We start from the raw sequence: 288358 nt of genomic DNA, 5'->3' as shown, positions 1-288358 counted from the left end.
ATGTAAATTCATCTTGCAGAGGAAAATTGCTAATGTAGTCACTTCCTGGAAGGCTACAGAAAGCAAACTGAAACTCACGTATAGGTAATATTCCTTTAGTGTTGCTATAATAAGCATCGACTCAGGAACATGAGAAGAATGTAAGTTCCTGGGGCTGTGTAAACGTGAGGATTCCAGCTCAGATCCCCAGAACCCACTCAAATGCTGGGTAGGCATGGTCCCCCTCCTGCAATCCCAGCCTCTCACGGCGGAGGCAGGGGATCTAAGGGCCCTTGGCTAGAGCAGTTTTCACCTTTCCGATGCTGCAGCAACCCTTTAACACAGGTCCTCCTGTTTGACCCTGACCATAAGGATTATCTCGTTGCTACTCCATAACTGTAATTTTGCTACTGTCATTAATCATATTGTCAATATCTGGTATGCAGGATATTTGATCTGTGGTCCCCAAAGGGGTCTTGACCCACAGGTTGAGAATTGCTGGACTAGTGAGAGTAAACATATCAATGGGCTTCGGTTTTGATCAAGAGACCCTGTCTCCACTCTCTATCTTCCCCCTTTAACCCTCTAGCCTGTCACCCACTGGCTCTAACAGCCCCGCTTTCCCGAGCAGGCCAACTGAGCGAGACTCGCAGCCACAGCTGGTCCACGTGGCTCAGGGCAAACTTGGCGTCTGAAGCAAGTTGCTTACTTTCTGGTCCCCACAAGGAATGGAGGCAAGCTCGTGGTCTTTGCCTGCCAGGTTCTTTTCTTTCAGGCTGGCTTCCTGCTGTTTTGTCCCTACTCTCTCTGGTTCCTCTGTGACTTTTCCTGGCACGTGTGGATGGGTCTGTGTGGGTGTTCGGAACTCATTACCTCTGGGCTGGATCCCTGGGCAAATGGCATCCTTCCTGAGCAAGGATGACTCTAATTTGAGGGGTGATTACAACAGAAAGCTGGACCCCCGCCCCCACGGCCACACAGACACAGAGCAGGTGTGTCTGGTCAGTGTCCAGATAACACAGTCCAACCTTTTTCTCTCCTGGCCCTTGCCACCCTGCATCTCACCTGCAGCCTCCTTGCCATTCTGATGCTACTCTGGCCCTTGTCTCAGGAAAGGAACTTTCATCCTCACTGGGCAGCCTTTCAGTGGCAGCGTCATCTCTCTTTCCCACTTTCAGTGCATATGTGAGACATACATAGAATAAGACATGTACAGGGGCTGGAGAGATGGATCAGAGGTTAAGAGCACCGGCTGTTCTTCTAGGGGTACTGGGTCCAATTCCCAGCACTTCCATGTGTGTGTGGGGGGGGAGCACAGGAGGGACATTCAGGCAGAAGGAAAGAGCTTAGAGGACAGAAATGTAAGATCCGAATAATCAAACCATATAAATGTGTGCACAATATAGATGCATGTGTGTATGCATGCATATGTATGTATGTATATGTATGTATATACGGAGCGTGAAACAGGCTACGGGAAGTCAAAGTCAATGGTGGAGAAAACAACCTATTAGCAGCAGAGACAACCAAGAAAGGTCAAGAAGCTCAACGGAGCAGCCAGGCCTGATGGAGTCCCTCCCCTGAAAGGGCTTTGTCAAGAAATCAAACCAAAAACAAAGCTGTTCAAACTCAAACCGTGGCAGCGACCCAAGCAATCCCGCTTCTGCTCCCATTGAAATTCAAGGAGGACCCCGAAAGAGTGCTCATGGGGCCCCACCCGCCCCCGTGACAGTGTAGACAAACCTCGCCATTAAACACTACAAACACACCAACTGCGGTGTTGGAGAGGCTCACTTGCTATAGATTATTCTGTGGGTCCATTCTCATGATCTGGAGTTAATGTAGTATGTAAACCAAAAGTTGAGCAATATTTATTCAGGTGTCCCTCCCCCCACATAGGCTGGGATGTTTAAAATGTGTGTTCTGTGAGTATATGAGTATACTGCTGGCCCCCTAATCAGCGAGAGTCGTAACTGGAATGTTTTTACCTTCCAGTATTAAATGTTTGTTTAACCTAAATTGCACATAGGTCAAGCGGGTACTTATCATATACATTCTCACCAAAGTAAAGTCAGTGGCACCACACAGTGCCAGAACTGAAGGGTGCCCTTATGGGCCCTGTGAGGTTTCACAGTCAGCATTTCCTTCCACTGTAAATATAAATATATATATACGTCTTTGTTATTCAGCTGTAGCGACGAATGAAGCTCCATGGGTGGAGTTAGAAACACTGTTCTACCGACCACAGTGCGCACGCCCGCACCCCAAACCGACGACTCTCTGGCCCCAAAGGTCCATGTTGCCGACCGAGGGTGAGAAGTCCTTCTGCAGTCCCCACCCCAGGCTGAAAACCAAGGAACCATATGAACAGCAGGCTACACGGGCCGCTGGTTCTACCCCGAAAATCAAAATCAGCAAGCAATTGTGTTTATTCCTTCTCCTTTGTGGCCATCTAAATAACTTGACTGCATGACAAGCTAAATTGGTTGTTTCTATTCTCAAGATTAAAAAGCGAAAGGGCATACAGCTCAGCAGTAGGGTGCTTGCCTAGCACAAGCAAGGTACTAGGTTCAAGCCCCAGCACCAACAACAGCAGCAAAAGCGATTTTTCCCATCAAGTAACCTGAAGGAAGTTCTCAGTAAGATTTCAATCCAGAGGAAAACAACTACTGCCCTCTGCTGGACAATCTTATAAATGCTACATTAAATGTGGAGAAGCCAAATTCACAAGGCTGGCCACTTGGCTCTTACTTTCACCTTTGAACATGTAGTTGCCTCCAAGGGTGGGGAGTGTATTGGTTTATACAACCAATTAATATTTTAAATAATAACTTTATTCTTTGATAATTCAACACATTTATGCAGTGTATAAATGCACCCTCTCCTCTTGCCTTCATGTCCTCTTCGGTTTGTTACTAATTCCCTGAGTCCAGTTAGTGCTGTCTGTGTGCATACGGGTTGGGGCCATCCCCTGAGGACATCAGCAATCTGCCAGTGAGAACAGCTCCAAAGGACATTGGCCTTCTCTCATCAGCCATCAACTGACAAGAGAGATCTCTTCTGTGTAGGTACCCACAGCTGCTGTGAGCCGATGGAAGCCCAGGCGTGTTCTATCCAGAAGTCACGTTCATAGCTCTCCTCTTCAGCCACTGGCTCTTACATACTTCCCTCCATTCTTTCTAGGAAGTTCCCTGTGCTTTGGATAGTGGAGGTTGATATTAATAACCTATCCAAGGCCAGACACTTCAAGGTATCTCGACTTGGCTTTTGGACCAATTGGAGGTCTCTGCAAGTACCTGCTACGAAAGGAAGCCTCTCTTTAAACCACAGTGGGGAGCAGCATGTATCTCTTGGTATAAACATGGGGATTTAGAAGGCAGTTTGAGAACATGACTGCTCAGCGAACCACAGAGTAGGTGCCCCTTAGGGCCCATGATCCCCTCAACCTTGAGCATTTGGCCTGGTTTACAGGAAAGTCCTCCAGTTGAGCAAGTTTCAGATCGAATCAGAAAGCAGTTTTATACCCTTATAACTGCCATGCCACAACTATACCAACCACAGCTACACCAATGGGCATATGTTGCCAGTCTCTCGGTATCATAGCCTATATAGTCCAATGCTGAGTAAGACGTTGATGAAAAAAAGAAAGAAAAACATTAAAAAGTCAGGTGGTAGTGGTACAATGCCTTTAATCCCAGAACTCAGGAGGCAGAGGCAGGCGGATCTCTGTGAGCTCGAGGCCAACCTGGTCTACAAGAGCTAGTTCCAGGACAGCTAGGGCTGTTAAACAGAGCAACCCTTTTGTCTTGAAAAACAAAACAAGCCAACCAACCAAACAACAACAACAACAACAACAACAACAACAACAACAAAAAAGACATTGATGCCCCTCCCCCCAAGAAGCCTGTAAGCATTTATGACACTATGTAAGCTAGTTAGCAGGCTCGGGGGTTCCTGGTCAGTTTGAGATTGATTTCTTTATGCCTGCGTCCAAGGTGAGAGGTATCTTTAGCAAGAGTCTTACTATCTAGCTATAATGGGCAACCAGGAGTAATGCTATTGATGCGGGATTCCCCTCTGTGTGCTATGAATGTGTCTTATTACCATTGGTTATTAAAGAAGCTGTTTCGGCCAATGGTTTAGTAGAGTAAAGCCCAGTGAGAAATCCAAACAGAGATATAGAAAGAAAGTAGGCATAGTCAGGGAGAAGCCATGTAGCTGCTGAAGGAGAAAGATGCCAGCCACGAGCCAGAGTCTTACTGGTAGGCCACAGTCTTGTGGTGATTTTCAGATTAATAGAAATGGGTTCATTTAAGATGTAAGAGTTAGCTAGAAATATGAAGCTATTGGCCAAACAGTGTTGTAATTACTATAGTTTCTGTGTGAGTCTTCAGATCCAGGGTGGCTGGAAAGATATGAGCAGTCTCCACTGACAGACAACAGCTTGTGTAACTTAGGGAGCCTCTCAGGCCTTCATCACCAGTACTCATAGGGAGATAACATGTGATTGGCATGGAGATTTTCATTAACGGCTCAGGTCTTCTGGGAACAGCAGTGTCCTCCCATAAAGTGAACTTCTGTTCCAAGTCTTTTTTAAAAAAATATTTTTAATTTGCTTACAAACTAGTCAATTTCCATAGACATTCTTCGTGTATCCTTCGTTTGGTCTAACCACTACCCTCTTCCCGCCTCAGGCCACCTATAGCCACATAAACCTTTGACCTTGAATATGTTCCCATCTCCTTTCAGGTCACTTGTGTTGTCTGTCCCTCTAATTGAGTTTGTCTCGGCTTAGAAAATCGCAGGTTTCCGTATAGCTCATTCAGGCACCCTTCATTTTGGTTAAACCTTCCACTAACATCTCATTTCCCATTCTCCACCCCGACCGTGCTTTGACAATCCGTTTCTTTTTTATGTAATACCCAGAAGGTTTACCTGTTATGTGATGATAATGAAACATCCCGTTCCTCGCTAGCAGGATGGCATTAATTAACAAAACAGTGCCAAAGGTTAATGAGAGGACGCAGAAGTAGATCCTGGGATGGGCTGGGGAGATGGCTTGGTGGATGAAGTGCTTGTCAGGTGAGCGTGCTCTATTTCCAGAACCCCCCATTTAAAAAAAAAATCCAGGCTTGCTGGTGCATGCTGGTTCATCCTAGCACTGGGGAGGTGAAGACAAACAAATCCTTTGGGCTCGCTGGCCAGCCGGCTTAGTCTACCTGAACAGTCACAAAACGTGACAGACAGCACCTGAGGCCTAGCCTACCTGAACAGTCACAAAACGTGACAGACAGCCCCTGAGAGAAGACCCCTGAGGTTGCCCTTTGGCTTGCACATACATGCACATACACATGCATACATACTAGCACACACGCTAAGATGCACACACATGACTATGAGCACATATATACATATCTTTTTGCTATCTCATGGTAAAATTTATTTACTGATTTCATTTATTTTTGAAATTGTGTTCTATCTACCTATTTATTTATTTTCGTTTTTCAAGACGGGGTTTCTTTGCATAGTACTGATTGTCCTGGGACTCTCTCAGTAGATCAGGCTGACCTTGAACTCACAGAGATCTGCCTGCCTCTGCCTCCCAACTCCTAGATTAAAGACACCACCTTTAATCTCCACACAACCAAAATTGTACTTTAATTAGAGAACTTTCCTCTTCCCTTTCCTCCCTCCAACCCCTCTCATATACCCTTTCCTGTTCTTCAAATCATGGCCTCTTTTTCCATCAGTTGTTACTGCATGCGTATGTGTATTTGTAGATATGTATTTATTGCCAAATACAGCCTGTCACACATGTTTTTTGATAATCTAAATATGATAGGGGATGGACTGGAAAGCTTATCCAAGGGTATCAGGTTCCCTGGAGCTGGAGTTACAAGTGGTTGTGAGCTCCCTGATGTGGGTCCGTCCCCAAGAGCGGAAAACACTCCTAACCTCCGAGCCATCTTTCCACCCCCAGTACTATGAGTTTTAAACCTTTGAGCAGTCTGGAAGGGCAACCAGTGAAGAGCTAGTATTCCTCTCTCCTTGATCCAGAGGTGTATCGTTATCCACTCTGTGTCTCTTTCCACGGATAGGCAGTGCACAGACACACAAAAGTACCGTAATAGCTAATTTTATGATGCCCAGATGGCTGGTTACACATCATCTGTGGGTGCACACCTGTGTTACCTACTTCTCTTGTCACTGTAACCAAATACCTGGCTAGAAACTTCTTGAAAGTGGAAATACCTATTTTGGCTCCTGGTTTGAGGAGATACAGCCCACCACAGCAGGGAAGGCGCGGAGGCAGGGGCATGCAGCGGATTCTTTATATGGGTAGATAGGGAAGAACAGTGGTAAGTCAGATATCCAACTCACTTTCTCTGTTTCCTTTTTGGTCTTATCTAAACCCCAGCCCATAAGATGCTGTCACCCACATTCAGGAGGGTCTTCCCCCTCTGAAGTCTCTGAAATGTCCTCCCAGACACACCAGACCTAGGTGATTATAAATCTAGTCGAGTTGACATGATGAACTACTCCAAGTTTTCCTTTGTCAACCTGACATTCAAATGCACCACTTTAATCCACATTATTTCATACTTGGCTCCCATTGGCTCCTGGCCATCTGACAATGCAAAATGCATTTAGCTCAATTTCAAATGTCCCCATAGTCTTTACAGTACCAATACTGCTTAGAAGAAGACTTTGGTCTTCTACACAGTGAACTTCTAAACTCAGGAAATTTCTTCATTTTCTAAACTTTCTAAACTCAAGGAAATCACTTAACTTTCCTCTAAAAATTAAAAAATAACATGTTACATCTTTCTAACATACAAAGGAAGAGAGGAGAATAAGGACATCAACACCCGTGGCCGTGCGTCCAACATCAGGGGCTAACACGGTCCCAGTGTGGAAACCATGGAGGCAGCCTTATGACAGCAGGGCCATGGTGGCCAGGAGCATGTGGCCCCTCACATCTCGGCAGACCACAAATGCGGGACTCAGCTCACTTTCTCCTTTCGCCTCTTCTCTTCCACCAAGGCTGCAACCCACAGACTGGGCCTTTTCTTAAATTTTATTTATTTATGTATTTATTTATTTGTGTTCTTATTTTCTTGACATGATGGTCTCTAGCTCCATGGATACGGTATTTTTGGGAGTGCTGATTTGAACCTCTGGTCTCTTTTCTGCAGAGCGGTGCTGTTTGCTTCCACCTATGAAGGGATGTGCTCTTCCAATTCCCTACTTCCAGTCGCCCAGAAAATTCTCTACAAGGTCAGTGGAGATGGCTGGGAGTTTCAGTCGGCTCCTGGGAGACATGTCTTCCTGCTTCTGGGGCTGAACACACTCCAGGATCCTGCACTAATCGCCACCCTGCACTTCCCTTTGGTATCATTTTTCAGAGTTCCCATGACCTCTCCTTCTGTTGGTGTCTTAGCCTGTGTTTGCCCTGAAGTCAGAACTTTAGATACAGGCTTGCACCTCAGTGGTTTTATTCGGCAAGGTGATCCCGTCAGGCAGGAGTAGAAGGCCACACAGGAGGAGGAAAGATAGACACCAAGGGTGAGCTGGTGAGTTGGTCACTGGAGAAGGCAGGTGGGGCTCCATCCTGATGGGGCTATCCAAGGAGCCTCCTCCCATTGCCTGGAGGTGCCAGCCTCTTGTGCTTCTGGGGTGAGTGTGTGATGTGGAGACTCCTGAGTTGACGTCTATGCAAATGAGTCCAAGGTGGCCTGGGAACAGAGGGGCTTGACAGAGAGAAGCTGTGATGTTATTTGATTTCTGGTTTCTGCATCTTCTTTCTTGGCTTATGCATTTGTTTTGATGTTAAAAGGGACATAATGGCAACAGTCTTTTGAGCTACCTGACCGCTAGCGGACTGGCTGGATGCCTGTGACAGTTACCTTCCTTCTTCATCTCCCGCACCTGGATTCCCTTTTCCTCCGCAGGGGGTTGAAGTCCTGGTTCCTATACCCCTACTTCTTCTTTTGCTTTTGCTCTGTTGGGATGGACATTTCCCTCATCCTTTCTGAAAAAGGCCGATGGAGGAGGTCACTGTCCAGAAAAATCCTTATTTTAATGCCACATTTTAGGAAAAGATTGGAAATCATGTTTCTAATTTTGGAGGAATCTACTCTATTGTTTTCTTAATTCTAGTATTGTTGTGAAGTCCAAAACCAAAGCCTTTGTTCTTAAACTTTTGAAAGCTGGGCGGTGATGGTGCACACCTTTCATCCCAGCTCTCAGAAGGCAGAGGCAGGCAGATCTCTGTGAGTTTGAGGCCAGTCTGGTTTACAGAGGGAGTTCCAGGACATCCAGGTCTGTCACACAGAGAAACCTTGTCTCAAAAAACCAAAACCAAAACAACAACAGCAAAAGCAAAGCAACGCAAAACAAAACAACAAAAAACCCTTTGAAGGGTTTTTCATTCCCACTCCATATAATCTGAAGGGTGATGTGTGACAGCCACAAGTCCAGCCTTCAGTGACCGGCTGTGCTAAATATGCAGCAAGCCAAAGTAAGAGAGTAAATAGCAAATGAGAGATACATAATAGATAGATATATAGATGTATGATAGATATGGATAATAGATATGGGTAGATGATAGATAATATAGATGATAGATAAATGGATAGATGGATAGATAGATAGATAGATAGATAGATGGATGGATAGATAGATAGATAGATAGATAGATAGATGGATGGATAGATAGCAAAATATCATCACATCTGGTCTTCAAAACATCCAGTAGAAACTGCCTGGGAAACCCTGTTGGGCAGTCAGCTGGTGTCCCTGGTAGCAGAGTCGAGCCCTTGGGTGAGGATTCCAGGTAAAAGAGCACCAGCAGAAAGGTGACGCCATTAAATTGGGGGCATACAAACACCCAGTAGAAACCCACTGGGGAAGCTGAGGCAGTCAACTGGAGCTCCCAGTTGAATTTTATCTCTACGGAGGAACTTCCCATGACTGAACTTCCCACGGCCAGACTTCAGGCTTCTGGTTCCCACGGCAGGCACTTTTATATCATGGATTAAAAACAATAGGAACCTCTGTTGGAAATAGCTCCCAGCCTTTCTCAAGGACACAGTCTTATTACTTGGGCTGTGTTTGTTCTTCCCTTCCCTCCAAATCACAGAGCTGGGCGTGGAGAACTCATCCCAAGACAAGGGCCCTTGGAGGATACAAGACAAACAATTTGAGTCTGAAATTGGCTGGGGGTGAGGGACAACCCCACTTCCAGAGCCAGCATCTCAGTGAGCTCAAACAGTTGCTGACTTACCTGTACAACGTACATTACAATCCATACACTTCCCACCAGCTTCGTGCATCTTCTCTCTGTTCATGAGATTTATTAGGATGGTTTACAGGCTGTGGTCCAGTTTGTCCAACAGTGGCTGACTACCAACAGAAGGTCCAAGAACTCCGTAGTAGTTGTTCAGTTCATGAGACTGGATGTCTCAGCTGGTCTTCCGTCTGCACCAGAATCCTGAAGAAGTAGGCTCTAATGCCAGTGAAGGAATGGACTTGCTAGTGAGAGCAAGGACAAGCAGGCAAAGAGATCAAGCTTCCTGCTTCCACATCCTTTAGATAGGCTGCCAGTAGAAGGTGTGGCCCAGATTAAAAGTGACTCTTCCCACTTCTGGATTAGAAGTGGCTCTTCCCACCTCAGAATATCTGAATTAAAAGTGTGTCTTCTCACCCAAAATGATCTGGATTAAAAGTGTGTCTTCCCACTTCAAATGATATAATTAAGAAAAAAATTCCAGGGGCTGGAGAAATGGCTCAGTTGAGAGTACCGGCTGCCCTTCCAGAGGACCTATGTTCAAGTCCTAACATGGCTGCTCACAACTGCCTGAAACTCCGTTCCAGGGGATCTGGCAACCTCACACGTACATACAGGCAGGCAAAACACCAATGCACATAAAAATAAATAGTTTTAAAAATCCTTAAAAATAAATCAATTAATTTTAAAAATCCCTCACAGGTGTGTTCAGCTGCTAGGGTTTTTGTTACTTCCAGGTGTAGTCGAGTTCACAGCAATGAAGGCCCTCACGGGTGTGGTAGCTGTAACCCCAGCGAAGATCCTTAGGCGCTCTCTGTAACCAGCCACCATAGCGCATGTGGCAGTGAGCTCCAGACCAGTGAGAGACTATGTCTCACAATAACCTGGACGATGTTCCTGAATGACCCTTGAGAGTGTCTTCAGGTGTCTGCACATGTGCACACACATACGCGTACATATATTCCCGCACACAAGGGAACACATGTTCCTTAGTGTGTAATGGGGTTATATATGAATGAACCCACAGTAAGCTGAAAATATCATAGGTCAAAAATATATCTAACCTACCTTGCTTACCCGACATTGTAACCCCACCCGTGTATTGTTGTCAGGTGACTGCTTCCTTGCAATCATAAGGCCACCTGAGAACTGTGGCTTGATGCTGCCACCCAGCACCCCAAGGCAGAATCTTATTGTATACCACTAATCCTGGGAGAAGGTTAAAACATTTCTGCTGAATGCTTATTGGCGTCACACCATTATAAAGTCCAAAAAATGTTAAGTCAAGCAATCACATGTTGGAGATCATCTACATGTATGTTTATTCATTACATGTATGTGCACACATATATGTATAACAACTTGTTCTTGTTCCATGAACACAGTTTTTCCCCTCAGGATATCACAAGGATTTTTTTTTTTTAAGATTTATTTATTTATTAAGTATACAGTGGTTTGCCTGCCTGTGGGCCAGAAGAGGGCACCAGATCTCACTAAAGATGGTTGTGAGCCACCATGTGGTTGCTGGTAATTGAACTCAGGACCTTTGGAAAAGCAAACAGTGCTCTTAACCTCTGAGCCATCTCTCCAGCCCAAGGATTTTTTTTCTTTCTTTCTTTCTTTCTTTTTCTTTTTTTTTTCTTTCTTTTTTTTTTTTTTTTTTTTTTTTGGTTTTTCGAGACAGGGTTTCTCTGTAGCTTTGGAGCCTGTCCTGGAACTCCCTTTGTAGACCTGGCTGGCCTTGAACTCACAGAGATCCGCCTGCCTCTGCCTCCCGAGTGCTGGAATTACAGGCCTGCGCTACCACCGCCCGGTTCCAAGGATTTTTTTTTTTAAAGACTTTATTTTATATGTATGAGTGTTTCGCCTGCAAATATGTCTGTGCACCATGTGCATGCAATACTCATGGAGGCCAGAAGGTGGCACCAGATATCCAGAAACTGGTTGTGAACTGCCTTGTGGGTGCTGGAAACTGAATCTGTGCAGAGGACACAGGTTCAGTTTCCAGAGTGCTTTTAGCTGCTGAGTCGTTTCTCCAGTCCTTGTTACTGTTTTTACAACAATTATTATTTATTACTATTGTGTATAATGTGTATATGTGAGTGAGGGCAGGTGTGCCCCACAGCGCATGTGGAGGTCAAAGGACAGCTTTTAGGAGTCCTCCTCTTCTGCCTTGCTGAGTCAGGTTTCCTCTTGTTTCTGCTGTGCTGGTCCTCCAGGTTATCTGGCCTGCGAGCATTTGGATAAAACTCTCCTCTCTTCTCACTGAATATGTCCCCCTCTTCCAGTGCCTGCATGGGTGCCTGGATCACAGATGCAGGACACGACATCTGGCTTTTTCCATCGGTTCCGGGGCCTGAGCTCAGGTCACATCTACACGGCAGGCAGCAGGCACTTTTACTGACTGAGTGACCTTTTGGGCTCTCTTACATTTTTTCTCTTTTGTATACTTTGTTCCTTCCAAGTCACTTTCTTTTAACACGGTCTTCCACACTCGACTATCCGCAAATGTGGGGACTTCAGCGGTTGACTGCTTGTGGCTCTGACTTTGCTTGTCACCATGGAGGGATCAGGCTGGGCCACGTGTAGGGAGTTCAGAAGAGAGCATCATCTGCGCATCTTTCCCCAAATGCTACTTAGAGTCCCTGGAGTGTGCTCTCTCAAATCGCTCACCATAAAATGTTAGTGTGCTTTTACGAGGGCCTGGGGAGGACACGGTATTAGATGCCTGTTTCCCATCTGCTGCCTGGCTTAAGGAAAACTGAAAAGAACTTCCGGGCTCTTCACATGCACCTCCTGCGACTTCTCTCTTTCCCAGCGTTTCGTCTCCCGATTCCCACATTTCTGTGTCTCTGAGGTTTGGAAAAGTCGTTCTGGTTAAAACGGTAAAGGAACGTGAAACAGCAACTCGATAACCGAGCTGAACAACACTGGGTGTTTGTGAAATAATTTATACCCGAGAGCCTGGAACTCCGCAGCAGGCAGTGTTATTCAATGCATGAGATGTAGGATAAGGCAACGCGCTTGGATGTGGGGGTGGCGCTACAGCTACAGTGAGGGCAAATGGAGTTCTCGGGCGCTCTCAGCTCCCTGTGAACTGGAGACAATGGATCTGCTCAGATGAGGCGGGACCGGAATCCTGTAAGAAGCCCCTCAAGTGGGAGGCGATTTTCTAGATGGGGAATGACTCTTAGTAAAGCTCAAAACAATAACAGCCATAAAATGAGTGACGTTTCAGCTCACATAGCTAAACTTCTGCTCATTCTGCATACCGTAAAGCCATGCAAACATGTTATAAATTATCCCGCTAAATGGGGTTGCTTTTGAATATATACCATTGCACCTGTCTGAACGAGTCCGTGGGGTGTAGACCCCTTTGGGCTGGGGAGCTAACTGCCTCATGCTTTATGAGAAATCTCGTAGTCCTGGTCTTTGGTTGCTGAATGCTTGTACCTCCTAGTCTTTGAGGCCCAGAGAAATGACCCATGGAAATTGCAGTTGCCCCTGACCACTGGAAGTTCCTCCAGGAAGACTTGCTGTCACCCTAGCAAGTATTCTTTCGCATCTCTTGGCTGGTTCCCCTTGGAGGGCCAATCCCAAGATCCTTGGCGAAAATTGCTACTTTGGGGGACCATGTTCTCAGAGAGGTACTTACTGTTTAAGCTGTGCTTAAGGAGTGGTCAGATATTAGTATCCTCTTATAAAAATTAAAATTGGTCAGGGCCGGCTTTACAAAAGTCTTGTGTATTGGAGGGATGACTGGAGGGAAGAGTGGGTGTCTATGAATTAATCATTGTTAAAATGTGGTAATGAATTCATGGTAGTGGGTTTTTTAAAAAATATAATTTCTCTCAATTTTTCCATGTGTTCACAAAGCGTTTTTGAGATGTCCCGTTCCAGGTTAGGTTCCTGTGCCTGCTGGTAGGGGTGATGGAGGAGGCATGTTAAAGTAGATATTGATGCTTAAGAACGGCAGGAATGCCAGCGAGGCCTCCAAAACGCTGTTCTATGCCACAGTTATTTCCAGACAGTGCATTTGGGGGCTTTGATAAACAGCCTGTTAGGGACACTGGGCGCTCTCTCCCAAAATCTGCTAGCTCTCCAGACTCCTCATCTTCTATAAGATTGTGTCATCCCTCACAAGGAAGTCCTGGTGATTATCTCAACACCAAGTTCCTCATAATTTATTTTTAAAAGAAACAGAATCAGAGCTGAAATCAGTCTATAAAGGAGAAGAGGGAAAGTGCCCGAGGACGTGCGATTCATGGCAGCTTGGCTGTTTGTCTCAATTCCCGGTGCATGCCCCAGGGCAGCTGTCACCGCGGCGGGGGTGGGAAGTGGATTATTGGAGTTTTGCTGCTACAAAGATGGACGGCTTGTAAGCGGGACCTCTTCTCCTCGCAGTGACCAGGCGCGATATTGAGCAAAATAATGGTCAGAACGAACATCGCCAGGCCCCTAATGAGAAGCTGTTGACAGAAAAATTGCTCTAACATTCATCAAAAAGCCAATAAATGCCAAGGAAGGGAGCGGAAATGCAGTAGCTTATAAATTCCTTCTCGAGGGGACTCTGGAGGAGACCTGGGGGCCAGCGGACCGCACTGCCTTCACCGCGCCGCTGAAGAGGCCTCCTGAAAGTCCGGAACATCGACGGGTGGCTTACCTGGGCAGTTTTCACTTATTTATTTCTGAGGGGAGAGTATCAACCAGGAGGCCACTCCAGTCTTCGATCAGAGCATTCTGTGTTGGATACCAACAGTGGCTGAATCGCTAGCTCAGTCACGTGGCAGTCTGTGCGCCACGCCCCCGTTTGAAAGCGTTACAGGAATGAAGTACTTTGCTCACTAACAAGCCGAATGGATTCTTCTGGGTTCCTGTCATTCCCATGGCCCACACTCCTCACGTTACAGCTGTTGCTCCGTGACAGTGTGCCTTCTTTGGTGGTGGTGGTGGGGACGGGGTGGGTATTTACTGACAGCCAAGCAAGACTTAGCTTCTTGACTTATACTGGTTCCTGATGGTCGTACTGAAGGAGGGACTTCGGTGGGTGAAGATCTCTTTGGAAAGGGGTATTGCAGACAACAAGTAGAAGAACTGGGCTGGGGCCAAGAAGGCCGGCAGGGATGGGCCAGTCAGCGATAGGCTGGGGACAGAAGGCTTGGAGGGGGTTGGGATAGTGCCGCTGGTAGAGATTTCTTATGGGGGTGTCTGGTTTCGTTGGGATATGGTCTCATATGTGTCTGAACACTTGGTTCCCAGCTGGTGGCTCTGTCTGGGAAGGTTGTGGAATCTTTAGGAGACAGAGCTCACTGGAGGAAGAGGGTCACTCGGGGTAAGCCTTGAGTTTTTCTAGCTGGTCCCACTCCCTGGACTGACTGACTACCTCAGGGTCCTGCCATAGTGCCTTCCCCGCTATGGTGGAATGTGTTCCCTCTAACTATAAGACAAAATGAGCCCTTCCTTCCTTAAGTTTCTTTTCGAGTGTCTTGTCACAGCAACAAGAAAAGTGACCACGACAGGGGCTGATGAAAACGCCTCAAAGTTGAGTGTGTTACACCAAAGAGCGACAAATAGGAACTATTGAATTGTATGTCTTAAGTGGGATCATTTCATGGCATGAGAATCTTCTCTTTCTTTTTTCTTTTTTTTCTTTTTGGGTTTTAGAGACAGGGTTTCTCTATGTAGCTCTGGTACCTGTTGTGGAACTAGCTCTGTAGACCAGGCTGGCCTTGAACTCACAGACATCTGCTTGCCTCTGCCTCCCGAGTGCAGGGATTAAAGGTGTGCACCACCACCATCTGGCCATATCTTTTTTAAATTTGATTTTATTTTATGTGCATTGGTGTGAGGGTTTTCTGGAACTGGAGTTACAGACAGGTGTGAGCTGCCATGTGGGTGCTGGGACTTGAACCTGTGTCGTCTGGAAGAGCAGTAAGTGATCTTAGCTGCTGCATCATCTCTCTAGCCCTGAAAATCATACCTTTCTAATGCTATCTGTGTGTGTGTGTTATGTACATGTAAGCATATGTACTTGTGAATGCATGTGCACATGTGTATATGTATGCTAGAGGTTGACATTGGGTGTCTTTCTTAATAATGTCTACCTTATTTTTTTCTGAGACTTCATCTTTATGGAACTAGGAATCTGCTTGTACCTATGCTATCCACCCCCAATATCCCTAAGTGTGCTGGAGTTCAGATGCCCAATTTACATGGGTGCTGGGGATACAGTCTCAGGTTCTCGTGTTTATGAATCAGGTACTTTACTGACTAAGCCTCTCCCCAGCTCCCTAATGTAATAAATATTATTTTAAAAGCACCAGTAATTCTATCACCCCGAGGCAACCCATTAACCTAAAATGTATATAATAAAAATGAATCCTCTTCCCCTAGACACCCCCTACTCTCTTCTAGAAAAACAAATGCTGGCAGAATACAGTGAGCTATGTGTAATACTGTATTTTATAAATGCATGTAATTTTTTTCATTCATAACACAAAGCTCACCTCTGTCTTCACAAGGGATTCTAGCTGATCATTGATGTTGTAGATGTCACCTTTAGATGAAGCAGGGGCAGGTGTCCTCTGTCACGTTGACACATTGTTACACTGTTCTGTGTCCAGCACTGGTCTGTTTGTGGACTTTTTTTGGGTTTTGTTTTGTTTTGGTTTCTTGAGACAGGGTTTCTCTGTGTCTTTGGAATTGTCCTAAAATTCACTCTGTAGATCAGGTTGGCCTCAAACTCACAGAGATCCACCTGCCTCTGCCTCCTGAGTGCTGGGATTAAAGGCGTGCACTACCATCACCTGGAGTGGTTTTTGTTTTTTTTTTTAAATTTTTGTTTCAACTAAATTTAGAAATTATTTCCCCAGATAAGCAACTATGTTATTTAAGTTGTCAAATAAATAACTTTATACTTGTCTCCCTGGGTTTTGAGGTAATGGGGATTGAGGCCACGGTCTTGTGCATCCTAGGCCCTAATACTGAGCTATAGTGTCAGCCCTTGGGTTTGCTTTTTTCTTTTCTTTTTGATACTATAATAAAATTACATCATTTCTCTTTTCCCTTCCCACCTTCCAAACCCTTCCATATATGCCTCATTTTGTTCTTTCAAATCCATGACCTCTTTTTCATTGATTGTTATTGCACGCATGTGTGTATATGTATATACAGATTTATTTCTAAATATAACCTGCTCAGTCTGTATAGTGTTTCTTGTGTTTTTGTTTCCAGGGCTGATCATTTTGCATTGTATAGCACAAATAATAAAAACCTAAAGAAAGTTATTGGGGTTCAACACAAGTATCAGAAAAGCAAAGCAGCCAACCACTATGAGAAACCTTTTACCTCTACCAAATCTTCAGACCTAAGGGGCAAGATACTGACTCCATGAATCCTCAGACTCCACACTCCACTGAGTTCCTGTCTCTTCTACTTTGTATTCCTCTCTCCACCCAGCCATTTCACTCCTGTCTCCACCTCTCTAGTGCTGGGATTAAAGGCATGGGATCCCAAGTGTTGGGATCACCTTTGTGTGAGCTCTGTTTCTCTTTTAGACAGATTCAATCTGTGTAGCCCAGGGTGGCCTTGAACTCACAGAGATCTGTCTGCCTCTGTCTCCCAATCCTTGGATTAAAGGTGTATATTACCACTGCCTGGCCTGTATGGCTGACTGGTGTGGTTGTCTTGCCTTCTGATCTTGAGGCAAGCTTTATTTATTAACACACAAATAATATACCACTATAGTATTGGATAGCCAATTTGTGCTCTTCCCTAGGGTAGACTATCTCACTCTGCCTGTAGTTCTTTGTGTAGGGTTGAACCCTCGTGGTTCTGTTTTCACTCCATCCATTTTCAACCCTTGTTTTCTTTTTTTTTTTGTTTGAAACTTTATTATTTTAATCTTAGAAGAAAGAAAAGGAGAAAGAGAAAGAAGGAACACGATGTGTATCTCTTAGCTCGCAAGCGAGTAGATACAGAAGGAGCAGCAGACACACCAGGCAGCTCCATTCCTGAGTGTGTGCTCCTTGTCCTTACAGTCTCTTGTGCTAAAGCATGGCAAACAATCAGATAATTGTCCTTCCTCCTGTCTATAGGTCACTAACTTCAGATAGTTTCAGTGCAACTGGCTATCAGGTGGGGCCTGGGTGTTCGGGGGGGGGGGAGGGGCGCCTGTCCTGCCAGCACGACCTTCTCATTTATTTATTTATTTATTTATTTATTTATTTATTTATTTAAGATTTCTGCCTCCTCCCCGCCACCGCCTCCCATTTCCCCCCTCCCCCATCAACCCTTTCTTTCTTTCTTTCTTTCTTTCTTTCTTTCTTTTTTCATTTTTGTGTAGCCCAGGCTGGTTTGAGCCCGTTATTTTGCCCAAACTGGCTTTAAATTTATAACCCTCATGCCTCTGCTTCCCAGGCGCCAGGGTTCCAGATGTGTGGTACTACATCTGGACTATATGTCCTTTTCATTTGTAAATTATGAACCTACAACCTTTGCTGTGTTGAGAAAAAGCAACCCTCTTCTCAAAACCCAGAATTCCTTGTGTGATGTTGATCAAATGTCTGACCGGGAAAACCATATGGACAAAATTAACACTGGAAGACCCGGTGACGAACAACTCTGGGGATAGCTGGAAGATACTTAATGTATTAATATGAGGATCATGTTGAAAATTCTAGCTAGCGGCTGTCTGTTTTGTTTAAATGGCTTGCAGGTATGCAGATGGTGACGCTCTCATAGATGGTGCTGAGCCAGCAGGATAGAACACACCGGGTCAGTTTCACACCAGAGTAGATCCCTTCTCCTAAAAGCTCAAGGGCTCCTATGGAGCAGTGCGTATGTGACTTGTTGGTTAGAGGCCAGTTGGATGGAAATTTGGAGAAAGAAGATCACACAAAAAATTGATATTTCACCAAATCATAAATTTAAAATAAACTTCTACAACCACCAAAAACAAAGTTGGAATTTCCCTATTTTGGTTCTACTTCTCAGTCGGAACCCACACATGGCTCCACACTGCTTCGAAGGAATAGTTTAAACTCTGTGGTTTTTACTCAGGAACTCTGACCCTGACCTAATCCTCATGCCCCCATGGTCTCCTTTAGCACATGTCACACACCTAACCCTCCAGGGACCTTTCGTGCCTTCTGTGGCTTCTTCCTTGGTCCACATTTCCCAGGTCCACAATTACTCACCCAGACCGCTTCCTGAAGCTTCTGGTTCTCTAGCTGGGAGGAAACGCTTCCTCCTCTGGATTCAGGACTCGGGCACCTCTGTATCTGAGGGCGTCTATGTTGGGTTCCTTAGTTATTTAGGACTTTGTCGTCTCCTCCGGAAGCATATAATGGAGAATGCTTTAGGGTGTACAGAAGACTTGATCCATATGACTTTATCAAGGATGTACACCTCACATAAGAAGACACTGAGAGGGTAGCAGGCTCACACCCAGGCTCTCGGCCCACTCTGCTACCTTTACTGGGGAAGCTTTTACCTCCCAGCTGTCCTCCATGCAAGATGTCCCATGCAAGTTCACAGCCCAAACTTGAGAGAAAGCACACTACTTCTACGGAGGACAGACCCACAATCCCGAACTCCTGCAGTCATCCCTTGTGCGATGTCTTCCCCCTGACCTGCTAACTGATAGACTATGGCAAGGTTGATGGGATAGACATGATTTCATGTGTGTGCTCATGTTGCACAAAACTGTAGCATCCATCTTGCTAGGAAACTGTCTTTTGTTACCTTCGATGAAGCAAACTTCCCTGCTACAGAATGTTATCTGTAGAGCGCCACACATGGGCAACAGCCAACAAGAAACAGGCCCTCAGTTTGGTAGTCTTTACGGAACTAAATGCCACCCATGATCACAGGAGATTGGAAGTGACACCTTCCCTTGACAAGCCTCAAATGAGACTATAGCCCTGGCTGATCCGTCTCTCTTTTCTCTGCGTGTGCGTACATGCATGTGTGTGTGTGTGTATGTGCATGTGTGTGTGTGTGCAGTATGGATGCAATGCATGATCTGTATATGGAGGTCAGAGAACAACTTCAGAGTTGGTCTGAGGCACCTTCCATCTTTTTGTTTCAGATTGAATCTCTCGCTGGCCTGTACCTTTGTTAGCTGGCGCCCAAGCTTCCAGGATCCCTCCTGTGTCCCCCTGTCATCTAGTTAATTCTGGGACTGCAGGTGTGTAACATTGAGACCTAGATTTACTTTTCTTATGTAGGTTTGGGGGATATGAACTCAGGTCCCCACACTTCTTTCTTTGTTTTGGTTTCTTTTCTTTTTCTTTTTTCTTTGAGACAGAGTGTCTCATGTCTTCCTGGCAGTCCTGGAACTCACTATGTAGAACAGGCTGGCCTTGAACTCACAGAGATTCTCCTGCCTCTGCCTCCTAAAAGTGCTAGGATTTAAGTTGCGCACCACCACGCATGATGCTCCTTACACTTACATAGCTTGTGCTTTGCCGAATGAGTTGTCTCCCTCTCTTCTGGCTAAACACAAATCTTCATGAAACAATGAAGCAGAGAAGGACTCTGAAGTCATTTGGGTTCAAGGTTTGCATAAACATAAGGAGAAATCTTCGCTATCTTGACGGTTTCAACCCCTTTCCCACCAACCACCCATTATACAGATATTTGGTCTTTCAAGACAGAATTTCTCTGTGTAACAACTCTAGATATCCTGGAACTTGATCTGTAGACCAGGCTGGCCTCAAACTCACAGAGATCAGCCTGTCTCTGCCATCCAAGTGCTGGGATTACAGGTGTGCGCCATCACCACCCCGCTGCCACCCATTTTCTTAAATCTCTCTGAAGACTGTTCTATCGCTGGAAGTCGAGTGTTTGGAGACTAAAATGCACATTAGTCCTGCTTTACCAAAACAAGCCCAAACTCCTGCAGTCTGATTTTATCCAAGTGGAGGGGTACCGCTCTCACACGCCAACTTCAGTTTGAAGAGAACTACCACCCGACCTCCCTGACTTGAAAAAAAAACCCAGCAATTTAATTCATACTTCACTCTCTAACTGATTCAGAACTGGGGAACTGAACACGGCAGGACATGAAAGGAAACTGCATTGGCAGCATCTTACATCGAGCAAGTGACTCTGCAGGTCTGTTCTGCGCCAGGCATTGTCACCAATAGCAAGCACTTCCCTGTGCAGCCAGAACGGGCTGACATTCCATCCAAGAGACACAGTACACAGAGCCCAGATGGTATGTCATCTTTTCATGAGCCATCATCTGGGACACGACAAAATAAGCTTTGAGGGCTGAGGAGGTGGCTGGGTTGGCCAAGTTCTTGCTGTGTAAGAATAATGACTTGTGTTTGATCCTCTGAACCCAGGTAAAAAGTCAGGCATGGTGGAACACGTTTGTAATCCTAGTGTTTAGGCTGGGAAGGCTGAGGCAAATGGATCCCTAGAGACTGCTGGCTGGCCACTCTCACCAGCTGGCAAGCTCCAGGTCCTAGGGAGAGACTCTGCCTCAAACACAAGGTGGACAAGGCCTAAAGGACACCCCCTGAGACTGACCTCTGTTTCCATGCATATGTGCACACACACACACATACACACCACACACATGCACACATGACAAAGGGAAACTAAACTTTATGCCTTAAATGATGAAAGAAAAATCTTTGCAAGATGAAAACTTGACGTTTTCTTAAATGTTGACAAAATGAAAGTCAACTTCAATAATCAAGTTCAACATGTCAAGGCATCATAACCTTGAATTAAGACACATTTGAATATCAAATTGCCCAATGCTTTCTCCTAAATATAAGAATGAAGTATGGCAGTGAGTATATTAATGGACTGGGCCTCTAAAGGCAGCAACACCAGGGCCTTTGTGAGGATTTCCAGAGAGCCTGGGCTGCCTTAGGTCTCTCCTCATCCCTTCCAGACCAGCTGCAACTGCCCATGATTCCATCATGCGTACAACATTGCTTCAACTTTATATTTAGTTGTTTATTTGCTTACTTGTGTTTTTGTGTGCTTGAACACAAGCACACACTTGCACACACACACACACACACACACACACACACCATGGAGTGAGTGTGTACAGAAGTCAGAGAATAGCTTCTGGGAGTCGGTTCTCTCTTTCTACCATGTGTGTCTTGGGGCTCAAACTCAGGTTTCCAGGTTAGGGGGTGTCTTAGTTAGGTAGTTTATATGGCTGTGAAGAGACCCCATGACCACAGCAACTCTTATAAAGGCAAACATAATTAAGGGTGACTTCCATTTCAGAGGTTTAGTCCATTATTGTCATGGTAGCAAACAAGGCAGCATACGGTTGGAATGGTAACTGAGATTCCTACATCTGGATCCACAGGCAGCAGGAAGTGACTGTGACCCACTGGCCAGGCCTGAGCTTCTCAGACCTCACAACCCACCCCATAGTGACACACCTCCTCCAACAAAGCCACACCTACTCCAAGGCCACACCTCCTCCAACAAAGCCACACCTCCTCCAACAAAGCCACACCTCCAACAAGGCCACAACTCTAACAAAGCCACAACTCCTCCAGCAAGGCCACACCTACTCCAACAGAGCCACTTCTACTCCAACAAGGCCACACCTACTAGTGTCACTTCCTATGGTCCTATGACGACCATTTTTATTCAAACTATCATGGGTGAAGCTTCAGATGTTGGTGACCCATGGGTCACACCGACAATACCGTTCTTAGTGAAATGGGTTTCAGAAGAATGAGAGAGAAGGAAGAAAGCTGAATACCAGAAAGGTTCCTGGGAGCATAAAGACAGAATTAAGAGGAATGATCAAGTCCAATGTGTTTTGGCTTTATGTGGGGTCCACTTTACCCTTGACAACTTCAAAGATTGTGGTTTGACATAAACTCTCACGTTTGTGAATGGATGTCTGACTCTCGAGTTTCCATTTTCATGTGTTTCTAGTGACTGTCACTGCTCAGAGTCAAGTTATTCTGCAATGGCAGAGAAGTTCATTGGTATCATAGAATCCAGGATGTAGGACTAGAAGGACAAGTGGGGGAGTTTATTGGTGGAGCAGCCATGACTTCTTCCTTCTCCTTCCAGCTCTCCCTCCTCAGCAGGGCCTTGCCGTGGAACCCAACCTGCTTTGGAATCCTCAATCCTCTTGTCTCAGTCTCCTGCATGCAGGATTTACACGCGTGTGCCAGCATGTCCAGCTGTGGCGGCACCTTTGTAGGAAGGGAAACAGTGTTGATGGAGGCTGCCTCCCATAACATACCTACACAACTGGTGTTGGGAGCAGTGAGATCCCAGATCCTAAATTTCTTGTAATCCCCTGATCTGAGTGCCTACAGCTGCTCTGAGCACGAGACCTTCAGGAGTTCCTGATGGCAGGAGAGTGGTTTCTGGTGGGTTTGGCTGGGCCGTGGCTATCTCTATATAATCTGCCCCTGAACACAATAAAGGGGGCGTTCTTGGGGAATTCAAGGATGACCCGTGTCGCTGTCTCTCTGTCTGTGTGTGTCTGTGTATTTTAACCTCCAGCTCCCTTGCCCAAAGCTCGTGAACTGGGTGCCAGCGCACAGAGCACAGACACGGGGGTGCGGTGCGCGGCAACTGGGACCAGCATTCGATCAGAGTTCCTGGCTGCCAGATGGATACTTCCCCCAGATGTCCTTTGGAAAGCAGTGTTCCCTCTGTTCTGCCACTTATGGTCTCCTACGAGCACAGATCTAGTTCTCGGCTGAGTAGCAGGATTTGCATGTGTCGGGAGGTATAAACTCTAGCAGTTGGGAGCATAACCCTCGTAGTCATGCAGATTCAAAACCACGTGCCGCGAGCAAGGAACTCAGGACTGCGAGGGGTGCACCCACACACTGAGACAATGGGGATGTTCTATCGGGAACTCACCAAGGCCAGCTGGCCTGAGTTTGAAAAAGCCTGGGATAAAACCGGACTCGCTGAACATAGTGGACAATGAGGACTACTGAGAACTCAAGAACAATGGCAATGGGTTTTTGATCCTACCGCACGTACCGGCTTTGTGGGAGCCTAGGCAGTTTGGATGCTCACCTTACTAGACCTGGATGGAGGTGGGTGGTCCTTGGACTTCCCACAGGGCAGGGAACCCTGATTGCTCTTTGGGCTGACGAGGGAGGGGGACTTGATCGGGGGAGGGGGAGGGAAATGGGAGGCGGTGGCGGGGAAAAGGCAGAAATCCTAAATAAATAAATAAATGAATGAATGAATGAATAAATAAATACACATGAGCATGGGTTCAGAAGAAAAAAAACAAAACCAAACCACATGCTTGCTCTTCTCATTTCAATACTTTGACTTCTCTGGCCTCATACATAGCATGAGTGAGAAGAATGAAGTTGAGGGCCGTCTGGGATGGCTTTGGGCTCTCCTGAAGTCTCTGACATTCTGTCATTTGCCTGTTTCTATTTTCCAGGGGCCAACTCAGCCTTTGAACAATGCCTTACTTGGGGCTAGTAGAAGTGAATGCCCATTCTACTGACTGCTAGGGTGTGGCCTGCTGGACTGAGCTCAGCTCAGCTCCCCAGAGGTAAATGGTGCCAAGGCTTTTCAAAAGCGGTCACCATGTGTAGTTATCGGCAAGTTTCCACTCAACATCCTGGTAAAGCGGAACAGATACAAATAAACCGAGAATGATGCTAGCCTTGGGATGGCCTATCCGGCGCCACGGGTGTGTGGCTCATTTCTTGTTGGATTATTTTCTGCCCCAGCGACTGCTGATATTTATAGCTGGTCGTCAATAGCACATCAGCTCGCAGGCTGGGGAGCCAGCCGAGAGGCCTGAGGAGTTCACGATTTGACGGACCAGTGTTTGCTCATATGGAAACCGGCATTTTGTTTTCATTTGTCAAATGTGTAGGAAGGAAGGGTTTGCTTGCCTCACCAAGGCCTGGGTAATGTCTGCCACCCTCTCTTTCTCGTCAGCGCGATCCAGCACCCACCAGGCAGCAATCTTCTCAGTGGGGGCACCAAAGAGGAACAGACAGTGGCTGGCTAATCCATTTCTTTTGGACTAACTGCCATAGTTAGTCCCTAGATTAAATAGGAATGTCAGCCTGCTGTCCATTGCCTGGTAGTAAAACCCCGACCCGTGCCCCGCGGGCTAACAGATCCAGGGTCTCTTGTGAGCTGGGAGAGTCCCTAAGGTAGGAGTATGTCTTCCACTCTCTCGCATGGAGACTGTGTTGCAGAGCAGGATCAGCTCAGATCATCCCTGGGGACGGTGAGAGAGGAGCACAGAGTGTATCCCACCAAGCAGGGTAATTTCCTGCAGAAGCAGTTCCAAACTGTGCTCAGCCTCTGGTAACAAAGTCAGGTTAGCATCAGGCAGCTGAGCTCCCCAAGAGAGCAAATGTGTGAACTGAGAACCAAACATTTTCCTTTCTGGATTTTGGTCTAATGATCTGGAACATTTCCCATGAGGCAGTGCAGCAGGGGGGCTGAAAGCGATGGTATTAGCAGGCAGACATGTTGGAATCCTCGAACTCCAGTTCCTGACCTCAAAGATCCTCGTGAGATGGGGTCACTGTGGTACCTACTCCCGGGGCCCTACAGAGGGCCACGTGAGATCAGTCAGAGATACTTAGCACTTTCCGGGTCTGCAGGAGATGGCAGCTCAGATTGTTTTCTGTTCACAGGGCACTCTTAGAACACACTCTCTTCTGCCATCTAAACCCTGGAGAAAGAAATAACCGTGAATCCCAAGAGAAGCCTGTAGCAATGATATCTGGGGACGTCCATACCACAAACACTTTTACCCCAGCAACTAGAGTAGAAACCACAGGTTAGAACCACACAAATCAATCTCTGTGCCTGTCTCTCTGTGTCTTCCTCCTTCCCTCTCTCTTTTCCTTTCTCTCCCCCTCTCTCTGGTGCTGGGGATAAAACCCCAGATCTAATGCATTCTAGACTAGTGTTTACCACCAAGCTACTTCTTTACCTTTTAAGTGTTTGAGTCGGTGTCTTGCTAAGTTACACAGCCTGGCCTTGAACGTGTGATCCTCCTGCCTCACATTACTGAGCAGGTGTGATTACAGGAATGTGCCATTGTGCTTTGTTCTTTTCTACTCTTTGGGACAAAAACTGAGGGTGTAGCTCAGTGGCAGAGCACTTGCCTGGTGCACACAAGGCTCTGAGTTCAATCCCTAACACTGGTAAGAAGGAAGGCGGGCAGGGGAGGACAGACAGACAGAAAGACAGACACTGATTTATGATCAAGTTTACAGATAAAGAAATTTTGAACACTTCTTAGGCTGCATTAGATCAGAAGCCAAAAAATACGACTAGGTCAAAACATTAGTTCAACCAGAGAACTAAGTGACAGGCGTCAGTCTGGGGTTTTTACCAGAAACTGAGCATCACTCAGAACTGGGGATGCAGCGACTCACTGGGTAGGAGCTGCTCTGTGTCCTCTCTGGATTAGCAGTTACCGGAGGGCAAGGATGTTCTCAAGAAGACATGTGACTCTTGCTACATGCCCATCAGAGTGGACAGAGAGAATGTTCACTTTTCTCTTTTCTTAGCTTGGAGTAGGTTAGAAATGAATGACCCAGCTCTATAAATACTTAATTTATTCAGATCACATATGATTATTCCAAAGCCACAGGCATGATTATTTCCTGATAGAATCAAGAATATTTTCATTGTGGAGATGATCTCATGGAGATTTGAAATGCTCAGCTTGTCATGAAGAGACCAGAATGAACTCTGCCTTAAGGGAGCTACAGAAGAGTGGGGTGGCAGGCCACTCTGGACGGTCACCTGTGTGCAGGTAGCACGCCACTCCGGGAGCTGCAGGCTTCCTGTCACAGCCAGCACTCCCAGCTCACTAACCTGGCCCACTGACCTAGAACTCCATTTACTCCCCTGTATCCACATCCCACGGAATCGTGAATTTTAATATAGACCACGCACTGGGAAACCAATATCAGAGTGAGAAAGGTTGGCTGTCCTCTCTTACAGCCAAGAGTGTGATTGGGTTGAGAAGTCGAGGGCTGGGCAACTTCCTAGCACTGGCTGTTGGCCCAGCCTTGCTCATGCTGACTCAGTGTGACCAGATGGGCTTTCTCTTCTGGATGAAGGCCTCAATTCCCTCCTGCCCATCCTGCAGGGCCAGGTTGTCCACCATGGCCTGGGAGGTGAGGTAGTACGCTGTTCTAAGGTCTTGGGACAGCTGTTTGTAAAAGGTGGCCTTGCCCAGCGCCACCACGGAGCGACTCAAAGAGGCGATCTTCTTCGCTATTCTCATGGTCTCTTCCTCCAGCTGCCCCTCGGGCACCACTTTGCTGATGAGGCCATGGCGTACCGCCTCCTGAGCAGAAATGGGCTCCCCAGTGAAGAGCATCTCCAGGGCCACCTGTGAGAAAGGCAAGAGAGGTCAATAAAGCACTGTTCCTATCCCGTGGCTTCCTCAGCCCCCAGCCCTGTTTCCCTGTACTGAGACAGTCATTCTCTGGATTTACCTACACGCCTCAGGCCAGATATCCGCCTCCCCAAATGACATGTCATCTATCACCCCTTGATGTTGTCAACACCCCTAACTCCCCGCCAGGGAGAAGATCAGATTGATCCAAGAGCCAGGAAAATAAAAGTAGCCTGGAATGGGTGGAGTCTCCCTCTGTGTCCTCTTGTCGCTCCACAGATTTGATCGGGAGGCCCTGGCAACCCAGGAGATCCCTTCCATCCACCCCTTTAAAGGCCCCGTGAAGAAAGACAGCCTATCTGTTGAGCCTCACTGTGAATGGAACAAGCCCAGAACCTCCTGCAAACCAGTACAGAGGCCACTTCCCACAAGGACACATGCCCATGGGTCCCTTTTCCTCATCAGGACCCCAGAGACACGAAGGGACTTAAATACCCTCAAGGACCAGATAGAGTCTAGCATGAGTAGCTTCCAAGTGTCCCTGCACCTGTATAGATCAGAATGGTCATATGCATGAGAAGACCATGTGCTGTGGCATTCTGGGGTTCCCTGCTTATCTTTTGGGTGGGCCCCATGTCTGTCCAGACTGACTGCTAGAACAAAGTGCCATAAACCATGTAGCTTAGAAGGAACAGAAATGCCTCACACTCTGAGGTTGGAAAGCCCAAGTTTAGGGCATCAGCAGAATTAGTGTCCAGAGAGAACCCGCTTTCAGGTTCAGAGACGGAAATGTCACTGGTCCTTACACGGGAAGGAAACGGGTGAGCCGGCAACCCGCACTCCTTTTCTATGGCACCAATCCCAATGTGAGAGCCCGACCCTTGACCTAATGTCACTTCCCCAGGACTCACTCGGCGACTGTCACATTGGTGATATCTGAACTTGGGGGACACCACATTCCGGCTATAACAATGGTATCTGTCTCCCAGAGACTATGGATGGCAGGCGGAGGAGCTGCTGTGAGGAAGAGAAAGTGAGCTGGGGACGGTGTGCACAGGTGAGACATTGGATTACTGGCCTCATCTCACTGGGAACCTGAGAAAAGTCACTAAGGTTCGTAGGTGCTTCTAATTGCGTTTCTTAAATTATGTTGGGCATATGTGTCACTGTAAACAGTGTGTCAGGAGTCTCTGGGGCTCTGGTCTGAGTGAGGATCTAACTCTTTCCAGCGTCTAAATCCCACCCTGAGTTAGACTGGCGGAAAGCCAGGGTGTGCAAGCACACCGTCAGGTGGGTAGCTGCGCGGCAGCAGGGGTTTCTACTGTGGTGAAGGGACTGGTGCTGGGCAAAGGACTCATATTTTCTCCACCTCTCCTGGGATACCCACCGCCTGAGGCACTGGCTCTGAGTGTGTGACCAGCTCTGGCTGGGGAAGGGAGCAGCTGGAACCGGCAGGGCATTTATATGGCACAATGAACATGCATTATTTAATTCAGGCAAAAAGAGAAAGACTTTAAAAATAAGGTGAATAATTCATGTCCTGGCACAGTAGGCTCGACTCTATGACTTTTTTGCCCAGCAGACAGACTTCACTTTCCAACACAGTGGAGCAGTTTCCTAAAGTGTCCAGCAGAGGGAACTAGAGTCCAACACATGCTGTCCTAACCTCTGTGGACAGGGCAGAGACTTTCTATACAGGGCAGTTTGCAAAAGCTTTGCCAGTTTCTGTGTGGATAAACACAGGGACAGTCACCCACCTACTACCAGGACATGCATGGGCATAAGATTAGTGTGTTGTTCAGTCTTCTTCTGGGGTCCGAACATGAAGAGAGACCAGAGATCTGAGTAGGGCATGACTCTGCATGCACATTTGTGTGCGTGTGTGTGTGTTCATTTGAGTGGATGCATGTGTGCATGTGGCTTCAGAGGTCAGAAGTCAACCTTGGATGTTGTTTTTCGGGAGTTGCTCTTGTTTTTTGAGACAGAGCCCTCAGTGGAGAGAAGTTGCTGGTTGCTTCCACTGGCCGGCCGGTGAGTCCCAGGGCTCCTCCTATGTCTGCCTCCCCAGCTCTGGGGTTCCAAGTGCAAACCACCAGGCCTGGCTTTGATCCGTGGGTTCTGGGATCTAACTCAGGTCCTCGCTCTTGAACAGCGGGCACTTTGTTGACTGTGCCTTCTCCCCAGCCCCAGGCCAGATTATCCTGACAAAAATATCTTTGGGATGGAAAAAGCAATCCTGGTTCTCACAACGTCCCTGCCCCCTCGTCCGTCACTCTGGTTATTGTGCAATGCTGTTCCGAGAATTAGGCTTCCAGGGAACTTAAGGGATATTTTGGCTGCATTTTTCCTGTTTTAAAAATCAAATGTAAAGTTTGATAAGCATGATACAGTGTGAAGTTTCTAGGAATTTTGATAAGCCCTGATTTAGAAGGCTTTCCTGATAATATGATTTAAAGGCTTTAAAGACCTCGACCATGGAACCTTCCGGGAAGTCACATGTTGGAAGAGAATAAACCAACATAGCAACTTCTTGCTATGAAAGGCTTCCTGGTTTTTCCTGTAGTTACAAGACAGTCTGTGAGTCTGACAAGAGATTTGTAAAATATTTTGATTAAATGGCTAGGAACAAAGCAATGACCTAAAAAATATTCACTAAATAAACATGGATACACTTAAGGCAAATCTATCTAGAATAATAAAAACATCCCCCTTTCGGACGACACTCGAGCCAGCCATTGCCTCTTGCAGCATGCAGGGGCTGTTGGTAACCACAGAATCTCCCTACAGGCACACGTTTCTGTAAAGTAACCAGAAGAGATGTGGAGGACGCAACCCTCCCTGGGATGTCTTAGCTCGACTGCTGGTCTCATTTCTTTTGTGCCTCAGGCGGCTGAGCCACTGTTAATTTTCGTTGCTGTTTCCGAAACAGATAACCCGTTTTAGGGAGCAGCTCGCTTCCTCACTCACTGCAGACATGATTCTGCCCCTCCTTCTCCAGGTTCCCTACTGAGGAGAGGATGCCTTTTTCCTAGAATAGACGCCTTGTTCTCCTCTTTGGGGATGCTCGCTAAATGCTATTCTGTGAGGCTGGAAGAAAGCTTCACAGGGGAACGGACTTGACTGTCATTTGTAGGGACAAGACAGCTCTGACACACACTCCCCTGGGCAGAGTCACAGAGTGTGAACAGGACAGTCCTCGTCTAACCACTGTAAACCAGCAACTTTACATCCTTCCTGGACTGAAAAAGGTTGTCAAGAGAGTCAGCCTCGGCCCCTGGACACTGGTGCTGGGTCAGCACGCTGTTTGCTGTGACTCCCGGGTAGCCACTTAGGGTAACAAAACTGCTTCAGCTGCATTTCAATACGATGTCACAAAGGCTGTGCTTTCCTGAAGATGAAAAACCTAACAGTCATACTGAGGGGCTTGTAAGATTGAAATGTGGCAAATTCACAGGTTGATACCTGGTGTTTGATGCTACAGAGGAGCAGGCAGCGAGCTCTTCTCTCCGTGGCTCAGAAGGAACACTAGAGACCTTCGGGCAGAGTGTCCGATATAGAACATAGAAAACACAGTGTGTGTGTGTGTGTGTGTGTGTGTGTGTGTGTGTATGTATGTGTAAAAGCCAAGAAGGCTAACTTCTGGTGGTGTTTCTCAAGTACAATGTATCTGTTTGTTTGTGTAGGGGGACAAGGTCTCCCTGGCCTGGAGCTCACCCAGTAGCCTAGGCTGGCTAGCCAGCGAGCTCCAGGGATCTGCCTGTGTCTGTCTTCCCAGCACCAGGATTACAACTGAACACTACTACACCTGGCTTTTTTACGTGGAATCTGGGGATTGAATTTAGGTCTTCACGCTTGTGTGGCAAGCATCTCCCCAACCCCTCAGGGGTACTTTTCCTAAGCTAACTCTGCAAACTGTGAGTACAGAGAGGCAGTTCAGTTACCTTTCTGGGCACAGCTCTCCCCAGGGCAACTGCGGGGGTGGAGCAGAAAAGTCCGACATTCACCCCAGGAGTGGCAAAAGAGGACTTGTCACTTGCCACAGCAATGTCACAGCTGGCAACAAGCTGACAGCCGGCGGCTGTGGCCAAGCCATTGACCATGGCAATGATGGGGACCGGGTGATTCCGAATCAGCATCATAACCTGTAGGACAAACACACCCATTTCATTTCCATGAAGAGCTGTGTTCCTGCCGCGTTACATGACTGACTCCACGGAGCGTGTTTCTCGTGCACTAGTTCACGGGAGTCTCCGGAAAAGCACGAACCCTCAGCTTGCACTGTATCTCCATAATGAAATAGACTTGGAGAGTTTTTTTTTTTTTTTTTTTTTTGAGAAAAAGTAACAAGGATATGAAGCTGAATGGGTAAGGGGTCATTGACCTAAGGCGCGGTGGCCCACCATCTCCTTGTGCCTCCTGCCTCCCCAGCACCCCGACAGAGAACCGTGGGGTTTTGTTTCTAGGGAGCAAGCAAACCCCTCCACCAACTGTCAGCTCTCTGCACCTCTGGGCAGCCCTGGTGTTAAAAGTCTGAAATTGGCATTTGGTGTCTGCTTGGAGAATTAAGGGGGAAGGGGACTTGAAGGCAATTTCCTTAGTAATTACTTCTCAAATTACCCTGCTGCACAGCGTCCTCTCTCAATGCCATCAAAGTGGGGGAGGGGGCACCCTACTGTCATAAAAATAAGCAAAATTCCTGAGACAGAGTCCTTGGCTCAGAGAGGAGAGACAAAGTCATGTTCGTGTGACCCCCACCACATGAATGGTCAGAGCTCTAACATATTTGAAGCTTATTTTTTCATGACACTCTAAACAGATTGTGTTGTCATGGCAACTTCGATTTCTAAATTATTGCTCTTTGAACCTTGGCAAGTTGGGAGGGGAAGATAGGAACGACATCTGGGCTTTTCCCCAAGACAGTAGCTGAAAGAAAAACGACCTTCACAGATTTGAAGAGTTTTGCCTGCGAAACTTGTCTTTTATATTCATAAGCATTTGGTGTTTGTCATCTTCCCCACCCTAAATAACCAGCTATATAGTCAGGCACGACACAACGATGTTTCTGGTCAAGTTCAAACTGTATATGAGGGTGGTCCGAGAAGGTTGTGATGGCAGAGTAAGTGCTTGCCTCACAAGAGTAAGGTCCTGGTTCAATCCCCTGTAACACACACACACACACACACACACACACACACACACACACACACACAGAGCCTGGCATGAGAGCCCATCTGTATAACCCCAGCACCAGGAAGGCAGAGACAGGAGGATCCCTGGCCATCACTGACCAGATGGTCTACCCGAATGGGGAGCTCCAGGCCCAGGAGAGATGCTGTCTCAAAATGGGGGCTAGAGTTCCTGAGGATGGCATCGAGATTATGACAGGACTGATAATTCTCACCATCTAAGTGACCACCCAGCCTAACATTACAGGACAGCGCTGAGCGTGAGGAGGCGTGGCTCCAAGGGGTGCGAAGGTGCAGCGGATGCTGAAGTGTAATGCATCACTCAGTGACGTGAACACTGTGCTGCAGGGGTTTCTCTGTGTGGTCTTGGCTGTTCTGGAACTCACTATGTAGACCAGGCTGGCCTCAAATTCACAGAGCTCCACCTGTCTCTGCCTCCTGAGTGCTGGGAATAAAAGCATGCACCACCATGCCCTGCCCCAAGCTGCCAAATCTTAAATTTGAATCTCAGAACTCAATTTTAAAGATATAAATTCTTTGCCTCAGTTACTTCTTTACGATGATGCGAAGCTGTCGCGTACAGTGGCTGTGTACACTGAGCCAGTTTGGAAACTCAGCAGTTTCTTTCTAAGGAGGAAAACAGCACATCTGTGTGGTTTAGGGCTTGCGTAGTGATACGGAGCAAGCCCGCTAGGATGCAGTCTGTCCTCCACTACCTGAGAGCTCTGAACAGACCACATGACCCTTCAGTTTTCACAGAACTAACTGTGGTGTAATATCAGCTCTAACCTAAAACAACACGACGGTTACATACATTAGCAAACCTGGAGTGTATCATAAAACACTACCTGGCTTACTAACCATCCAGTTATAATCATGTAACATACACAACTATATACTATAATCATATCTATTTAAGAGCATTCAAACAATTATGTACTTAGGAAAAAAATCACTAAAAGTGAATATGGCAAAAGACAACACTCTTCTCTGGGTTGGTGGTTATAATATGGTAAGAGTATCTTTTGTTTTTTAAATTTAAAAAATCTTCTATAATACATACTTATTTTCATCAATCAAAATATTTTAAATCAAATCAGAGGGCAGTTCATAAAAGACAAAGGGAACTTAGATTAAAAAAAAAAGTCAGGATAATCAAACCCATGGGAGTCAAGAACTGACACCATCTTTCCAATCTTCCTGAGCTAAGTACGGTTTTGAGTTCCACCTACTCCAGAAGGGGCGTCCACTGCACTCTGCCCTAGCCTCAAGGGAAGCATAACTGAGGGACCAAATGGTTTGCTTTTTTTTCTCCCCACATTATTCTGTAAAACAATCCACTCCCGTTTTATTGGTGCGGAGTTGGGAGAAAGGAAGACTCTTCAGTTGTCGAAGTGTTGGAAGAAGAAAGACAAGAAAGGATCCTCCAGGCCACCACGTCAGTGCCCAGGAAGTCACTGAGGCTCGTCCACAACTAATTCTTCACATTCTTGTTGGTTGTCCTCCTCCCCGTTGGTAAACACTGGCTGTCAGCAGAACTTGTGGTGTAACAAATGCACTCCAGCTTGGAGAGGCTAAGCGGAGGCAGATCTCTCTCTGCCTCTTAGAATCCACCTACCTGTGCACGGACCTTTGCTCGTTCTGCTCTAGTCTGCTCTGTCACACTAGGAAGCGACGGTCTGAGTTTCACAGAATTGGTGCCAAGGGAGAGCGCTCAGGGCAAGAGCGCTGGCACAGCCTCTAAAGGCTTGAGCTGTTCTTCCCGCGTTCGGTTCCCAGCAATAATACTGGTTCACACTACCCATAACTCCACTTCCAGGGGATCCAAAGCCTCTCGTTTCTGTGGGCACATGCCCCCTCCACACACATATACATATTAAAAATAATAAAGAGAAATATTCAAAGGAACCAGTATCCTTGCATTCTTGTTTGATGTTTAGGACTAAGTCCTATTTATTCACTGAATCTTTTCTGATGAGCTGGAGGCATGAACGGGTTAGAAGCTTCCAAGAAACCAGGCCTTTACCTCCTGAAGAACCCCAGAGTGCCACACAGCCCTCTGCTAACCTGTTCAGGTCTCTGTCCATCCAGATACTGCAGCAGACTAATAAAAAGCAGGTGCTCTCGGGAAGTTAAAAGGGAGATACTAGTTTCTTTAGATGTTTTTCTATTTTAGCCAAATATACTGGGAATTGGTAGAAAATGATTTTTTTTTCAGTGTGGTAGATTGAACTCAGGGTCTTCTACATGCTAGGTAGATGCTCTACTACTGAATTCCATCCCTAGTGGAAAACGATTTTGAAAGCATCAAACACTGGCAAACCTAATAGCATACTGTGCAAACATTGCTAATGTAGGAAACAAAAGATGCAAATCTTTTTGTTCTGTCAGGTAAGTGATGCACACTTATAATCCCAGTGCCTGGGTGGTACAGGCAGGAAGATCAGGAGGTCACACTAGACTTGGCAGTACAGCAACTTCAAGGCCAGCTTGAGCTACTTGAGGCCCTGTTTCTAAAACAATCAGCACCCTGCGTCCAAGCTCAACTTTGTCTCTGCTCCTCCATACAACTGAAAAAGAATTCCTTTTCCTTTCGTCTTCCCATGAAATGAGAAAATGATGATCTGATCTGCTTACGGGCTTTTTGAATGGCAAAGGAAACAACCTGTGCTCAAGAATGTACCTGAGAGGCAGGGGAGATGGGTCAGCCAGGACTAAGTCCTGCGCAATGCATCCAAATGCCCTGCAATCCCAGCGCTGGGGAGGTGGAGACCGGAGGATGCCGGATGCTCACTGCCCAGCCAGACTAGCCTAACCCTTGAGCTTTAGCTTCATTGAGAGACCAATCTTAAAACACAAGCAATTCAGGAAGGTGTGCGTGCACACACACACACACACACACACACACACGCACACACACACCCTTGCACACACATGCAGGGGCTGGAGGAGGCTGGCGTCCTGCTCTATCGGTCTATCCACTCCCTCAAGACAGAGCCTCTCACTGAACCCCCAGCTCTTTGGCTACTCTGGCAGCAGCAAACCCTGAGGAGTCTCCTCTGTTGGCAGATGTGTGCGGCCACGACCAGTTTTTCACATGGATGCTGGGAATCCAAATGCAGGCTCTCATGATCGCACAGCAAATGCTCTCACCGCTGAGCCATCTCTGGCCCCTACGGTCACTTCTTAAAAGTCTAAACCAGTGGCTCTCAACCTTCCTCGTGCTGTGAACTCTTCAATACAGTTCCTCATGTTGTGGTGACACCAATCAAAAAATAATTTTTGTTTCTACTTCATAATTGTATTTTTGCAAGTTATGAATCGTAATGTAAATGCTTGATATGCAGGATATCTGTGAAAGAATCACTTGACTCTCAAAGGGTTCACGACCCACGGTCGGTAACTGCTGGTAGAAACCAAACAATTGCTTGGATGAAGAACTCACCAATAACTACAGAGCTTTTGATGGCCATTCCCTAGAGCAGCCCCATCTGAAAATAGAAGACTGCTTCAGTGTTTAACACAACGGTGGTTCCCGTGCTTGCGATGCCGGCTGGCTCTTTGCTTACCTCAGAACAGGTCTGAAACACTTCAGTGTGGTAATCACGGCCTCGCGCACCTGTCAGCTCCTTCAAATCATGCCCAGAGGAAAACACGGGGCCCTCAGCTGTGAGCGTTTCCAATTGAGAAAAGAAAAAAAAGTCAACAATCAGAGGTGGCAAAATGGCAAACACAACGGCACGAGGAGACTCCGGGATCAGCGATTTTTATGAAGCTCTGTCTGGTCTGATGACTTTATTTTTGCGCTCAGTCTGCCTAAGTGTATCGACTTGTGCGGGTCCTTTGGACTCTGTCACGCTTTCAGCAATGCCCCCATCATCCAGGTAGGTCAGAGTGTGAAGAGAAACATGGGAGCCACCTGGCTCTAGCTCTTGATTTTACAGAAAGGAGCTGAGGCTGTGGCTCCCGTCATTATCCCTAACAACAAAATGTCGCTCCGCTGATAAGCTGAGAACATTTCCTCCCATTTCCCGTGTGACAGGCAATGTTATCCTGTTTTCACAAGCGAGAAAGTGGTGTTCCTCAGACGTGAGCAGCCTTTTTGCTGTGTCCAGCTTACGCCGCATGTGCCTGCTGCAAGTGAATAATTCCAACTTCTTTTCCCTTCATCGTATGAAACAACTGAAAATTCCTATTTGGTCATTGCTAAGAAGGTCGCTCGGAGTATCTCAGGATACAGGGATGCTGAAACAAACAAAGCTTCAGCAAACAGGATGTGTTGTATTTTTCTGGGGGTGCGTAAAGGCGCCGGTGTGATTTTTATCATGCCGTTGCAGTATGTACGAAGTGGTGATTTTATTCACTTTTAATTATGTGTTTGTGTCTGTGTGGGTATGTGCATGTGAACACAGGTGCCTTTGGAGTCAGAGGTATTGGATCTCCAGGACTTGGTGCTATGGGGTGGTTGTGAGCCACCCAACATGAGTGCTGGGAACCAAACTCAGGCCTTCTGCCGGAGCAGTAATTGCTTTAACGTGGTTGGCCACCCCTCCGAATTTCTAGTAGAGAGAGGGGCTAGGGAAATGGCTCAGCAATAGAGATCTCTGTCTCCTCTTCCACAGGACCTGGGTTTGAATCTCAGCACCCACATGGCGGCTCACAACCATTTGTCAGGCCTGTTCTGGGGACTCTGACGCCCTCTTCTGGCCTCTTCAGGCCCCAGGCATGCAAGAGGTGCACGGACACACACACAGGCAAAGCAACCACGCATGTTAAAAAATAAATCCTACTGGCAAAAGGAATGGAAGAAATGGACAAAACATGGTGTACTTTCTGGCACCATTAAAGACCACACTACAGATATAGGCATGAGCAAGATTCAGCAAACAGAAGAGAAAAACCAACTGGCTGTCCCGACAGCCCACCTGCTAGCTGCCATGATTTATGGAAGGGATTAGCGATTAAAGCCATCTTATAAGGTCCATAAACAAACTGAGCTTTTTAATTTAAAAATTATGTTTAATATGTGTGGTTCTGAGGATTGCGCATGCTAGCAAGTGCTCTATCACTGACTGAGCTGCGTTCCGACCCTGATTCTTTGATCTTGTGTGCATATGTGTTCATGTGTGGAGGGGCACATATGTGCATATTCATGTGGAGTCAGAGCACAGCCTCAGGTGCCATTGCTCAGGTACCTCCCATTTTCCCTTTGGGATAGGTTCTCTCATTGGCCTGGACCTTCTTCACTAAGTAGGCTAGACTATGGTTAGCGAGCTCTAGGGTGTCACCTGCCTTTGTCTTGCACTGCCCCCCTCCCCCCGCCCCATGTCTGGGATTATAGGCTTGCAATACCAAACTCAGCTTTTTATGTGGGCATGACGCTTGTGAGGCTAAGGGCTTACCAGCTGAGCCATCTCCTCAGCCGCCAGACTGTCTGATTTTGACAAGGAGAAGTCGTGATTTCACTGAGCAAAAAGGCCTTTGCTACAGTCCCCACAGCTAACGAGGACCAAGCCCAGAGTATCACAGAAGTTTTCACTTCTTCAAAGGGGGTCAGAGCCATTCTCCAGTGAGGCGAGGAGAGGGAGTCCCAGCTCACCAGCACGTTTTGAGAAACCTCACGCGGGCACTGCGGTCCACTGACGACAGGCGTCAGAGAAATACCTGCAATTATAATGACTTTCAGGTCTTTGCTCTCGGCTTCGTGAAGAATGTCACTTCGGAGAGATTTCAGCATTGCCAGCGACAGCGCATTCCTCTTCTTGGGATTGCTTAAGACAATGTTCCTGTGAAAAGCATGTGATATTCCCGGGGTCATGAACCAGTCAAAACAAGCGAGGACCCCTGCAATTCCTTTCTAATTTAGGAGCAATTTTTAAACCCAAGAATAGAGAACCGCCAGGGCTTAGTGCCAATTTAGAGGGCCTGTCAGCCCTCTGGAGTGACAGCTGAGTCAAAACAAGGGAAAAAGATGACCCGGAAGGTAGGCTACCCTTTTCTCTCCGCTCCCTTGAGTTGTTTTTGCTCTCTCTTTTTTCCCTCTCCCCACATGGACCTCCAGAAACATGACTGCCACCTCCACAGCAAGGGTGAGTCACAACAGTCCCCAAATCATCTCTGCCCACAGAGGATGTGAGATTCAGGTGACAGTGGCGGGGCTAGGCGAATCCAACAAACAGGCTCCACCTGCAACTTGCTTCCTCTTTAGCAGGAGGTTAGGAAAGGAGCCAAGGACGAAAGTCCCCCCTCCCGTTTCCTCCCACCCATCCCCGAGATAAGGCAGGGGAGCCTGGCTGCCAGTGTGCATGTACCGCGGCATTTGTAAGGGTTTCCAGTGGGGTAAGTCTGCAGGACAACTCGTGCAGTCTGAGAACAGATGCTACAGAGAGCAGACGGACAGACCCATACAACAGACAAAGCATCTTGCGAAGAGCCAGCACCCAGAGGGCCTTTTTGCTATTTTAAACTCACCCACATTCAGAATGAAACAACCTGTATTGTCATCTCCCTGCCTTACGTAGAAATGTCTTGTATTTGCTGTCCTAAGAAACGGGCAGTGAACCAAACCAGATTCTCATTACAAGCGTTTTATTTCCCATCAGCCTCCGCCCACACATGCTCTAAGCCTTCTTCATTCTTTTCTGAATATGGTGTTTTATTGGTACACGGTCAATCGGATGCTCCAGAAATAACATGTAAGGAGAACTTTTTTTTTTAAAAAAAAAACAACTTTGGCAACTGAATTGATCTCAGCACATTAAGAATAATCATTCCTGCTCTTTCTTTTCAACGCGGCGACCGAGCGGGTTGACACCAATATGCAGATCTTTGTGAAGACCCTGACGGGCAAGACCATCACTCTTGAGGTCGAGCCCAGTGACACCATCGAGAATGTCAAGGCCAAGGTCCAAGACAAGGAAGGCATCCCACCTGACCAGCAGAGGCTGATATTTGCCGCAAGCAGCTGGAGGATGGCCAGACCCTGTCGGATTACAACATCCAGAAAGAGTCCACTTTGCACCTGGTGCTTCGTCTGCGTGGTGGCATCATCGAGCCGGCCCTTCGTCAGCTTGCCCAGAAGTACAACTGTGACAATATGATCTGCCACAAGTGCTATGCACGCCTGCACCCCCGTTCAGTCAACTGCCGCAAGAAGAAGTGTGGCCACACCAACAACCTGCGCCCCAAGAAGAAGGTCAAATAAAGCTGGGGCATTAACTGGCCCATGACCCTGGGACCAAAAAAAAAAAAAAAAAGAATAATCATTCCTTTTGGGATATCACTTCAATTTTGCTGCAGCTCCCAGGTAGCTGTGGGACTGTTGTTTTGTTTCTCATAAACATCCTCTCTCCTAAGTATAGGAATGACATGCAGCTGATCGGCTGCTACAATAGACACCTTTCTCTGTGCAAGCCGTAGAAACAGCTTGTAACCTTTCGGTAGACTTGTGACTGTGCTCATGGTGGCAAACATAAAAACGCTGTCAAGGCTGGGAGATGGCTCAGTTCTTGCTTTGCAAGCGTGAGAACCCGAGTTCCATTTCTAGAGCTATCTTTTTTTTATGAATAATAAAAGAGTTATTTATTTAAGGAAAAACTTACAGATCACTGTCCTAGATAACAGTCACTTTTTTTCTTTCTTTCTGATGATGGGGCATTGTGACCTGTACTTTGCATCCTAATGTTGGGGAGGTGGAGACAGACTTTGGAAACCCATCCTAAAAGAAAAGGTGGGCAGTGTGGGAGGCAGCATGAAGCTCAAGTTGGTCTTCTGGCTTCTCCGTACACATGCAACTGCACACACATGGACACGAGAGTACACGCACATACACAAAAGCTGCTACCCTGGCATTTACATCAGCTGAAAGTAAATTCTAAGGCCTTGGGCAAAACTGCGCAAAAAGATTCCAGCCCAGATGGAACCTTGCTGCTTGGTGGTATGTTTCATGTGCATCCCCTTCATCCTTCCAGACACACTGTCAGACAGTTCTCATGTTAAGCCACGCCAGACGTCTTTTCCCACCAGCCCATTGACACCCTTCTCAGCGGTCATCTCCTGACTGTCAGGACCAGATGCGCAGGCCACCCACACCACTGCCCCCCCACCCCTTTGGAAACATCTTCTCTGGGGAGCAATTCTTTCTTCTCTAGTCCTTCTTGCCTTCTTTTACGGGGGCTCCTGGACTCTGGCAAGAGACACTCCGTTCCATCCTATGTCCTCTCTTTGTTCCGAGCACGCTGCCCAGGCGACTTCGCTGGTGGCCATGACATCGGCTGCCCCCTCTATGCTGACATTGGCCCTGGTTCCAGCCTCTCTCCAAAGCCCCGTATCTGTATGTTTGCTGTGATGCTCACTGGACTGCTCCGCCGAGATGCACACTGGGCCTTTTCCTCTCCCAACTCAGGCCTCTCTGAGCTACTGCTCAGTCTCCCAAGCTAGAGCCTGAAGGTCATTTTACATTGCTATGCTGCGCTCCCTTATTTCACAGGGCACGAAACCTCCTCAACCCCTCATTAGTTTCAGCTCTCCCAGTGGCTATTTCAGTTCCAAGTGTGGAATGCCTTAAGCCGAGAGCTTCAGCAACACCCCTCCTCCGCCGCTGCAGCCGACAAGGAGAAATGTCTTTCTGATGAGGTTTCTCGCAAGGTGACATGTGTGCAGGTAAGATCTGGTCCCTTTAAATGCTCCAATGAGCTATCTAATATCATCAAGGTAAAATACCAGTTAGTTTTTCATGGCTAACTCTACCGAACGTAGCGGACTGGAGTGGTCCCACAGGCCCACTCTACCATGGTGGCGTATGAGTGGCAACAACTCAGGAGGCGGAGGGGATCTCTTCCAGGCGCCTGGCTCCTCTGCCTCCTGACAGCCATCTCAGCACTTGACTCCTGTCTGTCATGCGGGGTGTCACTGTGTGATTAGAAACGGCGCAGAGAGTCTGACACAACACTCATTTCGTAGCTGGCCCTCATGGTACAGCAGCCTTATTGCTCTGAGGCACAGCTTTGAAAGGGGACCCTTGAGGTGACTGAGTTGCACAAACTTAGTGCTTGGCATCATGCTGTGGGAGCACATTCTGCTCCTTCAGCCATAGCCTTACAAGACACCAGCCCACTTGGGCGCATTCTCTGATACTATAAAAGCAGCTGTGAAGCGTGCATCTCTCTCTCCACCTTCCTTCTCCCAGCATTCAGTCCAGTTTCCCCTGCCTACCTCAGTTCTGCCCTATCAACAGGACAAGGCAGTTTCTTTATTCATTAACCAACACATAGACAGAAGGACCTCCCATACCAGCTTAGTACTGCTCTAACACTTGACTGGGGGCTCTTAACACATGATTCCTTTGATTTACGGCCAGTTGGTCTCATCTCCCCCTTCCAATTCTCGATTCATGTTTAATTTTGAATGACTCAGTCTCCTATCTTTTGCCAGAATTTTTTTTTTATCAGATTTGACCAGACTTCGTTTTTGGGGGGGTTAGGGGGCGGCGATTGGTCTTCCTATATAGTCCAGGCTGGCCTTGAACTTGCTGTGCAGTCCTGGTGGGCTTTGAATTCAGGATCATCCTGCTTCAGCTTTCACAATGGTGGGATGACAAGCCTATGATACCACACCCAGATTATATATTTTCAATAGCACAGCTATTCCTTAAAATTGGAAAGAAAGGCCCCTATGTGGGGCCTGCAGTTCAGGGCCGTCCCCTGGCTTTCTCTGGGAGTGTCCCTATCTCTGTTGATGAGCAAGGAGTTCACAGGGAATAGAATTACCCTTTTTAAAATACACGTTAGTTAACTGAGCACCCAAAATGCCTCCCTGTGGTGGCCACCCACAATTGTCTGTAGGGAGTTAGGGGACAGACAGATATGGGCACTTCATGCCAGCATCTACAGACCTGTGTGCTAAGCCCTTTAAGGCAGGAGGGATAGAGAGTTATAGACGAAGGGATGATGTGGAAAAAGTTGAAGGCCAGAGACTGGCTCTCCATCCTTTTGGGGGAGCACCTAAGGGTTTGGGTGAGGATTAAAAAGTTAGGCATGGTCTTCTAGGATTGAGAAGGGCTGTTTACTGGAGTTGGAGAAGATAACAAACAGCTCCATCTAGAACTCTTGAGCATGGACACCCATTTCCTTTCCTAACCTTATCATGGCCAGGCAAATGGTCAGGCCTGAAAGGGTCCTTGTTACTCTATGGTCCAGGTTGGACACTGATTTATTTCTAAGGTTTTTAGGCTCATTGCACAAAAGGGCAGAGAGTAGGGTGCTGTGCCCTTTATCCTACTTAATGACCTGCCCCCACCCCGCACTTCAGCCTGCGTTAACCCTGGAACCTGCCGAAGTCTGTAAGGACCATGGATCTCTTTTGTGATGGGTTTTCTTGGAGGCCATGGAAACAGTGGGTAGGGTGCTTGTGCTGCCCACACCAGCAGAAATGCTCAGAAGTGACTGGGCGACTGTGCCCGGTAGGCCTGAGGGTTCAGGGGGCCACCAGGCAGTCTCACTTACAACCCTCACATGTACATCGTACTAGCGTGCTCAGGGCAGGGACACCTGTAATTGCGGTATGCAAGGATTCCTCCACCAAACATTTCGTCTTTCCGAGATGAAATCTGAAAGAGAAGCAGTGGCTGCTAACTCAGGGTTAGTGGCGGCGAGGCCTGTTTATCCCGAGTCCTGGTGCCCAGCTCCAGGGAGAGAGCCCTGGCAGGGTCCTCAGGCTGACCTGATTCCGTCCTGCTGTCGCATGCTAGTGGGCCGTGGCTCCGACTCAGGCCGCGCTGTTACTGCTGACGCCGGGCTGCAGAAGCCGGCGGAGAGAGGGGCCCACCGATTGCGCCAGAGCCAGCTGGTCCCCTTCACCCCAAAGGCCCGTCGGCCGGCGACCAGGGCCATTGCAGCGAAGAAGCAGCGAGGTCGACAGTGCAGGCGGCCTAGGCCTCTGGTTTTCCCAGTTTGGATCCGACAGCTCAGAGCCTCGTCCCAGGCCCCGCCCACAAAGTCCTGCTCTGTGTCCCTCTCCTGAAGCCCGCCCCCTGGGGCCCCGCCCCGCCCCTGGGGCCCCGCCCCCAACCAGGGGGGTGGGGGTGGGGCACGGGTCCTGCCTACCTGAATAGGTCACGGTCTGAAATCAGGCCAGTTCCAGCGGTTTGTTTGGTTTAGTCGGGCTGTGAAAGAGTTTAAGGGAGGGGAGAACTGGGTTGGCTCGTTCCTTTCCGTACTGACACCAGGAATGTGCCGGATGTTGTGAAATGAGTGTCAGCAGGTGCTGAGTGGTAGGAGCTGTGGTACACGTGGCTACGCTCACGCCTCCCACAGGAAACACTCTCAGTTCCTTGTGGGTGAGCCTGGATCACAAAGACTATTTAGCCCACTAGAATTTTGAATGTTTTGCATTTTCTTCCCGTGCAGATGCTGGAGACCCATATTTATGACTTGGGCTTTCCACATTTATCCAGGGAAAGCCGGGACTCCTTTTCAGGATCCCAGTGGTGAGAAGAGAGACACATCCAGCCGTGGAAGGCTTTAAGCAGAGGGAGACTACTCTTCTTGCATGCTAGTAGTTCTTGCAAATGTGGGTGTTTGTGGGAGACACAGAAGAAATAACCTCAGCTCTTGGGATTGTGGTGTTTCTAGGGGGAGGTCTATTTGTGAGCGTCTACACCCTTTCCACGGGTTCTGCAAGGATAACAGTATACAAAATGCATCTATTAAGTCTCAGAAAGTAAACGAAATTTACAAGTGTCAGGAAATTCCTGATACTTATAAGATCCACAAGGCCCCCCTCCACGTTTTTTTATACGTAGTAACAGCTGTTGGACGGAATAGGCTGTTCTATAAGCCTATCTACCTGCAAGACATTCAAGGAGCCCCAGAGATGCAGCCTTTCTGTGAGCCTGTGCTGGTGAGGGATTTTAATCGATGCAGCTGCCTTTGAGTTATCTGTGCTCTTGCAAGTAGTCCCTCACCCCTACTTCTGTAGGGAACCCCAGTAGACTTACTGGTTCCCTAAGCTAGCCCAGGTTAGAATTGTTTCTTTGGTCTGTGGATGTCTTGTTTGTGTCTCCCTAGGAAAAGACACACGGGGGGCTATTAGTGAAACACAATAGCTTAACTTGAGTGAAGCCCTTACTCTTAGCTTCATTACTGGACAAAACACTTAATGTATTAGACAATGTTTTGAAATATCATTTAAGATTCCTCTACCACTATTTCTCTCTCTCTCTCTCTCTCTCTCTCTCTCTCTCTCTCTCTCTCACACACACACACACACACACACACACACATTTGCTGTATTCCGAAAGCTGGATTATTCTTTGTTTCCTTGAAGAAACCCAAGATTCAGCAGAATCCAGAAATTTAGAGGGTTACAATTTTTGGCTTCTGGGTTTTTAAAGCTTGGCTCTTAGGGATAGAGGGATACAAAGCAAACATAATAGGTTAGCCTTACCTCGTTGGACCAGACGAACAGTATGAGTTTTGAAATGATCTCCCCCCTTACCTTAGGGGTGTGGAGTGAGCAATCCATCAGTAGGTAGCCACAGGAACCGTCCGCTAGGATGTGTGCCCCTAGAGTGCCAGGCAGAGTGCCAAGGTTTAGGTACCGGGGGGATTGTCTGTGGTAGGGACTGGGTGATTCAGAACAAAGCTTCCAGTCTGAAGCCAAATTGAGATTTGGGGCAGGGGAATAGGGCAAGCAGACCCTATAGGAAAAGGAAGAAGAGGGTGTCTGTTATGGGAAGTTGGGAAAGAGAGCCAGTCGAGGCCCCCTGGAAAAGGATGGAGATAGTGAGATACCTCAGCTAGGGCAGGGGCAGCCTGGCTCCTTTTCTTTGGAATCTCAGAGAAGTCACAAGTGTACCCAGTGGTACAGAATATCTGGGCAGAGAGCCCTCAATACCTCGTAAAGTTGCTTTGTGGCCTGGTATGCTGCTATGACTATCTTCTGAGAAGGACTTAGAAATCGTATGTAGAATGACGGACATCTTGGCAGCTTCATCAATGATATCATCTATGCTAAAGTTTGATTAGAAATGTCTCCCTTCCCCAGACCTACGTTTCAAAGGCTCCGTCACCAACCCCTGGATCTACTGGGAGCTGGTAGAACCTTTAAGAGATGGGGCCTAGGTAGAGAAAGTTAAGTTGTTGGCAATGTGCTTTTGAAAGGGATCCTGCTGTCACTAGGTCATCAATCTATCTCCCTTTGCTGTTCCCTCTGTGATGCTAAAAGACCTAAAGCAACAAGACCAAACTCTCCTGAACAATCAGCAGTAGGACCCTTTTGTCATGTTGAGGTGGTTATCTGAGTTTTTGTTATAGCCATGCGGAGTTAGCAACCCATATCCTTCAGCCAAGCCAAATTAGGCTGAGGTAATAAAAGCGCTAACAAGGAGGGTCACAAGTTCAAGGCCAACCTGGGCTGTGTAGTGAGACCCTGCCTCAAACAAAACAAAAACAACAAAAACACACTCAGTGGTTCCAGACAACAGACTCATTTCCCACAAGTCAGTGTTTGCTGCAGATCCGCTGAAGCCCTTGGGTCACATCAGCATTGCCCCCGTGGCCGAGGGAGAGCAGAGAGCGTGAACTTTTAATGCATGGGAAAATTGTGAACAGGCATTTATAATGTCCTTTCAGACATGCCACTTGCTCTCATGTTTTGTTTCTGAAGCAAGCCATGCGGCTACACTGAACTGCAGGTGTATGGGAGAATTTGGAAGAAGGACCAGGATCCTTGCACACAATCCGAGTGGCTTACAGGACCATCTCAGTATAGGGCCTTGCTGTGATAACCTAATTTATGCTTGCTATTTGGGGTTTGGTAATACAAGTGGAAATATGCTTAGGTTAAGTTTTTGCCACTAAGCCAAATGGGGTTTTGAAGTAACATTAATCTCAAAGAGCTGGTGGAATGGCTCAGCAGGTAAAGTTGCTTGCCGGCAAGTCTGATGACCTGTGTTTAATCTCAGGGTTCATATGGCAGAAGGACAGTACTGACACCTGAAAGCTCCTCCCTGACTCCGCAAGTGTGCCCTGGTGTGCACGTCTGCACAGATGCACACACGAATGTAGTAATTTTCAAAAATCAAGCTCAAACAGTTATAGATTTATATAGTGATAGATCCAGCTTTGTGTTCTCTCTCTCTCTCTCTCTCTCTCTCTCTCTCTCTCTCTCTGCAATCAAGTTGTAGATCTTAACAACCCAGAGGAGGAGAACAGAGAAAAGAAAAAGAAAGCTAAGCTGTTTGAGTAAAGTTGGCATGGAGGTCAGCCATGGTCACAGGCAGTCACACGGCAGTGATGGGGCTTTAGAAAAAGTGCAGGGGAGTGCAAAGTATCAGGAAAATCATACTTACAACTGGCCAAAACCCAAAAGAGACAGAAAAAGTAAAACTTGCAGCTTTTTGACTCATGAAGGTGCGGCACACAGAACCTCAGGTTGGCTTTTCGGCACAGCCATGCCTGTGCAGACTGCCACCCCAAGAGATGCAGAACACACGGCTAATCGCGCCATAGGCCATGGTCAGCTGAAAGATGTCTCTCACCTTACACAAGGCAGTTTCCCTGAGAGAACTGGAGAGCTGGTTTGAGGACAATATAAAGAGACTTCACCTCAACCGAGTTGGAGAAAAGGAACCAATATGCAAAGGTCCCTTGAAGTCTGCGCAGCTTGCTTCTAAGACTTCTGATAGACACCCAAATCCACGAATATCATTTTCTCTTGAATGAATTGGCGAGATAATCACTTGGAGCCTCTTAAATACATTAAATAATCTCTGGAGTTCTTATAACTATACTATATACCACTTCATTCTAGGTACTCACCATGAGCACTGTGTAGCAAATTCTTTTGTGAAAACTTTTTTTAATTTATTATTTTTATTTTTTAAGATAGGGTATCACCGCATAGCTCTCATTGGCCTGGAACTCACCTGACCAGGCTGGTGTCAAACTCAGAGATCTACCTGCCTCTCCTCCCCAGGTGTGCCACCACACCCAATACATCTTACATTTTTCCAATTTTGAGTCTGTAGTGAAGAACCTGTGGATGTCAGCAGGGGCTGGGGGAGGGATGGGTGGCTCACACCTATGATGCCAGCCCTTGGGAGGTAAGAGGCAGGAGTACCAGAAGCTCAGAGAGTCCTCTGCCACACAATGGGTTCAAGGCCAGCCTGGGCCCAGATTCTTGAGTTACCGTTTGCTTAGACAGGAAAAACTCAGCAGCTTCAGGAGAGGGATGAAACATAGTGATATAAATATGACAAGGGGCTTGTCTCAAAAGCCACACAGCAAAAGCACAGGCATGGAGGGAGGGATGTATAGGCTTTGAGAAGAGGAATAAATTGGAGCTCTCTGAATGTGGGCATCATGGATGGAATGGAAAATTTCAGCAATAACTTTCACACCAAGAGAGATGTGGAGAAGGACAGCCATCGCAGCATCTGGTCAGGAACTGACATAACTGGGTGACCATTGCATTATCCAGGCGGGAATTGGCATAAGTGGCTGAAACACTGGTCTGTCCCGAGGCAGTGCAAGGCTCTTTGTGAATTCAGGCTGCTCCTCTGGGCCCTGTCTTCCTCCCATTAATTTTTTTTCAGGGCTGTCTGTCTTTATCCTCTCTTGTTCAGTGCCCTTCTAATCTATTTTCTACCCTGTCCTTCTCACAGACACAATTTGATTTCCGGGTGGCTGGCAGGCTTCTCTGGCTTTGATTTATGCACCGTTTCCTGAGCCCCACATCTTTCCTTCCTTTAGCGTTCCCTTTAAAGACTCACAGGTGCTTGGAGACCGCCGCAGAGGCTGTGCTGAATAAAAAGAGGATTCTAGGGAGCCCGGTGTCTCGGGTTTGATGTGGGCATGAAGGAAGATGTAGGCCTCTTCAGGGTACAGAAAAAGGAAAGTGAAGGACAGGTTTTTTGTTTCTTTGGGAGTAATTTTTGAACTTCCTAAAAATTGTCTCAGTTCTCTTAGGAAGAAATGGGGTGACGTGGTCAGAGGTACAAGGTACAAGATGTCGATAGGAACTTAGTTCCTGTGGGGATCCTCTGGCAGCTGACGGCCTCTGTCTTTCTGACTCCATCTTCTTCCCTGTGTCTGTCTCCCCCACCTCCAAGGCCAGTAGGAAGGTCAAACACTTTTCAACCAGAAAGGCTTCTGATGTTCATGATTCTCTAGTCAAGTGTGCTTTCAATACCCCAACACTATTATTTTATAATTTATTTGTAATCCAGCGACCACCACCCAGATGCCTTTTGCAAGTTTCAATTTCTTTATAAGGCTCCAAGCCTCACGTTGAGTGAAAGGTAACACAGAAACTAGGTGAGGGGAAGTGTGCATGGTATGGGTGAAATTAGCTCTTTTCTCTCCACTTAGTACAGATGATTTTTGTTTGTTTGTTTTTTTAAAAGACTTATTTGTTATATATACAGTGTTCTGCCAGCATCTGCCTGCAGGCCAGAAGAGGGCACCAGTTCTTATTACAGATGGTTGTGAGCTACCATGTAGCTGCTGAGAACTGAACTTAGGACGTCTGGAAGAGCAGCCAGTGCTCTTAAGCTCTGAGCCATCTCTCCAGCCCGCTTGTTTGGTTTTTTTGAGTCAGGGTCTCTACCTAGCCTTGGCTGGCCTGGATCCAGCTCGCTATTGGACCAGACAGGCTTTAAACTCCCAGAGACCCACTTGTCCCTGCTTCCCGAGTGCTGAGATTAAAGGTGTACACCCCACACCCAGCCTATAGCACAAATTCATTCGCGTTAGATATAACACACTCAGCACCTTCAGGTGAGGCCGTGGGAATGTGTTACAAATATGACAAATGTGTGTTCACAGCATCGTGATGACAGATCTGGGGAGCCAGGCCCTTTCTCATGCATTGTGTATTGCATAGTACAGCTGTTCCGAGATGCTGTTTCTAACTTGTAGGGAGAGCAAGCTGTTAGCCCCTCCCTGTAGTGCTAAAACCCATGATCATTGCTGCGGCTTATAAAGACAGTGGGGACTAGAAACAGCTTCCCTCCACAGCACCCTGCCGTCCTCATCCTCTGTTCCTACTCCGCACTCACACAGCCCTCTTCTCCCTTCCTTCTCCCCAGTTTTATTAGCATAATTGACAAGTAAAAATTGTATATTTTTAATAGTCTAGGGTATATGGGGTGATCTGTGTGGGTTGTCTTATTTATTTATTATTTATTTATTTAACAGGGTTTCATCTAGCCTAGGGTTAGTCTTTAATTTGCAACATAGGTGAATCTGGTCTTAAACTCCTGAACCTCTCAGTCTTTCCTCCCAAGTACTGGAAAGTATATTTTTCATTTTTTCCCAGGTTTTTTGAGACAAGGTCTCACTATAAAACACTAGTTGGACTGAAGCCTGCTATAGAGACTAAGCTTGAACTTGCATTGATTCTCCTGCCTCTGTCTCTTGAGGGCGAGAGTTTGTAATTGGACTTTTCTGTTCTGCCTACCAGCTCCCAAATAATCACACAGAGACTTTTCGATAATTATGAAAGCTTGGCCAATAGCTTAGGCTTGTTAGTAACCAGCTCTTACAATTAAATTAAGCCATTTTTATCTATCCATTTTTTGTCTTGTGGCTTTATTACCTTTGCTCTGTACTGCCCATGCTGCTTCTTCTCCATCTGGCTGGCGACTCCACTCTTCTTCTTCCCAGTGTTCTCTCTGCCCCCCAAATCCTGCCCCAAATAGCCTTTTAGCATTTTATTAAACCAATCTGAATGACATTTTCTTACAGTATACAAAAAGATTATTCCACAACAAAGATTATGGGTCTGCCCTACCACCCTAGGATTGTTTTTGTCTTGAGAGTTGGGGTCTAGTTTTTGTAGCTCAGGATGCCCCCATTCTTTCAATTCCTCTGCCGCCTCAGTACTGAGATTATAGATATGAACTGCCATACACAGCCAGATATGTTTTTACAGTTACATATTTATTTGTGTATATCTGCTGTGTGGTACTCTTCCTGGGGAGAGATGAACAAATATCTATTCACCCCAGAAAGGGAACCAGTGACAGACCAAAGTAATGATGCCACCAAAGTCCATCTTAGTAAGGCAATGTGTTTATTGGGGTTGCTTACAGGAGAATGCACCCAAAGCCTGTCCCAGATCCCAACATGAGTGGTGGCTATGAAAACTAGATCACTGGAGCTCACTGCATGTTAGGGGCACCTTACAGGTTAGGAAATCTCTAATCCCATGCAGCTGAACTGGTTTGAGTCTCCTCAGCATCCCCTACTGATTATATAGTCTTTAAGTGTGTGTGGGGGATCTTGTACTTCTGGTTTTAGGGACTTCCTGAGACTTGTGAATTATTTATTTCCTGTATTTTAGCAACCTCCCTTTAACACTTCCTGAATCTTGCTTCTTTGTTTCTTTTTCAAGACAAGCTTTCTCTGCATAACCCTGGCTGTCTTGGAACTCATTCTAAAGATCAGGCAGGCCTTGAACTCAGAGATCTGCCTCTGCCTCCTGAGTGCTGAGACTAAAGGCATGCACCACCATGGTCCAGCTTCACTTCCAAAGTCTTAATGGACTTTCCTCCTGGATGGGATGTTTCAATTGGAAGGAAATTGCTGTACAACTCAGTTTGGCTATGCACAGGTCCATGGGGGCGTATGTGCAGGCATTTGTGCGGGTGTGCATGTGTGTGTGTGTATGTGTGTGCATTTGTGTGTGTGGGGGCAGAGGACTACTTGTGAAAATCCATTCTTTTTATCTAGCATGGGGTCTCAGGGCTAAAATCCAGGTCACTGGACTTGGTGCCAAGCCCTGCTACTTACCAAACCATCTCACTGGCCCCCAGCCTGGTATGTCTGATACTGGATACATTATGAAATGATCACGATAACAAAGCTCATTAGCATATCCATCACCTCACATAATTGCGATTTTCTGTATGTTTTCAGGACACTCAGGATCTGCTCCCCCAGCAAATTTTAAGTGTACAATCCAGTGTTACTTAATGCAGTCATCTTGCTTTCCATTAGGTCTCCCGAACCTATTCTTCCTGCAAAGGTGGAATTTTGTGCCCTATGACCAGCATTTCCGCAATTCCCCACCCCAGCCCCTAGGAACAACCCTTCCACTCTCTGCTTATAAGAGTTTGATTTCCATTTATCAGAGCTCCCCAAACACTTTTCTACCTTGAGGTCATCACAAGGGCATGGAAGGGTCGTCTGCAAAGGCCTCACTTGGGCATCTGATGGACCCTTCAGGCTCCAGTTCCAGACCTGTAGACATGTTTTTCTATCATCTCTCTCTTAAGTCTTCGGTAAGTATGAGAACAGAGGCAACGTATGTTTTGCTTACTGCTGTGTACTGGACACCCTGTCCCTCACACTGATAGGCATACTATTTGCTTAGTAAACAAACATTGCTTCTCTGGCTCCCATTATGCCACTTAGACAAATGTAAGTTCTTTAATTTAATAAGCCAACCTTAATTACTTTTCCAATTTTTTGTTTTATTTTGTTTTGGGTACTGGGCATGGGATCCAGGATATTGTACATCCGAGGCAAGCATCCTGCCGCTGAGCTAAGTCCCAGCTTTGGATGTTTTGAGAAAGGTTCTTGCTCTGTAGCTGAGTCTGGCCTTGAACTCTGTATTCTTCTATTGCTTCTGCCTCTCAAGTGCTGGGATCATGAGTGTATACTGCCACACACATGCTCCTGTGCATGCACGCGTGTGTGCGCATACGTACACATACACATACATACACTCACACCCTACCCTTACCTCTCTAGTCTTTGCTATCACACATAGATGTGGGTTTTCAGCAACACAAAGCTAGCTATTCTCTCTCTGGCCCTGTGTTTTTCTTCCTTAATGCCATTGTCTATTGCTTAAAATATCTCCTGGGTGAGGGAATGAATTGACCCTGTGCTACCTCCCCTCCTTAAAACAGGTATTGAGCACCACGTCCTGAAGCTGTTCAGATGTCCTCAGCTAACCTCAGCATTTTTATTTATAGAAATTAAAAACATCTCGCCACCTTTCTCTTCTAACCCCGGCTGACCTTGAACTCACAATGTAGCCAAAGATGACGCTGAGCTGGGCTCCTCCCTCCCTCCCTCACCTCATAAATACTGGCGTTACAGATGTGGCCCCCACAGCTGGCTGTATCAGGTTTTCCAGTTTTCTTTTTTCTTTCCATGTCTGCCCTTCCCTGCAGCACCAAGGATTTCTTGAGGGCAAGCTCCAGACCCCAATGGCTTCTGTATCAGCTACTCACATCAGGTGTGTGGACAGAGAAGGAGCATGAATGACGCAAAGTGGGTCAGGGTTTCCCACTTAAATGACAGTTCCCTCCAGAGACACATGGTGGCGGCCTAACCAAGCAGAGTGACACAAAGTCTACCAGCCACATTCAAGTTTCTCAGCAGTTTTAAAGATAATGGCGACTCTTTTGAATGCTGTCTCGCTAGTTGTATCGAGCAGCTATGGATGATGGGAAAAGAAATATAAAAGACAACCTAATGAGCAAAACAAGACAGGAAAATCAAACGCTAAGACACTGTCTGCAGAGAGACAAACACGTGCTTTCTGAACAAGGGGCCCTGCCACCCCAGCTAAGGGCAGGGCAGAGATCGTGGGCCTCCAATGAAGAAAGGCTGTGACCTGTCTGCTGGCGGAGAAGCTGTCTTTCAGTTTTTCCCTCTTCCACTGGGAAATTTGTTTATGTGACAGGGTGCTGGAGAGCACCCAGGCTGGCCCAGGCCTCCCCTGTGTAGCTGAGGATAGCCTTGACCAGCTCAGGGTCTCTAGCGGGAAGTGCCCTGTATTATTTGGTGTTGGGAAACAAAGCCAGAGCTGCTGAGTGCTAGGAAAATGCTCTGCCTTGGAGCTCCGCCCTAACAGAGAGTTCCTGCCTTTGTTAATGGAGGGACATTGTGCAGAGAATGAATTGTGGCAGCTCTGTTGCCTAGGCTAAGTGGATACTCTTCTGTAGCACAAATTCTAATTGGGCTTAATAAATATAACCCGGAGTCAGATATAAGGGGGTGAAAGCTGAAGGAACAGAGAAGCAGAGCAGCCAGCACTAGAGAGACCTTTACCTCTACCAATACTCAGAATGAAAGGGCGATCCTGTCGTCAGACTGTCACCTCAGACAGCATCCTCAGGCTGCATCTGAGCTCCTGTCTCTTCCCACCTTATATTCGTCTCTCCGCCCAGTCATATCGCTCCTGTCCCCACCTCCCTAGTGCTGGGATTAAAGGTGTGGGATTACAAGTGCAGGGATCACCATTGTGTGAGCTCTGTTTCTCTTTTAGACAGATTCAACCTCCTGTAGCCCAGGGTGGCCCTGAACTAAGAGAGATGCCCCTGTCTCTGTCTCCCAGGTCCTGGGATTAAAGGTGTGAGCCACCGCTTAGCTCTGCACTCTGATCTTCAGGCAAGTTTTATTTGTTAAAACACAAGCAAAATATCACTACATTCTTTCTTACTATTTTCCTAAGTGTACGAAGCATGACGTATAAACACACACAAGTGTGTGTGTCCTGGAGTAACCACCTGCATCCTGTATATGTCCCACCCTCGCTCCCTGGCTTTGCCTTTCTTCCTCGTGAAGCTACTGTAACATTGCTTTGTTGTTGTTGTTGTTAAATTTTAAAAGGGGCCTCATGTATCTCAGACTTGCTTTGAACTTGAGGTGTAGCAGAGATGACCTTGAACTTCTCATCCTTCTGCTTCTCATACCTCCCAAATGCTGGACTCCAGCCCTGTAGCACCACTCCTGGTTTATAGTGTTGGGAGTATTGGAAGCCAGGGCCTCATGAATGCTAAGTAAGTACTCTCCCAACTGATCCACATCCCTGGCCCCACTATAAGACTCTTATAGTTTACCTTTTTATTAGAATAAACTAGATGTCTTATTGAATAAACTGAAGAGTAAGGAGCTGAAGAAACCAGCAGAATTCAAAGCTGTGTCAGGAAATGAAAGTTAAGTGTGGTTAAAAGCGGCTTCAAATTCAAGCCATCCTTGGCACCGTGGTGGGACACTGTCTCAAGATAACTGAATGAATAAAGCTTTGAAAGCTAACATATAAGCTCCTGCCTGCCTTACCCTACCCCTCCACCACCCAAATACTTTGTTCTGGTGTATATGTCTTGTAGATTCCCTCCCCAACCCTCTCTTTCTCTGTGCCAAATTATATAGTTGTATAAATTTCGAGCGCTGGGCTCTTAGGGACTGACAACCTTGGTGTGGACCGTTATCTCAGTGACTGTGGTTTTCAGGGTCAGCCATGGAGTAGGAGAAGAGGCTGGAGGGTCAGACACAGGTTGCAGAAAACCCTCACTCTGAGGAGAGCCTCACAGACAATGTAGAGAAGTTAGCCAACATTGGATCAATGCAGAAAAGTCATCAAAACAGGTCTTTGTCCACTCATGCCTACCTGGACCAGACAGCTGTGCCTATGGGGATTATCTGCTGTGCCGGCAAAGGGAAGAATCACCAATTCCCACTGGGTTTCTGGCATCTTCTCTTTTAAAAGATAAGGCACAGTTTGGCGATCAGAACTGATTTCCTGGGAAGAAAAGAAACTTTTGGTTGCTACTGTAGATTTACATGATTATGGGACAGCTTTATTTGCCACGATTCTCCTCCCCATCTGGAAGACTACCAGCCCTCAGGAACACAGAACTTACTTCTGGGGTAGCAGAAGAGAACACATCCCCTCAGTCTGATATCACCCTCATTTATTTAGTGACTATCATCTATGTAATTTTTTTTCTCAGATTGTCTTTTACTTTGTTTTTACAAATGACCTTCACAATAAACTGTTAAAACACCAATAAATATAAATAAACTATAAACGAGGTCCTCATGAGATGCCTCAGCAGGCAATGGGGCACCTAAAGCCTGAGCACCAGACTTCAATTTTTAGGACCTATATGTTAGATGAAGATAATCGATCTTTGAATGTTACACACACACTAACTAGACAGACAGACAGACAGATAAATGTAACTAAAAAGAAAAAAGAAAAACAATGCTGAATTTCACATTGAGAGAAACCTGGTAATTCCCCCATCCCTATCCCTGAAAGTCAGAAGCATCCTGGAAAAGCCTATAAGCTTTCATAATTCATAGAATTAGAAACCAAATAAAAATAATGTTCAAATTAATTATAACTCAATTTTGAGACATAGAAAGATCTACTTTACATTCAAGTTACCTATGTTTCCTAAAAATCTACTTTTTAGATGATGAGATGATTCACAAGGTAAGAGTTTCTGTTGCCAACCCTGGTAACCCGAGTTTGATCCCTAGGGTTCGCTAGGTAGAAAGGGAAAAGTCCTCCAACCTCTATAAACATGCCACAGCACAAGTATCCCCCAAAACAAATAAATAGATGTCACAAGAATATATTCTATACCATGTAGCATAAACTTAGAATAACATAGCATGGTGTTTTATAGTCTCCTTTCCCCTAATAAATCATAAATACTTTCATGGTGCAAGACTTACAAATGGACTTTGTATTTAATAAATGAACAATGCTATTTTATCATATAGCTTTACCAAAATTTGTTTGACCAGTCTCTCTTGTCAGAAACAATTATACATAAATAATAACACATCAAACAACCTTCTGCATGAATCTCTTTGCACATCTCTGACAATCCTCTGAGGCTGAACTCCTGGGTCCAAGGCTTCTGGTAACTGTTGCCCAGTTGGTTCCAGAAACATTGCATCTCCAGCACTTAAGGAATTTTAGGGGCATAACTCATGACCTTGAACTGGGCTTAGAAATGACCTCTTGGTAGAGCTGATATTGCTCTACAAGTACTAAAGTACTTACTGGATATATTACCTTGTACGTGAGCACTCAGCCTTGTAGAGTAAACAGTTTGTCAGATATTTTGAAGACTTCCTCTATATTCAGTAGTGGAGGAAATGAGCATTAATCAGAGTTCTTTAGAGGAACAGACTAATAGGAGGTGCATGCATTACAATGTATTAAAATAGACAAGGAGATTTATTATGAGCCTTGGCTCATGTGATTAGCAGGCTGAGAAGTCCCACAGTCTACAAGCTGGGAACCTAGGATGATGTAATTTGGCCCCAGTCTATACAAAACGCATGGAGCCAGAATCTAAGGGCAGGAGAAGATGAACTGAGATGTTCCAGCTCAAGCAATGAGACAGGAAGAAGAAAGAACAAAGACCTCTTTTATTCTAATCAGGCGACAGTGGGTTGGATAATGTTTGCCCATCTTGAGAAGGGAAATCTTTACTGAGATCACACATTCAAAAGCTAATACCTTCCAGAAACACGCTCATAGGCACACTCAGATATGGTATTTAATCTGAACACTGGTGTGGGACAATGGTCTGTATTCTGTCAATTATATTTTAAATAAACACTGATTGGCCAGTAGCCAGGTAGGAAGTATAGGTGGGACAACCAGATAGGAAGTAGAGCCAGGTCAATGAGAACAGGAGAATTCTGGGAAGAGGACGCAGTCCTGACCCAGCCACAGAGCAAGCAAGATGTGACTGCCTCACTGAATAAGGTACTGAGCCATGTGGCTGACATAGACAAGAATAATGGGCTAATATAAGTTATAAGAGTTAATAAGAAGCCTGAGCTAATGGGCCAATCAGTTTATAACTAATGTAGACCTCTGTGTGATTTCTTTGGGACTTAACGATTGAGGGAACCGGGTAGGACAGAAAACCTCAGACAACAGAACACCCCCTTATCTAGTCAAATAGACATGCACTAACGATCACAGTGGCAGAGATGGGGATGGATGGGTGAAAGCTCTGAGCCCCACAACTTTACTATATCGATTATCCATTCCAGAAATCACAAAGAATGATCAGCACAAACTCTAAAGGTAGATGCCAACATTGGAATGTTGCGTTAGAGAGCCAGCAATTGAGGAAATGGCATTTTACAGAATGCCCGTGTTGGTGTTAGGCCACTCAGTGACTCATTTGTGAAATAGGAGATGTGGTCTTCTTGTCCAAAGGATGCATATGAAACAGGTCTTCCTCCTCCTTCCTCACTGATGGAGCAGTTCTCTGTCCTTTTGCTTTTGGTGTTGGTTGTATTTTATTATATATTATTTCATGTATATGGATATTTTGCCAGCACCTCTGTCTGTGTACCATGTGTATGACTAGTGCCTAAAGAGGCTAGAAGACAGCATTGGATCCCTGAAACTAGGGTTTCAGATGGTTGTGAGCCACCATGTGGTTGCTGGGAATTGAACCTGGGTCCTCTGAAGAGCAGTCAGTGCTGTTAACCACTGAGCCATCTCCTCAGCCCCAGCTTGCATTTTCTTTTACACATGAAGAAGTAAATTTAACTACCTCCTGTTAGAAATGCTTTGCTATAGTTTGGACCTGCGCTATCCCCCGCAAGCTTGTTTTGAAAGCTGGTTCCTCAGCTGTGCCAATAGTTAGCGGACTAAACTTTTATAATGTTGGGGCTTAGCTAGCAGAAGTTCTGTGATCGTGCAGGCTGCGACTTCAACCATTTACTGCTTCCCTGTCTTCCGTGATGCAAGGAGCCTCCACCATCTGGTCCCACTGCCGTGACCTCCACCATACTGTGATGGACAGAAGCCCTCTGAAACCACAAGGCAAGAGAAAGCTTTCTTCGCTAACATTTTTTTCTGTCAGTACTTTGTCAAAAGCAATTCTAAAAGTAACCAATAACTGCTTCATTCTTTTCTTCCGGAATCACGTTGCTTTTACCCATCTTTTATATCTGCTTGCGCCCTGCCTACTGCCTTGACTCTTTGCATCCCTATGCTATTTTGGTTAGTGTTCTATTGCTGAGAGGAAACATCGTGACCAAGGAAACTGGTAAAATAAGGCATTTAAGTGGGGCTTGAGTACAGTTTCAGAGGTGACCATTATGGTGGAGAGCATGGCAGAAGACAGGCAGGCGTGGTACTGGAGAAGGAGCTGAGAACTCACATCTGATCTGCAAGTTTCAGGGACAGAGATAGAAGGAGACCAAGCCTGGTGTAGGCTTTTGAAACCTCAAAGCTCACCCCCAGTGACACACCTCCTTCAATAAAGCCACATCTCCTAATCCTTCCCAGACAGTTTCACCACTGGGGGACCAAGCATAGGGACTGGTGAGCCTATGAGGGTCGTTCTCATCCAAACCACTACAATTACTGTCAACCGCTCCGACCGTTCCCAGTGTGGTTAAAAAGAAGAAGGAACCAAGCCTGGAATCAAGATTTCTGGGCTGGTTATCTAGCCTCTCTAAATGTGAGAGTCAAGCAAAAACCTGTCACCTGGAAGTCCTGGACTTCTGAGTCAAAGGTTTGGGCCTGTGTTTTGGGCCCAGGTAGCCCAGTGTCAAACATACCTTACTCTGGACAACTCTACTCCTGTCTGTCTTACAAACTGGGTCCTTTTTTTTTTTTAAACATCATTTTAGGTGATTTTTACTTTTTATCTTTTTTTTTAAATTGATTTTTATTGAGTTCTACATTTTTCTCTGCTCCCCTCCCTGCCTCTCCCATGGCCCCCATGCTCCCAATTTACTCAAGAGATCTTGTCTTTTTCTACTTCCCATGTATGTCTCTCTTAGGGTCCTCATTGTTGTCTAGGTTCTCTGGGATTGTGATTCATAGGCTGGCTTTCTTTGCTTTATTTTTAAAAAGCACTTATGAGTGAGTACATATGATCACTGTCTTTCTGGGTCTGGGTTACCTCACTCAATATGATGCTTTCTAGCTCCATCCATTTGATTAAAAATTTCAAGATGTCGTTATTTTTTTCTGTTGTGTAATACTCCATTGTGTAAATGTACCGCATTTTCTTTATCCATTCTTCAGTCCAGGGACATTTAGGTTGTTTCCAGGTTCTGGCTATGACAAACAATGCTGCTATGAACATAGCTGAGCACATGACCTTGTGGTACGATTGAGCATCCTTTGGATATATACCCAAAAGTGGTATTACTGGGTTTTGAGGAAGGTTGTTTCCTAATTTTCTGAGAAATCGCCATACTGACATCCAAAGGGGCTGTACCAGCTTGCACTCCCACCAGCAATGCTGGAGAGACAAACCAGGATCTAACCCAAAATTCAATGCATGAATCCTGTGGATTTGATACAAGCTAGCTTCAAAGACTGTTAAGCTCAAAGATGCACGAGGGTTCTTCAACATTGTGTATTTCATCATTTTGAGTCTGTCTGAAAAAATACTGAGGGTTTCCTTCCTTACAGACCCTCCAGGGAATGGATGGGTTGTCTGGTTTCAGTTTGATTACAGGGTCACACTATGTAGCCTGGAGTAGCCTTGAATTTGCTTTGTAACTCAGACACACTCTCTCATCCTACTTGGTCTCTTGCGTGCTCTGGCATTCGCTACCACACCCGATAAAAGGCTTTTTATGAATGGCATAAACTTACTATGATCCTCCATCTCTTCTCTTTCTTAGAAGTGGATCCTTCTAGGATGTGCACTCAGCAAGATCCCCAGACAGCGTTGAAACATCGTGTTCTAATGCATCTGCCCTACTTCCCAGGGACATGCAATCAGCCCTTCTCCTGACTTGGCATTCTAGGGCATTTGTTTTCTGTGGGAAGCCCTGGTCCACTTCCACCTCACACGCCTGCTTTGTAGAAGAAAATGGGACAGAGAGGACAAGCCACACTGACCTCGAGCAGCACACACCAGCTGTCAGGAGGACAGCTTCCTCGGGCAGGTTTTTCCCCGGGTGCTACCTTGCCTGGGAGAAACCTCATTCTCTTTTTTGATCTCTTGATAGCACACAGCCTGCTTTTCTCACTGTATATTTTCTTCTCATAGGAAGCCGGCCTGTCATTGTTTGGCTGCTGTGCCTCGCAGAGGAGAGGCCACAGAGTGAAAGGACACAGATGCTCAGCCCAAAGGGCAAGGCCATCCTTCCTGTGTGGCTGGAGAAAGAGCGACAGGCATTGAGGATTGCCCTTGTGGTCCAGCCCTGTCTTATTAGCTCCATTGCCCTATGCTGCCTTGGGGACATACATATGCCATGCAAAGAGACATCCCAGAATAACCCAGATGGAACAAAGCAGTTGGTTGTGTTTCAAAGGAACACTGGAATTTACAGCAGAGTTCATGGTCTCAGAGCCTAGACCTATTTCATTTAGGAGAACTGAGCTGTTTTGAAAGGGAAAGGATTTTAGTGTTCCAGAAGCTTCACTCTGAAGGCTGAGAGGAAAGACCAAAGAAACCAGTCCGCTTGGCTTCCTCACCTCTTCCTCTTTGTGGCACACACAGGAAATGATGACACCCTATCCACAGAGCATGCTGATTGGCTACAAATGCAGGGACCTGTTATCTCTTAGCCCTAACTGACCACCGAAGAGCTGTGGGGCTGGGCATCTTAATCCATTCGTTCTTGTTGATGCCCAGCATGGAAACTGTCAGATCAGCAACAGAAGCAGAAGGACCAGCGATGACACACCAAGCAGGCGTCCCGTGAAGGTGATGTGAAAGGACCACAGAGCTGTGCTTGGATATCAGTATCCTGAAAAGGATATTTCTCCGGAAGGCTCTCAGGACAGACAAGAAGCCAATTACAATTTAAAAAGAACTTTTTGTTTTTTCTAAAATGGACGTGTCTGTGTGGACATGTGCATATGGGTGCAGGTGGCAGTGGAGGCCAGAGGAGGGTGCCAGACCCCCAATAGCTGGACTTGCAAATGACTGTGAACTGAAGTGGGTGCTGGGAATTGAACTTGGGACCTCTGCAAGAGCAGTGTGCCTTCTTAGCCACTGAGCTATTCTCCCCAGCCCAAGCTTTATTTTATTTTTAATCTTATGCATATGCACGTGAGTGCAGGTGCCCAAAGCTAAAGACGCTGGGTCTCCTTGGAGCTGGAGTTTTAGATGGTTGTGAGCCACTGTGATGTGGGGGTTGGGTTTTCTGAAAGAGCGGTCATGTTCTTAAGTGCTAAGCCTCCCCTCGAGCCCCTCCCCTTTGTTTTTCAAGACAGGGTCTAAAAGTAGTCCAGGCTGGTGTGGAACTTTCTGCATGGCTGAGGATGCTGCTGAAAATCTAAAGATTCCCTTCTCTACCTCCCAAGTCACCAAGATTACAAGTATATACCAGTAAGCCAGGTTCACGCTCAGTGCTGGGGATCAATTCCAGGGACTCATGGATGTCAGGCAAGCAGTCTATAGACTGAGCTATAGCTCCAGTGCCCCAAAGTCAACTTGTTAAAATTCAAGATTGAACCACAATGAGAGTTAAAATGACAACCAATAAAAACAAGCAAGCAAACAAAACCCCCAAACCCAGAAACTAAGAAGTGTTGGTGGAGATGTGGAGAAACTGGAACACTTTCCTAGTGGAAATGTGAAATGACTTGCCCTCTGAAAATTCAACACACAGCTACCAGAGGACCCAGCAATTCTGCATCTGTGTATATGCCCCAAAGAATGGAAACCAAGGCTTTGAAGAGATGTTTGTACTCCAGTGTTCATAGGAGCATTCTGCCCAGTAGCCCAAAAGCAGAAGCAATGCAAGTGTCTATCAACAGATAAGGAGAAAACATGATATGAACGCACAGTGGGACATTAGCCAGACTTAAGACATTCTTTCTGGTACTGAGACACAGAGGAAGTCTGATGCTGTGGTTTGAATGAAAACAGCCCTGGAGGCTCATTCAGTTGCACACTTAGTGCCCAGCTCATGAACCTACTTAGAAAGGATTAGGAGGTGTGGCCATGTTGGAGGAGGTGTGTCACTGGCAGTGGGCTTTGAGGTTTCGAGAGCCCATGCCAGGCCAGTGTCTCCCTCTCCCCGCCTGCTGCCTGCAGATCAGAACGTAAAGCTCTCAGCACCATGCCTGTCTGGTTCTTGCCATAACGATCATGGACCAACCCTCTGAAGCTGTAAGCAAGCTTACAGTTTTATTAAACGCTTTCTCTTATAAGAGTTGCCTTAGTGATGGTGTCTCTTTTCAGCCACAGAACTGAGACAACTGAGAACGTCACCGTGAGCGACATAAGCCAGACACAAGTGGGCAGAGTATGGCTGCTTATTGATCCTTCTTGTTGCTGAGCCCAGAGCTGTCAGATGCAGAGAGGGGGGGAGGGGAGGGAGAGAGGGGAGAGAGAGAGAGAGGGAGAGGGGGGAGAGAGAGAGAGAGAGAGAGAGAGAGAGAGAGAGAGAGAACAGAATGCAGCTGCCAGGAGATGTGGGAGGAGAAAATGGGAAGTCAGTGTTTAAGGGGGAGTGTCTCTGTTTTGTGAGATGAAAATATTGTGGAGTTGTTGATGGTGATGGCTGTGTGGCAGGGCAGGTGTGCTCAGGCCCACTTAAATGTGGGTGGGATGCTAAGTTTTGTCATGTGTATTTTTACACACACACACACACACACACACACACACACACACACGAATCCAGGGCTGGGTTCCATTGATAAAGCGCTTGTCTCTGATAGGCTTTTCAGACTGTGCCTTCCACGCTCTTGTTTTCATGGGTTCCTTTCTTGGCTAAGGTGGAGCTGTTACCAGCTTTCTCCAGCACCCCTTCCCCATTTTTGGTTCCAACAATCCTCTTCTAAACCAGTTGTAAAACCTCCCTCCTTCCATCCCCCCCCCGACACAGCTGTTTCAGGCAGTTCTGACTAGTTTCGGGGCCCTCAGTGATCAGAATACATTGCCACTGTGGTTTTGGCCTCACAAAGAACCATAACAGTCTCGCCCTTCTGGCTCCTGCCGGTCTCTGACTGTTGGTCCACTTGTTTTGAAGCAGGAGGGAGTGGGCACAGCAGGGCACTAACACAGACAGCCTCTCTGTTCCCCCAGCACTCTCGGACGCTTGGTGGGTGGCTCTTGGCCACAGTCATTCCTCTGCCTTCCGCGGTGCCAGCTGGACCTTTATCCCCGCTTGTCCTGCCATGCCAGCTCCGAGTATGAAAGGACCGTTCTTCACTGAGGGTCAAGTGGCGCTTCTCCCCACCCACTGTCAGAGGACCTTCTAGCGGGGTGTGTCTATAGTGCCAAGGGATTATCTCTGCAGCCTGGGGAGAATTTTGAAGTAAACTGACCTGGAGACCAGAATGAAGTCTGGCTTTCTCCTTGGCTTCTGCTCTCTGCCTGAGATCTGTTCCTTGAGGCCCTGGCTTTATGTTGGGCTAGGTCCTCTGCTTGGGATCCCTGAGAAGGTATCTTGGTTTTCTCAGACCACCTTTGTGAGAGGAAAGTTTTGGCATCACCCCATTCAGTTACTGGGACACAGAGGCCCTGCCATATCAGCTTCTTCACGTCTAGAACCAACTGGACTGCCCCCCTACCCCAAGTTGTAACTCAGTTTTGAGGGGTGGGGATGTAGCTCAGACCCAGTGTGCATGAAGTCCTAAATTCAGCCTTCAGGACCAGACAGACTGGCCCGTCGGCACATACCTGTAATCTCAGCAATGGCGAGATGGAGGCAAGAAGGTGAGAAGTTCAAAGTCATCCTTGGCTGCACAGTGAGTCTAAGGCCAGGGTGGCAGGAGATCTTGAAAAGAAGAAAGAAAAGATCCAGTAGGGATTTCCTTTGCAACTCACATCTTAATCCCTCTCAAAGATCCACACATCCTTTCCCCTTCACATCCGGCAGCAGCTGGGTGACACATTCCATGACTTTCACCAACGTTCGTAATGAGTCTCCAAGAAGTGTAGAGCTTGGGAGAGCCTTGAAGTGCCCAAGCCTTACTCCAAAGGCACAGCCGGAACCTTCCGCCTGGGTGTGGCTGGAGTTAAGTGGTTTCTTGCCAGCACATGGATGGATGCTGGCGTGTGAGTCTCCTTGCCCCAGGGTTGCAGTGACGACACACACACAGTCTCCTTTCAGCAGTAATTGTATGTTCAGCAGGGCCAAAGTTCGTTCCCAACATGTGGCGGGGCCGGAGTTCATTTCCACCATGCCGCAGGGCCAGAGTTCGTTCCCATCATACGGCGCGGCCAGAGTCATTTCCATCTTGCGACGGGGCCAGAGTTCATTTCCACAGTTCAGCAGGGCCAAAGTTCTTTCCCACCATGCAGCAGGGCCGGAGTTCATTCCCATCATGCAGCAGGGCTAGGGTTTGTTCCTATCGTGTGCTTCATGCAGGTTTCCTTCCCATCTCCTTGTGGGAGTGCGGAATTACAAATTCAAGCCACTATATCTGGCTTAAAAAAAAAGTGTGTGTTCCAAGGATCTAACTCAAGTCATCAGGCTTGCAAGGCGAATTTGTTTTATCTTCTGAGCCATCTCATTGGCTCTTTATCTTCTTTCAAGACATGGGCTTGCTCATAGCTCAAGCTAGCCTTGAGCTCAATATGCCCATCTCAGCCTCCTGAGTGCTAAGATTGCAGGAACTGGTCACGTTCCCGCCCAGGGTCCACTTCTGTTCAGGATGATTTCACAGCCCCGTGGATTCCAGAAACTCAGGCACCTCACCGTCAAAGAGTTCTTGTGGGGAATCAAGAGCTCCAGCGACTGGAGGCTTGAGCATGCCCGGAGGAACAGATGTTTCTCCAAGTCAGTGAACAGCATTCGGAGGATGTAAGGACTTTTTATGTGAGAAACAAAACAAAACATAAGTTCAATGTCAGAGATACCTCAATGCCAAATGAAAACAAAAACCAAACCAAACCAGCCAGTCAACCAACAAACCGAACAAAGTGAATGGCAAATGTGTCGCATGCATCCTAGGAGTGTGTGTTGGTGTGGATGAGAAAGCAGGTCACTGAGGGAGACCTGGGCGGTGCTAGTGGTTGTCTGTCTAGAGACTGCCTGCGCTATGCCTGAAGGTCTCTCTGGTCATAGCCACTATACACCCTGGGGACCCACAGCAGCCTCCGCCTTCCCTTCTTGAGACCGTGGAACTGCTCCTCCTGCTCCCTTCACCAGGACCCAAAGGACTTGCTCAAGTGTCACAGGGCTCTGCCACAGTTGCCACATAGCGTCATACCGTGAACAATTGTCCTTTGTTCTGCACAGGTTTGCCGGACCGAGTCCTACCCGCAGGTCACCCTAGCCTTCCTGTTGTCCTCTGCTCCCCAGGGCAAGACCTCTACCTCCTGATCTGCCACCTTTCACCTCTCAATAACCAGGATGAGGATAAAGGTGGCTCACTGGATTAGTGAGCATATAGTGAGCGCCTGTGACAGACCAGTCATTGTTCTGTGGCTGGGGCTACAGCAGGCCCAAAACCTGCTCTGTGCAGAGCACTTTGCTGCTTAACGGAATTTGGTTTCTTTATTCATTTTTGGGGGGTTGGAGGAGGTTTCTCTGTGTAACAGCCTGACTTACCTGGAACTCTCTGTGTAGATCAGGCTGGTTTCGAACTCTGCCTGCCTCTGCTCCCCCCTCCCCCCAGTGCTGGGCTTAAAGGTGTGCGCCACCACACCTATCTTTTTCTCTACTTTTCATTGTGAAAAGTAAATATGGGAGCTGGGAAGATGGCTCAGAGGCTATATACATAAATTGAGAAGCAATAAAAATAAAATAAAGCTTGTGGGCTGGTGAGATGGCTTAGAGGGTGAAGGTGCTTGCTGCTAAGACTGAAGACCTAAGTTCAAGCCTTGGGACCTACATAGTAGAAGCAGAGAACACCCTTGCACATTGTCCTCTGACCTTCATAGTGGTGCTATGGCATGTGCCTGTGTGTGGGCACATACATAAGAGAAAGAGAGAGAAGGGGCGAGGAAGACAGGGGGGGGGGGGAGGGAGGGAGAACATAAGAAACAAAAGTAAAGATCCTCCCCCCCAAAAAGTTGCCAGCCTAGCCAGTATTTGAGAGTACAATTCAGTGATATCAAACATATTCATATTGTTCTGTAACCGACTGTGCTGGCCAGTGTTATGACACCTTGACACAAGCTAGAGTTATTTGGGAAGAGGGAACTTCAATTGAGAAAATGCCCACACTAGACTGGCCTGTGGCCAGTCATTTCCTTGAGCAGTTGATGTGGCAAAGCCCAGCTCAGTGCGGCAGTGCTGCCCTGGCTTCTATAGGAAAGCAGGTTGAGCGTCCATGAAGAGCAAGCCAGTGAGCAGTGCTCCTCCATGGCCTCTGCATCTGTTATTGCTTCCACTCTGGCACTGACTTCCCTGGACGATGGACTGTAAGCGGTAAGCTGGAATAAACTGTTACCGCTCCAAGTTGCTTATGGCTACAGCACTTCAATGCAGCAATAGACACACTAAGGAAAGCTTCAGTCTCAGTGAATTTGTCATCCTGCCAAATTAGAACTCTGCACTCTCTGTGCCACAAACTCCATTCCATCCTCCTCTTCTTCCAGCTGCTGGTGATCCACCGTTCTATCTTCTGTTTCAATGACTAAGATTTTTTGACACCACAGAGAAGTGGGATCCTTCGTGTCGTCTTCTTTGTGACCGTGAGGTTCATCCATGTCATGCCCCGTGAGCCTAGTCTCTCCTAGACTCCACAGTGACCTCCCAAGTGGGCTTTGAACCACAGTTTCCAGGTAAGAAAACTGAGGCTCAGAAGGATAAAACAACCGTCCAAGATTGTATAATGGGCTGAATTACGCACCCTCAGATTTACGGCTGAGCTCTCCCCACTGCCATTGTCTATAAATGTGACCTTATTTGAACATGTGGTCTTTGTGAGCATAATTAAGTTATGGACCTGGACATGAGGTCATCAGTCAGGTGACTGATGTCTCTTTCTCAGGCATCTGGGCAGGATAGCAGAACTCACAGGAACCATGTATCTAGTTACTTTCCCAGAGAGCTTTAGGACTCCTCTCAGTGTGGCATGAACCTGGCTGTGTCCCTCTGGCTTCTTTATTTTACTTTCTTTCTCTGACTGACTCAGATGGGGTGGTCAGCATCAGTCGTGTTTGCCTCTTTCTCACTGTGCCCCCAAACCTTATTCCTGTCTCTCTCCACACTCAGTGGCATCACAGCCACTGACCTCTGAAGGTCAAGTCGTTCTTTACGTGCTGGAGTGAAGGGCTGTTCTCTTCCCTTTTCTCAAAGCTGGAAGTTCTCGAAACCTTCCTCTACCCCAGCCCTTATGAGCTTCTTTGGAACTAAGTCACTGTCTATCTGACTACAGAGTCATGTCCGCTTTTCTCCAGCCGTGACTTCTGCTGCAGGCAGTCGTTGCTGCCCATAGCAGCCTGAGGAGTTTCCTTAATCATTTAGGACTCTAAGAACTAGATCCTTGGCCTTGACACAGAAAACTATTTCAGGACGAGCCAGTAATATGCAGAGGTGGTTTATTAAGAATAAAAAGAAAGGTGCCTGGGGAAAGAACGGGGGCACCTGAAGCCATGGGTGTGGGCTTCTCAAAGGAGAGTTGCTTTTAGTGTCCTTTCAGTGTCTATCTATAGGATTTCAGAAGCTTCTGGAACTTCATTTGTGGCAACAGGTTTCTAAGAGAGACCCTCTCCTCCTCTGTCTCTATTCCCTGTTCTACTAATTGAGATCACAAGGTGGCCCTAGAGATGTTTTGGATGGGATTCCAGTGATAGGGGAAAGTCAGGAGTCGCTAGGGTTGCACAGGCGTTTCTGTGTGATTCCTAGAAAATTGCAGGCCTTAAGCAAATGCTCATTGTGTTGCAACTCTTGATTCTCACCTGGGAAGAGGCCTTACCAGCTACTATCCTCACGTGCAGATTTTTCTTTCTTTCTAGTCCGCCTCAACAATAGCGAGCCTGTGAACGCTAAATGCAGATGCAGTGCCCTTGGCAAGCCTACAGTCCTTCAGCGGGCTCTGATCTCCCTGGGTGATACCTGTTCTTTTTGGTTCCATCTAGTCCCTGCCTTGCTCCTCCTAGAGCAGGCTAACCCAGCACTGGCCTTCTGCTCCACTCTGCTCAACTTCTGTGCATAGAGGCCTCTCCCTGGCAGTGACCAGTACCCCTTACAGTATTTCTTCGTGAGCACTTTTATTCCCTTAAGTGGCTGTTGTCATTTGAAATGTCTGCCCTTCTCCCCTGTGCTGATTGAGGGTCAGGCTCTGCACTGGCCTTGAACAGTTCGGGACTGAAGCTAATTTCACTTGATGTAGAAAAAGGCAAAGCTAAGCCAAACAAAAATCCTACCCTTTTTGGAAGAGTGGCAGGAAGAGATGTACTTGAAGCCCCCTCTTCTTGGCCTTGGGAACCACTGATGACACTTCTAACATTCAGTCCAAGAGTCTACAGATCTGAGAGGGAGGAAGATGGACGACGGTGGCTGGGAGCTTTATCTTCTTGGGTGGCTTGCAGGGCTAGTTTTAATTCTGTATTAGACAGGGGGCAGGGAGCGCAGCTCTGTTTTCCAGTCTGCTTCCTTTGGGTTTTAGCAGGCATGTGTGACTAGGCTGCTAACAGCATTTCTCAGAGTGTGACCTTGGGGTGAGGGCCAGCCTAGTTTCTCAATAAAAGTGTTCCTTGAGCCAAGAAGTCTGAGAAGTGGTTCAGGGCTGGTGAGATGGCTCAGTGGGTGGAAGTACTCGCTGTCAAGTTTGAGGAGCTGAGTTTGATCCCTGGGCCCCACATGATGGAAGGAGAGAGACTTCTCTTGGAGGTTGTTCTCTGACTGCTGTATAGGAACATGTACACACACACACACACACACACACACACACAAATAAAAAAAAATAATGAAATAAAACAGTTCCAGCCAGGTGTGATTGTGTACCTAACATTTAGGAAATGGAGGCAGAGAACCAAGGTTCAAAATCATCCTCAGCAACCTTGGGAATTTAATACCAGCCTGGGCCACTTAGGACCCTACCACAAAACAAAAACATCAAGCCCCAAACCCCAAGCAAAAGCCAACCATCCAACCAATCAAATCAAGCCCCTGCCACAAAACAAAAACAACAAGCCCCAAACCCCAAGCAAAAGCCAACCATCCAACCAATCAAATCAAGCCCCTGCCACAAAACAAAAACAACAAGCCCCAAACCCCAAGCCAAAGCCAATCACCCAACCAACCAAATCAAGCCCAAACAACAACAAATCAAAATAACATTAATTAGAGTTCTTTATTGCAGAACTTTTTGGATAACTGAGTCATGAAATAGTAACTGAGGGCCATGTGTCAAGTGAGGTGCTGGGACCAGAAGCCTGGGAAAGAGCCTTGTCTGCAAGTAGCTTACTGGTCTGTAGCAGACAGACTTCATGCAAGGGGCTACCCACTAATTTTACCTTTCCAGTGCTGCAAAGGGGAAAGGTGGGCTCCAGGGAGTGTGGGTTTGCCATAGGCTCTATCTGATCCGGTGCAACAGCAATGACTTTCTGGGGAAATGACGTCTACCTTAGGATGTGAAGGAAGAGATCTGTTCCCTAGGGGACAGGTGTGTGGGTGGGAAGCCTCTCGGGCAGGGCTGAGCACACACAGAAGCTCTCGGTGGGAAAGTGCTCCAAGTCTCTGTGGGACATAGAAGACCAAAGTGAGAAGGGAACTGCCTTCACCGCCCCACCCCTACATCCCCACGACCCTGCCTGGGCGCTGACTGGGTTACTAACTAGTGCTGGCTGTGGTGACAGAGAAAATCCCAGCAAGAATTTTGGAGACCAGGGAAAGCTACGGTGGCAATACTGTTGTTAATTTCTGAAGAGCAGGCTCACTCTGTCCAGCCTTGTTTTTGTTGTCAATGAAACCCAGAATAAAGAGCATGCTCACGGGGAAGTCTTTCAAGCTGTCCTTATTTTACTCTATTTTATTGACTAAAGCTAACGTGTCCCAGGTTGGCCTCAAACTCACAGTGTAGCTGAGGATGACCTTGAACTTATGCTCCTTTTGCCTTCAACCCCAGAGAGCTATATTTGCAAGTTTCCGCCATCCATAAATTATATATATATGTGTGTGTGTGTGCATATATACACATAAATGTATTTCTTGTGTTGTTTTCCTAGTTCTTCGGGTACAGGGAGGAGGAAAGAACATTAATCATCAGGGAGAATATTTTTAAGCAGGAAGGGAAAGTAATAAAATAGAAAAGAATGCAACGAATATTAATTCAAAGTAAGCGATGAAGCAATGGCTCAGCTCCGTGGAGAGTGTGGGCAGGCGCAGTACAGCTGCCACTCTAAAGCTTTGGGAGATTTGTGTACCCCACAAAGCCTCATGTGCTGAAGTTAATCCGTGTTGTAGAGTATCAGTGTGCTATTCAGAGTTGGGGTCCATGGGTGGTGATCAGAGTTAATAAGGCCACCAAGGTGGGGGGCTTCATGATTGATGATGGTGGCTTCAGAAGGAGACAGGCAAGAAGGGGCATACACTTACATGCACTCGGTCTATTTATCCGATGCCCTCTTCCATCTAGGGACACTGTCAGCAAGGTTGTCTTAGTCACTATTCTATTGCTATGAAGGGACACCATGACCAAGACAGCAGTTCTTATAGAAGAAAGCATCCAACTGGAGGCTGGCTTACAGTTTCAGAGGTTTAGTCCATTATCATCATGGCCAGAGCATGGAGGCATGCTTGGTGCTGGAGAAGTAGCTGAGAGCTACATTTTGAACCCCAGGCAGAGAGAGAGAGAGAGAGAGAGAGAGAGAGAGAGAGAGAGAGAGGGACCTGGGCCTGGCATGGATTTTTGAAACCTCAAATCTCATACCCAGTGACACACTTCCTCCAACAAGGCCACATCTCCTAATCGTTTTCAAATAGTACCACTCCCTGATGACCAGCATTACTTCAAGTATATGAGCCTATGGGGGCTGTTCTCATTCAAAACACCACCAAGGCCATACCCAGCATGGTGGCACAAATCTTTAATCCCAGCAAGAGGCAGAGGCAGGAGGGTCTCTGTGACTTCAAGGCCAACCTGGTACAGTAGGGATTTCCAGGCCAGCCAAGGCTAGACCCTGTCCAAACAAACAAACAAAACAACAAGCAACAAGAGTTACCTCCCCTCAGCTATTTTGCTACAGCAACAAAGAAGAAAACTAAACTGAACTGAAGGAATACATTGATCTTAGCAAGTAGCAAGCTGAACTGAACGAACACATTGACCTAGGTAAGTAGCCCTGCGCTCACTGGGGCTTCATGTCAACCCACATTTACTGACAGCTGTATTTGAGGGGCTCAGTAAAGAAAACACTGAAATACTCCATAATTGGGTGGGGGTGGGGCGGTTATTGTGCATAAGAAAGAGAGAGATCATCCAGAGGCATCTAGAAGAGTTCCGAGTAGAGAGAGAAAGAAGCTGACTGGACACGGCCAGCACTAGGGAGGTGGGGGCATGGAAAAATCATGAATATTATAAGGGAGATGAGTAGCTGAGGGAAGGGAAGCCTGGGACAGGCCTGGGAACTTAGGGTAGAGGAGGAGGCGAGAAGGGCCAGGATGCTAGTGTGGGAGCTTGGAAGTGTATAACTTATATTTGTGGATAGGGACTGTAGGAGCCTGGAGGCCAGTACAGCCTTTGATAAGCAACCACCGGTATAAGCCAGAGGCAAGGGAAATGACTTCTTTTGAAGGAATCTGTTTCACAAGTTCCTGAGAAATGCTAGCTTTTATCTAACTGCCAAAAATCCTTCTATAGTCCCGCTTGAGCCTAGCCAAGCCTGCCATTTCTGAATATATGCTCTTCCTTAGACCTAGCAACAGTCATTAATTGTTAAGAATTATGGGGGAACAGATCCCTGAATACAGCACCCCACACTTCCACCTCTCCTCCCTTTCTTCCTCCTTCCCCTCTTCCTTTTTGAGAGGGTCTGATTGTGTAGCACTGGCTGTCCTGGAACTCAATATGTAGACCCAGGCTGGCCTCAAACTCATGGAGATCTGCTTGCCTCTGCCTCCCGAGTGCTGGAGTTAAAGGTATGCACCACTACTCTTCTTTCAGGGCAGTGACACAGATGAAGGTACTCACAGTCACTGGGGAGTCCAGAGAGCTATCGGGAATCAATTGCCATTGCTTCCTCTCATCCTGTATCTGTCCTGGGAAGACTGGAACCCAACAGTAATAGCTTGGAACAGCCTTGCATCTTGGGAATCCAACAGACAGGCACCTTGCAGAGGCGAATTCATTGTATAAGGTAACACACTTGCTCAGTGTGCCAACAAAGAGGCCTGCTTCTATCTTAGAGAAAACATGCCCTGTGGCATCAATTGTTAAGTTAGGATAAATAGCAAGCAAAACCGGCGTGTTCTAGGATCCTGGTTTCGCCCTCTCTCTCTCTCTCTCTCTCTCTCTCTCTCTCTCTCTCTCTCTGTTTTTGTTTTTGATAGTTAACCTCTCTCCTATTGTGGGATATTTGTACACTGTGTGAAGATGTATTTGCTGTGATTGGTGTAATAAAAATCTGAATGGCCAATAGCTAGGCAGGATTATAGAAGGGATTCTGGGGAGATAAAGGAAGAGGAGGAGAATCTAGGCACACAGGAGATGCCAGAAGAAAGAAAGGAAGGAAGGAAGAAGGAAGGAAGGAAGGTAAAAAGCAACATGGTAAACCATAGATTAATAAAAACAAGTTAATTTAAGTCATAAGAGCTAGTGGAACAAGCCTAAGTTAAGGCTGAGCTTTCATAGTAAGAAGTCTGTGTTGTCATTTGTTAGGTGGTGACCCAAAGAAAAATTCTACTACCTTCTCCCACTTTTTTCAGGCCCTTGGGCCAGATCCTTTGGTCCCATTTCTCTTTCTCTGCCATAGAAAACAGACACTGTATCACCATTGCTGAATTGTTTTTCTGAGATTGTGTCACCTGAAGAATTTAGCATGGTGACGAATGCCTGTAATCCCGGGTATTTGAGCGGTGGAAATAAGAGGATTGCCACAAGTTCAAAGTCAACTTGATTTGTGTGGTGAGTTGTAACAGCCAGGGTTCTATAGTAAGCCTTTGTCATAGGCAAACAAACAAAGAAAGAAAACAAAATAAATAATAAAAAAGAACTTAGCAGGAGTTATTGAGTGCCTGTTGCCCTGGCTCCATGGTAGACACATACAAAGTAAGCGCCCCCCCTCTTAGACCACCACGCCACTCAGTGCAATGCTGCTGCAAAACACCACAAATGAAATTCAGCACTGCATGTGTGGAGGGTCAAAGGCCAAGGCCAAGATTATCAGGGCTGAGGGGAAGATTCTGTTCCAAGCCCTTCTCCCTGGCTTGTACACACTCAACTTGTCCTTATGCCCCTATCTTTCCTCCATACCTGTTCCTTCTCAATTTTTACTTCTTATAAGGCCTTCTCATAAAACTTGATATCAATTTAATTAACTCTGTAAACGTGGGCACTCTCTGAGCCATTGGGATAGGACTATGGTTTGTGGATTTGTAGAGAGACACAGTCCAACCTGTAACAGTATAATGTAAACGTCTTAGTTAGGGTTTCTATTGCTGCGAAAAGACACCATGACTGTGGCAACTCTTCTAAGGGAAAACATTTAACTGGGGATGGCTTACAATTTCAGAGGTTCAGTCCATGATCAGGATGCATTATCAGGGAGTGTGGTGACATTCAGGCAGACATGGTACTGCCTACATCTGTTGATCAGAAGGCAACAGGAAGTTGACTAAGTATCACATTGAGGGAAGCTTGAGCAAAAGGAACCTCAAAACCCCCACAGTGACACACTTTCTCCAACAAGGCCTCATATATTTCAACAAGCCACACCTCCTAATAGTGCCACTCCCTTTAGGATTATGGGGGCCAATTACATTCAAGCTACCATAGTAAGTTAGTTTTTTTTAAAAAAAACTGAAGGTATTTGTGATACCCTGTTAGTTAGATACCTGAGTGTTGTGGGTAGAGCCAGAACTCTGCATTTATTTATTTATTTATTATTTATTTATTTATTTATGAATGACTTGGTATTCAACCAAGTATTCATACTTGGTATTTATACTTTCTGTGTATATATGCACATGTTCATAGTATGTATATGTGACAGGGCAAGGCAGTGCAGGGATTCCTCCATCTTATATTCTTGCTGAAGCCATTTTAGGTTTGACTTTCTTGATAGAGAATCTGGTAGAAACTATCCAACTCTATTCTAGGAATCTAAGGTCAAGATTTCCCAGCTAACTTAGCTTCTGTTAAGCTGCTTGCTTGTCCAACCCTCCCCCTGCAGCTGCCGAGCAAGAAACCAGAATGTGGCTTTTGCTTTTATCAGCCCCTTACACAGAATGCTCAGGGCTACACCTAGGTCCCAAGTATCTGGGTGCAGTCCCAGAGGACTAGATAGGCTTTCAGTTGGTTGTAGACTGTGTCCTGTACCATTTTGGAGGCTCCACTGAGATCCTGAGATACCGGACCCCAACTTTTAGGGGTGTCTGGACCCCGAGCACCAGGGAAGAGTGTGTGGCTGCAGAGGACTTCTCAGAGTTTCAGAGAGGCATTTCAGAACTCTTGGAAAATCCTCTTTGACTGAGGAATTTTCTTGCTGCTGAGTGTACTTTGGAGGTGCCCAACTAATTCCATAACCCAAAAGTCAAAAAGCAAACCAAAATTATCTGGTCTGAATACCTCCCAAGGTAATTTTGGTCTGTAGGAGGGGCCATCTGTTAGAGGACGAGAGGAGAGTTTGAAAGTGACCATGGATTCCCCTGTCCAGGATCCCTTTGAGACATCGTCAGACTCCCCGGGTCTGCTCAGGTGTATGGCTGTGTGGTGGCCACCCCTATTTGTCTTTACTACATGTCTTTCTGTTCGACTGTGTGTCTCTCTGGGAGTTTCTGTTACTTCTGTTGGTTGCAAAAACAAATCTAAAATAGAAGTGGGAAATAGTTTCCCCAGTTGGCGCTGTGCTTGGGCCCCAACTACCTCAGAATAGTCCCAGCTGGCTGAGTAAATACTTTTAATTGGGTAGAAACCATGTCTGAGTGGTCATCGCTGGTGGGGTCACCATAACGTGTGTTAGGGAGGGTGTACATGTGTGTGGTTGTGCATGCATGCGTGTATGTGGAGAGCAGAGGTCAAACTGGGATGCCTTATTCAGTCTCTTGATACCTTGGTTTTTTGAGACAGGGTCTCTCACTTTTACCTGGGTTTTGTCACTTTGGCTAGACTAACTGGTCAGAGCAGCAGGCATCCCTCCTGTCTCTGTCTTATTAGTGTTGGGGTTACAAAATACACATCTGGCTTTGTTTAGTTTTTTGTTTGTTTTCTTTGTTGTTGTTTTTTCAAGATGTTTTCCTCTGTATAACAGTCATGATTGTCCTGGATCTCACTTTGTAGATCAGGCTGGCCTTAAACTCACAGAGATTCACCTGCCTCTGCTTCCCAAGTGCTGGGATTAAAGGTTTGTGCCACCATTCCAGGAGTTCTTGTTTTGTTTGATTTTTTTATATATGAGTTCTTGGGATTGAGATCAGACCAAGCCATCTTTTTAGCACCCCCCCCCCCCCCCCCGCTTTTTGGTTTGTTTGCTTTTTTGGCCGGGAGGGAGACAGGGTCGCAAGTCCAAAGCTGCTTTGTAGCCTAAACAATACAGACTTTGAATTTGCACTCTTCTTGTCTTATCCTCTTGAGTTTCGTGGAATCATAGGCTTGCCTGTGCCACCAGGCCCAGCTAAGGCTAAGTCTGTGCTGCAGAGAAGTCAAGACCTTTAGTGTCTTCTCTTCAGACTGCTTCACACAGAGGCCGTGCGCACGGGTGTCCACACACCTGCAGGTACTTCCTAGTCAGCCTTCCTAGTCAACCTTGCTTCCTTGTCTTTGTCTCCCTGACTCACTTCAGATGATAGACTTGGCGAGCTGGCTTTGCCACTTCATGGCTGCTTAGCCAAGAGCATTCTGCTTCGTTTCTCTGAGCCTGGGTTTTGTCATCTTTGGAAAGGAGAGCCTTCCTTATTGAGTCAGAGGGACGTCTAAACCAGAATGAAGCCGGGTTGGTACTGGGAACATAGATAGGGCAGAAGAGCTAGTACTTATTATGGTGACTGCCCCTCCCCTACCACCCCAAATCAAAACCAGATTTCATTCATGTCTGTAACCTAAACAGATGTTAGTTTTTTTCTAAAGGTAACAAAGGGAAGGGGATACAGCTCAGTAGCACCTACCTATCAAGTGTGAGCAACAGAGCTCGGACCCCCAGCATCCATGTCAGTGCTGGTGGAGGTCATGGTGCCAGTGTTCCCGGAGGGCAGAGACAGTGTTTCCTGGGAACAAGCTGCTACATTAGTCGAACTGATCAGCTCTGGGTTCAAGTCAGAGCCCACCTCAATATATAAGGTGGAGTGCAATTGAGGACGACCTCTGATGTCAGCCTCTGGCCTCCACACTTTCTCACACACACACATGCATTCATACACATCTGAATACACACACACACATACACACCCATACACATCTGAATATACACACACACACACCTACACACCCATACACATCTGAATATATACACACACACACCCATACACATCTGAATACACACACACCCATACACATCTGAATACACACACACACACACACACCCATACACATCTGAATACACACACACCCATACACATCTGAATACACACACACACATACACATGAATTCATACACATCTGAATACACACACACACGTGTACATACCTCACACAAACATTTGAAATTTTTGAAAAAGAGAAAAGAGGAGATTCCGTGTTTAAAGCTCCAGGAGCTGCCTGTCCTAAAACTGAAGAGAGTTAGCCTCACCTTTGAATTCAGTCTCTCTCTCAGTGCTGACCAGGGAGGTCTGCTGGGCCTATTGTGAAAGCCTGGATTAGTCCCTTTGATGACTTCCTGTTTCAAAGAAACCAACCCACTCTGCCCAAAAACTAGGAAAATGGTCACATTGCCAACCAGTTGACCCTGCCTCCCCTCCCCTGGGGTGTAATGGCACAGGCACTGTCTGGAGTGGGATTGCCTAGCCTCAGGGACACCCACCATAACCTCTCACTACTTTGTCTTTGAGGAGTTGTGTAGCTGTACTGTGCCTCGGTTTCCTCCTCCTCTTCTTCTTAGAATAGAGGGATATACCATAGTTCATACCTCATAGGACTAAATGACTCTGCAGAGACCTCTCGGAACTGTGCTCCACCTGGAGCCTCCCGCCTCCGCATGCCACCCTTTGCCGTCAGCTGCCGGGCCAGCCTACTTCAGTTTTATAGTCTTTCTCCATCACTTGTTCCCTCCAGCTCCATTTTCCTTCATCTCCACACTGTCTATTCTTGTACTTTTAGTCCGTCTTTGTTCATTTCAGACTTATGTTGAGCGCAGATGGTGCCCAATTTATACTGGTTCAGCTTCTGGTTTTTCAACCTTATGAGATGAGAAAATCCCCTCACGCAAACATTTGGGCTTCGTTTTCAATATAGTAGTCAATGTGTTGCTTATGATAGACAGGCATGGTGATATACATCTTCAATCCCAGCACTTGGGAAGCAGAGGAAGGTGGGTTTCTGTGAGTTCAAGGCCAGCCTGGTCTATATCATGAGACTCCATCTAAAAGAAAAAAGAAGATAATGATGAAGAATAAGAATAAGAGAAGAAGAAGAGAGAAAGTTGCAGGAGATCGTCAACATTTTGGTATGAAATAGGTTAACATGAGATGACTTTGCCCCACCGGAAGCTAACCTGAGAGTTCTGAGCGCAGTTAATGTGTGTGAGGCCTAGGTTATGATGTGCTGTAGATAGCTGTTGTAGTGGTTTGAAAGAAAATGGCCCCCAAAGGGAGTGGCACTATTAGGAGGTGTGGCTTTGTTGGAGTATGTGTGGTCTTGAAGGCAATGTGTCACTGTGGAGGAAGGCTTTGAGGTCTCACCTATGTTCAAGCCACGCCCGGTGACACAGTCCACTTCCTGTTGCCTGTATATCAAGATAATATAGCCCTTGCCATGTCTGCCTGCATGCTGCCATGTTCCTCGCCATGATAATAATGGATCGAACTTTTGAAAATGTAAGCTACCTCAATTAAATGTTTTCTTTTATAAGTGTTGCTGTGGTCATGGTGTCTTTTCACAGCAATAGAAAACCCTAAGACTGCTGTACTTAGCACAGTTTTTACTTGAGATATTTTCAGTCTTCAATTTGTGTGTGTGTGTGTGTGTGTGTGTGTGTGTGTGTGTGTCAGGGTGTGTGTGTGTCAGGGTATATATGTGTGTGTGTGGGGGGGGGTTAACGGCCTCATAGGCAAAGGAGCGTCTGTATATCACTTTCGTTGTTTTGTGTTTGCTGAAAGTTTATAAAGATATAGTGTGTTATATGCCTCATATCTACGTTAGTTATCATTGTTTTTGTCATCAAGCCTCTGTAATCAGCCTGGTCCATTCCACTGTGTGTCATTACCACACCTTAATGACCTGTTCCCCTGCTAGTGGGTACTCAGGTGACTCCTAACTCTTAGTTACCCGACGATGCACTTTAGAGAGTGTCCTTTATAGTCCCCTGACACACAAATGCAGTTTTTCTGGGCAGTCAGCTACTGCCTCTCCCACTGCCCTTCTGAAATATTTGTGACTTAGCCAGTGCTATCCCAGCAGCTAGGTGTGAGGTAGGATCTGAAGTCACAACTTGATGCTTCCGTGAAACATCTCCTTCTCACGTGCAGCGAATGGGATGGGAGTAGCTCTGTAGAGTGCATGGTCTCACCCTTGACCCTTTGATTCCCTTACGGGTGCAGGGATCAGGCACGCGTATGTCAAGAGGAGACTTCCGGATGCCACTCCAGGGGCATCGACTGCACTGTAGCAAGCAGCTGTGAAAGTATGTCATCATTCAACACAGATGAGTATTGTGTAGTGACAATAAGATTCAGATGTGCATGCTCTGGGCCTCCTGGCAGGGAAGCCTCATGAGGGAGCAGTGAGTTTAGGTTACTGTGGTGGCTTCTGATGGTAAAAATTCAAATATGAAGCGTGTCAGAAGCCCTCCTGTGGTCCAGAGAATAGGGTCTTGAAGGAGGAAGCTGATACAAAAATCAAGGCTGTTTACTGATAGTTTAGGAAGTGTGGGAGTCAGACAGTCTGGTGTCTAAGAAGAACTGGTTCAAATACGGAACTGTGAGACCTGAGAGCCACTGCTCAGATCAAATGTAGCTTCCTTCTTCCAGTAACTAGAAAATGAATACAGAGTAACAGAACGGTCTCACATTGGAGAACAGGCTGAACTACAAAGAAGACAGACAGCTTACGCATGGGTCAAGTCTAGGATAGGGACCTACAGGCTGAAGGGGGTGAGAGTGATGGTGGGGGCTATGCAAAGGCTTATTTGGCTGCATCATTGCACGGCTCTCCAGGACTAGGGTTGGGGCAGTGCATCTATTCAGAGTACATAATATATTATGTCTAATGTGTGAAGCCCTACTCCAGCTAGCAAAAACTGAGGACTATGAGCCTACAAGACTCCAGCTTGCTGCATTAGCTCCGGGGCATGTGAACTTCGGTGCATTGGGCTGTGTCTGCAGTTGATAAAAAAAAACAGACAGAAATCCAAGATCCAGGACCAGTCTTCAGTAGCAGGAACCAACCTTTCATCTGCTATTGCGAAGATGCCAGCAAACAGCCTCCAGAGGAAGTACTAGGGAACCAGTTCAGAGCTTTCTGCTTCTTCCTAGCTCACCCACCCAGCCTGAGCCTCTCAAATGCATGGGCTTCCTGCCTATGGGCTAGAAAGAAGTGCAGGCACCACCAGTTTATTCTTAGCTACCTGTCAGCTCCGTTGTATCAGTTACTTTTCTCTTTGTGGCCAAATACCTGACAAGAAGCAAGTGAGCGGAGGAAGAGCTAAGGAAGGACACCATCCATTATGGTAGGAAAGGCCAGTGGCGGGAGTAGAAGGCATTAGGTCACATCTCAGCAACAGTCAGGAAACAGGCGGACACAGTGCTCAACTTGCCTTCCCTTCTGGTTCAGTCCAGGGCCCTGGTAGGTTTTCCTGTCTCAATCAATCATCTAGCAAGTCCTCCACAGACATACTCAAAGGTTTGTCTCTTGGCTGATTACAGATCCTGTCAAGTTGCCAGTCAACCTCAGCCATCACAGCTGCCATGACAGAATACCAGCAACTGGTACCTTAAACAACAGAAATGCTTCCTAAGGCTCTGGCGGCAGCAAGTGCAAGAGCCGGGCCCCAGCAGGCTTGGTCTCGGAGGCTCTGTCCTTGGCTTATAGGTGACCTACTTTCCATTGTGTCCTCGCATGTCTTTGCTTTGTGGGCATCCCCTCACGCTTATGAAAACACCATCCATATTGAATTAGGGTCTCATCCTATCACTTTTTTAAATACACACTTTGTATTAATACTTGAAGTACTCTGGAGACTTGGCTAGCTTCAGTGAGGCCCGATTCTGGCCGTAGTAGTTTTCCTCTCTTTAGCCCTCTCCCTTCACTCCTGCTTTGTGTTCGTGTGGCTTCTGGCCATTTTGGACGGCAGCTCATTCTCGCACTTAGACTTGAAGATGAAGTCCCATCTGTTGCTTTGGCTCTGTGTCTTCTGGGACACAGCTGACACTTCTCAGCAAGCAAGGATTTCCAGGAGGTGAGGGATGAAGCCACATGGGCCATCCTGCATCCAACCCCTCCCCTGGTAGGGTTTATGACACCAGGCTTAGCTTCAGTTCACCCAATCTCGGGACAAGGCCGTGTGACTAAAGTGTAATGGTCATTACAGTGACTGTAGGTTAACGGTCTGAGTTATTACATCTGGTCCCTAACTCACATGTGACCTTGGTGAGTTCACCTCTCTGAGCTACTTCCCCACTAGCGAATCGGAATGATTTATCTGTTTTGTGGAGTTATTTTAAGGGATAAATGAATTGATGTATGAGTGAGATTGCTGTGTGTGGTGATGCACACGGGCCCCTGTAGACGCCAACTACTCAAGAAGCTGAGGCGAGAAGATTACAAGTCTGAGGCAGATTCTTCTCAAAAGAAAAAAAAAATTTCAAGACAATGTCTCACTGTGCAGCTCTGGCTGTCCTGGAACTCAGTCTTCAGACTAGGCTGGCCTCCAACTAATAGAGATCTGCCTGCCTCTGCCTCCTGAGTGCTGGGGTTAAAGGTGTGTGTCACTATACCTATTTTCAAAAGAAAAATTCTGAAAGGCTGAGGAAAGTGTGGCTCAAGTCTGCAGGAGGTTCAGAAGTTCAAGGTCATCCTTGTCTATATAGTAAATTCTAGGCCAGTCTGGGCTATCTCTACCTGAAAACAACGACTGGAGAGGCAGCTAAGCAGTAGAATACTCGCATAGCATAAGGCTCTACCACAAAAATATTTGCATGATACATAGTCACACACACACACACACAGAGGCACACACAGAGACAGAGACATACAGACACACAGAGACATACACATATAAAGACACACAAAAGGCAGACACACACAGACACTTACATAGATACACACACACACATACATACACACACACGTTTAGGTGGAAGCCCTACCGTTATCCATATATACCCCAAAATATTGGGATGTTGGGGATCTCCAGTTAGGGGCCCCATTCCATGCTCTGGTCTGGCTCCTTCCATTCCCAAACCCTGCCCTTGAGAAAACCTGCCAAAAGTCAGATTCTTCCTGGGACTGATCAAGACCACGCCTACAGGCTATATAAGACCTGGTAGCCATGTTTGCAATGTGATTCCTTCCCTGCCTTCCCAAGGGTTACTCAGGAGTTTCTTTGCTCTACTCAGATTTTACCTAGACTTGCTAATTCGGCATGATCTGACTTATTACATCAGTGGTGGTGTTACTACTAGGGGATTTAAACTTTTCAAGACATACATACAGACACACATATGTGTATACATACAGACACATACATAGAGAGAGATACACAGACGACACGCTGATGCAATCACACTGACTCAGTCACACATACCACATGCACAGAAACACAGACACACTGAATCATTTCTCTGCTCAACTCCCTTTCTGGACAGAGGCCTGAATAGAAGATGGCCATCATACATGTGGTCACACAGAGAAATTTTCTTACTTTTGTTTTTCTTTTTTTAAATTAAATTTATTTATTCTATATCCCTACCACAGTTTCCCCTCCCACCTCCCCTGCCATTTCCTCCTCCCACCTCCCTTCTGCCCCCCCCCACTCCTCCACAGAGAAATATTTTTAAGGTTTTAGAAGAATGCCCACTCTGGCTATATTTAGTAGTTATTTTTATGGGACATAAGGAGCTTGGCTGAGATAGGAGTTGGGAGAAAAAAGCCCATTCCCCTCTCCCCCAGCAAGATGTAGCACGAACTCCCACTCCATCGGGAGAGGCCATATTGGAAATCCTGGGGTGGTTAGAAAAAGGTAATCCTTGATCCTGAGGGTTAGAGGTTGTCTTTGGGGCATGTGTTTGTGTCAAACACTGGTTTTAACCTTCACTATGTGAAAAATTTAAGAGACTGGGGGAAAAAAAAAGACTGTCCTTGCCTTGGGCTAGCTTTCTTTATTTGTTTCAGAGGGAGATCTGGAAATCAGAGTTTAACAAAAAACCCTAGATGACTGCATTGTGAACCTAGGGTGGCAACTACTCAATTTATGGGTTATACCAACCATTTCTCATGCAGTTCATAAGTCTTCCAATAGACACTTATTGAGCGCCTGCTTCATGTTAGACACAGTTAGTTCCTGCTTTTAGGTTAGAGCAAATAAAGTCCCTGTCTTTATAAAGCTTCTACTAAAGTACATAGAGACAACAAATAAAAATAACAAGTAAATTATATACCTTATTATATGCTTTCCAAATGAGTGCTCGGGAACAGTTAAATGGGAGAAGTCACAGAGTAGGGTGGGGATGTGGTGCTAGGATCTTACTTAGGGTAACCAGGGGAGGCTACATCACTAGGACATGGGAGCAGACTTTAGGAGGTGAGGGATGAATGTTGTGGTTATCTAGGGAATAGTGTTTCAGGGAGCAGAGGCCCTGAGGTGAGCATGAGGCTCACGTAGTAGAGCAAGGCAAGGATCATACTGTGGACAAAACTGGGGAAGTAACAGAAGACGAACAAAATCAAAATAGAAGGGGAAAGGGGAGCCACTTGAATAAGGCCTCTGGACTAAATTTTATGTTCATTATGAATTGAGAATCCATGGGAAGGGAGGAGACATGAGAAGATCCAACCTACATCTTCAGTAGGTTTTTTTTGTTGTTGTTGCTGTTGTTGAAGGTAGGAGTATGAGGGCAGAGGCCAAGAGACTGGGTCAAGTTACCTTGCACATTACGTCAAGGGACAAAAGCCAGACACAGAGGACAGATACTGGACAGTTCCGCCCACACAAGGTCCCCAGGGCAGGTAAACTCATAGGGACAGAGTTTAAAAGGGCGGTTACCGGGGACTAGGGGAGAGGAGGACGGGAGGTAAAGTTCAATAGACACAGCTTGGGAAGATGGGAGAAACTCTGGGACTCACCTTGATTGCGCAACACTGATGGCCCCTACTGCTACTGAACTCTTCATTTTAAAAAGGGGGGACAGGGAGACAGATTCAGGACCTGAGCTCAGATCATCAGAGGCCACACAGAGCCAAGATGAAGTAGCAATCCTCAGGCTTCTATAGTATGAGACATAAGTCAGAGATGTGAGGGAAAGCTCATGGGCCAGCCAGTCAGATGTAGGAAGTGGCCAACAAGAGTCCCTACCTCAAACAATGTGGAAGGCAGAGACCAGTATTTGAGGTTATCTGTTATCTGATTTCCACATGTGCCTTATGGCTTGTGCATACCTGCATCCCCACACAAAGATGTTTTAACAGTAGAATGGTAAATTTTATTATTTACATTTTCCACAGTTAAACAAAAACATACACAAGAGCCTATTGCAAAACTCCAGGTAAGGGACAGGACTGGAGGCTTGGAGCAGAAGCTGCTGGTGGTGGAAGTGACAGATGTGGTCAGGTGATATCTAGAACAGAGAATGTGCCGGAGTTGGGAGTAGGGTGTAGAAGCGAGCTGCCAGGTCTGGCCCTGGCACTTGGTACTGAACAAGTAGAAGAATGAAGGAGCCTTCCATGAGAAAAATAAGGTTGGGAGCAGAGCAGGTTTGAACATAGTGAGCTTGTGACATCGATCAGACGTCACCAGAATGGACAGATCAAGCTCAAGTCGGGTGACCGAAGCTTGCATGGAGACTGAGTGGCGATATTGGTAAAAACCCAGCACACACACACATTGTTTTCCGGATGACAGGAACTCTCAAGACCCCAGGAACCTCGGAGGAGAGCATCAGCAAGGAGAGGAGGGTCAGCTGGGAGAGGAAGGGAGACTCAGAGAGGATGGTGAATGGCAGCCAAACTTGGGAAGCTCTTCTGGTAGACCAGGTAGGATGAAGGTTGAGAAACGCCCACTGCTTTGGCAACAGGAGAGCTGGCAGCGAGGAGCTGGGGGCGGAGCCAATGGATGGGGTGTAGTTCTAAGAGCCATTGCAGGCCAGTCTCAAAGGAGAGTACAGGAATGTGCTTACACCCACGCTGGACTGTTCTTCCAAGGTAGGATTCGGCCCTGGAGCAGATGAGTCAGCCGAGGATAAACCTGTTTCTTCTCCAACACAGACGCTACTTTTAAACCCCTCTTCAACCATTGACTTTTACAATAAAATGTTCTTCTTCTTATACTAGAATTTGGACTCAGTAATTTTTTTTTTTTTTTAGTTTATGTGTACGTGTGTCAGTGTGAGTATATGCTAAGTGTGTGCAGATGCCTTTAGGGGCTAGAAGGGGGTGTCAGATCTCGTCACCTGACGTGGGGTGCTGAGAACTGAACGTGGGTCTTCTGGAAGAACATGAAGTGGCCTATTCTGCGGCGTCATCTAATAATCTCTCCAGCCTCCCTCCCCCACAGGCTTCTTTTTACTTTGTTGGTGTTGTTTGTTTGAAATATGAGCTCGCTGTGGAGCCCAGGGTGGCCTGAAGCCTCCACCTTCCCGCTTCAGCCTCCCAGCTTCTGCAACCACAGGTGTCCGGCACCGCACTCTTTGTTACGCTGTGAGCTGAGTCCCTTCAAATCTGTTTATGGAAGTACTGACCCCCAGTTCTTCAGAATCTGACTGTTTGGAGACAGGGCCTTTAAAGGGGGGTGGTTAATGAAGAAGGGGATGGGGTTATACTGCTCCCGCACTTCTTCTGGCCGCAGGCTGTGGGATGTGCGCCTGGGAGCTGCCTTTGAGAGACTGTGAGCCTCCTTGCTCTGACCAGCTCTCAAAGCCCGCAGTGCTCAAAGTAAGCAGTCATTATTATTTAGAGAAGAGCTGGGGCAATTGGGTAGAGTGGTACCTGCGGTTGTCTCTGCCCCTCTCGCCATCGCCGTCGGGATGTGGGAGATTCAGGCTGTACCCCCTCTAGACAGGACCCTGCACCATCCCCTCCCCCTACCGAGGATCACACGAGGAGAGCACATAGCTCCCTGGCGCTGACTGGTGGAGAAGTCGCAGCTTGTTAGAGCAGCATCAGCAACTGTAAATCAGGTGAGGGATTCTTCCCGTGGTGTGTGTGGGAGATGGGGGGTGGGAAGGAAGTGTGCCAAAATGCCACCTTCCACGCGGCTGCACCCGGCTGCTGTTCCAGACAAAGAAGCTCTCGGCTGTGTTCCAGGTTCTTCCTTGGCTTTTCATGTTCACCCCAGGGAGGAGTGTGTGATGATGCTTTCAAGCCAGGGGGCCTACGACCTAGCTTTAAATCACCCAGAGGCATCTGGTGTAGCAGGGCCCTTCCCTGGAAAGTGTGAGGCACGCACCAGGGCAGGAGGGGGACGGACGAGCTCTGTTGCAGGACTCAGTGTCTGAGAGCATGGAGAATTTAAGGTACTGGTGTTTTAAAGAGATTGTAATATTATAAACTGGGAACCCCCGAAGACCTTGCAGGAGGTGCCCTCCTTCCCTTAGGATATAAGAGGTTAGCGATCTCTGGGGAGAGGGGGAGGAGCGACTTTTCAGTGTTGAAGCTGTTAGTTGTTCGCCCTCTGATAGGCAGCCCCTGACCCATGTTCATGTAAGTAATTCAATTAACATCACTAGTTTGCCCAGCTAGGCTTGGCTTCAATAATTATTATTTTTTTTTTTTGGTCTGTCATTGGAGTCAATGGGCATTTGTTTACCTCTCCCCAGGAAAAGTCATATGACAGCATCCTAGACATGTGTGTCCCTAGACGCTGGAGATGACTTTCCGAGTCTTAGCCCTAAATGTCCAAACTGGTAGCTACTGTGCTGAGAAAATGTCCTCTTCAGGAAACAGGCGCAAAAGGGAGTGGTTACTCTCTACCACCGTGAAGGGAAGTCTGAAAGGAACAGCAAGGCAGGAACCGGGAGGCAGGTGCGCAAGCAGGAGGCAGAGGAATGCGGCTTACTGACTAGCTTTTCATGATTCCTTCAGCTTGCTTTACACAAGCCAAGACCAACAGTGGAGGGGTGTTACCGCCCACAGAGGGCTGGGTCCTCCCACAGCCATTATTAAACAAGAAAACACTCCTCCACAGGCTTGCCTACAGGCCAATCTGAGGGAGGCATCTTCTTAATTGGGGCCCTCTCTTCCTAAATTACCCTAGTTTGTTTCAAGTTGACAGAAAACTAACCTGTAAAGCCGGAATCTAGTAGGCTCCAAGTGCAAGCCGTGGACAGGTCAAACTGGTTCTTCAGGCAAGGATGTGGTGAAGTCACCAGTGAGCCACCCCTCCTGCGTCTTAAGAATTCTTGCAAAATAATGAGGAAGAGGGACCTACATGATCTAGTCTGACCTCTGCAGAGGAATTTTCTGAGCAGATGTTTCTCTCAGACCTGTTCATAGATCTTCTATTGAGCAAAACCGTCTATTGGGCACCAGAGACCCCGTCTGTGTCTTCCATCCCTGCTTGCCTCCCGTCTAGAGCACCATGGAGGCTACTTTAGAGGAACAAGCCATTCCTGGGGTAAAGCCAAGTCAAAGAGGCTGAAAGAAAGGAAGGCTTGGAAGTGCAGCAGTGAGCAATGGTTAATTTTGCACAACTGGTCTGCCCCAAAACACATTGTCTGGCCTTGTGTGTGGCTCAGGTTGGTGACACCCCCTCTCCTTTTTACTATCTCATTTCCCTCCCAATATCTAAAATTCTCTCCGGAGACCACCCTACAGGGCCACAGAAACACTCAGAGAGGAGTCAGCACGCTCAGCCACAGTCTGGACCTTCATCTCAGCAAATGGTGACCATACGCTGCCTCAGGTCAAAGCTTCTGGAGTTTGCAGGCTGGCCTGGGGCCAGTGAAGGAAGGACAGGATGAGCTGGAACCCAGGGATAGGACACCAGAGAGGTCGAAGTGACTTAGGCTGTGGTGTGGTGCCGGACAGGCCCAACACTGACCATGCATGGAATGAAGGTGACCAGAAATAAGGACCCATGAAGACTCTATGCACTGCCTCCCGAATCTATGCCAAACTCAGACTTTGCCTTAAATATAAGATTGCTAAAAAGGTCTTAGCTAAATGTAGGATCACAGATATTCAGAATGGTGGTCACTAGAGATTGCAGGGAGGTCATGGGTAAATGACAGAAAGTTTCTGCTGTGTCACAAGGTAGTGTTGCTTGGACCGTATAGTGGTCTCCCCACATCTGCAGGAGATGCTTTCCAAGGCCCCCCAGTGAGTGCATGAAAACACAGTCTCAGCTCTCATATACACACAAACCTCTGCTAAAATTTCGTGTATAAACTAGTCATAGTAAAATTTAATAATAATACAATATAACAGTTATGACAGAACACTATAAAATGATTATCTAAAACTTGTGAATTATTTATTTCTAGAATTTTCCATTTAATATTCTTAGACAATAGTTCACCACATGCAACTAAAACCTAGGAAATAAATCAAAACTGCAGACAGGTAAAGGAGTGTGTGCTGTGTTAAATATTTACATTTTTCTAGGAGGGGAGATATTAAGTACCCTTACACACATGCACACACACATGCCTGTAAGCACGCATCAATAAGTTATAACAAAGGGTTGGGAAGAAACTTTGGAGGGTGGCAGATATGTTTATGAACTTGGTGATGTCATGGGTGCATATTTACCTCTACATGTGTTGTGATCCTAATGATCTGAACATGAACTATGTAGGTTTCCGAAAAGGATATATTTATTTTTATTTTCTGTGTATGTGTGAGTGCTTGCGTGTATGTGCACACCACAGTTCAAGCCTGGTACCTGCAGAAGTCAGAAGAGGGTGTCTGGTTCCCTGAAACTGGAGTTACAGGTCACTCTGAGTTATCCAATATGGTTGCTGGGAACTGAGCCCAGGTCCCCTGCAAGAGCAGCAAATGCTCTCAACTGTTGAGCCTTCTCTCCAGCCCCAGATGTGAAGTTTCAAAAGTGCCAACCATTTCTCACTAACAAAGCTTAAAATCTAAGATCAACCAGATGGGGAGCTGTGTGACCCCCCCAACCCCAACTCTTCATCATTCTGTGACCAAAGAGGAAGGAGCCAGGAACCCAGAAACACACACACACACCCCGCAGCCCCGCCCTGGCTTTTGTGCCCTGTAGAGGCTGTGTGGTGACCAGACACTTAGAGTTGTGTTTGCTCTCACGCTGTTTCTGGGACTGTATTGTTGGCTTTGTTTTTAAGAAGAAGTTTGAAGTCCTCTAATGAGTTGGTGTTTATATTTCATGCCAAATGAGCACTCACTATTATCCACTGCTACGAAGGCATGTGGTGTTTTCCGTGTTTAGGCAGCTAGTTTTGGAATCCAATAATAGCCTGTCTTACACTAGACAAGAGCTGAAAAAGTTGCATGTAAATCAGGTTTCTGACAACTTAGTCCTGTTTCAAAATCACTGGAGGAGCGACCCAAAGGAAAGAAACTTCTGATGAATTTTTTTCATCTTGTTTTTTTTTGGTGAAATGAAACCATTCATGTACTGCAATGAATAGAATTGCCTCCCTTCTAGGCCATTCAAATTTTATAAATTGAGATTTTGTGTTGGCATGTTTTTAGAGACAGGCTGCTTAAATGCTTGCGCTTTCTTGTCTCTTCCTGTCATATATGTCCTTGGCCACTTTTAACTGGACCGTGACCCACATAACTCATCGAGTACCTTAGAAGCAGACCAAGATGTTCAGGGACCGTCCCAATAAACCTGGGCCTGGCAGTCATCCCAGCCGTGGGGGAAGCCACATGTTTCCTCAACCAGCTCAACTGGCAGAGGTAATTACAGTCAGAGGAGGGGGCACTTGCTCAGAGCGGCTGGTGGGAGCAGAGAGAACAGGTCCAGCCGCCCTGTGTTTCAGCCAGCACACACAAAATGACGAAATGAAGTTGGTTCACAGCTCGCCCTAAGGGTGCTTACAAACCACTTCCCTGGGGGCCTTTAAAAATAGCAATGGTAAACACATACCCGCTGCCCTGGGGGATTTTGAATGGGTCCTGTTGAGAAGAAGAAGTACAGAATGGAAGGACATCCCCCAGGCCTGGGCCAAGCCCTGGAGCTTGCCAGAGCGATTCTCTGAGGATTCAAGGGTAGCACAAGCCTTGGAGTCCAGAACCAGCTTCAGAGAGGCTCGGGCTCAGATGAAATGTGACCCTCTTGTGTCTCCCAGAGGGAATGGTTGGGACTTGAGTTTGACAGGGGACTCTCTGATGCCCAGGAGAACAAAGGGGTGCTTACCTGGAGGCTCCTTGTGTAAGGGGCTGGGCAGCACCTCCTTGAGGTCTCCCAGCCCAGTCCTCTTGGGGACTAGACAATCAGCAGGAGAGTGTTTGACTCAGTGATGCAGGCCTGCAATCTAAACGGTTCTAAGCACACTGTGGGATGGACAAGGTATTCTCTTTTCTTACCCTTGTGCGAAGGGGGGGAGGGGATGTCTTTCAGAAAAGGGTTCTAGAAGATGAGGGAGTTTCTAGATTTTTCACTCGAAGGGTATTGTGAAGGAGGAAACACCCGTCCATTCGGGAGCAGAAGACATTCAGGGTCCTGAAATCTCACATTGCCTATCTTCAGTTTCACCCTCGCCCCCATTTTAGGCACTTAGAACCTTCCAAGTTCTTGCCTCCACGTTTCAAGGGTCCAGAGAGAAAGCCGGGGACACGTCAGGCAGCAGAAAATTCACAGTTGGAGGACTGAGGCTCCCGTTCTCGTTCTGGAGGTGGATGCCGTTTCTGCTTTCTGTACATTGCCATCTGCTTATTCATTTACCAAACAAACACCTACTGAAATGAGGACTGCATACAACACAGACTGTGCCTGGGAGGGGTGACAGCCACATCCTCGCCTCTGTGTGTATGTGTGTGTGCGAGAGAGAGAGAGAGAGACAGAGAGAGAGACAGAGAGACAGAGAGAATATAAATACACCATTATAATATTGTTTTAGAGTCAGGGTTCTATGGCATGATCTCAGATAATCATCCCACCACACACACACACACACACACACACACACACACACACACACACAGCCTCCCTCCCTCCCCTCCCTCTATTGGACAGCTGGGTAAAATGGCAGATCACCATTAATATCAAGTCCTTATTGAAAGGTAGCAGCAGCTAGCGGACACTGGGTAATTACAGTGGCACTCAGAGCGTGGTGGGTCCGCGGTTCTTTGAGAATATTTTTCAAATATACCATCATAGATCCATATCTGCACCTTGACATCTAGGCCTCCTTGGAATTTCTCGGTTGCAGAGAGTGGGAACACTTCCCAGATTAGTCCCCTTTCCTTACTGTGGGGAGGGGCTCAGAGCCTGCCTGTGGTTGGCTCTGTCCTGGGGACAACCCTGGTTTCAGCTGGGCTGTGACTTACATATTAATAACGCTGCTTCCTGCTGTCCTCAATCAGGATAGGTTAGACATCCCCTGCGGGCTGCCTGTCCTACACGTAAGCGCTTTCTTCCTCATTCTCCGCAGCACTTCAAGCTTAAATATCACCCTTCGTGAAGAATGTAAATGATAGTCTGAGAGGGTACGGAGCTAGACAGAGGGCGGTAAACAGCACTTATATTAGTTTTTCAGAAAAGCCTGCGTAAGGATTCGTACTGCATATATATCATATGGGATTTGCTTCCATCTCTTCTTTGGAAGAGTAGCCCTTTCAGTGAAGCTGAACTGGCTTTAAAACAAGATCAGATTTAATGTCCAATTCTGTCACCCAGGAGTAAAAGGTACAGTGCCATGAATTAAACTATTTAACCCTTGAAGTCATGGAGAACCTGTGTCTGACAGATGATTTTTGTCTTTAAAATGTTAAAAAAAAAAAAAAGAAAAGAAAGAAAAGTCGCCCCCAGCTGCGTGACTTTCCCGTGAGGGCATATTTTTTCCCTTGGTCTCCTAGGCTGGAGCTCAGGATGGAGAAAGGCAGAACTCTCTAGAACTGGGTCTTCCACGTGTGACATCTCCATCCAGGCCCTCTGCTTTGGTTTTCCTGGTGTTGAAATTCCCACTAGCTCATACGTCATGTTTAACATGTGCCATCCTTAACTAGTGGGATGTGGTAACAAAACATCTCCAAGTCATACATGGGGATTGCTCTGATGTTTCTTCTTTTTGCTCTTTATTTTTTCCTGCTGTCTATCTTTAGGGAGTGTGGACTCATGAAGATGACAGGCCCAATAAAGAGACAAATATAGAGTGATGGAGACCAAGGGCCCACAGGAAACTTTAGACCCCTCCCATGGGCCGTTACCTCAACATAGCACTATCTGTGACTGGGCATAAGTGTCATTAAATCTAGGCTTAGATTAAGAAAGTGCTTGTCTTCAAGAAATATATATGACCATATATATATATATAAATATATATATATATATCTTTATTACTGATATTAATTTTGTCAGTAATAAAGGTGATACCTAGTTAGTCTCCTCTGGACTTAGAACTTTGGTAGAGAAGAAGGCTGCTATTTGGGGACCATGCTGGATACTGATGTGGACAGTTAATTTAGCCCTCAACCCTGAAAATGAAAAGAAAATGGATGTTGGGAATGTGCTATGTATCAAAAATGATGGGCTATGAAGCTGGAGGGTGGTGTGAGCTTCTCTGGCACAGAGAACTGGAAACTTAAAAAAGTATAGAAGTGGGAAGGAATGAGAGCATTTGAAGACTCCGTTAGGGTTTCTGCTGGTGTAATGAAACACCACGATCAAAAAACAAGTTGGAGAGGAAAGGGTTTATTCGGTTTACACTTCCACATCACTGCTCATTATCAAAGGAAGCCAAGAAGGAACTCAAACAGGACAGGCACCTCGATACAGGAGCTGATGCAGAGGCCATGGTGGGGTGCTGCTTACTGGCTTGTTCCTCCATGGCTTGCTCAGCCTGCTTTCTTGTAGAACCCAGTACTACTAGCCCAGCTACGGCACCACCCACAATCGGCTGGACCCTCCCCCATCAATCACTAATTAAAAAAAATGTTCTTCATCTGGATCTTATGAAGGTATTTTCTCAGTTGAAATCCCCTCCTTTCAGGTAACTCTAGCCTGTGTCAAGCTGACATAAAACTATCCTGCACAAAGACTGTTGACCATAGATGCTTCTAGAACACTGAATAAGGAAACCTGTGCTGAGAAGAAGCTAGAGAAGTGGCCAGGTTAGTTCACGCAGGGTTTGTATGTTGTGGCAAAGAGCTTGACACTGATGCTCAAGGCTGTGGGAAGTCAAGAGGATCTTGAAAGCAGAACAATAATGACCTTACTCTTCCAATATTAGCATTGTTGCTAATACAAGAGTGAGCGATGCCTCTAGAAATGGACCATAAGGACAGACAAAGGAAGCTCATGTAGGAGATTCTTGCCTTAGTCCAGATGGGAGATCAAACAATGATTACACAGAGAAATAGTTTGATAGGAGATACCATTGGGAGATCCAATCTTCAGAATTTACTGGTAGATCGGTCGCAAGGGCTGGGAGAAAGGGGAGAAGTGTTGGATGAGGAGATGGGTAAGAGATGGTGGAGTGGGAGCAGGAAGTAAGGGAATTCAGATGTCATGAGACTTCTCTACAGCAGCATCAGGATACGGGGCCTGGTACTCAGATGATGCTGAACAACACGTACGACTAAACCCACTTGTTCCTCTCACCCACCTGCACGGATCATCTAACTAGTGTATTAGTTACTTTTGGGTTGGCATGGCCAGAATACCAGATCTAAGCGAGGGAGAGAAAGTTTATTTTGGCTCATTTCAGAGAGGTTTTAGCTCATGGTGGAAGGAGAAGCATTGGGGTATGGCGGAGACTCAGGGTGTAATAGCAAACCAGGAAGCATTGCAGGCAGGTGGAGCCAGCGGCAAGTCTAACCACAAGTTCAACTTAAAGTTCTAAAAACTAGGTACCACTAGTGAGACGTTATTATTATTGCTACTGTTCCTTGTGTTGCTGTTGTTTCTCAGGGTCTGGGATTCAATGATACAGACCCCCCTTTGGAAAATTCTGCAAAGGCGGGCTAGAAGAATGGCCCAGCAGTTAACAGAGCACTTACTGCTCTTCGTAGAAGACCCGAGTACAGTTCCTAGCACCCAGTCAGGTAGCTCACAGGGCCCTGTAACTTCAACTCAAGGATCTCTAACGCCTCCTTCAGGCCTCCATGGGCACCTCCACTCATGTGCACATGCCACACACGGACACACAAGCATACCCATAATTAAAAATAAAATAAATTAAAAATTCTGCCTAGAAAAAAATTGTAAAGAATTATTTCATGACCTTATTTTGAGGAGCTTCTCATCATTTCCAGGATAATTTTTCCTTTCCATACAGTAGCTGGTTGTCAATCATTTTCTTGTTGGGGCAAAGAATGCAGAAGACTTTTTATTCACTTCAATGAATGTCTTTTTGAGAAAAAAAAAGGCTCTTTAATTAATGTGTTTATGGGGCACAATAGCTTTTTAAGGACTCCAGTCCCTTCCTAACACACACAGCTGTGCTTCAGAGCTCGCTTCTTCACCCAGCCAAAGGGCCCCCCAGGGACCCACTATTCAGCCAACCTCTGCCTCTCAGACTCTGCACAATGGAGCCGCTTCCCTGCAACGCTCCTGCCTACAGAATCTCATTCATCGGCCTGAAAGGGGCTGAGATATTTAAAGCTCATTTCAGGAATGTTTCATAATAAGAACTGGGGGGAAAGAACATAATCTCATTTTAAAAGATTTCCTTCCTCTGGTCTGCTGATAGAATCAAACAATTGGGCATCCCATCTGTCCCGTAACCCGTCCAGATTGTGTGATGTGGTTTTGAAGTTATTTGAGTTCCTTTGTTCCAAGGCACCTCTGGGGGGATTCTTCCCCCTCCGTGGTGTACACACACTCTGCCATTTGATCCTTGGATTTGCAATTCCAGTAACAAAATAATGAGCCAGCACTGTAGGAAAATGTCACTCTGCTGCAGCAATCAGGACCTAGGACGGGAGAGGGAAGTGATTGCTGAATGGCAAAGTGGATTTAAAGGGACATTTTCAAGGTAATAGGAAAACAGGGCTGGCAAGGTGCCTCAGTCAGTACAGTGTTTGCCTTGCAAACAGGAGGACCTGGGTTCAATCCCCAGAGCTCACTTAGAGATAGGTGTGCTGGTGTGAGCTGATATTCCCAATGCTGGGCAGGAGGGGACAGGAAGATCCTGTTTGTGGTGGATACACCTTTAATCTTGGCACTCAGGAGGCAAAAGCAGGCAGATTTCTGGAGTTCAAGGCCAGCCAAGGCTACACGATGAGACCTGGTCTGAAGAAAAAAACAATAAAAAAGGACAAACAAGCATCCCCCCAAAAAACAAGCAAAAAACAAAAAACAAAAACAAACCAAATCAGGTGGAAAGCTGCATGCACCCTGCATACACATACACACACATACACACGCATACACACGCAACCCTGCACACACATGCCTCCTGCATATGCATGCACCCTGCTCACACACATACACACACATACACACACACATGCACACACACCCTGCACACACATGCCTCCTGCATATGCATGCACCCTACACACACACATGCACCCTGCACACACACATGCACCCTGCACACACACATGCAACCTGCACCACACACACTCCCCCACACACCCTGCACACACAAGCACCCTGCACACACACACAGGAACCCTGCACACACACACACACACACACACACACACACACACACACTATTTTATAGGAAAACATGTAAATATTAAGACATTTAAAACATTAGTAAAAATAGGGATGGCTCCCTATGCAATGTGCTGACACACCTGCCATGTCCCCTCCAGGCCAGGTGTCTGCTCCAGTCTGCTTGTGAGACTGCTTCCCTGGTGTCTTCTCAGGCCCAGATGGTGCGGATGGTGGGCTATCACAGATCACCCTGGGTGGTCTTTCCTGGTTTCTGTTGTGCCCAAAATTTCTCTCCACAGTGCAGTTCAAGGGTCAGCAAAATTTTTTAGAAACGGCCAAAGAATAAAAATATTTTAGGTTTTAGAACTTGGGTGGAGCTCAGTGGTAGAGCCTTACATGTGTGCGTGAAGCTCCAATTTGAACCCCAGCGCCTCAAGAAATAAGTAGATATTGGAATGATTTCTGCAGGAGAGTGACCTTTGCAGCAGGGGAGGGACAGACAAATCCAGGCAGAGCTTAAGTGAGGAGTTTATTGAGAGAAGTGTAAAGGGGAGGAGAGAGAGAGAGAGAGAGAGAGAGAACTGCTTGCTTCTTCTTCTAGAACAGTGGGACCACAGCAGGAACGGGCAGAGCTTGTCTCTTAAAGGGATATTTTGCACCTGTGTATAGACCATGTAAGAACATAGCAGCCATAGGACCCTGGGCTGGCCAGGGTACTGCCTGAGTGTATCCTGCCAGGTGACAGGGGCCAGCATAATGCCTCCTGAATCCTAATAAATGTAAAATACATTTGTCTTTTTTTTTTTTTTTTGGTTTTCTGAGACAGGGTTTCTCTGTGTAACAGCCCTGGTTATCCTAGCACTCACTCTGTAGACCAGACTGGCCTTGAATTTACAGAGATCCTCCTGCCTCTGCCTCCTGAGTGCTGGGATTAAAGGCGTGTGCCACGACGGCCCAGCAAAGTATATTTTTTTCAATTTAGAATTTTTTTTCTTCCTTTGGGTCTGGGATTAAAGCCACAGCCTTGTGCTGCTAGGAGCTAAAATTTGTTGCCAACCAGCCCAAGAGTTTGTTGACCAACAAACTCTTTTAATAACAACTAGATTCTGCCATATAGCATAAAAGCCACCACCCAACACATGGGATGACTGAAACCCAGCCAGAGTGTTTATGGACATGGAAATCTGAAGTGCAAATAAAATTTACGTTTTTGCCAATTTTTTTTTTTAGAAAAATCATCAAAAAACCATAAATAGTATTTTTATCCAATGTGTTATACAAGACTAGAAAATAGTAGGGTCAGGTATGGCTTATGAGCTATTGTTTGTCAACCCTTTCCTTGTTTCTGGGTTTTGTGTGCCTTTTACCCCTAGTGACTAGGGTCAAAATCCTTGTCAACCAGCCAGCATTACTGATACAGTACACAGGAGAAGACCACGAGAGGATGGGTCTCTGTACTTGAAGCTTACTATACTAAAGTATGGCCTGCAGAAGACAGCAACATTTTCAGGATAATAACAGAGAAATGAACTGCATGCCTGTCAAGAAAGCCAAACCCTGAAGAAAAAGCTGAAGTAGGAATTCCTACTTCAATTATAAAAATCACAATTTCATCTCACATGGCTAAGGTAACGTTTGACCTAATTAAGGTGGCAAAGTGATTCTGTTCGGGTAAATGTGCCTGTCATGGTCTTTAAAAGTCTGTGCACCAGCTGCATGATGCAACTGACTAAGAACTGGGGCAGACGTAATTGTAATTTGTATCTTCTTACTTTTATCCATCTTCCATACAGTGAGACACAAGACACACAGCCTTGTTTGTAAGTTAAAGGGTACGAATGTCAGCGCTTTGCTGTGTCTGGTTTTCTTTCACTTGGCAGACTTCATATTTAAGATTGTTCTTGAACATCGAGGCCTCCCTGAGCCCTGAGCAAAATGAAGCAGGACTCACCAAGGTCCAAGGGGCACATACTGACTCTGTCTGGAAGCTTTTCAGCGGCCTTCTTCCTTTTCTTCCTGTCTGTTTCCATCTGTCTTCCTTCCCACTCACAGACATGGCCAGCTTCCATTAGAGGTCTGAATGGATGTATCTTGCCTTTCTCTGTAGCATACTCATCTCCATTTACAGGAATCTTGTGATAGTTAGCTGTCATTCCCAGCCTGATGTGTCTGGAGTCACCTAGGAAACATGTCTCTGGGTGTGTCTGTGAAGGTGTGTCCAGAGAACTTAACTGAAGACTCACACTGGATGCGGGCAACACCATCACAGAGGCAGAGGTCTCAGACTGAATAAAAGACAAAAAAAAAAAAAAAAAAAAAAAGAAAGCCAACTGAGCACCAGCATCCATCTCTCTCTGCTTCCTGACCTTCGACAAAATGTGACCAGTCACCTCGTGCTCCTGCCACCAATGCCCTTCTTCCACATTGAACTGCATCCTCAGAACTATGGGCCAAGATGAACTTTTCCCTCTTGAGGTTGAAGCTTGTCACATATCCTGTCACAGCAGCGGATACTGATATAAGAAATCATCTGGAGAAAAAGGTCCCAAAGTGGAACCAAAGCTTTGGGTCACACAGCCGTCAGTTAGTTAACAAATTTCTTCTCCAGCACAGAGGATGGAATCCAGGGTTCTGTACGTGGTAAACATTTGCTTTAGTACCAGCTGTATGTCCAACCCCAAAAGAGACCCCAAAAGGTCCCTGGAGACCTGCCCTATAGCAAGTGCTGGAGAGCTGCAGATGCTTCCTGTTTGCTTTCTGTCTGTTTCCTGTCTTCTTCCTATATTTTTCCTGTCTGCTTCCTATCTATTTCCTGTCTGCTTCCTGTCTATTTCCTGTATGTTTCCTGTCTATTTTTATCTGTTTTCTGTCTTTTCCTATATTTTTCCTGTCTTCTTCCTATCTGTTTCCTGTTTGTTTCCTGTCTATTTCCTGTCTTTTTCCTGTCATCTTCCTGTTTGTTTCAGTCTTCTTCCTATCTGTTTCCTGTTTCTATGTTTCCTGTCTGATTTCTGTCTGTTTCCTGTCTTTTTCCTGTCTACTTCCTGTCTGTTTCCTGTAGCTTTCCTGGCTCCCTGTCATTTGCACTTCAGGATACAGTGTTGTAGCTGAAAAGTCAGGTCCACCAACATGAGGAGTATCAGGAAGAAAAGGAAGGAAGAAGCCACCTGGGAACCTGGCTGTTTGATGTTCTTTGCTGAGGCAGGAGGAATGAAGGGTCCACGCTGGGACTGCTAAAGAGAGCAGTACCCATGGCCTGTGTTCTCTCTCCAGCTGCCCGGAATGCGGTTCCCCAGATACCACGGCCAACTCCCTTACCTCCAATCACCACCTCTGTCCAGAAGCCTGTCTGACTTAGCTCCTTACAATGTCAGGCCCCACCCTCCTGGAGCACTCCCAGGTTTGCTCCCATGGCCTCTTTCCATCCCTCCTTTTTCTTTTGCAAATAGATTTGCCATCTTCCAATAGAGTATAAATATATTGATGTACTTTGATTATGTGTTGTTTGCTATACCCCTGCCAAGGCACTAGAGTGTAAATTCTGTTAAGGGCCTTGTCTTCATTCACTGATGCATCCTGAGTGCCTGAAGGACGGCAGATGCTCACTAGATGCATGTTCCCTGAGTGGGTGATTTTCTCTCATATTTTTGGTGAATTTACCTTTGTTCTCTGTTATAGTTTGAATGTGAAATGTCCCTCACAGGTACAAGTGTTTGAACACTTAGTCCCCCAGCCTGTGGTGCTGTTTGGAAAGGTTTTGGAACTTTGGGAGCATGCTGCTGCTGTCAGATGTAGACCCTTAGGGATAAACCTCCGAGAATCTAACACAGCCCCGCTTCCAGTCCTGTTCTCTGCTTCCTGGTCTGCCAAGACAGAAAAGCCTCCCGCCATGCTCTGCCACTGTGAACTCCACCACGATGGACTCCAGTCCCCTGAGCCCATGGGCTAGCATCCTTTCTCTCCAAGGTTGTTTTCGTCAGGTGGCAGCAGTGAGAAAAGTCACCGGTATTCATGGATTCTGAACCATCCTCCCACCCAAAGACATCTTTACCAGCCTAAAGAAGGCAGCTCTTGTTTGTTCCTGTGATTGTTGGTGTTTAAGTAGCTGACCTGGAATCCCTGAGGGGTCTTTGGTCCCACCTCCCCTGCGGACTGCCTGTGAGAGCAGGAGTTTGGATGAGCCTGCTTCTGATTTCAGGTGCTGAAGACAGGTTACGAATGGATAGAAGCGAGATTTTGGTTGGGGCTTGAGTTGGTCAAGTTAGGCAAGTGAAAGCAACATTGAAGAGAAGGACATTGGCGAGTGTTCCTCCTAGGATGCCCTATAGGTGAGGCTGTAAGGAGAAAACAAAATGTTGGGGACAGGCCAGCCCGTGGGACAGGGAGAACAAAGGTGGAGCAGGTGGGAGGGGCTGGATTCTGCAAACCGGGAAAGCCAGACAGAGGAGTCTTTGTTTTTTTGTGGTGAGGCACAGCAGGGGAGTGGTCTGATGGAAGCTGTGTTGTAGAAGAGTCCCCTGATTGCTCTAGACAGACTTCACTGCACCGGGGAGCCTGCTGGGAATTGGGAGCCTCGGCTAGTGAGGTCTGAATAGGCATTAGTAAAGGAAAACCTCAAAGAAATCTTGAAAGAACCAACACAGTTTCCCCAACGTTCTTTAGGAAAAACTCTAAACACAGAGAACTGTGTGACAGAATATTATTATCTCTCTGTGTGATCAAGAATCAGAAACAATAGAGTTTTACTTGGAGTTGTTTTATTTCCAAGAACCTCAGTGATTGATTATCATAGATAAAACACACACACACACACATGCACTTGTATATGTGCACATTCACACACAACCCTGTACACACATGCACACACACATACACAGTTTCAATTGTTACAATCTAATCTGGGATTAAGTATTTGATCAGATTTTTTATCATAATTTCATAGAACCAAGACTGTAATTGTATGTGACCCTCTGTAGAAGTCACCATTCAATGAGTCAATGACAAAAGGAAGTGCTGCCTGGTTCAGGGCCTCTGCGACGGTCATCACTGCCAGCAAATTATTTTAAACATTTGTGTTGGTTGAGCTGAAATGAAGAAAATGTTGTTTTATCTCTCTCCAAAGAAAATAAAAGCTTACAGTGTGGTTAGTATTTGATGCCGAAAATTCTTTGCAGACGACGGGCTTGTCGAGCCTTCCCCTGTTAACCTCTCAGCTGGAAAACAAGAAGGCAGAAGATGTAGTGTAAAGGAACTCCCTCGAGGAAATTACACTCGCCTGACACCCAGTCCTGTCGGATTTCCACATTGCTTCCTGTTCCCGCACATCAACTTTGCTTTTGTTTATTTGGTTTTCAATCTGACCTGGTGTTGTTTTCTGTGCCTATCACTTCTCAGGTCCAGGGTGACGGCAGTTTCTCACCATCCTTGTCACTCACAGCATCTCTTTCTCCTCTCTCTCGCAGGGGACTTGTTAAAATGCCAGTTCAGTAAATTCAAACTGTTCCAGAGCCTCTGTTTTAAAGGCACAGATGCCAGCGACTCATCGAAGTTAAACCGGGTAGAAATCAAGTGTGTTGTCTTTGCCGCATAACAAACCCCACCCCTCACTGGACAGGGGCCGAGACAGACCTGACTTTGAGTCACTGCTCATATAGATGATCATATGCCAGCAAGATTCCATTCACTCTGAGGAATGTGTCATTTTCCAAATGCGCTTACATAAATAATACATTTATTGTTATAGTTTGTGCATTCTTCATTTAGAGGCTGTGACTATGAGGTGATGGGATTCTCTAGTGGGACTTTTGTTGGGACTGTCAGCTCCCCAATAATGACGTGGAGACTTATTATTAATTGTGAAAGCTCAGCTGATAGCTTAGGCCCGTTTCTAACTAGCTCTTATAACTTCAATCAAGCCATATCTTTTCGTCTATGTACTTTTATGTGGCTCGGCTACCTTTACTCTGTATTGCCCATGCTGCTTCCTCCTGGTGTCCCCGCCCTTCTTCCCCAGCATCCTCTGTGCCTGGAAATCCTGCCTAGCTATTGGTTGTTCAGCTTCTTATTAAACCAATCAGAGTGACACATCTTCACAGCATACAAAAGATTACCACACAGCAGGATGCCGTGCAGATTTGCAACAGATTTGGACTTCCCACTTAACAGAATGGTGCCCAAGTGATAGAAGTTCACCCTGGAGACCAGGAGGGAGAGTGCTCTCATTGACTTCCTCAGGGGAAGTTTTACCCCTCCCAACATGCAATTCTTCAGTCAGTTCCCTCTGTAATATTTGTCTGGCCCATGAAGACAGATTTCATGTTTTTTTTTTCCCTCCGTTCTCTTCAGATTCATTTTTAATTGCACAAACATGAATGTGTTCGCATCATGAAATTAATTCTATGGATGAAGATAAAAACACCATATTAATTCCAGCTGTAGTATTAAGAGATTGGCCTCCGGGAGGTTAAGTCACAAGGGCAGGTTAGTTCAGGGACCTTACAAAAGGGCAAAATGGCCTCATTTCTTTTTCCTTTTCTTCCACTGTGTGAGGACCTGGGCTTTGTCCCCTCTGGAAGACAGAGTTGAAAGTGTCATCTTGGAAGCAAAGACTGGGCTTTGTACTAGACATCGTACCTGCTGGCATCTTCATCTTGAACTTCCCAGCCTAGGAGGAACGTGTTGTGAGAAATGCAGCCCATCCTTTATGAATTCTTAGCCTGAGGGTTTGTGAAGAGGTGGGAGTCAGGGAGATTCCCCTTCAGCTTCCCCTCCTGCCATCACTGACCTCTTGCCGTCCCCTTCAGCTAATCCTGTGACTTCACATCAGCAGGCTCTAAGTCTGTCCGGGTTTTCTCAGCTGCGTGTGCATGATCGCATTTACACAGTCATTTAGTCAGGCATTGACCTCAGCAGCAGCGCTTGCCCGAGCCTTCTGCAGCCTGCAGCTTCCATTTAACCGTGTCCGTGGAGCCTCTCCCCATAAAGCCTTTCATGTGTTCTCTCCCACACAAATCTTCATGTTTCCCCCCCTGCTACACTGTTTTTCAGATATGTCAGAATTTCATCAGTATTCTTTTTTTGTAAAATAATTAAAAGTGTATTATTTTTATTTTATATATCTTAATGTTTTGCCTGCATGTATGTCTGTGTACTACATGCATGTCTGGTGCCCACAGAGGCCAGAGAGGGTTCAGGGTCCCCTGGAACTGGAGTTACCGAGAATTGTTAGTCACCATATGCATGCTGGGAATCAAACCCGGGTGTTTTTTAAAAGTAACAAGCGTTCGTGACTGCTGAGCCATCTCTCCAGTCCCCCCTCCTCTCCTTATTTTTTTCTCTTAAACAAATAAGAGTAGGATAGTTAACAAATTCTTTGAGGTGTCTGAAAGGGAATTGCTTAGATTTAGTACTAGCCACCATCCACTATGAGAAGGATACACCGTAAGTGACAGCCGCAGGGACCTACGGCCTCCAACCAGGCCCCACCTCTGACCGTCTCCTACTAAGGCTGTTAAATTATGACTCCATCAATGGCTGGATCCAATGATGACATCACAGCCTTCAGCATTTGATCATGTCAGGAAGCCTGATAGCTGCAACCAAGCCCCCCCAAGCCCCTAACGCATCAACCTGGGGAAGACACTTTCTAGCCGGCCCACAGCAAAGTCCTCAGTGGGTGTGTCACAATTTAAGATAATCCCCACGTTCCCGCCATGGCTGACTGGTTCTGGAGCCCATTTTGTCTTCTCATGCTCACGCAATGTACCCATGTGTGCATGTGCAAGCGTGGGCATGTGACTTCCTAGCATGCCTTCTAACGTTTGGTTGAAAGATGGACATGCTAGGCCTTTAGCATGTGGAAAATGTGGTAGCGAGGTGTGTGGACAGGGGGAACATTTTATGGCTCGGTGTCTGGGTCACTGTCATCTTTTAGGGAGACTGTGTTCCTAGACTATGACCTTTACATGTGTTTTATAGCTCATCTTAAGAAATGCAGGAATTTAACCCCAACACTCGGGAGGCAGAGTCAGGAGGATCTCTGTTGTAGGGAGAGGGCCCGCTTGTTCTTTCTGGCCCACCAGCTAGCTTAGCCCCTAAATAACCACACAGAAATTGTATTAATTAAATCACTGCTTGGTCCATTATCTCTAGCCTCTTAATGGCTAACTCTCATATCTTGATTTAACCCATTTCTATTAATCTGTATATCACCACATGGCAGTGGCTTACCAGGAAAGATTCAGCATGTCTGACTCTGGTGGTTCCATGGCAGCTCTCTCCTCCTCTGCCTTTCTTCCTCCCAGCATTCAGTTCTGTCTTCCCCGCGTACCTAAGTACTGCCCTATCAACTAGGCTAAGGCAGGTTCTTTATTCATTAACTAATGAAAGCAACACACAAACAGAAAGACCTCCTACACCGGATCTCTGAGTTTGAGGCCAGCCTGGTCTATAAGAGCTAGTTCCAGAACAGGCTCCAAAGTTACAGAGAAACCCTGTCTCAAAAAAACAAAAGCAAAAACAAAACAAAAAGCGCAGGAATAGCAAGAGAGGATTGAAGTGGGTATTCATAGTCTCTCAGGTGGAACAGAACAGGCTCTGAGGAAACCCAGGCAGGTTAGACAGTGGTTAAGTACTCAGGAAGCTAAGGAAGGAGCATCACTCTGAGTTGAAGACTAGCTTGAGCATCACGTGGATACCCTGTCTTGAAAAAAATGAAAGTTTCTCTTCAGGGCAGACATCTTTAATAAACAGAATGTTCTGGTGTGTTTCTAAATGGTTCCTTTCCTCTCTGCTGGCCAGACCCAGCGTAGATATTCTCCAGTATTCATTGTGAGGTTCTGATGGCCAGGCTCCAGAAAGGATCTCCCCAAAGTGCAAGATGGGATGGGACTGGGTCCTCTGGAGATTTTAACTCTCAAGCTTGCCTACCTCTAGGCAAGCACCAATCAGCTAAGGGTTCCTGCTTTGACTCCTGGGTATCTGCCAGCATCTTGAAGACAGACTTTGTAGCTCTCACTTATGATAGTGATTTTGTCTATGCCTTGACTTTTCCATAAGGAAGAGGGTTGTCACTTTTGTGATTCTGTGTAATGACAGAATGTTCTTTGCTTCAAAGGCTAGCTAGATGACTCTGGGTTAGGTTTAATGACTTGTAAATCCCTAATGAGGTATGATTCTAAATGCAAACCAGCAGAGGTGTGTGTGTGTGTGTGTGTGTGTGTGTTATATCGTATCATATTATATATGAGTGCTCTATCTGCATGTACGCCTACATGCCAGAAAAGAGCATCAGATCCCATTATAGATGGGTGTAAGTCACCATGTGGTTGCTGGGAATTGAACTCAGGATCTCTGGAAGAGCAGCTAGTGTTCTTAACCACTGAGCCATCTTTTTAGCCTCTTCCTGGGTGTTTTTATTTATCAACAACAATACCATTGGCCTCATCAAGGCCTCCACCACAATGTGGATCTAAGCATGTGTTAGAGGCCCTATGATCCCATGATGCTCTCCTCCACTGAGCACACATTTCTTCTTTTCTTGTCTCTGTGTGTGTGTGTGTATGTGTTTGTGTGTGTTACATGTGCACATATAGAAGCTAGAAGACCTCTATTCTTGGCCTTATTCCCTTGAGACAAAGTCTGTCACTAAACCAGATACTTGGTGTTTTGACTAGACTAGCCAGCTAGTGAGCTCTTATGATGTGGTGTCTCTACTCCCAGGCCAGGGTTACAGGTCTGTATAACCATATTCAGCCTTTTTATGTGGGCCCTACAGATTTGAACTCAGGTCCTTATGTCTGCACAGCACATGTTCTGATCCACTGAGTATCAACTTCTGAATACATTCCTTTAAACTTTCTCAAATTCTTTGCCTCTCTGCTCTCACCAACCTCAGTTCTCCTAGGCCAGCTAGGACTCTGAGCACTGCAGAAGGCTACAGAGATCCCTTCAAGCTGGAGGCAGAGATGGGGGTGAAGGAATATGTGGCAACCATAGCTGCTCTCTGTGTCCTTCCAGAAAAGCCACCTCTGTTTCATGGCTCTCTGTGGGGCACACCCTATCCATTGCTACACTCCTCCCACTACAGCCTCCCTCTTTGTCCCCACACATCCTCACCTCTGCCTGTCTTCTTACTTGCACGCCAGCTCTACCAATTGGGAGACTGAGCCTCATGGTGCTGGGAGGGGTGATTCTGCAATCCAGCCTGAGCCCCCCAGGAAACCAATGGCCACTCATACCAGGCATGTCCTCTTCTGGCACTCACCTCTGGGATGTTCTGACTCAGTCTGGCTGAATGTTCCACTGTCTAATCAGTGGGATGTTTAGGTTCCCATAGCTGGTTTTGGTTCTGAACCTGTTTGACCAGACAATTGTCATCTACCTTACATAGTAAGGTCTTTAAAGTGTGGGGAACGTGCGCGCGCGCGCGCGCACACACACACACACACACACACAGAGTTCTTTGGGGCTCTCACTGTATAGTGATTAGCCTAGAACCAGAAGCAATTAGATGCCTAGGAGATGCACCTGGCAGTGAAATGCTACAAGAAATTATTCTAATTAGGTATCTCTTGGATTCGTTCCTTGAATTTGGCAGAAAGGGAGTAGAATTGGGGTGGGATTGGTACTTACTTTAAATTTTCCTCAGCAATCCAGTTTCTAATTTTCACCTACCCAATTCCTTAGGGCTTGATTTGAAGTGCAGTTCTGGAAATGAGAATCATAGTTCTAAAGCCAAGTGAATTCCCACGCTCACAGCTGAGCGAACGTGAGTGAAGTCACCTCGTGCTTGACACTGAGACATTACAGAACTGTTTGGGAGCCTTGTCACCCTTCACCAGGAGGAACATTCGGGTCAGGGACTCATTCCCCGGTCTAGGCATTGCCAGGCTCTTTATATAATGAAGGCACTTGGTTGGCTGTCAGGCCTCCCCTCCCTCCTATGCTCTTTCCCTTCCCTTCCTTCCCCCCTCTCCCTTTTCCTTTTACTCTCTCCTTCTTTCCTTCCCTCTCTCCTCTCTTCTTCCTTTCATGTGTATGGTTTTGTGTATATGTGTGATATGTTTATATGTGCACATGTATGCTATGCATATGTGTGATATGTTTATATGTATATATACACCTGTGCACATGAGCAGAAACCAGAGTAGGCCGTAAGATGCCTTAAGATGTCTTCTTCTAGGGCAGGGCAGTACAGGTGCCTGGTACAAACACCTTACTCTCACCTGGTTTTTTAGGGAGGCTCTCTTAGGGATCCTGTGGTTGGCTAACTGGGTCAGGCTGGTGTGTCTCCCTTAAGTGGCAAACCCTGAGATGCCAACTTACCATATCAAAGTGGGCCTGGTTGCCAGATTCTCCCAGCATCCCTACCTGTTACTACCTGTTACAGGGCATGTCTGGCATAGCCCACCCTGGTGTAGGAGGGTCTTCTTTCTATGTGTTGCTTTCATTGGCTGAATAAAGAAAACTGCCTTGGCTTTTGATAGGGCAGCCCATAGATGGGCATGGTAGAGAGAACAGAATTCTGGGAGGAACAAGACAGTGTGGCAGACGCCATGGCTCTCCTCTCCAAGATGGACACTGGTTGGACTCATGCCAGTAAGCCACAGTCAAGTGGCGATACACACTAATGGAGATGGGTTAAACAAATATGGAAGAGTTAGCCAATAAGAGGTTAGATATAATGGGCCAGGCAGTGTTTTGATTAATGCAATTTCCATTTGGTTATTTCTGGTATAAACTAGACGGCTGGCCAGAGCCAGGTGGACGGGATGACAAGCAGCCCACCGCTCCTCCTACAACACCACCCTCTACCCAGAACCCAGGGCCTCAGCTGCTTTTCCCCGAGAGGCTCCTCCCTAATGATCCAGCCATTTTGGTTACCTGCCCCTTTGGTACATTTGCCCTCCTGGCTGCTGTTAGTATTCAAACATCTGTACTGGCCTGCCCTTGGGGTTGACAGGCTACATCCTCAGCTGCAGCCAAAGAACAACTCCTATGGACATTCACTATGTTCCCTTTTAAAAGGGCCCTGCCTACCTCCTGTCTCTCTCTTTCTCTCTGTCTCTGTTAGTTGTTCTCTCTCTCTCCCTCTCTCTCTCCTCTGAGTCCGGTCTCTCCCCTCCCACATGAACTGTGTTGCATGGCATCTTTCTCTCTCAGTCTCACGTGTGCTTTTTCTAAATTACAACAGCTACTGCACCTCCTTCTCCTCCCCTCCCTCTTTTCTTCCCTCCCCTCCCGCCACATGGGCAAGCTCAGTCTGGCCACGTCCACTCTGGACTCTCGCAGATGTCCCTGCCTCTGGCTGTGTTCTCCTACATATCTATAATAAACTTTCTCCTCCACCACACCTAGGAGCAGTCATGTCTTTCCTTTTTATTTCTTTTTCTCATCCAATCTCTACCCCACAGTGTTGGGTTACAGGAATACACAGCCATGCCTGGCTTTTTTACATGGGTCCTGGGGATTTGAACTTGGGTCCTTTTGTTTTCATAGCAAACACATTTATCCACTAAGCCATTTCCCTATGTAATACCCAGCATCCATCTTTGGAAGCCCCCTCCCCCTGGGAGTTGCCTCGGTCCAGACTTCTCCAGAAAAGCCCACCAAGCGCTGACCCCTCCCTAGGGAGAGTCAGGACCACTCCCATGGGCTATTTAGGCTGCTGCCCCAAAAAGGAACATGTGGTCTCGGGTTTTGTGTGTCTCCCCATCTCTGTATCCCCCCACATGCTCCCGTGCCACCTGGGATCACTGCATTTATTAAATGTGGGTGTTGTAATAGGAGTGGTGGGGCTGCGTCCCCAGCACCCCGGCCGCCTGGCTAGCTTATGCCCTGAAATAACAACACACAAACTGTATTCATTTAAACACTGCTTGGCCCATTCACTCTAGCCCTTACTGGCTAATTCTGATATCCTGATCAACCCATCTCTAATAAGTTGTGTAGCACCGGTCTTAAAGATTCAGCATGTCTGACCTGGCGGCTTGCTTCATCGCGTGTCTGCCTCAGAGAGCAGAGCTATCGCGTCTGCCAGGGAGAGGGGAGCATGGCGTCTCTGAGCTCACTTCCTCTTCCTCCCAGCATTCTGTTCTGTTTACTCCACCCACCTATGTTCTAACCAATAAAATGGGCCAAGGCAGTTTCTTTATTTTTTAACCAATGACCTTCCTCCATCACGTGGGCATCTTTAATTCGGTCTAATCTGGTCTGATTGGAATTATTTCTGTTGGTGGAAAGGCTCCTCGTAAGATTATAACTAACACCCTAGTCCCAAGCTTTTCTTTTAGATAGTTATATGATTTAGAGTTCCTTTGTTATTGTTGTGGAATTTCTTTAAAAGAGAAAGAGGAAGAGGAAAAAGAAGGAGAAGGAGGAGGAGGAAGAGGAAGAGGAAGAAGAAGAAGAAGAAGAAGAAGAAGAAGAAGAAGAAGAAGAGCCGGGCGGTGGTGGCGCACCCCTTTAATCCCAGCACTCGGGAGGCAGAGGCAGGCGGATCTCTGGGAGTTCGAGGCCAGCCTGGTCTAGAAGAGCTAGTTCCAGGACAGGAACCAAAAGCTACGGAGAAACCCTATCTCGAAAATCCAAAAAAGAAGAAGAAGAAGAAGAAGAAGAAGAAGAAGAAGAAGAAGAAGAAGTAGTAGTAGTAGTAGTATGGGGCTGGAGAGATGACTCATTGGTTAAAAGCACTGGCTATTCTTCCAGAGGCCCAGAGGTCTCCCAGCACCCACATGGCAGCTCACAACTGTCTGCAACTCCAAAATCTGACACCTGTTCTGGTGGAAGCTACATCTCAACCCCTCTCCTCTGTCTCTCTCTCCCCAAAACCCTGCCTCATTTCAGAAAGCCCACCAAACACAGCTCCTACCCTAGAGATGCTCAAGTTTAAATATCACTTACACAGGGTATTTAAACTGCCCTCAGAAAACAGACAGGTGAATTCTTCCCCTCTTCTCTCTGGGGGTCCAGAAAATCATTCAGGAGCATCTTACCCATTAAACCTGAGCTTTTTCTAATTTGGTTTGATTTGGCCTGATTTAGATTGCTATATCGGCAGAGAGTCTTAGGTGTACAGAAACTTTTCAACATCCTCACACAGACATACACACAGGCAAAACACCAATGTACATAAAATAAAAGTAAATACAATCCCTGACTTCAAACTCTACTACAGAGTTACAGTACTGAAAACAGCCTGGTATTGGCATAAAAACAGACAAGATGACCAATGGAACCAAATTGAAGACCCAGATATCAATCCACACACCTACAAACACCTGATTTTTGACAAAGAAGCAAAAAATATAAATTGGAAAAAAAGAAATCATATTCAACAAATGGTGCTGGTATAACTATATATCAATATGTAGAAGAATGAAGATATATCCATATCTATTACCATGCACAAAACTCAAGTCCAAATGGATCAAAGACCTCAACATAAAACCAACCACACTGAACCTCATAGAAGAGAAAGTGGGAAGGACACTTGAATGTATTAGCACAGGAGACCACTTCCTAAATATAACCCCAGTAGCACAGACACTGAGAGAAACAATTAATAAATGGAACCTCCTGAAACTGAAAAGCTTCTGTAAAGCAAAAGACATAGTCAATAAGACAAAATGACAGCCTTCAGAATGGGTAAAGATCTTCACCAACCCCACATGGGACAGAGGTCTGATCACCAAAATATACAAAGAACTCAAGAAATTGGTCATAAAAAGAACAAATAATCCAATAAAAAAATGGGTACAGACCTAAGCAGCGAACTCTTAACAGAGGAATCTAAAATGGCTGAAAGACACTTAGGAAATACTCAACATCCTTAGTCATCAGAGAAATGGAATTGAAAAAAACTCTGAGATTTCCTCTTACACCTGTAAGAATGGCCAAGATCACAAACATTGATGACAACTTATGCTGGAGAGGTTGTGGGGTAAAGGGAATACTCCTGTATTGCTGGTGGGAGTGCAAGCTGGTACAACCCCTTTGATATCAGTGTGGCGATTTCTCAGAAAATTAGGAAACAACTTTCCTCAAGACCCAGCAATACCACTTTTGGGTATATATCCAAAGGATGCTCAATCGTACCACAAGGTCATGTGCTCAGCTATGTTCATAGCAGCATTGTTTGTCATAGCTAGAACCTGGAAACAACCTAAATACCCTTCAACCAAAGAATGGATAAGGAGGATGTGGTACATTTACATAATGGAGTACTACACGGCAGGAAAAAATAACAACATCTTGAAATTTGCAAGCAAATGGATAGAGCTAGAAAACATCATTTTAGTGAGGTAACCCAGACCCAGAAAGACAGTTATATGTACTCACTCATAAGTGGTTTTTAAATATAAATCAAAGAAAATCAGCCTACAAATCACAATCCCAGAGAATCTAGACTACAATGAGGACCCTAAGAGAGACGTACATGGATCTAATCTACATGGGAAGTAGAAAAAGACAAGATCTCTTGAGTAAATTGGGAGCATGGGGACCGTGGGAGAAGGTAGAAGGGGAGGGGAGATGAAGGAAGAGGAGTGGAGAAAAATGTATAGCTCAATAAAAAAAAGACATTATTTTTAAAAATGTCCAAACAGAAAAATAAATTACTTCTAGTCTTGTGCTCATCCCCATAGCCCTGATATTTGCCTGGGGTGTATTTGAAAAAAAAATGATTTAAGGACAGAGACTTAGACTGGAATCGTGTTCAGATTCAGTGCCTCATTTTATGACTCTCAGACACAAGAAAACGTCAGACTGTGGTTTTCCTGTTCAAGAGTAAGAGTTCTAAGACGGGAATCACAATGATGGTAATGATCCTGGGTGACCCGGAAGAGGAACAGTGCAGAACGGGGAAGTGAGTTTAAAGATCTTTTTCCCAGGCCATATAGCTCAGCCTTCAAAAGACTCACTGCCTCTCGGTCTGGGGCCCTACCCTAGAGGAAGTGCAAGGGGCCAGCTCCAACCAAATGTTCTTGCAAGCTGCTGGGAAGGCTCCCAGAAGGAGCTTTCCCCCTTGTGCTGGGAGAATCCAGTTTCTTCCTGGTTCTGCCCATGAATAGCAGCCTTAGTGTGAGCTTCTTTCTGTCAGGGCCTCAGATAGGCCTAGCTGCTCTGAGGCTGGTGTTGGTCGCAGCCCTGCCTAGTAGCCTCCTGTGTGTGTTCCTGTAACTGTGGTCATCAAAGCACAACGGAAGAACACGTTGGAACACGTTGGTGGACGGAAGGATCCTGTTTGAGCTTCTTGGAACAATGCCGGAACAGGAACTCCGAGGAGGGGCTGGGGTAGAACAGTACAGGGGGTGAGGAATAATTAGACTTGAGAAGAAGCATGTGGTGTGTGTGTGTTTAGGAAGTTAAGAGGCCAGGAGAAGAGTGGGCTCCTTGTCCCATTTAACCTGTATTTTAGAATGATCTTTCTGTGGCTTTGTCTGTCTCTGCCCCCCCAAGGCTTCCACCCTGCTTCCTGGTGTTCCAGCTCTTTCCTTTGGTGTGTTTGAGTTCCTGGATGACTTTGCCTTTTGTCTGTTTTCCATCTTAGCAGCCTTCCCCCCACCCACTAACCCCTGCTGCTTCCTGCAGTTTCTAGAATGTACTTTAGCCCCGTCTGCTTCTTAGGACTTGAATAAAAAGCTCTGTTTTTACAAGAACATTTCTTCTGCTTTCTCTCGAAAGGAGTTCTTTTGTCTGATTTTATTGTCCATTTTCACCCATTACTCACTTCTTTCTGCCTGTCCCTATTTACAGAGTTGGTCTGTGTAGAAGACGCAGTTTTATTGAGATATAATTCGCTGTGCACCCCACCCATTTAAAGTGTACAATTCAGTGGGCTTTACAATTTTCCCCAGGTTGTGTAACACAGTCAATGTTAGAACACTTCACATCCTCCCAAAACATCTTGTGCCCATTAGCTGCCATCTCCATCCATTCCCCACTCCTGGCAACTGCCACTGCATCTTCTCTGTGTGTACCACATCTATGGATGTGTTTTGAATAAATGGGGTATGAGAGAACACGTAGTCTTTGCCTCTGGCTTCTTTAACTCAGCCTAATGCTTTTCCCGTTCCTTGGCGTGGTAGCAACCTGCGGTGAAAAGAACGCTAAAATCATATGGAAGATCTCTAGGCACACCTTTGGAGAGACAAGATAGACACCAGCGTTCAGGAGGAGTCCAGCCAGAAATATTTTCCCATAAAATTCTCAGTGCTCCCAACAACCCCCCTCTTCCTATCAACCTCACCCCACCCCCCCCACGTAGTCTTTCTGTGGAATGAACCTGTTTCTATGTCTGAATATTTCAGTTCTCTTCTTGGTGATGAAGGGAAGACAGAGTGAAATGATTTAGTTATTGCAATTTAAATGAGTTCAAATGAAAAATCAAGAGGCAAGAGCCAGACTGAATTGGCCTTTTCAAGTAGAAAAGACGTTATCAAGCCAGAAGATGAAAAAGGCCCAAGACATTGATAGGAGAGAGTTTGAAGCTAATTGACATTGAAGCCGGATGCCCTAACAAGATTAAAGAAGAGCCTGCACGCGTAGGGGTTGGGAGTCAATTTTGGTAGGGTTTGCATGGCGAACGAATCAAAGGAATTTTGGATTGCCTTCATTATCCTGACAGCAATCAGAAACCTCTGGGATGCCTGTGGTATAATGCGCTTCTGCAACCCAGATTATGATGTAGCAACCAAAACAGCTGGCCAGGTTGAAAGTCAAGGGTTTTATGCCCCTGGCGACAATACAAAGCATGAGCAAGAAACGAATAAATGAGCAGAGTAGGAAAGTTGGCCCATTGCAAAATTAGCTTTGGAAGTATATTAATAGTTACAAATCCATTAAAGTTAAATATGAATCGTGTGATTAATGTAAGTCATTACACAGAACCAAAGAGAAAGGCCACCTTAAAGCCCCAGGGTGGCTCACAGTAGGCCTAGCTGTGCTGAGGTCGGCTGGAAAGACAGAAGCAAAGGCTGTATCGACAGGCTGGTTTCTGCTGTGAATTCTGAGCTCCCCAGATATAAAAACTCCCAGCAGGCAGTTCTCATCTGTCACAGCTTCTGCTGAACAGGGGTGTTGACTGTGCCCTTGGGGAATCTCCACACCAACCACTTTTCTTTACCATCTTTGTAAGGCCTAAGATCCAAGCCTCCTTTCCATGTGGTTCTCTAGAAACAGACGAAGTAGTTAACCAGAATGGTCTACTTAGAATTCATCTATTTACTCAAATGTTGAACGTGCTGGGTCACAGCGATGACTATAATTGTCATGATCCCTCTCTTGGGAACAGACATGGTATGTATTTATTTATAATTGAGAAAGTATCTGTGACACCTTCAAAGGTGTTTGGGAGGCTTCACTGTTTTCTCAGTGCTGTGGTGACTGGGGGGGGGGGGGGAGAGACAGTTGCCACAAGCACCTTAAGGAAGGATTTATCTTGGTTTGTGGCTTGAGGGGGAGGATGGGGACTCGAGCGACAGCAGAGGAACTCTGTCCAGGACTGGGAGCATGAGGCAGGAGCTTGTCTAGGTGGCTGCAGACCAGAAGCAGAAGAAACACCTTGGATCCAGGGGACAGGTGTAACCTTAAAGGCCTGCTTCTAACAACTTACAAGTCCCACCTTCTCAAGACTCCAGGGCCTTTAAAAGAGTGCGGCAAGCTGAGGACCAAGTGTTGAAAACACAAGTCAAGTCTAGGCTATTTCAGATTCAAATGCTAAAACCCGGCATGAATTGGCAATTGATGAGTGAGATTGTCCTTGGTTAGTTTTTTTAAAATGATTTTTTAAAAATGAATTTTCAACCCCCTTTTTTTACAAAGTGTTTCCAGTCACTTAGACATTTTCTGGACCAGGCTGGAACGTCTCATCAAACTGAGATGATGTGACAGCTATTACAAAAAGTTTTTCTTTTTCTTGTTTTTATTCTGGCAAAATAGACATAATGTAAAATTACTATCATAATACCTGTAAGTTTATAGTTTGGTGTTAATAATAACATATGTATTATTAGACAACTGTAGCTACCATCTATTTCCAGAATACTTTCCTCTCCTCAAACTGAAACCATAGTCCTATCAAACTAAACTCCCTATTTTTTTTTCAGCCAACCCCCTATGCCGCCCCATCCCTGACAGCTACCTTCTTGTGTCTGCACTGTTGGATTTCTTTTGAGTATCTCATGTAGGTCGGATTGCCTTCTGTGGCTAACTTTTTAGACTTAACATGATATCTTTTTGCTGTTCTCGAGACAAACTCTCACTACACAGCCTAGTTGACCTCAAACTGGCAGCCATTCTCCTGCCTCTGCCTCTTCAGTGATGGATGCCACCACCATTCCTGGCTCACACTAGCATAGGACCTTCAAGGTTAATCTAGGTTGGACCATGTTACGTTGTGTTTGTGTTCTCTGATGGTATCGTTTATTTATTCTTTGAAAATTTCATATGTATAGAGTGTATCTTGGTTGTACCCATTTCCCACTCCCCTCTCCAACATACTCTGAACGTCCTAACACATCTCCCTTCCAACTTCACATCTTTTTTAATTGAAGCATGTAACTCTTCTCCTTTCATCTTTTTTTTTTTTTGGTGTGTGTGTGTGGTGGAATTTTAACTGATTTAATTTTAATTTTTCTTCTTCAGGTTATGTGCAGGTGGCTACATGTGCTCTGAGTTTGTGTGTGCAACAGCCCTGTCAGGCCCCTAAGACAGCACTTCACAGCTCTTCCCATTCCCTAGCTCCCACATTCTTTCTGCTTCTTCCATGGCGTTCCCTGAGTCTTTTGAGGTGTGGAGATTAATATGGAGGTCCTATCTATTGATGAGCTCTTGCGGTTTTCAGCACTGTGAACAGCTATGTGTTTCTCTGTTAACCACTGCCCACTGCAAAATGCTGCTTCTCTGACCAGGACAGAGAGCAGCACAGATAAGGTACCCAAGGCCCTGAGGGTTGGGCTCCTGGGGTGCAGTTTTCATGGCTGTGTGGACTCTGTTGCTATGGTCCCTTGCAGGAAAATGCATGGTTCACTCAACATGGACATTGGGCATAACTTAATGAAGAGACTTCTTGCAAAGAAATCGGCAAAGAAGAAAGAAAAGTTAGAGAGGAGAACCCAGTGGATTGTTACACCCTTGGTCAGGCTCAGGTTGCAAATGTGTGGTGACCCACAAGTAGGACGTAGGCTGGAATCCAGACTTCCCGCTAGATGATGCCATTCCGTCAACGTTGGGTTTCTCGGGTACTGTGCTGGTGTCGGTTACGGCTTGGGCTGTGAATGGAGGAGATCTCTGTTCTTAGACATTCTCACAAGCAGAGTTTAGAGTGAAATATCCTGTCTCAAACTCAGTTTTGAATGGAGGTGGGAATGGAAGGCAGGGAGGGAGACCCAGGTTGTGGTCGAGTAGCTCGTGCAGCAGGATGTTAGCCACAGAGCAGAGCAGGGCGTCCTACTCTTTCTGTGGTCTCGTTAGGGGAGGAAGGAAGTGTTCCTAGATAATGTCTTCGTACTTCAAGGAGGAACAGGCTGACAGCCCCTCTGGTTGATTGGCAGCCTCCCTCAAGCAGGAAGAGTGCCACCTGGCCTTTAAGGATTGTTGGCCGTGTGTCCTGGCTATCATGAGAAGCACAGCACACAGTACCATAAAAGATCAAAGCCTGTTCCTGGCGGGGCTTAACAAGATTTGTGACTAGGATTTATGACTTACCTAGCCCTGAGAAGGCAGGTCAAGCCTGGATGACGTCGTTAGGTCTTCATAGAAAAAAAAGTGGAGAAAAGGCAACCCTTTCTATGACATGGTGGGCAGGAGTCAAGGCTCTGTATTAGAGCTGCATCTCACTATTTTATCGACTATCTCACTATCTTCTGTTTTGTAGGGCAGTGATGGAGAAGGGTCTATGTGTTACTTTCATTGGTTAATAAAGAAAACTGCTTGGCCTGATAGGACAGAAAATTAGGTAGGCAGAGTAGACAGAACAGAATGCTGGGAAGAAGGGAAGTGAGCCAGATGCCATGCCTCTCCTCTCTGAGACGGAAGCAGGTTAGGATCCTTCCTGGTAAGCTACCGCCTCGTGGTGGTACACAGATTATTAAAAATGGGTTAGTCAAGATGTGAGAGTTAGCCAGTAAGAGGCTGAAACTAATGGGCCAGGAAGTGTTTAAATGAATACAGTTTGTGTGTTGTTATTTCGGATATAAAGCTAGCCGTGTGGGAGCTGGGTGGGAACTCAGCCCGCTGCTCCACACTACAGGGCAGTTTGAAGATAGGCTCTTTTCCCAGATGTGGGCTGTTACAAATGAATCTGGGGTTTGTAGCTCTGTTACAGTGTGTGTTGTGGACACAGAGGCCTCTGTTTTGTACAATACTTTGTGGATTTGCTTGTTTTCATAACAATAATGCATCTCTTGGCTATAGGAGGGGGGGACAGAGGTAGGGAGGAAGGAGGAAAGGGTCAGAAGGGGAGGGAACAGAGATGGTCTCCCCTGTGCTGAGTTCTGGTTAGGAAGGGGTTTCTTTCAGATAGTTTCAGTGAGATCTGATTGCATATCTTAAACCTGTTCCATTTGTATCATTTAGGTTTGGGTGCAGGAGGACACATTGATGTCATAATGTGCCCTGGGTTACTGCGTATTAATGGCAGAAAGTCAAGAACATCATCCTAATGGACAGAGGAAGATTCCTCGAAGTTGTTCCTGATCCAGGACAGCTAGCCACAGCCGTGCCCAGGACGGCTTGTAAGCCGCAGGATATATCCTGCTCAGTCCATGAATCTGCAGCCCTAGCTCAACTGACTCTTAGTTAAACCCAGTGTGCCCTCCATTCCAGTGTTTCGTGTGCGGTCAAGTAGGATGGAGAGAAAACTGGAACAGAAAGGGAGGTCGGAGTCAACTCCAATGAAATATCTAATTTTTAAAAGTTCAAGAGGCAGTAGTGGAAGCGCAGGCTATGATCTCTGTACTTGGCAAGCAGATATGGAAGGACTTCCGTAAAGTTGAGACTATCCTGCTCTACACAGCAAGATACATGCCAGCCAGCGCTACCCAGTGAAAAGAGCCCTGCCTCAAAAAGCTAGAGAAAAAAGGGGAGAAGGATGAGAGAGGAGGAAAAAGGCAAGAAGAAGAAATAAAGAAGGAAAAAAGCTGTTATCCATGAATATGAAGTTGAGATAACCCTCAGAAATGTTTCCAGCTAGCCCAGGTAGGGAAGGAGCAGGGCTTGGATGCTTTATGCTCCAGGGAACTCTGCCCCTGGGGTATCTTAGCAGATGGCCACTGGGCAGTTGGAAACATTGGGCAGTTGTCAAGAGATGATGTGCAGCTAATGGAGCCATTAAACACAGGGTCTTTGAAGTTGCCTCTGCTAAAACACATTGACTCCTGTCTTGGACTCAGGGGTAACTGAAAACAGGTTGGAAGCCTAGCATTGCTGCCTTTGTTTGTGTCTGTGCCCTTGCCTGTGGCTGAAGGCACAGAGATGCATGATTGCTCTAAACCTGCCGTAAACCTTGGATTCCAGGAATGGTAAGTCCACCTTGGAAGGCAGGCGCTCTTCATCTAGATGAGGACAGTTATCCACGGAGGTGAGACTACAGGGAGGGACAGCAGTGTTTTGCTGTAGGAACCACATCTATCCCCTCAAACTTGGCAAGGACTTCTCAGATCACCTTGCAGAACCCAGACAGAGGACAAAGACCACATTCTGACCAGGACTACTTAATTATGCATACATCTTGCCCCCTTCTCTACTTATAACTAAAGCTCATGTTAGGATCCTGACATGGACTTAGGGTCGTTAGATTCCCTTAATCACTCCTTTTCTAAACGTGGCCACATTGAGTAACTCTCAGACCTCTCCTGTCCACCATTATTGTCTCTTAATTGGTGTGTCCGGGGTGTGTGGCAAAGCCTAGGCTTTAGGGGCTGCCAGAGCTTCAGCTTCCCGGAAAACTCAGTTATAATTCTGCCATCATAGTTGAGTGGATAGATGAATCCCCTTCAACCAAAGTGTCCCAAGGAAGAAGCAAAAGGACAGAGGCCAGAACACGAAGCAGCTTGTGCCGTGTGAGTATTTAGTGATGTATTTAGTAGAGAGAGTTGCCTCCCGAGCTTCAACGCGAGGAATCGAGCAGAGTGAGAAAGAGCGGGCTATGCGGGAGAACAAGTCTAGATGGCCAGGAGTCTTTGCCATTTAAAACAGAGGTTTCTGTTCATGTTGTGTGTGAGAGAGAGCACCTGTGAGCACATGCTATGGTGCTCTCGAGGGGTCAGAGGGCAGCCTTGGGTGTCACTCCTTCCTCGCCTTCTTCCTTATTTAAACTTGTCAGGTGCTTCACACCTGTGAAGTCATTGGATTCCTCTGTCCCTGCCTCCCATTTTGCCATAGAATACTGGGACTACAGACACACTTGACTATGCCCAGTTTTAAGTGCATTCTGGGGAACCAGATTTGGTTCCTCATGCCCATGCAGAAAGCCCTTTCCCCACAAAACCATCTAAGCCCATAGCAGGGAGATTATGATAATGCATGTATTTAAATATTTAAAACCAGACACAAAGTTATTGCTACTTTATACTATAATAAAATGAAAACATCTTCAGTACTAGCAGAAACCTCAGCACTCGTCACATTAAAATTAGCATTCAGTGCAACAGATGGTATTGTTTTGCTGAAATGAAATCATTACTGTGGGAGTTAGCAGTAGAGAAACCCATTTACAGGGAGCGGTTCTCACATCTTGGCTTGCCTATGTTGATTTCACGCATAATGTCCATCTTAATCTCTGTTGATATTTTTTCTCCTTTGGCAGAGTTGATTTTATGTTTCCCGTCTGCCGTTTAACAAGAGCGAGTCTAATGTGCATCCCAAATATGATGGCAAGACATTTAAAAATATCCTTTAAAAGAGGCTCACTCGCTGATGGTCTGCTACCGTTAACAAGCCCTGTAAGCTGGTGTGTGCTCCCGCCGCCGCAGGAGTGTCACGCTGCATCCACTTGCCACGTAAATACCGAACCAAACGCTGAGAAATCTCTTTTGAGATTTCTGTGCTGTACACACCCGGTGTGTTCCCACGGCTCACTTTTCTCACCATTGTTTCCAAGGCTTTGCAAGATCTTCATGTTCATGTAAAGTTTTAAATGTGTAAGAATATAAAGAAAATGCCAAAAAAGTTTATAATGAATAGAATTGTGTGCCAGAGGGCAGAGGAGATAAAGTACAGATTGGACCAGCTCATCTTTGTTCAAAATAAGGTGTCAGAACTGTGGGAAGAATGTTCCCCTTATGCTGGGAAGATGGCTCCATGGGTGAGAGTGTTTGCTGTGCAAGCATGAAGACCTGAGTTCAAATCCCCAGCAGCCAAGTGAGAAGGTAGGAGTGGCCATGCATTCTACTAACCTCAGCACTGTAGGGGATAAAGACCGGAGGATCACTGAGGCTTGCTGGGTGCCAGCCTAGCTCCAGATTCGGTGAGAGACCCTGTCTCAAAGGAATAAGGTGGAGAGTGGTGCTAGAACTGGTCACTTGATGTCCTCATCTGATCTCCACCTCAGACATGGCACACACATACTCTCATGTGCATACATAGCACACCTATACACTACAGACACACACACATGCACGCACGCACACACATACACACACACGCACACTGCACTTTTCTAATTGTTCACATCAAACTCCTTATCAGAAGAAGGGTGGGCTAGGGAAGAAAGAGCAGGGGTTTGGAGTCATACAGCTCTGAGTCTAGTGATGCTTTTATCAGCCTTAACATGGGAAATTTGCTCATCAGTTAGTTTTCTAATCTGCCTCACATAGACAGGCATGGCAGTGACGAAATGCCTATTGCTGTGCCTGGCACACAGTTGGTGGCAGTAAGGGCAGCTGTGACCAGTGGTAGAAGTTTACCAGGACTGGAATAAATGACGCAGATAAAAATCCTTGGAAGATTAGGTCAGTAGGGCTCAGTGACTTGAAGGGGGTAGGAGAGGAAGGCTGGGCTGAACTGGACAGGGTGGGAGCAGCTCAGATTTCACGTGGCATGGTACTTACTGTTGATTAAACAGTTGCATACAGTTTGACCCTAAACAGAATTTGTGTTAAGTTCACTTGCCTGTCCGCAGGTGGTCAAAACAAACATTCCCTACTGTTGTTCATAATCACGTCTTTCGTTGTAAGTCCATGATCAGTTTGGAGTCTTTGGTCCACAGTCAACAGAGGTTAAAGTAGCTGTTTTCTCCTCTTCCTCCCCCTCTTGAAGACTCTGGACATCTTGGTCTTATTTCAGTATTTTTCACTTCTTTAGTAAAAGAACCTGTGCTTTTCATTTGTTTGTTGCTAACAGCAGAATTCAGTCCTAACCCATATAGGACTTGATCATCTAAGCACACACAAGGAAGTATAGAAAATTAATTAAATCTCTTTAATCTTAGGAGAATAGGAAAAACAGTACCACCAGACTGAGCCCTAACCACATTGGAAAATAATCGGAGAGGCGTTTTTGTGTGTGTGTGTGTGTGTGTGTGTTTTAATGATTTATTTATCTTTATATACATTGGTGTATTGCCTGCTTATGTGTCTGTGTGAAGGTGTCCTCAGGTCCTCTGTAGCTGAAGTTACAGACAGTTGTGAACAGCCATGTGGGTGCTGGGAATTGAACCTGGGTCCTTTGGAAGAATAGCCAGTGTTCTTAATCCCTGAGCCATCTCTCCAGCCCCAGCAAGGTGTTTTTTAAGCTGCAAGCTTGTTTTATTTAGCATGAGCAAATGCCGAAATTCTTAGGAATAGGTTAAAAAAATTAAATAAATAAAAATAAAAATAATTAACCATTAAATAGATGGTTCTTGTTACCATACCTTGTCCTTTCTCCTGGGGAGCTCAGATAAAGCTCTCTGAAGTTATTCTCTGGAGATTGTCTGTGAATGCATTTACCGGGACAATATGACAAATAAGGGGGCGTCAGACCCAAGCCCCTTCCCTCACTTGCTTAAGGAGGAAAGGAGTAGCTGAAAGTCTGCGTGGGGTTTTGCTCTCATCACATTGGCTGTGAGGTTTGGTAGCTGGCTTCCAGTCTGGTAGATGGCTATCAATGAGTCTCGCTTGCTTGGTGGTGTTTTACCTCAAGGAACCTCTCCCACAGTATTCCAGGGTTGGCCCATGTGACCAATAGGAAACAGCAGAAGACATGGCATGCCATCCTGAGAAAAGGTTTTAAATGGCTTCCCAGCTTCTGTTCCTCTCTGCCCACCTTCTTCTCTGTCGAAAGCCTTATCAGGAGCAGATATGAGGTGAAGAACTGTAGCTTCTTGCCCACCAGCCATGCCATCACGTGAGCTTGGGAGCACTTCTTCCCAGCCCAGTCAAACTTCAGATGCCTGCGAGCTCATGAGAGCCACTGAGCCTGGCCACCTGCTAAGCCGTGTCCAGATTTCTGACCAATAGACACCAAAATAAAAATTAATTCCTGTCTTATAATGTTGTCTGGAGTGATTACCCCCCCCCCCATAGTTCAGCGTGTACCTGGGTTTTCATAGGCAGAGTCAAGCATGTCATTCCTGCAGAGTGAGGATGGCTCAGCTTAGCGAGGATAGCCTTCATTTACTACTGACCAACAAAAGCTGGGAGCTAGGATCCCCACTCTAAGACTATGCCAGCAACAGAACAGGAATAGAGAGTAATAAATACAATAATAACTACAATAATAAATATAAAATAGTAATAATAATAGTAACTGTAATAATAAATACCAAATAAAGGCAAGGGAAGGCTTTGCTTTTTGTGTGAAGATCAAACAAGAAACGGTGCAGGCACCTCAGCAATGGACAAATCAGATCCAAAGACTAGTTAGGGGGTGATGTTAAAAGACTTTCTTCATCTTGTCTTGTCCTCTACGGAAAACAATAAATAAAATTGTGTATGTGGGTTGCACAAGACCTCAAATTATACCAATATGGCTTTTGCTTTGAATTGATCACAAACTATACTCATTTAAGAGATTCGTATTTCACCCCACCCCACAGACGTCTCTCTTAGGGCAGGAAGTGGACATTCAGGGAACGGCTATAAAGTCGCAGTCCAGCCAAGGACGGGGAAACCTTCCTGCTTTTCTCTTTTGTGTGGAATTAAATTGCTGGAAAGAAGCTGAGGAAATTACGTGTCTAACCTCCTGTTTCTGGCTGAATAATCCTTACATCATTGATAGTGATTAATCAAATTGTTTTGGTCTTAGATACCATGGACTTATTTCTTTATTTCCCAGGCAACTAATTTTAATGTTTTCACATTCCCATTAGAAGTGGCTATGGTGCCTTTACATTGATTATAAATGTATTATAAATTTTATAAAAATTAGTGAAGCAATGTCCTTTGTGTCATTTAGCTGACAGTTACTTTGGCTTCTGTTATATAAATGCTTCTGATAACTTTTATTTTATTTAGCAGAGGCCTTTAAACTAGGGTACCTAGTGGTGTTTCAGGATCTCCAAGGGATACATGAACCAGGTATTTTAGGAAACCCGTTTTCTAGGTTTTCAACTTCCATTCCTTCTTCCATTTGTTTTTATTTATTTATTTTTATTTTTCGGTTTATTTATTTATTAAAGATTTCTGTCTCTTCCACGCCACCGCCTCCCACTTCCCTCCCCCTCCCCCAATCAAGTCCCCCTCCCTCGTCAGCCCAAAGAGCTATCAGGGTTGTTTTTTGTTTGTTTATTTCAAGGCAGAGTTTCTCTGTGTGTCTCTGGCTGTTCTGGAACTCGCTCTGTAGCCCAGGGTGTGTGCTACCACCACCTGCCCTTTTTGTCCCTTCTTTAAAAATATTAGTTTTTCTGGTCAGGGTCTTAAGTAACTAGGCTATCCTTGAATTCAATATATAGTAGCCAAGGATAACTTTGAATCTCTGATCCACTTGCCTCTACCTTTCAAGTGCTAAGATGTACTTGGCTTTTTCATCAGGACCATGGACTCCCCAATAATGACATGAAGACTTAATATTAGTTATGAAAGCTTGGCCCATCACTTAGGCTTGTTTCTAACTAGCTCTTATAGTTTAAATTAACCCATTTCTATTCACTTACTTTCTGCCTCAAGGCTTTATTACCTCATTTCCGTATCCTGCTTGCTCTGCATCTCTGCCTTCCCAGCATCCTTTCTGCCACAAAAATCCTGCCTAGCTATTGGCCATTCAATTTTATTAAACCAATCTTCACGGCGTACAAAGTGATTATTCCACAACACTAGGATTATTGGTGTGTGCTACCTTGCACTTTTTACATGATGCTAGGGATGAAACCCAGGGCTTCATGCTTCTAGACAACCATACTACCAACTGAGCTATATCCCCAGATCCTCAGCTTCTGTTTCTTATCCTGTGCCAATTGCCTTTCTTTCCAAAAGAAAAATATAACTCAAAGCATGGAGTTGCATTATTCTGAAGCATGAAAACCCCTTGAGACTTCAAAGGAGCAGTTGATAATATTCAGATCGATTCTGAGAAATAACCTCCCCAAATGACCAAATAACCGACCCTCTGCTAGCCCAAATGGTTTTCAGCTCTGCATGCCCAACAAAACCAAAGTAGGGCCTTTCTAGGCTGTCAGCTATTAAAATTTTCAAATAATTATATAATTCTAAATCACTACATAACTTTTGGCATGAGTAATTAAGAGGTTATAAAGTTAGAGCCATTTCCATAAAACAAACAAGCAAGAAACCCTTATTTTCCCATCCATTTATTTATATGAATAAAGTTTCTCAGACTTCACATGTATAAACATGAAAAAGAGGAACCCAACTGATGGGAGTCCCGTTTCATTTAGCAAGAAGAACATGTTTGTCAACAACTTAAGCACAGGATGGAAGAGCATGAATCTATCCATCCATCCGTCTACTCCATATGTTTATGTAACTCTATCAGTTAGAGGTACATTACCCTTAAAAAGTTGATTTTAAACTCTTTAAAATTTATTTTATTTTATTTTATTTTATTATGTGTCTGTGTGTGTGTCTGTGTGTGGGTATGTACTTATGTATGTGGGTACCTGTGGAGGCCAGAAGAGGCTATGATATTACTTGGAGCTGGAGTTGAGCCGCCTGCTGTAGATTCTGGGAACTAAACTTGGGTCCTCTGCAAGAGCAGTACTTGCTCTTAACCTTTAAGCCATCTCTCCAGTCTCCAAATTTTATTTTTAATGACAAAACTATAGTGACAGAAAACATATTTATGACTGCCTTGGACTAGGGACTAGGCTAGGGAATGTCCTACAGAGATGTGGACTTTTAAAAAAATATTTTGATCTTGTTTGTGGTGTTGGTTCCATGCTTGAGTGTAATTTCTCAAACTCACTAGCATGCACAATTCAAATGGGAACATTTTCTTGGATATAAATTATACTCAATAAAGCTGAGGGGAAACTGTGTTTCATAATTATGCATCGTATTTATAATACTTGCAAATATAATAGTCAGTGCACTGTTTATTCATGATTATTTTAATATAACACAATCCAGAAGAAAGTATACTTGCAAATATAATAGTCAGTGCACTGTTTATTCATGATTATTTTAATATAACACAATCCAGAAGAAAGTAGTCTTTAATACTTAGAGGCCAATAGCTTTGAATGCGAACAAAATTTTCTATGTGTGTTCATGTTCTGTATGTGTGTGCTCAAGTGTGTACAGATACACATGTATGCACGTGCATGAGTGTGAAGCCAGAGGATGACTTCAGGTGTTGTCCTTCAGGCACCATGCATTTTTTTTTGTTTGTTTTTTTAATTTTGAGGCAGGGCCTCTCGCTGGTCTTGGGCTGTCTAAGTAGGATAGGCTGGCAGGCCAGCAACCCCGAGGGAATCCACGTGTTTTAGCCTCCCCAAGAGCAGGTATTATAATCACACATTACCATGCCTGGATTTTTCATGTGCATTCTAGGGACTGAACTCAGCTCCTCCTGCTTTCAGGGCAAGCACTTTGCTGAGTTATTTCCCCAGCTCTGGAAAGAGAAAATTTTAATTAATGTAATACAATCCTAGCTAATCTTATTAAATAAAAACCAGGAGTCGGATATCAGAGGGTGAAAGCTGGAGGGTCAGAGAAGCAGAGCAGCCAGCACTAGAGTTCTTGTCTCTCTGGATGCTCAGCCGGAATAGGCAAGATGCTGTCTCTAGGAATCCTCAAACTGAATGGCCTGAACGCCTGTCTCCTCCTGCCTTATAGTCCTCTCTTCACCCAGTCATATCGCTTCCTGTCTCCACTGTCCTAGTGCTGGAATTAAAGGCATGAACCACCACCTCCTGGCTCTGATTCTCTTTTAGATTGGATGAATCTTGTGTATCCCAGGGTGGCCTTGGGCTCACAGAGATCCTCCTGCCTCTGCCTCTTTAGCGCTGGGATTAAAGGTGTGTGCCATCACTGCCTGGCCTCTATGGTTAACTAGTGGCTTAGGTCCTCACATTTTTCAGGCAAGTTTTGTTAAAGCACAAACAAAATAATACCACAAATTGGTACTCCCCCCCAGAAAGTAATGACCAATAGAAGTCTGTGAAGTATAATATGGATAACAAGGCTAAATTCTAATTGAAAGGCAATGAGCTATGAGAGAGGCAAAGAAGCCATATGCAACCCCAGCTGTCAAGCAAGAGCCGTTCAAGTATTTTTAGACACAGGGGGAGTGGGCTATAATAAATCACTTTTTGAAAGAAGTTTTCTAGTCCAGGTAGTGCCAGGGTTACTGCAAGGCAGCAGACCTACCTGCAAGGCAGCGGACCTACCTGCAAGGCAGTGGACCTACCTACAAGGCAGTGGACCTACCTGCAAGGCAGCGGATCTCCCTGCAAGCCAGCGGATCTACCTGCAAGGCAGCGGATCTACCTGCAAGGCAGCGGATCTACCTGCCTCTAAGGGAAGACTGACTTGATGAGAGGCGTGCCACTGCAGACCTTATGAGCCTAACACCCTGCCTCCAGCATTCTGTGCAGTCTGAAACCATCTTGATCCTTGCACACTCCAGAATCTGGAAAGGGAATCCCCCATATGCTGAGATGGGATTATTCTCTACTCAACAGAGCCCAGGTCCCCACCAAGAAACTCAACAGCTGACGAAGTTTTCAGGAAACATAAAATCGCAGCATTTATTCACTTCTGCATGCCACTGCAGGATAAGAGGCAGCCCTCTGTGAGAAGGAAGCGTTGGGTTGAATATGTCAGGTGGGAAGTCGTCGGTGGTTTCAGGGGGGTGTGGGTCATGATGCATATCTTATGGAATGAGGAACGAGTGGAAGATGAGGAAGTGGAAGAAATACGTGTAGATCACTGCCCCAAGAGCCAGGCTGTGTAAAGAGGAGAGCCTTTAGCTGGAGCATCATGCCTCACTGGTGACTGTTGGCCTGGCCCCTCTGAGTAGCATTTTGACATTGTTTTTGTATGTGTGTATGTGTGCATCTATGTATACATTTATTGTTTGTGTGCACTTAGCAGGTGGGTGGAGGCCAGAGGCCATCCTTGGGTGTCATTCCTCAGATGCCATCCACCTTGTGTTTTGAGGCAGCATTTCTCATAGGCCCAGGGCTCACTGGCTAGGCTAGGCTAGCTGGTTAGTAAGCTCCAGGGATCTGCCAGTATCTTCCTACCAAGTGCTGAGGTCACTAGTACTGGATTCTGGGTACCAACCTAGCTCCTGATGTCTGTGTGGCATATACTTAAGTGACTGAACTATCTTCCCAGCCCCTTTTCTTTATATTTATAAAAGTAATCATGAGGTAAGACAAGCCACTGCCACAAACCCCTAAATGTCTCACTTAGCACCACATGAGAAAGCTTTTTTTTAATGCTGTACAGTCTAAGTGGGTATTCCTGCTCTACAGCCATGTCCTCAAGTTCATCCCACCCTTGATATCTTCAATACTAAACCTCCAGCATTGCTCTAGACAGGCAAAGAGCATATAGGACCTCCTGTGGGAGGCTTGTCTGGGCTGGGACTGGGCATGGTATGCAAGCATCTCTTCTGCTCACAGAACTCATTTCTAACCCACGTAAGTACAGGGGCCTGAAAACGTGGCTCAGCTGTGCGCCCGAGGTGGGCAGAAGATGGGTGTGGCGTCTCCAGGCTCCGCCACATTATTCTACGGACCCTTTACTGTGACCCTGTTACCCTAGATCCTTGCCTCCTAGGGTTGCAACATCAATTTGGACTGGACAGTGTTTCTGTTCAGCTTCCTGTTCTAATCTACTTCCTTCCTGAAAGGTTCACGTCTCAGTTTCCTGTAGAAACAGCGGGGAATTGTTCCTGCTTGTAAAATAAGTCACACAGCCATCCTGCTGCCCGCCTCTCCCACCCTATCTCCACAGTTTGGGAACTGTCAGAAAGGAGGTCTGAGGGATTGGTGGCCTTGCAGCCAGCAGGGTCTGTCACCCATGAAACAATTTCCTTTTTGACTCTACCTTTGGGTTCTCCACTGTGATGACATCACCCTGATCTGTGGGACTTTCCGCATTAGTAGCCCACACCCAGTATAAACAGAACACCTTTCACACAGCAGGATAAAAGGTAGTCTTTATTAAATTCAAAGGGAGAACAAATGGAAGTTAACAGTGGTATTATGTCGAAGCCAGAGGCCACAGGATGTTGAGCTTGGCCTGGCTTAAGACACTTTGCAAGTCTGAGATCTGACTCTTGGTCTCAGTGTTAGATTGGCTATGCTTGCTGTTAAATCATCACACAGGCTGGGGTGCCCTGAGTTTGGGAGTATGCACGTTGCTCCAGGATTTGAGGTGCCCCTCTGGGTGTATGTCTTATTATACTGGCTTCAGATGGGCCCTCTTTCTTGTTTTGGTCACTGAACCAGCTCCAGCACTGGACTCGGCATGTGCTTTAGTCCTCCCTAGGCCATTTCTGGTCCCTGTTTTGCTTGGTTGGTTTAACCTTTGAGACAGAGTTTCCTGTAGTCCAGGCTAATCTTGAACTTGCTACATAGCCAATGATGGATGACTCTAGAGGCGGTAGTGTGTCCCTAAGAGTTGATAATGGAAGACAAACTGGTCCATCTCTCGCCTCCTCGCATTTCCTCTCGGCCCGGGAGAGGGGTCAGCCATCTTTGCAGATTTCTTTTTCAGTTTGTCTTTCCCACCCCTGTAACTCGGATTAAGCTATGAGCACTGAGCACCATGCACTGTCTGCTTTACATAACAGCTAAGTATCCTCAGTCTCCTTCCAATACAGCTACAGAAAAATTCTCAGTTCTGCCCTTTATTGCCATTTTCAACTGAAAAAAGAAAGCCGCCAAAGCTTTTTATGGAGAACAGAGAGAATCTTGCAGTTTGCTGCTGTCGGATGAACGCACTGCCTCTTGGTCTTTTTCTTTACTACCCATTTTCCTTTCTTTCAGTCTCTCTCCACCGCATTCTTCTGTTTCCATTATGAATGTTAACGTTTAAATTCCATTCAAGTTTGTAGGCATTACATTTGCTATAGTTTATCTATATATTGATCATAGCAGTTGAAAAACCGTTATGCAGCAATATCATCTTCCTCCTCCTCCTCCTCCTTCTCTTTTTCTTCCACCTCTCTTGCTGACGTTGAGTAGGCATTTAATCTGCGTAGTGCAAACTTCGTTATGATGCTTTAAATTGGAACAGCTAAAGCGAAGAACCAGAGAGGCTGTGGGTTTCTGAGTGGTGGTAACATCCAGTTTGATCCAGTTTGGAGATAAGAATGGTGCCAGTAACAGACACCAGATGCTGTGATAGGTATTATGAACAAGGACATGTGTGCTGTGGTACCCATCTGAGAGAGCATGTACACACACACACACACACACACACACACACACACACCACGATAAAAGTCATTCATTTAAAATACTTGGGTTTTGATGATACTTTTAAAATTCGTACTTTCATTATGCTTATTGGCCATTTGTCCTTATTCTTAGAAAAATGTCCATTTTAGTTCTTGCTCACTTTTAATATTTAATTTTTTATAATATTGAACTATAAGAATTATTTGGTCAATTTTTTTTTTTTCTGAGACACATCAGGTAGAAAACATGGTGTCCTCGCCTGAGAGTCCCACATTCCTGAGGCCCCTATCAGGTCACTTCTTAGAGCATTATATTTTAAGGATTTATCTTCTATTGCATCATAACTTGGCTTAACTTAAAAAACAACTCAAGTTGAGATTTAGGCTATACCCCAATTCCCACAGCAATGATCTGGGTAAGTTACTGTGTTCAGGTCACTATTTCATTTTGCACCTTTCCTTTTAATATATTTCTACTGTAACTCACAAAATAGAGAATTTGCACTTTTACACAAGCAGCCAGTGGCTGTGGTCTACTCACAAATGCACAACTGCCGTTACTGTTAGTGCCTGAATATCTCATGACTTTGAAAAGAAACCTCATACAATTAGGATGTATTCTCTTTTCCCCTTTCCCTCACTTCTTTCAGTCATTTTTATTTTCTGTCCCTGTGGATTTGTGTACTATGGATATTTCATAAGACTAAACCATATAACTTGAGGTGTTGGGTATAGCTGTTTCAGATAGTGTAACATCTTAGGTTCATCTACATGGTAACAAGAATCAGAACTTTACTCCCTCTTATGATTGAACATACCAAATTTTGTTTATTGATCTATTGGTCTGTATTTATTTGGGTTGTTTTCAGCCTTTGGGCATGGAGGACATTGCTGTTATTATTAAATCTTGTATACAAACAAAAGACCCATAAGTTTTTTTAAATGCCCACACAAAGCAATATGAGACCCCCCCCCCCCCCCAAATCTCCCCAGATACCATTGAGTTCACTTGTGTTGGCCATCCACAACTGGGCATGGGCCTGCTCTGCAATGTGATTTATATAACCAATGAGACTCTATTGGCGAAAACTAATTTTTCCTTTGAAAGAAGTTGTCAATTGCAGACAGCTTTCTGATTAGGGATGAGCGATCATGTCCACTGCCCTTTCAGTGCTGGTCCCCCATCTGGCTTGGACCTACGTAGACCTTGTTCATGCTGCCACAGCCTCTGTGAGTTCATATGTCCACCAGCCCTGCTTGTCTAGAGAACACTGTTTCCTTGGTGTCTTCTATCCTTACAACTCTTTCTGTCTGTTTTTTGTTTGTTTGTTTGTTTTTGTTATTTTTTTCATTTATTTTACATACCAACCAGAGTTTCCCCTCCTTCCTTCCCACCCACCTCCTGTCAACCCTTCCCCCATCCATTTCCCATGGGCCTCTGATGGGAGTCAACAAAGCATTCATCTTAGTTAGAGGCAGGAACAAGCTCCGCCCCCTGCATCTATATCTGGGCAAAGCATCCCTGCATGGGGAATGGGTTCCAAAAAGCCAGCACATGTGCCAGAGACAGGTCCTGATCTTACTGCTAGGGCCCCACAAACAGACCAAGCTGCACAACTGTCATCCACATGCAGAGGGCCTAGGTCAGTCTCATGCAGGCTCCCTAGCTCTGAGTCCAGAGTCCTCCGATCTTTCCACTTCCCTTGTCCTTTAGCTCTCTGAGTCCTGAAGGGAAGGGTTCAGGACTGAGTGTTCCAAGGTCCTTCACTCTCTGCACATTGTCCAGTCATGGTCTCTGTTTGTTCCCATCTATTGCAGGAGGAAGCTTTTTCAATAATGGATGAGCTATGAGCATAGCAGAATGTCATCAGGAGTCATTTTTATTGCTATGTTCCTTTAGCAGAACAATAGCACTTGGTTTTCCCCAAGTTCCCTGGCCTATCTAGTCTTAGATTTGGGGCCACCTGAGCAGTGTCGATTATGGTTCCATCTCATGGAGTGGTGTATTCTTTTTTTTTTTTTTTTTTTTTTGGTTTTTCGAGACAGGGTTTCTCTGTGGCTTTGGAGCCTGTCCTGGAACTAGCTCTTGTAGACCAGGCTAGTCTCGAACTCACAGAGATCCGCCTGCCTCTGCCTCCCGAGTGCTGGGATTAAAGGCGTGCGCCACCATCGCCCGGCTGAGTGGTGTATTCTTAATTGTCTCTATCATTGCCTTCTATCGTGTTAAGTAAATATTTTTTAGTGCATGATTTTCCTTGTTACTGTTTAACTCATTTTTTTCTAACTGCTTGCCTTGTAGATTAAAATTGCATTTTAATTTATAGCAATGTAGTTCAGATTAATAACAAATTAATTTTAATAGTATACAAAATCTTTTCCTTTTTGTATGTGTAACCTTTCCCCTTCCTTTGTATTATTATTATCAGATAAAGTACATTTTTATTTATTGCATTCATGTATTAACACAGACCCAAATTGTTTTTTATACAATTGAATTCAAAACCAGACAGAAGAAAAAAAGAACTAGAAACAAAAGTATATTTGTATCACCTGCATATCTATCCATATAATTTTTTTGGTAAACTACACTTTTTCATGTGGATTTAAATTACTAGTATCTACTACACAGCAGAAAATAAAAATAATGACATCTTGAATTTTGCAGGCAAATGGATGGAGCTAGAAAACACCATTTTGAGTGAGGTAACTCAGACAAAGAAAGACAATTATCACATGTACTCACTCATAAGTGGTTTTTAATGATAAAGCAAAGAAAACTAGCCTACAAGTCACAATCCCTGAGAACCTAGACAACAATGAGATTCCTAAGGGAGACATACATGGATCTAATCTACATGGAAAGTAGAAAAAAAACAAGATCTCCTGAGTAAATTGGGAGCATGGGGACCTTGGGAGAGGGTTGAAGGGGAGGGGAGAGGCAAGGACAGGAGCAGAGGAAAATGTAGAGCTAAAAAAAAATCAATAAAATTCAAAAAATTACTTGTGTCTTTCTATTTCAGCTTTTTTTGTGTGTGAATGATATGTATATTGCATGTTCATGTGTGTACATGTGTGCACATGGAAGTGGAGGCTGGGGTTTGATGCAAGTATCTTCCTCAATTGTTACCCACCTAGTTTATTGAGGGAAAGTTTTTCACTGACCTTGGAGCTTGAAGACTTAATTAGCCTAACTAACTGACTAGCCCCAGGGATCGCCTGTTTGCTCCTCAGACCCCCGCATCTGTAAGGTTTATATGTGGGTGATCTAAACCTCAGGCCTTGTGTTTGTGCAGCAAACATTCTAGCCACTGAGCCATCTCATCAGCCCCACTTCAGTTTCTCTTTAGTGTTGCTTTTAGCTCAGGTCAGCTACAGACAAGATCACTTCTTGTTTATCTGGAAATGACTTGATTTCTGTTGGATTCTGAAGTACAGTTTTCTGGGTAGAGTGTTCTTTGCTGATGCTCATCTGTTGGTACCTTATTGCTTTCTGGCCTCCTGGTTCTGGATGAGAAGTCAGGAGATGATCTGTCTTTAGATAAGGAACTCTTGAGTTTATCCTAGTTAGGATTCTGGGGGAATAACTTCTTCAGTGAGTAGATAAGCACCCTCGTTTCCATCATAGTTGGGCAGTTTGGGGCACTATTTCTTCAAATGCTTTCTGTTTCCTATGTTCTGTGTCTTACTGAGGTTTCCAAATTTCATGAATTGTTTGGTGGAGTGACACCCAGCAAATGGCCACACCAGTGTGAGAAGGCCACCACCACAGCCAGTTCCTGCCTCTGAGCAGGTGGGGACGCTCCTTTTGGTCAAGACCTGTAGATCCTGACAGATAGAAGGAACCGTTTGGAGGTGATTATATTGCTATTCTTCATGGACTTTCTGAATGGGGGGGATGTGGCTGACTCTTTCAGTTCAGGAAGAGATGCCCTGGAAATTAGTTTACCTCTGGATGATTGTAGGCAAGCCCATGGTGCATTTTCTTGATTGATGATTGATATGGGACTGTGGGCAATACCACACCTGCACTGGTGGTCCTGGGTGCTCTAAGAAACCAGGTGAGAAAGCTTTGAGGAGCAAGTCACTAAGTAGCATTCCTCTGTGGCCTCTGTATCACTTCTTGTCTCTAGGCTTCTGCCCTGTTTTTTGACCTGACTACCCTCACTGATAGACTGGTGTGGAACTGTAAGTTGAAATAAGCCCTTTCCTCCCAAGTTGCTTTTGGTCACAATGTTATCACCGCAATGGATACCCTGAGACAGCAAACAAATGAAGTATTTACTGATAATGAAAGATATTTATTTAAAAACAATTCTCTGGTATACATACAGTTTTGCCACTTATTAAAAATGAACATAATAAATATTACATTAGTAGTGAGACTGACGTTTAAATTTTATGAACAATAGCCCCACCTCTGTACTACAACCCAACCTCTGAGCTATAACTCCACCTCTGAGCTATAACCTCACCTCTGAAAAATAACCCTACCTCTGAACAATAGCCCCACCTCTATACAATAACCTCACCTCTGAACAATAGCCCCATGTGTAGTTAGTCCTTAGTACTCTACCATCTGTTTCTATCAATCTGGCAACTCTAGGTACTTTATCTAACAGAATTATGCAGTCTTGGTCCTGTGACTGGCTTTTCTTAATGAGCGCATATGCTTGAAGGTCATCCGTGATGTAGCACACATAACACATTGTTTCACAATCAGTACAAGCAACAAATACTTTTAGGAATTAAATCTTTTTTTTATGTGAAGCTCGGAGTATTGCTTGATGGTGGAATTCCTGCCTAGCAAAGTAGTGCTAAAGTAAATAAAGAAATGAATAGACATCTATGAAAAAGTTAGAATCATTAAGAAAAATTTTTCAAAGTGGCATCTTGGTGACTCATTAATAAAACATAAAATCAAACAATGAGCATTGCTATAATACCTTTGATTGCCTTAGTTTCCCCTACATGTTTCCCCTACAGGTTTCAAAAGACAATGTCCCCCATGGTCACAAATATAGCATAAATATCCATATTTATGAGAAAGGCACATGAAAGTCATATAATCAACAATTCTGTAAGTTAAGATTTGGTTTAAGAACCCAAGTAACAGCCATTAAGAACAAGATAAAATGGTGTTACAGTATAAAATGGTTTCTCAGGTGTTACAGTATCAAAGGGTAAGCCATCTGGTACAGTGTGGTACCACACTGTTGTAAATGTAACACCTTTCTTGTGTTTCTGTTTTCATATGCTGAGAATTCCTGCAAGGCGGGATGCTTGCGACAGAGCTCATTAGGGTGTCTGCATTTCTGGTTCAAAGAGGGAGAAAGGCCAGAGTAAACAAGAAGCTCGAATCTATGCTTCATTTGTACTCCATTGGCCATTTCTCTCAAGGAAGGGTGGGAACTGTATTATTTTGCCTGGACATGATGCTGATGTCACTATAACATCCCAGGAAGGAAGAAGAGGAAGATCAATGCAGGCAACTCATAGCCTTTGACTCAGACCGATGAGTTCTTGACTAATAGCCAATGAAAACTTAATTTGGTTTTACCTGTGGTCATATTTTACCTATGGATATTTCTCTAATAGATGTGCAAAGAGTGAATGTTATTAATCACTGACCATGGACATATATATCTCTATGTTTTGAACTTTCTAGTTTTGAGTATGTTAGCCCTAAAGAAGGTGGTTATATTTTTTCTTGTTTTTTGGCATTTCATACATATATACAATGAAATATGATGGTATTTACCTTCTGTTTTTCTCTCCAACTCACTAGCATGTCCCTCGCAGCTTCATGTCTACCCATTAAGTGCAATTAGTCCTGCCTATATGTGCATGGATGTGGGGCCATCCATTGGAACATGGGAACCTACCAGTGGCCACACCCTCTGTAGAATGATTCTCCCTCCTTCAGAATCAAACTGCTGCCAACAGGAATGGCACCTGGAGGTCTTCTACCCCATGCATGCCAGAATGTTGGCTAGTTTGATTCTGTGTAGGTTTCCTAAATGCTGCTAGGAACTCATGATGGCAATAGCCATGTCCTAGAAGACCGCGTTTCACAGCACCCCATCTTTCAGCTCCTCCATTTTCTTCCTGCCTTCCCTTCTACAGTGTTCCCTGAGCCTTAGTGGTGATGGGGTTGATTCAGGAGTTCTGTTTAGGGCTAGATATTAGTTCGCTTAGTCTCAGCATTTAGCCCGGCTGTGCATCTCTTCCTTGACTGCTGTCTATGGAAGAGAGAAGCTGTTGAGGGCAATCAGACCTTCTTTGGAATAACAGGAAACCCTGATTAGTCTTTCCTTAAGCTCTCTCTCTCTCTCTCTCTCTCTCTCTCTCTCTCTCTCTCTCGGAGTAAGAAGTTGTCTCTGGTCTCTGTCACTGTATGGACTGTGCCACGTTGATTGTGCAGTCACACGGTGACAGTGATGAACAGTCCAAGGTAAAGTCTTACTGTGTGTGATAACTTCTAGGTTTCCCCTGAAATAGAAAACTGTCTTCTAGTCTCGCAAAAATTGGGAACTAGCCTTCAGGAATCCATAAGGGCTGGATTTCTTTCTCAACGTTGTCATACAAGTATGAAGTTGTGGTCGGTAGTTGTGGTGCACGCCTTTAATCCCAGCACTTGGAGGCAGAGGCAGGCAGATCTCTGTTAGTCCAAGGCCAGCCTGGTCTACAAAGTGAATTCCAGAACAGCTGGAACTGTTACACAGAGAAAGCCTGTCATGTAAAACCAAAAATAAATAAGTAAATAAAAAATATAAAATAAAACAAGCATGACATTGTCTGGGGATGAGCTTCTGGGCAATAGAGGAACGTAAACATGGCCTTTTGTGTGGAGCAAGGGTTGAAAGTTGGAAGGAAGCAGCTTGGGTGCTGTCAGGAATTGCTTGGCATGAGAGTTCTGGCATTATAAGTGAGGGACTGGAGAGGATCTATGAGTGCCAAGAGCATGTACTTATCAAAGTGATCTCAACGATGTGCTTAGAAAACCACGATCGATAGTAATCTGCTCATGAATTCTTTATCATACAATCTGATAATGACATATCATCAAACAAGTCTACGTGGATGGATCTCTCTAAAATATCATAACCTTGCCTTCTCCAGAAATGAATGCCATAAGAGAAAGGCTAAGGAACCGTCCCAGGTTTATGAACACTGGAGAAGCATAACCACTAAATTCATTGCGTTGTTATGGATTGACTCCTGGAGGGAAATTTTGTTTAACAGGCCTTATGAAAAGCCAAGTGCAGTGATCCATGCCTGTAACCTCAGCAGCTGGGAAGTTGAGGCAGGAGGACTGTGAGTTGGAGGCCAACCTGGGCTTCATAGCAAGATCTGTCTCAAAACAAAACGATACACCTTACTGGGACAAGAGATTTGAATATGGGCTGCTTATTCAACTGTGGTGATATTTTGTTTGTGCTATAACAAATAAAGCTTGCCTGAGGATCAGAGTGTGGAGCGAGCCACTAATTAGCTATAGAGGCCAGGCAGTGGTGGCGCATGTCTTTAATCCCAGCACTCGGGAGGCAGAGGCAGATGGATCTCTGTGAGTTCGAGGCCATCCTGGGTTACCTGAGATTTATTCAGTCTAAAAGAAAGAAACAGAGCCAGGAGGTGGTGGATCACATCTTTAATCCCAGTACTTGGGAGTCACATACCTACACATGGGAGGTAGGGACAGGAAGGGATGTAGCGAGGAATATTAGGCAGAAGGAGACAGGAACTCAAGGCATTTAGTCTGGAGACTTGTAGAGACAGGATACCCCATTCGGTCTGAGGAGTTTGTAGAGGTAAGAAGTAGTGGCTGGCTGCTCTGTTTCTCTGATCTTCAGCTTTCATCCCTTAATATCCGACTCTGGGTTTTTATTATTAAGACCTATTAGAAATCATGCAACATTCAACTGCATATTAAGTTTCCTGAATTTGACAATTGCCCTTTGGCTATGTTCAAGCATGTGCAAATATTTGTGTGTTAGTAAAGGGGTGTGATGTTAAATTCCTCACAAATGGCTCAGAACACTCTAGCCGCATAGATCGATGGTAGATCAAATGTCTGGTATACATAAAGTCCAAGGCCTATCTTCTGTCTTCAGCATCACAAGAAGAAGGATAGTTCATGAGTTTAGGATGTATTTTGTTTGGAGTGCTTGCCTAGCATACATGAAGCCCTCGGTTTGATCCCCAGTACCATGTAAACTGGGCATGACATTTCACTCCTATAATCCTGGCATTTAAAGCTGGGTGGTGCAGGCACACGCCTTTAATCCCAGCACTCAAGAGGCAGAGGCAGGCAGATCTCTGTGAGTTCGAGACCAGCCTGGTCTACAAGAGCTAGTTCCAGGACAGGCTCCAAAGCTACAGAGAAACCCTGTCTTGACAAACCAAAAACCAAAACCAAAACCAAAAACAGTTCTAGCATTTAGAAGGTAGAGACAGGAAGATAAGAAATTTAAAGCCATCCTCAGCTACAGTACAAGTTTAAAGGCTAGCCTGGGATAACTTGAGATGCTGTTTAAAAACAACTTCAATGCCTTCCACCCCAACTGCAGAAAACAAAGCAGGGGCCAGGGAGGCTGATGCATTAAAATGTTGACTCTGTTGAATTTGAATAAGGAATCTACAGGAATTCTTTGGAGTTTTTCCCCTGTAAAATTCCGTTTGAAGTTATGTCAAGATAAAATGTTTGAGGGGAGAAAAGAAAAGATAATGGGAATGGGGCATAATTAGGAGCAAAGCACAATGATCTACATGCATAGAAACATCATGATGAACCCCATTGTATCATATGCTAAATTTGAGAAGTTTAAGGAAGTATCTCTAGCAGAGGCTTACTGCATGCCAGATATTGCTCTAAGTCAGGCAACAAAAGCTTTCAATGTTAGCAAAATCTCTGACCTTTGTGGAGTTTTCTTCTAGAAATGGGAACAACAACAACAAAAACTAAGGAAGTGAAATATATGGAAAGGTGAGAAGAGAAAGGCAGCAGGTTCTCTTAATTGCTGAGCCGCCTCTCCAGCCTCCTTGATGTCACTTTAAAAGTTTCCGTGTCAATCAAGTATGTCAACAGGAACTTAAGAAGGTTTTTGGGGGTTGTTGTTGTTTGTTTGTTTTTGTGTGTGTATGTGTGTGAATGTGGAGATACCAGTGTTAGGGAAAGCTAATAATAGGATCATGATATTAGTAATTATAAGAGCCATGTTGTAGTCAGGATGGGCTAAGTTCTGCAGTGCTAACAATGAGCCCCAAAATTTTAGCAGCAAAGAGGATTGGGCTTTCTTTATGCTATAATTTATAATAGTCATTGCGAGATAATTGAGGTTTTCTGCTCCACACTGTTTTCTCATTGATGCTGAGAGACCCACAACCATCTGGAGCATGGCTGGCTGTTGTGACAGAGAATACTTTGGACAGTTTCATGCTACCATTCAGTGTTCTGCCTAAGAAGTCACATATACCATGTTCTGTTCACAACAGAGCAGACCGGGTACCACTCCAACCCAAGGTGGCTAGCAAGTGGTCTCACCATCTGTGAACAAGGCAGACAGTCAGAAGTGTTTGCAGAGCAGTACTGCCAACCACAGAAAGCGCCAAGGGGAAGTGAAACTCAGATGTCAGATGTGAGTTCTCTATGCCCAGCACCTTGTCTCTACCAGATTCTTCTCTTAGACATGAGGAGGACAGGACCTCTTAGGTTCGGGTGTATATAAACACAGATGCACACACTTTTAATTTGAATCTTCTGCTTATTTAAAAACAAGTGGGGCTGGAGAGACGGCTCAGAGGTTAAGAGCACTGATCGCTCTTTCAGAGGTCCTGAGTTCAATTCCCAGCACCCACATGGTGCCTCACATCCATCTATAATGAGATCTGATGCCTTCTTCTGGTGCAAAACATGTGGACAGAGCACTGTATACATACATAAATAAATAGATAGATAGATAAATAAATCTTTTAAAAACAAAATCAAAGCAACAACAAACAACAGCGACAAACCAAATGTAGTTCAGTTGACTGATCACCATAAAAACCAGGCAGGGGACACATGCCTGGTTTCAGCACTTCGGAAGTGGACCCAAGGGGATCACAAGTTAAAGGTGATTCTTGGCTGAGTGGTGAGTTTGAAGCCAGGGTGGGATATACAAAATAAAAATAAAGCATTATCCAAAATAAAAATAAAACTATAAAACAAATATTTTGCTGAAGATGACTTCTCAGATTAATGTTCTTTTCAAAGGAAGGACGTTAATAATGCCAAGATAAAAACAGGCTTCAACACGGCTAGAATAAGCGTTATTTTCAACCTTCAGTGTAGTTGTGTTTCTTTTAGTACATCCTCTGTCCCATACTCTGAAGACACTCAGAGGTCATACATTATCAGAAACAAGACACGAGGTGTTGACACTAGTCTTAGATACATCAGTCACTATTCTATTTTAAGTTTGTCTACCAGGGCAGATTTTGTTGTATTTCACAATCTTGATACAATAGAAGTGAAAGTAGAAGTTTTATGACAGTTTGTTCCTTTCCTCTAGATTCTGCAGCATTTGAAAAGATTGATCTCGAACTCTTCTTTGGAAAGGACATTTACGCTGTTCCTCGGGAAATGGCTTGATGTGGGTGTCACCCGTATAACTGCAGTTAGCCACCCTTCAGCTGGATGGCATCTTCTCAGCTCATTGGCAGTAATGTCATATTGGCACCTATTGAAGAGAGTTATTGACAGCATAGCCTGCCCCCACATCATATACGGAAATTAAACTGCGCTTGCACAGCATGTTCAGATCTGCATTATTGCCCCTCAGTACTTCTCCTTTTCTCCTCTGGATATTTAGAAATGAATTATTTCAAAGATTATCTTGGTATTTTCCAGGTAGCAAAGTTAAACAGATGACATATAATTGCCGCAGCTGTGTTTTATTTTTCTACCTTGGACCTGTTTCTTCCTTATCTTGAGCATTATGGGTCTCCCATAAATTCCACAGAATAATACAAGTGATGCACAACACACACCAATGGTTCTCTGGAGCGTCTTCTGGCCAGATGGTAAATATGTGAACTTCTAACGTGCCGTGAAACCTGGGAAGGACACACGGGGCACATGTTCTAAGTCTTTGTTGGAGACCAGTAGACTAGCTTTTAATAAAAGATTACCAGCAAAAGTTCTCCTAGACTTTCTCTGAATTATTTACTCAGTCCATTAGTCTTTTTTGTTTTCTGTGTCAGGGTTTCTCTGTAGCTTTGGAGCCTGTCCTGGAACTTGCTCTGTAGACTAGGCTGGTCTTGAACTCACAGAGATCCACCTGTCTCTGCCTCCCGAGTGTTGGGATAATAGGTATGTGTCACCACCACCCAGCCCCTCTAGTCACTGATGGAAAACTTTACTTGGGCTTTATTTTGAACGTATCAGTGGACAGGTAAAACACACGGTCAGATTTAAACATCAGGAAACACCTGCTGTGATAGGGAGAAACTTTAAACCTTTTGTATTGGTAATACTGATATGTAAAAATCTTTAGCGTGAAATTTATCCTAAATAGATTTTGTTTATGGTTGTTGTCTTTTTTGTTTGAGACAGGGTTTTGCTATTCAGTTAGGGCTAGGCTAGTCTTGAACTTGAGCACTTTCTGCTTCAGCCTCCCAAGAACTGGACTCCTGAGCCCTGGCTTACAGATGTGCTAAGTCCTGGCTCTTGTGTACTCAATAGGCCTGGTTGAAAGCCAAAAGGGAAGGCAGAGGAGGGAAAGATTTTAAATTACGTTCATCTACTCTGTGTGCAAAAGGACAGCTTGCAGGAGTTGGTTCTTTCCTTCCTTTTATTATATTTCTCAAGGGTCACAATCAAGTCTTCAGGATTGGCAGCATGATCATTTACCCAGTGAGGCACTTGGTTAGCCTCTCTCTCTCTCTCTCTCTCTCTCTCTCTCTCTCTCTCTCTCTCGTGTATGTGTGTGTAAAATGTGTAACCATGATGGTAGTACCAGGAAATTAGGCTTGAACTCAAGTTATCAGAATTGGCAGCAAGTCGCTTTACCTGTGGAGCCATCTAGCCAGCCTTTGCTTTAAAATTTTTTTTAACATCAAAATATTTGTGTCTAGCATTTGGATAAAAGTTGTCAATTTTTTTAAATGTTTTTGTGGAGTCTGAGGTAAAGAAGACCTTTAAATTGTCTCACTGTATCATTCAGTTAGGGCTAGTGCGATTTCTCTTGGAGAGCTTGGTCTCTCAGCTGCCATAGTAACCTATGGTTACTAACGGTTTGCTTGGCCATGTTTTTTGCTATGTTTTCCACTAAAAGGTCAACCCTGTTGTGGGATATTTGTATATTGTGTGAAGATATAGTGCTATGATTGGTTTAATAAAGAGCTGAAAAGTCAATAAATAGGTAGGCAGGAAGCATAGACAGGACTTCCAGGAAGAGAGAGGAAGTAGAAAGAGGAATCTAGGCACACGAGGGAAGTGCCAGGAGACCCAGAGAGGAAACAGGAGGTGAAAGATGGAAGAGAGGTAATATCACATGGTAGAACATAGATTAATAAAAATATGGGCCAATTTAAGTTATAAGAGCTAGTGGGACAAGCCTAAGCTAAGGTCAAGCTTTTATAATTAATAATAATTCTCCGTGTCATTATTTGTAAGCTGGTGGCCCAGAGGAAAGTCTGACTACACAGCCCAGAATTTTAACACTTTCCAAAGCAGATAAAATACCATTCTTTGATTGTATGGCATAGTTCTCCACCCCTACAAGTTCCATAAGACTGACAGTTTTACCGTTTTATTCACCATCAAAGAAGCAGCCACTGCCCATACAGAACGATACAGATGAGCACTCGCCAAGTACTCAATAAACATTTGGTGATCGAATGAGCAATGAATATAGCTTATTGAGTATCAAGAGCCAGAATTCAGTGAATTGAAGATAATACTTGACCAGTTTTAGAGCAATTTTGTCTTTCCCAGAGAGTAAGTCATGTTCTTTTTTCTCTCTGTTGCCTAGCGAGCTAAATCTAAACTCCTTACTCAGGCATTTGCTTCATGATGTGCTCTCAAGTTACCCTTGGAGGTTACTGATTTTCATCTGACACCAGCGGTCCAGTTAAAATGGATATTAATCTCTATTTTTATAAAAAATGGACCTTAACACTCTTCTGCCACGAGACTGGGTAATCCCATCTCTTCTGTGAAGACCTTGTCAGTGACCTTGGGGTGCATTATTCTGGATCCTTAATTCTCTTCTCTTCTCTTCTCTTCTCTTCTCTTCTCTCCTCTCCTCTCCTCTCCTCTCCTCTCCTCTTCTCTTCTCTCTCTTCCTCCCTCCCTCCCTTTCTTCCTTTCTTTTCTTTCTTTTTTTTGTCATTTGCCAAGTTTAACATTTGATAGCCATATGTCTCCAGTGGAAGAAACTCAACTCCAACAGTAGTACCTGAAGAAGATGGTGACTAGAATAAACTTACATCATTGTGCCCATTGATATCCATGCAGGGGTGGGGTTCATTTCATACAATGTTTGCCAAACAGGTAAACATTGGCTGGGAGCTGACTGCTTTTTCTGAGTGACATAAAGGAGGCCTAGGACTCTGGAAATAGTTGACAGTCATACTGGGTGGGTGGAGGGAACAAATGCAGAGAAAGAGACTGATGTATGAAGCACACCGGTGTTGTGCTCCAAACAGCTTTGCTAGTTAGATGCATCTGTGCTGTGGGATAATGCTCTTTGACCCTGTAAAGACTTGTCACTTGTACTACTTTAATAAAACACTGATTGGCCAGTAGCCAGGCAGGAAGTATAGCCAAGGCTACCAGACAAGGAGAATTCTGGGAAGAAGAAAGGCTCAGTTTGCAGTTGCTACCCAGACAAAGAGGAAGCAAGATGAGAATGCCTCACTGATTAAAGGTACCAAGCCATGTGGCTAACACAGACAAGAATTGTGGGTTAATTTAAATTGTAAGAGCTAGTTAATAATAAGCCTGAACGAAAAGGGCAAACAGTTTGTAATTAATATAGCCTCTGTGTATTTTGTTGGGACTGAATGGCTGTGGGATTAGGCAGGACAGAAACTTCCTTCGACACATCTGAGGTGGTTTTGTTATTGTTTACAGTTCTACTGCCTTTCATTTCATAAACTGGTGGTTCAGTGTCAGGCCTCAGCCCTTTCTCATGAAACTTCTTGTATACTTCGTGCTTGTATGTAGGAGTAATATATGATGTGAATAAATATAAATACCAATTGCAATACAACCCACTATAGTTATTTGTTATATTCTTGACTAACCAAACTCATTTATTAAAGAAACAGTGTCAAGAGTGGGTAAATTCTTGTGGATAGAAAGTTAATCTGGGTCAATGGATTCACCTTATTTTTATGAAAATTATATAGCTTAAATTTTTATATTAATATAAGGGCCCAAATAATAAAACTTTAAAAAGAAAACACATGGATATTCATTACTTTGGATTGGCAATAGACAAATAAAAGTGATGGTAAAAATACAATAAAAGAAAAAAATAGATAAATTGAACATCAGAAAAATTTAAAAATATGTTCACCAAAGGACATTAGCTATAAAAATGAAATAGAAAACTGTTGACTAGGATAAAATATTTGTAAATCATACATGTGATAGGAGGATCTACAAAGAACATTTATGACTCAAATAAAAAATTTAAACAACCCAATTAAAAAAATGATCGAATGACCTGAATGGACAGTTTTCCAAAGAAGTTATGCAGAGCACTGATATGCACATGAAAGATAATCAGCATTATTTGATATTAGGGAAATGCAAATCAAACCACTTCCTGCTCACAGGGATGGCTATAACCATGAAAACAGAAAATAACAAGTGTTTATGGGGAATGTGGAGAATTTGGAACCCTTGCGCACAGTTGGTGGGATTGCAAGCCATTCTAAAAATAGTTTGGTGCCTTCTTGAAAAGTACCTCCTTAAACACAGGATTACAATAGGACCAGCAATTCCACTCCTAAGCGTATTCCTGAAATAATGAAAAGTAATTACTCAAGCAAACACATGCATTTTATAATAACAATTTTCATGATAGCCCAAAGGTGGGGCAACCTAAATGGTCAGCCATACTAACCAACTGTGATATGTATAATTATCTACCAAAGGCAATAGCAATACATGCTATAATTTGTATGAACTTCAAAGACATGTTAGCAAAAGAAACAATAGACATAAGATCTCATATCATAGGACTGCATTTATGTAAAATATTTAGGGATCTGTCTATAGAAACAAAGAAGATTAGTGGTTGCCAGTATCTATGTTTGGGTGGGAAATGGGAGTACAGGTTTAATGAGTAGGGGGTACAGGGCTTCTCTGGGGGTAAAGAAAGAATTTGGGAATTGGAGGAAGTAGCCATACAATATCATGGCTACACAGAAACACTATTGAGCTCACTTGAAATCGTTGATTTTATGTTGTAAATGGAGGCTGCTTGTTTGTTTCCCAGTCGTCCAGACCCAAATAATCGTAGAGAAACTATATTAATTACAACACTGTTCGGCCTATTCACTCAGGCTTCTTATTAACTGACTCTTACATCTTAAATTAACCCATTTCTATTATTTTGTGTATCACCTTGAGGCTGTGGCTTACCGGGTAATGTTCTGGCAGCTACATGGCTCCTCCTTGACTTTACTTACTCTCTCTATGTCTCTGCTGGGATTTCCCAACTGGCTTTACTCTGCTACGTCACTGGCCAAAACAACTTTATTCATCAACCAATAAAAGCAACACATATACAAAAGGACATCCCGTATCATTATGTCACATGAATTTCAGTTCAGTGATAGTAACAATATTTCTTGTGGCTGAGATAGCATGAGGAAAGCATGGTGACATAACTCAATGCTCAGCTTCTGAGTAGTTTCCGAAATTGCATTACTAAATATCCTGACCCTTTGCTAAGGTAGTAAATTGGAAGAGGCAGAAAGTGTGCTGCTTGAAATATAGGGTACGGCCTGCTGTGGTAGGGAAGATGGGTAAGGTTTCAAACACCATTACCTCTCCTAGTGACAGGTTTGGTGTTTCATGGATTGTGGTGGTTTCAATAGGAATGGGACCCATAGACTCATGTGCTTGAATGCTTGGCCCCTAGAGAGTGGCACTATTAGGAGGTGTGACCTTGTTGAAGTAGGTATGAACTTGTTGGACGAAATGTGTTACTGTGGAAGCAGGCTTTGAGGTCTCCTGTGCTCAAACTATGCCCAGTGTGCCACTCAGTCTCCTTAAGTTGCTTACCGACCAAAATGTAGAACTCTCAGCTCTTCTCCAGCACCATGTCTGCCTGTGTGCTGCCATGTCCCACCATGATGATAATGGACTAACCTCTGAAACTAAGCCAGTGCCAATGAAATGTTTTCTTTTATAAGAGTGGCTGTGGTCTTGGTCTATTGCTCTTCACAGCAATAGAAACCCTAACTAAGACATGGATCATGATTTCATATTAGTCTTGGTCAATGTATCAGCTATTGATTGGTGATAGGATATTTGCTGTTAGTACAACCAACATTTCTAACACATAATAATTGCCGTTTTCAACAAAGGGAGTAGGCATGAAGCTAGTTTTAGTGTTATTTTATTTTCAGTGTGTTTGTTTTTATTTTTATTCTCCATTTATACAACATAACATTTGTGTACTCTACTGTTTTTATTTGCATTTTACTTTAGATATACTTTCAAAAATTTCTCTATAAACTTATTTATATAGGAAGGAGTCAACCTGAAGGAAGGCAATTAGAAAGTAATAATATAGAAAGAATGAGAGATTTTTTTGAGAGGGAGAGTTATTTGATCATGGAATATGTAATAGCAAGACATTGTTTTCATTTGACGCACAAACTTCTTGACTGGCAATCGAGCTTCCTTTAGCCAGCCACTCTAGGTGTAGAATACAAAGCCTTGGTCTCTACCTGTGCAGCTGTAGACACACCAGGAAGCACCTTACTCCCAGAGTTTTCATGGAAAGCCCTACAGTGGGGCTGAAGGTTGGGACTGTGCTTGCTTAGCATATGAGGGCCCAGGTTTGCACCCCAGCACTGTGAGAAGCAAGCAGACTACTCTACCAATATAAGCTGTTTCACTCAGTGACTGTATTTCCTGGGTGTTGGGTGAACTCAGGAGCTGTGATTCCTTATGATACTCAGCACTATAATTCTGATAAGGGATAGGGCCCCATGGCAACTGGAAGGCACAAGGATATACCATTGTTTCTGCAGCAGCTGGCATGAGGGGTTTGGTCGATGTACATTTTTGAGATGAAGCTAACTAGACCCCAGAACACCAGCACACATCCCTGACAACCACCAGCTTCTCCGATGCAGGGCAGACATGGCATGGGCAGTGATAACATGGGCTGTGATAACATGGGCAGTGATGATCTGCCCTTTGCTGGGGTTTCTGATCTGGCTGCAGGAGCTTCCTAAGAGGAGCCACAGCTTATGTGGAATTACTGGAAAGTTTTGGCCTCTCTCACCCTTCACAATTCAACACATGCCTCTGATTCTCTATATTGTGTGTCATTTTGATGCTAATAATCTTGAGTAATTTCATTTTTTTCTGACTAAATCCTTATTGAACTATTATTTTCCTTGAATTAAGAAAAAATTTGTATTTGAATAGTCTTATGATATTTGTGGCTGTTTGTTGAGTCTTCACTACTATCTGCTGGGCTGAGGATTTTGCATACATGATCTTCTTTAGTTCTGTACAGGCCTCTGAAGAGCTTCTATCACTAGCCTCATTTTTGCAGAGGAGTGAGATGAGGCCCAGGGTCACACAGCCATGCCAAATCTCTGAGCTGGCGAGCAGCTGAACTTCAGGATTTGATTCCGGGGTTCTGACTCCAGCGATTTGCAGGAAAATGAAAACCCACATTAAGATAAAAAATATAAATAGCCAGCCACGGTGGCGCATGCTTGTAATCCCAGCATTGTGGAACTTGAGGCAGAGGGATAGCTTTGGAGTCGGAAGACAACTTGGGCTACAGAAGGAGATCAAGGACAGCCTGGGCTCCGTAGTTAGCTTCTGCCTAGAAACCAAAATAAAAGTTACAACCAACACCATCCCAAAGAAAACCATGAATGTCTAAGGAAACTTCAGTTGTCACCATTTAGTTGCTAAACATATATTAAAAGTTCTAGTTAAAAGAGTTTTGTGGATTTCAAAATTACAGATTAAGAATTAGAAACCTGTAATTTTCATAGTGTATTAGCAAACAGAACAAGGGAAGCAGATTAAAAAGTCATTTTTTTTTCATCTCTAGCCTCATTTTCAAGAGTCTTGAGTAAGGCTGTCTTTTTCTTTTTTGTCAGAGGGGGCTGTCAAGGACTTACTTCATGTCTGAGTCTAATGTAATTGAAAGGACTGCGTATTTACTTTGATCAAGGTCATTACGTTGCTTCACAGAGTCCAATAATGTATCATCCCACCTCAAAGCAGAGAACCAGACAAAATTAGAAACTTCTCAGTAAAAGTAGGTGCACTTGAATTCCCTGGAATCCACAGTTGTTTACCAGTTTTCATAGCTTGGTCTATGTCTATGGCACCTCTGCTAACGGTGATAAAAACATTTTGTTATGAAAACCTTAGGTGAAATATGGCTAAATATAGCATTAGTGCTCTATTTTTTTGTGTGTGTGCTTGTGGGTACATGTGTGTGTGTGGACTCCTGCACAGTGTGAGTGTGCTTATGGGTGCATGAGCCTGTGGGGACTCTTGCACAGTGTGTGAATGTGCTTATGGGTATGTGTATGGGGACTCATGCATAGTGTGTGTGCTTGTGGGTGCATGTATATGTGTGTGAACTCTTTCACAGTGTATGTGGGGATTCAGGAACAATGTATGAGTGTGTTTATGGGTGCATATATGGGGGGACTCAGGCACAGTGTGTGTGTGTGTGTGGTTATGGGTGCATGTGTGTGTGTGCAACTCCTGCACAGTGTGTGTATGCTTATGGGTGCATGCATATGTATGAGGGACTCGTGCAGTGTGTGTGTTTATGGGTGCATGTGTGTGTGTGTGCAATTCCTGCATAGTGTGTGTGTGCAATTCCTGCATAGTGTGTGTGTGTGTGTGCTTATGGTTGCATGCATATGTATGAGGAACTCATGCACAGTGTGTGTGTTTATGGGTGCATGTGTGTGTGTGTGTGTGCAATTCCTGCATAGTGTGTGTGTGTGTGTGTGTGTGTGTGTGTGTGTTTATGGGTGCATGTATATGTATGAGGGACTCATGCACAGTTTGTGTGTTTATGGGTGCATGTGTGTAGGGGGACTCAGGCACAGTGTGTGTGTGTTTATGGGTGCATGTGTGTAGGGGGACTCAGGCACAGTGTGTGAGTGTGCTTATGGGTGCGTGTGTGTGTGTGGACTCCTGCACAGTGTGAGTGTGTGGAGGCCAGAAGTTAATCTTGGATGTTACTCCTCAGGAGCCGCTCACCTTGCTTTATTGGAGACAGGGTCTCACATTGTCCTGGAGCTCCCTGATTGGGCTAAGCTGGCTGAGCAGAAAGCCCAGGAATCTGCCGGTCTCCACCTCTCCAGCACCGGGACCGTAAGAGTATGCCACCATGCCTGACTCTTTCACATAGGGTCTGGGGATTGAACCTGGGTTTTCTCACTTGTGTAGCAAACACTTTGCTGACTGAGCCGTTCATTCTTAATATATTTATTGTGCTTTTCCTGCAGGTTTGAGACAAATGACACTAAACTCCATTGCTAAAGACAGCAATTTCTTACTGTCTATGGTTCTCTGGGCTGCCTGGGCTCACCAGAAAGGTCACCATTCAGGGTTTCTCAGGGTGTTGTTCAGTTGGAACTCCAGGCATTCAACGGCCAGGTGCCTCTCCCATGTGGCAGTTGAGGTTGGCTACTGTTGGCAGTGGCCTCGGATGAGGCTGGCTATCTAGTATGCCCTGTGCAAGCTGCCTGTGTTTCTTACCTGGCAGTATTTAAATTCCGAGAGGAAGTGCACAAAGAATCTCACAGACCCAGGTAGAAACCTTGAGGCTTTTGTGTTCTCACCTTAGAAATCGCTCTGCCTCATTTCCAACAAACTCTTTTTGGGGGACAGAAGTCAGTCACAGGGCCATGGCAGATATAAAAGGAGTGTCACTAACAGTATGCGAATATTGGTAGGCACGGTTCATTGGGAGGTTTCCTGGGAAAACTTCCATACAACATACACAGAGTTTAAAAGTTAATTTAAAAATTATGCACACCAGCCGGGCAGTGGTGGCGCACGCCTTTAATCCCAGCACTTGGGAGGCAGAGGCAGGCGGATCTCTGTGAGTTCGAGACCAGCCTGGTCTACAAGAGCTAGTTCCAGGACAGGCTCCAAAAAACCACAGAGAAACCCTGTCTCGAAAAAACCAGAAAAAAAAATTATGCACACGAAGGCCAATGTTTTATTACCCTAAAATGGAGACAAAATGCCATGAAATTATATTTTAATTTTCAGTATCTTATAAATGTGTGCATTTTAATATTTAAATTTCATTCATTTAATGAAACTTAAAAAAAATAATGGGGGCTGGTTAGATGGTTCCATAGGTTGAAGCACTTGCTGTCAATTCTGATGACCTGGGTTCAATCCCTGGGACCTACATGATAGAGGAAGACAACTGATTCCTGAAAGTTGTCCTCTGAATGCCACACTTTTGCCATAATGAATAATAAAATTAATGGCATCACAAGTCAGGTGTGGTAGTGCACACCTTACGTCCCAGTGCTTTGGACAGCAGAGACAGGCAGATCTCTGCGAGTTCAAGACCAGCTTGGCCTACAGAGTGAAGTCCAGGCCAGTCAGAGCTTCACGGGGAAACCAAAACCAAATAATAATAATAAAAATAATAACAATGGTGACGGAAGGGAAGCTGAAGTATGGCCTATGGAAACTCAGCAGACAGAGTCTTCAGAGCTAAGAAGACATAATGATACATCTGAAGCATGATCCAGACTCATTACAGATTTCTGGCAGACCATGATAACTGTTTTACTGTGTAATCAGGAGCAGAATGGCCGTAAGCACGGAGCAAAGGAGATAGCGAGAGGCAACTTCAGTAACTGAAAACGAGTCATTCGTAAGCTTTTTTTTTGAGTCACAGATCTGTTTCAGCATGTTTGAAAAAATTAGAAACTTTCTTTAGACATAAAAAACTTTGGGTATTGAGACACCTTTGTGTCCTCTCTTTCTAACATCCCCCCCGTTACTCCCCGTTTCTTCTCTCTTCACTCTTTCTAGATTTATTCAGAGGGAGCTGACTCTGGCCAGAGAACAAGACAGACCAAAGAACAGAATAGACAGAAGACAGACAAGTTCCCCAATCTCATGACATGTGTGTTCTTAAGATAGGGAGACCTCCCACGTCTCTTAGAACACCAAATAAGTAAGACCGTCCCCAGATCGTTGTAACAAACTGTATGCAACATCTTATGTGCAATTCTGTTATTCATAATCCATCCATGGAATCTTCCTTTCGGCTTGGCCATCAATATGTTCTCTTTTAAACTTAAGGATTTATGTTTTTAAAGGGGAAAAAGCCCCGTGTATGTGGCTTTTCCATTGACATTTGGTCCATGGGTGTTGACGGTCTGCTCTCGTCTCTATTTTCACCACGGTGAGTACATACAGTGGTATTAGAACTGACTTTTCTAGTCAGAACATTCCTAGGGAATTTCAGAAACGACTGCAGGTGGTGAGCTGAATCATGCTCGGTTTTGCAGAGTCTTCACCCACCTCCCGCTTGGCTAGCTGTTTACTCTCATCCCCAAAGCTAAGTGGACCACAGAGCCATGGAGTCACAGTTTGCAGGAGACATTAGGGACGGCCCTTCACCCGGAGTTTAGAAGATGAAAGTAAAGACTGGATAATTTTTCTGAAAATTTCCCCATGATCTATATTTTCAAGTTCTCACCACAAATTGTACTCTTGACCCTAGTTGTTATAGTAGCCTGTGGGAAATTTAAACATGTACTTTTACTCTTGGCAGTATTGTGAGTATTGTCATTAGTATAATGTATTGTCATTATTATAATGTAACTTGCAAAAATAAAACACAAATGTCAATCTTTTCTCCCATTATGTGATAGGAGAGAGAGTTCTGAATGTTTGGCATTTGTGAAATATTATCATTGGAGATGCAAACTGTTTCTCAGTTTTACTTTTTTGGGGTATTTTTTTTTTTTGACAGTAAACTTTTATTCCCCCCTCCCACCCCTAGTTGAAGGGCATCTTGGTATCTAGCATGTTAGAGAATATGACCATGGAGTGAATAGAATATAAATATATGTTTTTAGGGCAGAGGTTGGAAAACTACTATCCCAAGGCTCAAGGGCCCCTATTTATATAACTTTTCAGAAAAAAAATGCAGCCATCCTCATTAGTGAATACATATTCTTAGAGTGCTAAGTCTGAAGTTGGGCCAATAGTGCTGACAATTAAGTTCAGAATAGAATATTATTAGACTAATATACTAGTAGTGAAATTTCTACTTCAGTTTGTGAAGTAAACTTATGACCAGGGGTGTTTCTCCAATGCATTAGTGTTTTTTGTATTTGCAGTGATATTTCTGAATGAGTTCTCTTGTGCCTCTGTGGGGTTCCCAAGATATCTTAAAGAGATGATAGTTCAGACATTGCAATTTAATTTAGTCAACATCGTTTGGAGGACTTCTGCAATCTGCAGGGTACAATGTGTGGAAGTGTCGGGCCAAAGACACGGAAGTGGTGGGTCTTGACACGAATGGAGGGTGTTTTAGTGATTTACTAATTTGGAAATTCTATGCCTGTTGGAGAAATATTGGGTGTTGAAAATTTTCCTACGTCCTTCCAAGTTTTGACTGGATTTTCATCAAACCAGTTGTGCCATTTTGTACATACCAGAATAAACAACAAAAACAACCAAAGTAGTACTTGCAAACCTGGTTTACATGAAGACCAGAATGAAAGAATACATTTTTATTAATCTTATTGTCTTTAAACTGGGAATGTAGCTCAACGGAAATGTGTGTGTGTGTGTGTGTGTGTGTGTGTGTGCACGTGCAAAAGGCCCTGGGTTCCACTCGCAGCCTCCGTCTCCCCAACACTTGTAAAGGGGTTAATATGACAGCATTTGAGAGACAGAAGGGCCTTAGAGGCCATCCAAGACCCAATCTATTCACAGGTGTTAAGAATGCCTGCTGAGGAAGGGACAGCCACTGAGCCTCCCCTTCCATCCAGTCGGTCCCTAAAGGCACACACTCAGCATGCAGTCGTGAGTGTCAGGTTTCACCAGCTAGGGAAAGAGGGAGTAGCGACTGCAGAGTTGCCAGCTTTAGTAACTCCAGTTCCTGGAAACGAGCACAGAAGCCTTTTTAGTTATTCGCGCACCCAAACTTTTGTAGCTCCCATTGAATAAATTATTTGACTGTCAGCAAATTATAGTGTTGGGAAGTTTATATCATTCCCTTTTCACAGCGGCTTTTAATGGAAGACCGTGGGGAGGAAAGCTCTCGAAAATTCCCACGACACAAAAAAGAGCTGACCTAGAGAAAGATGGGACAGAAATGAACACTGAACACGTTTTAAGTAGCAAAGGTTTGCACACGGTAGCCTACTTAGTTGTGCTGCTCGGAACACTTGGCAGAAATGCGTGAAAACTGACGGCGTGACCTTGTGTCAGTAACAGCTCTATTGACAGATTATTATTATGCACAAACTACCAAGCATTCGCTTATGCAGGGACCAACTCCAAGAAGCAGGTACGATGACCATCCCACTTCACGGATGAAGACACTGAGTCCAAGAGGAAACCAAGTGCAGTGGGCAAGGTCTCAAGGCTGGGAAGCAGTTGGGCTCCAGATGCAAAAGGTGCTCCTGCTCGGTGGGCCGCTCCCAGGTGTCCGACACCGCACTGGTCCACTGCCATCGGTAGCTCTGCAGCAATCCCGGCGCGCTGCCCGGTCCGCAGAACCCGCATCCTACAAAGGGGCTGGGGGCTCGGCCTCGGCGTGAAGCCCGGCGGCGGGAGCGCGCCCGGCGGGAGCGTGGGAGCAGCGCACGTGCCGCCGGGAAGGAAGGGGCAGCTTGGCCGCGCCAAGATGGCGGCGCCTGCCGCGGCCGCGGCGGCGACTGTTGGCGGCCGGTGAGGCGGGCGGGGCCGGCGGCGTGGAGGCGGGGTCCCGGGCGAGCCGCCCTGGGGAAGGCGGGGGCCGTTTCCATAGCGGCGGCGGCAGGAGGTGTCGCGCCAGGGAACTTCCTGGTTCCCGGGCTCGGCTTTGCTGGGAGCCTCCTGGAAGGGAAACAATGGGGCGGAGGGCACTGCGGTAGCCGCCGCCACCGCGCTGGACCCGCTCGGCCTCCCACGACTGACCGCCGCCGGGACCGCCCTGAGGTAACTTCCTTTTCTCCCGCGTCGCTGCTAGAAGGGCTGGCGGGGTCGAGGGCGAGGGGGCAGGGACGGAATTGGCCCCGGGCAGCCGGACGCCGCCATTCCCGGCCCCGGGCAGCGGGCACGCGGCGGCGGTGCGGCCTGGACCGAACGGGCTCGCCGGGAGCCCGCGCGCCGTGTCACGCGCCTCGGGGGTCTGCGGTGTGATTGGCGGGGCGGGCGGGAGGGCGCGGGCAGGGGGCCGCGAAGGGCCCAGCTCGGCGTGCAGCCCCCCGGGGAGGCGGAACCCTCTGGCCGCCATCCTCACCCCCCCCCCCCCCCCCTCCGTGCAAGTTTCGGTCTCCGGGGAGATGTGTCTCCCTCACTAGTTTCAGTTGCGTCCAGCGGGAGCGCGAGTGGGCAGGACCCAGGCAAACTTCGTTCTCTGAAACGACTGTCTGGTTGCCGCAAGAACTTTGTTGGGAACAGCCTCCAGGAGGATGGGCGCGAGGGAGGGTTCTGGAAAGCCTGGAAATCTGTGCACCCTAGCAAAGTTTTGCACGCTAGTTTGGAACCCCGGGAGCGCGGCAGTTCGCAGGTGTTTTAATGCCAGCAGACGAGAGAAGTCTGATTGCCTGGTGGGGCGTTCATATAAGTTGAACATTGGGTATCTCTGGGTTCTACCTAGCCACTCTTTGTTTAATCATTAGATACTTTTTATTTTTAAAGTGAGTTTACAAGGTGTTAGCTGACACCACGACATTTTCGAATAAAGGCGTGCGTTGCTAGATTCTCCTCATTCATCTCCCCTACCTCAGGAGTTTTTAGAAAACTTTAATATGCTTTGTGCTTTATGGATTGGAAAGGCTCGGTGAATTGTGCCAATACCCGGTCTTTAGGAACAATGGCAATAATAATGGAAATAGTAGGGACACTGTTCTAAGTATCCTTGCTGGAAGAATTCAGTCGTAGATCAGCTTCCTTTTTTTTTTCTTCTTTCGCCTCCTTTTTCTCCTCCTCCTCCTTTTCTTCTTCTTCTTCTTCTTCTTCTTCTTCTCTTTCTCCTCCTCCTCTTCCTCCTCCTCCTTCCCCCTTCCCCTCGCTCTCACATTAGATTTGTGAGACAGTTAATTTCATAGCTTAGAAAAGTTTGAAAAGGACGTTTGAGATCACCTCACCTCTGACCAGTTTCTTCCCATCTTGAATCTCTGGAAAGTTTTGGGTTGGGGGTTGGAGGGGGGACTAGGGTGGAGTTTAAACATTTTTCCTTTTCTTTAGGTTATCTTAGTAATCAGTAAACTGTCACAGGCTGAACAGTGTCTCATTGCTTTTCTCCCGAAGACCCCACTTTAACAAAAGACTTTCCAGTTTGTCGTAATTTTATAAGAGAAATTGTAAGCATGGTCCCGTTCACTCCTTAAGGTGGATGATTGATCCTAGTTTGAACTCTCCACAGGCCGTTAAGCTGTAAGTCAAAATGGAAAAGGAGATTATACTGATGACAGTGTAAATTAACTTCTAAGGGAACTACACGGCCCTAATTGCAAGAACAGGTGCCCTTAGTTAAGGAAGCAGTGAGTTCGCACAGAGGTATTCAAGAACCATCCTTTGTCAAACTTCTAGAGTTTGGGTTCTGAGCCTTGGTGCTGGCTGCTTCTTACTTTAAATTACTGTACAGCTGTGGGCTGTGCTTGTTTCTGGTGAGAAGAATCCATTACACTTCTTCCCATTAACATATTTTTAAGATTTATTATTTTATGTGTATGAGTGTTTTGCCTGCATTTATATATGTGTTTCACGTGTGTGCCTGTTGCCCTCTGGGCTCAGAAGAGGGTGTCAGATCCCCTGGAACTGGAGTTATGGTTGGTTGTGAGCCATCACGTGGGGGCTGAGAATCAAACCTGGGTCCTCTGGAAGAGCAGCAAGTGTTCCTAATCATGGAGCCATCTCTCCAGCCCTCTATGCCTCCCTTACCAGTGTTTCCTTATGCAGGTAACCCTCAGTGAGGACAGCTGGTCTGGTTAAACAAGTCAGTAAAGAGAAATGTCAGGCTAGTGTTGGGTGTAAATTGACTGATGATCTTTAAGCATTGTGTGGGAACCAGCAGATCCAGTCTGGGGCTCTAGTGTCAGGCAGGCAGTTTGCACTGCCTATCTTTGCTACCTCGTCAAATTATTGTGACAGTTTGTAGCCGGTAAATATGGGGGAAGAAAGCTGATGATTATTTTGGTGAAAAATTGAGGAATGTTAAGAAAGTTCAGAAGTCAGCAAAAGAATTTAGAATACTAAGACTGAGAATTGCTACTTTAGGTAGAGAGAATGAGACATTTTCTGGATTTTGAGTTGAATTCTACTTTACCCACTCCCATTTTGTAACTAGTGCAATTCAGACTAATTGCCACAGACTTAGAGTTTGTTCCTTCAGTGTCATTTGTGAAAAGCGCTTTTTTATTTACAGATGTGATCTAATTATATATTAGAGAAGTGTGTTCCCCTCTAAAAGGTTTCTGCCGTTTTCAGAGTCAACATAAGAATCTCAATTGGAGAGCATCTGCCCTGTAGCACATCCAGCATCCAGGGACTGGAGGGCGTGGGGATTAGTCAGAGACGACTCTCAACCGACTAGTCTCATTTACAGGCTCCTACCTCATGGCTTAGGTTTAAAAAATATTGCTTTGTGAAATTAGGATACTTTGAGGACGAGAAAAAAGTGTCCACGGTAATAGAGTCAGGGAGACTGGTGTGGCGGCTCCACGGGGATGCCTGCCTGTCAGCTTGTGGCTGTGTGCTGCTGTCTTCATTGGTGTGGAGAGAAGCTCCTGAACCATTCTCTCATCGTCTGAAGTGGCTTGCTTTTGTTTCATAATCAGATAAAGTGAGTCAGTCTGCTTGATCCTCACGGCCACACAAGACCTGGAAAGGATTGTCCACCTCGGTGTCTGCTTTTGGAATACTTGGACTACATGTTAGTTTCTATAGCTGTAAAACTTGGAATAGATGCTAAACAAAATATCCTTCGATTTCCTCACAGACATAATGATTGTTAATTTCATCATAATTCAATTTTCATCAGCTTAGACTACCTTATTTAAAAATGCCCTACTTCTCACAAACCTTCATGAGCGATCAACCCCAAGATAAAATGTCTAGGAAGTATTTGGGTTGTTTCATTTGCTTGTAGTAAGATCCAGATGGACTCTGGAGCTTGTGTCTGCCTAAGTAGTTTTGGCTCTAAAGCAATGACTTAGTTATCTTGTTACAGAGGTCCACATTCCACCTGTGTCTTCCTGACCTTGGTAGGAGTGTAGCAGAAGTTGCACCCCCCACCCCGAATTTTCCTTCCACTATATCCACAAGTGAATAATAGTACAACGCTAGAGTGTTGTGGTGGACTATCAAATTAAAGCTATTTCAAGTTTACAGTTAGCCGTGTTACCAGGAGTGGCAGAGTCATGTTCAGTTATGGCATGGATGTCGTATTTACACATCCATTTGCTCTAGATACTCTTTGCCCTGGTTTTACTTTGGTTTTCAAACAGTTTAATTTATTAGAGTAGGTGTAGCAAGATAAGACAAGGTGAAATAAAAATTTTAAAAACTAAGTCACAAAAGAAAAACATTGAATAGGTGAGGAGATTAGTTTTAGAAATTTGTCTTACCAGGGCAGTTTATTTTTATAATTCTTTTTTAGATTTGCTTTGATTTTTTTTTTTTAAAATGACATTTCCATTTTTCTTCTTTGTTTGGTTTCAATTTGGGCTTATAAATTTTGCTAGTCTCGGTGTTTACCTAATTTTGATATATTGTTTTATTATTGTTACTTGATGTGTGGGTGTTAGCACATGTGCAGGAGGTGTGGGCATATGCTCAAATGTGGGCACATGTGCATGCCAGACCCTCAGCCTTCTGCATTGTTCCTTAGGAACCACCTACCTTGGTTTTTGAGAGTGACTCTGACCTGGCCTTGCTGATTAGTCTGGGTTGGCTGGCCAGTATGCTCAGGCATCCTCCTGTCTCCTGCTCCCTAGGTTATGCTTGGGTTTAGTTTACTTCCAGGTGTTTTCTTTTGGGATTTGGTGTTTTGAGGTCTCACATTGTTACACTCTGCCTGATTTGTGTTTAGGGCTGCCTCAGTACAGTGTAGGCTCTCAGGGATCTGTTCTGATCAGGCAGAGTTTCTTGGAATAAAGAAGCCTGAAGGTGCTGTGCTCTCCGTTTTGGATTCTTAATCTCTTTTGAACTGTGATTGCTCATTCCTTAGTATCTTGTCATTTCTCAGATACATCTTTTAAAAAAAGTTATATAGTGTACATGCTACAATGTGTACTAGTCTTAAATGTATATCCTGAAGAGTTTTTGTAATGTATATTCGTATAATTAACTCAGTTCTATCTGTAGAGTACTCTGGTGCCCTAGATATTTACTACAATTGTTTCCAATCAGTATCCTTTTTCTGTTTTGTATGTAGCTAGGACTTAATTTTCTATCACTATAGGTTAACTTTACATCTTGTGGCTTTTCATAGAAATAATGCCATGCAATAGATACTGTTTTGTTTGGTTTCTTCCATTCAGCATTGTATTGTGAAGTGAATTCCATTTATGTTGTTGTATGTAGCAGTTTCTTTTTATTGTTCAGTATTTGTTTTAGTTACTCTGGCTACCTAAAACATTGTTCAGTAGTGTAGCTTAAAACAGTGGGATTATTTCCTTTCTTCACAGATCTGCAATTTGAGCAACACTATGTCTGCTTCACACAGTTTCAGGTCGGGCTGCTTGAAGCCCAGGCCTAGTTCTGTGTGAAGGGCTGCTTCTCTGGCTGAGACTTGGTGACAGGACACTTAGATGCGGCCGTGTACTATGACTTAAGGCTGCTCACATGAGCTGTATGGCTGGATTCTAAGAAAAAGAGAGGATTAGAGGTGTTGGGGGCTGAGCCACAGAATCTGTATTGTCCTTGTCACTTAGACTTGGCATGTCTGTGGTATTAATGCCCATTGTGTATTAATTACTAATTGAGGCAGTTGTAAAATGCCCATCCTGTAAAAAAAAAAGGTGTGTGTGGGGGGAATGGCCCCATTCCTTGACTGGGAGAGTTAAGAGTCTAGAAAAACCATGCAGGATCATACTGCAGTAAGTATTATCAGAAAATACAGGTTGCCACAGTGGTGGCCTGAGTTTATTCATTCTTTGAATGGGCACTTGGATTGTTCTCAGTTACTGGCTCCTATAATACAGCTGCTGTGAACATTCTTACTTGTGTATTTTGTTGGGTATGTGAACTCCTTCCTTTTGGCTTTCCCTAGGACTGGAACTGTTCAATAGGTAGAAGTACAGTTAGCTTTAGTGGTTACTTAACAAACATTTGTTTATGTCCTTGGTATTTTTAATATCTTAAAACTCTACATAGCGTATACTGTTTGGCCAGTTCTTTGTCTTCTAGTGAGACAGATGTTTTTGGTCAACCTTCATGGAAATGCAGGTCCTTCTTTATCTTTCCTTTTCTTGCATGTGTTTTGTGTGTATGGTGTGCATGCCTGTATGTCCCCACAGTCTCATGTGTCTAGGCACACATATGTGAAGACTCAAGGCCAGTATCAGGACGAGTCTTTCATTCCTCTCTACTTTACACACTGAGGGAGTGTCTCAACTGAAGCAGAGTGTCTAGCTAACCCCTGTGTTCAGGGATGCTTTGCCATGCCTACCTGGAGTTTACATGGGTTCTGAGGACCCTGACTTCATCTTCTCGCTTGCCTGACAAGCACTGTTTTTTTTAACTCCCTGAGTGATCTTCGCAGCCCATGAAGCTGTCCTCAGCTAGGTGTTTAGTTTTTGGAAAATAGGGATTATGTAGATGGGTGTGATTGTGGAGTAGTAGGGCAGTTTTCAAAACAGCATTTTATGGTACATATTCAAAGAATATTTTTTTAAAGAAATTACTTTTTAAAGACATTGAATATGACTCCTTAACATTGTACATCATATTTTGTTGATGGCTAGCGCTTTAGTATCAGTTTGAGTCCCAAGCTTGTTCCCCAGGCTTACCTGGGATTTATTTTTCTGACTAATAACAAAAACCTTCTCTCTAAGGTTAATTGTCATTAGTGAGGATTGCCAAAAGAACATTATCTAGACTCTTAGACTTATGGTTGCATTTGACTACATCACCATTCACAGTCACATTGACTTTTTTTTTGTCCCCAGGGGTCAGTTGAATCTGTGCCATGCTCCTTTAATAGAACATTTTAGATTTGTTTTAGTTCATATCTCATTTACTATGATAGTTGATTTGTTGATCCTGCTATGCTAAGGAAATTAGAATCTTTCTCAGCTTATTTAATTAGGGTTAGTTTTAAGTTATAAATAACACAAGTTACAAATAGAACTTCAATATTGTGTTTCATCTTCCTTATTTTATGAGACCAAAAATGTATCAGGACTATTAGTGTACACATCAACTTTATATTTAGTTCACCAGGGCATCTTTCGCACAGGATCCCATGGTATTCCTGGGTGTTTGTCAGCCTAGAAAACTTTGTTCTGGCTTTGCACACACAGGTCAGGGAGGCCAAGTGGACTCGTTGTTGCAGTGGTTTTCTTGAGAGGCCTTATGTCGACTGTCATCTTGCCGACTTCGAATTTCATACACACTACCTACAGATCCGTGTGGTTTCATCCTTTCACTTGTAAGTTTCCCTATTTTTACTGAATGCAGTACCTAGACTTTTCTCTTTTGCCACTCAGTTTCTGCTGGCACTTTTCTTCTGAACTTACTCTGTTTTAGGATGGCTGGAATCAAATTTGTCTTTTTGTGTCCTAAGCTAGTTGGATAGTTTTTGTATATTGTAGAGTTGAATTAGTATTTATTGAAAGAGCAGATAAATGTATTATAGAGTTTAGAATTTATCTGGTCACAAATTCCTTGGTGTAGGTCTTAGAATTATGTCTACATTTAAATCACTTCCATCATGGTGTCTGCTTTAGTGCTAACTATACGGCAACCTGCAGTTTTAATGGACATTTTGAATGCTGTCAGGCTTCTGAAAAGAAAAGATACTGTGTTCTTCATTTTAGCTTTCATTTGTGGAGCGTAGCCACTATGTACAGTTCTGATATGATAGGCATATCAAGGGCTTATGGCAAATATAACATTATTAGCTGCCCTTGAAAGCCCCTACCTCTCTGTACCTGTTAGAAATAAGATTTAGAAATGACACTTGCTTTCTGAAATGCCTGTTGACCAGTGTAAACAAAGTCACTAGAATTTGATAAGCCCTCCTGGAAACCTAACTTAAATTCTACCCGAGGAAAGGAAATTTGACCTTATCCTTATCTTATGCATCATTAACATACACGTGTAAACAAAATGAGAACCAACCGTTTTATTCTTGCCCAACTCATTCTTTGATCTCATTAGTGGGAAACATTTTGTTGACTTAGTGAGCAGAATAAACAATTCTCTTTTCACTGTAGCAGTGACAGATTTACTGGACTTTTCTCATGCTGGGAAAAGATTACAGGCTGTGGAAATTTAGTATTGTGTGTTTTATAGGTATATGTTACTCTAGAGTATTGTTCATAAAGTTCAAGAATTATGTAACCACAAGGGTGAGATAGGTCTCAATGAATAATGACTGTAGTATTAACTGGAGTTATTTCTTCATCTAGAATAAGAAGACGTTACCTAGGAATCTGCCCTGGCCAATACATAGTAGAACTAATGAACTGTGACTGAATTAAGAAAGGAAGGTACTAGAATTATTATAATGTAAGCTTTGCAAGGGGTAGTGTTTTGTTCATAGTTTTGTTGGCTGAGCCTAGAATACTGTCTGGCTTTTGGGAGTTGCTTTGGGAGGGTTTTTCGAGTGCCTAACTAGTTTATATGTTGTCTGATTTTTAAATTTAAAAAAATTGTATTAATAATAATAATAATAATATTTTGAGACAGTGTCTTTTGTATCCTTGACTGACCTGAAACTTGCTCTGTAGAATAGGCTGACCTCAAATTCATAGAGAGCTTCCTGTCTCTGCCTCTTGAGTGCTAGGTTAAAGGTATATGCCACCTGCCAGCTTTTATCATCTGTTTTAGATTTAAACACTGAATAGTAGTCACAAGTCTTGGCTTATGAGCCTTTGAGGAGATACAGTTGAGTTGGATGACTCAATTTCTGATTCCTTTCTTGATGATTCTGGGATGAAGGTGTGTAAAGGCCATTACTGTGTTAGTTCATTTCTTGTCCTTAAGTTGCTGGACAGTTTTAATTACTATTAGACAGGCTTAATAATGGGTTATTAATAATAATCCAGTCAGTTATTTATTATTGGACATTTAAGTTTATAATTTTGTGATATTATAATTAACACTATGATGAAGGAAATTTTCTTAAACATTTTGTGTGGGGGGAGAGAAATGACTTCAACAAATAGTTAATTTCACTGCTTTATGATGCTAAGTGATAAACAGATGATGTAACTAATTTTTCTGTAGAAATTTTATATTTTGTTTCTTTTGCTATTACAAGTAGTATTGTGATAAATTCCCCTTCCCTTTCTCTCTCTCTTACAGTCAGACAAAATTGTTATGAAATTTCTCTTTTTTCCTTTTTCTGCTACGATGATGGGGATTGTATATTGCAGGCAAGTGTTCTGCTGCTGAGCTTTGCCCCAGCCCCACGATCATTTCTGGTTACATCCTAGCACAAACATGGCATAGTTATTGTAACCACATCTCTCTACTTTAGTCACTATTTGCCAGTTCTACATTTTTGATGCCTTAATTTCCAACCTCTATGTGGTTTACGTATTTAGATTTGTTTCCTATGATATGTGCCTAGATTTTTGAATACAATATTTTTAACTTGAAACTTCAGTGTTTCTTTGTTGTTGTTGTCATCACCTGCCTCCTGCTCCACCCCAAGCCTCCCAAGTTAGGGTTTCTTTGTGCAGCTCTGGCTATCCCAGAACCTGCTCTGTAGAGCAGGCTGGCCTTGAATTCAGAGACCTGCCTGCCGCTGTCACTAGGTGCCAGAATTAAAGGCATGCGTCACCACTGCCCATTTTAGTTAAATTGTTTTTAAAGTTAATGTCTTAAGATTTATTTTATTTTTACTTATGTGTATGTATGTGAATCTGTGTGTGTGTGCGCATATATGTATACATGTTAATGCCAGGACCCACAGAGGACAGAGGTGTTGGATCCCCTTGGATCTGGAGTTAGAGGAGGTTGTGAACAACCTGAAGTGGGTTCTGGGAATCAAACTTCAGTCTTCTGCAGAAGCCGTACTTATTCTATGGTGCTGAGCTGTCTCTCTTGCCTCAGAAGTTAGTGTCTTTTTTCTCTGGCTTAGTCATCTTTGGCTGTAATAATGTAATTACCACAAAATTTCAGTGGCTGACAGCAGGCAGCAATAGATCCGCAGCCTTGACTGAGTTTGGCTGGGTTTGGTTGTAAGCTGTGAATTGTCTTCAGTTATGTGTCATTTTGGGGCCAGCAGCCTTCTTGGGTATATGTTTCTCATGCTGCTATGCCTTCCAAGGAAACATAGCTTCCAGTTAGGTTTAGTCAGTTCTGCTCCTTTCCAGGAAGACATATTGCCACACTTCCCAAAGCCAATACATGAAAAGTAAGATAAATGCTGATTTTGCAGAAATACTACAAAATACTTAGTATGTGAAGTTGTGTATTTTGAGACATTACTCTTCTTTAGGGAAGGGTAACTAGGCGAGGTGAAAGGAGCAACCAAGTGCCTCTAAAAATTAATTGACTACCTATTTTGAAAGTAGGTGGGGCTGGGAGCTGCGGGCTGGGGAGCAGATCTCTGTTTTGAAGCTGTGATTAGTATAAAGAACCTTGATGAGGTGACCTCACTGTGTTCTTCATATGCACAGTTCTAAGTGTTGCTCCATGGGTCTGTACATTAAATTCTGATACATGCTTTGCATGTTTGTACACTGTAAGGCTTGTGTGCATTTGTTACCTTGTGTGGTTGTATATCCAGTGTTTGTAAGTTTTATTATCCTGACTTAAAAAATGATATTTGTTTTAATTATGTGTGGGTGCTTATGTTTGGGTGTGGGTATGTGCAGCGTGAGTGCAGGTGGCTGAGAAGTCCAGACACAGACATTGCAGTGTTGCATATCCCTTGGAGCTGGAGTTACGTACAGATGTGAGCCACCTGATGTGAGTCATGATAACAGAACTTGGTTCCTCTGGAAGAGCAGTAATTTTTCTTAACTGCTAAGCTCCTATCCTAATGTTTTTGAAGATAATATTTTTAGTGCTAAGAAAATTCTTTATGTCTTAAACACTAGAATTAAGGCTTTATTCGGCTTCTTATGGTATGACAGGGAGAGAGCATTACATCCTATAGGGTACTTTGATACTACCATTTAGAAAACTTAACATTAAAAATGTATATAGACATAAGACCCCAGGTAAAGAGTAGCTGCTTCAAGTATGAATGCATGTGGACCCCTTTGACCTCTGTAAATGTTAATATCTACTTGGTGTTTTTGTGACATCGCCTTTCCCTGTTCTCATTCAGCATCTTACCTCTTAGTTTCCAAGGAGGGACATCAAAGCCAATAAACTTAATGCAGTACCATTAAGAGATGTATTTAGTATGAGAAACTTTGAACATGTACCTGAGATAACATGGGAAATATTGATTGTAGATTTACCATGCTACTCATTTCCTTGGGATAATTGGGTTGTCTGGAAATGGTGATCACTGGTAAATGCACAGATGAAGAAGAAGGCCTGTGGGTTGGGGTCAGGTGACAGGATGACAGAACTATTATTATATATTACTGCTAACTACAGTGTAGGCAGCATGTGGTGCATGTACATGCTGATGCAGTTTCTGCATTGTGTAAATGTGTGCTGTTTATGAATCTTACATAATCGGAGTATAGTAGATGGATACACCAAACTGAATCTTTAAAAGTGTTACCCTAACTTGGTTCATAGCCGAGGGGGTTATTGTTTTGTGGTTTTCTTGAGTGATTTAGAAAATAAAGTGTCATTTTTCATGATTGCACGAAGTAGTTTACTGGTTTGTGAAGGAAGTTATGCAAGTGTGCATTTTGTATTGAATTGCAGAGCTGTACAATTATGCATTAGATCTAGAAGGCATTATGCAACTGTGATTTCATGTAAATATACCACTAGTACTTATGCCTCATCTAAAAATGTGTTAATCAATTTAGGAAGATTTTATAATGCAAATCTTAGTCAAGGGTCAAGTGTGTTTTAGTATTGATACCCATACTAATTCAAAGCAATGCTTTATATTACAATTGAGTGAAAAGAACTAAGTCTAAAAATTTCAATTTATTTACCAAATATATTTTTAAAATACTTAGAAAAAATGCCAAAGGATATTTGCGGCACATAGCTAAATAAATGTGAACTCATATTATGTTTATAATGAGGAAATTGCTATCATTAGAGAAAGTTCATAGCAATAACTTCTGTAGTCATTATTTGAGGCTTATATAAAACTTTGTATGTAACCAGAGAAACTTAGCAGGCATGATATGCTTGTTTGCCCTAGACAGAGCACTCTTCTTTTTCTTGACTTTATTAGTTGGGAATAGGGAAGGAATAACTTCAGTACTGAAGACTGAAGCTGAAGATACCAAGGTGGTGTTTTTGGTTTTTGTTTTTTTAATGACAGTTGCCTTCTACATAGTAGACAACATCTGGCAATTGTCTTCTGCACACTAAGCTCCTGTATGGCAGTTGCCATCTATATATTTTTTAATTCTTGAAGTTAACTTGTTTTAGGTTGGGACCTGTGAATTAGATGATAATTACTAGTAATCTTTTATATTTAAAAGAGAATGACTAGGGGTTCTATAGATAGTAGAAAAAACTGAACTAAAGTTATTTTTATTTCCTTTTAGCAAACTTTAAACATTGACCTTTAGAAAAATCTGATTTCTTTCTCTTCTGTTTCCAGAACAGGATATGTATTCCTCTGAGAAACCCTGGACCATAGACTTTGGTTTAATACTGGATTGGGACAACACACAGAGACTTTTCCAGTCATGAGTAAGTGTCCTGCTTGGTTTAATTTCTGCTGCCTTGGGAGCATTTGTAGTGTTTATTTAACAAAAGAAGAAACATGTTACTATTATGTCACTTCCTGGGAGAATAATTTGGTTCTCTCCAGTGCTGTGACTTCTCTCTCTCTCTCTCTTTTTTTTTGTATTTTATTTTATTATATTTATTTATTTATTAAAGATTTCTGCTTTCTTTCCGCCACCGCCTCCCATTTCCCTCCCCCTCCCTCACCAAGTCCCCCTCCCTCATCAGCCCAAAGAGCAATCAGGGTTCCCTGCCCTGTGGGAAGTCCAAGGACCACCCACCTCCATCCGTGACTTCTCTATCTTAACGCAGTGAGAGACACCTTTATATGTTTGGTTTACGCTAAGAGCTCAGATGTGATGAGGGAGTCTAGCACTAGCTTATTAGCTGACTGATTCTCTCATTTAAGAGCTCTTGACTTTCTGTTTTCTACTGGGAAATAATTCTAAAAGTAAAAGAGGGAATATTGAAGCTGACGATAATTAAGAGAGGTTTTGTTGTGTAAAATTTCATCCTTGGGCAACATGGGTTAATATGTTTATGTAAAACTACAGAAACCTATCATACTTTTAATGGATCAAGAAAACAAGGTTATCTTGAACTTAGAAGATTTGAAAAAAAATTATCTTCTCAGTTTTAAGGGGAAAGTATATGTCTTTTTTCTGAAGAACTGGATTTCATTGCTGTTAGCTGCTTATTTTTAGAGTAGGATGGAAGAACTGGGGTTTTATTCTAACTGGGGTCTTAAACAGCTGTTGGAAGTACAGACTTTCTGATTATGGAAACTCTGGGATAGTGTGAGCATTTCCTTATTAGAATATTAGCTTACACTTTTTTGTGTATTATTTATATTGGTTGTGTTTACCTTATATGAATTAAGACAGCTTTTCTTATGTTTTTTAGTTAATTTTTATAGTTATAGAAATATTTAACTCTTTCAACTAAAGGTAATTGCAGAAAGTCACCTTTGACTTTTAAAACTTGTACTATTTGGGGTCCTTTGAATAACCAGGATCAGTTGCTAGAGGCATTCAGGTCCGGCTTGGGAAGAGTCTGTGTGTGCTAATTCAGTTCCATTCATGAACTTTTGTATGAGGTTATCTCATAGAAATCCAGCTCCAGTGAAGATAGTCATGAGTTCAGGAAAATTAAGATAGAAGCTGCAAGATTTTTTTTAACTTAAAAACCTTTTGAAAATGAACTAAACTTTTATTTATAGTTTTAGAGTTCTATTAGCGTTGATGTTACCTGAGTTTCTGAGGACAGGTAACTTGTATTTTAATTTTCTGATCTCAGTGTCTTGTTCATGCAGAAGTCAGATCTTTGTGAGGTTGAAGGTGGAGGTGGAATTGGTGGTATTGTAACATGTTTTGTTTTAACATTTCAATGGTTAGTGTTTTATTTAAAATTGGTTCTCTTTTTAAATGTCTACTAGATTTTTCTCATTTTTGCTTATTCTATAGTTTTTTTTTTTTTGGAACACATGCCCTTATAGCTCTAAAGAACTCTTAGAGCTTAATTTGAAGTCCTTTTCTAATCATTTAATACTTTTTGAAGTTTTTCTGCAGTGAGTTTAGGATTGTTCATCATTCTCTATAACTTAGCAAAAACACTCTAATGGACTTTATGTTTTCTTTTGATGTCCCTGCTGTCTAGCAGATATGTCATTGTCTCTGCCTGGCTTTAGAATTCACAGATAAGAATTGGGTCTGTGTTAGTGGACCAGAGCCCCAGTCCTATGGTGACATTAGAGACATCACAGACTCATTCCCTGAGTCAGCTGGCATTAGGTCAGCATCTTCTGCTAGGCTGTACCTTCAACCCAGTGGGCAGACTCCTTTCTGTGCATTTTACAGTGAGGAAGAGGGCACACTGGTTCAGGGTGAAGTGAAGAGCCTGGGTGCTGAGCCTGCTTGTATTTATAGCTCCCCCAAGATTCAGCTTCCTGCTGCCTTTCCTGCCCTGGGGCCGCGCTTCACTTTTCTCATGGAATTTTTGGGCCATATAGATGTTGCACAGCTGTGTCATTTTAGTGTTTTGTCCTATTTAATTTATTAAAATATTTGTTTCTATGTGTCTTTTGTGAGGAGCAGAGCCCCAAAGAATGAAAAATGTTACTGGGGTTTCACTGTTAGTGTTAGCATAAAACTAGACTCCATATTTCACAGTTGAGGTTAGTCTAAAAGTCAGCCTGTGCTTCCACCTTAGTTCGGAGTGTCCCTCCCCTTCACTTGCCAGGTGGGCCTGTTGCACTTGTAGCATGTTCAGTGAACTTTAAGGTTCATCTGCTTGTTGCTTGCTTTCTCTGATCCATTTGCTCTTTGAGGGCAAACACACTGTTTTTGGCATTTAAATACTAAATAAATATTGCAGACATTTGTGCCTGTAGTTTCTGGCAGCACTTCTGTGTATTAGTATTTTTTTAGAGGAAACTTGAGGTGTTCTTCTAAGGCATACCTTCTCTGTATAGAGAGAAGGTAGCAGAGGAGAATGCTTTTGATAGATGGAATGGTGTGAACAAGTAAGGTTGACTCCACAGAGGTCCGCTGAGTGGTCGAATATTCTCGCATAGAGATAAATGGGAAGGGACATTGAGAAGAAGTCTGGAGGAGAGGAAGTCCTGGTCCTTTGTAGTGGGCTCATGGTGTTCAGGATTTCAGTTATGGGAGTGACTTAAAGATTTCCTCCTGGAGAAACTCTCAGAAAAATACATGCTTTTATTGTAAGTTTAAAAAGGTGGTTACCTAAGCAGTGTTTGCTTTTACTAACTTGTTCTTAAACTTTGTTTTTTTTCAAACTTTCTTTGAATCAGAGTGGGTTGCAATTTATTCAGTTTGTTTATTTTATCGTGTAAAGCCAAAGATGAAGTAAGGGAAGTGGGTATCTTAGATTATTAATAGATATTGTAGCAAAGAAACTCCCATGCATGGCAGAATTTAGTGATTATTTTGATGGGTATGTTTAAAACAAATAAAAAAAGCACAAAAATAAAAGCATTTAAGTTATACTTAATTGTTTTCAAAGCTTCATGTTAAAATCCTGTTTTCTTTATTTTTAAATTTTAATCTCTACTGTATTTTATTTCACTTTTGTCAGGAAAGGTTTACTTTGAAATTAATGACATATGTTTTGTAAGTTGTTTGGATGTCAGTTCTCTTCAGGAGTGCGAGTTTCATGTTGATATTTTGATCCTGTCCTTTGGCCTATATAATGGAATGCGTTCTTTTTTTAAGGTCACTTTTGCATAGGAACCATCTCTAATTCAGCTGAGGAAAAGAAATGGGCCTGATATTTGGTGTAGTGTATTACACTAGTAGAGGGGAACAGTTTGCCTTAATGTGTGTTCTAAATTGAGATCACTTAGTCCCTCAGTGATAGCCCATGGATTCTGCTAGTCTGGGCATGGAAAAATAGGCAGTAGTAGATGCTTTCCATAAATATTGGTTAACGATTCTGTCTAGAACAATAGTCTACCTAGAAATAGAGTAACTGCATACCTTAGATGTAGGCTAGAAGTTAAAAGAAAATTTAAGTTGAATTGTATTTTAAATACTGCTGTATCTGTCCTATCACTGAGCCAACATCTTCAGTGTTGCTGCAGTGATTCTTTCTATTTTTTATTCTTTTACAAAAGAAGACAAACTATCTTTTTTCATTTTACATAGCAATCCCAGTTCCCACTTCCTCCCTTCCTCTCATTCCCTCCTTCTCCACCCCCCCTCCCCCCAACAACATTTCACTCTTCAGAGAAGGTAAGGCACATTGCTCCTAGGAAGGACCAAGGTCCTCCCCCACTATATCCAGGCTGAGCAAGGTAGCCATTCAAAGAGAATGGGTTCCAAAAAGCCAGTACAAGCATTAGAGATAAATCCTGGTGCCACTGCCAGTGGCCCTGCCATCTGCCCCAGCCATACAACTGTCACCCACATTCAGAGGGTCTAGCTTGGTCCTATGCTGGTTCCTTCCGTGTTTGTAGATTTTAGGGACTTTGTAGATGGCAGTTAACAGGGGAACTCCTGGCATTTTGTGGTGGGGTGGGGTGGGAGAAAGTAGGATGTGCTCCTGCTCTTGTTAAGAATGTTGTTTCCTTCCCAAACTGACAGGAGTAAACTAGGGTTGTAGCAGTGAGGAGTGCCAGCAAATACTGTCACTCAGGAAGTGTGTGCTGCCTGCTGGCTTCTGAATCAAACATACTTCATTGTGTGATTCTGCCCACTGAATATGAAATGGTCTTAGTTTTTAGATGATTTATTTATTTATTTTTTGCTGAAGGAAAGTGAATAGCTTTTAATTTGATACTGTCATGGACTAAATAGAGCCAAGTGCAATTTTATGCAGTATATTCAGCTATTATAGTTTAATGTTTTTAGGAGATAGCTTAATTTTTTGTTTCTACTTTTGATACTTTTACCAAACTTAAAAGGAAAATTGTAAAAATAGTGCCCCAAAATATCCATAGACTTTTGACTGAGATTTGCTAGTTGTTTATAGTCCTCCCCCACTGAGTTTCATGTCCTTCTCTTCTCCTCTTCCTCTTCTCTCCTTCATACACTTCTATATGAAAGACATTTATTTATAATGAAAATGTTTTTGATGGAATTCTGGTTTCCTGTGATGAAAAGTCATTTAGAGCTTCATCATTAACATAAATTACTAAACTAGTAATAGCTTTTCCAGCTTTCAAAATTACTTTACTAGTTAAAATTGCAAGCCATTTATGTATTATTTCTCCAAAGCTACATTTACCAGTTTTTGTAGACCTACCATTATTAAGACAGATTTTTAGACATACAATATATTACAAAATGTATACAAATTTGATATATGAATTAACTTCAGTAAAATATTTTGGAATAACAGAGATTAATGACTTCTTTATAATAGTTTTAAGACACTTTATTCTTTTTTGTTTATTGATATGTTCATACGTGTATATTACGTATTTCCATCAGATGACTCTCTATTCCTTACCCTCCAGCTCCTCCTTATATCCCACCACTTTTCTCTCTCCCAGCTTCATCTTCTCTCTTTTTAAACCCACAGAGTCCCCTTAGTGCTGCCTGTGTGTGTGTGTGGAGCATGGCTAGCCTCTTAGGGACTGCATCCTTAAAGAAAACTGTTCTTCTTCACCCCCAGCCAACTGCCACTTGCCAGTGACTCCTCACATACAGATGAACCCCTGTCCTGCCATGCTGGGATTTTTGGCTGGTCTGATCTTGTGCAGGTCTTGTGCATATGGTCACAGCCTCTGGGAGTTCATGTGTGCAATGGCCCTTTCAAAGACAACCTGTTCTTAAGGGGTCTCCTAACATTCTGTTGAGCGAACAGTTTCACAGTGGCAGTCCTCTTCAAGCTCCCAGAGCCCCAGGAGCCTGGGATGGAACACTTCAGGTGCTTACTAGCCTTGTTGGGTAAGGCAATGGCTTGCTGCTTTAATTGCCTGTTCACTGCTACCTACTTAGCCACTGGCCTCCAGCTTTATTTATCTGTAAGTGTGTGGACTGGAGTGGATCATTTGGAAGCCTTGTACCTCTGATGTTTATGATTAGGCTAAGAGAATTTTTATTCAGTTATGTTTTAGAGGAGCATGCCTGGCTATGCCCCTATACCCTGGGTAAGGAAACACAGTGTCAGGGCTTGGGGGCCTGCACGTGTTGCTCCACACTGTGTCCTGGCCACTTTCAGTAGTCCATTGTTCCAGATGCAGCCACATGTTCTCTGGTTCATTTTATTGGTTCTCTTGGCAGTCAGATTTCAGAGGCATGTATATTTCAAATTAATACTCTTTGTTTTATCTTTTATGACCTTTGATTTTTGTGGTTCTTTTCTCAAGTTTGTGATTAGAAATGATGTAACATTTAGTAAAGTTCATAACTTTTTTGTATTAATCTCTCTAAAACTTGATTTCTATCTTAAAATATTATTTCTCACTTACCAAAAGACAGTGGACAGCATAGCTGTCTGTTATATGGCCTGTAATAAACAAATTTATGAATGGCATCCAGCCTTTTTTAATCTAGCAGCTGGATAGCTGTGTTATCACTTGCTTCGTTTCATATAAGTAAACATTTCTTGTTAAGGGAGCTTGCACCACCTGTATGAATGAAGAAGAATGTCTCATTTTCAGGACTATGAAGTTGGTTTCCTAGCCTCTTTCCATCTCTCCAAACTGGATGGAGATATATATATATATATATATATATATATATATATATATGTATATATATATATATATATACATATATATATAACCAATTTTTTTTGGAGAGCCAGGGAGACAGTAAATTTTCTGTGAGGGAACTTCTTTGTAGTCTGTATGTAAGCTGGAGGTTAGAACATGTCAGAAATAGAATGGTCAGACATTTTAGTTCTTACTCCAGGATTTCATTCCCATTTCAGGCATTGAGCTACAAATTAGTGGGTTTTATTTTTTGAGTATATATCATCTGTCTGTCTGGTGTGTGTGTGTGTGTGTGTGTGTGTGTGTGCATGACATTATCAAGTGTGTGAAGGTCATAGGATAAATAGCTGTACTTGTTCTCTTCTTCTACCATGTCAGTCCTGGGGATGGAACTCAAATCTTCAGGCTTTGCAGTAGCTTTACCTACTGAGCCATATAGCTGATCAAGGTTTGTTTGTATATTTATTTTTAAATGGAAATGTGACGTCCTTGTATTATGACCATGGTCCAGGAATTAGGAAGTCAAATGGAAACAAAACCTCTAAAACAGCAGGTCTCAACCTGTGATCCGTAGCCCCTTTGGGGTTGTACTACTCTTTCACAGGGGTCACATATCAGATATGCTGCATATCAAATATTTACATTAAGATTTATAACAGTAGGAAAATTACAGTTATAAATTGCAATAAAAATAATTTTATGGTTGGGTGTCACCATAACATGATAAACCGCATTAAGGGGTCGCAGCATTAGGAAGGTTATGAACTACCACTCTAATGGGTTGCCATTCATTCATGAACTCTGTGGTTGTACCAGGTTATTTCCTTTTTATAGAAAGAAAGTGTTTAGGCATTAAATGTTATAAGAATGTAAAAGATTATGGTCAGATACTTAATACTAACTAAGAGGTATATCAAATTATGGAACATTTGGAACTATAATGTCTTTTTAAAAAATAGTCATGCTTCAGATTATAAAAGAATGGGATGGAATGGAAATGGAATCGATGTGACGTGTTAATAAAAGTCGATACTGTACCCTAATGTCTTGTTTGAGGTATTCACTGGTTGCTTTTGTTATGGTCTAGTAAATACAAAAGCAGGAAATGCTTGCTTGTGTATGACTGTTAAAAATCAAGTATGTGTGTGTTGGATGACACTGTGTGTTATCCTTAGTGCTGGCTTTATGTTGTTTTCCATGATGTGTGAAATCTTCTGGGTCAGATCTGGATGCTTCTTTAAAGGGATTTTCCTGTGTGTGGTGCTCTGTCAGAAAGCAGAGAAGGGAGATGCTTCACGGTCTCTAGATTTCCATCTCGTTTAGCTCTCCAACAGTTAGCACTTACCCCTTCTTTAACTGGCTGAACAGGATTCAGAATTCTTGCATAGGGAAATAGTTATTGTTCTGTTTTACAAAGTGTCTAGTTTGCTTTTATTACAAAGATAGGAAAAAAAATGTAACAAAATATTTCTAGAACATGAGGTGACCCTAAAAGAGACACTATTTGACTGTTATTTAGCTTCCTTTTAGCAGAATTGCTATTTCGAATTATGTTAACAACAATCTCAAGGATACTATTGAATAAATCCTGTTATGTTCCATGGTATAGTTATGTTTAATATAATTGCCTTACAACAATAAAACAGTTACAAAGATTAATTTATAAATTGAGATTGCATCATTAACTTTCTCATAACCTAGTGTCTCTTTGGCCCTTTGAATTTTCTGTAGCTGAAAATAGAGTAAATAAGCATGAAGAAAAAATATATAAAGGTAAATATCTGGAAATTGTTGCATATGGAAAACACCACTGTGTGTTAGATGCTAGACACCTTGTTTAAACAAATGGGATATTTCCTTTAAAATTACCTGGTTATGTATATTCAGTTGTTTAATAAACTTTTAATGTTGTGAAGATAAGTTGGGAAAATATTTTTGTTTGTTTGTATAGTGTTTGAGGTTTATGACAATTTCCACTGAGTTATGGATTTGATAAGTTCTTCTTATAAGCAAAATTAATTTCTTTCTTTTTCACCCCATTCCCCTGTTTTTTGAGACAAAGACAAACTAATTAATTCAGACTGGCCCTGAACCCTCTGTCCTTAGCATTTCAGGTTCTAGATTGCAGATGTGTACCACCATGTCTGGCCAGGTTTTGCCTTTTGATGAAATATTTTTATTTCTTTTTTATTTATTTATTTTTTGGTTTTTTCGAGACAGGGTTTCTCTGTGGCTTTGGAACCTGTCCTGGAACTAGCTCTGTAGACCAGGCTGGTCTCGAACTCACAGAGATCCGCCTGCCTCTGCCTCCCTAGTGCTGGGATTAAAGGCGTGTGCCACCATTGCCTGGCCCTGATGAAATATTTATTTATTTTTTTGTTTTTTTTTTTTTGATTTTTCAAGACAAGGTTTCTATGTGGTTTTGGAGCCTGTCCTGGAACTAGCTCTTGTAGACCAGGCTGGTCTCGAACTCACAGAGATCCGCCTGCCTCTGCCTCCCGAGTGCTGGGATTAAAGACGTGCGCCACCACCGCCCGGCCTGATGAAATATTTTTAAAGATGAATTTTAGCTGATAATTGAACAGGTACTTCCGTTTACTAATAGTTGCTGTTTTCTGTTCTGAGCCTGTGTGAGAGGCTGTGTTATCTCCAGACACATATTTTGATGTGTTTTCCATATGCAACAATTTCCAGATATTTACCTTCATCTATTTTTGTTTTCTTTTACTTGGATTTTCTCCTTGGAATTTTCACTGAAAATTGTTGGTAAATTTTTGATAATATATTTTTTTAATTTTTGAGATAAGCTAGGATCTTTTGAATGCTAGTCAAGTACTCTACTACTGAGCAGCAATGTCCTCTGTGTCACAACATTGGTTTTTAGTTTTAAACTATTATTTTATTTTTATTTGTGTGTGTGTGTGTGTGTGTGTGTGTGTGTGTGTGTGTGAGAGAGAGAGAGAGAGAGAGAGAGTGATGTATGTGTGTATGAAGGCCTGGGATCGCCTGAAGATAGAGTTGCAGGTGCTTATGATCACATGGTATGGCTGCTGGGAACTGAACTCCCTCCCTCTGCTAGACTAGTGTGCACCCTTAACCACTGAGCCATCACTTCAACCTCTAGTGTTAATTTTTTAAGTGAATTAAAACACTATTTGAAAATAAAGTGTTACAGTGTTTTAGGTGCAGAAAACGATGTAGAGAAAATAGTCCACAAGTTTTGTTTTTTTAAATAATTACCATGTTGTGTTTCATAGGTCAAATTTATAGAGATTGTTTTTTTTTTTTTTTTTTGAAATTTTGGGACAGAATGACATGCCTTTCTTCTAAAAATTCAACGGAATGAGAAAAAAAAAAACCCAAAGTATGTAAACTAATGTGTTAGTTCAAAAGAGGGTGTTACTTTAGGAATGGGTTTCTAATTTGATTTTCAGTAGTCTTTTTCTATTTGTGGATCATTTGTCATGTTGAGTATTTATAGATTATTTTTGTCACAAGAAATGTGGCCTCTCACATTCTTTTCCTTGGGAGAAAAAATGAGAGTAGCTTAATTTTAAAGTGCATTTCCAGGAAAGTGAAAATTATTACTCGAAAATGGGTTAAAAACCCAACTATCTGAACTCTTGCCAAGAATAAAAGATGCTTGTTTATTATTCCCGAGATCAAAACAGTTTGTATGTGGAACACAGTGTTGATGTCTTTGTCTGTGTTTATTGCATAATGATGATATTGGTAAAATATTTAAAAAAATATATGTAACCCCATCATATTTTTGTAAAATCAATAGCAAGAAGTACCTGGATCAGTCAGAAACTTGTTAAATGATGCATATTTGCATATTTCTATATGACAGACATAAGTTGTTTCTTGATTTTGGTTCTTTTTTTTATTCCCTTTTTTTTTTGCACTCGAACGTGGCATTATTTTTACTAGTAAGAAAAAAATCTTTTAAAGGTACATATTGACAAAGAGAAGATTAATAAGACTTTGAAGTTAGTATATAATTCCATAAGATTCTGTGCTGTTGGTTTGAATTATTTACAGCATTGTTTGCTGTGTGTACAGAATTATTGTTCTTTGTAGTACACCGATATTCTTGAACTTCTTCATACTTAGGATCAAACAAGATGCCCCAGTGAAAATTAGTTCATGGTTTTACTCAGTGAATGAGAGAAACAATTCCTGAGACCAGATCTAGTCTTGCTCTTTTTCTGTTTTTTTCTTCTGTTGAGTGAGAAGCTAGGAAAAGACATCTTTCCTTTGTCTAACTAGTTTTCTTTCTACCTTTTACGATTTCATCACTTCCTGATATTGATCCTTTCACCTGAAATGTTTTTGCCCGATATTTTCATCTGGAAAAAGTAGGTGAATGAAAATGAAGTCAGGTTGTCTGATGGGGATAGAGTAGACAGTGATTTTGTTTCTAGTCATTGTATCTCATCTCTCCTTGTCTCGTTCTTGGGATTTGGATGTGATGTTAAAAAGGAGTTCAAGGCCAGCCTGGTCTACACTAGATTGATCCTGTCAAAAAGAGAAGCAGAGTCAGAGGTTGTGGCTCACACCTTAATCTCAGTATTTGGGAGTCACGTACCTTTAATCACAGCACTAGAGAGGTGGATACCGGAAGGGATATAGTTAGGCAAAGAGAGGAATATAAGGCCGGAGGAGACAGGAGCTCAAGGCATTCAGTTGTAGGATTTGTAGAGACAGGATCATGTCTCTTTGGTTCTGAGGATTTCATAGAGGTAAGAACTAGTGGCTGGCTGCTCTGCTTCTCTGATCTTTCATCTTTCTCCCCTAATATCTGACTCTGGGTTTTTATTATTAAAACCAATTAGAATTTGCGCTTTCTTCGTGTCTTTTTCTTTTAATCATTAAGTCCAGTCAGTGCTTCCCGTACGTGCATGGGTGAGACCATCCACTGCAGCATAATATATTTATCAATGGCTACATCCCCAGAAAAGAATGATCTTCTTTCCCCAGCAGCTACCAACTCCAGTACCTGTTCAATAGGGCATAATGCCTAGCAATCAGCTACCCATCTGTGCTGGGATTTTGGCTGGCTTGATCTTACACAAGTCTTGTGCATATAAACCAGTTTCTGTTAGTTCATGACTAACACCTTTTAACTTCTTTCTGTTTACTCTTCTATGATGTTATCTGGGCTTTGGGTAAGTGGGTGGGGCAGAGCACAAATGTTCCATTTAGGGATGGGTATTCGTTTTCTTATTCTCAGCGCTTTGACTAGTTATGTAGCTCTCCACTGATAGCTACCCACTACAGAATGAAGCTTCTCTGACCACGGTTCAATGAAGCCTACATCTATGGATATAAACAAGTAGTTAGAAGGCAGTTTGACAGGCTATTTAGCAAAATAACAATAGCAAGTTTCATAGTAGGGCCTATGACCTCCTAGCCATGAGCTTTTGACCAGGATTAAAGTACCAGGCATGAAATTTATTCCTGCGAAGCAGACCTCATGTTTCCCCTTCCCCCCCAAAATATAATTCAGACGGAAAGAAAAAAAAAGCTTCAGACCTCATATCCCCCCTCCCCTCAAAAACCAATTCCGATGGAAAGAAAAACAAAGCTGTTAGTTATTCAGTAACAGTGGTGCCACCATCGCACTGGTGGGCACATTTTCCCTGCAGCAGCATGAAGAGAAGGGTCTAGTGCTGGATAAGATTCTTTATATGTATTTCTTAATAACATGATGATCTTTTTTTTTTTTAAAAGGGTTTTTCTCTTTTAAAAGAAATAATAGTGAAATAGTAAATTATATTTACTGTAAAAATATAGCAAAAAGAAAAATATAAACATTTCTATAGAATGCTACTATTTAGGAACCCTCATCATTTTAAGGTGGTGTCTTCGTTAGGGCTTATTTCGCTCTGAAGAGACACCATCACCATGACAACTCTTATAAAGAAAAACATGTAACTGGGGTTTGCTTTCAGTTCATTACTATCATGGTAGAAAGCATGGTGGCATGCATACAAACATGGTGCTGGAGAGGTAGTTGGAAGTTCTATCCTGGATTGGCAAGCAGCAGGACATGAGAGTGACAATGGGCCTGGTGTGAGCATCTGAAACTTCAGTGACATACTTCCTCCAACAAGGCCTCCTAAACTATGCCACTTCTTATGGGGCTCTGGGGGCCATTTTATTCAAACCATCCCAGGTGGTTACCTGAGGTTTTGTTATAGCCATGCAAAGTTAATACAACCCACATCCTTTAGGCATGCCAAACTATGTTGACGTAATAGAAACAATAACGAGGGTCACAACTGGGATATGTGGTGAGATCCTGCTTCAAACAAAAACAAAACAAAAACTATAAAAACACAATCAGTATTCAAACAACAGACTCATTTCCCACAATTGCAGTGTCTGCTGCAGATCAGCTGAAGGCTTTGGGTCACATCAGCATTGCCCCCGTGGCTGAGGGAGAGCAGAGAAAAAGTGAACCTTTTTTGTTGTTTTGTTTTTCGAGACAGGGTTTCTTTGTAGTTTTGGAGCCTGTCCTGGACTAGCTCTTGTAGACCAGGCTGGCCTCGAATTCCGCCTGCCCCTGCCTCCCGAGTGCTGTGGTTAAAGGTGTGCACCACCACCTGGCGAAAATGTGAACTGTTAATGCTGTGGTTTTCAATCTTTCTAAAGCTGAGACCCTGTAATACAGCTCCTCATGTGGGACCCCAACAATAACATTAACTGTAATTAAGCTACTGTTATGAATCATAATGTGTAAATATCTGTGTTTTCCGATGATCTTTGGTGACCCCTGTGAAAGGGTTGTTTACTACCAGAGGGTTAAGACCCACAGGTTGAGAACCACTAATTCAGAAGAAAACTTATGGATACCTTTTTGATACTTTTCTTTTTACACACACACACACACACACACACACACACACACATACACACACTTCTCTCTGTAGTGGAAACTTTGTGTTTTGTACCTTCTGTTCTTATCCCTGTACAGTTAGCATTTCCCATGATATTCTTCTAGAGCAGAGACCCTTAGTTTTTACCAAATGTTGGGATCATTTGAAGGAGAGTTTTTCAGATCCTCTGGTAGTATGTTTTGGTGGTGATTTTCTTTTTTAAATCAATATTAATCCAGTAGGGTGGGATAATGCAGCTGAGATTTATGGAAAAATGAATTCTATATTCTTTTCGTCAAACGTAGTGTTTATTGAGAGGATAATGTACCATATATTCCTTCATTACTGTGGAAGGAAGAATATTGGAAGAGAGCAAACTTTTCAAAGCGAGGCATGTTGCTCAGTGGTGAAGTACTGCTTTTTGGCCCTGGGTTTGATCTAACAGGGAGAAAGGGAAAGTTGGTTACTGTTCAACTGCCAATAACCTGTTCAGAACTGCCCTAGGAATGGGCTGAGGAGTAGAAGGAATGGAATTTGATTTGTAGAATTTGTAGAATGGATTTGTAGAATGGAATTTGATTTGTCCAGTCTCCAAAGAGATTTACTAAAAAGGTCACAGTTTTGGTTTGAGATGCTTTGACCTAACTGAATGTGTCAACCTCCCACTCACTCCCACTACCTGCTTACCTCCCAAGTGGGGACCCAGCCTAGGGCCTTGTGGGAGGCAGCAGTCTACCACTGAGGTATATCTGCAACCCCTAAACTTTAATTTACTGATACAAACATGTACACTAAAGCTAACAGGTAGTTGAGATAGTTGCTCTGTTTTGTCTTTTTTTTTTTTTAAACCAGTATTTCCTGCTGTCATAGGGTTGTAGAGCACTGTTCTCTCAAGGTTAACACCAGATGGTGACTGTCGTAGGAGTGGTATATACATATACACACATACACACACATACACATGCTGAGGCTCTTTTTCCTAGACGAGCTGAAAATTGGGCCCTGAATCCTAAATTCATACATTTTTTTTTTACAGAGGAGTCATGGTGGATTCTTTTATTCATGTGGGTTCATTGTATACCTCAGTTGAAAAATGGGAAAAGAAATAAGTCATTAACTGTTTATCTGAAGGCAAAGGAACTATCTCTGATTTTCTCTGGGATCCACTATTTTATTATGTTAAAAAAGTCAACATAATGAATAGGAAGGAAAGAAAACTAGGAAAGTTGGTAATTTAGCAAAAGGGAACGGGTTGCTGGTGGGGATCAACCCTGAGCCCTTTCCTTTAGCATCTGCAGTTCACCGGGACGGGCTGTTGTGTGATGAGCGAGTGTGAAGTACAGGTGTTAGTGTTCATTGAGCATTGCTGCAGTTGTGCTGGTGAAGCCATCACATGACAGAAGCCATGATTTTGCTTGCTTTCAATTCTCTGGCCCATGTCTCTGTGTCGAGAGCATTGAATTTGTGGACTCTCTGGGGGAATTTCTGTGTGTGTGTGAACTTGGACTTTAGTATGATTTTGAATTGCATGGGTGCAATGACCACAGGGTCAGACTGTTTACGGTTGTTTTGACACGTTGAGATTGATATTACATGAATTCATGTACTGAGAAGTCAGGTGTGAGGAGGAAGGGAGGGGAGGAGAAAAGAGAAGACGGAAGGGAGAGGAATTTACAGGATATTTTTGAGGCACTATATTTTTTATGCAAATCTGGGGAGGTTGGAGTTAGCAAGATAGATTTTTATTTTTATCTACATTTTCTGATTCAAATATAAGGTTTTTGAGACTGGAAGAAAGTATTAAAGCTTTCGACAGCACAGGGTATTTTGGTTTTACTTAAAAATTTGCACATAGCATCTGTGATACTATTTGAGAATATATAACACAGACTTGGTATGTCTTGTCGTGGCTTTTGTGCAAGAGTGTTTTGCTGTGCTTAGTGATTTACAGACTACTCATTTTGGTGCATAAGTAGTGTGTGCTTTGCACAGTAACAGAGCTTTGAGGATGGCCTTTTCACATGGACTGAAATCCTCAGGAAGATAGAGCTGGCGCTCTTGTTGTTTTCTATTAACTGCTGCCGAGCTTCATTGTATCTAGGCAAAGCGTTTATTTCTCTGAAGTTGAACTGTGTTCATGCTTGAGCGTTCAGAAAGCAGAAATGCTTTAAGCTCTTGATGATGAAACCTGTTGGATCGCTAGTGGAAGCAGCTGGAGCCTTTGGCTTGTTAATTCGCGATGATTCAAGTCTTGCAGATTGTAAAGGAGCTGGTGACACCATCAAGGCAAAAGGCAGCCACAGCAAAGGAAGGTAGGAGCATCGTAGAGTGAACAACCGGAGCTCTTTAAGTATTTAAGTATTGATCTAAAGAATTGATATAAATATTCTGTTCTTATGTGTGCTTTTACCTTTCTGCATTATTACAGTGTTTGAAAAGGACCGGGTTGTATGGCATGATCGTTAACATGTTCATTATTCCTGTTATAAGCCCCAAATTAGAAGTATATTATTTTATTAAAGATGCAGAGACCAAAAAGGGAGTTATTACACTCTGCTGTGACAGTGTTTCCATACTGCAGTAGGGATTTTGGTGGTAGGCAAAGAATTGCTATAATCCTCTTATTCTTAAAATATAATCACTGCAGAATTAGAAGGGAGCAAGCTAGAAGTCTGCTTATAATAGGGCAGAACAGGTGGTTCTTACTTCTGTGAATAACTGATGAAATAGTAGTCATAAATAAGAATTGACCAGTGCTTGGTGAGTTTGTCCTTTAGTGAACAGTCACTTTCTTCTGCTTAAAATTGTATGCTTCACTGGCATTGTTTATATTAAAGCCAGTCATGCACTGGAGCATGCGCCAGAGGCATTTTGAAATACAGTAAGCATACTTTAAATTGCGTATCTGACTTGCCTGTCTTAAATGAGTGACTTGCTTAGAAGATGTACATGTATGTATATTTTTGGTTTTTGAATGTTTGAAATAGTAAACCTCTAACTAGGGATGGATTTTCAGCATCTGCAGGCTGTCAGCTAGTGTGGTGACCGGCGCTTTCACTCATTTAGTCTCTGGGTAAAATGTGGCAACTAATAAATGCATGTGCCAGACTACTCACATGTGAGCCTGCGGTGCTTCATGTGTTTGTGTTCTGTATCAGAGCATTCTATTTTTATAGACTTGGGTAATGTCGCTATACCTCAGATGATGCCACATGCAGATTTAAAAAATATTTTAATGTGATGTGATCAGCATTTGGGAATGAAACTTAAATGAGATTCCAAATATCCTCAGTAAATAGATTTGAATCAATGATGTAAAGTGAAACTGTGATAGGCAGCTCAATCATATACAGAACAGTAGAACTGGGAAAAAACATGGAAATTGTCTTTTTGCTTATTTTATGGTAAAACAGGATATCTAAATGATCAAACGAAATTGCATCTCAGAAAGCAGAAGAACAATCATGGTTTGCCTTTGGAATGTAATGGTATTATTTATTTAGGGAACTTTGTAATTACTTGCTTCCTATTTTCTGCTTTTTTTTTCCTCTCCCATACTGAAGTATACTACATTCCCCTCTAAATGGTAGAATTTTAATAATTAAGCCCCAAAAAATTCTTACTACATTTACTATTTCAGGAGAATATAATTAATGTACTTTCAATCTGTTTGAAAATGTCGAATTCATAATTTGACCTTTACAGTCAGAACTTTTATTGGAATGTTTCTCCTTGATTTTATGTTTATAATTACAGTTATTTGGGATGTACCTGTGGCAGAGAATAATACTGGTTTTCTTTTTTTTCTTTTTATAATTTTTAAAAATATTTATTTTATTATTTTTGTGTATATAAATATTTTGCCTGCATGTATCTGTAGATGGAAATTTCTGTCCAGCCTAGTCCTGCAGCCATTCAGTCTCAAATAAGTACACAGAGAATTGATGATATTAATTATAAAACTGTTCGGCCTATTGCTAAGGCTTATTACTAACTCTTAGAACTTAAATTAACCCCTTATTCTTATCTATGCTTAGCCATGTGGCTTGGTACCTTTTCTCAGTAAGGTAGTCTCATCTTGCTTCCTCTGCATCTTCCCAGAATTCTTCTAGTCTGATTGCTCCGCTTATACTTCCTTATACAATCAGTGTTTTTTAAAACCAGTACAAGTATCTTTACGGTGTACAGGAGCATTATCCCACAGCATTTATCTCTGTGTACCACATGTGTACCTGGTGCCTGAGAAGGTGGTGAGGTTCCATGTGTGTGCTGGAAATCAAACCCAGGTCCTTTGCAAGAACAAGTGCTTTTAACCAGGGAGCCAACTCTCCACCCCTAATATTGTTTTCCTTGTATTTGAAAGTATGTCTGTGTATCTCTTAAGTGCCAGGAAATATATGAATATAGAATGTAGTTGGACGCTGCTTGCTTGTCCTGGCTGCCCAGAACCGAAATAATCACACAGAAACTGTATTAATTAAATCACTGCTTGGTCCATTAGCTCTAACTTCTTATCGGCTAACTCTTACATATTAGTTTAACCCACCTCCATTAATTTGTATATCACCACAAGGTCATAGCCTACCAGCAAAGTTTTAGCACCTCTATCTCCAGCCGCTCCATGGCATCTTCCTGACTCCACCCTTCTCCTAGCTTTCAGTTCTGTCTTCCCCACCTACATAAGTTCTGCCCTATCAACAGGCCAAGGCAGTTTCTTTATTCATTAACCAAGACAGAAGGACCTCCCACATCAATAGAAAGAACACTGCCAAAAGATGTGGGGCATATTAAGGCGATAGTGGGCCATTTGCTCTCAGATTTTAAATTTGGTTCAAGTAGATTTTTTTTCTAACTGGGAAAATAAAAGCAGTTTATAAGGAGACTTTTCTTCTGAGAAACCCTTTCTGTTAGTTGTATCATTAACATTGATTACTTTTGTTACTTTGCAAAGTACTGTTGTATTTTTCTCATTTTAAAGGAAATGGTTATTTTTAAAGACTTATTTTGATTATTTTTTAAAGTATGTGAGCGTACATGTGTGTATGTATGTGTGTATATTTGGCTGTAGTTGGGTTTGTACACATGAATGAATGTAGATGCTTGTGGAGGCAAGAAAAGGGCATCAGTTCTCCTAGAACTGGAGCTGCTGGACATGGGTGCTGGGATCTGAATTAGGGTCTTCTATAAGAGCAGTGTGTACTCTTAACCATTTAGCCAGCTCTCTAGCCAACCACTTTTTAAACAATGGTACTCCCCTTAATATAATCAGCTTTATGTAGAGCAATGATTCTCAACCTTCCTAGTGCTGTGACCCTTTAATATAGTTCCTCATGTTGTGGTGACCCCACAACTATAAAATTACTTCATTTCTACTTCACAACTGTAATTTTGCTACTGTTATGAATCATGATATAAATATCTGATATGCAACCCTTGTGAAAGGGTTGTGGGAACCCCAAAGGGGTTGCAACTCACAGGTTGAACCAATGGTGTAGCTAACTATAAAATACTGGCAATAGGAGTTTAAAGTACAGTGGAGAGATGCACACACATACATGCGCAGTGCACACACACAACTAAAAATAATGGAATAGGTTTTTTTTTGTGTAATATAGGAATTTATTGAGGTTACTTCTAGAGACATAGTCAATGTGTTATGAATAGGTGAGCCAGGCTGCTGTACCTTCATAAAGCCCAGCATGGAGGGCTCCTTGAAGCTGCATCTCTAAAAGTATCTTTTCCCAAGGCAACATTTTACTGTTTCTATAACTTCAGGGAGTGATCATAGGGATCTTGGAGTCTTTTGCATATGTTCTTGCAGCTAGAATAAGTATTTTAAAAGTTTAAAATGATGCTTCTTTTAATAAATATAGGTGATAAAGAAAATGTAGCATTTTAAGTACTGTGTTTACACAAACAGTAAATAAGATAGAAAACGGGGGTTTTGAAGATATTGTACTAGAATATCAAAGTGAGGATAAAATAATTATATAAATGATTTTATGAGGTTTTTGGAGTTAGTTTTCTTTGATACAGGTTGTAAACAGATTTACAGGATCTGAGGGAAGTCGTAATACCTTGGAGAGTTTTGCAGCTCAGTGACTGGTGCTGACAGTTGTTCAGATGGTCTTGTCTGAGAGGTCTTTCTAGTCGAGAGTAACCTAATGGGCAATGTTCACAGCCTTCAGGGGCAGAGGTACAACAGTTAGCTTTGTGAAGTGGAAGTAGAAGGATAAACGATGCTTTGTTCATCAACAAATAAACATCACAGTTCCCTTTGAGGTTGCCTTAGCCTGAGTCTGTCTAGGGCCATGCTCAGCAAAGCTAGTAGAGGACTTGCTCTTAAGCAGACCCTTGCTCTTAAGTAGTCAAACCCCACAATCTCTTCAGTGTGCGTTAAACTTAAAGGTGACTGACCACCAGGACTGTGGCTGTCCAGGTAGCTGCCTTCTCTTTAAAAAGCTCATGTTTGGGGGGCTGGAGAGATGGCTCAGCGGTTAAGAGCATTGCCTGCTCTTCCAAAGGTCCTGAGTTCAATTCCCGGCAACCACATGGTGGCTCACAACCATCTGTAATGGGGTCTGGTGCCCCCTTCTGGCCTGTAGGAATACACGCAGACAGAATATTGTATACATAATAAATAAATAAATAAATAAATATTAAAAAAAAGCTCATGTTTTGTAGTAATAAGGGGCGGCCGGGCTGCGTCCCCAGCACCCCAGCTGCCTGCTCGGCTAGCCTATGCCCCGAAATAATTACACGGACACTGTATTCTTTTAAACACTGCTTGGCCCATTCTCTTCTAGGCTAATTCTCACATATTAATTTAGCCCATTTCTAATCATCTGTGTGTAGCACCCCAAGGTGCGCTTACCGGGGAGATTCTAGCCTATGTCCATCCTGGGTCGGAGCTTCATAGCGTGCGTCTGCCCAGGAGCCAGGAGCATGGCATCTCTCTGAGGCTTCTGCTCCCGAGAGGAGAGCTGTCGAGTCTGAGCTCACTTCCTCTTCCTCCCAGCGTTCTGTTCTGTTTACTCCTCCCACCTATCTTCTAACAAATAAAATGGGTCAAGGCAGTTCCTTTATTAGCCAATGACCTTCCTCCATCATTTCCCCTTTTTCTGTTTAAACAAAAAAAAGGTTTTAACTTTAACATAGCAAAATTACATATAACAAAACAGTTATCAAGTAAAAGTTACAATAATCTTTATCATAACTAAGGAAAACTATAACTATAACTAACTATTCTTAACTTCATTAAAGACTCCAGAAAGATACAATATGACCTAAGCAAACAAGAAAAAAAGCAACTTTTAAACTCTAGAAATGACAGAGACATCTCGCTGCCTAGACAGTCACTCAAAGTTCCTCTGTACCGTTGGGGCATCCATCTTCAGCCTTCAGGCCCATGGTATCCAGAAGACATTTCCATAAAGCAGGAAAATTCAAAGTCAGTTCAGTCACTATCTGTTGTGTCCTGCAGAATGTCTCGCAGACTCTTTCATGAATCAGGAACCCCGAAAGATCATCTCACCTTAGGCAAGTTCAGTAGTCCTCTCTCTGTGGGTTCTCTGTGTCCAGTTTATACAATAGTCCAGGCAAGAGCAGTTTCTTGCCCAAATGGCTATCAAACTCCATAAGGTGCCTCTTCGATGCCCATCTTCCTCTTGAAGTAGATTGGTGCTGCCAGGAGCAGAGTGTCTCATTGTCATGAAAAGTCCACAGTTATTAAAACATTAAATGTCCTATTCTGTAATCTTTGAAAGACATGAAGATTGTCTATCTAAAATATATCTATATATCTAGAAAATCTAACTAACATGACTACAAGCTTTACTATTATCGATGATTATCCATTAACAACCTATATTTCTTAATTATACAGTACATATTTAAATGAACTACACAATCACAATACCTTAATCAAAATCAGAAACACTTATCTATATAACAAATTTGACCTTAAATCTCTATCAATAAAGCAAAATCTATACTAATGTAAATTATTCATATCTATATCAATGTTTGTTTGGTTAATCATCTTTGAGAATAGTGTATCTTTCTCTAGCTTGTCAAACAGAGGCATGCTAAATGTGATTAATTTATGTAAGTTTTATAAGTAAGCAAGGTAGCAATTCTTCCGTGGTCTCTGCTTCATTTCCTGCCTTGAGTTCCTATGCTGATTTCTACTTTGGTTTCTTTTGATTATGGACCTCTAAGCCAAATAAACCCTTTCCCTCAAGTGGCATTTGGTTAGTGTTTTTATCACAGCAACAGAAAGCAAATTAGGACACAGGCTAAATATATTCATCTCTGCAAACATCAATTCTTTGTGATAAAAACTTTTGTTGATACAAAACCCCCACAGCTTTTACCTTAAAGGGAATAAGAGGTGGTTTATTCTGTGAACCATGGGGGAGCACAGATTTACCACACATTCCATGCTCTAATGTGGAAGCAGTTGCATGAAGTTTATAGTTTTACAGAACAAAGAAAGCCATAGATCAAGGCAAGTTAAAAATACTGGATGGGTATATCAAAGAGATGGGGGAAGCTTTTCTGTAAGTCTCATGCTCTCTGATGATGTTCTTAGCTTGTGTAAGCCAGTTTCTGCTAGGGATTTCTGGGAATGTTTGCCTTATGAGATGTGTTGTATTGCTTTGTTCTTTCCTTCTTTTACCTGGAATGCGAATGCAATTCCTTCAGTAGCAGCAGCCATTATGTAACCACAAGGACAAAAGCAGTACAGTACAAGGGAAATACAGAAGTCTGGACTTCTGTGGCACCACTGACATTAAGACACATGTATCAACCCTAACATTTATTGTCAAATAGTCCTAAGTGACCTACTATCCGATGTGATAAAGATATAAGACAAAGAAGTAAAAAAAATGTCATTTAAATATATAAAATCTTTTAATGTACAGCTTTTTTTGTGTTGATGCTGACATTTTTACGAAGGGGAAATACAAATAGGACCACTGCAATGCGGTGGTGGGTATATTGCTGACCTGTGGTTGTTTTGCTGTCATATGACTTCATGCAAGACCATGAATGTTTTCCAAACTTCCTACAGCTTTTAAACATTGTACTCTACTTTGTTTTTTTTTTTTTTTTGTTGATTTTGTTAACCTTTTGGGCAACACTAGCAATTCCTAACTCTTTTGACTCTCTTTAATTTGTTTGCATACACACAGATGCATATACAGTAAAATAAATATTTCTTAGTAGTCTTAGAAAGTTAGGTAGGTATCTATAAATAGGAATCATTTTTGGGGATTTTCATACTTTACTGCTGAGTTGATACACAGTTACGTGAGAGACCGATAAACAGGAAAGGCAGTTTAAGGGCACAAACTCCAAACAGACAGGGGCTCACTCAGTCCTGGATTTGTTCACCTGTTCGCTGTATGCATCAGGTTCTGAACAGTGGGGTTGTGACACTGGTGACTACTTCACAAGAATGTTGTGAGCACTGAATGGCATGTGATGCCTGGGCTTGAGACCTAGTAAAGATGGCATATGAACTGCTGTTAGCATTCTGTCAAGCTTGTTACTATTGTTTCACTGTTATGTATGTTGTATACAAGGAAATGCAGAAATCTGGACTTCTGTGACACCAATGACATTAAGACACATATAATCTTCAATCTCTTAGGTGACTGATTGGTGTTTATGGACTGGACAATATTTATAGCCTTTTGGTCAGCGGTTAGATGCAGTGCAGCCATCTTTATGAATTTCTGTGACAGCTCCTGTGGTGACTTGAATAGGAATGGTCCCCATAGACTCATATTTGAATGCTTAGGGAGTAGTGTTAGGTGTGGCCTTATTGGAGTAGCTGTGGTTTTGTTGGAGGTGGTATATCACAGGGGGTGTGTTTTGGAGTTTGAAATGCCAGGTTCAGTGGCCCCATCCTTTCTGCTGCTTCTGGATCCCGATGTAGAACTCTCAGCTTCCTCTCCAGCACCATGTCTACTCATGTGCTACCATGCTTCCTGCCCTGACAGTAATGGACTAAACCTGTAAGTCAGTCCTAATTAAATGCTTTCCTTTATAAGAGTGACCGTGATCATGCTGTCTCTTCACAGCAATAGAACAGTGACTAAGACGGTGCCCATTTACTTGTGTTTTGAGAGCTCGAGGCAGAGTGATTTGTCTTTAGATTTAGAAATGTAACATTTAAAGTAAGAATTATTTTTAAGGCAAAGTTAATTGATAGAAAGTTTTATCAAGGCTGTATTTAGGAATTATATTTAGTTTAGATCGTATGACATTTTCTTTTTGTTTTTTTTTAACATTTTCTTTTTCTCGAAAGAAATTCTCTCTGGGTAAATGAGGCCTTTTATTAGCTCATTGGTTCATGTGTCATTGAGTAGACATGGTAGAGAGAGCTTTAAAGGAGGACCGCATTAAGGCAGTAAGTTTTTGGTCAGTCACAGCTTGAGCCTCTTAACTTATTCAAAGGTTACCTTTGAATTGATTACTTGCTTCAAGTTGAGTGGGATGGACTACCTTACAGACTTCTTCTCTCTAGACGGTCACTAGCAGCTATGCTGGGTAGTGATGAGAATTTTGCATGTGGTGGCTACTAGCCATATGTGCTTATTGTAATAATTAAAATTAAATAAGACAGAACTATGTCAATCCCTCAGTTATATTTGCACAGGGTAAGTGTTCAGTAGCCACAGTGCAGTCAGATGGCAGTAGTGCATAGATCTGCCTGTCTGGGTTTGCCTTTGAGTTTAGTATTCACTAGATCACATGCCCTTGAGCAGGTTACTTGGTTCTTGGTATGCCTTAATTTCTTCATAGTATAAGATGGCTGTTTGTTTGTTTGTTTATATTTGTGAGACAGGGGTTTGATGTGGGAGTGTCATATATCAGTCTGTTGATTTCATTGGTTAAGTAATAAACAAACTGCTTGGGCTCATAGCTTAGAGCATAGGTGGGTGGAGTAAACAGAACAGAATGCTGGGAGGAAGAGGAAGTGAGCTCAGAGACTCGACAGCTCTCCTCTCAGGGGCAGACGCCTCAGAGAGATGCCATGCTCTGCTCTCCCGGGCAGACCCAGGATGGACGTAGGCTAGAATCTTCCCGGTAAGTGCACCTTGGGGTGCAACACAGATGATTAGAAATGGGCTAAATTAATATGTGAGAATTAGCCTAGAAGAGGCTAGATAGAAATGGGCCAAGCGGTGTTTAAAAGAATACAGTTTCCTTGTAATTATTTCGGGTAAAGCTAGCCGTGCGGGCAGCCGGGTGGCGGGGACGCAGCCCCTCCGCTCTTATTACTACAGGGGTTTCTCTTTGTAGCCCAGGCTGCCCTAGAACTTACTTTGTAGATGAGGCTGGCCTTGAAACAGAGAGATCTGCCTGCCTTTGCCTCTGATTGCTGGAATTAAAGTTGTGTGCTGCTCCTGCTGCCACTGCCCATCAGGACAGAGATTCTTATAAGGTTGTTAATTGTGGAGAAAGTGAGTCAATATTTGTAAAGCAGCACTTGGCAAACAGGAAAAATGTTTGTTAAATAAGCAAATGTTTGTTAAATATTTATTACACATTTTTATACATTATTATATAGTTATACCTGTTGAATATATTTATAATACATTTTATACATTTATATTTATTATAGTTTATGATTTTACATTTTTATACATTATACATGTTAAATCAATTTATTATACATTTATATACATTATACATTTAGATTTATTATATTTTATGATTTATTATTTGGTAATCTTTTTGTTCTTCCTCTATTTTCCGTTGGCTTTTAAAGAAAAGTGAAGTGTACTTTTTTATTTTCACATTTTGTCATAATTGAGAACACTGTTTCTGCCCACGCTGTAAGCATTTATCACACAGGTCAAGGCTTCTGGGCAGAGCAGTACCTTTGCCAGCCTGCGCCTTGCAGTTGCTGACTTTCTACCGTCCTCATCTAGTCTGTTCCTTCTGTTTCAGCTCATTACAGCCTTGGTTGAAAAATATTTAATGCTGTTGATACCCCTCTTTAGATGGTATGTAAACTCCCTTAGAATGTACGTCTTATTTATGCACACAATAAATGTTCAGGATGTGCTTGTTCAATAGAAGAGCCATTTGGTTTTGAAGGGTAACTAGTATTTTTCATTAATTTCAAAACTATATTTTTTCAAGTATTCTCTGAAGTGATAGGAACCCCACACCCATTCCACCATCTGTGATGGCATCTCTGAAACATGCTGAGAGTATTTCTGCTTCTGTCCATGTCTCTGTGAAGAGGAGCGAGGTATTTCTATTTTTATCATTTACTTCCCTGCAATACCACGACATGCAAATCACTGATGTCAGCACCTTCCGGATGGCACTTTAATACAGGGTTCTGGTCCTGGCTTCTCAATGCTTTAAGTTATCTCCTGTGTTTCTCCTGATTGTACTCAGACACTCATCACACAGGAAAACATAGTATCAAATGAAAGAATGCCAAATAATGTATCAAGCAAGGTTTGATTTAAGGTTGTTGAATCCACATGGAAAAACCCCATAAAACTAACTTGTAGGCTGATGGTTGCTTGTGGTGTATGATACAATACATCCGCTTATTAGTATAACAGTACCTTACAGTGTTGATAGTTACATTGAGATGGCTTGTATGATCAGATACATATTGTGTGTGCTACCTTATGTTATGTTGGTGAAGAGTGGATTATTACAAAATTGCAGATACATATCAAATGTAGGTTTTACATATGAAGACACTTGGGCCTTGGAGACACCAAGACACTGAAAGTATTTGTGTTCTTTTGGATTTTGTCAGGGTGACTGGAGTAGGAACTATCTGGGCATGCAAGAGTAGAGATACCCAGCTCCATTTGGAATGACTTAGAGTAACGTTTTGAGCATATTCCCACACACTACCTTACAGCATGTATGTATTTAATTTTTGAGTATTTTTATTAAGCCATGACTTTGAGTTTTGGAGAAAGTTAATTTGAAGAATGCAGTGATCCGTGTCTGTACTTGTCTGATTATAGTTTATCATCAGTGATGAATGTACATACAACTAATGGGTAATTGGTAAATGTAGTTGGTTGCTTCAGTACTGAGAGCATTCAATTCTTAGTATGACTTTACTACTGAAACAAACTGCCCAGTAGATATTATGAACATTCTCCAGAGAGTAATTTGGGTTTCAGTAGTTATTTAGATTGGTGCTTGGAATTAAATGTTTGTTTGTACCACTATCATAATATAATTTAAATGTCATTTAAACGTGCTGAAACATCTTCATTCAAGTAACTTGTTACTCTTTGAAAACCAGCTGCTTGAGTATTGTTTCTCTCCTGTTTGGCAGATACCAGATGCAGTGATTAATAAAGGTCATTATACTACTTAGTCATGGAGAGCTTTTAATGATGATTACCTGAACATCTGCTGGGTTCATCACTGCAGTTACCAGAAACATTAACAAATTATAGATGCTGGATCTTAAAAATATGGCTTAGACTAATGAAAGTATTTCTTAAGAATGTTTCAATATTCCTTGAAGTTTTAAATAATTTTGTGAAGGCCCTTATCTTTCTGTAAAGTGCACAATCCAAAATGTCAATGAAGCAGTGTTTTGGAGTAGTGGTTCTGAAGCTCCTGCTTCCTGCTTATGGTTTCTCTCTCCTTGGCTGGGTTTATCTGTGTACACACCTGGTAGGCAGCTATGCGCTCCTGTATGCTGATTACCATGAGAAACCTGTATTTGGAAATGGGGAATTTGGAGTATGACTGAAGAAAGGAAAGGAAGAGGCCTTACTATAGTGGGTTCCCATGCACCGCAGTTCTGTTTGTGGACTGAGATAACAGTGCAGATTGGACATCAGCCCGAAGAGCAGACCTGGCTTCCTGTCCTGTGGGGAGTCCAAGGACCTCCCACCTCCTTCCAGGTCTAGTAAGGTGAGCATCCAAACTGCCTAGGCTCCCACAAAGCCAGTATGTGCAGTAGGATCAAAGCCCAGTGCCATGGTTCTTGACTTCTCAGCAGTCCTCATTGTCCGCTATGTTCAGTGAGTCCGGTTTTATCCCATGCTTTTTCAGACCCAGTCCAGCTGGCCTTGGTGAGTTCCCGAAAGAACATCCCCATTGTCTCAGTGTGTGGGTGCACCCCTCGCGGTCCTGAGTTCCTTGCTCGGGCTCTCTCCTTCTGCTCCTGATTTGGACCTTGGGGTTGTAGTCTGGTGCTCCAATGTGGGTCTCTGTCTCTGTCTCCTTTCATCGCCTGCTGGAGGTTAATATCCAGGAGGATGTCTATATGTTTTTCTTTGGGTTCACCTTCTTATTTAGCTTCTCTAGGATCACGAATTATAGGCTCAATGTCCTTTATTTATGGCTAGAAACCAAATATGAGTGAGTACATCCCATGTTCCTCTTTTTGGGTCTGGCTTACCTCATTCAGGAAACTTGTGCAACCACTTTGGAAAGCAGTGTGCTGGTTTCTCAGGAAATTCGGGATCAACCTACCCCTGGACCCAGCAATACCACTCTTGGGAATATACCCAAGAGATGCCCTATCACACAACAAAAGTATATGCTCAACTATGTTCATAGCAGCATTGTTTGTAATAGCCAGAACCTGGAAACAACCTAGATGCCCTTCAATGGAAGAATGGATGAAGAAAGTATGGAATATTTACATATTAGAGTACTACTAAGCAGTAAAGAACAAGGACTTCTTGAATTTTGCATGCAAATGGGCGAGAGAACTCTTGAGCGCGGGGTGGGCAGGTGGTTTTCTCTGTGTACCCAAAAAGTCATGCCCCAACCTGGCTCAGCCTCTTAAAGGTCATTGGCTGAAGAAGGTTCCCCATCAGGCCTCCAAGTCTTTGTGCTACTGCAGATGTGCTTGTGCCGCAGTGAGTGTGGAGGTTAGAGATACTTTTCAGTAGTTGGCTCTTGCATTCTGCCTTGCTCAGGCAGGGCCTGTCTTGTTTCTGCAGTCACTCCAGGCTAGCTGGCCCAGGAGTTTCTGGTCAGTTCTCCAGTATCTGCTTCCTTTCTCTCAATAGGACTAATGGGATAACAGGTGCATGCACTGCATCTGGTTTTTAACATGGACTCTAGGGGTCAAACTCAGGCCATAAGCCTTGTGTGGCAAGCACCTTTACCTACTGAGCCATCTCCCTGGCTCCTGGTACATGTTTTTTTAGTCTTTATTTCATCTTGATTGCCTATTCCAGTCTGTGGCTCAGTGTTGTAAAGAAGTTAATATTTTTTCCTCACACACAGAATGCGTTGTTTCAGTCTCCCCGCTCTAGTAGAGACTGCCAGTAGAAGAGATGTTTATGCACTATCATATATTCCCACAGCGAGGACAGTGTAATGGAACTGAACAACCTGGGAAAGAAGTTGAAAAGTTTTAAAGAACATGGGTAGTACGACTCTTTGCATGCTTTTGTATATGTATGCTTATGTATCCTCCATGTATGAGTATGATATCATTATATATCTGTTTGGAATGTGCAAAGGAGAAAGTTTTGAAAATACCATTAACATGGGGGAGTAGGATTGAGAAAGGGAGGAGAGGAATGAGATTGTATTTTTAATTTAAAAGAATTTAAGATTATTATTTGATTACAGCATTTCTCCCTTCCCTTCGCTCCAAGCCCTCCTCTGTTCCCCTTCCTGCTCTCCTTCAAATTTATGACTTTTTAATTCTTAACTAATTGTTATTGCATTTATGTAATTGTATGACTATCCATGTGTTTTCCCAAATATAACCTATTCAGTCCAAATAATGCTTCCTGTATGTATGTTTTCAGGACCGACTGTTTAGCACTAGACAACCAATTGGTATGCTTTTCCCTGAGGAGGACCACCTTTCCTCTCCCCGCTTTCCTCAGTAGCCTATAGTTCTGTGTGTAGGGTTGAGGTCTCATGAGCTTTTCTCCATTCAGTGTGGCTTAGTCATTGGTGTCATCCTTGTTCAGCTCACAGTCATGTTGGTGAGACTTTATGGGTGGCTGACATTACTAGGAGACACAATCTTATGGCAGGCACCCTGATTCTCTGGCTCTTAGAATCTTTTCTCATACATTCCTATACCCCTTTTGCAATGTTCTCTGAGCCTAAGGTAAGGGAGTGTTTTGTAGTTGTATCCATTGGGCCTGGGCTCTGCAACTCTGCATATTGATTGGTTGTGGTTTTCTGTAGTGGTGTTCATCTGTTGCAAAGAGAAGTTTCCTTGATGAGGTCTAACTATTCTGTGGGTATAAGGACAGTTGTTTATAGATTGTTATTGGGGATTATTAGTAAATTAGTGGCTATAGATTCTCTTCTAATAATCATGATTTCACTAGTGTTGAGCATTTAGCTAGATTCCTACTACTAGACATGGTCTCTCTCTTGTAGGGCAGGTCTTAAGTCCAGTTAGAGAGCTGTTGGTTACCACCAAGACAAGCTGCCACTGCTGCATCCTCAGGGCTACCAGAGATTGCACCTTTCTTGACAGATCTCTGCATGACTTGACTATCTTGCAAGAATGTATTAGCTGGTGGATTAGAAAACTAAGTGTTATGTGCGAGTTTTAGCAACATTTATTTATTTTTTTGCGTGTACATGGTTCGCATATGGAGGTCAGAGAGCAAGTTGTCCAAGTTGACTCTCCTTGCCATGTGGATTCTGGAGACTGAGTTCAGGTCTTCAGGCTTGGTGGCAAGTACCTTTACTTGATAAGCCATTTCACTGTCTCCAGTGTGATTTCTTTTTTAATATGGAACACTTAATGAATTTATATGTCATGCCTAGATAGGGTCCATGCTAATTTTCTCTGTGTCATTCCAATTTTAGTAATATGCTGCCAAAGTGATCACTGATGTTACTTTTAAAATATTTTTTAACATCTTTAATTATGTAGGTGTGTGTGTCTTCTTGTAGGTTTGTGCATGTGAGTTGAGTGTTGATGCCTGCAGAGACCAGAAGTGTCAGAAACCCAAAGCTGTAGTTGCAGCTATTGTGAGCTGCCTGATGTGGTGCTGGGATCTCAGCTTGATCTTTTGGAAGAACAGCACGTACTCTTAACTGTTGAGCCATCTTTCTTTTTTAATGCAAGAAGCACAAGTCTTTAAAAAATACTTTTATCTTATACACATGGAGGTTTAGGTATATCTGTACAACAGGTGCATGCTTTTTGTCTGAAGAGGACTTTGGATCCCTGGAACTGGAGTGAAGGATGATTTTGTGCTTCCATATAGGTGCTGAGACTTGAACTTGGGTCCTCTAGAAGAACAGTCAGTGTTCTTACCCATGAGTCATCTCTCCAGTCCCTATTTTAAGAATTCTTGATGAAATTACTTGAAATTTTATTTTAGCATCTTACCACATATACACTATAGTATTTTTCCTAGTCTACAATCAAAATAGATTTTAGTTTAAGTGGTCTTCCTTCTTCCCTCCCTTCCTTCCTTTCTCTCTCTCTCTTTTTCTTTTCTTTTCTTTTTTTTAATCTTCTTTTGAGACAGGGTTTTCTCTTTGTAATAGTCCTGGCTGTCCTGGAACTCATTTTGTGGATCAGGCTGGCCTCAAACTTACAGAAATCCACCTGCCTCTACCTCCAAAGTGCTGGGATTAAAGGCGTGAGTCACCACCACCTGGTAGTTTTTATTTCTTTTTATAGTTAATTTTTCCATGACTTTTAAAAAAAGGATTTGTTTTTTATTGTTTTTAATTGTGTGTGTGTGTGTCTGTATGTGTCTCTGTGAGCGTGTATACTTAAGTGTAGGTACCCAAGGAGGTTTGAGGTGTCAGATCCCTGCAGAGATGGAGTTATAGGTGATTGTGAGCTGACCAATGTAATGTGGTTGCTGGGAACTGAACTTGGGTCCCGTGGAAGAGCTTAGCAAAGGCTAAGCTATCTTTCTAGCCCCTGTCTTCTGACTTATTTTAATGTACGTTCCCCATCTCTAATTTTCTGTGTCTAGTCTTTAACTTGGAATAAAAGCAACCATCAACTTGCTCTTAATTGTTTGTAAAAGTCATTCTGAATGAAAATGGATAAATTGGCTTTGAGTGAAGGTTTTGAGAGACTTGTTTTTGGATAATGACCTGTTTTTGAAACCCTACTTTTACTTTTTAGAAATCTTTCCCCCTTTCTTCGTTAGCCTCTGGGTCTCTGCTTCTTTGTTTTTTTGAGACAGCTTGGTAAGTGAAGTGTTGCTTAACTTAAGAAATGGAAGTTGCTATTAGTGAGTTTAAAAATGTTCTTAGACTATATACTTTTTAAAGGTGTTTTTGAAATTTGAATTTTGTTTTGTTTGTCTTGCTGTATAGACCAGGTTGGTTCTGAATTCAAAAAAGATCTGCCTATTTCTGCCTCCCAGGTACTGAGCTTAAAAGCAGGCACCCATGTTCAGTCTGAGATTCTAATTCTTTTGCCTTAGAGTGTGAAGTAGACATTGTTATTTGGATCAGTAAGTATTGCCTTTAACTTAAATATGCCGAAGCATTTATATTTTTAATCTATAATTTCCAGAAACTCCTCTAACTCAGTTTGTGTTATAGTGTGTGTATTGTAAACAGTATTTTTATATTGGTATATGTATGCACACACACAGAGTCTGTGGTTTTAGACAGAATACATTTACTACTTGAACTCTTAATTTAGGAATTTTAAGTCTTAATGGCTATTATTGCTTTTCTATGATTTTCCCCCTAAAGTGTTTTTTAAAAAATTAAATTGTGTTAGCATTTGAACTAAGTATGTCATCTAGATAATTATAAAACATCTCCTAATATTTGGGAAAATAAGTTATGCTTAAATGTAGTCTTTGTACTTTGGATTTGAACATTGACCAAAAACTCTAAGAAAGTAGTCCTCATGTTTGCCCTTCTTTTGTACCAGAAGAGAGTTAATCTGTTTGAGATTTTATTTTTTTTTATTTTTTTTAAAGGTGTGCACCACCCCCGCCCAGCAAGAGTGGACCTTTTTTTTTTTAAATATTTATTTATTATGTATACAATATTCTGTATGTGTGTATGCCCGCACACCAGAAGAGGGCACCAGATCTCATTATAGGTGGTTGTGAGCCACCATGTGGTTGCCGGGGATTGAACTCAGGACCTTTGGAAGAGCAGGCAATGCTCTTAACCACTGAGCCTGCAATTTGACTAGGATTAAATGGCAGGGTTTGTTTATAGCAACTTAGCTATGAGTGTGATGGTCTATAGGAGCAGGAGTTGGAGGGAGGGGCACATTTGAATTGCACAGATGGAAAGGTACAGTGACCACAGGGTCAGAGACATTGAGATTAATAGTACAGGTGTCCAGGTACAGATACCAGAAGACTAGGAATGAGCTCAGTTTCAGGGTGTGCCCTTCCAGTTCTGCTTATCTGCAAGTGTCTTTTCCTTAAATTTGGAGGGATGTTCTTAAAAATAGTTGAAATGTTAAGTTGGTAGTAATTTTATTTCGGTATTTTAAGGTTGTTATTTCACTGTCTTTTTATCATAGTTTTTGTTTAGAAATTTTATTCCCACTTATTGAAAACTTCTCTGGCCCTTTCTCTGCTTTTAAAGATTTCTTCTTTCCCCTTTAATTTTTGTAAGTGTTTCTCCTAAGTGCCTGGAGTTGTTAATATTAATGGTAATTGATACTGTTTTGTCCTTTTAAGTTTTTTATTACTTCTTCAAAAACTGCATCTCCACTGTCTTCCATTTCTGAGACTCTGATAATAAATGTGCTATACTATTTCCTTGAGTTTTAAATGTTGCCCATGATCTCATATCCCTTTCCTTTTTTTTCTTACAATCTTTCAGATGTTTTCAGATTTGTCTAAAAAGTTGATCTTTTCAATTGTATCTAATTTGGTGTCAAATTGAGTTTTTAATTTTAGTGATTGCATTGAATCTGATTCTTGAAAAAAAAACTTGCATGGTGTTGGTCCCATCCCCCCACTTTGTCTCTTCCCTCTTCTCTCATTCCCTTTCTCCTTCCTTGATCAACAGACATCATGGATTTGTGCTATTCTGTGAACTATCTAGTACTAATTACTAGAGTTGATTAATGAGTGGATGGAGTTGTAGTCCCTTGACATTGGTTTTATGAGTGAGTAATCTGTTATTTCTGGTATTCTTGTCTAAATCACATTTTCTTTATTCTTTACAAGGAAACATAGAAATTCAAGTTGCTGTAGAATTGTTCTAAAGGCTTGGATTTAAGTATTGGTTATTATTGGCAAGCCATGTATGACTTGGCAATTATTGTACCTTTATTTTGAATTCAACAAATGTTTGAATTCCATGGTCAATATATGGTTGTGGGCTTATATAATAGTGAGACAAATTAAAAATTCAAGGAGATTGAGAAGAATACAAAGCAATTTTGTATATAGTGTGAAGGAGAAATTGTTAAAATGACACCAAGCTTTTGAGTTTAAAGTCTGGGATGCTAATGCTATAGGTGGAAGAAGTAAATGAGGAGGAGTGTTTGGCATTTATGAATTTTCTGCATGATGTAAATTGTATTACCACAATATAAAAGAGTTTGCTCAATCTTATTCTCATCCAAAAAAGTATTAGTTAACTTCACCAAGCCTGTGGTTGCAGCCAGTTGTATAGGATGTAAAATTTCCTAGCACCCGTTTCCACAGGCAGCACTGTAAGTTTAGTCTTTACACCTTGTTGTCACACACATTGCAAAACCACGGCTATGCTAAGAACAGGAGTTCAGCACTCAGCAGCATTATTTCCTTATTTTGAAGAGGATTAAGATTGACATCACAGGATTTATGGTAGTGTCCCTTTACAATTTTGAGTTCTATACTTAAGGCTGACTCATTCTGACTCACTGTTTAAATTCACTGTCATTCAAAAACTCTTTCATTCTGGGTTTTTTTTTTTTTCTCCCCAGTGAATAGAATCATTGTAGAAAGTCTCACATTGCTGAACATAGTCTTTTTTTAAAAAATTGCTGCATATATGCAATTATATAAGTACATTAAAAGCCTTTACACATAGTGTCTTGTTTTGCTCTTTGGTCGTGGCAGGAAGTGTAGTCTAGTGAGAGCTAGTAGTGTGTCGGAATAGTGAGACAACAGACTCCTGTTAATCTCAAGTGAGACAACAGACTCCTGTTAATCTCAAGTGAGACAAGAGACCCCTGTTAATTGAATGAACATGCAAGAGCTGCATTACTTAGTGGAAATGTACATCCCTTACATAAGGAATGTGCTAAATTTATATGTAGCTAATTAGTGTCTATTCTAGGAAGTACAGTCAGGCTGAATATCTCAGTTTAGTAAAATAATCACTCTGACACAGCCATTTCAAAAAACATTTGATCAAATAAAATTTCAGGAAAGAAATGTGAACACTTTTCAGACTATGTTGGGATCTCAGTTAAGATCCTGGGTACATAAGCCTAACATAGTCTGCTGTAGAGATCAGTGACTGTTAGGCTACTGATTGACACTTAACATGTAGTTAATTGGCTAGGACTTGGCATCAGAAGGGCCAGAATCTGACCCCTTAGGAGCTAATGCGCTGCTGTACCATTAACCTCCTGAGCCAGTTTTTGCATGCTTGCTGTAGTACCCATGTCACCATGGTGTGATTAGCCGTTCTGTCATTTTATTGAGCAGCAATTAAGTGTCAGGGTCCTATTCCAGGCACCGGTTAGACTAGCAAATCAAATGCTGTACATTGAGCCATGAGCTAGAAGAGAAGTTGAAAACAAGCCCCACACAAAGAGATGATGAGTTCAGAATTTTCTGTGAAGAAAGACACAGGGTGTCATACAACAGACATTTTCCTGGGGAAGTACCTGTTAGGTTGGAAATGGAAAAGTGGTAGGAGTCAACCATAGTGAATTTGAGAAGGAACAGAAAGTGACTGCCTCCTAGGCATGAAGGTAAAATCACCTTATGGGCTATCACTTAAGTAAAATCTTGAGGAAGTAACTGGCCTCCAAAGTTTGTGCCACAGGCGTGCAGTGAAAAGCAGGTCCTGTTTGGAAGGCTGTGGGCTGCATGCCCAGCTGGCCGGTATGCACTTTTTGTACTGTTCATATCTTTGCTTTTATAACAGTCTAGAAGTGGAAGATTAGAAGATAAATTCTTGAAAATACGAAGTTTGAGTATAACAAAGCAAAATTTAAAATACTCAGTGATTGTCAGAGCTTTTACTTTTCCAGGTTTACTGCTGTGTAACTTATATAAAATACGATCCATCCATTTGAAGTACACCTTGATGAATTTTGGTAATTTTATATAGTCACATGATCACTGTCACTTCCTGATACAGAATAGTTCCACCAAGAAGCCTAAATATTTTTTGTTTTCTTGTGCTTTGTGCTCTGACAGCCTCAGGTACTCACTGCTGCACTTTCTGACACTGTAGTTCTTTCTTCTCTAGAATTTCATATAAATACATTTACACAGTAGGAGGTCTTTGGGTTTGAAATTGGTGTCAGTCTATGCTATCAGTAGTTCTCTTCTTTTTTTGTTGAACAGTATTCCAAAGTATGAATTGACCACAATTTTCCAACCTGTTTACCAGCTGACATTTAGATTGTTCCTAGTTTTGAACTGTATGAATGTTTACACAATCTTTATTAAGTATGTGTTTTCATTTCTTGGGATAAGTATTTGGCAATGAGAAGCTGGGTAGTGTGGCAAAGTTTACCTTTAACATATGTGATTCCTCTCTTTAATGTGGCTGAATCATTTTGTCTTCTCACCACTACTGTCTGAGAGTTCTGGATGCTTTCTATTGTTGTCACCTTCTTTCATTCCTTTGACTTTATTTATAGTAGTATCTCATTGTAGTTTGATTTGCCTCCCCCTGATGATGGGTGATGCTGTCTTTGTATACTCTTTGGCTGTTCAGCTTTCTTCTTTTGTGATGTGTCTGTTCAAATACATTTTTGCCTATTAAAAAACACCTTATATTTGGAGTTTTGTTTTGAGTGGAAATAAGCCTTTTATCAGATGGCATGTGTCTTACAAATGTCTTCTTCTAGTGTTTGGTTTGTCTTTTTTATTGTACTTCTAACAGAATAGGAGTTTTAATATTTTAGAGAGAGTTATTTATATCTTATGTCTATGAGGGCTTTGCTTGGTGTGCCTGGTGCCCTTGGAGGCCAGAAAAGGGCATTGCATTCTCTGGAACTGGAGTTGCAGATGGTGTCAGGCCATGTGGGTGCTGGGAAACCCAGCAAATCTGGGTCCTCAGCAAGAGCAGCAAGCACTCATAACCACAGAGCCATCTTTCTTGTTGAAGTTTTTAATTTTGATGTTATCTATTTTTGTCAATTTTCTATTATAGTTTGTGCTTATTTTAGTTAAAAGAAAAAATTGGATACTCAATGCTTTGAAGGTACAAATTTGGTAATTTCTGCTCGTGTGTGTGTGTGTGTGTGTGTGTGTGTGTGTGTGTGTGTGATTTATTACAACTTAATTCTTGTGTACTGTAAGAAGTAACGGCCAAGTTATTTTTCCCTAGTAGAGATAAACTGTTTATTTCAGAACAATGTGTTTAAATGAATGTCATTTCCCTGTGAGTTTCTGTTGACACCCTTGAGTCTATGAAATCTTACCACTTATAGCCATCTTTTTTTTTCTTCCAGTAAGAATTTGAACCTGGCAGTAGAGCTTAATTATACATGTATAAATCCATTTTGTTTTCTCGCTTTAAGTGTGTATGTTAGGAGGTTATGGGGGCAGTGAAAGGAACTGCTTTTCAAGGACAGTTCCAGCTATCAAGTTATTTGTTAATAGGTAAAAATGATGGCAATGGCAACTTCTTATATTTACAAGAAAAGTTTATGTGCCAGTAGTGGTATGTGATTGTCTTTAGGAAAGAGCATTAGAGTTAATTAGGGTTAGATAATACTCATAGCCTGGAAGAATCAGAAGACAATCTATAGCCACTACTTATTTTGTGAGAAGGAAAAGATAAAGGAACATACATAAAATAGAATGGCTTTGGGAGCTCTTTGAGTTTGCCTTTTAAAGGGTGTTAGTGAAAAATGGAAGAGAAAGCTTATAACTGGTAAGAAGTGTGAAAATAAGAAGGGCTAGGGACATAGCTCAGGACTGGAGTTTAATTCCCAGAACCCACTTATAAAGCTATATGGACACTCATGATCCCAGCACTAGGGAGGTGGAGAGAAGCTGATCCCTGTGGCTTGCTAGCTTTGTGAGTTTAGGACCTAACAAGAAACCTTGTTGTAAAAAAAACCAAACCAAACCAAAAAAACCTAGCAAGCAACCAACCAACCAACCAAACAAACAAACAAACAAAAAAATCAAGGCTGCTAGGCTGCAAAGTAACTCATTATGGGTAAGATGTTGCCAAGCAGGACAACCCAGGTTTGATTCCCCAAAACTTTCATGGTAGGTGAGAACCAATTGTCCTCTGATCTCTGTACACAGGTTGTGGTACATGTGCAACCTTCCCATAGACTCATATACCCACAAATAAGTGATAAATATCTCTGAAAATTTTAAAAATATTTTAGAAAGTTTTATTATTCCTTTATTGAAAGAAAATATTTGTTAGGATTTTTTTTCAGGCATAATAAGCATGAGCTAACTAAAACAACCATTTTTATGTTTTTTCATATAGATATATATATTTTTCTCATATATGTGTGTATTTATTGTTTGAAAGAATAGGCAGCCTAAGGAACTATTAATGATATTTGGGGTATTTAATAAACAAATATGTAAATAAATAAGTATACAAAAATAAATAAAAATATGTACCTGCTATATTCTAGGAGAACAAATGATGGTGGAGAAAATGTCATGTAAGAATCTTATAGTTAATTACTAGACCGTATTAATTTATTGTATTCAGTCAGAGTCAAGGTATTAGCTAGAGTGTCTTAGGGTTTTAGATTATTGAACCATTTTTTGGTGACTAGGATGAAAATTTAGTTATAATTGGATTTATAAAGGGAGTGGTGAAAGTATAGTTGATAGTGATAAAGTATGGATATGAAATTTAGATTTACAGGCTAGAATTATGGGCCATGATGAAAAAACATTAAAAATACCATATCAAGTTTTGTACTGAGATGGAGAAAATTGCTAAGAGGAATGGGAGATTTTAATTAAGTCAATGCTAATATATATAATCACCTTGCCAGCCCAGCACTGGAGGGCAAGGCAATGCTTGTAGACTCAGGAAAGTCTCGGTGCGGAGCGCACTTGACCCTCTTCTTGGGTATCACACTGAATTTGGAGATCAAGTTTTAAAGAGGACCTTACTAAATATCATGTGTTGAGCAGTGTGAGAATATCTCAGTGGTTTGTATTTATAGGACTGTCATGTGAAAAAAAAACCTCATTTTGTTTGGGAAAAAAAAGGAAGACATTTCTAATAATAGCAAGAACATTTCAAGCTGGGATGGGCTGACCTGTGAGCTTGTGAGATTTTCATCTCTGGAAGCATTGGAGGAGAAGCTGAGTGACCTAGGGAGAGATCTTTCAGAACATTAGTCATGTGAGGTTGATCTTAAAATCCAGTCCTTTAAACTTAAATAAATAAATAAAAATTAAAAAGCTTTTTTTCCTTACGTAACTCCATAGTCAATTTTATCATTCAATCATGACTTTGGTAATAAGTACCTTATATTTACATAGCACTTAAAAACTTTCAGATGAGTCTGATTCAATATGAGCTTCACAAGAATTTTATGAGCTGGGCAAGATTATTATTTTATAATTAATAGGCAGCTGTAGCTTATTGAGTGTGGATTCTGGATTCCAACTGTCTGTGTTTAGATCCTGCTCTGCCACCTGCTGTGGGAAACACACGGACACTTGAGAGTGTGTCCTTTTCCTTTTGTGCAACTTAATAATTGTGACTACAGTAGAGCGAGCATCGTTTGAGCTAACACATGATAGAATGCTTGAACATCTGTTTAGAGTATTAGAACTGTTTTAAGTAGCACCTGGCACAGTCGATAGTAAATGTTTCTTTGCCTGACATCTTTTCTCTCACATTGAAGAGACTCAAGCTCAGGCAAGCTGTGACTTGCCCAGGCTAACATCAGTGAGCTGCCGAGAAATCATTTAGATTGTTGTTGAAATGGACAAAAGCAAATTAAAAAGGAAGTAGCATTTTTGGTAGATGGATTAGTTGTTTGGGACAGAATTGGTTTTGTAAATCAAACAGACTGTTGTAAAACTCTTGACTTTAGACTTTAGGAGAGCTGAAGTTTGCAAGTGTTTACTGATATCCATGCATTCCACACATAATTCCACAGGAAAACCCTTTGCACAGCATGGTTGTAATAGAAGATAACCACATTTTCCAAAAGATTATAGTGCTTGATAGTGTCAAAAGGAAGTAACTTCAGTTTCTGTTGGCATTCCTATGTACTTGCAGTATGAGAACAGCCTGAGCTTCTGGTTTCTGGAGCAAATGGGCCAGACTTCAGGTGTGGCCTATAAGAACAGTCACATGACTTTCTTTATGATATTGAAGTAACAGAGTGTTCACATTGAAATTTTAGATAAAATTTTTCCAACTTTAGATAAACTCCTTTTCAGATTAAGTTACCAACTGCTAAATAGTTCTCTCAAGTAAGAATCAGTTGGTGTTGTGTAGTAACTTGGTTGTCTCCCATAGATTGTATTGTGTGTTTTGAGATAGTCCCCGTTGCCTTTCATTGCTGATGAAGTTTTGTGGTAAGTACATTTCTTACTTGAAGGGCACTTTCATTGGTGTAAGCATCTTGAGGACAGACATCTTGCCTTCCACATGGGGGTTTGTGACATTATCAACTATGGATCATTATTTTATAAACTGAAGTATCCCACTAGGCTGACTATTAAAATAGTCATGTAGAGGCTATAGAGATAGATGGCTCAAGTGATAAAACTTGGTGTGCAACCATGATGACTTGAGTTCAGATCCCCAGGAAACAGACATCAAGACACTAATTTGACAGCCAGTCTAGTCAAATTGGTGAGCTCTAGGTTCAACTAGAGACCTTGTCTTAAAAAAAATAAAGTGATAAGTGACAAGAGAAGACAACAGGTGTTGATTGCTGGCTTCTACAAACATGCACACACATGCTTATATGCACACATGCTTATGCACGCACACACTTAATGCACAGACATATACAAAAAGTTAAAGTAATGTACTATTAACAAGGGTGGTGATATTTGTATGTTAGCAGGTTTATTAAAGCTTTTTTGTATGTATTAATCCCTTGCTAACCTTGAAAGTTTTGTTCTTGAAAAGCATTGTTTTTTTTTTTTGTTGTTGTTGTTTTTTTGTTTTTTGTTTTTTTGGCAAAACTATGGTTAGTTGGCAAGATCAGTACCCTGTGCAAAGCAGTTTAAAGGAAAAATCTTCCTAAAAGACATTTCAAAACAACTCAGGTGCATTGCAGGAAGGTAAATTGACTAGAGTATTACAGTGTGATCTGTTTCTTGGCTTATACTTAAGCTTAAAATGTTGGAACCAGATTTTGATAGCATAGTGTTTGGTTCTGTCAGCATTTGTGTGACCTTTAGATCTTTTTGTTTTGTTCATCACTGAGGTGATCGAGTTTATTTCTCTGGGCCTTCTCATGTGTTCACATATTGAGAAGACGTGACAAAGACGATCTCTTTCCCTCTGTTCACCACATGCACATTCCTCAACGATCTGGTAGGATTCTTCTGATCACAGGAGAAAAGCAGTAGCTGTGGCCTTGGTCATTGTGTCTATCTCTTCATTTATATCATTGCTTCTTTTAGAGCAGCAAAGAAAGTGAGCACATGGAAGGAGGCTTGTGTGTCAGAAAACTGAGCCACCCTGTGCCCCAGTCTCCCCGACACAGTCTGGTTCCTTGTGTGGACAGGCTGTGTTAAATCTCCAGCTTTTTTCCCAAGAAGTTTTCTTCCAGTGTATATTATCTTTCCAATAAAACATGTTTTGTGTCTCAACTAGGTGGTAAATATACATGATAAGCAATGAGAAGTACACTGAAGGTGACAGAGTGAAATATCAGTGCTCCTCCCTCCATTCATACCCAGTATCAGTTCTGTGGACACCCACTGGGTTACTGTGTGTCTTTGTGCAGATTTCTAACCCCTGGCATTTCTGGCCATTTTTCAGAACCTGGGTTGTTCCCTCCAACTACATGCTTAAAATATGTCTTGGAGATGATCCAAATAAGTACATGTAATTTTGTTTTATTTATTTATTTATTTATTTATTTATTTATTTATTTATTTTTAAGACAAAGGCTCATCTGTAGTCCAAGCTGGCTTTGAACTCATAGTAATCTGTCTGCCTCTACTTTCTGAGTGCTGGCATTAAAGGCATGTACCTAGCTGGTACATGTAATTTTGCTTCAAGATTTAAAAATATTTTTATTCGGGGCTAGAGAGATGGCTCAGCAGTTAAGAGCATTGACTGCTACTTCCAGAGGTCCTGAGTTTAATTCCCAGCAACCACATGGTGGCTCACAACCATTTGTAATGAGATCTGGTGCCCTCTTCTGGTCTTTAGGCATACATACAAACAGAACACTGCATCCATAATAAATAAATAAATAAATAATTCTTTAAAAAATATTTTTATTCTATCCATCTGTCTATTCATCTGTTCATTGTCCATCCATGTATTATGTGTGTGTATACATATACATACATACATACATGTATCCCTGCATGTGTCTTCGACAACTTGTGTAATTCTATCATGTAGTCCCAGGGATCAAACTTAGATCAACAGACTTGATAGTAGGCAATGTTAGTCAGTGAGCTATTTTACCAGCCCCTGCTTCATGGTTTTTACTGGCTGGATTGATAGTTATTTGCGTTATTTATATGCTTTCTTGATGTATTATCAAGTTGGTTATATTTATTAAAAATAATTTAGATGACTTATAAATGGCATTTACTTTGGGTAGTTTCCTCAGTGAGTTAGAGGCACAATCCCTGAATCCCCACCTTCTCTTTATTTATGGCACTGTTGACTAAACCAAGGGCTTCTTGCAGGCTAGAGAAGTGCTGTACCATGGACGTACATACATCCTCAGTCTTTTAACTTTTGATTTTGCAATAGGACCTCACTAAGTTGTTCAGACAGGTCTTGAACTTGTGATCTTCCTGCCTTAGCCCCCAAGTAGCTTTAAAATTATTTGTGTTTCTATGTATGCAAGGATGAGTGACAGATTATGTAGACATACTATGAGATCTGACTTTTTCATAAGTTCTGGGCATCCAAACTCAGATCTTCAGGCTTGTATAGCAAATGATTTTCCACTGAGTTACCTTCCCAGCTTGAGTACCTTTTTTGTTTATTTATTTATCTTTTGAGACAGGGTATAAGTCTGTTGCTCAGACTGGCTTCCAACTCTCAGCACCTGTCCTAACTTAACTTTCCAAGTGTTTGGATTATAGGTCTTGGTGCCAGTCAGGGCTGTCTGTAATGTGATAAAATCCATGACCAAAAGCAACTCGAGGGTTCATATCAGCTCACAGCCTGTAGTCCATCATCTGGAAGGTCAGGGCAGGAGCTATAAGCAGTAACTGATGCAGAGGCCTTGAAGGAATGCTGTTTATTGCCTTGCTTCTCATTCGTGCTCAGCCTACATTCTTATAACACTAAGGACCATCAGCCCAAAGTTGGCATAACCCATAGTAACCTGGGCCTTCTCATCATTCATCAATCCAGAAAATGTCCCACAATCTTGTCCACAGATCAGTCTGGTAGAGGAATTTCTCCATTTATATTCCCTATTCCCAGTTGATTCTAGCTATGTCAACTAGACATAAAACTAGCCAGCACAGATTGATATTATACCTTGTCTGTGTGTGTACTTGTTTGTGCGTGTGGATGTGCAGGTTTATGTACAGGTGCATGTGTGTAGAAGCCAAAAGTCAATTTCAGATACCTTACTTTATTGCTGTTGACCTTATTTTTTGGAGATCGAGTCTTTTGTGAGCCTAGAGCCCATTGGGATAGAGCAGTAGCTAGTGAGCCCCAGGACCCTCCTATATTCCCCTTCCTTGCTCTGTGGTGACACACATTCTCCTAAGTCTTCTCAGTGATTTCTTTCTTTTTCTTATTTTTTCTTTGTTTCTTTTTCTGTCTTTCATTTTGGTTCTGGTTGACCCAGGGCCTGGCATATGCTAGGCAAGGACTCTACCTTTATGTCCCACCCCTCTTATTTTCTTGTATATATTTATTTTATGTTCCAAGGGATGATTATCCAGTTGTGATGAAAGAAGGTGAAGGAAAATGCTCAGATTATGGTAACTAACTTATCTTTCCGGGTGAGCTTTAAGGTGACCATAAATGAAACAATTGGTTTAGTGGCAAAGGACTCTGCAATGTGACTCTCTTGTTCAAATGATGAGTTCCTGCCATTATTGTAACACTTCTGTCACATGTTGCTTTGTAGGTTAACTTTGCTGTTACCGTCATTAAGGGACAGAATTTGCAGTCTCAGTTCCCTCAGGAGATGGTGATCTTTTGGAAGAACTGTTTTTACTTCATATTTGTATTGTGGTAGTTAGATGAAGAGCAATAAATGGTGCTCATAAATTTTGAACATAATATATTGGAAACTTTAATCCCTCTCATTTCCCAAGATAGGCTCATGTTCTGTACTTTTTGTTTGCTTTTCACTGATTTCGTGACTGGCTACTAGTTGTCAGTTGAGGTTCTAGGTATCCATAGGGATAAGGCAGAATTATTCTGATTAGTGTAGCTGACTGTTTTTTTTTTTAAGTTGTTTTCTAGCTATCTGGCTAAAGTCTTACAAGAAAATTGAGAAAGTTTAACTTTCTATTTAGCACAATTGTTTTTTTTTTATTTTTTTAAGATTTATTTATTATGTATACAATATTCCTTTCCTGAATGCTTGCATGAGAGAAGAGGGCGCCAGATCTCATTACAGATGGCTGTGAGCCACCATATTGCTGGGAATTGAACTCAGGACCTCTGGAAGAGCAGTCAGTGCTCTTAACCTCTGAGCCATCGCTCCAGCCCTATTTAGCACAATTGTTAAAAAGCTTAAAATACGTTTGTACAATTTTTAAAAGCCATAAATTGCAATGTCAGTGTGATTTTTTTGTTAATATTTCATTTTTAGGTGTGTGATATACATGTGTGGTATATGTTTGTGTACATGTATGTATGCCGGTGTATGGGGGGAAGCCAGATGTAGATGTTAATATTAAGTATCTTCCTCTATCACTTTCCACGGTTTTTGTTTTTGTTTTGTTTTAAGACGAGACAAATCTTTGTCACTAATGCTGGTTTGGCTAGAATGGCTGACCAACAAGCTCCTGGCCCCAAGCACTGGGTTCAGATGTAATCTGTCATGCCCAATATTTACACATATAGCAAGCCAAGCACTTTCCTCCTGAGCCATCTCTCCAGCCCTATATTTCTAAATTCTTTATAATTCTAGAAACATGGTTTGTAATGTCTGTTAGAAATTCAGGAAAGTAAAGTTGCATAGAACTTAGAACGCACACATTTGCTCTTCTCAGAAGTATTGTTAGTTCACATTAGCATTTTGTTTATTTTGTTACAGTCTGTACTATTTATGTTGTCATTTTGTTTCATCTTTTACAGTGTGTTGATGATTTATTGTCAGGTGCTGGAGAATTGGGTTTCATATAAAAATTTCAAACAGAATTCTGGGGAAATACATGATTTGTGACCTCGTAGACACATCTGGAGAGGTTATGCTGTGTTACCATATAAATCCCTCAAGTCAAACTTTCCTCAGTAGGACTGCTCAGTGGCCAGAGCACTTGCTTTTTCTGTGGGCTCGGTTTGAGTCCCAGCACCCACACAGTGGCTTACAGCTGTCTCTAATTTGAGTTCCCAGGGATTTGATGATCTCTTCTGACCTCTGTGGGTACAAAGCATGCATGTGGGGTGTGGACATACGTGTAGGCAACGTTCATACACATAAAATAAATGTATCTAGAAAATTTTTAAATTACTTCCAGGATACTACTTATTTTCCCTGAGACTATTGCATATTTTTGTTTAGGTTTTGTTGCTAATCCCCACCTCCATGTTCACCCCGTACCCCCATGACTTTCTGTGCTGTGATAGAGTAGAGAAAAACAAAACTACAGGAACTAGCTGGGTAGTGAGGCTGACTCACTAGGTCAGTGATTTTTCTATTCAGTGTTTCAGGAGTTGCTGCACAGTTGGCACTGATAAAATGTAAAATCTTCAAATACCAAGAGAATGCCAAAGACTTGTCTGAAGAGTTAGTCAAAGAAAAGGAATGGACAGAATTGAGAAAAAACAAGCAAGGGGAGGAAGGAATGAAGGGCAAGCTGTACAACTGAGCTTTAAGGCAAGAAAACATGTCACACAGAGCTAAGATGTCAAGTAACAGACCCCTCTCATGCCTTCTCACCTCCAGCCCAAGCCAGATCTTCCTCGGGTTCCTGGAGCAGCACAGCCCGTTCTCTCCAAGCATCTTCTAAGGTGTCCTTCCCTGCTGGTGTGGATCTCCTCTGGCTGTCTGGGCTGACTTCCTCCCACTGTATGGTCCAGATGCACAGGTGGCATAAACACAACTACTTAAGTTGTAGCTATTTTAGTAATTATTTTTCAAAACTTGTCTTAGGATAAAGCACTGGCTACTTTACTTCCCACCCTGCTGGAACCAACCCAACAAAAATGCTAAGAATAGGGCCTGTGAGATGGCTCAGTTGGGTTTACTACCAGGCCCCATAGTCCACGTTCAATCCCAGGATCTTCATGGTAGGAGGTGAGAACTGGCTTCCACAAATTATCCTCTGATATCCATACTGGCACTCTGAGAAGCGGGTACACACACTGGATTTGTTATTTATTGAAGATACAGTAATATTATGTATACTGTATAACAGTACAGTTGTACAGGTTTCTCACCAGACAGTTGGAAAATACTTATCTTTTAGAGGTCATGTAAGGTAAAGAGTTTGTCCATGTCATCTCTGGTTTTATGTCTGTGTTTGCATGCGGGGTGCACAAGTAGAGTGAGTGTACACGTACATACCTGTGTGTGTGGAAGCTATAGGTTAGAGTGAGTGTACACGTACATACCTGTGTGTGTGGAAGCTATAGGTTTTCTTTTTTTTCTTTTATGAATGAGGCAGTTTATTAACCCAGCATCCTTTGTTCTAATGCTTGTTGTCAGCTGCCACCTGCCTGGCAATCCTATCCAGATCTCTCTGTTCCTGAGGTGTTAGCTTGCGGCCCCCATCTTGGTCCTTTTTCACCATTTTCAGTCCCTTCAGGGCTTGGAGAACGCGGCGGGCCACACTCTTGGAGCCTCTGCTGAAGTGGCTGGGCCTGACACCGTTTCTCTGCCATCTCCATAGATCTTGGTCATGGAGCCAGCCCCGGCACCACCACGCAGGTACAGGTGCCGTGCTGTAGAAGCAGCTCGTGTGTGGAACCAGTTCTCATCATAGGGGCAAACTCTTTATGTTTGGCCAGCTTGACTGTGTCCACCCATTCAGGGACTTTCAGTTTCCCGGACTTTATGAGGAAGACTGCCAGAGCTCTGAAGAACTCCTGCTGGTTAGCGTCTTTTACAGTAACTCCAGGCATTGTGCGGCCACCGTGCTGCTAGCCAGGGAAAAAGGGCGCTATAGCTATAGTGTTCTTGAATATGTTTTTCAGGAGCCATCTATCATGGTTTTTCAATAGTCTCTCCCTAGGACCTGGGACTCAGTGATTTTGCTAACCTGGCTTGCCAGCAAGCCCCCAGGATCTGGTATCGCCATTGCTGCAGTGCTGGGTGGGTTACAAGCACACACCAGCACACCTAGCATTCTTATGTGGGTGCTAAGGATCAAATTCAGGTTTTCATACCTGAGTAGGGCAAGTGCTTTACCAACTGAGCTCCCCCCCCCCCAGGCCCTTGCTCTACTTTTAAATTATTCACATCGATATTCAAAGTGGTATCTAAGTGAGTTTGTGTGAGTTTTAGGAAGTGGATGCTGTCTGAAGCAGCTGTGCCTTCCTTGAAGCAGGAAGACAATAAATTCATGCTCTGTCCCTTAAGCTTTGTAGATAGTACTAAGTTTGCTTTATGAAACTGTCTTTGTTGGGAAATACTAAAGTCTTTACAATATTTATATACTTCATAAGTTGCCAGTGATGCGTATGTTAAAAATACTGCCTTGAAAGTTTCATCTTCAGAATTAATAAATCCTTGCTTCAAAGAATGTATGTGCTATACAAACTTATACAAGAGACATTGAAAGGAGTTTGAATAAGTGTAGGACTGAATTCTATTAACTGGAGTATAAATGAGAGACAGAATATAGGGTGCAAAGGCCCTTTGTGGGGAACTTCTTTTTCCTGCCCAGCAACTTGTAATTGGTAACTAGCAAAATATTTTTAAAAATAAAGCTTTATTGTACTTAGTGGTATATGAAATAATACCAGACTGCTTCAGTTTAACTTTGGAAAAACTTGCATACTTGTTTATAATAAGCAGATTCTACAAAACTCTTTGGCTCTTCATAATACCAGTGAAGCAAAACTTCAGAAACTCAGACCTCAGCATGTAGTGGAATCAGCAGTGTTGAGGAACCATTACTCTTATTGGAGGAGGATAGTCTCTTATAGAAACTTAACCAGAGCATGTTTATTTGAGGGCGTGGAAGTCAGCCAGCCCACTTCCTGGTTACTGTGTGCTATTTTCTTAGCAACATATAATTTATTAGTTGGGAAGTAGACAAACATGTCTTTGCTTTTTAAATTTTGTGGTGTTGTGCCTTGGTGCTTTCTAGATATGTGTTGAACTTGAAGCTCCCACGCGAATATAGCTTAAGAAGAGTAGCTTTACCTTCATATTTCACTTTTCTCACTTGAAATGTACAAATTGACTATTTCTGTAATATGTAATGGCTGTTTGGATATTGAGCAAGGTGGAACCGTGTCAGGTGACGAAGCTTAGCCAGTGTGTGAGCTGATCCTAGCAGCTGGGCTTCCAATGGGACCTTGTTTTTCTGTGCAGCTTTATTTTGTTTCCCCTCATTGTCTCATTGACTCAAGGGTGTTTCCTTGCCTCTTGCCCTTATTTAATGCTAAGTTGAGCTTATGCTGACATTTTCTTGTCGTTTTGGTGATAGACTACCTGACAGGTTTAGAAAACCTTGAAGCTTTATTGCTTTGGTCCAAATGTTACTCCAGAACTAAAAAGCTGTGTGATCTTTGCAGGTTAATTAACCTAGTAATGTTCCTGTCTGTTTAATGACCAGTAATGATACCTACTTCATGGTTTTGAAGTGAGGAGGTTAAATGAGATAACAGAATTTAGACTATGCGGAGTAAGTGCTATCTGTTATCTGTGAGCCAGGCCTTTCATTGTTAACTTAATTCATCTGGTACCTAATGAGTAACTAGCACTTTTGCATATAACTTTTGTACTTGTTATGTAAAGTACATCTTACTTAGTATATGAGCCACCAAACTCAGTGATAGTACTAGCATATTAGTAGTAATTGAATGTACGGAATATTAATACATATTAAACACATACATATTGAAATGCTTATGTATATGTTGCCTAGAATTATTGAATTGTGTTTAAAACAGCTATGTGTTGTGAGAATTTTGAGATACCATGCTTGAGTTTAGGGTCCTTTAAAATTTATTTTTTATTTTATTTGTATGGATGTTTTGATTGCATATGTGTAAGTGCAAACGTGTGTGTTATGCTCCGGAAGACCAGAAGAGGGCATTGGACTTTCCGGAACTGGAATTAGAGACACTTTTGATCTGCTTTGTCAGGATGCTGGCAATAGGACCCTATTCCTTTGCCCGAGCAAACAGCTCTTGACTGCTGAGCTATCTCTCCAGCCCCTAGGGAACTTTTTTTTTTTTTTTAAAGAAGTAATTGGGTGACATTTTCTTGTGACAAAAATACTTTGATTCATTCTGTGCCATTCATCGGATAATTCTTGTCAGACTGCTGGCTTTGATGGCATTAAGGTCCAGTTTGAACCAGGGACCAATACTTAGACACGTCAAAGCATTGAATGCAGTTTTCGCTTCATATTTAGTTGAAGTAGGCAATTTGTGTCCATTTTGGCACAGTCTGGCTTTTACATACCATTTTTAGAAAAATAGAAAATAGGATATTTAGTTGAAAATAAGTTTTTCAAACTGTCTGGAATTATGTACTATTAGAGTAAAGTCTCTGTGAATCACCTTTCATTCCTTTTGTCTTGTATCTGTTGTCTGCAGTGGTGGTACACATCTTTAATCCCAGCACTGAGAGGCTGAGGCAGAAAGATCCTGACATCAAGGACAGCCTGAGCTGTAGTAATGACTTAGGTCAGCAAGGCTGTTTTGTGAGACTTGGCTCAAACAACATCAACAACACCCTGCAAACAAAATCTGCTCCAGTCACATTATTTTTATTAATACTTACAGGGTCAAATTCAGGACAAACTTTTATTGCAGTGATTATAACTGTACATCCTTTCTTTCTGAATGTTCTGGGAAGAACTGTAGAAAGAGTAAATGAAATAGATTCAATATCATCTTCTCGTAATTGTGAAGGTGGTTGATTCAGTATCATCCAAAAGCAGTGTTTTATTAGTGTTTACTTTATACATTAGCTGATTATTTATTTGTCAAAGTTTTGCAACTTTTTGTTACTTTCTGTGTTTATTTTAAAACCTATAACTTAAAACATAATAGAAAGGCATAGTTGCTATCCCAAAGAATAATATATGTAAGTTGTCCTTGCATTCTTTAGACACTGTTAGCCTCCGTTTTGCATAAATGGCCGACTATTTGGTGAGATTAGAAGGCTCTTGGAATCCAGCATACAGCTGTAAGGATTGATTGGCGAAAAAGCTGGACCTGGTGGGACATTCCTCTAATCCTAGCATTCAGAAAACTGAGGCAAGAGGATTGAGAGTCTCAGATTTGTTTCTAAGGAAAGTGTTGTAAGGGCCAGTGACAGAAGGAGGAGGTGTAACAAGAATACCATGGATTACTTGGGCAAATGTGAGAGGTGGTTACAAACATGGTGTTGAAGCTGACAGCCTGGATTTCAGTCCTGCTCTGTAGCTTATTCCTGTATGACCTGAATTGTTTAACTTTTCCATTCCAGTCTCCCCATGGGAAAACTAGACTTAAGTCCTAACCTAACGTAGCAGGTTGTTGCTATAGGAAATGAGGTTATGCATGTTAAGGCCTATCACAGTATCTGTCAGGTAGAAATAGCCCAGTAAACAGCTTTTGGAACATCCACAAATAAGGAGTTGTTGCAAACTACTCTTGTGTCATCTATTAAGACAATCATCCTTCTGGAAAAACAGTTAAGGTATAATTTTAAGTTTGTTGGCAACAGTAGACGAGGCAAAGTGAGTGAAGTGACTCATTTGTCTTGGTTCTAAGTATCATAAACATCTTCTGTTGGTGTTCCACCCTGCCGCCAAAGGTGGGAAATAGATTCACAGTCAACAGTTAGTAATTATATTTCTCATCAGTAGTAATTATTACATCATTTTGTTTCCCTTTCCCTGTGAATCATTGTATAAAGTGTAGGAGTTCCTAGTCTGGATTTGAGGCTTCTGGGAGTCAGTTGTGATTCAGTTTTGTCTCAAGCCCCAGAATATCCTTCATTGACTGACTGGGAGACATGGCATTGGGTTTGAAAAGGCTCTTTCAGGACTTAGATGAACGTATTCACTGGATGACAGCCAGGCATTCCCAAGCCTTCCTGTGGTGGAGGTGCAGGGGAGGAGAGCAGAGTAGAGAGAGCAGGTACATGGAGACAGAGGTCAGGAGACAAAGTAGGAGCAGGCCAACCTTGCTCTGATGCTTTTTGGATCCTTGACTTTAAACATCCTTTTGTTTCTTGGAAGGTGGAGAGAGTTGTGTGGGAGAAGGTTCTTGGTGTTGAGCTGCTGGATCTATAGGTTTATGGGAACCCTGGGGAGCATGGAACCTTTTGGTAGAGACAGAGACTGAGCAAGACAAAAGGGAGGAAGTAGGTGGAACATAAATGCAACAGACAAGGTACAGGTGCCCACCTTTCCCAGGTGCCCCACTTTGTGAAGGGCTTATAAATAATCAGAATTTAAAGAAAACAGATATATGTGTTTGTGTCTAAACGTTAGAGTCCATAAACTATAAAAATATAAATGTAAGCTGTAAACAGAAATTTTAAAATAAAGTAAATATGTAAGAGAAAGCAGACATACACATTTGTAGTGAAAAACATGTACAAGACTGATAGATTCCAAAGAGACCAACATGGAGGATATACTGTCTTTTGTTCATGGGGATTATAGTTAGTAGCAGAGACATTAGTTTACATTACTATGTGGAAATCGGGAGACCAGAAGCACTAGCCAGTTATCTTTAGGAAAACGGGCAGTGTGAAAGCAGAGTTGCCTACAGCTGAGGTTTTGATTTAGTTTGAGTGGAGGGAAAAAAGATTTTCTCTTATAATGAGTCCTAGTCAGCAATTGTTTTTTAAGACTTTAAGAAATTACTTTGTTCCTTTCTAGATATTGAGAAGCAAGTTATAGAAGTATTTTCAGGAATTGTTAAAACTGTGACTTATTTATTTAGAAATGTTGAATATCTACTGATGCTAGAGGCTTTGCATTTAAAGTATTGGGCATTTATCCTGTTCTTACTCATCTTAAGCATGTCTTATAAGCAACTCATCTGTTACAAATTTAATCTTTTTATTCCTATCACACAGAGAGTGTTGGGGACTGAGTCAGGCTAAGGTGGTAGCTGAGGACCAGTTGCAAGGAAATCCAATACTAATGTGACAAATTAAAAGAAACTGAAGCTGCAGCCCTGCTGATTGTTTCTCTTAGAGCCCCAGCTGTGCTGCTGGGTTGCTGTTGGGGAAGAGGGAAAACAGTGGTCCCCAGCTCCACCATCTGCTTAACTTACCGTGGTCTCCTGACTCCACCATCTGCTTGACTTACAGTGGTTCCCTGACTCCACCATCTTCTCCTTGACTTACAGTAGTCCCCAGCTCCACAATCTGCTTGGCTTACAGTGGTCCCTAGCTCCACCATCTCCTTGACTTACAGTGGTCCCCCAACTCCACCATCTTCTACTTGACTTACAGTGGTCCTTTGATTCCACCGTTTGCTTGACTTACAGTGGTCCTGCAAGTGGCCCCACTATTATCTGACCTACAGTGGTCCCCAGTTTCCACCATCTGCTTGACTTACAATGATTTCCCGTCGCCACCATCTGCTTGACTTTAGCATTTGAACTTCTAGTAGAAATTGGTTTTTCGATATGTATTTTGTAACTTTAATGAAAAATATTTAAAACAATTTAAAGCACGTCATAATAGGAATGTTGCTAATCATTCTGACAGTAATGTAAGGAATATTTTGAATGCAATGGTAAGGCATTCACTGGTAATTAAAAGATAATATTAAAGCATTTAGACATATTTTTAGTACTCTATTATATGAGATTACATATTAATGCAGACGGATGTGAAATGAATGTAGAAACATGTAGCTATTTGGGGAGAATGTTCAGTTGTTTCTGAGGACACTGGTCCTTTCATATATCATCATTCCTTGTCTTTCTTAACCTTTTCCTGGTTACTTGTACTATTTTTATAATTGCAACTTTGATTAGAATCTTTTGTTGTTGTTCCAAAGTGAATATAAGAGAGATGGCTGAAAGCCAAGTGATTTTTCTAAGATTAACGTATGAGTTGAGGAAGAAAGGAGGAGATAAGAGTTTTCTTGAAGTTGCACATTTTTGTAAGACATTTATGTAATGCAGAGTAAACAATTCAGATATAGGGAGGTGGAACTGCATTGCTGTGGGTGACCTGGCAGTGAAGGGGAGTAAAGGGCAGGAGGTCACACTGGGCCAGTGCTTCATAGAGGATTTCCTGCTGATGCCCTTGCTGGAGAGAGACCTGAATGCTGTTTCAGAGTAAGCCATCTCGGAAGACCAGCTGTGGGTGCTTACACTTACTTCATTTTGCACTGAACCCATCAGTCAAAGTTGGTGACCCCTCAGGGTCTTTTGATTTGTTTTCAGTTGTACTTCAAATGTAATCTGTTTAGTTCTGCTTGAGCATTCTAGCTTTGGCTTTAGAGCATGGCAAAGTAAATGCTGAAGTTTTGAACACTGGGTGGCTATATTAAGGCTTTAGCATTTAAAGATTTTAAAAAATATAGTTTTTAAAATTTATTCACTTTTATGTATATGAATTTATATATGTTTGTCTTTATGTTCCCCATGTGTTTGCCTGGTGCCTGCAGAGGTGGGTAGAGGACATGTAATCACCTGAAACTGGAGTTATGTTTGGTTGTGGTCTACCACGTGGGTGGCTGGGAACTGAACTCAAATTCACTACAAGAGCCTCCAATCTATTGTTGGTCCAGCATGGTTCATGATCCAATCAGAAAATGATTACAAGTAATTAAGACCATTACTTCCAAGAACTGTTGATTTTGGTAGAAAGATGGAGGAGCTCTAAGAATAAGTAAAAACAAACAAACAAAAAACTTATTTACATTATATTAGGAGGAAAAAGAGAATATTATATTGAATTGAAAATCAGAGTTCTCAGGAACTGAAGCACCAATCAGCTTTAGGCTTCTGTCTCTCTTAGGTTGAAGGGTTGCTGGTGGTGCTTGACTCTGGATTTAATAAGATAGGATACACTGTTTCCCTCCCTGTGGCAGCCGCTGTACTCTGCTTACTAGTAGTTTATGCCTCCCCAGTTTTCAACTTGCCTTTTGTCATTGTTGCCCATTGAGTTATCTTTTTCAACTTCTCCTAGTTCAGGTTCCCAAGGGAGGACAGGTTAACTAGATTACATGAACACATTAAGATTCTCCATAGCCGTGAAAAGGTAGAGTCACTGGTGTACTGGAGCCAGCCTGAACTCTTTGCTCAGTGTTACCATGTTGTTAAACATGGAAATTATCGGGCAGCATGAGCCAGAGCTCACTGCTTCTACCTCTTTGCCTTGTTGGTTGGTAGACACTGTTGGTACCCTACTTAAGTAGGTTTATAGGTTATAGATATGCACTACCAGCGGGGCATACTGGTAGCTGGGAAAGAGTCAACTCTAACATTTTTAAGAGGATGCTTGTGGTTTATTTTTGCAGAAAAGGGAACATACAATATATGGGGGCTGGAGGTGGTGCCTCAGCAGTGAAAACTTCTTGCTGCTCTTCTAGAAGACCCATGTTCAGCGTTCAGCTCCTAGCACTCACGTTGGGCATAAATACAACCATAACTCCAGCTCCAGGGAATCTGACACTATCTTTGGCCTCTGTGGATATGTGTTTACTCACACAAACGCACACATAAATTTAAAAAATAATAAAATCTGTATGTTTACAAAACATGCACATTTTGTATACTCTAGAGAAAATTTTGGTATCAGTTGTGTGTAGCAGTAGTTGCTTGTAGGAATAGCTTGTGTATGTGTGCACATCTAGGTTTATTTTGGATCCTAAAATGTATTCCAAGTATTAATAGGCAATTCAGTTTTCTGTAATCACAGTAATGGCAGGACCTTTAACTTCTCAGATAATATGGTAAAGTGTATATAGGAAATATCCTAATATTGCCCTTGTCAAGGTCTTATGAATTAACTTTCTCGTGTGCCATACCCCTTTGGATTTTATTTCATATATGGACTATAGCTTTTTGTACTACTTGCCTGTTTGGAGGGTTCTAGGAGTCTCTCACTCTTTTTGGTGCTCTGATACAAACTTTACAGCACCATATCCTTGAGGTTACTTGGATCTGATGCACTTCATGAAAGAATCTTGTATTCCCTTTCCTAATGCAGATGGATTGCTCTCTGGGCAGCTACATATTTGGCATAGGGAAATGTCTGTTACTTTTTGTGATTTCTTGGATTCTGTGTCTTCTGTTTTTGATTTTGTAGAAAGAAAATTATTTTATACTTGTTTTAAAAGGTAAGGAGTGTTTTGTTTAAGACTATTAAAAACCAGTGTCAAGATTATCACTATGGGGAAGAGAATCTAGCTCAAACTCATTTCCAAATATAATGATTTATGTTGACTAATGAGTGATGAGGGCGAGACAGTGTCCGTGGCTAGAAAATGACTAAAAGACAACTGTGACAGGATTCCTGCTGAAGGCAGGCCAGAACGGTCGGTTGTGTAGATGTGGGGCTTTGCAAGATTCTTCTTACAATTGGACTGGAGAGGCAGAGATTAGGATGAAGATTAGGGCTCAGGGTCAAGGCTTCATGGGAGAGAAGTTCAAAGTCTTGACTGCAGTTTGACAGAAAGCCTACCAGTGTCTTTTGTTACTTTGTTTTGTATTGTTTTTCTTTATCCTCAAATTTGCTTTAGAAAGAAGTATTGTAGAGGTAGCAAACTTTGAATCCTTGTATATTTATGTTGCTGAAATTGCAGCATGGCTCAAATGGTGCAGATTTAGTCTATAGTTCTAGAGCCAGAAACCTGAACGCCATTTACTGATTAGTAAGATTGATTCCTTCTGGAGTCTGCCAACTTCCACTGTTGGCTATCTTTTCCTACTTTTATTCTGGATTCTTGTGATGAAGTTGAACCTCTCTGCATAGTTAGTTTCTTCTAGACCCTAGTTCATCCCGTGTGCAGACCCTTTCTCCCAGTAGGCTGTGGACATCAGTTGTTTGATGTTTGAACTATCTAGAAGCGTGGTGTGTGTGTGTGTATTTTTCCTCATTTATGTTGTAAAATTCCAAGTTCATGATAGTTTTTCTCAGAAGCTTGATGGCAGTTTGATTCTCCTTCCTTAGTGTATGACTTGACTTTTTCCTTTCTTTTTTAGATCTTCTGTTATTGGGTATTATTGCTACCCTAAGTGGAGTATAAACTTAATTCATGACTATTTATTTAATTCAGTGTACTTAAAGTTCCTAGGCACACAAAAATAGTTATAGGGCTGTTAATTTATGCAAAATGGTTTTCAAATTATAGGTCTCTGCCCATTTAAAGAAATGATTATAGTAAGGAAAATTAGATAAAAGAGAATAAAAGTTTCATTACAAATAGGTAGTTTATTAAAAATATTTGGAACGTGGGGTTGCAAGGTAACTCTGTGCATAGAGGTATGGCCTCATCCAGGTTCAGCCAAATGACCTAATATCAATCCCCTGGAATCCACATGATAGAGAAAGAGACCTAACTCTTACAAGTTGTTCTCTGGCCTCTGCACTGGTGCTGCTATGGTAGATATGTTTCTTTTCCTCCACCCCAAAAGTATAATACACTTTAATTTCTTTTAAAAGTTCTGTTCCCAGGAGCACTACTTTATCATGTATTTATAATATGAATCAGACCCAGTATTTTCACATTAAAATGTGCTAAGATATAAAGTAGACTTGAAGAATATTTCTTCTTATATTTAATTTATATTTTAAATAATTTGTGTGCATGTGTATGTGCGTTCCATGACAACTTTTGTTGAATGCACTAAGAATGTGGCTAATTTGAAGTGTAAGTGGCATGTGAGGTTGCTTGTGTAAAGCCCCTGTTTACTGGAGGATGGAATGCTGGGTGTAGGCTGCTGTGGCTTCTAGTTGGGATTCAGCCTGAAAGACGGGTTTTTCCTTTCAACAAACCTCATCTTTGTTTGAGTATCCATAGTCTATGTAACCACAGCGAGACCTTTTCCCATTTGGAAAAAGAAAGAATGCATTTTAAGCATCCTTTCTTGTGCTGTTTTACAGTTTAAGTAGAGCTGCCTCCCCCCATTTCTGTCAGTTGCAGAATGTATGAGACCCCACCTACCACCCTCACATAATAAAACCTTGGAGTAGATCAGTTTTCTGTGAAGCCGCTGTCACCTTCCAAAGCCAGCCTGACTATCTAAGGAAGGGTGAAGGACTTCTAAAGTTGATATTGTTTTGTACACTTCTCACCTATTTAAGTATTCACAAGGAAGAAGCAGCCTTCTGTCAGTGTTGTTTTATGGGATTGAATTTGAAATTTAGTGATGTTGTAATGTGTGTTTTTAAAGAATGCAGTTCAAGTGGATACTTAAAAGTTTGGCGGGGCGGATTTGAGACATCAAATGTCTATTTTTAAAATGCTTCTGAAAAATGCAATAGTTGTCATTTTCTTCCATAAATTTGTGCCAAGAGATAATTTCCCATGTACTTTAGTATAAAGCTAACTTTGTAAAGTAAGGAGCTTTTTAAAGTCATTTCTCATATTTCTCCTCATGGCTTTATTTTTAAGGACAGGGAATTTTTCTTTACATACATTTACTAATATGAATTATATTTAAATCATAAAATATTGTGGCAATGGTTTTTCCAAATAAACTTATTTTATGGATTTATTATAAAAGTGGAGCATAAATTATTGTGTAAATACTGTGGTAACACCTTATTTGAGTTTTTATTTGATGATGGCATGGGTATAAGCTGAGTGGCACAGCTGTTATTGTTCAGTAGTTGCCCAAACTTCTGCATACTTGCACAGACACAAGGTGGCTATTAGTGTTTTTGTGATAAAAGCTTTGGGGTAAACTCTCGATTCTCACAATGGAAGTTTTAAATAAGCAATCGAGTGTATGCCGTAAGCTTATGCCCTGAGACAAGAGAGCAGGAAACACGATTTTAGCAGATTGCTCTCTGTGCTGTAGGCGCACTATACCATGAAGTGTGAATTAATAATGTCTGCACGTTCAGCAGTAGAAAAACTAGTATTTCCTTTTAGTCTCTTAACAGAAGCCCCTGCCACCTGGCTGAGGAAACTGTTCTGATCGTATTGTATAAAGCACCCTGTCATTCTAGAATCAGGATGTAGTTTCATCCAGTTCCAGGATGATCTCTTTAGACAACTGGGTTTTCTCTTGTAGAGTTCTTAGCCTGATAGTGATCGGAGTAAAGATTCATAAACAGTGGCTTATCCACATTTTCTGATTATTGACACTTAAGCTCCTACCCTCATTCTTTCATTATTTCCTGTTCTTTTTTTTTCTTTTACACTTTAAAACTTTTCCTTCTTGTATCGGAAATCTGCTGGCAGACTTGGGACTGGTTGTGGGTAAGGCCTGCTATTAAAGTTATCTTAGGAAAACATTCGACTGCTGGTTTGGAAGGAAATGTTTAGCAGCTCTGATGGCACTGCTGGAGCTCAGTGGGCTTGGATTTAATTTCTATGCACGCACTTTCTTCTGTTCAGTAGAGGTAGGAGTCTGTTGTTTCAAAGCTGAGCATCAGAATAGGGTGGTGCTATGTGAATGCTTATCTCAGTCGTCTCTTTGTAGTGTGTTGTAAACGTGTGAACTACTAGTGTATGTTTTGGTTACTATATACAATCATTCCTTCTATGTACTTACTATTCACACTTACACTGAAGGGAGAGCTTGTTAGCATTTTGTACTCTGAGAAAAGTGAAAGAAATCCCCCGCCCCGAGTAAAAGAAATGTAACTTCATTTTCAGTGAATTCTAGGAAGTCTTTAGTTTATTTCTTTAATTCCTCCTTGACCCAGTGATAATTCAGTTGAACTTTATTTAGTTTCCATGTGTTTGTAGGCTTTCTGTATTTTGTGTTGTTGAATTCTAACTTTAATCCATGGTGATCCAATAAGATACAGGGGTTTATTAATCTCTGTTATCTGTTGAGATTTGCTTTGTGAGAAAGTTCCATGAGGTGCTGAAAAGAATGTATATTCTTTTGTGTTTGGGTAGACTGTTCTATATATGTCTGTTAAGTCCATTTGAGTCATATTGTCTGTTAGTTTTCTTTTTTCTCTGTTAAGTTTCTGTCTAGCAGACCCACCCCTTGGTGAGAATGGGGTGTTGAAGTCTCCTACTTTTATTATATGGAGTTTGATATGTGATTTAAGATTGAATAATTTTTTTACATGTGTAGGTGCCTTTGAACTTAAATGTTCAGAATTGAGACTTTATCTTGATGGATTTTTTTCTGTGATGAATATGAAATATCCTTCTCCATCTCTTTTGATTAATTTTAGTTTGAAGTCTAGCTTGTTATCTATTAGTGTAGCTATACCGGCTTGCTTCTTACGTCCATTTGATTGGAAAATCTTTTCCCAATCCTTTGCTCTGAGGTAAAGTCTGTCTTTGAAGTTGAGGTGTGTTTCTTACATGCAGCATATGTTTGGCTCCTGTTTCCGAATCCATTCTGTTAGCCTTCTATAAGTGTCTTCTTATAGGTGAATTAAATCTGTTGATATTAGGGATATTAATGCCCAGTGATTGCTAGTTCCTGTTATTTTTGATTTTGCTATTGGTAGTGGCATTGTGTGTGTGTGTCCCCCCCCCCCCTTTTTTGGATTTGCTGGTGTGGGATTATCTATTGCTTGTGTTTTCATGGATGTAGCTGACTTCTTTGGGTTGGACTTTTCCTTCTAGTACTTTCTGTAGGGCTGGATTTATGGATAGGTATTGTTTAAATCTGGTTTTGTCATGGAACATCTTGTTTTCCTCCATCTATGGTGATTGAAAGTTTTGCTGGGTATAGTAGTCTGGGCTGGCATCCATGTTCTCTTAGTGTCTGCATAATCCCTGTCCAGAACCTCCTGGCTTTCATTATTTCCATTGATAAGTCAGGTATAATTCTGATAGGTCTGCCTTTATATGTTACTTGGCCCCTTTCCTTTGCAGCTCTTAATATTCTTTCTTTATTCTGTATGGTAGTGTTTTGATTACTATGTGGTATGGGGACTTTGCTTTTTGGTCCAGTCTGTTTGCTGTTCTGTAAGCTTCTTGTATCTTCATAGGCATATCCTTCTTTAGGTTGGGAAAGTTTTTTTCTATGATTTTATTGAATATATTTTCTTTGTCTTTGAGCCGGTATTCTCCTTCTATCCCTATTAATTTTTAGGTTTGGTCTTTTCATGGCGTCTCAGATTTTCTGAATGTTTTGTGTTATGCCTTTGATGTCTTTAACATTTTCCTTGACCAGTCTTCAGCATCAGAGATTTTTCTCTTCCATTTCTTGTATTCTGTTGGTTATGCTTGCATTTGTATTTTCTGTTGGTTTAGCCAGATTTTTCATTTCCAGAATTCCCCCAGTTTGTGTTTTCTTTATTGCCTCTATTTCGATTTTCAAGTCTTGAATTGTTTCTTTCACCTGTTTGTTTCTTTCTTGACTTTCTTGGCTTTGTTTAAGGGATTTAATGATTTCTTTCTATCTTTCTTTTTTTTTTTGCTTGTTTTTGATTTTTTTAAGTTAATTTTTCATTTCCTCTTTAAGGACCTCTATCATCTTCATAAAGTTATTTTTAAAGTCATTTTTTTTCTGCTTCTTCTGCATTGGGATGTTCAGATCTTGCTGTTGTGGAACCACTAGGATCTGGTGGTACCATATTGCTCTTTATGTTGTTGGATGTGTTCTTGCACTGCCTTCTACCCATCACTTCCTTCAATAGGTGCAGGTAGTGTCTGTGCCTCTGGAGGGCCGCTCTTTGTTGACTAAGGGTCTGTCCTGCCCTGTTCCTGCAGTCATTAAGTCCCAAAGAAATCACACAGAGGTCTACATTAATCATAAACTGGTTGACTTAGTATCTCAGGCTTCTTATTAACTCTTATGACTCATAATTCTTGCGTGTGTTAGCAACATGGCTTGGTACCTTTTTCGGCGAGACAGTCACATCTTGCTTCCTCTTCGTCCGGGTTATGGCTGAGGACTGAAACTTTCTCTTCCCAGAATTCTCCTGTTCTCATTGTGCTGCCTCTACTTCCTGCCTGGTCACCCCGCCTATACTTTCTGCCTGGCTAGTGGCTAATCAGCATTTTATTAAAAATAATACAAGTGACAGGATAAAAGACCATTATCCCACAGCAGCTCTTAGTCCAATTGGTGCAGTTGGTGTCTGTGCTTTGTGGGAGGGGGATGCTGGCGCTGTGGATATGGTTGGGTTTGTGGGGCGGAGTAGGACTTGTAGATTACAGGGTCCAATGGGAGTGGAGGCTGATTGGCTAGTTGGGCTGCAATGGGTGAGGGAGGGTCATGGGATGTGCCCCAGGGCCTAGAGCCTAAAGATGGAGCTGTCCAGCTGGGACAGTAGTCAGTCACCTCTTTTGTCCAGTAGGTGCAGGCGGCATCTCTTGCCCTTTATTTTTATCATAGTACCTGTCAGTCTCTGTCTGTCTGTGTGTCCATCCGTCTGTCCGTCTGTCCACCCACTCACTCACCTGTCTGTTCCTTTGATGAAACATAGATCAAAACCAACTTGTGGATGAAAGTGTTTATTTCGTTGTCACAGTCTGTCACTGAGGGAAGAAAGGGCAGGAACTGAAGCAGAGCCCACGGGTGGAGTGCTACTTACTGGCTTGCTCTTCGTGACTAGTTCAGGTTACTTTCTTACACAACCCAGGACCACCTGCCCTGGAGTAGCACTGCCCACAGTGGGCTGACCTCTCCATATCAATCATTAGTTAAGAACATGCCCCATAGACAGAGGATGACTATTTCTCAAGTGAGAGTTCCTCTTTAGGGTATCTCTAGTGTATGCCAAGTTAACAAAACACCTAGTCAGCATACTCCCCAAGTTGTTTTTGGTCAGAATGTTTTATCACAGCAATAGAAAGCAAACTAGGACAAGTTACACATATGTTTTTTTTTTTCACATATGTTATTTTTAAGCAAGCATAAAATAATGTTCCCTCTGGCTCTTAGCATCCTTAGCGTTGTTTATCCTTTCTCCCGTCCCTTTCCCTGCATTGCCTTGACTCTCATTTCCCAGTTAAAACTCTTCCGCAACCCCTGGAAACATTAAGAGTTTACCGTTTCAGTTTCTATTCCTAGTTCTATGAAAATTTAAATTCAAAGTTGATTTTGAGTGCAGTATTAGTTACTTTCCTTGTCACAGTGAGCAAAAAAAATTAATAAAATCAAAATACCTTATACAAGCAGTGTGAGGAAAGACATGTTTATTTTGGTTTATGGTTTCTGGGCAATGGCTAGGAAGGCAGGGTGGCAGGAACATGTTGCAGACCCCTCTCGAACGGTGTTAAACCAGCAAGCAGAGAGAGGCGCTAGGCTGGGCTCTATGTTCAAGGCCTGCCCTGTCACCTCCAACCCCATCTTCCAGTCAAGGCAAGGTTCTGTGTCCCAAAATAGCACCACCAGCTCAAGACCAGATGCTCAAACATGGAGGTGGGTGAGGGGCACATCTGATTGAAATTAAGACCACAGCAGAGGCTTCGATTTGTTGTCCTAGAAGTGTTTGCTGTGGTAGTAAATTTATGCTCTGAGTTTATACACAGTGAAAACAGATAAATCAGTTGGTATTCTGAAGCTGCATCTAGCTCATTTTAATTTTATTAATTTTTTTGTAAGCAGTATTGCTTTTATGTTTTATTAGTTTTATGACTATTATTCTCAGGATAACAGTCCATCTAAATTTGATCTCTCCACAGATTCGGACCAGGATGTAGCACTCAAACTTGCTCAGGAACGAGCTGAAATAGTTGCTAAATATGACAGAGTAAGTATCTTTATTTATTCTTTGAGTAGGCTTTATTTAAAAATCCATATAAATATCCTTACTCAGTGGTAAAAAAAACAATGACATTTTGAATTTTGCATGCAAATGGATGGAAATAGAAAACACTATACTGAGTGAGGTAACCCAGACCCCAAAAGATGAATGTGGTTATGTACTCACTCATAAGTGGATTCTAGCCATAAATAAAGGACATTGAGCCTAAAAAAAAAAATCCTTATAAATAGAAAAGGGCTTAATTTTTGGAGAGCTGAAATAACAAGGCGTTTGTTCCCTTTGTGAAAACATTGAGTTCAATCCTTTTTTCTCTTATTTCTGAAAATTCTCCCTCTCTCCTTTTTGCCTCCCCCCCCCATCCAATTTGTGCTGCCCATATGTACATGGGTGTGCAGCTATCCAGTGGAGCATGCTCAACCTTCCAGGGACCACACCTCTAAAGGAAACTGCCTCTACCTCTCTTGACATCCATCCCCTGTCAGGTGCCATGTCAACCTACGAAGATGCCAGGAGTCTGGTGAAAGGTTTATAGCAGACTCTTAGTTAACAAGTTAACGGGGGGTGGGGTGGGTGTCTTACATACCATCAGCACCCTGCCGTTCCCATCTGTTGACATTGCATGGCCACCCTTCATTTCACTAGACATGATCAGGACCTCTGACAGCACCTGTTGCTAGGCCCTCAGGCAGCGTCACATGGTTACCCCTCATTGGCTAGGCACTATCACTCTAACAGCGCCAGACCAACTCCAGATTCTGTCCTCTTGGGCCTTCACTTCCTACAGGCATGAGCTGCCAGGCTGGTCATTATTGTAGTTTTCAGAGTTCACAACTGGGTCAGACTGCTGATCTCTTCTCCCCCAATAGTCTACATAGCACCTCCTAATTCTAAGAAAACTAGCCAGCAGGGAGGTATTTATAAAAGAACAGATTTCTTTATGGCCTGTATAGACATTGTTAGTGTTCGTCGTCCCCTCCTCTCTGTTTCCCCTCCCATCTTCTTTCCCTTTCTCCCTTTATATCACCTTAGCATGGAATATTTCTTAGTTTTGATGTAAAAGGTTTTAATCAATTTATTACCAATAATTTCTCCATATTTGTCTCTTTTAATGGGTCATAACATTTATTTGTAGGTGCCATGTTCTACATCTGCATCACTTAGCACTGGTTATTCATACTTGCAGTCACTTTTTCCCCACCACGCAGGGCTCACCCATATGTAGCCTAAGGTAGGCACTGGGAAACCTTTTTTGACAGTCCTTGCCCATAGGATGTTCATAATCTGCTTGAAGGAAAACATATGGGCAGCCATTATAAAATACACTTAAATGGAAGAAGTTTCTACAAGTCTAAAATTTGAAGGGTTGGTCCATTGTATTTGGGGGTTTTAAACTTTTCATTGTTAGCCTATGAATAAGTGGTACCTAGAGTACTTAGAATGGTGTTCTGGGGAAAGCATTTCCAGTGCACCAACAGTTAAGAGTCACCTATGAAGAAGCAATCATCAGAGAGTTGGAGTGCCTGAAGAAAACTCAAGGGATCAGCAGGGGGCAGTGCTGTGCAAGTGGGGAGGACAGAGAGCACGAGAGCCATTGCCAAGTAGTCCTTGCATGTTCAGCACTACAAACTACAAACTGAAGAGTGCTCTCAGTTTGCCAAGCCTTGAACTCATAGAGATCCACTTCCCACCTGCCTGTGCCTCCTGAGTGCTGGGATTAAATACATGTGCCACCGTACCCTTTTGGAAGTCTTTTTTTTTTTTTTTTTTTGCTTTGGCCATAAGAGTGGGTTCAGGGCCGGTGTAGTTGGGAAACCAAACAGTGGAGAAACAAAGCACACACATTTCCTTCTCAGAGAGGGTGCATGAAAGGCCTGTTCTGGACAGTTCACTTGAGCACTTAGGTTAAGGTGTGTCAATTTCTTCTGGAGTAGCTTTCTTGCTCATTGACTTCTCTCAGGACATCTTTTGATGGAGAAGTAGCTATGTTAGCTCTTGCTGACACAGTACTTTCCATAGCTAATAATTAAGGAGCAGTGATTACATTGCCAAAATAGTTGAGTTAAAAAATAGTCATGTATTTGATCTGTCTGAGTAAAATACTTGGTGTTATAAATTCTCAGTAACTCCTTTTGTCATCTCTTGTTTTAGGGGCGAGAGGGTGCGGAAATTGAGCCTTGGGAAGATGCTGATTATCTTGTTTACAAAGTCACTGATAGATTTGGCTTTTTACAGTAAGTCACACAGGTTGGAAGCTGTTGTTTTTCAGTTAAAATCTTACTATGGCCATCCGTTATTAAATTTAGAATTTTTCTAAGACTTCAGGAGTGCTCTCGCATACTTTCTGGTTCCTAGGATTTTAAACTACTGTGATTAAAATTTAGCCATAGTTAAGAATATAACCTTTATACCATTCGTGTTTTGTAAAGAGCACAGTAAGTGTGTAAATGAGTTATATTAATTATTTACCAGAGTTAAATGCACATGGATAGCAGTTTATATTTCTAAAATAATTATAAAGCATTTGATTTGACATAGATGAGTTTTAAAGTAACTAGCAATTAGAATATGAGTGTTGCCTATAAATGAGCAATGAAAAATATGCCATTGATCTTCCTTATAGTTATAAATGTAATCATGATAATGCTTTTCAAAATTAACTCTATTTATCTTGGCTGATGTATAAAAACTCCAGAGAGGGGGCTAGACTACTGTAAAGTAATCTAGTTAAAGGATATTTGTCTCTTAAAAATATCCTGCAGACTGATGTCAGTCTGCTTGTTTAGGTCCTAGTGTTATCTAAGTTGGTGTGCCTTTTAGCAGTGTGCATTCTTTTTGCTGTCAGTGAATGATTTCATACTTCATCTATTGAAAAGAATAAAAATTATATATATATCATAAGTGTTTGGAGGCTTTGAAGAAATCAAATATAGGAATATTTATAAAGTTCTTATTATGGTTTGAGATGGTGCCTATCTGAAATTTTCTCCTGGATAGTTACTAATCCAGAGACTTTGAACTTTGGTAGACAACAGAGCAGTGTCTATAATGAAAGTACTGTTCTCAACTCCTGCTTCATTATTTTTATTTCTCCCTCTTCTTTTGTTTCACTTCCCCTTTCTCCTTCCTTTTGTCCTCCTTCTCTCCCTCTCCCTCCTGTACACCATCATCAAACATAGCCACAACTGTGATGGGAAGCCATTGTACATTTGTGTGAGTCAAGTGCAGAACTGGGATGTGAATCAGATTTTGAAGTACAATTAATTGCACATTAGAATCAGTTGAAGAAAAAGATTTCTGGATTCTGCACTAGGTTTTGATTCAGCAGATAGGATGCAATTCAGTTTATTCTGACCATTCTATCCTTATGATAATGTGTTTTTTAGAATTATAATATAATTCAAGTAGTATGAAATACATATTAAAAACCCATACATTCCAAAAGGGTCTGTTAATTACCTAAATTTTCTTTCTTGTCTGTTGAAACAGATTTAAGTGTTACAAACACGTTCTTGCCCTAGATCCTAACTTGTATCTGTCAGTTGGAAAGTTGTAGTCAGGGTTATTGTTTCTTCCTTGTTTGTTTGTTTTTATTTTATTTTGTATTTTAAACTTTGAGCTAATGTTTGATTAGTTATAGTGGGGAATATTAGTCGATAACTTACCTTGATAGTAGTAGTGAGCGCTCATTGAGCCCTTGCTGCTGTCAGGGGTGTTCTAAGCATTTACTCATTCAAAACTTCTTTGGGGTGGGTTCTCTTTCTCTGGTTTTTAGATGGTGAACCTATAGTTCAAAGAACTCGAGTAAATTGTTGAGTTTATGGACAGTGTCAGCTCCTAGGATAGGGTGGCTCTAGGACAGGTCTCACTCCAGAGTCATGTTCTGAGTTGCTGTGGTGTGCTGCCTGTTTCTGCCTTCTTTTGATTTAGTGAGAGAAATACAGGATAATTGTTTTGAGATGACTACAGAGGAGGCTGAAATGACTTCTTCTATTGACATCCATACTAAGATAGCAAAGGTCACCACATTTTTGAAAATGAGACTGATTGGTCTTAGTCACATTCGTTCAAAAGCCCCCCCCCCTTTTTTGTGTGTGTGTTTTATGTTGGAGTCCCAAACCAGAAGCCTAAATAGGAATGGTGAGTCAGAGGAGTGGATTCCAGTGTGACGTTAGGCTTTTTCAGTTGGTTTTTGTAACAGTGCCTACTCTCAGTAAAGCACTTTCCCCAGAGTTTGCTGCAGGCATCTTTTAATGCTTGCCACAGTAGATGGGGCTTTATCATACTGTTGGATAAAGTTTTTGCTGCAAGCATCCAGATGTTTCTTTCACACCTTAATTAAAGAGCACCTCTTCTATCTTAGCTGTGTATAAGTCTTGATAGCTGCTGCAATTGAAATTAGATTTTAAATTAATTGTCAATACAATAAAAAGAACAACCTCCCATCCTTCTCTGGATATTGCTCAGTTCATATCTAGCTATAGCTTTAGAAACTTAAATTCTTTGTTATGATGAGTAAAGGAGTGAAAGTAGTTAACACAGTATAGATTGACTTGGTTTGATAATAGCATTCACAATATGTCCGGAAGCTATTGGCAAAACAGCCTGGGATGGGGGTTGCAGCTACAGAGTGGAAAAGTTGAGCTTGCTTAAGCGGTTGTAGAAGTTTAAATGTTTTAATCAAAACTAGCTACCACAGCTCTGCTGGACAGAATGCTTGGCATTTGAACAATGGTAAATAATGCTTTTAGGTCACAGGCTTTTAATAGGAGAAAGAAATAAAAGGAAACTACCAAAAATAAAGGAGATCAAATTAACTCTAAGCATCAGATGCTCAACTACTTATTCAAATTTGTTTATTTATAAAATGTAGTGGACTGCCCATAGGTTCCCTTGCTTATCAAGATTAACTGTTTTGATTAGGAAGGCTTGGAACTCTTTTATCAGTTTTATACGTAAATTTTAGCTAGATTGAATCTAAACTTAGATAAAATTTGGTTTAAAACCAGAATTGAACCCTAGTCAATATATTTTACTTAACTGATTTTAACTCTTAACAAATTAGGTTTCCAAGTGAATGTTTATTTCACATTTACAGAAATATTCCCATGAATTGTTGAGAAATGACAGAGACATACTTAGTAATACCAAATTAAAACCTAATCCAGATGAAAAGCATGCCAGCTCAGGTTTCTGCTGTGTTCACTCACTCTTTATTTGGAAGGGCTGCCGTCAGCACAGTGTTCTGAGTATTCCTCAGGTGTCGCAGGCCATAGTCTCTAAAGCAGCACTTCTCTAGTGGGTTGCTACCACCACAGGGGTCTACTAGCAGATAGCCTGTTATTTACATTACAATTCATAACAGTAGCAAATTACAATTATGCAGTTCCTATGAAATAATTTTTGTGTTTGGGGTCACCACAACATGAGAAACTATTTAAAGGGTTGCAGCATTAGGAAGGTTGAGAACCACTGCTTAGAGCAGAGGATAGATAGTAGTCATGTGTTACCAAGAACCAGGTGCTAAGTGGTTTTGGATTTGTAGACAGACCATGTGTTTTTGTTCTGCTCTGTCTTGTACTCTGCTGCTCTAGTGTGAAAACAGCCCCAGTGTCTAATGAGTAAGAATGACAGTGTGCCATTCAAACTTTATTTACTGAAATAGACAACAAACAAGGTTTGACCTGTGGGTCATGGTTTGCTGACCTGAAGGAATACTCATCTATGTATTCCAAACTGTGTTCGTTCCTCCTTTCTACTTGATGGAGGTTTTGGTAGCAAGATAGAGATTATTGGAGCCAATGTGGTGGTGCATGCCTTTAATACCAACACTTAGAATGCAGAGGCAGACCAACCTGGTCGACAAAGTGAGTTTCAGGTTAGTCAGGGCTACACAGAGAAATCTTGTTTTAAAAGGAAAAAAGAAAGGAAGGAAGGAAAGAAAAACGAAAGATACAGATTATTGACATAAGCAAAACGTGATTTTTAGTACACATCTGTTTGGCATATTTACTGAATACCTTGACTGTTCCAGCTCATGTTCTGGACAACACACAGGACTCTTAGTGAGGTGGCATTCTCTGTTCTCAGGTGACTGTGAGCCTCAGTGTATGTCACCAAAGAGATTTGAGAGCAAAATCTGTGAACACAACAGATTCTGCATGGAAAGTTTTAGATATAAGATATGAGAACCCAATCTTGCTGTCATCCGCATGAATGCTGAAGCCTGTATTTGATTTCCTCAGTCCATACCCTTCTTATTTGTAGACTCTTGCAATAGCTGAAGAACATTTAAGTGTTCTGGATTATGTTGTATTGAATATTTCTGTGTTAGGCTAAGTGACTAAGTGAAAATCTTGATTATTTATGAAAAATGGGATTTGGGTTTTCTCTCTAAATTCTCTTGGCTTTTATATCACTTTTGTCTGTTTCATTGCTGTGGCTCAATGGTTCATCTAAGGACTCTTCAGAGAAGCAAAGAATGACAGAAATGCTAGCTCTTGAATAATAACCTGTCATGTTTTCAAAATCATGCCACTTGATCTCAAGAGAAAACAGAAGCAAGAATATGCACATATTATTGTCAAAACATCCATACTATTGAGAAAGCTGCTGAAATCAACTTTGTTTATATGAAATACTTTATTTATTACTAACAGTTAATATAAGAGTCTCAGGATATTTTAATATTAGAGGTGATGGCATACATGAGCCAGAGAAATGGTTTTCTTCTTTTTATATTAAAAAATACTGTTGAAGTTATAGCAGTAAAGCTTTATTTTACAGATTAAAAGTGGAAGTTTCCTTTTAATTCACAAGTCCATTGGAAGCCAACTTTTCTCTTTTTTTGATACTAGTAATTAAACGTAAGGCCCCACTCTTGCCAGAAATGTACCATATCTTACCACTGAATTACATCTTTAGCCTCCGTGTGTGTGTGTGTGTGTGTGTGTGTGTGTGTGTGTACGCACACGCAGTTGCTAAGGATTAAACTCAAGTCCTCATGCTTGCATAGCAAACACTACTACAAACTAAGCCATCTCTCCTGCTCCCGCAACCCTCATTTTATGATTTTACTTTGAGATGGGGTCTCACTCAGTTGCCAAGGCAGGCTTTGCATTCACTGAAACCCAGGAAGTTGTTGAATTTGGTATTTTTCTTCTACTCACCCCCTTGATTAGCTGGGATTTCAGTCCTCTTCCTCCAGACCTGGCTCCATATTTTTTTCTTCATGCAAAATTTTAGGTAGTAATTTATTTTAGGCAGTAGTTTGATCCAGGAGTGAAGGTGATAGTCTAGCACAAGATGGCAGACTGACATGTGGGTCAGGGCCAAATCCAGTTTACCACTTGGTTTGTAGAAGTTCTGTGGAGCTTAGTGTACCTGTCGTTTGTGAGCACTGCCACACTAGAGTCCAGGGAGTTGTGAGAAAGAGTGTGTAGAACATTTCCTACTGACTGTGACAGGAGTTGCTGAGCCTGGTCTAGGGCAGTGTTCTCCAACAGAATTTTCTGCCATGACAGAAATGTTCAATGTGCCTCTAACAACATGACTTTTTTGTAGTCAGGTGGTAGCTTATTTCTAACTGCTCCCTGTAGGATAGAAACTACTGTGTTTGAAGATGAACAGTGTTATCATTATAGACCAGCATTATTTGTTGTTGAATTTGGTGGAATGGCAGGAAACATGAAACACGCATCTCTTATAGTGACATATGACATATGCCTGTAGGATACAATCAGTAAAAACTGCTCTGATTTCAACCATTTCATGTATGTTGTTATTCTCTGCAGTGAGGAGGAGCTCCCATATCATAATGCAGCTGCAGAGCGGGTAAGTGTGGCTCTTTGTTTATTTGTAGTTATTGATGAATTTCCTCTAGAGGAACAGAATCTGCTTTTGTGATATTTTGAGTGCTGAATCATACGTAACTGGCATCATTAGAATTTGATCATAATTGTATTGCTGTTATGAAAGGAATTCAAATAAGGGTGAAATAAGAGGATTTATAAGATTCTCATCTTTCTTTAAAATTAAGGAAAAAGGAGCAGGGTGGTGGTGGCGCATACCTTTAATCCCAACAGGAGGAGGCAGAGGCAGGAGGATCTCTGTGAGTTCAAGGTCAGCTTGGTCTACAAGAATTAGTTCCAGGACAGGCTCCAAAGCTGCAGAGAAACACTGTATTGAAAAAACAAAAACAAAACAAAAAAAGTAAGGAAAAGGTCAGCAGTCTAAAATGCTCAGCCCCAGCTTAAGGCTCTACCTGTATGAAACACTTCTCTGTGGCAGGAATTTCCATCCATCCATATTGTGTGTGTGTGTGGGGGGGGGTAATTCAGTTTTTTTCTCTCATTTTTGTTAATTTTTTGAAAAGTATACCCAGTGTATTTCGATCACACCTTTCTCCCATCCTCCTTTCCTACCCATTCAACTCTGTGTCCTTTTTTTGTTTTTATTCCATCAAGTACAGTCTGTGCTGCCCAGATACGCCTGAATGTGTAGCCTTCAATGGAGAGTGGTCAACCATAAAGAAAATTGATTCTCCCTCCTTCCTCTCCCAACAGCTGTCAACTTCCAATAGCTTCTGAACTAGGGGTGTGACTTCTTCCCAACCTTCCTTCTCCAACTGAAATTTTGTCTGGCTTGAGTTTGTGCAGATCTTATGCTTGCTTTCACAACTACTGCGAGCTCATCTGTATAGCTGCCCTGCCGTGTCCAGAAAACAGTTTCCGTATAATATCCACTGTCTGTGACTCCCAGGCTCTTCTATCATAATATCTGAGCCTCAGAGGAGAGGGTGTGGTATAGATGTCTGTTGAAGGAGCTGTGGGCTGCGTTCCTGCCGCCCGGCTCCCGGCCACCTGGCTAGCTTATGCCCCAAAATGACAACACACAAATTGTATTCATTTAAGCACCGCCTGGCCCATTTACTCTAGCTTCTTACTGGCTAATTCTTACATCTTGATTACCCGTTACTATTAATGTGTGTAGCACCCCAAGGTGCGCTTACCGGGAAGATTCTAGCCTACGTCCATCCTGGGTCGGAGCCTCATCGTGTCTGCTCTGGAGAGGAGCAGGCATGCCGTCTGTCTGAGGCATCTTACCTCACTTCCTCTTCCTCCCAGCATTCTGATCTGTTTACTCCACCCACCTAAAGGCTGGCCTATCAAATGGGCCAAGGCAGTTTCTTTATTAGCCAATGACCTTCCTCCATCAGATGTCCCATTTCAGACTGAGCATTTCACAATCCCTTATTCTCTACATCTGAACAGTTGTGAGTTTCTGGGTTAATCACCATCCACTGTAAAAGAAGCTTCTCTGATGAGTTATACTAATCTATGGGTATAACAATAAGTCATTAGGAGTAAGGCATCCCAACTGATCATTATGTATGCTCTGGATAATAAAGCACCATTCTAGACCTATAGCTCCATAGAATGTAGCTGTCCATGAGATTTTATCAGCTCCCCTCAAGTAATGCATAGAACGTTTCCCATCATCAGTTACCTTTTCACATTTTAAGGACTAGACAAGTGACACAGTCACCTGTCAGCTTTTCTGTAAACATTGTTCACTATCCTTAGCCAGGAGCTGGGTCTACACCTGGGCATACCTGAGAAGTAGAGATTAGAAGTTTGAATTGTTCATAATCACTTTACTCCTCTGTTCTCTTCCAAAATAAACTGTAGAATGAAAGTGAAGGTGTGTGTGTGTGTTCTACTGGGGAAGGGGCTGAGCTTCAGACAATGCAGGTGAAATTAATTATAATTTGAAAAATATTTTAGGAAAATTTTCTGAGATCAAATTTTTTTGAAAATCAAAACTGTAGAAAACCCTTAAGATGTAAAGAATTGTTATTTGCATATATGAAGAACAGCTGTGAACACCTGTGGGTGAAAGGTTGCCAGATTCTCTGGCAACATCATAGCCTAGATACTTTGACAGGGAACTTTCAATGGCTGCATCGCTGGGTGGCGTGTGTCTTGCCCTGGACTAGCTACTGCTTACGATCCCAGGACTGAGGAAAGGACATTTTTTGTTTGTTTTCTTTTTTTTTTTTCTGCTTGTGAGAAGCCCTCTGTCCAGTGACTAGAGGAGCCATTTGAGGCAAGATGGGAGATGATTGATAAGGGACTCAGGTCTTTAGTACTGCTGAAGTGACCTGGAGGTCAGGAAAGCAATCTGTGTAGATCAAGAGTACATGAAAAGGAAGAGGCAGTGATGGTGACCATCTTGTGAGTTCTGCCTTATGGGAACTTTGTGTCAGACTGTCCTAAGTGGCAGCATAAAGATTTGCTTCTGCCTTGCCCTGCTTTACTAATCATCTGGTCCACTGTTACACACACAGGGCCTCCATCTTTGCTCAGCTCCAATGCTGTTGTAACCATTACAGATAGTCTGTCTTATGATAGTTTTGCCTAAAGTTTGCTCCCTCCCTCCGTCCGTCCCTCCCTTCGTCCGTCCCTCCCTCTGTCTGTCCCTCCCTCCGTCTGTCCCTCCCTCCCTCCCTCCCTAGTGCCACAAAATCCATACTTTAGATTTTGAATTTTGATCTTTTCCTTGGCCTATTGGTTGACAGTTCTGCCCAGTAGACAAATGTCCCTGTCACAGTGAACGTGTGCTCCTTCTCCCCGACTCCAGCCCACAGCCTTCTGAGTTGTCTTTGACTCTCCTCAGACCCCATCTCATCTCTCAACCAATGCTGTGAGCTTGGCCATCCAGGTCTACTCAGAATTTTTTGACTTCATCTTTACTTCTGCTACCTTGGTCCATTGTAATTTTTCTTCTGGAGCTTCCTGTCTTCCTAGCTCAGCCCTTGCCCCTTTCTCTCACTGTTTTAGCTGTTCACCACAAACAATTAGAAGGATCCTGTTAAAATGAGTTAAAATCATGCCACTTTCTGATCAGAATCTCCTAATACCTCCCCTGTTCATCCACAGTAAAGCTCAAGTGCTAAGAGTGATCCTCAAGGTGTTGTAGGACCTCACTCTTTGCCTTGTGCTACCTCCTTTCATTCAATTCCTGGCTCCCTAGTATCTCCTGAATGTGTGGGTGGGACAGAGTTCCTCTCAAGGCTTTCCCACTGGCTTCTTCTTGTGGGGTGTTTTGCTGTCCTCATAGTAATTGCAAGGCTCAACCTCTTTAGTTCCTTCAAGAATTTACTCTAATATCACTTATAGGATATGATTGTTCATAGTCATCTAACCTAAAGTTGGGAACTTCTCTCCGATGTTAATAATCTTCTTTATTTTTTTTCTGTATTGTACATAACACAGTTTACATGTTAGATATTTTGAAGATCTTTTTCACTCATCTGTTTCTCCCACTAGGTTGTAATCTGTATGAGTCACATACCACCTTCTTTATAGCACTGAATATATTGACTTAAAAGCTGCTGGAGTTTGCAGATATTGTAGGGTCCTGAACTAGAAAGGTCAGAGAAAAAAGAATTAAAATTGTTGTTTGTTTTTTAAACAAAGGCTAGGTTGTATTAATCTAGTAAAAACCTCTCTCCAACTCTTCCTTCACTATTTGTAATTTTTTGGTTGAGAAACCTTAGAGTCTTTAATCCAGTAATTGGATAAGCCAAGAAAAGTTCTAGTAAAGAAGAAATGTAAGGCAAATTAGTGGAGGGTACGTGCTTAAAAAGTAAGCATGTTTAATTTTTTTTTTTTAAGACTGAGCTGTATAGTAAGATTCCTGCCCAATACAAGTATGTATATGATTACTTAATTAACTTCTTGTTTGAAGTTCTAATATAATAGGAAATTACTAAAAAGTAATCTGTATATACCTTAATGATTTATTTAAAATTCCAAGCGTGATGGGTGGCACACGCCTTTAATCTCAGCACTCATGAGGCAGAGGCAGGTAGAACTCTATAGTTTGAGACCAACCTAGCTTTCCTAGAGAGTTCCTGGCCACCAGAGGTACACTGTGAAATCCTCCCTACCATTTATGTAAAAAACATTAAGATGAGAACATATTTGTATATTTACTTGTCAGTGGGGTAAGAGAAGGTTTTGAGGTAGTTTCTTCCTTAGAGCCTTTTCACACATTACGTGTGTTTATTTTATGGCCTTCTTTAATTTTTTCTGCATTTATTTGTTATAAATGCACCCATGAATGTATGCAAGCTTGCATGTGTGTGTGTGTGCACATTTGTGTGTGTTATTCACAGCACACATGTGGAGGTTGGTTCTTTCCTTCCACCAGGTGGATACTGAGGTTTCAACTCAGGTTGTCACGCTTGGCAGCAGGTGGCTCTGACTCTTCATGTTATTTCACCAGGTCCCTCACTTTTAAGATATCTAATGTATAATATATAGCACATTAATTACATATATTTATGTAAGGATTTAATATATATTATATGGACTTCTTGGACACATGCAAAGAAGCTAGCATTCTGTCTGCCTATATGTAGTGACCAAGCTCTACCATTGTTAGACAGGTAATAAAAATTTATTTGTATTTTTTTCTTTGAGTTAGATCAAGAAAATGATTGGCTTGCTGAAGTTTACACTCCATAAAGCGTGCAGCTGAAACCGTGTTTCTTGGTACTTAGGAAGACTTGCTCTCTGTCTGTTTGAGTAATCATGACTTCAGTTCTAGCTCTGCCGATGCGTTATTTTATAGGAGACTATTCTCCATTTAAAAGAGGGACAGTAATCCTTTATAAGAGGATTAATGTAGTGTTTGCAAAATTATTTGGGTTTCCTCAAAAAGGCACTTAAACAAATAAACTCATATTTACCCTGTAGAGAACAATATTAATAATGGATTTTATTATTTCCTTGAGCTTATTAATGTTTTTAATAAGGAGGAAAGGTTATATAAAAATGTGAATTTTTATAGATAAAGCCATGAAATGCAGTGCAGTGTTCTTTATAATATATAAAATATGAGCGCCTTTTACTTTTAAATTTTTTATTTTATTTTTTTTTTGTTTGCGTATGCATGCTTATATGCATATGTGCCACTGTGGGCATGTTTTGAGAGGACAACTTTTGGTGGTTGATTCTCTGCATTCATCATGTGAATCCTGCAGATTAAGCTCAAGTTCTCAGGCTTTGTGGTGGGCAAGTGTTTTACCCCTGAACCATTTTGTCAGCCCCAATCCCTTATTTCTTCTAAAAAGTACGACTTCATTTTACATAGCATCAAGTCTTAATGATAAGTGACCATACTTTCCAGTGGCAAGGTATCCTGTACTTCCTATCCTCTTCTGACCTCTGCTGGTGAGATCTAAGCATGGGTGACTCTCAGCAACTTTACTTACATGTCCTTATTGTATAACATGCAGTAAAAACCCCAATTTTGTACTAGTCTCATTGTTACATTATATTTAGCACCTCATATATCTGAGCTTCTCCCCACATGTAAGCAGTTCCTCCAGTGGACAGTTGTTTCAGACCTACAGCTCAGTTCTCAGCAGACTGCTCCCTTGTTGATGCAGACTGAGAGCCCAGATGACTTTAACCTATGGTGTACAGATCAGAGGTATACATGACCTGATGCTTGCGTTTGCTAGAGCAGCTCATAGAACTTAAATGCCGTGCTTACTAGACCCATTTACAAAAAAAAAAATAAATGAAGGAAGGAAGGAAAGAGGGAAAGCAAGCAAGGTGATCACCAGCCTGGAAGTTGTCTAAACCCCATACCTGAAGGATATTAATGGAGTCTTTATGACATAGCCATAGTCAATGTGTGAGACCTGAATTCAATCTTCAGCGCTTGCGCGCTCTGTCTCTGTCTCTGTCTCTCTCTCTCTGTCTCTCTGTCTCTCTCTCTCTCTCTCTCACACACACACACACATACACACACACACGTACACCATCATTTGGGAAACAATTAGAAATTTTAGTGTATAGACTATGAGATGATAATGATTGAATTTGAAATTTCTTGGATAAGAATGGTACAATGATTAGGATAAAATTTTTGTTTTTAAATGGCTGTATCCTTGGAAATATTTAGATATGATGTACTCATATCTGTGATTTTTTAGTGTATTTGCCACACCCCCAAAATAAATAAAATTTGGCAAAAGATTAATACTTGTTAGATTTTCATGAACTACATAGAACATATGATATGTTTTTTTAAAATTTTCATGTAGGTTTGAAGTATTTCAAAATGAAAATAAGAAAAGTAATGTGCTTAAAGTCAAAAGTAAGCCGACAGAATCTATGCTGTCTGAGCTTCTCACACACACCAGCAGTTCTGATTTTCGTCACACTGTGGAAACCATCTGAGAACATTTGGAATGACACTTTATACCATTGTGCTACATGCGGGTATTATAAATTCTTCTGGTTGGTTGTTTCTGTATTACGTGGTGAAGTCATTCTCTTTCCTACTCTACTTGGGAACCACAGGATGGTAGTAATTATTTCACATTGCTGCCTATGTCCTGCTTTATGAAACTATTTAATATGTTGTTTTAAACTCTCTTGTACAACTGTTGTTTTAGGTAATGAAATTAAAAGATAAACATATGCTTTGGTCTCTGTGGTCAAGAAGTTAATGCTATAATAAACAACAACAATAATGTGATTTGAGCACTTAGTCTTCTAGTGTACATGTATTGAGTGCAACAATAATTGTAATGGTTCTCATTCTGTAGAACAGAGAACCAAGGTAAAGAAGGATCAAGTGATTTGTCCCAAGGGAAACCAATAGGAAGAGGCAGAATTCTGACTCAGCTGGGCCTTGGTCCATGCCACTAAATGCTGAGGGAATAGTTGAATTAGCTTGAACATGAAGGCATTTGGGAGAGGTCCTAGATTGTAAACATTTGAACTGAATCTTGAGAAATTACAGAAGATACTGCCAGTGAATGATGTATTAGTTACTTTCTCATTGCTTTGACAAAAATATCTGACAAAAGCTTGTTTTGGAAAGGCTTTTGTTAAGGAAAGGCTTGCTTTGGCAGTTCGGGGTGCAGGGCTTATTTTGATGTGCAGTTCATCATGGCAGGGAAGTCATGCGGTAGAAGTTAGAACATCTGTCTGGTCACATGGCAGTCACAGGAAAACAGATGAGTTCTGGGGCTCAGATCACTTTCTACTTTTTTAGTCAGGTTCAGACCCCAACCAGCCTCAGTTAACTCATTTTAGAAACTCCCTCCCAGTTATAATCAGAGCTTTGTCTCCTGTGTGGTTGTACATCTGTCAAGTTGACAGTAAGCGTGAGCCATCACAGGTGGTGAGGAAAAGCACCACTAGCAGACAAATAGCAGAACTTGGTCAGAGAGGCTTGGTTGTGTGTTGGGAATAACCAGCAGTTCAGGACAACAGATTTGAGTTGAGAGTGTCTGTTAAAATCTCAGGTAGAAATCCTGACACAACTGTTGTATTCTACTTTCATTTTGGTGTAAATGAATCTGTGGCTTACTGATGCTCTGTAGCCTGTTTTTCTAGGGCACTTAAGTTCACAATTATCATATGTGGTTTCAGTTACTCTTCAAAACAATTATTAGAACAGTCAGCTTCAGTATATTTGGTGAGAAAGTAGGTTTTAGCCATGAATTACTGATTGGAGTGGAGAGGGAGACTTTGTGCATTCAAGTCTGGGGTAGTGAAATGATAGTATTGCAGAGTTAGCACTTAAGCTTAACTGATATTTAAACTCCTACACTAGGAGATTATCCAAGGTTTAAATTTTTTATCTGTATAGAAGAAAGAAAAGCATGTTTAATGGTTCTTCAGGATGCAAAAATGGATGGCAAACATTAATATGCAAAAGTGTATCTAAAAAAAAAGAATACTACTTACTAAAGTGGTATATTGGTAATTCATGAAATCAAAGTGAAAGTTAGCAAGAGATGTCTGGGTCCCATAGGGCTGCTTGGGCTAAGTGTGTATCATGCTCTTGTGCTGATGTGGATTATGTGGGTGTTTTCCTGTTGGTAGAGGAGGAGGTTATGCTATAAGAAGTCAAAGGATGGAATGGGGAATAACAAAAACACAGCAAATGGCCCCTTAACCAGACCCTGGTTCTTCACAGTTTGGCCTTCTCTAAAGTCAGATTTAGCACATTTAGCAAAACATTAATTAGATTTCAGTGCCCCACTGAGTTTTAAAATTAAACATATTTCTGGAACCATCTGCATCATTTTATCACTAATATAATAAAAATCGTGTTTATCCTTTTGAAAAATGGGAATTAACGTTCTTTTGCTCACAAGTGATTATCTTTTATTATAAAAACTTTAAAGAGTTAGAAAGTACTTATAGAGTTTTATGAATATACCTAAAGGTAAATTCTCTAAAATCATTCTCATTGGTGAGTATCTGTTCTTAAATTCAGGATTTTCCTTGGGGATTTATGTTTTTAGATCTTAAATTATTGGTGGTGGGTGTGTGCCATCTGTCAGTGTACTGCCTGCCTGTTTGGGGCTGGAGTGAAGCCAGTCAGTAAGGAGCCATAATTTTCATTCAGGAAACATGATTGCCTGTGTTAGAAAGAATACAGGATGGCAACTGAAGACAGAAGAGAGGCGACAGCAAAGCATAAGGAGAGCCCACCTGCCTGCTCTCTCTCTCTCTGCCCTTGCTAGATTTGTCCCTTAAGCTCTTGTATCTGCTTCCTCAGTGACAGACCTGCCTCATGAGGCTAAAGGGAGCGTGCATCCTTGGAGTGTAAGATGAAGCTGCAGAATTGTTGCCTTTCTTGGGTAGTTGTTTCTTTTCATTGCTTTTTATCATGCATTTAGGTCTCAATACTTAGGGGAAAAGTATTTTTCCCTTGGAAACCCCAAAAGTTAAACCCTGTTAACCTGCCTCAGTGCTCTGCTCTGATGCAGATCTCAGTCTTGATATATGACATACAAGACTCTTCACCTTGTTTCCTTTTTCAACTCTTTGAAACTTCTGTCAGCTCCATGGGGTGCTGAATGATATCAGAATCACACGTATCCCACACCACACCAGATAAATTCCATAATAATCTTTCAGCTCCTCGTGTAGGGTCTTTGACTGCTTTTCCATGTGATCTTGGTACTAGCCTATTTCGTGTCAGAGTCCTTGCCACAGTGTTGTATCTCCTTTGTCAGCACACGAGGAGTCTCAGGTTACAACGCTGGCTCATTTTTGTATATTATTTCTCTAGCATGAAGCTTGTTATATAGAAATCATGCAGTAACTAAATTAAATTCTTTTAAAAAGCAGACTTAGTCATCAAAAATATTAATGTGCTAGAATTGAGTAACATTAGATAAAAGAGAATTGAAACTTGTAGTTGTTTTTCTGTTGCTTTGCAAAATAACTTCAAATTTTCCTTTTAAAAAACTTTTGTAGTCTACGTTGGACCTTTCTGATTGTCTTTAAAGCCCTTTCACTGTCTTCTCACTGACAGCAAATACTATGTGAGATTCCTGCTGTCAGCTCTTGGCTGCTGTTGATACTGGTCTCATATTATCCCTCTTAGAAGCAAGTTAGGCAGGGCATTTGCTCTCTGGAATAATGTCACTTCAAAAAGCATTTTCTTTGTTTTTTTTTATCTTGTGATTTATTAGTAAAGAAGTGTCAAACAAACAATAACACTGTATTTGAATTTTATTTTAGCAAAAGCAACTGGAAATTGAAAGAACTACCAAATGGCTGAAAATGCTGAAAGGATGGGAAAAATATAAGAATACCGAGAAGGTAATTTAAAATAATGTTATTTCCATATGAAGCTATTGAAATTCATTGTGGATTTTCACAGTAAGAGTTTTCCTTCAATTATTCCAATGTTTACACTCACGTTTATTTTTGAAATTTTAGTTTAATGAAGCAGAATGCTTTATCTTAAAAATCTTCACGTTGGAAATGGAGTCCCCAGGTCAGAGTGGTTCCAGCAGTCAGAGCAGTGCTGGCTGTCCAGAGGTCTAGTGTAACTGGGTTTAACTGCTCTGTTATGTCTTCTGTGCCTCAGTTTCTTCTGCTTCCACTCTGGCTTCCCTTTGGGGTCAGAATCCTTGCTGTCGTTCCAGACCTCACATCCATATCACATTGCTGAAAAAGAATGCCCTCTGAACACTTGTCCTGGAAGCAGGAGCCATCTTCTCTCCAGAAGCTTCCAGAAACCCTTGTGCTGCTCTGCCCTGAGTCCCTGCTAAGTTTTAAACCAAGTAGAGGGGTACGAGAGGGGAACCAACAAAACTAAAACTCAAGTTCCTTAAGATCACTCCCAGTCTTGCTGAGAAGATTCAGCAGGTTAATGTGCTGTGCAAGCCTGGTGGACCAGAGTTTGAGTCCCCAGCCCATATAAATCAAGTTGTCCTCAGACGGCCATATGAGTGCTGGAGGATGCTTTCCAAAGTTTAATGTTACCAGTTGCAACACGGTGCCAACAGTTTTCCTTCAAGTCAGAGCTTTCATGTATTTATTGTGAGAAAATGCTTGCCAAATATAGCCATAAATCTGAAGAGCCCTAGAACTGTGGGTGGTTAGTTGTTCTTTCAAGTATAATGGCATTCTGTGAGATGAAGCATTTGGTGCAAATTGTCATTCAGACATCTTGAGAAGCACTTTTTCCAAGGTAGGTACCAGCTCCAGAAGGACTTCTGATTTCATCAGTCAGCATATCACTGCAACCTGTGCCCAAGAGTTTAAGAGTTAATTCAATTAGTGCTTTCTATGTTAGGAACATTCCTATGTAAAACTGACCTTGTAAAAAAAAAAATGAGTAAAAAGTACAGTAATTCCACATTGTACTGTTGTTGCCTTGGTTTGTACCCTGTGGTAGTAGCTTTATTACCATCCCTTTCTGCCGTCAGTGCAAAAGTCATAGTGAAAATGGAAAGAGACAGCGTGTTCATATTTTGAAAATGATTTTGGTCTCATGCTTGCAAACCCCTAATATCTCACCTTCAGTTCATTCACAGTGTAATAGTGCTCATTTTAAAGGGATGCTGGTCTGATGGACCAACACAGGAAAACTAGCATGACCTGGCCTATAGACAACACCCAGTAAATGCTAGTTACCTGTGTAAAGCTTTTAAAGGGTGGGAAACATCCTATGCCAGAACACAACTAAGCTAACTTTTAGAACTTGTGGGTTTTTTCCCCTTCTATTTCCTTACTCTTTAAATTTTTAAATTCCACTTATTTAGTATCTGTGTATGTAGGTGCATGTGTGTTACAATGTGCAAATGGAGGTTAGAGTACAATGGTCAAGAGTCAGGTTTCTTCTAATGTATGTGGTCTCTGGGTTTTTAAATTAGGTTTTCAGGCTGGACTACAGCACCTTTACCTGCTGAGCCATTGCACTGGCCTGCATTTCTTTATACTTTCCCATGAAATCAGCCTTTCCCAAATACACACTTGTATAAGTACAAATTATTGTGTGTCAGCATAACAAGAATTGTGAAGAGCATCAGTTACTCGGGTTTTAACTGACGTAGGAGCAGCCCTGAGGCTAAGATAAAGCTCAGTGGAATAGTTTCGGTTTAAATTCCAGCTTGTCTCATACTAACTGTATGACTTTGGGGAAGATATTTAATTTTTCCACAGCAAGGTTACCTTGACGCGGGGCAACAGTAATGCCTACTTTTCGAGCTGTGGTGAGGATTAAATAACCTACCTTAGTACAGCATAGGAAGTGCTGCTTGTTAGCCCAGGAAAGGCTGTTTTGCAGTGTTGGGGAAAAGCAAAGTCAAGTAAGGTTTCTTTTATTATAGGACTCTTCAGCCGTTACTGTGGACTCTGACCTGCCATTGTAGGAAAATTATTCACTGTGGAGATCTTTTGGTTATAGGATATCTCACAGAGCTAAGGTCATCGTTTTTTCTTTGTGAGCACCACAAATATCCTTATTTTAAAGTTAAATTCTTACTATTCTATTTTACACCAAAGTGAGTTAATTTTGTGTTGTTGAGTCTTTGTTTTAACATTGAGTTTAGAACTCAAGATAATTTTAAAAGGAATCACTTCGAAGTGGGAAATTAGGTATAGTTTCTGTGCTCTTATTTAATAGCACACCCCCTCAGATCAGCTTGCAGCTGACAGCTCCTTTTCCTCTGTGGAAAGATTGCTCAAGCCATGATGACAGGATAAGTTTCGAAGCATCGCACCTACACTTTGGTTTCACATTCAGTCTAATAAAGTATTTGTAGGATTATGCGGCTTTATTCTTTTCCAGTCTGCATGTATCTGTTGAAGTAAGGAAGTCTGTAAAGATGAGTACTTCTGCTAGGCTATTATTCTGACAGCAACTCCAGCTAATGCAGTTCCCATTAAGAGGGATTTTAGCAGAACTATTTCTTTGATGTATAATTTTAAAGCACTCTCCCATAACTATAGTGGTAGAATCATTTGATGATATATATAGTCCAATTTGGTGTGAAACAGAATGTACCTTCTAAAAGAATTACCACCTTCAATTCATACCTTGTTTTAAATTACACTGATGTAAAAAGGTAACATTTATTTTTGTTTCTTCCAAAGGGAGGGAGGAATGTTTTCTCCTGAGTCCCTGCTTACATAGCAACCATGCAGAAAGGTTCTAAAAATGTCTTGAAATGCACACATGGCGCTAGTGTAGAATATTTGGAGTTTTAGAGCTGAGCTTTCCTGAAGGTCATGATGGCTGTGTTCCCGCAGTGATGGCCTGCCTGCTGCAACAGGGGCTTTGTTTCCTTTTACCTGGGAGGTGTGTGCTTACATCACAGGTACACAGGGTTGTCATAGAAAATGGATAGGAATGCTGTGCTAACTGGAAGACCAGCAGATAGAAACTACACTATGGACTTGTCAATATGCTTTGATGTAATGACTGATGTTTTACAAAATTGCTAAAACTTCTATCATGATTGACAAGATGGAAGGAAAAATGTGTAAACATAGCAAGTCAGTTATGTAAATGGTCAAGCATGGTCACTGCTCAGCATCTGAGGGGGTTGTTCTAGGACCCTTGTGGTTCCAGAGTCCACAGATGCACTGGTCTTTCATATCGAATGGCACAGTGTTTGTAAGTAGCCAGTGGCTAGCGTCTGTCATCTCCAGGCCAAGTGTACATGTGGTGTGAATATTTACTAGACAGCACTAACATGAAAGAAGTTTGAGACATTTGTAAAACAGTTTTTTAAAAAAATAATTTTGACTTGTGATTAAATCTAGAGATATAGAACCATGAGTCTAGAGGGCCAAGTATATGTGAAAATCAATAAGTGTAATTAAAAGTTCTTATTTTAGAAACATCTTCATTACTTTTCTGATATATGTTTAATGTGCATATTTGGTTGGATGCCAGAGATATCACTTTTATATTTCTTTTAAGTTCAATTATCATTGTTTCAGTGTTGTCTACTCTTAAGTTTTAAAGCATTTTTTGTCACTTATCCATATAGTTTAATAACTCTAGCTTGACAAAACCCATGTATTGTGGTCACGAAAGGATGACCTTTGTTCTTAAGAAATATAAACTCCATAATTGTATATCTGCTTCCATGTGTGTGTTGTATGCTTATGGAAAAGGGCCCATGATTACAATCACAGTTTGGGGGAGGTACAGATAAGTGGATCCCTGGAGCTTGCTGGACCATCAGTCTGGTCTACTTGGCAAGTACCAGACCAATAGAGACCCTGTGTCAAGAGATGGAGGTAAACAGTACCTGAAGAATTAAGAGGAACTCCTATGTTATTATTTGGCCTGCACATACACATGCATAATATGTGTGTCTGCACACATGTACCCATGCAGCTTCTCAAACGAAAGCATAGGCGCGTGCATGCACACACACCCTTCGAGCTTATGTGTCTAAGTTGTGAATAAAACAGAAGAATGTAATGCTTAGACTTGGGTTTCATCTCTTAGATACATCATTATGTATATGCAAGTGTTGTAAAGTCTAAAGAAATAAGTAAAATCTCAAACCCTCCTTAAGGGTTCCTGCCATAATTTATTAATAATTTCTTCTTTTGGACATTAATTTTTAAATTTTGAAGTGTTATTATATATCACATTGTAATGACCTTAATAGATTTGTATATTGTTTTGAATGGACTTGAATCACATAATTATAAGATAAGGAAGCCTGTTGGGTCTTAAGATCCTTAGAGTAATTGCAATGTATATTTCAAGAACCTAAGATGATAATGATTACTTAGATGCCTAATGTTTTTGAAAAGCAAATTGTGGGCTGGGGAAGTACCTTAGTAGTTGAGAGCACTTGCCTATCATGTGCAAGGCCCTGGGCTTGATTCCCTACATAGCTGACAAAGGAGTAAAGAGGGGTCTTTGTCTTTCTTTGATGGAAATTTGCCAACTATTTAGTATGCTTTTAAGAAAAGGGACAAATGGTGAGGTGGGCAGTTGAGCTAACTGGGGTCTGAGATGGCACACCATGTATTCTACAGGGAGATGGTGTTAGGAAAGAGTTTATACGATGCTGTCTGCACTCATGAGGATGCTTTCGGCACAGGACCACTTCCTACTATTTGGATCACCTTCTAGCAGTGTGGGAAAGGATGGTATATAGTAAGAAATGTGTAAACAAGATGAGTCGCCAAAGAGCATTGGCTCTGCTCCTTTTAACCTAAGGACACTTCTGTGATAGTCAGGCATTCCGATTTACCAAGTGTTCTTGACGGTTCTTTTTTTCCTATTTTCTTTTGGTAGTTTTTTATTTTTTTCCTTCTGTGATTATGTTTCCCTTTTAAGATATAAAAAAATAAATAAGTGACAAAACCTAATTGTATTGACTTATTAAAATTTATAAATTAATAGTCATAAATATCTGGAAAAGAAAACCTGAGAGATATTCAGTAGACCAATGGAAGGGACTATTTGAACTTTTGTCAGTTTGTAACCTCCAGTTTCCTTCTTTTTTAATCAGTTTCATCGACGAATTTACAAAGGAATTCCACTCCAGCTCCGAGGCGAAGTCTGGGCTCTTCTTCTTGAGATCCCTAAAATGAAAGAAGAAACAAAAGACCTTTATAGTGTGAGTAGCTAAATTAACTATGAGTTTGAAGTTAAAATGCAAAATCGTTTCTCTTTTTTTTTAAGGTGATAGGGTATTCTCCGATCACCTGAAATTGTATTGAGATTTCATTGTTTACTGTTTTGTTGTTGTTTTTTTTTTTTTTTAGTGCCAGTCTACTCAAATTTTAGATCAAGTGTTGTCTGTATCGACCACTATTGTTAGACACTGACAGTGATCCATTAGTGCTAGGGCATATTTATAAGGAAAGTTGACTTATGTTTGGTTGTTGTACTAATAAGAAGATGTATATCATGTTCAGAGTTTATGGGGAAGGTAAAAGCAGAATCCCATTTTCTAACACTGCCTGTGTGTACTCTTTCTAAACCTACGTTTATATTAACCTTTGAAAAAAATGAGAATTTACATCTAAGATTCTTAGATCCATAGGTTTTAAAGTATGTTCCATAGAAAATGTATTTACATAGAATGAATTACAACAGAACAAATGGGGGGAAAAAGAAAAATCAATTTAAACCCAGGCAGTTGTGAAAGACACCTTAGTGTCTTTTGGTATTTTTCTTCCCTATGTGCGAACTCAGATGAAAGCTTACCAAATGAAAGAGAATAAGCAGTAGTTAAAGAATTAATAGTTTTATGAGAGTACAGGGCTTCACACAGGCAGTGAATTTTGCGTTTCAGGGTATTAGAGTTTGACATTACTTTAGACTAGTGATAAGATTATTATTAGCATCAAGTTTTTAGAGCCCATCTTCAAAGTGATGTTTACCTGAGAGAGCACACATACAGTTTAACTCTAGCACTTAGAACAGTGTGCCCAGCATACAGCACGTGCTCAGTAACTATCTGGTTAATAAATGAACACAGAAATTAGCCAGACCACACAGTACTTTTGTCTGCATACTGCATTCATTTCCAGGGCTGCGGGTGACCAAAGTCAGCAGTTTGTCCTGTCACAGTTCTGGAGGATAGAGTTCAGAAATTAGTGTTGCAGCAGGGAAGACTCTTTCCTGGCCTTCTGCCAACCTCTGCTGGCTGCCCACAATTGTTAGTGTTCCTTGGCTGTAGCTCTGTAGCTCCTTCTCTGCCTCCTGTGTCACATGTCACGTGTCTCCTCCCTGATAAAGGTTGCCAGCCGTTGGATTTCAGTTTTGTTGTTCTGCACATGCTCTCTTCTGAGCTTAATAGTGATTTCAAAGTCTCTGCTTCCCTATAAGGCCACATGCACTGGTTCTGGGTGGACACGAGGGGACACTCTTCAACCTAATATATATATATTTCCTAGTTCACATAAGAGAGTGGTTTAGTAACCCAGTAACAACAAAACAAATGAGTGTTAAGGCTCCCAAGCTAATTGTTTAGTTTGATACCTTCAGACATTAAAATTATTGCTTCATTCTCCTCGTGACATCATTTAATCATGCCTTCTTTTTCTGATCTTCTTTCCTTGTCCCTCTACAAAAATGACTTACGTTTCTGTCTGCACTATGCCATGAAGTGATTTTTCCTTTTTTAATCTACCAAGGTATTGTGTTCTGAGATGGAGCCTGGCATGTTGGTATATTCAGGCCTTTGGCTTCATCTGCAGACGTCTGTGCTTCTTGTTGGAGCAGAGCTCTGCATGGTGTTACATAGCACACAAAGGTAAAGGAGTGCAGTGTGCGGAGCTGGCGCTTCCTGTGAGGACACGAGACTGTGCAGATGTTTGCATTCTAGATAGTGCGTGACATTTACACAGCCAAATAAAAGCATTAACTGAGCTGAAATCCACAGAGTCTCAGTAGACTAGAAGACTTGAGTGGGGAAAAAAAATGGGTTGAGTTTTCAAAGTGCTTTAGAATGCCCTTTCTGATTCCCTTTCTCCAGCTGGGATCTGGTTGGTTTTAGTTTGAAGCTTCGTATTGTTGTATTTTGGAAACATCTTTCCTACTTCACCCTGTGGAGCATTGACCTTGTTAGGGTACTTTATGGACATTATTTGCGTGCTGTACAGGGATTGTCTTACTGAAGTCTTGCCATTACAGCATGAGGCAGGTTTTACTACTGTTTTCTGTGTCATTATTGTTTCATCTAACAGACCAGGAACCTGAGCTTAGCAAGGTTTTGTAACTTCTCACCCAGGGTGAGCAAAGAACCCAGTCTGTTCTGGCTCCAAACCAGTGTTTCCCCTTTTCATTTAATTATATCACATTTGTGTCTGTCTTGAATTTAGAAACATATGTTAAAGTGGCAGAAGGCCCATGCACCATGGTTCTGAAACTCCACAGCATGAGCCTAGTTCAGGCTTCTGGGAGGAACCCCACAGACACTGCTGGCCTTTCATCTCATTGCCGCCCTGTCAGCCTCTCTCTACAGTATAGGCTCAGTAGGTCTCTTCCTTTTAGTGAAAGCATTCCTCCATGTTATCACTGTGGTACTTGTGAATATGGATCTCCCTGTTGGGTAGTTGTAGAGTCTGCCCACCTACTTGTTAGTGGGATGTGGGTAGGGAGTGCCGTGTTTGTTTCACTGCATCTGCTGCCTGTAAATTCCTTGGAACATAAATAACATTTCTGCCCAGTGCACTTTTACCTGCTTCCTTGCCTTTGCTTCTGTCTTAATGTCTTTGCTGTGATTTTCATGTCTTTGAGAAAAGCCAGTATTATAGATATGTTTGGGTCTTTTTTTTTTTACTTCAGCTAAATTTTATTTTAAGACATTTTTTGGTCATGTCTTTCTTCCTATGTTTTGACATCTCAGTGCTTACCAGGAGGCCTTTAGAACAAGTGAAGCCTCTATATTTGACTGTTTCCTTAACAATAAAAGATATTTAAAAACCAAATATATACAGGTTACTATTTGTATTGCTTCAAAACTCTGGAACATACTGTGGTTATTCTTCATGTTTTTTTGGGGGGGGGGTATATTGTATTGCTGAGGATGAAACAGGTCTCTCATAGACTAGAAAAATGTTATCTCACTGGGTCATACTCCCCAGGCCACTCTCCTATTTTAAAAAGCTGCAGAAGGTCACACCTCAAAACACAGTTAAAATACTTAACATATATACACATAAATGTCAAGCCCATGTATATTATAGACATAACCACTTTTCCTTTTAACTTAGGGGTTAAAGTTATGTTTTATATATATATTTATTGGAATTAATTTAGACTCGGTTGTATCACCAGTATATGATAAATGACTCTATATGAATGTGTGTCTATAGATAATGATTCATACTTAAACATAGGTAAATACAAATAGTTACAAATTTTAATCATCTTTCTGGTTGAACACTGGTAATGAAAACAGTCATAATTTAGCTCCCTTTCCCCAGAAATGCCACCAAATTGACATCAGAGTTTTAAAAAAGGCAAACCTATAAGGAATAAGAAAATGAAGAAATCATGTCTACCACAGTTTGGACCTCAGAGTGCAGAGAGTTCAGACAGGCAGGCAGAGTAAACAAAACAAATCTGAGGAATCTAAGTTCTGTTCTGGCAGTAGGAATCTGGAGAAGCCACATGGTTTATGTCTTTAATCTCTAGAGGACTTGGTAATTACCACCTGCAGGTACCTCAGGACATAAAGGTGAAGCTGAACACTGAAGTGACTGAAAGTCTGTGGGTGAAGCAGTTGGGAGCAAGTCCCCAAGTCTCCTCCAGCACAGGCCCAGGACTGTAGGTCTCTTACTGGGAGAAGGTGAAGCAGCTGCTGTCCTAGCTGTACAGGGGAGTATAATACCCCAATTTTGGTACAGTTAGCTTTTTCTCAGGAATACCAACAGTTAGATGCCAGTCAGGAGCTGGAGAGAGATTCCCTGGGATATGTGACCAGTGCAAGAAAATAGACACAAAGACCTAGGATTCTAGGGGCTGCACTGCAACTGCCCTGTTACATCCCCACTATACAGAGACATCACTGCCCACTGTCGTGAAGCTCCATCTGGGCACATGGCTTTGTTTAATGCCTTACTTTCAAGTGGAAACACATAACACAAATATTAGTAGTCATTTGAGGAAAAGGACTTAAATTGGAGACAAATAAAAACAAGTGGAAAAATGCTCTTGCAAGAAACAGATCATGGAATAAGAAGAAAACCTAAAAGATTGTTGTTAGTATCTTCAGAGAAATAAAATCGACATTGCACCCACAAAACAGTATAGTAAGCTATAAAAAGGAGCATTCTGTAATAGCAAAGACCTTAAGAATATAAAAAAAGCAATGAAAAACTTAATTGAAAATAATTGAAAATTTTCAGAAAATAAAATTTAAAGGCACAGATACTAATAGAGAAAAAAGAAAATGAGCTTGATTAGAAGATCCCACACTATAATAACCAAGCTCCTGAAAGAAAATGGAATCATGGCAGGGGAGGAAGAGGAAATTGACATAGGAATCCAGAATTATTAAAGACAGCTTTGCAGAGATGAGAGATGTATGAGTTTGTAAGATTGAAGTGCCCAAATCTGGATGAAAATAGGTCCAAAACAAGTAAAGAAATGGACAACCTCCAAACAGAGTGCTCCCACCAGCTCCAGAGAAGGAAAGATCTCACCTAGAAACGAAGAATTCCAGTGGCAGCACAGGAGGCCAGGAAATGGTAAAGCACTGCCTTTTGAGCAAGAATGCTTCTAATTTAGAATTCTCAAGCAGGTTCCACAGTCATTTGAAAGAGAAGTCACCAGATATTTAAGATTTCCAAACCTTTGTACTTCTGTGGTGCCCATTCACAGCAGCTATTGGAGAATGCAGTCCATAAACCAAGACGCAGGAATCAGGGACCCAAGCTGAGAGCAAAGCTAAGGAAGTCCTAAGACCAGAGGCAGTAGCCTTGAGGACAGGCCACCCAAGCAGAAGACTGGCTGCTTTGGGAGAAAGTTTAAGAAGTTGGCCACTAAGCCAGCCTCGGTAATGCATGTCTTTAATCCCAGCACTTGGGAGGCAGTGGCTACAGATAACTAGATCTCTGTGAGTTCAAGGCCAACCTTGTCTATGTAGTGAGTTCCAGGCTAGCTAAGGCTGCTCAGTGAGACCCTGTCTCAAACAAACAAACAAAAGATACAAAGAAAAGAAACTGGATATTCTGTGAATTCTACAGAGTGCTTCAGATTGGTGTTGAATTTCCTGCAAGAATATAGAAAGTGGCCGGGCGGTGGTGGCGCACGCCTTTAATCCCAGCACTCGGGAGGCAGAGGCAGGCGGATCTCTGTGAGTTCGAGACCAGCCTGGTCTACAAGAGCTAGTTCCAGGAAAGGCTCCAAAACCACAGAGAAACCCTGTCTCGAAAAACCAAAAAAAAAAAAAAAAAAAAAAGAATATAGAAAGTGAAGCAAATGAAGAAGCAGTAATTCATTCTAAGCAAAGAAAATCCTGAGCCAGAGGAAAAAGATTTTTTTTTAAAGATTTATTTATTATATATACAACATTCTGCCTCCATGTATGCCCACACACCAGAAGAGAGCGCCAAATCTCATTACAGATGGTTGTGAGCCACCATATGGTTGCTGGGAATTGAACTCTGGACCTTTGCTCTTTGCTCTTGACCGCTGAGCCATCTCTCCAGCCCCGGAAAAAGAATTTTTTGAAGAGTGCACCACTCAGCCATGTTAGTCCTACAAACCTCAGACATTCCCTGATCTAAATCTGATACCATGGAAGGGAAAGGCTGTGAGCAGAGTAGATGGGGGCATGGAAGGAAGGAAACGTTTTCTTTGTGTGTCTTTTTATATTGCCTAGATCTTTCTTTAAGCCATGGGAATTATTTCCCTAGCCCTACCCTCTGCCAATACATTCATTCATGCATGCATGCATGCATGCATACATACATACAGTTTTTAATTAGGATCATTTTGCTATTTATCATAGAGTTTTCGCAAGTATTTTTCATGAAAATATATTTTCTTCTCTTTTTCTTCTTCAGAAATTAAAACACAGAGCACGAGGTTGTTCACCTGACATCAGACAAATAGACCTTGACGTGAACCGCACATTTAGGAACCATATTATGTTTAGAGACAGATACGGCGTTAAGTAAGTAAAGTTTAATATTATAAAATGTGAATAATGCATGTACAAATGGTCTTTATTGGAGTCTTTAAGATGAACTGTACTTTTAGGATGTCTTGTTTGTACTATAATTTTTATTTTGATCCTAAAAGTTTTTGTAGATCATTTAATTCCATGTTGAGTGAAACTGGGGTCTGACTTAATTTACCATTTAAAACATTGGCATAGTACATGTTGTAAAATTGGTAAGGAATTATTTTATGATTGTAAAATTCTTAAAAATATTTTGTAGGTACTAGGGAGGCTGAGGCAGGAGGATTGCAAGTTGATGTGAGACCATATATTTATTTGAAAACTGTTGGTAATAAGTTTATCTCTCGAACTGTGACCTCATGAATAAATGAAACCTGAAAGAAGAAAATGAATTAAATGAGAAGTTAATGTATGGAGTACAACAGAGCATTTGTCCTTACCGCAGTGGCCATCACTGTGTCAGTGTAGTAATGAAAAGACACTATTTTGCCGACCTATGTATCATTTAGAATCCAATCAGCAACGCAAAAGCTGTAGGCTACAGTGTTAAGATCTGCTTGACCAGGAAGAGCAGGCTGGAAAGTTCAGTCTCTGTGTGCCTTGGATAATTTTCCTGACTCAAATTTAGTAAACAGCGGATTTAATCACATCTGTAAAACTCTTGAGCGCAGCACCTAGGTCAGTACTTAAATAATAAGGGAATTGCAGCCTACCTGGTATAGTTGACCATTGCAGCTTGTCCTTGTAAACTTGGTACTCACACACATCCCTTTAAACCATTCTGATTCCATGTGAGGCTGTAACAAAATCATACATCTGTCTAGTCTGATGCAACTATTTTGTTCACAGCTGAAAACACATTAACCCTGTCCACAAGTGCATTTCAAGTCCTTTGCTGGTAGTCACGCTCAAATAATATATATATATATAACTGTATAATAGTGTAACTGTTGTATAGAGTCACCTATTAGTACTTCTAATATAAGACAGCGAGAGAAAGAAAATACTAACATATAGGCATTCACACCAAAATAGAAGGGTACAGTTATCCCTGTGACTGGCCATGTGTCATGGTGTTTATAAATACATTTTTCCATTGCCCATCCCTCAGCAAGTACCTCAGCTGTGTTATAGGACTTAGGGCTTCAATCCTGAAAAATCTGAACCATTATCAGTCTCTCTAAATAATGTTGCTATAGTTTTCCATAGTTTTCTTTACACATATACTCTTTGTATGTACTTAGTACGTACATGCTAAGGAATTCCCCAAATAGTCTCCTTTATTCCAGGTGTGATTTCTTTGTGTCCTTTAGGTAGTACCATCAACCTCTCACATAGGGATCAAGCCATCCTGAGTAATGTAGTCACTTCTTTTGCCTGTTGAACCCAAAAATGACATAAGAAGCCCAAAGCAGTTGTGTGGTCGTTTCACTTCCAAGTTGATGGAGTCACTGTTGTATCTCCCTCTAGTCTCATTCCTCTTTTTTGTCTTGTTCTGCTTTGGGATTTTGAGGTAGGGTCTCACTATATAGCCCAGGATGATGGCTTAGAACTTGTGATCCTCCTCCCTTAGCCCCTGGATGCTGGTATTACAGATGTTCACCACCAGGCCAGTTCTGTTAGAAGTAAGATTAAGTCAGCAAAGATTGAAGTGGCATAAACTTCAGCAGTGAGTTGTCAGAAATGTAGTGGGTGCAGCCCCCTACCTTCACTCTGATGGGTAATCTAGTCTTAGGATGGGACTCTTCTACTTCCTGGGGAATATCTTCCCGGACTGCCATTTCCTGCACTTAGCTACTACTCTAAGAGTCTTCAAGAGGCCGTCCATATCTTATTTCTCTAGAGGCTTCAGAGTAAGATCAGCGAAGCCTTAGTACTTCCCATATGAAGTTTTTCTATCTGAATGTATGATAATGTCTCAAATTTAAACTATTATATTGAGAATTCTGGTTCAATTTGAGCTTGGTATGCTTTTTTTCTTTAAAAACTACAATAGTAATTTTATTTGAATTCTTTTTGTTTTTAGTCAGCCTGTTTTTTTTAAGTTTGTAATTTTAAAAATTAAATTCTTTTAAAAACTAAATTATGTTTAATATAAATTTTCAATTCTCTAGGCAACAATCCTTATTCCATGTTCTTGCTGCATATTCTATCTATAATACGGTAAGTTGGGTCCTGCTTGCCTAGTTCTTTGAATTGTATTCTGAAGAACCAAAGATTCTTGTTGGCACTCTACATAACATGGCACTTGTAGGCCATTTCTTCATGTCAGATGGTCTCCATAGTCCCATGAGCTCTGGTGTTTTTATAGCTCCCATGTTAACCCAAGATCTGATTTGGAAGTAGGAAAACCTAGATATGACTACAGGATGCCTGTGAGCTTCACTTTCCCTCCCTCCAGATGGTTTTTGTTTTGTTATATTTTTGTGGTCTTTGGTTTTCTTTTTTAAGCATTTAAGATTAGGCATGGCAGGGTAGGAGAGGGAGCGGTGGCCTGCTGCCTCTTCCTCACTCCTGGCAGGTACTCTTGTGATACCCAAACTTCTCACCTGTGGGAGGTCTGTGAGGAGTAGACTAAACCTTGTGTCTGCAGAAACACAGAGGGGACAAGACAGAAAACTGAGATTTTTGGGAACAGTTTGCCAGCTTCTGAGAACCATATATTAAATAAAATTAATACTCACATTGTTAGAGACTGTATTGCCATATTACATGTAAAAGTTTTTTTTTTTAAATGTATCTTGTTCCCCACACCTGTTTACTCTTGAGCACAGTTGAAATCTTGTATAGCATGTGTCCCGATGCTGTAGATATGACAACAGTTATCTCTAGAATTGCCCAGGCATTTCCTGGTATTTTACAGATTAACCTTTCTCATGTATGTGTTCATGGAATTTGATTTTAAAGCCCCCAGTCTGTATTTTCATTGCTCCTTAGGAAGTCGGGTACTGTCAAGGGATGAGCCAGATAACAGCCCTACTCCTCATGTACATGAACGAGGAAGACGCCTTCTGGGCCCTGGTCAAACTCTTCTCAGGCCCCAAACATGCTATGCATGGTAAGAAAACCTCATATATACGGATAAACAAGCAGGGGGAAAGCAAACGGAAGGAAAACAAATGATACCTAGTGAATTTAGGACAGCAGATGTCAATCCCAGGCCTTCTTCCAGCCTTACATTTCATTCCATCTTAAGGAAAAGGCTAATAACAAAATTTGACAAATTTTCACAAAATGCATAACACTTTGGTTTGTTTTCAAATTAACAGATTGAGTTTAATGGCCTTTTTCTTACATTTGCCAAGAAAATACTCTAAACTTTATTTCATTGTTCGCATTTTGCAACTTGTCTTAGGAGTGAAAGTAGTATTTGTTCCCAGAAAGCAGGATTATGTGTTGTTTTGTCCCTAGTGCCATCTATGCCATCTAATAGCAGCTTTGAGACAAGTCGAATAGCTGAGGTCATCACTCAGTATTAGAGCACCTCTCTTGCATGTGCAAGGCCCTGAAGCCAATGTACTAGTTATACAAGACAGTGTTAGGTGAACCACTTAGGTTCACTTTGTGAGTATTTATGCTTATAGAGTGGGTGACCCTAGCACAGAGAATGCTCATTTAAATATTTCAAGATTAGGATTCTCCATAGTCTTATTATATAGTAAATCTGACAGGCTCTTTTTAGAAAAAGGTGGGCTTGTGCATGTGCTTTTGTCTTGCTCCCTATGTTACTCACTGGTTATTTAACAGATATCTGCATGATAACTGATTCTGGGTACTTTGAGTGCCTTAAATGGACTCCAGAAGCGAGACATACTGTTGTATCAAGCTACCATCTAGTAACCTGTTTGATTTAAAAAGACACCTTGACAGAAAGAACTCGTCATCATTGGTCTTTCTCTGGGCTCCTTGTGTGATGGTGTTGCCAAGCCATCCTGGAATATCATGGAGCTTTTCCTACTTTGGTGATAGGTTAATTGTGTGATGATGTTTTTCTCTACTTTTTGAAGGTATTTTCTTTTAAACCTCTTCTGCTGACTTAGCTTCAGCTGTCACCATCTAATCTTTAATCAGTCTTAATTTTACAGCCCTATTATTTGTTCTTACAGTTTAGTTTAGGCCATTTTTATGGGTAACTTTATACTTGAGGGATTATTTGTCTCTAGATCTGGGCAGTTTTGTGACTGATGGTTACCTTTGATCTTTATATTTTTTATATGAAAATTGTAAGTATATGGGATCAACCCAGAACTGGGCAGAGACCAATTTAAAATACTGAGGCCAGAATGTCACTGAAAAGTGAATAAATGTTAGACAATCATAGCATGTTTAAGCTGGTTCTTACTGAAGTGCATTGGCTTTTTAAAAAAACAAGTCAGATTTTCTTGAAATTTTCCTATCTCCCATTCCTCTCTAATTGACCATGAAAGTGGTTCCAATTGAAAGATAAAGATTTTTAAATAAAATCATTTTACTGTTTAAAAAAAACTATTTCTGAGGGACAAAAATCTTTGTAAATTTTAACACACATCTTCAAAACTGAACCTATGTTGTAAGTGCAGTGTTTCGTTGCTCTTTTCTTGGTTCTTGAAGCACACTGGGTCCTTATTACTCTGACTTTACTTCCAATGGAAATCACAAATGTGAATTTTGTGTAGTTTTATTAACCAGTATCCGGTGACATTTACAAAACTGTATGTGCATTTTCTTAAGGGGTTGTGTTAGAAAATGTACTACTTCAGTGTATTAGGATCTCTCATTATACTTGATATTATGTTTAGAAAACCATTGCTTTTTAAATTACTTGCTATGTGGAGAGTTTAATGCACTCTCAGATAAACAAATATGTGAGACTATATGCTAAAGCAAAATAGGTTTCATTAAATCTGAAAGAAAGCTTAATGTTTATAAACTATTGTCAATAATGAATATCTAAGGAGAATCTGTCCATCATACCTTTTCCTGGGTTCTTAGGAAACCAAAAGATGTCGTTTAAATCTCCCAGATGTGCTTAGAAACTAGGTTTGAAAATACTAATTGCAGAAATAAAGTCTATTGAGTATATGTTCTTGAAATGATTGAATAAATACGTGAAAAGGAACTTCTGAATAAAAATAGTTATAAATTCAGTGAACTAAATATGCAAGTTAGTATTAATTTACCATTTACAGTCAATTACTTTTTAGAAAGTAATTGTGTATAGGTTTTGGTATAACCTTAAGTGTCTGCATGTTTTAGCTGATGTTAAATATAGCTTATGAAAAGAATTTAAAAGTGATTTTAATGTAAGAAATGTAGAAATACAGTAGTGAAATTGTTAGTGTATTCTTGGCAAACAGTAAGATGTGGAAGGCAGTAGCAGTAGAGCAGAGTGGTTGTCAGGACTGAAGAGCTTAAAGTCACAGCTAGCAGAAAGGAGGCTGTTTGATAAATAAATTCCGTTTCCATTGTCTTTTGGTGTTAAACTTTTCCTCCTAATTTAGAAATATGTTTTCCTCTTTATTAGTTCTACAAAGTAAAGGCGGTAGTTAGCAAGCAAGTACTAGCTAAAAGTTTTACTCTCCAAAGCTCACATGAAATTATTTCCAAGATGAGGAAGAAAACACCCTGGTAACTAAAGATGTTGGTTTTGTTTTACAAGTTCAAATACAATATATTATATTTTTAAGTTGGGGTTTTGTTGGTATTGTCTCTGAAGTTCTGATTTTATGTTTGTGTTCTAGGCTTTTTTGTCCAAGGTTTTCCTAAACTATTGAGATTTCAAGAACATCATGAAAAAATTCTGAATAAATTTCTGTCCAAACTTAAGCAACATTTGGTAGGTAGATGTGTCACTGACTTATAGCCTCCAGCACTGAGAGTGAAGCCGTAGTAATTAATTAAATTCAGCAGGGGTTCCCTGGTTCTGGTTACCTCACTGTCATAATCCTCGATGCTTTAAAGAACATCGGATTTGTAAAATTTAGTATTCATAGACTACCACAGTCCTAATTCATAGGTTCAGATTACTTCTATGAAGTTGATAAATACTACTAATAAAAGCTTTAAAATGTGTGATTTCTCCATTATGTTTTAGGTTTTAAATTGTACAAAAAGCATTATAAGAAGCATAAAAACTGCTTCCTTGTGAACACATGCATGCTTTACTATAAAATATAATGGTGCAATGGAGCAGTTCACTGCAAAATGTACTAATGATTGTGTTATAGTCCTATCATGGTGACATATTCCTGTGATAATTCTTATTAGTTAAATTTAGGGATTAAAAACAGGAATAGAAAAACAAAGTATGAAACTATGAGATGGTTATTTGCTCACCTTTGACAGCCTCCTTACTATTGCTATTTTGTTTGTTACAACTCAGAAATTATGAGATCTTTGTTTTTTAGGATTCTCAAGAAATCTACACAAGTTTTTATACAATGAAATGGTTTTTTCAGTGTTTTCTTGATCGAGTAAGTACTTTTTATAAACCTCTTTATGAAAGTGCACAACCAAGGTAAGGGAAGCACTAACAGTACCTTGCTCTGCTTTGTTCTTTGCCGCAGACTCCTTTTACGCTGAACCTCAGGATATGGGACATCTACATCTTTGAAGGAGAGCGAATTCTTACTGCTATGTCTTACACAATCTTGAAGTTACACAGAAGTAAGGAAACGTTTGGCTGCAGAGACTTTACAAAAGTCAAGGCTTATTTTAACTCCTGCTAGCTTGGGCTCCCTCTACCTCATGGTTTATTTTTTTTTTTAATTTTTCATGATGATCATCAGGGAATTCCTGATTCTCGGGACTAGATCCACGTTACATCAGAAGGTCTTGGATCCTTTCTCTTTCTCAGTTTCATTTTCACACTTGAATAGTAGGGTGCAGTTTTCGGTGTCACTAATAATATTCTTCTTGTATTGGTTTCCACTGGAACCCTTGCTCTTCTAGTTGGTCTAAGTCTCAGGTTTGTAATAAGGCAGAGAGAGCAAAGAAACAAGGCCTCCTAGGTGAGTGGGCCCAGAAAAAATATATCTGTTACTTTCTCTAAGGGAAAGTACATCCAGTTTCGAGCCCTGGATGAGACTTGACTGTCATGGCTTCTAGGGCAGCAAGCCTTCCTTCCTTCCTTCCTTCCTTCCTTCCTTCCTTCCTTATTAGTTAATTTTCCCAGTTTTCCCTCCCTTCTCTCCTTCCGCTCCCCCACTTTCCCAATTCCATCTTCCATCTGATCTTCAGAGAGGTTAAGGCCTCCCCTGGGAAGTCTCCTAAGACTGGCCCATGGCTTGTGCCCCCAACATCCCGTACCCCCCGTGCCTAGGCTGAGCAAGGTATCTATCTCTATATAGAGAATGGGCTCCACCAAATCAGTTCATGCATTAGGGTTAGATCCTGATCCCACTGGCAGTGGCCCCTTATACTCCCCAAGCCACACCATTGTCATCTGTATTCAGGGGACCAGCGATGTTTTCAGAAAAATGAAAGGGGCTCTGTAGATAAGATGTGTTGGACCTTAAAGGTCAGGAAATGAGATGTTTTACATTTCAACTTAGAGCCATCTGACTCCTCTTGTAGCTCTGTAGAAATGTGGGTCATGGGCAGCCTAGAATCATGTTATCTACATGCACATTTGTGTGTGCCCCACTCTGGTACATCATTCTTGAATGATTTGTTTGGCATTCTGACTAAGTTATAAACCAGCTGAGAGCATGGGGACAAGTTTATGGGTTGTGTCCCTGCTGTTCCCAGCCATCTTCAATGCTTTCATTGAGTTTTCTTGGCCGCTGACTTGAACACACAGAACACATCAGTGCCGCATTAACCACACTTCACCTGCGGTGGGACCTCGGTATCTGTGCTTTTCCAGAGCAAAGCTGTCAGGAATGCTGTGGTGATGGTCCAGCACACAGGCTAACACCAAAACAAAGCTTTGACAACACACTTCCTTCCCAGAGTCGGGTTGTATCATTGCTGGACAAAAGCCCTTTCCCTTCACCTCCACTCCTTCTCCTCCTTCCTTTATGTCACTGCTCTTGTTATAGGTTATAAATAGATCAAAATATACTCAAAAAGTATATCTTTCCAGCACTCGGGAGGCAGAGGCAGGAGGATCACTGTGAGTTCGAGACGAGCCTGGTCTACAAGAGCTAGTTCCAGGAGAGGCTCCAAAACCACAGAGAAACCCTGTCTCGAAAAACCAAAAAAAAAAAAAAAAGTATATCTTTAACAGTAGTTTAATTGTCTCTAAACAGTGAAAATTAGAAGTGTAATGCTATATGTCTTTATAGCTCTCATCTCCCTTTAAGTTATTTCACTTAGTATGACTTTAGCCTTTGTAAATAAACTCTGAGCATAGCAATTACTTCCCATGCCAGTGTATCATTAGACTGTACAAGCTGTGAAAAATCCTGCCTGCTGCTCTTTCTTTTCTTGTTTAGGAAGCAAAGCTCTTCCATCTTCAGTGAGTTTCCTGTGCCACCATATGAAAAAATAAATGTTGAGGAATAGGGCACACCGGGAGATGTTGCTCTTGGGCTACAAAGTTTTACTAGATGGAAGGATACAGTTTGGGGATGTACTATTTGGCTTAGTATGCACCCTTAGTAGTTATGTGTAACAGACTGAAAGTTACCAAGAGAGTAGACTTTAAATGATTGCCTCACAAGAGTAAGTGTACTTGGTGGTGGATCTAAGAGTCATAGAGGTGTAGTCATTCCACGGTGGTGAGCCTGTATTAAAACACTGTGTGTGCCAGAATGTCACTTACAATATGTCACTTGCTAGTTAAAAAAAATAAATAAAACAAAAAGAAATCTCTCTGGGTATCTTAACAGCTGACCCTAGTCAGAGACCTATTCCTTTCTTGATTTCTTCATGATTGCTTTAAAACTAGTATTACTGGAGATTGATTACACAGCAGTTTTAGATGGGGAAAAAAAACAAAAACAATGTAAATGCACATGGTTGGACTAAATGAGCAATACTACATGCTGCTCAGTTAACATCACTACTACTAATAGCTGAGAGAGAGCATTTGCATGCTTTTGAGTAAGGCGAAGCAGGTGAACTTAGACAGTCTAACTTGTGTTGTGAGTTGAGCCCATACATGTAGATGAACATAGCACACCTGTCTGTAAGGTATGGGTAGTGATGTCTTACTGGGTGTCTGTTTCTGATTTCCAGCTGTAGTGTGATTTTTTTTATTTTTTATTTTTGCTAATAAAGTTAATTTCCTCAGTCGAAATAATACAAATAAGGTTAGTAATTTTTTTTTTGGAGGGAATTTGCCAGTCTGAGTTATGTTCCAGCCAATAAATGAGATAAATAAATGCCTATTTACTCATAGGAGCTCTTGTTGTAGTTTAGTGTTAATGCCCAGACATGGTTACTCATAAACCAGTGAGAAAATATTTGGTCTTGTACATCTCTCTGTCTTTTCTCCTAATAAAATCAACCTGCTTTCTCTAATGTCAAACACTATCCTGCTGAGTTTTAGTGATGTTCACAGTGCCAACTATAAGTTGTGTATATATCTTTTTAATACCCTATTTTAAAACTCACTACACTCAAATAGAGTATATCTTCTTCTCAACCTAATAGAACTGTTGATTGGCATTTGCATTTCTCTCATCCTTTCCTAGAACATCTAATGAGATTGTCTATGGAAGAACTTGTAGAATTTCTTCAGGAGACGCTCGCCAAGGACTTTTTCTTCGAGGATGATTTTGTAATCGATCAACTTCAGGTTTCTATGTCTGAACTAAAGCGGGCAAAATTAGATCTCCCAGAACCTGGTAAGAAATGCCCTGGCATCCTACATCAAATTCTAGCATAAGAGGCCATGACACAGTTAACACAAACTTTTATTGTTAAGGTGTAAGCATTACACTTGGTGAGAACATAATATCAATTAGTGTCTTACCAGCTGCTAGTGGCTTTTTTTTCTTTACAAAAAAAATTGAACATTTCATACATTTATACAACGTATTTTGGTCATATTCATCCTCCATTGCCTCCTTCTAGTTCCCTCAAGTGCCCCCATTCTTACCTCCTTTCCAACTTCATGTCTTTTTAAAATGTCATTAGTTATCTCCTTGCAGGTGTGTAGGGTCATCCTTTGGGGGTGGGGTGCAACCTATCAGCAGCCATATCCCCAAAGGAGAGTGACTCCTCTTCTCAGTAGCCATCAGCCCCCAGTATCTCCTCTGACAAGTGCATCTACATTGGAATTTCGATTACAAAAGTTATCTTCTCTCACCAAAGTTAAGAACAGCACAGGTCTGTAGTATAAACATAAATATTTAAAAGGCGATTAGACAACATGGTCATTTACCCAATAGTAACAATAACAACAATAATAATAAGGTTTGCCCTTAGGACCTATAACCTTGGTAGTCATGGGCCTTTGACCAAATTTATAGACCCAGACATGAAATCCCTCCTGTGGAGCATGCCTCATATCCAATCAGAAAGTGATTGGTTACTCCTGTAACTGTCAGGATATTATTTCAGCAGTGAGCACATTTTGCCAGGTGGGCTAGTATTGTAGCGTGCAGGGTCTATTACACTGGATGAGACTGTTTGTCTTGTCTCCTCGAGTAGGCAGCATAATAGTACCTTCTGGTACTTTATAAGCTATCTAAAAGTGAGGTCATTTTTCTATTAATCAAGGTTGATTTCTCTGTGTTCTGTGACGCAACAATATGGTCTTACCTTCTAGTTATGGTGATCAACCAAGAGGAATGTTAATAGCCTGTGTTGCTGTGGATGGTTCTAGTGACCACTCAGTAACTCATAGAGAGGGATTTCGTACTTGTCACTGAGAGTTTCATTTGATAACCATGTCTTATGGCTTTTCTTATTTTAGGTATGCTGTTTGAAGTTATTTTTTGCCATTTTCATTTTCCACTGTTATAGTAGGTAGTGTGGTAAGGGGCTAGGAAAGTGGAAAATATGGATGACAGAAGAAAAGTAGATTCAGTTATTCATGTTAACTGGGTTTGGCGTTTCCTCATCATGTGCCCTGTGTGATGCTCCTGTAAGAAAAGAAACAGACTCACATCCAGGAAGAGTTGTTTCCCTCAGAAGACCAGCTCCTATGCTTTGACTTAACAGAGGGCTTTAACCAGCACTCGAGTCCTGGAGTCATTAGAATTGACAAGACAACACCTCCTCACAATGGTAATTGAGTTGAGCATAGGCCATGGGAAACTGTGGCCTTTGCTAAGTGAGGTCAACCCTCCCTGATCAGTATAATGATGCCTATTTTCCACTAATTTTTCCCTGTAGCAGAAAATGCACTTAGAACAGCAATTACTATACTGTCCCTATCTAACACTTGTTTTAAATTGTCTTGCCTATATTAAAGAAGAGTTTAAGGCACTTTTAAATAAAAGATACATGTAAAGAAAAAAAAGCATATACACTGGAGAATTGTTTATTTAATATCCTCAGAAATACATGGTGAGGTAAAGTTTGAAACAGATCATGATGCTAACTAACTGTTTAATACCTATTTAATAACTAATGTTTATTCAGAATGTTACTATGTCACATATGTGGCATTTCTCATTTACCCCTATAAAAACAACTGTAGAATTGTGCTCCTAATTTTATAGGAGTAGCAATTTGTAGAATATTTTCAGTAGGAAAATGAGGGGAATCTGGCTGGGAGATAAAAGGAAAGGGGTGGGTAACTAGAACCAGAGACACTGTAACAATGTTCATTTTCAGAGTGTTTCTGCCCCCATGACTTGACATTGTTTTCCTCTCTAAGTTGTGGATTACGTATGGAACTGATGGGACATGACATGAAATTGTATCAAGATCCTTCCAAGTCATACCCATCCTTCAAACTTTTTATGTGTGGGGGATGTTTCCTGAATATATATCTGTGCGTCATTTGTGTGCCTTGTGTTCAGAGGGGCCAGGAGGGCATTGGCTCCTCTGGAACTGGACTGTTACAAACTGTCCAGTGGGTACTAGTGATCAGACATTGGTCCTGCCAGAGCACCCAGTATTTTCAGCTGTTGAGCCACCCTTTTAAAAGTATAATGACTGACACTCCCTTTGGCTCCTTACATAGTACACAAAATTGTATGCTTGCCAAGAGTATATATAGCAAGATCCTTACAAGAGCATGCTGTTGTGAAATTTTTAATATTTTTAGTGTTGGGGTAGAGGATCCCATTCTTGTTTTGGTTTACATTCCTTGAGTTGTAAGTCTAGTATCCTCCTTACAGATTTATTTCATCATCTGTGAGCTTCTCTACCCTGTTAGTGTTGTCTATAGGTACACTCATATAGCGTCCCTGTTTGCCCTCTGTGCATTGTACACAGCCCCTCGCAGTTAGGAAGTCACTAGCAGATTGTGTGTTACAAATTCTTTAAACGTATATTTTTTTCTTATGGTTTATTTGTATTAATAAAGATAATTTATATGAAGGTCTTCCCTTGTTCCAATATTTCTCAAATTTTTTGCAAATTTTTTTAAAAATTGCTTAAATCTTTTTAGTGAGTATCAATTTGTCTGATTAAGTCTAAGAATTACTTTGGTTTATTGGAAAATACCCCAATTCTCTTATTTTTCTAACAGCCACAGGGATCAACATCACTTAATATATTATATCTTGGTGTTTTGTTTCTGTCTATTGGTCTCTACTTTTACAGTTGCAAGTATTTGTAATATCACGTAGGATCAATTTTATATCATTGTTATCTTATTAAATTATCAAAAAAGAATCACCTAATGTTATTAGATTTGCACTTAAAGATTGATGGGTTTTGGAAGAGAAAAATCCTGTTTTAAAAATTAGATTCTGCTAAGGAAAACCTTTTTACCTTTAGTTGTACTACTTTACTGAACTTCGTTAGTTGTACCTTTTAAGGAACCCTGGTAGAGTTTGTTTCCTTTCTAAGACTGTTGCACACTTCTAGTGTAAATACTCTAGCCCCGACCCCATCTTGAGACTCTTTCTCCAAAAGATATCTGGCCACCAGTGCCAAGATATGTTGCAGACTTGACAGCTCACTAAAGCTGTGGTTGTCATTAAGTCATGAAAGGAAAACAGACAGAGGTCAGACTATGTTCCCCATTCCCTTGGGAGCAATGTATATTTATGTATTTTATGTGATATGGTAGAATGGGGTACAATTCAGAAAATAATTTTTGAAAGTTGTTCTCACTTTCTACCTTTTAGGACCTGGGCTCAACCTCAGCCTTGCAGTTTTACCCACTGAGCCAGCTCATTTCCATTGCTATTATAAGTTGGGTCTATTCTGTAGTTAGCAGCAATCCTCCTGCTTCAGCCCCTCTAATAGTGGAAAAGAACTACCATGCCCAGCTTGTTTTATTTTTAGTTGTTTCTGTAGTCACTGTGTTTGGCTCTTGGAAGTTTTCTAAGACTTTCGATATATGTTCAACAAATAATCCTTCTTTGTTCCTCTCTTTTTTGTTATTCAAACTAACTTTTCCAAGTTAAGAAAATATTCAGCTGTTTCTTTTTTTTAAAAAATATTTGTTTATTTATTATGTATACAATATTCTGTCTGTCTGTATGCCTGCAAGCCAGAAGAGGGCACCAGACCTCATTACAGATGGTTGTGAGCCACCATGTGGTTGCTGGGAATTGAACTCAGGACCTCTGGACGAGCAGTCAGTGCTCCTAACCTCTGAGCCATCTCTCCGGCCCCCTATTCTCAGCTGTTTCTAAACTGACTATTGTTAATGTTTTTGTACATTCACCTTATCTATATGTTTTATTTACTTTTGAGCAGTTTTGGAAACTTTGTGACTTTTTTCTTTTTTTCATATTTTGAAACTTTGATTTAATTTTTTTTAATTCATTTTATGTACCAACCACAGTTTCCCCTCCCTCCCCTCTTTACAGACACCCCTATCCAGTCCTCAGAGGGAGTGGGAGTAAGGCCTCCCTGGGGGAAGGGTCAACAAAGTCTGGCATATCAAGTGGAGACAGTACCAAGTCCCTCCTCTGTATCAAGGCTGAACAAGGCATTGCATCATAGGGAATGGGCTCCAGAAAGCGAGTTCATGTACCCAGGATAAGTCCTGGTCCCACTGGCAGTCGTCCCCGCAACAGATCTTTTCAAACATTTACTCAGGTAGCTAAATTTGTAGTGACCATCCTACCACAACATGCCCATTACACAGTTTATTGAATGTATTGAAGAATTTAAAAATGAAAGTAAAGATATCAAGATACATCACCTGAAAGCTGCAGTCACTGTGTCAGTGAAACCAGGGTATTCTTCTGGCTTAACCGGAGCACCAGAGCCACATCCACAGGAGTAACAGTTGATTCCCCAGTATACCCTCATGTTTATTCATGCTGAATATTTCCAGTTGTATTTGGATTGCCTTCTATGTTGTTTGTTTGATTGGTTGGTTAATTAAGGTTTACAGATTTGGGGGTTATTTATTATTTTTTAGTATAAGGGCTTATCCTTTGGCTCAAGTAGGGCAAGAATTTACTGTATTCTTGAACAAGTCAGATAGAGACCACAAAAGAGTGGTTTTCAAATTCATTGCTTTTATATTTTTTGATAGACTTTCTTATAACAAAGAGCTTTCCCTGTCTTATAAGCAGGGATGCTTAGATTGCCTTTAAATCTAATTCTTACTGAAAAGATGGAATAAATGTTGAATTTTTTTCTCCTTCACCAGTTTTCTCCTTGAAAATGGCTTCTATTCTGAGGAAGCCATTCATAAGCATGCTCTTCGGAACTGTGTGTTGATCTGTTGTGAATGACATTTTGGGTAGAAGTTATAGCTTATTACCTATATACAAAAATCAAGAAATTTTCTTCTTTTAAAATAATTTATTTCAACTTTATTTTATGTGCATTGGTGTGAAGGTGTCAGATCCCAGGAAACTGGAGTTACAGACAATTGTGAGCTGCCATGTGGGTGCTGGGAATTAAACCTGGGTCCTCTGGAAGAGCAGCCAGTGCCCTTAATCATTGAGTCATCTTTCCAGTCCCGAAATTTTTCTTAAATAACTTAATTTTCAGAAAATAGGAAGTGGAGAGACCCTTCTAAAAAGCAAGCATTTTGTTGCCATTGGCTGTGATACATGTGCTCCTCCAAGCCCCCTAGAAAAATGCTGGACTTTTGTTTAGCTTGTAAAAAATGAATATCTAGTTTGCACTTTCTCCTTTACGTGGTCTTTGTACTGGTAGTGACAGCTGGTGGCTGGATCGGGGAAGAAAGCATGCACTTGTTTGTGTCTAGAGCAGTTTGCAGTCATTTCATGCTGGGTTCCAGATGTTCTTGCAGTCTTGTTCCGAGCTCTTCTCACCATTCCATTGCTGGAGTCTGCACCGGCTTCTCCTGAGCTTATCTTGCATGCACTGTCTAAAGTTGTTTATTCTGATCGATATACTTGAGCAGTTCATAACCATGGCAGGTTCTTTGAAGGACTTTCTAATCTCTACTTCTATCCCAGACCTTAGTCCTGGGAACCCATGGCTCCAATTTGTTTTGTGAGTACCTTGAGTGGGCATCTTTCCTGCCTGCCCCTCACACTGCAAACTGGGTCAGTTATTTCCACTCAACCTCTGAACTTCCTATTTTTCTGTATTTCATGATACAGTAAAATGGGCAACACTCATTAATCTTTAGTCATTTAAAACCTCCTATTCTGCCGGGCAGTGGTGGCGCATGCCTTTAATCCAGCACTTGGGAGGCAGAGGCAGGCGGATCTCTGTGAGTTCAAGACCAGCCTGGTCTACAAGAGCTAGTTCCAGGACAGGCTCCAAAACCACAGAGACAGGTCTCGAAAAACAAAAACAAAAAACAACAACAAAAAGAAATCTCCTATTCCATGCAACCCCAGCTTCCTGGAACCCAATCAGCTACAGTACAGTTTATCAGTTAATGTGGTTTTTTTTTTGTTTTTTTTTTTTTGTTTTGTTTTGTTTTTTGTTTTTCGAGACAGGGTTTCTCTGTAGCTTTGGAGCCTGTCCTGGAACTCCCTTGGTAGACCAGGCTGGCCTCGAACTCACAGAGATCCGCCTGTCTCTGCCTCCCAAGTGCTGGGATTACAGGAGTGCGCCACCATCGCCCAGCTTTTGTAATGTCTTGTAAAGATTTCCCTCAGAACAGTGTCTGTTAAAGCGGGCAGCTGAGTCTGGATGGCTTCCTTCCCTCCTGGGGAGATGATGAGGAGTGGCTAGCCTCTTGTAGGGAAGGCCAGTACTTTCGGAGAAAACCCAGAGCCTTTAGTTGGCATAGAGGTCTTTCTAGCTGCTTGTTTTCCAGTTCATCTTTCCTCCCCTTCCAGTACTTTGGGTAACATCACAGTGAAGTGGGAGTCTCCTATAAGTGTCTTTGCCCAGTGTTCACATTTGCATGACCAACTCAGCTTTCCCTAACAGCCTTTGGAATGTGGTATTTATTTGCTTTTGTGGGCTTTTTGGTCTTCAAAGACAATTTTTCTGGATATGGTTTATTTAGGCTTTTTAAAATTAGCATTTTATTTATTAAAATCTGTATTAGCCGGGCGGTGGTGGCGCATGCCTTTAATTCCAGCACTTGGGAGGCAGAGGCAGGCGGATCTTTGTGAGTTCGAGACCAGCCTGGTCTACTAGAGCTAGTTCCAGGACAGGCTCCAAAACCACAGAGAAACCCCATCTCGAAAAACGAAAAAAAAAAAAAATCCGGATTATAAAATTTATGGTTTTTTTTTTTTTGGCTGTTGTTTCATTTAAAGAAGTTAGAATAACATTTTTATGTTATCTTGTAATTTGTTTGTTTGTTTCTTTTTCAAGATAAGGTTTCTCTGTGTGGCCCTGGCTCTCCTGGAGCTCACACAGTACACAAGGCAGGCCTTGAACTCACAGAGATCTGCTTGCCTCTGCCTCCTGAGTACTGGGATAAGGCGTGTGCCACCACCACTCTGTTAAATTTGTAGTAATTTTAACATTTTTTAAAGGAATTTTAGTTAATGTTTGGTTCTATTTACAATTGACTACAAATATTTTAGAGAGAGAGTGTGTGTGTGTGTGTGTGTGTGTGTGCGCGCGCGTGCGCGCGTTGTATCCAGTTTCCATTCAGCATATCAGCGTATCACTTTAGGAACAAATCTTGCATAGTTGTAAAATAATTTATAATTGCTGGGCAGGAGCTCAGTGGTAGAAAACCTGCTCAGCACCCCAAGGCTCTTTGTTTACCCCCTAACACTACAAAACAGAACAAACTAATAAAATAACTTGGAACCCTATTCCTCTTCAAGACTGTGTTGGATCTTAAGTTTCCTGAATGTACCAGTGCTCAATGTCTGCATTTAAAGTCAGAAGTTCAAATCAGTAGCTCATTTACATATGTTAAATTAATACAAAAAGGTCAACTACAGTTAAATCCTCTTATATATTTTTAAAATAAAAATAATGATAGATTCTTTAATAAAAATGCAGAATTGCTCAGGTGCTTGATTCTTTTCAACTTCTCTGTGCTTAAGTCTGAATGTTGAGGAAATGAAAGATGTTGATAAATCGGGGGGATTGGGGAACATAATTGCCACACAGTATTCTTGACCTCTTAGCAGTAACCCTAACTAAGCCTGCTCCTGCTTGTTTGCTATGTCTGTTGTTGCTTTAAGGGACAAGCCACGCCCACTTTCATTACCTCTGACCTGCCCGCCGCCATCTTGGGCCCTTCCTTTTCTGCTTCCTTGACGTCTCCTGCTTTTTATTATAAGGAAGACCTGGGAATGTTGTGCTTTCCTGTCGCTTTAAGGGACAAGCCACGCCCACTTTCATTACCTCTGACCTGCCCGCTGCCATCTTGGGCCCTTCCTTTTCTGCTTCCTTGACGTACGTGCTTTTTTTTTTTATTTTTTATTTTTTAAATTTATTTATTTATTAAGGATTTCTGCCTCGTCCCCACAACCGCTTCCCATTTCCCTCCCCCTCCCCCATCAAGCCCCCCTCCCTCATCTGCTCGAAGAGCAATCAGGGTTCCCTGACCTGTGGGAAGCCCAAGGACTGCCCACCTCTATCCAGGTCTCGTAAGGTGAGCATTCAAACTGCCTAGGCTCCCACAAAGCCAGTACGTGCAGTAGGATCAAAAACCTACTGCAATTGTTCTTGAATTCTCAGTATTCCTCATTGTCCGCTATGTTCAGCTAGTCCGGATTTATCCCATGCTTTTTCAGACCTAGGCCAGCTGGCCTTGGTGAGATCCCAATAGAACATCCCCATTGTCTTAGTGTGTGGGTGCACCCCTCGTGGTCCTGAGTTCCTTGCTCGTGCTCCATCTCCTTCTGCTCCTGATTTGGACCTTGAGAGGCCCTATCATACAACAAAAGTATATGCTCAACTATGTTCATGGCAGCATTGTTTGTAATAGCCAGAACCTGGAAACAACCTAGATGCCCTTCAACGGAAGAATGGATGAAGAAAGTATGGAATATATACATATTAGAGTATTACTCAGCAGTAAAAAACAAGGACTTCTTGAATTTTGCATACAAATGGATGGAAATAGAAAACACTATCCTGAGTGAGGTAAGCCAGACCCAAAAAGAGGAACATGGGATGTACTCACTCATATTTGGTTTCTAGCCATAAATAAAGGACATTGAGCTTATAATTCATGTTCCTAGAGAAGCTAAATAAGGTGAATCCAAAGACAAACACATAGGCATCCTCAGGAATATTAACCTTCATCAGGCGATGAAAGGAGACAGAGACAGAGACCCACACGGGAGCACCGGACAGAAATCTCAAGGTCCAAATCAGGACGTACGTGCTTTTTATTATAAGAATGACCTGGGAATGTTATGGTTTTGGTCCCTTTAAGAGACAAGCCACACCCATTCCCCTCCCCATCCGCTGAGGCAGGCTGATCTTCAGCTTCCAGCCTGAGCTCGTTCTCTTTTCCATCTTTCTCTCTGAGAGGCAGCTTTGCTTCTGTCTCCCCACTTCTCTGCTTCCCCCCTTCTCTGTCTCTTTCTCCTCTTCTCTCTCTCTCTCTCTCTCTCTCTCCCTCCCTCTCTCTCTGTCCCCCCTTCACCCTTCCTCCTCCATAACCCCCTGAATAAACATTCAACCTCACCCTGCATGTCATGTCTATCCATGTTTCTGTCTTCTGCCTGCCCGCCATGTGTCTCCCTGCCTGGAAGCAGCCATTGCTCAGGGACCAGCAGCCTACTCTGCCTGGGGCCCACTGCCTGCTGCCACATGGCCCGCCACCACTGCTCTGGGACCAGCAGCTGTCTCTGCCTGGGACTGGCTGCTCCCAGGGCCCTCTATCTTCCACCACATGGCCCGCCGCCACCGCTCGGGCCACTGCTCTGGGACAGGCAGCCATTTCTGCCTGGGACTGGCTGCTCCCAGGGCCCGCTGCCTGCCACCACATGGCCCACTACCACCACTTGGGACATACAGCATTTCTGCTGCCTACTGCTGCGGGGGATCTTGGAGCATTTTTAAAAAAGAACAACACTGGCTGCATACCACCCTCTTCTCAGGGAAGCCCACTACTTCTCACCAGGTTTGCCTTTCTTTGTTGTCTACTTCTCGCCTCTCCTTCTTGAGGTCTTTCACCCTGATAGGAATTTTTGTTATTTTATTTATTTCCTATTTGGCAGAACTGTGAACAATTTTCATTGTCATTATGCATCGTTATTACTAATCTGTAGCTTATAGATGGGGAGACGTGGGTTCAAGGTTAAATAACTATCCGATATCATCCAACTGCTAAATGATAGGAATTGATTGTTCAGAGTGAGTCCAGAGCAGTGTTGTTTACTATTCAAAAGTAGCTTCTCCTGCTGTGGGCAGAGCTTGCAGAGTATAACCGGAAGTGCACTTTAACATCAGTTTGCCTTTGTATATATTCATCTTCAACATTTAGTTCTCAGAATTCACCTGCGCATTGTCTCTGAATACATCTGACCTAAGCTGTCAGTTTTCACACATGACGTAGGCATTATTATTTCCCACCTAAAGCCTTCTCAGCCTGCCTGCAGGATCCCAAAACCCTGAAATTTGATCACCTGTGTTTACCAAATGCTTATACCTGCACCTGTCTTCTTTCTTTTGGTGCTTGAACGCTCGTGTTTGTGTGTGTCCCTTGGATGCAGTGGCCACATCTCAGCATCGTTAGTGCTGATAGCATGCCTGGCATGAAGCAGACAGCCTTTTGACGTTCCAGTCCTTTTTAACATAGTAATCTGTACACCAAAGGTTAGCACAAAACAGATTGGGGATGGGGGGTTCTGTATCGTGTTTGTACATGCCATTCAGTTTCATTGTATGCTGGAATTGTGTTGTTGCAGTTTAGAAGTTAGAAGGGGGCACCAGGAAGCGCTCAGGAGCACTCTAATCTTTTACTGGGTCCTCTGAGGCAGTTCACCTCCACTTTGTAGTAAAATGTGGTGTCCACTGGGTGGTGACAGAGACCTGAGTAAGACCAAAAATGGACAGGCCCAAGGAGACAGAAAAGGGACCCTTTTATCTTTTTAGCGAAGTTAGAGTAGACCACTGTTGTCATTTTGGAGCTTGTAAAGACAAAAAAAAAAATGCTAAACAAACAAAAAAAAACAAAAAAGAAAATATACATTTGGTTTTGTCCTAAATCGTATTAAATTATATTTCTTGTGAGTGGGGAGAGAAGATTGTTAGCACTTATGCTACTGAACGTGGTGAAGTGTCATTAGTATGGCCTCCCCCAGAGTTCTGACAGCACATGGCCAGAGCTCACCTTTGTGTTGTCAGGAAAGAGGAGAAAGTGAATTCCTGCCATGAAGCCGAGCAGGAACACCAGTAGAGGGAGCAAAACCATTACCCTGCTGAGAAGAGTCCCAGATTAAAAGCATGGGCAACAAATACTGACTGTAAAAATGCCCTACTCAATGCATCTGTTTCTACATAGTTGTGCTTGAGTCTTCTCATCACTGTTGCTTGGGAGTAATGAGAATGTAAAACCAGATAACCAAAGACTGTGTGTGTGTGTGTGTGTGTGTTAAGGTAGCTACTTGCAGATTTGCTTCAGTCTACTTTTTGTGATAGAGAATACTTTCAGCACATAAAAACATAACTGATAGTGACCCTTGTTGCTTTTATAGGGTTCCACGCAGTATTTCCTTGACCCAGTAAAAGTTGAATACTTAATCTGCACCAAAAAAAAAATCATTTTTGTGTAGAAATCATGTATGTTTTTTCTCTTAATTTCATTAGTTACAGAGGTCAGATTGCTTGACAGAGACTGGTTTGGTTCAACTGTTGGAACTGAGAGGTCTTTGAGACATGGTTTAGAACCTGCTTCTGTGAGGGGAGCCCCTCTCATAGGTTCCCTGGGGCCACCTCCATCTCTCCATGCAGCTCTGGTTTCCCCCTCTCTGGTCCGTTCCACTGTATCACATTCATTCCTTTCCCTTGCCTTGTTCTGTTCTTTCCTGGACCCTGTTCTGGTCCCTCTCTCTGATCTTCTTTCCACACTTTATTTCCCATCCTCACAGGTACGTTTGCCCAGACCATCCCTGAGTTGTAAAGAACATGCACACATTGGTTATAAGTGGCACTGCTGAGACTCATGGGAGTAGTGTGATTGTAATGTAACCAGTCAGTCAGCAAGTGTTTGTGGGAAATGTATTATGACGCCATTGTCACAGACTGTAGTTGTCTGAACCAGAATGGCCCCCATAGGCTCTTATATTTGAATGTCTGGTCCCCAGTTAATGGAACTGTTTGGTAAGGATTAGGAGCTGTGGCTTTGTTGGAGGAAATCTATCATTTGGAGTTGACTTTGAGGTTTCAAAAGGCCATGCCAGACCCAGTCACCGTCTCTCTGTCTGCCTGCTGCCTGTGGATCAGAAGGTAAAGCTCTCAGCTACTGCTCCAGTGCCATGCCTGTCTGCTTTACTCATGATGGTCATGGACTAACCCTCTAAAACTCTAATCAAGCCCCCAGCTAATGCTCTCCTTAAGAGTTGCCTTCGCCATGTGTCTCTGTACAGCAATAGAACAACACTAAGACACAACTGTGCCGTAAGTATCCATCAGCCTGTTCCCCATGCACGGCAGAAAGTGCAAGTGAGCAGACACTGTTTAGAGCTGAGCACCGAAGCAGTGCCTTCTGGCCCTGACACCTGTGACGCCCCTCCCTCTCTAAGAAGCACTCTGGGCCTAGCTTGCTTCACTGCTTTTAACATTTAGAGGAATTGATTTTTAAGCACTTACATCTTAGGAGGCACTTTTATATTCCTGTCTATTGCCTGTTCATTGAAAAGTTTTATGGGAACAAAGAGACCATTTCCTATAAATGTGTTTGTGCATTTACTATATTGACCATTGGCTTTTACACACAGGTACCTAATGAGGGCTTGTCACCTGAGGGTTAACTAGATATTGTATAATCTTGTGTGTGGCTTTCCTCCCCAAACTCTACTTTCTTAACTCTGAGCTGTGTTTGTTGTAAGCAGAGTTTCTGGCTTGTCACATGGGCGTGTGCTATTGCTCTGATTCACAGTCTTCTAATGAGCTAGGTACTCTGAAGGTGACAGGAGAAGCTGCTGGGGTGGTGAAAATGTGCTATGAGTTGGTGTGAGAAGCTTTTCTTGAATATTTTAGAACACAAACATTGTGCCCCAGTGTTCATTTTGGTCACTTAGCCATTCAGTAAATTTCCTTTAATTCTTAAAATTATTAGTTTTAGGTTTTATGTGTATGGTTTTGCTTGCATGTATGTCTCTGTGCACCACATACATGCAGTGCCCACAGAGACCAGAAGAGGGCACTGGATTGCCTAGAACTGCAGTAGCAAAGTTTATAAGCTGTCATGTGGTTTCTGGGAATTGAGCCTGGGTCCTCCAGAAGAAGAACCCTGTCGAGCCGTCTCTCCAGCTTGCTGTCAATTCTTACACAGTCTGTAGATGTGTGTGTTAGGCTGAGAGATGGCTCAGCTGTTGAAGGCTAGACTCACACCAAATGTCAGATGCATACAGTGTTAGTTGATATTCCTTAGACATATTTCTGTACTGAAAATGAGAGGTGAAAAATGTGTTTTGTTCTTTACACTGAAAATAAACTTTCCTGTACCTGCACGAGTTCCCACCTCTGCCTATCTCTTACTTGCTAGTTTAAAATTCCTTCTCCTGAGAAATACAGACCTTTTGCCTACGACTCCATACTTTGCTTGTACATCCTGTCTTTATTTATTCAAAGGCTTTCAGAATAAACACCAATGGCTGTTGCTGAATAAAGGTGGATGTCCGTGCCTAAATGTGGAGGATGTGTGCTTTCTCATGCATGTTCTCATCTTCATCGAGTTTCTTCCCCACCAGCTTCCTTCACTTCGGGTTTTTCAAGTTCTTCTTTGGGTCTTCCTTACACACTCTAGCTGTCTACCTTTCTTTTGTTTCCTACAGTAGAACCTCAGCCAGTGATTCTGTGTTGAGTGAGAAGAGCCGAGAAGCACAGGACAGTTACATTTGTCTGGTGTATGGGCATTGTCCCATTTTGATTTTGCTTCCATGGTTTTGAAGGAAAAAAAAAAACTAGATGAAATGGATGGAGTGAGGGTTCTTGAACTTTGCATTTGACAAGGTTAACCATGACTGTAAAATTATAAAGTATGGAAATGAGGAAACTCTAGTTTTCAATTTTTTGAAAGTAATAAAGCCAGATGTCTTAAATCCCAGACCCACAAACATAATATGTATTTGAGGGAAGAAGCGCTGAATGGATCATCTGGAATAGATGTTTGAGCATGAAGAAAGCAGAGTACATGATTGCTAGCTCCATTGAGAACGCCTTGTCTATTAGGCTGGTCTTGTTTTTACTGAAGGTTGTTCATTTAGTGAGTCAGAAAATCACTGTTAACGTAATGTATAGAGTAAAGCATTTGGCAGGGTCTTTAAGACATTTAGGATTACGCTGAAAATGCGGCCTGCAAGTCTTACCCCAAACTGTGTGTCATTATCATCTGGACTATTGAAAACCATTGTGGAAGCACTACATGTTCATAGCAGACGTTTATGGCAACTAAGACAACATAATAAGCCTCTGTTGGAGAGCACTTCTGTTTTGTTAACCAGCACTAACTAGTGCCTGTTCCTTACCTTCGTGCCTCAGATGCAGGCTTAGAACTGTATAGAATTTGTAATAAATGGGTTATTTTCTGCATGCTGTTGGTAACTCACTTCACTTCTGGTTCATGTTAAAAATATTAACATAACAGTAGACATAAAAACTTACATTATGTACCTTGTTTCATTGTATTTTATTTCATAATTTTAGAAATCCTCCAGTTAAGCATGTAGGTATTTTTTTTTCTAACACATTGCAGTTGTGAGCATTCATATAACAATTGGTCCCACAGTTTCCTTGCTTTTAAGCAGCTATGTGCATATCAGGGTCCCATTCAGTCCGCACCTGTGAGCTCAGTTTTGATGATTGGCTGGTGCATCATCTGATAGGATAGTAACTAGCCTTTAACTGTCCTGCTCTTCTTGAATTGCCAGAGTTGGGACTAGAGGAAAGTTGTAAGCTGGGGTTTTGTGTTGCAGGTCTTTGTATCATCTTGATAATCAGTGCGTGTTCTAGTCATTGTCCCTGGCAGAGAAGATGACAGTCACATATTTTTCTGGGACTAACTGATTAACTGTTGTAGAACTGATTTAAAAATAAGGACATTTTGTTGGGGTGCTAGATAGGTCTTGTTTCATAACTTGTTGGTCTTTACCCTGAGGAGCTGAATACTCTGCTCTCAGCCAGCATTTAACCCACTTCCCATATTCATAAGCAAAAACTCTCAAATGCTAGCCTTTTCAAGTTTGTGTTACCACTTGAAATAATTTTGGTCATCAAAGAGACACATGGGAATGCTGTCTATTTCACAGTTGCTGAGTGGCGTGCTCTGCTGTCTTTGAAGCAGCGTACATCCTTCACTCTGCTCATGCCTCCTGGCTCACATCTTACCATATGGGCTTTACGTTAACGTGTCCAAAGCAACCTGCCTCACTGCTTCACTGCAGCAGAGTATGAGGGTGTAGTAAATAGGAGCGGCGGGGCTGTGTCCCCAGCATCCCGGCTGCCTGGCTAGCTTATGCCCAAAATAACAACACACAAACTGTATTCATTTAATCACTGCTTGGCCCATTTCTATCTAGCCTCTTCTAGGCTAATTCTCACATATTAATTTAGCCCATTTCTAATCATCTGTGTAGCGCCCCTAGGTGCGCTTACCGGGAAGATTCTAGCCTATGTCCATCCTGGGTCGGAGCTTCATCGCGTGCGTCTGCCTGGGAGCTGGGAGCATGGCGTCTCCCTGAGGCGTCTGCTCCCGAGAGGAGAGCTGTGGAGTCTGAGCTCACTTCCTCTTCCTCCCAGCGTTCTGTTCTGTTTACTCCTCCCACCTATCTTCTAACCAATGAGGGCCAAGCAGTTTCTTTTTATTTAACCAATGACCTTCCTCCATCATGAGGGGAGAGTGAAGATGCTGGAGTCAGCTTTGGGTTTGAACTCTGGATCTGCTAGCTGTGAACACTTGAGCAAGTTCACCTGTGCCTCAGTTTTGTCACAGAATGAGATAATGAAATCGCAAATGTTCTATGCATAGTGTTTTGAATGATGCCTGACATTTGGTGATTACTTAATGATCGTAAGCCATTATGACTATCATTGTCGTCATTTATTATCACCCAATCTAAGTCTAAACCACCATTTAAAATAACTTCTGTGATGTACCTCAGATTATAGAACTGATCTGCTGAAAAGTCTCTAGAATTTTCCAGTTAACTCAGGACAAAACTCCAAGTCCTCTTCATAGTGCTCTGTGTGTTATGACTTAGTTTTCTGACCTCCTCCTGGGACTTCTCGCCTTCTTGGGCCTTTGTTCAGAGAGAGGGTTGTGCTCTTTCTGGCACTCTTCCTTGCTCTGCACCATCCTACTTCCAAGTTTTAAATTGCTTTTACCACCTTAATTTTCCTGTTGTTTTGCTTTCTTTGGATCAGATAGGATTGGATTGAGCTGGAATACTGGTGACAGGATTCGGGGCCTTATACATGCTAAGCAAATGCTCTGCCACATCTACTTATTGTCTATGTCATGTAGGTTCCAAGGATCCAACTTGAGTACTCTGGCTTGGCAGCCTTTACCCTCTGAGCCATTCTCTGGGCCCTGCACAGTACTGATGCTGGCAATGTATTTAAAGGATGGTGTTGCTCATTCTCCCCCTCTAAATAGAGCATTGTATTTCTCTTAAAGTATCCTAAAGAAGTGGGTCTATAGCTGTTATGTACCAATTAAAACTTTCTTTAAGAAGCTTGCAGTGTGAGAATTCTAAGAGTAATAAACGTGGTATCCCTTTCCCCACCCCCCTAAATACAACAGAAATAACAAGATTGTGGTGACTAGAGTCACACAAAAATATCACATCTCTATATTCACAGCAACGCATGCAGATCATAGTAAGTATCAGTTAAGTTGGACCATTAAGTGAATATTTGAAGAAAGCAAAGCCTTATTTCAAATGACAAACTGTTTTATAATAATGGATAAAACATTTTGCAGTTTTTGCAAATGAAGTCCTTTCATGGTAATCTACGTTAGTTTTGTGGTAATCTGGTATTGTTATAATAGAGAATTTAAAAATATTTCTTGCTAACTAGCCATTTTATTGCACCTTCCTTCAATTCCTTACAATTCTGTGTTAATTATTTATAATATAAAACTAAAATGGACTGGAGAGATGGTTCTGTGGTTAAGTACACTGGTTGCTTAAGAACTTTAATTCCCAATGCTTACAACCATTTGAAACTCCACTTCTCAGGGTTCCAGGTACTAGGCACGCAAATGGTGTCCATACATATATTCAGACAAAACACAGAAATTTTTTTAATTAAAGAAATTACCTAATGTAGTTTTCATTCTTTCCAAATTTCTTTTCCTGTCTTCACATTTTTAAGTAGAATGTTTTTAGGATGCTTGTCTCCAGTTGAAGAGTATGTTTCTTTAAAGAATAAGTTACACTGTGGGAAATACCCAAAATAATAAGAATATGGGGAGAACTTTGGGACCACAGTAAGTTATCAAGTGACTTGCAACTCTGACAGATCTGTTTGAAACTGAAAGCGAAAACTTTATTGATTTCAAAGGCATGGGTTAGAATGAAAATAACATAATGTTAAGACTCAACCACTGGCCAGTTGTGTTAGGAATAAGAGCATCGGCTTTGCACGGAAAGTGTGTGACAGTGTGTTTTAAGAAAATAGAAGAATCAGGTGTTAGGCGAAGTTAGCTGTGTTTCAGTGCCATTTATGTAAACTTGCCACCTGTCAGTTACTGGCATTTTCTGTACACAAGACAGTCTGCAGTTGTTAATACTGTGTCTCTTAGACTAGATGCCCATCATTCCTGTGTTTGTTTTACTTATGAATTTATCTTTCCTTTAGGTAAGGAGGAAGAATATCCAAAGAAACCCTTGGGACAGCTTCCACCCGAGTCTAATTCTGCTTGTATTAGTCAGTTGAGCAATGGACAAAGAAGTGTTGGCAGGCCCAGCCCCCAGCTAAGCAGCAGAGGAGAAAGTGGATCACCTCACAAGAAGCATGAGCATTCCCCTGCCCACCACAGTAGAACCAGTACCCCAGAAAGAGTCCGGCCACCAAGACGGAAGTCAGTGGATGACGATAGTAAACACCTGAAGCCTTCGTCAGGTCCCCAGGACAGTTCCAGGCACTACAACCATGCAGCTGCTAACCAAAATAGCAATGCAATTTCAAACATCAGAAAGGAATTTATGCCCAAATGGAAAAAACCATCAGATGCCTCAGTGATTGAAAGAACTGCTAAATATGCCATCGAAGGCAAAAGTCATTCAGTGTACCCCACTCCTACAGTTGCCATTCCAAGTTCTGCTGAGACCCGAATGTCAAACTCAAGGCAGAAGATGAAGTATTTTGATGGCAGTGATGGGAAGCGGGGTTCTAATGCTTCTCAGTATGACAATGTGCCTGGGAGTGAGAATGAAAACGGAGCCTCTGTGGAAGAGGCCCCAGAACGGACCCACCCTCACAATCCAAGAAAGCACACTGAGCCAAATTCCAGCCCATCAAAAGTATCCAACAAGTTTACTTTGAAAGTGCAGCCTCCCAGCCATGTGCGATACCCATCCCAGTTAGAAGGGGAGGAGCACAGGGCTGCATATCCACCCTCCTACAGCAACCCCCCTGGTTACCATGGAAACTCTCCAAAGCACATACCTGTTGCCCAGAGCAGCTTTGTGTCCCCACAGATCAACCCTGGGACCCAAATTAATCCTTCCAGGAGACTGTATGGTTCTTCTCTTTCAGTTGATGTTTCTCCGGAGAAATCCTACAGCCGCCCAACTCCTGTTGTTCTGCCATCCAGTCGAATTGAAGTTCTTCCCATTGACATTGGTGCTGGGGGATATACAGGTAGTTCAGGGTCACCAAAGAATGGAAAGTTCATCCTTCCTCCAGTGGATTATTTACCAGAGAACAGAAAATGGTCAGAAGTTAGTTATACATACAGACCTGAGATGCATGGACAATCATGGACTCGAGATGCTAGCCGTAGCCACTTAAGCAATTTACCAAAATACGCAGCCTTTCAACACATACCTTTTCAGGACCATGGCCTTCCAGAAGTATCTGTAGATAGTCCAGTGAGGTATATAATTAACCCAGCTGTGGAAGATGCCAGTCCTCCTGGGTATCAATATGCAGGTCCCTCACCTCCAGCACATCGCTACAGAAATAGAGAGGGACTTTCTATTCAAGAGTCAGTGTTGCTGTGAGAGTTGGCTTTATTCACTGAAGACAAAAGAACAGAAACCATGTGATAGCCACATTGCTATGTTAATAGTTGCCAAAGCAGTATTTTATACTATTGTAAACAACTCATGCAGTTCCGGTGTATGTCAGGAAGAGAGTGTGTGGAAGTGCTTTAACTCCGTGTAGATTCTGCTGAGATGAGTGTTTCATTGCATCGTCACGGAAACTTAATAGGAGATTAACCTGGAAACATAGCAATAGTTTTTAGGGATGCCCACACTGTGAGGCTCTTTATTTTGTTTCCTTCATAGCTTTCCTTCAGACCTGGATGTTTCACTCTGTTGATACATTCTGTTTTGACCACTGTCAGAAAGCACTGAGACACCAGAGGAGATGTTCTGAAGGCTATCACTCATTTTTTAATAGGTGTAACATACACCTGTGCATACAGATTTTGATCACAGAACTTAGAAATGTTTTTTAAAACTACCTTTAACCTAGATCCATGGCATAACTGTGTTTCCCCCCTTATCTTTCTACCCATCCTGCCCTGGTCATATTTTAGCATAGGTTCTAAACTGAAACTGACTAAAAAAACTGTCCTGACTTTATGAATCCTACATCTCACAGAATGTCATTCTCCTTCTGTTACTGACATTTTATCTCTACCTGAAAATTAAAGACACTGGGGAGAAAGGCTAACCACTTATGGTGCTTAAAATGTGGGTCAGTTAGTTTGAGGGTGTGGCTGTGGCACAGGCTCACTATGTCCTCACCTCCAGCTGTCTCGGTGCCCTGTGCCCTTGGCTCTGGTCTTGATGGGTGCAGGGCACTGACCACAGAAGGAGTTGGAAGTCACAGTCCTTGCAGCAGTCTGGGCAGTGGAAGGTTGGTTTTCAGGTTCATTTGAAAGCAGCGTTAGCCAGACTGCTTATTCCTCGCTCTGCTTCAGTTTCACAGGGCCCCAAGAGAACTGCTCACATGGGCTTCTTCAGACACTTATTCTTTACTGAGTATAATGGATGGGTATTGCTACACTTACTGGGCCATTACATTATCCTGGTCAAAATTGTGAAAAATACCCTAATAAGCATCTAGAATTTTGATTTTTGTAAAAAAAAATAGTATGTTTCATAGTTTTTGAAAAACTTTTCAACCCTGGACTCTTCTTCCCTCTGCCGGCTTGACCTCTCAATTTTTGTGCTTAAATGAAAAACTTTTCAGTGAAAAATAATTGAGGTTCATGGTTTAAAACAATTAAAATATGCTATTGTACACTACTGTCACCACGACATAGACAGCATGGTGGGTTCCTTAAGAGAGGGTGCTCTGTGTGGAGGCTTGTCTCGTTGTTCCCTTCTTGTATCTGAATATCAGAAAGGAGAGAGTCCAACAGTGATTGTCCCCTTCCTCCATGTTGGGGATATAAGCGTTTGAGGTACAAGAATATGTCTTAAGATGAAAGCAACATTTGTTTAGCTAGTGAACGTGACAATATTTTTAATGTATATAATGATCTTAATGTAATCTAATCAATGTGGTAATGATGTTATTAAGTGTGGATACAAATGCAGTATATTAAAGGTGAGCACCACACTGAAACTCCAACCCCTGACAAAATAACCAGGCTCTTGATTTAGATCATGTGGAAGGTGAGGAATAAATGTATAGAAATGTAGCTGAGGATATTAATTACAGTTCTTAAAGTGTGACTTTGTGGCTTACAAGGAACCAAGCTGTACAATTTAGTTTATGATGGCAGCATCTATGCCTCTCCAGAAAGTATATATCATAGTGGTAAATAATGTAGACTATATATATATATATAAATGCAATATATATATACACACACACTATTTTCTTATGTCATTTATGGCATTTTTTATCTGTATACTTTTTGATGTGATTGTTTTTAACATGCTAAAAGTAATATGCATATTTTGTTCTGTGTCTTCTATGTGCCGTTTTCACGTGGCAAGTGCTTTGTTCTGGTGCTTGCAGGGCCAGCCAGATGTCTTCTGTGCTTCCCCACGGTGTTTTACATACGCTGCAGTTCAGCTTTCATCTCCAGTGACACCATGTTTAGAACCACATCATCTTCCCTTGGTTGAAGTATTATTAAAGGCAATAAGGTCTTCCCTACTATAAAATGTATCTCTGTTGGTTTTTAAGTAGAAAATTTTAATTTAAAATTATTTTGCCACTATACAATTTTATTATTTTAAATTTATTTTTAAATAAAAGAAATGATAAGAGGAAAATATTGACAAAGTGATTCAAAATGTATGTATAGAATACATTTGTTGAGGACATTCCAGGCCTAGTAGCCAGTTTTGTTTTGTAACTGCATGCCCGTAGTGTATTTGTCAAGGGTGAGTCTTCTTCATGATCTTTGTCCAGCAAAATGAGTGAGCCTTTGGGCACAGTTGTAGGTTTCCTGAGAATGAGCCCTGCTGATCTTTAGGCATAACTAGTGAACTTAAGTTTTCGTTTTTGCTGGGTTTTTTTTTTCCCCTGATCAAATCTCACCCCAGACCACTTAAATCATATCTTGGGTAGGTATCAGCTAACTGTATTTCCTTCTTGTCTTAGTGCCTTTAGCTTGAAACTCTCTTTAAAGAAAAATGCCTACGAAGTTGTCTTATGTTTCTGTTGTGGGATATTATGGTTTGTTGTTGTTTTTGTATTTTGAGACAGTCTTGCTATGTATCCCTGCTTGTTCTGAAACTGTATACCAGGCTAACCTTGAAGTTGAGATGGTCTTCCTGCATTAGCCTCCCAAGTGCTGAGGTCACAGACATGGCCCTCCATCTTACTAAGCACAGGACTTTTGTAGTGTGGGTTTTGTTTTGAATGGTGAGGGTTGAACCCTTGGTCTCAAATGCAAAAACTACAGGTGAATTAGCTTTTAAAATTCTCTGAGGTCAGAAGTTTCACAGTTTAAGGAGTGGTGTCAGGAAAATTAGGAAAAGTCCACTGGCCACAGCATTATCAGCTGTCTGTGAATTTTATGAACAGCTGACTAGCTTCAAGGATGGAGGTTCACTTCCTGACTGACTCCTTACACCACTCCTTCAAAATAGAGCCTTAAGGTTGCCATTTTCCTTCAGTGGTCTACTTTTCTTAGCCCCAGCTATTTAAAGATCTAAGCGAGGAGAAAACCTTGGTCTAGCTTCATTTGACCAGTCAACATTTTG

General features: G+C 42.5%; 2 protein-coding genes, 2 non-coding genes and 2 pseudogenes across 6 annotated transcripts; 3 read left to right on the top strand and 3 right to left on the bottom strand.

The window, feature by feature from the left end:
- The first annotated feature begins 17810 nt into the window (after window positions 1-17810).
- On the top strand, window positions 17811-17873 carry LOC121432779. The gene has a single exon (XR_005972231.1). It is a non-coding gene; the product is annotated as a small nucleolar RNA SNORD78 (small nucleolar RNA).
- Window positions 17874-25827: 7954 nt separating this feature from the next.
- Echdc3 (enoyl-CoA hydratase domain containing 3) lies at window positions 25828-42798 on the bottom strand. The gene is made up of 5 exons (XM_041630744.1): window positions 42539-42798; window positions 37484-37605; window positions 35389-35486; window positions 30575-30775; window positions 25828-26627 (listed from the first exon to the last, which is right to left on the bottom strand). Exons 1-5 carry the CDS (start codon window positions 42706-42708, stop codon window positions 26316-26318), a joined length of 903 nt encoding a protein of 300 aa, XP_041486678.1. The 5' UTR covers window positions 42709-42798; the 3' UTR covers window positions 25828-26315.
- Window positions 38604-39088, top strand: LOC121432639 (annotated as a pseudogene).
- Window positions 42799-152726: 109928 nt separating the features above from the next.
- Usp6nl (USP6 N-terminal like) lies at window positions 152727-287358 on the top strand. Of its 3 annotated transcripts, none has more exons than XM_041630734.1 (15): window positions 152727-152907; window positions 164846-164937; window positions 227385-227452; window positions 229616-229711; window positions 235258-235297; window positions 245035-245115; window positions 250290-250397; window positions 256303-256412; window positions 258536-258584; window positions 259359-259479; window positions 262142-262236; window positions 262808-262873; window positions 262967-263066; window positions 266042-266194; window positions 283818-287358. In XM_041630734.1, exons 3-15 carry the CDS (start codon window positions 227445-227447, stop codon window positions 285182-285184), a joined length of 2394 nt encoding a protein of 797 aa, XP_041486668.1. In that variant the 5' UTR covers window positions 152727-152907; window positions 164846-164937; window positions 227385-227444; the 3' UTR covers window positions 285185-287358. The 3 variants fall into 3 exon arrangements, with proteins under 3 accessions (XP_041486668.1, XP_041486666.1, XP_041486669.1); XM_041630732.1 differs by having other exon boundaries at window positions 152728-152907; window positions 229616-229698; XM_041630735.1 differs by lacking the exons at window positions 152727-152907; window positions 164846-164937 and adding an exon at window positions 210509-210554.
- Window positions 194774-194878, bottom strand: LOC121432770. Its single transcript, XR_005972225.1, has one exon. It is a non-coding gene; the product is annotated as a U6 spliceosomal RNA (small nuclear RNA).
- Window positions 211158-211590, bottom strand: LOC121432635 (annotated as a pseudogene).
- Window positions 287359-288358: the final 1000 nt, after the last annotated feature.

This window comes from Microtus oregoni, unplaced genomic scaffold, assembly GCF_018167655.1.
Source record: "Microtus oregoni isolate MIOR12 unplaced genomic scaffold, Mior012 000035F_ref0000213, whole genome shotgun sequence".
NCBI classification, from domain to species: Eukaryota; Metazoa; Chordata; class Mammalia; order Rodentia; family Cricetidae; genus Microtus; species Microtus oregoni.
The sequence above is the reverse complement of the archived record's forward strand: the minus strand, read 5'-3'. Positions and strand labels throughout refer to the sequence as shown.

Excerpts from the sequence above, each read along its gene's own strand:
- Usp6nl (XM_041630732.1), top strand. Across the intron at positions 262,874-262,966 it reads TTCAGTGTTTTCTTGATCGA|ACTCCTTTTACGCTGAACCT; the intron begins GTAAGTACTTTT and ends TCTTTGCCGCAG. Across the intron at positions 266,195-283,817 it reads ATTAGATCTCCCAGAACCTG|GTAAGGAGGAAGAATATCCA; the intron begins GTAAGAAATGCC and ends TCTTTCCTTTAG.
- Echdc3 (XM_041630744.1), bottom strand. The coding sequence starts at position 42,708 with ATGGCCCTGGTCGCCGGCCGACGGGCCTTTGGGGTGAAGGGGACCAGC. Across the intron at positions 35,487-37,483 it reads GAAAGTCATTATAATTGCAG|CTGAGGGCCCCGTGTTTTCC; the intron begins GTATTTCTCTGA and ends AAACGCTCACAG. Across the intron at positions 30,776-35,388 it reads TGTTTCAGACCTGTTCTGAG|GTTATGATGCTGATTCGGAA; the intron begins GTAAGCAAAGAG and ends TTTGTCCTACAG.